This window comes from Petromyzon marinus, chromosome 14 (genome assembly GCF_048934315.1).
Source record: "Petromyzon marinus isolate PM22_M1 ecotype Great Lakes invasive population chromosome 14, UKy_Petmar_22M1.pri1.0, whole genome shotgun sequence".
In the NCBI taxonomy this organism is placed as follows: domain Eukaryota; kingdom Metazoa; phylum Chordata; class Hyperoartia; order Petromyzontiformes; family Petromyzontidae; genus Petromyzon; species Petromyzon marinus.
The window spans coordinates 2554644-2824645 of NC_133680.1; the positions used below are offsets into that span (position 1 = coordinate 2554644).

General features: G+C 50.8%; 9 protein-coding genes and 2 non-coding genes across 14 annotated transcripts; 9 read left to right on the top strand and 2 right to left on the bottom strand.

Annotated features, from left to right (window-relative positions):
* Window positions 1–4513: 4513 nt before the first annotated feature.
* On the top strand, window positions 4514–82300 carry LOC116942438 (calcium/calmodulin-dependent protein kinase type 1D-like). Its single transcript, XM_032954362.2, has 11 exons — window positions 4514–5911; window positions 36196–36327; window positions 41625–41699; window positions 66051–66189; window positions 68514–68640; window positions 69251–69326; window positions 73741–73853; window positions 75558–75636; window positions 76000–76087; window positions 77485–77623; window positions 79232–82300. The coding sequence occupies exons 1-11, from the start codon at window positions 5823–5825 to the stop codon at window positions 79378–79380; spliced, it is 1206 nt and encodes a 401-aa protein (XP_032810253.1). The 5' UTR covers window positions 4514–5822; the 3' UTR covers window positions 79381–82300.
* Window positions 82301–85240: 2940 nt separating this feature from the next.
* Window positions 85241–92884, top strand: RPL18A (ribosomal protein L18a). Its single transcript, XM_032954361.2, has 5 exons — window positions 85241–85361; window positions 88931–89110; window positions 89977–90106; window positions 91364–91473; window positions 92714–92884. Exons 1-5 carry the CDS (start codon window positions 85344–85346, stop codon window positions 92804–92806), a joined length of 531 nt encoding a protein of 176 aa, XP_032810252.1. The 5' UTR covers window positions 85241–85343; the 3' UTR covers window positions 92807–92884.
* LOC116942501 (small nucleolar RNA SNORA68) lies at window positions 87151–87284 on the top strand. Its single transcript, XR_004402798.1, has one exon. It is a non-coding gene; the product is annotated as a small nucleolar RNA SNORA68 (small nucleolar RNA).
* On the top strand, window positions 89452–89584 carry LOC116942500 (small nucleolar RNA SNORA68). The gene has a single exon (XR_004402797.1). It is a non-coding gene; the product is annotated as a small nucleolar RNA SNORA68 (small nucleolar RNA).
* A 143-nt stretch (window positions 92885–93027) lies between the features above and the next one.
* On the top strand, window positions 93028–128408 carry C14H12orf56 (chromosome 14 C12orf56 homolog). 2 transcript variants are annotated; one of them, XM_032954360.2, is made up of 12 exons: window positions 93028–98795; window positions 102039–102157; window positions 102973–103519; window positions 108567–108643; window positions 109383–109527; window positions 110131–110225; window positions 110729–110818; window positions 111571–111694; window positions 114397–114471; window positions 122029–122109; window positions 123694–124202; window positions 124743–128408. In XM_032954360.2, the coding sequence occupies exons 1-12, from the start codon at window positions 98544–98546 to the stop codon at window positions 124858–124860; spliced, it is 2232 nt and encodes a 743-aa protein (XP_032810251.2). In that variant the 5' UTR covers window positions 93028–98543; the 3' UTR covers window positions 124861–128408. The 2 variants fall into 2 exon arrangements, with proteins under 2 accessions (XP_032810251.2, XP_075923134.1); XM_076067019.1 differs by lacking the exons at window positions 93028–98795; window positions 102039–102157 and having other exon boundaries at window positions 102370–103519.
* Window positions 128409–140126: 11718 nt separating this feature from the next.
* On the bottom strand, window positions 140127–170988 carry WIF1 (Wnt inhibitory factor 1). The gene is made up of 10 exons (XM_032954359.2): window positions 170182–170988; window positions 164240–164379; window positions 157489–157597; window positions 156405–156545; window positions 155515–155610; window positions 154594–154689; window positions 153426–153521; window positions 152082–152177; window positions 144387–144482; window positions 140127–143199 (listed from the first exon to the last, which is right to left on the bottom strand). The coding sequence occupies exons 1-10, from the start codon at window positions 170315–170317 to the stop codon at window positions 143081–143083; spliced, it is 1125 nt and encodes a 374-aa protein (XP_032810250.2). The 5' UTR covers window positions 170318–170988; the 3' UTR covers window positions 140127–143080.
* An 8700-nt stretch (window positions 170989–179688) lies between these two features.
* Window positions 179689–203437, top strand: LEMD3 (LEM domain containing 3). Its single transcript, XM_032954358.2, has 13 exons — window positions 179689–181098; window positions 183466–183500; window positions 189492–189552; window positions 191187–191263; window positions 192381–192463; window positions 193137–193282; window positions 194251–194352; window positions 196074–196176; window positions 197243–197421; window positions 198137–198218; window positions 199058–199163; window positions 199285–199363; window positions 199822–203437. The coding sequence occupies exons 1-13, from the start codon at window positions 179727–179729 to the stop codon at window positions 199986–199988; spliced, it is 2592 nt and encodes an 863-aa protein (XP_032810249.2). The 5' UTR covers window positions 179689–179726; the 3' UTR covers window positions 199989–203437.
* A 2761-nt stretch (window positions 203438–206198) lies between these two features.
* Window positions 206199–220127, top strand: LOC116942432 (ubiquitin-conjugating enzyme E2 N-like). Its single transcript, XM_032954355.2, has 4 exons — window positions 206199–206428; window positions 215372–215618; window positions 216453–216593; window positions 218287–220127. The coding sequence occupies exons 1-4, from the start codon at window positions 206399–206401 to the stop codon at window positions 218325–218327; spliced, it is 459 nt and encodes a 152-aa protein (XP_032810246.1). The 5' UTR covers window positions 206199–206398; the 3' UTR covers window positions 218328–220127.
* Window positions 220128–220298: 171 nt separating this feature from the next.
* On the bottom strand, window positions 220299–255325 carry MRPL42 (mitochondrial ribosomal protein L42). Of its 2 annotated transcripts, XM_076067020.1 has the most exons (6): window positions 255276–255325; window positions 230401–230540; window positions 222421–222478; window positions 221792–221876; window positions 221049–221221; window positions 220299–220529 (listed from the first exon to the last, which is right to left on the bottom strand). In XM_076067020.1, the coding sequence occupies exons 1-6, from the start codon at window positions 255308–255310 to the stop codon at window positions 220475–220477; spliced, it is 546 nt and encodes a 181-aa protein (XP_075923135.1). In that variant the 5' UTR covers window positions 255311–255325; the 3' UTR covers window positions 220299–220474. The 2 variants fall into 2 exon arrangements, with proteins under 2 accessions (XP_075923135.1, XP_032810248.1); XM_032954357.2 differs by lacking the exons at window positions 230401–230540; window positions 255276–255325 and adding an exon at window positions 224098–224316.
* LOC116942431 (suppressor of cytokine signaling 2-like) lies at window positions 230620–250984 on the top strand. 2 transcript variants are annotated; one of them, XM_032954354.2, is made up of 3 exons: window positions 230620–231195; window positions 243420–243557; window positions 246622–250984. In XM_032954354.2, exons 2-3 carry the CDS (start codon window positions 243422–243424, stop codon window positions 247233–247235), a joined length of 750 nt encoding a protein of 249 aa, XP_032810245.1. In that variant the 5' UTR covers window positions 230620–231195; window positions 243420–243421; the 3' UTR covers window positions 247236–250984. The 2 variants fall into 2 exon arrangements, with proteins under 2 accessions (XP_032810245.1, XP_032810244.1); XM_032954353.2 differs by lacking the exon at window positions 230620–231195 and adding an exon at window positions 238760–238863.
* On the top strand, window positions 253572–266620 carry CRADD (CARD and death domain containing adaptor protein). Its single transcript, XM_032954352.2, has 4 exons — window positions 253572–253730; window positions 254620–254732; window positions 257400–257729; window positions 262474–266620. The coding sequence occupies exons 3-4, from the start codon at window positions 257414–257416 to the stop codon at window positions 262776–262778; spliced, it is 621 nt and encodes a 206-aa protein (XP_032810243.1). The 5' UTR covers window positions 253572–253730; window positions 254620–254732; window positions 257400–257413; the 3' UTR covers window positions 262779–266620.
* Window positions 266621–270002: the final 3382 nt, after the last annotated feature.

Here is a 270002-nt window from a genome sequence, read left to right on the forward strand (position 1 = left end):
TCCGTTGGAAGACACTACAATGGCCGTGTTGGGACGGTGTAAAGTAAGCAATTAACAAGACGAGTCGTGGGATGTTGTGTAACTGATTGCATTTTAAATCGACTGGTTGCCGGTTCGGGCTCTGAGCCATGAAGACCGCCCTGGTGGGATGACTGTCATTGTTGGGGAGAGGAGAAGAGGCTTGACGGTGGGCCGTGCAGTTTTTTTGTTATACTGCTAGGGGGGATCCATTAATGGGTATTAAGAGATGGGTTATTGCACCTCGATGTGACGACCAGGAACGCCTCCTTTCAGGCAGAGCCTAAGTGCTGTCGGGCATTGTGACGTGAGCATTATGAACGGTGCACTTGCTCACGAACTGCCCGTGGCATCTCTCATATTAAAGGCGGCTGAATTAATCGTCCTTAATGCGCTAGAAGATGTGGGTGGTTTCTTGTTTTTGGTTGGGAAATGTACGTTTGTATTTTTTTTTAAGATTTGATATGTGGAGACCATCAGACTTTAGGCTACCACAACTTTTTCAAAATTGCACCACGTAAGTTATGGGAGGGCATGCGTTTACTCAACCCATAGCACCAAGCTGTCATGCAAACAGCCTACAACGGGTGTCTGAAGCTTGTAAAATCACTGCTGGATTGAGGGTCGTGGGAGTAATTTTACCATACTGGACGCTGATCAGTGTAGGTTGGTAAAGGCCGTGGGCATCGGAGCGGGAACATAAAAATAATCAAATATATTTTAAACTTTTTTAAAAACACGCTTGAATTAAATGTACCGTACGAGTAATGGAAAAACTCCACAACTCCAGGAAGTGGCCCCGAAGCTTGCCATAACGTAAGAGACTGGTGATTTACAGCCAACGTCAGATGAGCGTACACCAAATTTGCAGTCGATACCACATTGGGAAGTGGGTTAAAATTGAGTTACAAGATTTCAGGATACAACAACAGACAAAGTGAGTTGAATAAAAGCGTGTAAGACAATTAGACCCAAGCCGAAACAACATGTAAAAAAGAATGGTTTAAAAATATGTTTTTCTTTTTTTGATAGAATATAGGATTGTCATCAGTATGACATAAGTATACCAAGTTTGCAGTCGATACCACATTGGGAAGTGGGTTAAAATTTAGTTACAAGATTTGAGGATACAACAGAGTTAAATAAAAGCGTGTAATAATAAAAATACAGCCCGATCAACAATTTATTTTGCTTCCCTGCCCTCTGCTGCCAACGACGTAGCCCCGAAGCCACCGATATCAAACCTGGGGTACACGGTGATCGCCCATCCAAGCACGGTCCAGACTCAAACCTGCTTTAGCTTCTAAAATCGCGTGTTTTCTGGCCGCTTTGAAGTCAAGAAATGTGCGTTAAGAATCAAGATAAGATCTATCCTGTATATATAAATATTTTACCCCCTCATATTCAAAGGGGGCTGGGGGCGAGGATGCTAGGCGTGAACAAAGCGTATGGGAGAATCGTGATCGTCGGTAAGGAACGGGTATAAAGACGAGCATCGCTAATGCGTGTGACACTGCGTGGCCTATTCTCAGCGCCGCGCGCCTTTTATTGCGATTCGAGCGCCGCGAGCCGGCCGGGGTAGGGGTGGGGGGTGGGGGTCTTCGCTGCCCCCCGTCCGCGTGGCCCGCGATCGTCCCGTCGGGCGGCTGCGTGGCATTAACGCGGCGCCCCCTGTTTCACAATAGGGCCGCTAATCAGGACGCGGGCGCATTAGCGGATGGCGCTGATGTCTGTCCGCCTGAGATGTGGTCGCGAGAGAGAGAGAGCGGTTAAGGGAGGAGAAGCCGCGTGTTCCCGATGTACTTTGAGGTCGTACGTGCTGAGAAGAGAATGTCTATTGATGAATTCGTGACCTCCCGCAAGAGCCGGTGGGTTGGGTATATTTTAATAGCTGCCTCGCTGCTGTTGTCACGTCTGCATTTGTCGTCCGTTTTGCCGAATGGATAGATGTTGAAACGGATGGATTATGAAAGGGATGGATGGTGAGTGGGCGTGCAAATCCTCACTCGCCTTGTGCAAACATGCGCTGTTAGCCCACGTTTATGGGTTCACAGCCTAGGTTTGTGGGTTCGTAAGTCCGAGTATCAGCCGCCTTTGCTGTTCACGTGTCTCTGCCAGGAGGGTGTTCGTGGTGCAGCGTGTGCTGGTCGACGTGTTGATGTGGAGTGCATCATGAACACCATCTGATAAGGAAGCTGTTGCGTTTTTTTTTTCAGGCTGAAGATGTATTTATAATGTCCTTCATACCGTGTCCGTATTTCAACAAATATGTATACTGTACATTGCATTATTTTGTGTAAATTACATTGTATTGATGTGCTGTGGTGTTATTTTTACTTGTGAAGCACCCTGTGGTAATTGTATTTGTGAATGCGTGGTATGAAATAAAGTTTCATTGATGGCGCACTCCCTCGTATGTACTGTATATGCTGAATACCTATGGACGATGTGAAGACGGTAGTGACACGAGGACGTTTTTCCAGCTCTCTAGGCCGGATCAGGCCCTCTCAAAATATCCATTGTGCATTTTTGAAAAAGGGACATTTTTTGTTGTGTTGTCAATTTGTTGGTGTACTTATTGTAGTTATGCAGCTGTAAGCAGAATTAAACAAATTGTTCAATTAGTGTGATGATGATTATGATGATGACGATGATGCTAACTCTGGCAAGGGAGAGCTTAGATGAAGACCAGCCTAGGGAGACACCGATGGGTGTGGATAGTGAAGCAGTTTTTTTAAGAGGAAGCAACGTTTGTCACCTAAAGTGGCTTGTCATGTGCAAGCCATATACATTTTAATTAACATCTTTTTTTCGATTTAAAGCTTTCGTGACTGCAGGGATTCATATTCTTGGATCTTTCGGTAAAGTCATGTAGAAGGGAAACATATTTTTTATATTTTTTTATAATTTTATTGTTTCCCTTATACGTGACTTTACCGAATGAACCAAGAATATATTTTTTTCGTTAAGTCTTTGTTACACAATACCTGCTCTTGAAAAACTGCCGATACTTTCCAGTTTTGAGTCACTTGAGTCTTCACACGGCAACATCATTTCTCAAATGGCATTAATCGAGGCCACGTTGTTTCGCGACGTGCCCGTATCCCCGGATCACAGGGCCGGGACAGTTACTGCTCTGCGGGCCTCGGTCAAATCTGATGGTTGAAGCGATTGCGGTCTAATGCTTCAGCGCTTAATCGGCTGACATAAAGGACGGTGCGCTGTCCCTGGTGCTGAACGGCGAGCGTGTGAGACGAGCCGACGAGATTCTGCCGCTGTCCGTGGTGCTGAACGGCTGACGTGGTGGCGAGCTCCACTGTTAAACAGGCGGTGGCGTGCGAGCACAGAGCGAGAGACGCGTTAACGGCACAGCGGCGGCGACAACAGGGAGCGCAAAATGCAACAAAACATCCTCATTAATCCAACACCAACAATGAGACGGCGATGGTTTGTTTGAGATTGGCTGGGCTGGCTCGCGTGTGCGATAGGCTTCATGAGTCTGGTTAAACTACCGAGTTATCTCGGCGTACGTCGGGGTCATCTTTTATTTAATGCAGATGAGACCCGTTGAGGTAACGGAACCCAGGTCCACACCGCATACAGTAAATGTGTGAACGGCCGATACATTTACCTTGATGAACTTAATTGCCATACGAAGATGAACGAGCAAACATTGCGTTCAAAATAACAAACCGTAAATTAATAGCAATAATTGCGTGTACATTTTAGAGCTACGACTAAATTTCCGGTGAGATGCACTCACAGTATAGTTAGGTACACACACCACTGTGCATGAGTAAAAAAAAACATAAATTCACAATCTAAACAAATGTGGCTGTGTGTATTTATCGAATGAATGCCGTTATGTGATAACGATAACACCCTCAAGCGAGTATCGTGAAGGATGCATGTTTGCGTGTGGCAGGAAACAGCTGTCACCGAAGACGAAACCCCAGGGGATAACAACTCCATGTGCTGCGGCTGTTGTATTGTGATAATCGTGATTGGTATCTTGATGCCTTGCAATAGGTGTCCATTTGGTGTTTGAACGTCTTCACGCCTCCTGTATTATTGCCGGAAAGGGTAAAGAATAGTATTATTTTCATCAATTTAATGGTGATCAGTTTGTGCATTAAGACCAATTGTCGTGAAGAGCACATTATAGATGATTGATTATGTCACCGATAATGTTGCTGATGATGGTTATGATGGCAGCAACGACGTTGCTGCTGCTGGTTTCTGCTGCTTATGATGATGATGAATTGGCTCGGATCCGACCCATGTATGGGCCTCCGGACGCGCACAGTAGTGCGAGTGTGGGTTGGTGGTGGGGGAGACGGTTGGGGGGTGGTGGGTGGCGAGGTGGTTGTTGGAAGGGTGGGGGGTGCTGGCGTGTGGGGGCGGGGGGGGGAGTAGCAAGTTGTGAGTGTTCAATGTTCCGCTCCTGAAAATCGACGCTTCCTCCTCCCTCCTTCCCTCCTCCTCCCGCTCCTCCTCCTCCCCCCTCTCCTCCTCCCCGTCCGCGTTGGCGTTGAGAGGGAGCGAGCGAGGCAGAGGCGGCTAGCATCGCCGCTGTTCGCACCACAAGGCTCACCGCGTCCTCTCGGGCTGTCTTGTATAGAGCGCCGTGTGTATATCCCTTGTGTTGCGCGTGTATGTGTGCACATACGTATTCGTGCGAGACACATAGACCGGCGCAGGGCCCATAGCAGGTACATGCTCAGTGCTTCTATCGTTTAGCAACCGACGACCACTCCCCAAGCTTGGTTCAACATCGTCCGTATTGTCTCGAATATCGTCATCGTCGTTGTCGTAATACTAGTCGTCGCTATCGCTACATTATCACAAGCCTCGTTCTAATTTAAAGACAGCGCGTGGTTGGCGTTTGTGTTTTTTTAGTTGGTTATGCCATTCGCCGGTATTTAAAAAAATATATCTGAGTCTTTACGTGACATATTTGAAAATCCGCCGCTCGTGTATATTTACCAGCGCTAGCGTCGTCAAGCTCGGAAATCCGACAGCCTTGGCTCTCCGAGACAGAGAGAGACCGCTCTCTCTCTCGCTTCGAGTGGTTGAGACTCGTGTAGGAGGGGAGAGACTCGTGTGTGTGTGTGTGACAGACAGACAGAATCGACCAGTACCTGAGAGCGACTCCTCGCATCGAAGCGATAATCGGCACTAAAGAGAGATACGAATTGGAGAGACGTCTAAGATAAGAGCACGGGGAGACATACACTTGGAGGATAGATTGCTACAGAGCAGAGACTCTCGGAGCAGACAGACGTATTGCAGGAGCGAGATCGACTCATATGAGATCGGGTTTGTTTGCAGGGGCCTGGCTTTGGAGAGAGACTCGTGTAGGTGACCGATATAAACTCATTACGGGAGGGAATCTTGTGAGGAGAGAGAATCATATGAGATCCGCCGAGGAACGATACTCGTGCATTGGAGAGACGCATACAGCAGATGGTTGAATAGAACAGATACCCAAGGGCGTAGAGATACGCGTTTGAGAGAGAGACTTTTCGGAGAGACTTGCATAGGGAGGGATACCTTCATAGCCAAGACACTCATCATACAGGAGAGACACTAGCGTATCGGAGATATATCGAGAGAGAGAGAAGAGGGCGATAGAGACACAGGCAGGAGAGAGTCGCGATCGGGAGAGGTCAGGGAGAGCATTCGTCCACCCCTCGGGAGCGTCATCGTCTTCCCCTCGCGGGGAGCGGTCCAGCTCTGCGGGGACGCGACCTTCTGGGATCTCCGGTGAGCTGGGTGCCGCCTGGCACTGCAAGACCGCGACCATGTCTCAAGAGGCCGAAGAGGGACCCTCGTGGAAGAAGCAGACCCAGGACATCAAGCAGATATTTGACTTCAAGGAGGTGCTGGGCACGTGAGTCACCCCCCCCCCCCCACCTCCATTACTGCATGCCCTGCCGTCTCAGCCCTTGCGATGATGTGGTGGTGATGATGATGTGGTGGTGATGTGGTGGAGTTGTGGTGGTGACAATGTAGTGGTGATGTGGTTATGATGTGCTGGTGGTGATTATGTGTCTGTGATGTGGTTGGTAATGCTGTGGTAGTGATATGGTGGAGAGATGGTTATGTAGTGGTGATAATGTAGTGATGCTGTGGTGGTGGTGGTGATCTGGTGATTTTGTGGTGATGTGGCGGTGGGGTAATCGTGATGGTGACGGGTATAATAGCTATTGCCATAGAGTACAGTACTGTACTTGTATAGACTATATCAGTGCTTGGTTTAGTGTCGACATTGTAATAATCAATATCTGCGATCGCCACCATGATAATCGCTGCAATGAACGATATCGCTGACACCATTACATCATCATCATCGGCACCAGCATCAACCTCACTGCTGTAATCATCGTTATCATCTACACAGTCAATGTTGTATTCATCGTCGTTAAAGTTGTATTTCACACCACACTCATCAACATCGTTAGTGTCGTGATCACCATCAGCATCGTCGACACCGACATCATCATAGACACCAACATCATCATCAGCATCATTGACTCCACCATCATCATTTTAATTGTCGACAACATCGCCATCAACAACATCATCATTCATGGTCATCAATAATGCACTGAAGCTCGTGCCCGTCACGGTGCTGTCGCGATATTGATTCCGCGGCATCACGTGACACGCCACGATCATTCCCCGTTGTGCTCATGACAACGCTCTTATCGTTGGTGCTGTTGTTGTAGTTGTTGTTGCCATCGTCGTCGTCGTTGTTGTCGTTGTTGCTGCTGCTCTGTGTCCCTTTACCCGCGAGCTGCTGCCCCGTGCGTCCCCACGCCATAGCCCCCAGTAAGCATGGGAAATGTTGGGCGAACGTCGGAACCAAACGTTGGCCCAACGGTTCCAGCCACATGCCAACGTCAGCACAACGTTGGCATGTTTATTAAGGGGGGTTCTCGTGAGCAGCACCTGCCCCTCGGAGCTGCCCTTCCGTAGAGCCGTACGTGTGACCTACTGACTCTGTGTTACTTGTACGGGGCCAAGCAACAAGACTTTCTAACAAAGCGACTCGAACTTAAACCTCTGGCCGAGGTATACAGGCGCGCGCAGAGGGTGCTCTTGGTTTCACTAAGATCCGATAAGCACCGTGGAAGTTTGGAATCGCAAGCATTGTAAATTCAGAACTTAATTCTCGATATACATATTTTTTTGCGGTTGTCGGTAGACCTCAGTAGCACGCAGATAATCGCCACGGCCGTAGCAAGAGGTACACTCGCGATGTGGTGTGCCGCGCGTGCGGATTTACTCAGAAAGATGAGCTTGTGACGGGTGGGAGTTGTGCCGGGATGAAGGAGGTTAGGATTAGGCAACCTGGAAGTTTGGAATGGAATGTTGCAGGAGAGCGTTGTAGATGTAGTCTAGAAGAAGAGGTTATGATGAGCGGGACGTGTGTGCAGCATGGAGATGGACAGGTCACCAAAACAGGCATTCGAGTGACACCCAGAGGCTGACGGCCGGGGGGAAGACCTAAAGCCAGACTGTGGTAATGAGATGGTAAGGGCAGTGACTGCAGCACGTGTGTAGCGAGGGGAAGGCCTCGTTTCATGGCAGTGATGGTGAGACTTGTAAGGGCCAGATCTTTGAAGGTCGGATGTTTGATTTTTTTTTAACAAACGAAGATCTGGGAGAAGGACAGGAAGCGATGGCACAGTTGTGGGGGGGGGCATCGGTGGCTTTGGCCACGGTGACCCCTTGACCTTGTGCCTTGCCTCCGGGAGGAAGAGTCGACGACAAATGTCGATTTCTGCATCCACAATTCGGCATCGTGTTACATCCACTGCGGGCGCAATGGAAGGGTCGCTGGATGTTTATTTTCCGACGGATTTATTGTTGTTGTTTTTGGCGGTGGCTAAAAACGTGTCGACGTTTCGCATCATCGCCAACAGATGTGTGTGTGTCCGTGTGTGTCCGCCCCGTCTCAGCAAAGATGTACACATCATCTGTGAGCCCGATCCCTGAAACAACGTGAGTGGGATTTCGAGTCGATGGCTATTTAATTGGTGATACGCAAAGAGAAGAAAAAAAGCGATCAGATCCGGTGGCTCGTGCGGCTCGATCGCGACTCCCGTAAACGAGTTAGCACATTCACGGCCTCGTATGTCTCAAATGACTCAAAGATATGAATCGTTTGCACACACGCATCGCTATGGAGCCGTAACCAGACCTCCATTCCCGGCCACGGCTAACGTCAGTGGTACGTGGACTGCGCCTGGACCTCTCCTTCACAAACCGCACTGAACAGCGTGGTCAAGTCTGCCCAAACATACGCCGTGACCCACACGCCATGCGGAGACTTTCATTCAGCAGTGGATTGACAGAAGGACTGCCAATTTCTATTATTTTCACATGCTTCGGTATTATGCTTTGAATATGGATACCTAGGTTATTATACAATTCGTCTGGACCGGGAAAAAGTGGAGCATTGCTTTAACAAGCCTTGTAAGGTGCACCGTTTATGTTCGGAGTCCAAAGCCAATGGTGGAAATTCCACATTCCTATGGCAGTGCCTGTTACGTTACGTCGCGGTACAATACAGTCGTGTTTGTTGTTATTGTTGCCACCATCGTCATCAACACAGATGATGTACGATCGTCTGACACTGTGAAGTCGAGACAGTGGACAAATATTAACACGAATCTACGTGGTGAGGGACCCCACATTTAACTGTACGGCTTCTGCGCGTGTCCCATCTTCCAACATAAGACTATTTGTTTAACAGCGCCAGTAATGGCTGCTGAGAGCTAGAAGGTCAAAACCGGTTCACGTTTTATCTGCTTAAACCGACGCTGTTATGGATCATTGAGATGGAGGATATATTGCTCTTCGCCGGGAAAATATTTCATTATTTTGAAATGAGGACAGGCGGACATTTCCCTGTTTATTTATATGCATATAAGCATAACTTATACGCTGCCGTGATGTAAATGTCAGCACAAGCTGGACTTGCAATCCTGAGGTCAACCGTTCCATCTCCCGTCGTGGCAATTAAAACAATCTTGATTTGAAGCTTTCGTGACTGCAGGAATCCAATTAAAACAATGTTCTTAAATTTTAAAAAACGCCACTTTTTTCAAATTTTCTTGCTGTGGTTTTCAAACCTGATGATGATTGCTTGTGTTGCAGTCGAAACGCCGTGATAATTTTATTAATTTATATTTTCATTATTTTATTGCTTCCCTTCTACGTGACTTTACCGAAAGAACCAAGAATATAATGTTCCAGCTATAACCCCCCTCTGCTTCTACCCACCCGGCAGTGTGTACCACGGCGTGGTGGGGCAAAGTGTGGGTATTCGCATTTCTTCCAAAAGACGTCTGGAAAAGTAGGCCAAACATCGGGATGAGCGGATTTCTAGAGGGAGCTCCCTCTAGTGGATGCCCTTCTTCCAGCAGTGGTGTGAGACAGGAATGAGAGGGCTGCACCTTTATCTAAATACTGTATGTAGAGCATGTGCCAAATGTAATCGTTCACTGGTCAATTAAACACACGCACAGTGGCTAACGAATAATAAAATGCATGCTCGTATTACAGAAACACCGCAGGACACGTGGATAAAACGCAAAAGCAAATGTTTATTTCATCTATAATTATCAAATCAACCTCTTGTTGTTCAATGCGTACACCTTTTGATGTATAGAGGTGCGCCAAAAGCCAGGACACATCGGATAGTAATATTTGTTGAATCAAATCGCATAGGGTTATTTAATTACTTTTTGCAAATTTTTAAACTAACTTTCATGAACATTAATTCACGATGCATGAATTATCTTTTGAAATGAATTTAGGACTTTCCTTAGCATACTGAACACAAAAAATAATTGAACTCGTTCGTCTTTGGTCAATTTTCTTTCCATTATAAATGTCATCTGGAAAGGAAGAAGAAGAAAAACACGAGATTAATAATGACAATAAATAAATATTCACACAAAAAAAACAAACAATAAAAATGTTTTAATGACAGTGTTAAAATTAATTAAATAACCCGAATTAATCCTGAATTGTGGGCCACCCTGTGGAGCAGCATCCACGTGCAATCGCGTCTCAAGACGCTGTATGCAACAGGGGGGCATCGCGGGAAAGTGAAGATTTGACGAGGAGACTCACCGTGTGGAGGGAGAGAGGTATCAGGCATTGAAAGTTGAACAGTTGCAGGGAGTCGGAAGCACGGAGGTCTGTGGTGAGGACGTTTGGGGCTCCAGGGGCAGCAGAGGTCAAGCGACCTACCTCCCACCGAGTGAAGGTCAACTGCGGTGTGATGGAGCGGAGAGAATGCGTGGAGGGGAGTGGAGTGAGATGAGAGGGAGAGGCAGGAGAGTGTGTGGAGGGGAGTAGAGTGGGATGAGAGGGAGAGGTAGGAGAGAGCGTGGAGGGGATTAGAGTGAGATGAGAGGGGAGAGGTAGGAGAGTGCGTGAGGGGAGTAGAGTGAGATGAGAGGGGAGAGGTGGGAGAGTGCGTGGAGGGGAGTAGAGTGAGATGAGAGGGGAGAGGTAGGAGAGTGCGTGGAGGGGAGTAGAGTGAGATGAGAGAGGTAGGAGAGAGCGTGGAGGGCAGTAGAGTGAGATGAAGGGGGAGAAGTAGACGCAGCTAGGTCCATGGATGATTAATCATTGTTTGCATGTGTTATTTAATACTGATTCCAAAGTGTCTTGTGCATTGTTTCCTCTGTTCACGTTGTTAGTCTGGAGACTGGGGTGAGTTTTCTGTTTTCCTGTATTAATTTAAAGCGACGTCTCCGTTGATCAAAGAGACTCATGGTCTCAATAAATGAAATAACTCCATCTCTGAGCCGAAACCTCTACATGATAATCAAGTATCCTGTCGTCCTGTTGTTGGTGTCTCAGCCTTGCGGGCTTGAGCTAGTCAGCCGCATTTGGTTAAGCGCGGAAAACTCCGGACCATTTCTCTTTTTCCCCGACACTATGGGGTATTCTGAACTAAACAGAATACTCCGCAATTATATTGATCTGGTTTTAAATGACTATCATCTACCTGTGTCAGTGTCTGGGTCATTATGTAAGTCTGTGCGGGGTAGCTAAGTCTATGGGTCTTAATGTAAGCCCAAGTAAGTCCACGTGTAGCCGTATTGGTCTATTGATCTCGATGTAGGTCTGTGTTCGTCTGTTCTTCTCTGCGTAACTCTATGGGGTTCTATGTAAGTCTGTGCAATGCTCTTGGTCTCTATATAAATATACGGGCCTCTGTGGATGTCTATAGGTCTCTGTGTAGGTCTATGCAAAAATGTTGTCTGCTATGTAGGTTTTAGAGTCCCGATGTAAGCCTGTGTAGTAAGCCGAGAGTTCTCTACCGTAAGTGACAGTACTGTGCATGTATACATCTGTGTAAGTCTATTTGTCTATATATTAAATTTCAAGTAAGTCTCTGCTATTTTTGCTGCATTTATCTAAAATCCAGGAATCTCTTGAAAAATAGATATGTGCTCGTAACAGTTAAGATATGTATCTATATCGTCATTATCATCGTCGTCTTGACCAGCGACGTCATGTCCACTGTAGCGTGAAGGCCTCCCCACACCGCCACCACCACTACCACCACCATCGTCACAATAATTATTATAAATATACTGAGTGTGTATAAATATTGAGTGTGTATATCTCAGCATAATTTATGCAACGGCATCGCACAACGCTGTGCAGCCCGCAAAAAAAACACACGGGCGCCGCATTTATATGATTATATTATTCATCCTACGTGGTTCTGTGATCCCGCACGATCCATCTTTCTCCTGCGCATGAGCTGATCTTGACGCTCCGTCTCACTCGGGCGATTACCCTCTGGGGTATGTTCCAGAATTTGGCTGCCATTCCATCACCGGTCTCGTCCCATTGATCATCGTCCCTTTTGGCTGCGTGCATTCCGCCCAATCCCACTTTCCTGTACCGCCGGAATTTGCGAGATGTTATCTCCCTCGCCAAGTATACAGGAACTCGAGGGTGCCATCCAGACACTGACGCCTGCTGTGCATTTGGAGTGAGCTTGTTCTCTCTCCCCGTGGCCGCGTGGATTTTTTTTCTCCAGTTCTCCCGGAGTTTCCCTCCACATTTAGAAGCGTGCATTTAGAGTATTTGGCTGCTTTAAAATTCCACGTGACAAGCCGCTTCTTTGGGCTATTATTTGTGGCTAGGTCGCTTTTGAAAAAGAGCTACATTGCTCATGGTGACATAAAAAATAGTTTACAGTTTAATAGTTTAAAAGCATTCCCAAACTGCTCTCGTCCCGTTCTTTTGCAGGAAATAAGTTTATACGTAGCCATTATCTCTCTAAATATGTAACCCCAAAAAACTATATTATTGATTGAAGAGAATGTACAACAGACCATAATTGGTTAATCATTGCAGGCAGGACAGCCCACAGACTCATCGATGCTTTTGTAAGCGGTTAAAATAGGTGAACAATTGAAGTATTAATGTTGTTGTTATTGCTGCTGCGGCTGTTGTCACACGCGCTGAGAGATTTGTGATCGTGGAGGTCAATTGATGGCTTTGTCAATAGCCTTTCATAATAATAATAACTAGAAACAAATCACAGTTTGCCTCGCTCTCTGCAGCCGTGACATTTACAATCGGTCCTGAGCTGCTGCTCAAGCGCTGGCTGCGTCTCCTTAAAGATGAATGAAAATGATATTTAAAAAAAAATACTTTTCAGATAGCTTCTCAAACCCGTGTATGGTTTATAACGTGCGCAACATTCGCACCACGGTGTTCGAGGATGGCAGAATCGGCGCTACCAAAACATTCCCCCAACTTCTGTGGTCCTACATTCACATGGTTGGCGAACTCCAAACTCCGGGGAATGTGGAATTGCTTGCTACTGGAATTCCCACTGCTGGGTGAAAGCTGCCAGCTGATATGAGCGCTGTTCCCATGCTCATTGAAGCAAGGGCGGAAGACACACGTTGACTTGGCTTCAATCAGGAACGTCTCAAGCTTATTTCGGTCAAGAGGGTCCTGCTTCAGACGTTTGGCCGTTTCCTTTTTGTCTCAAAGGTTTCCAACAAATAATGATATTGGAATGTTTTTGTTGTTGTATTAATAGTGATTTACATTGTTTTGCTGTGACAGCATCCCTCTCCCTTCGCATAGAGGCAGTGGTTCTTCTTCTTCTTCACCTGGCGTGCAGCACGCACCTCCTGGGGGTGCGTGCTGCCCTTTCTGGGGGTACGAGACACGGCCAGATTTGTTTTAGAAGGTAAATAATCGAAACACAAATTAGGCACGTAAGTACAGCTACGTTGTTTCATCAAAGCCATGTGTTTATTAACATTGTATTTTTTTTTACGATTGAGAATCAAGGGGGCGCAAGGCTCCAGTGAAGGTGAAGAACCACTGGGTATCGAGGGAGTGCTCCTGCCAATAGACTCCCGTACGAAACAACAGCAACAAGCACCGACCAAAAGTGTGGTACAAAAGTTCACCGTGTCAACTCGCCCATTCATTCGTTGCCTTATATGAGCCTCTGTGTGCGTCTCGAGCAGCACGCCAAACGAATCAGGCGAAGTTGCGCCTTGCCCGAGCGGCGAAATCGCTCACCGCTGCTCGCGTTAGCGACGGCCAGAAATTCAACTCAGGTTGGATCCAACTCAGGTTGGATTTCCGCGGGGGGGTAGGGGGGGCAGAGGCGGTGGGGGCTCCTTCTCGCTCCCATGTGCGCGGCCAGTCCACGTGAATCACAGCACGAGCGCTGATCTGGAGGCGTTGAGCGCCAGTGGTCTAGCGTGGTGGACTCGGGGAGTACAATGGCATGGTCTGTGATCGCGGTCTATGTTGCGGTGATCGTCGTTGCCGTGATCTAGTGCCGTGGCCTATTGCAGCCGGTCTGTTGTCACGGTGTGTTGCCCTCGGCTGTTGGAGATGTCTATTGCGGTGGATGATTGTGGCAGTATATTGTCGTGGTCGACTGTGATGGCCCTTTTTGGCGGCGGTGGTGGTGGTGCTCCTCATTCATAACCCCTTGAGAGATTACGACGGCTTGGGAGGGCATTCATCCAGCAGTGGATAGATCAATGGCTGCTGATGGTGAGGGCAACTTTGAGAGGGACGCACGAGTAGCATTGGAAGGTTCGTGATGACGATGATGTCACTGACATGTTGATGAAGTTGGGTTTCCGATGGTGCCTATGACACACTCCATCCAAAGACAACGGTCCCCCATATAGCCTTGAACAGGCTGGTTGGACAAGTGCTATTAGCAAACAGCGCGGCACACGTGGGGGTGAGAAGCCAGCACCACGCCCGGCCGCCTTTGTCTCCCCAATGCTGATGTTTCGCACCCTGTACGCACCAAGTTGAGTTGACCGATGAGAGAGGCCTAGGACCAGTTCAGAGATCTGTGACCGATGTTGGCCGTGAGCGAGAATCAAACTCGGGTCGCCGAGTTCATAGCACAGTGCGTTAACCACTACACTGCCGCTCCCCCCCCCGCACACACATCCTCCACACACACACGTGCTTACAAGGGCATAATGCACACGGTACAATATAGCGTGTATACAAAATATATGGGGGTGGCTGACATTCTAAACAACACGAGTTCACATTCAAGGCTGCCGTGTGACTCAGTCACGAGTAATGTAAACAGCAGTGAAGGCTGTCGAGACGCAGACTCGAGGGTTGGGATGGGAGGTGGGGGAATTCCTCCCTTTGGCTGGGTCATATTACACAGAGTGATTCCTGGATGCCCCGTGATGTACCAGATGATTGCTCCCAAACCCAGCAGCAGCGAAAACATCAACCGCAACACCAGGTAGCAACAGCGGCAGTCGCAACAATACCAACACACAACCGCCATTCGCCAGTAAGTGACGGTGACGTCAGGCCCTGGGCACTTTGAGGCCACGTGGAGTGTCGAAGGCTCGCTGACAGGAGGTCTCGGGACAGACCCAGGTGCCATGGGTCGGCTGGCTGAGATGACTGACAGATGCACCAGCTGTACCCCCTGCTGTACCAACTTGCTGCATTTTAGCCATCCTGCGCTCCGCTCGTTGTTGTGAGCGTCGCTGCTCTGACCTCCGTTGTTGCTGGAGGGCGAGTGCCTCCAGCTGCCCTTCACGAGCCTCCTCCACGTAACAGCAGTCGCAGCAGGAGTACAAGCAACATCAGCATAGCAGGAGCAGTAGCGGCGGTAGTGGCAACAGCAGCAGCCGAAGCAGCAGCATCAGTCAATGCAACAGCAATCGTAGTCATAGCAACAGCAGCAGCAGCAAAAGAAAGTCCCAACAGCATCAGCAATGAGATGCAGCGGCAAAAGCGAGTGTAGCAGCATCAATAGCAGAAGCAGCAGTATCAGCAGCAGCAATAATAATAATAGCAACAGCATTTACTGGAGCGTGCATGTGAATTCGTTACGTGTAGATTACACAGTATTTCACTAGATATCTCTCATTTAAATTGTGTTGATGTATTTCCTTTGATTTTACCAGAATGGTCGTGTAATTTGTGTCCAAGGACCCGTGTGTAAATCGCGCTCTCTGTACAGTAATGACTATCCGACAAGCCAGCCTATTGAGGGAGCTTACATCCTGTTAGGAGATTTGGCTGTGCAGAGAGAAGTGCGATAACAAGGTTGGCACACGCACACGAGAGATGACCTTCCTTGATCACCTGGTAAATACTGCGAGTAATCTCCAGCAAAACGTCGTGCAAATGTCAATTCTCAAAACATTTTGTCGCTTTTTCAACATTCCTCCTCCGGTTTGCTGAGAAAAAAAACCCAAATCGATCGGTACATTGGCCCACGTGGCAACGTTCATTTGATTAGCAGTTTGACACCGTATGTTTTCCTTTACCGATATTATTCATAACGGAGGTTGCTGGGTTAGATCGCCTAAGTATAAATGTGTCGTAAGCCTCCACCACCCGATGCACCCAGTAAGGTTTGTCACGTGAACAACGCGCCAATTAGTTACTACTTCGGCCCACCGGTGTGTTGGAGAGTAAATCCACAACATTTACAATTTGAGTAATACGACGTTTCGCTGCTACAGTAATTACATCCAGCATCATCGGGCGATTTTCCAGGACAACAAAGCAATGCACCTGCTTCCGGTCTTAAATTATGAATCATTTGATTCGCCCCTATCAGGTGGCCAAGAGGGTACAGATAGAAATTAGCATCACACCCGCACGATGATCTCACCCACAAGCAACTATAAACATGAATATTTTATACAAACGCACGCGTGCTATATCCGCGATGCTGCGGGGGAACGTCGTCACCGTCATCGCACTCATTACACACAAAGTGCTGGCCACAAATGAGCCACAATACCACGCTGATCTCAAGGAGCATGAAGCATCACGCGAACTCCCGTCATCTTCGAAGCAGCAGCAGCAGCAGCAGAGACTTTTGGTTAAAACGACGAACAAAGACGGTCACCGCATCGCGCGGCGCTTTCAGATGCCCTTCTGCGGCCGTCTGGAACGCTCTTCTTTCCGATATTATGAAGCCACTGGAGCTATGCACTTTCAAATCTGGATTGAAAACCATTGCTTGAGAGCTGATTGTTGTGTGTTAGTTTGTCGTCCTTCCCCCGCACCTCCGATTAGTGCGGTTGGCTACGTGCACTGCGAAAGAAGTTCAACATACACACATCAATGATCAACCATGGTCCATCCACTGCTGCGCTATAACAAAAAGGCAATTTCCCGAAACGTCCTCCTATTATATATGTCAAAGGCCACAGTGTTATTAAGGAAAGTGTTGAGGTTTGCTTTAGTCAATCGCGCTTGCGCACAGCTGCCAACGCAGCGGCGGCATCAGCAAATTGTTCGATTCCAAAAGGAAGTGGCACTCTCTACGTGACGCGGGCCGCGGTGAGCGGTCGTCCGGTGCGCGGAGCGCGGAGCGCGGAGCGTGTCGCCGACGGATTCTGCTCCAACCGGAGGAGGTCGGTTGGGCGTGCGAGCCGTGCTGGGTGCGCGAAGACTCGAGTGCGAGATGACTCACCGGCATCGTGACGAGCGTTGGGGGGGCAGCCAGGGGGTACCTTGCCGCCCCCCACCCACCTCCCAAGTGGCCAAAGCTATGAGTTGAAGCCCCCTTTGACAACCACCACGAGGATACGTTTTGAACAACGGTGTGAAAGAACAACAAAAAAACCACTGATTTAAAACGGAGTACCCCTGCAGCGTTAAATGCTCGAGACCGTGAGCGTGACGATGACGCGATTGGGCAAGAGGAGCCGCGATGTACAACAGCCTCGAGGTGCGACCGTGCCGAGACAAATCAAATATCGGGGCGACACCTCGCCGATTGCCCACACCCCCCCCCCCCCAGCTGATGATGTCGTCACTACACCACTGGGCGTGACGTCATCGGATGTTGGGGGAGCGAAAGTCATGAGCACACACACACACGTCAATATATAACATATATATATTCAATACATATAAAAAAAATCGATGTATTTTCCCGTACCCAGCACACCGCATTGAATGACTCGATTGGAATCATAGCAACCATCGACTGCGAATGCTTGGCAGGAACCTCCTGTATAACAAAACAGAGCCATGAGCCTCTCTGACGCTTCCTTGGGTAAACAAGTGTAGTGGTCGTAGTGGCACAGGAATCATTAAACATGGAAATTACAGATTTCTGCGGCGTAGAGGGATATATACGCGCTGGCAAACACTGTTGCTTTCACACCAGGCATGAACAATTTTGCGCGTTTATTTTTTTCTTTAAAAAAAAAGACATGCGGAGGTCGCGATGAGCTCGTAAAAAGATGCGTTAATGCGACGAGATGTTTTGTGAATGCGTAAAAGCCGTCTGGTGATCTCTGGGTGTTGTCTGGCCCCGCGTGAGATGCGGGGTTTTCGTGACTAAATCACCGTGCCGGTGGTTCTGGGGGTCATGCTGGTGGTGGTTTTAGTGTGGGTGATGGTTTTAATGTTGATAGTGGTTTGAAGCTTTCGTGACTGCAGGAATCCATACTTGTTGGTTCTTTAGGTAAAGTCACGTAGGTAGAAAATAAAATAAAATAGTGGTTTATTGTATTTTATACCTACGTGACTTTACCGAAAGAACCAAAGAGTATGTTGATAGTGGTATTGGTGATTTTAATAATGATGATGATATTGCTTCGAATAATGAGTATGATGATGGCGGTGATTGTCCTGATGTTCATATTAATCGATGACGAGTAACAATGCAGAGTGTTGTCGTGAATCGCTCGATGTTTAGTCTTTCTGCTTGAAGAGGTTGTTGTTGTTGCGCGTCGGAGTTGTTATTTGGGGGAAAGCTTTGTTGTAAAAAAAATATTCGGCAGTGGTGATGTCTTACTCCAGTTGTTTCTGATTTATACCCCAACGTTGGCTCAACGTTGGACCAACGTTGGCTCAACGTTCATTGTTAACTTGGTTGTCACTATTGCCATTTTAATTGTTGTTGTTTTAGGTAGAGTTTTTGTGCGTGTGTTTTGTTTCTAGGTGGTGGTTGTTTGGGGTTGTTTGAGGTTGCCGTTGTTGTTGTCTGGTTTCGTGGCGGGGACGGGTTGCTCGTCACGAGTGATTGTAATTGTCAGCGCGTGGACGAGGATCACGCGTTAATTGACAGCTCACTCGGCTCGCGCCGGGTATCTGAACCCCGGAGGAGCCCTCGTCATCACCGCCTTGATCACGGCGGTGATGACGAGATTAAGTGCTGCTGCACGACGTGGTGATGATGATGACGATGATAATGAAAAAACTAATGATGATGAAACTGATGATGAATATATTCATTTAAGATACAAAAAATTCTTATTTCCGTTGAAAAAAATAATGATTACTGTAAATGATTTCAATGTGGATGATGATTTTTGTCATCGTTATGATTTACATCTATCGCTGCTGATAACACCGTGGACATATCAAACGGCTGCGTGCTGTGGTAATCCCATATCAAAGCAAATTGCTTCTGCATATTTCTACTGCAGCTTCTAATGATGATGATGATAACGTGGCTGCTGCTGATGCTTTTCATGATGATCGTGAGATGGTGCTGCTTCCTCTCTTGCAGCTGACGATGGGAATAATTGCGCTTCTGATGCTGCTGCTGATAATACAGCACTGCCACTGCTTATCATATTGCTGCTGACGCCAATGCTGCAGCTGTTGCTGATAACTCTGCAGCTGCTAATGACGCAGATTATTCTGCAACTGATATTGATGCAGATTATTCTGCACTTCACAATGATGTCATTGATTCTGATACTGCTAATCATGCTGCTGTTGCTGCAACATTAGGACGCAACTGATACTGCAGCTGGCGTCGCAGATACTTCAGCCCGATGATGATGCTGCCGTCGACGGTAAATTAGTGAGAGAGCGTCTATTTGCTCGTGGTCCCGTATAAAGGAGACACTCCGTGACCGGGCGAGCTAGTGGGAGGCTCCGGGATGGGAGATTATGCAGCCAGGCGTGAGGGTGACATCGCCCGTGGCGCGGCGCTCGCTCCGTCTGAATTTTTTTTAAGTTTTACCCCCTGCAGGCGCCACGAGCTTTCGGGTCAACTCGTACTTGCCGGGCAGAGTGATGTTTTTGTTTGTTTCGCATCTTGACCACAGAGAGAGAAGAGAGAGAGGAGGCGGTTGTGGGAAGGGCAGGAATTATGGAAAACTGTACAAGGATGACCCATCCCTGTCCTTGCGCCCCTTGGGCTCACCTCGCGTGCAATTATAGCGAAACAATCACCAGCCCATTTTCACAGGATCTCTCTCTTCTGGAACAAGATTAATTATCAATCGAGTTGTTTATTTATTTTAAGAAAGCCGGGGGGGGGGGGGGGTTCGGTTGCAGATGTTTGCACAACCAATTAAACGGTCATCCGAACACAGAGCCACGCTGTGGAGTGAAGAAATACCGAAATGGATAAAATGACTCAGTAGAGTTGATTATAATTCGCCCAGTCGAGTTATTTATTTTCCGTGACATGCTCGGTGGGTTCACAGAATTCATTTGGTCCGTGCATGTGGTTGTTTGTACATATAAAGGCCACCGTCCAAACGAACCAAGTTACACAAGTGATGGCTCTGTTGGTAAATTACTCAATCAACAGAGTGAACGCTCAACACACGTGGTTTTTTAACGTTCTCATTGGTCGTGGTTCAGATGGAAGGTTGTTTATTTGTACGCAACCAGCGTGGTGCACGTGTTGCCAAAAAAATATAACTCAACGCATTCGCCAATAGTGCTGCGTGCGACCATTGAAGGAACACCATAGAAGGTGCGACGTTTCGGGCAATGGCCCTTCCTCACAGGCACATGTGCTATCCACTGCGAAGAACGCAGCTTCAAGCAAGAGGGGTTGGTCTGGCTCTGAATGGCATTCGAATTGAACTCGAGGGTAGATGACTCAGGACACCATGATGCACGTGGTGCGTGTAGCCCAGTCCATCACTACGACATGCCCTCAACTTCCCGGGCCTTTCTATGCTTCTGCTGTGAAGAAGACCCATTGCTTGTAACGTCACAGAGAGCGCTATAACGAATCAGCGTTCTACGGGGTCGCGCTAAGCGAGGCCTGCCCGTATCTGAATGTATTTCCTTTGTATGGCTATAGTATTGAGCGGTGTTGAGTGTTGTCGTTTGTCCACTTGCGTTTAGTTTATTGTCCTTACCCCGCACCTCCGACTAGCACTATTGGCTACGTATGGTGCAGGAAGAAGTTCAGCACACACACACACATATATACATATTCACTGCCGAGGAGCCAGTAGCACGAGCGTGCGTTTTGACTCCGGAACAACGTCGCTCGTTGAGACTTAAGTCGGGTAAGACGGCAGGAAGGAGATGAACGCGATGTCTTACTTCGGGGTCATTTCTCCGTCACGGCGCTCGCGGGCGCATTGTGCCGGTGCCGGTGCCGGCTCCGTCGAAGCGCGCAGCCATCGCATGGCCACGCAAATGGAATTGGGGGAAAAAAATATTAGCGATTGAAGGAAAACTTTCACTTGGAAGCAAATCTGTCGAGCCGCTGTCTCTCGCTCTCTCTCTCTCTCTCATCCATCGGGCAATAACACGGATCGATTTGCGCCTTTATTTATAGGCCGGGGATAGAGAAGTTTTGTGAGCCGTCGTGGTAAGAGATTACGTAACCGTCGTTAGCTACGGCAGGGCTGGGCTCTCTCGCCGGCTTGGGGGGACCCGCTGCGCTCCGAGCTCACTCCGTTGAAGCGGGGCCACTTAAATCTGATCGCCTTGGCCGACGGAGCCCGTCCAAATGCAAACACCTTTGCACACGTGTGTGTCCCTCTTACTGGATTTTATTTACATGCGGACGGCCGTGAAGGACGCTGTTGCCGATCTCCATCCGGATTGTGCGCCGGCTGTTGATTGTGCAAGCGAGATGCGTGCCCGGGAGGGCGTGCGTCTCGCTCTGCCCCGTTGCTACCCCCCCCCAGGTTACCTGGGTTCGTGAGTGCCTCTTACGGACGTGTGCTTAGCCGTGTGCGTTACATTGTGATTACTGTACGGGGCGATCCATTTAGAGACACCCCACTGAAGAACAGCGGAGGCATAATAAAAACACGAGCATGGCGATGTTTACGTTTTTATTTCAAAGCCTCTCAAACACCGATGTCATCCCAGTGCACATTCTGATTCGTGCCGCCGCTCTCGCGCAGCACCCAGTGTCACCCAGTGTCACCCAGTATCACTCAGTGTCACCCAGTGTCACCCAGTGTCACTCAGTGTCACCCAGTGTCACCCAGTGTCACTCAGTGTCACCCAGGATCACCCAGTGTCACCCAGTGTCACCCAGTGTCACTCAGTGTCACCCAGTGCCACTCAGTGTCACCCAGTGTCACTCAGTGTCACCCAGTGTCACTCAGTGTCACCCAGTGCCACTCAGTGTCACTCAGTGGCACTCAGTATCAGTGTCACCCAGTGTCACTCAGTGTCACCCAGTGCCACTCAGTGTCACTCAGTGCCACCCAATGTCACCCAGTGTCACCCAGTGTCACTCAGTGTCACCCAGTGCCACTCAGTGTCACTCAGTGCCACCCAGTGTCACCCAGTGTCACTCAGTGTCACCCAGTGTCACCCAGTGCCACTCAGTGTCACTCAGTGGCACTCAGTATCAGTGTCACCCAGTGTCACTCAGTGTCACTCAGTATCACCCAGTATCACTCAGTGTCACCCAGTGTCACTCAGTGTCACCCAGTGTCACCCAGTGTCACTCAGTGTCACCCAGTGCCACTCAGTGTCACTCAGTGCCACTCAGTGTCACCCAGTGCCACTCAGTGTCACTCAGTGTCACCCAGTGTCACCCAGTGTCACTCAGTGTCACTCAGTGCCACTCAGTGTCACTCAGTGTCACCCAGTACCACTCAGTGTCACTCAGTGTCACCCAGTGTCACTCAGTGTCACTCAGTGCCACTCAGTGTCACCCAGTGTCACCCAGTGGCACTCAGTGGCACTCAGTATCAGTGTCACCCAGTGCCACTCAGTGTCACTCAGTGTCACTCAGTGTCACCCAATGCCACTCAGTATCACTCAGTATCACTCAGTGCCACTCAGTGACACTGAGTGGCACTCAGTGTCAGTGTCACCTAGTGCCACTCAGTGTCACCCAGTATCACTCAGTGTCACTCAGTGGCACTCAGTGTCACTCAGTGTCACTAAGTGTTACTCAATGCCACTCAGTGTCAGTGTCACACAGCATCACTCAGTGTCACCCAGTGTCAGAGGAAGGGCCTGTGGAAGTTGACTTTACAGAACTACTGTTGTTGCCTCTCGTCCTCGTGTACGTGGCGCTGCACTTTCCCACGTGCCTCGCTATCGCGACGCTCATCGCATGGCAGTCAAACGACATTTTGGGACCCTTTTGCCAGTCTCAAAGTAAGAAAAACTAAGAACAGGGTTTAACCTTTTCAACTCGACCCCCACTCGAGAATCCGCGCGGGGCCAGCAACCCCGACTCAAATAAACCGGGGTTCAAACCCCGAGCCGTCGGCCGCCACCGGCTCAGCGTGTCTCACTCGCCCATCGCGTCTCGCACCTCGCACGCTCGTAACGACCGCCCCAGATGGAGCCTCCAAATCGCCCGCTTAGCCGAGCGCGTACGGAGGGGGCATTTACAGGGGTGGGTGGGTGGGTGGAGATGGACGGAGGGATTGGGTGGGTCCGTGTGCGGTGACCATGAGAGTCACGCACCCAGCCGTGAAGATTGTTACCGCCGATGTCGTCCGCCCTCGATGTGCAAGTTTACGACGACTACCCCCACCACCCGCCCCAAGCTCACCCACCACCACCGCTTTCCCTACATCAACAAAAAACAGCTACGAAAAAAAATTGGCAGAAAGGGGGCATCAAATTGTCCGCCTACGACAAACAAATGCTTGTAAACTGTCCAATTAAAGTTGACGGTACGGCGTGGTGACGACATCGCGGGTCACCGTGGGGTCAATGACCATCCCACACGTGACTCGCGCCGTCCCCCCATACCCCCTGTCCACCCCCCTTATCCCACCCCTATCCCTTATCCCCCACATCCCCCCATCCCCCCTATCCCCCCCTATCCCCCCCATCCCGCCCTATCCCCCCCATCCCCCCCCTATCCCCCCCATCCCCCCACCCCCCTTACCCCCCCATCCCCCCCCTATCCCCCCATCCCCCCCCATCCCCCCCCCATCCCCCCACCCCCCCTACCCCCCATCCCCCCCTATCCCCCCGGTGCTGCGGTGCCGTCAAGCGGTGTCGCCCGACACAGGGGACATGTGAGAGTGCGAGTTCGATTCCCACCCAGGGCCACCAACACCGGTGATGATTGTCTGAACCCATCCTGGGCCTCCCCTAGGTCGACTCATCCTCAAGTGAATACCTGGTGCTGCGTGTAGTAAACATCGCCACTGGGGATACAAAGGCGGTCGGGCGTGGTACTGGCCACCCACCCCCCTCGTGTGCCGTGCCGGCCTTCATAGGTGCTACTCGCCAACAGCACTTGCCCCAATAAGCTGAACGGCGAATCTTTATCGTTGTAGACGTTGTGTATCATATTGAAGCGAGCCCCGTGTCACCACGTGTCAGTGGGTCCCGTGTCCCACGTGAAAGAGATTTATATCTGTGGCTCCCGTGAGTGGTGTCAGTGTGTGAGTGGTGTCAGTGTGTGAGTGGTGTCAGTGTGTGGGCGGTGTCAGTGTGTGAGTGGTGTCAGTGTGTGAGTGGTGTCAGTGTGTGAGTGGTGTCAGTGTGTGGGCGGTGTCAGTGTGTGAGTGGTGTCAGTGTGTGAGTGGTGTCAGTGTGTGAGTGGTGTCAGTGTGTGAGTGGTGTCAGTGTGTGAGTGGTGTCAGTGTGTGAGTGGTGTCAGTGTGTGGGTGGTGTCAGTGTGTGAGTGGTGTCAGTGTGTGAGTGGTGTCAGTGTGTGAGTGGTGTCAGTGTGTGGGCGGTGTCAGTGTGTGAGTGGTGTCAGTGTGTGAGTGGTGTCAGAGTGAGAGTGGTGTCAGTGTGTGAGTGGTGTCAGTGTGTGAGTGGTGTCAGTGTGTGAGTGGTGTCAGTGTGTGGGCGGTGTCAGTGTGTGAGTGGTGTCAGTGTGTGAGTGGTGTCAGAGTGAGAGTGGTGTCAGTGTGTGAGTGGTGTCAGTGTGTGAGTGGTGTCAGTGTGAGAGTGGTGTCAGTGTGTGAGTGGTGTCAGTGTGTGAGTGGTGTCAGTGTGTGAGTGGTGTCAGTGTGTGAGTGGTGTCAGTGTGTGAGTGGTGTCAGTGTGTGAGTGGTGTCAGTGTGTGGGTGGTGTCAGTGTGTGAGTGGTGTCAGTGTGTGAGTGGTGTCAGTGTGTGGGTGGTGTCAGTGTGAGAGTGGTGTCAGTGTGTGAGTGGTGTCAGTGTGTGGGTGGTGTCAGTGTGAGAGTGGTGTCAGTGTGTGAGTGGTGTCAGTGTGTGAGTGGTGTCAGTGTGTGAGTGGTGTCAGTGTGTGGGCGGTGTCAGTGTGTGGGCGGTGTCAGTGTGTGAGCGGTGTCAGTGTGTGGGCGGTGTCAGTGTGTGGGCGGTGCCAGTGTGTGAGCGGTGTCAGTGTGTGGGCGGTGTCAGTGTGTGAGTGGTGTCAGTGTGTGAGTGGTGCCAGTGTGTGGGCGGTGCCAGCGTGTGGGCGGTGCCAGCGTGTGGGCGGTGCCAGTGCGCGTGCGGTAGTCCCCGCGTCACCCGGGCTGTTGTCACCTGGACCGGTGACGCAGCCGGAGCGCTGCCATGGCAACCGACACATGCGCACGCACGTGGTTGCCGCGCGAGGGTGCGAGTGGGCGGACGTTTTCAAGTTTCATTTATTAGGTACAGCCCTGTGAGCCATGCGGCTCTTAAGTCGGGTGCAACCGCAACAAACAAAATTTGAACACAGAACATCTTAAAGCGACAACGCGTAACAGAAACATTCTGGAATAAACCAGCAAATATTCCACACAAAAAAAACGTATTAAAACGCTGTGTGCAAAAATCAATGTGGTGCAAGCCAACAACAACAACCATAAGACAATTTGGATTAACCATATGTTTTCGAATCACCAAAATAAAGCTAAGAAAACAATGTAACAACAGTAATCATAGGAACTGTGATTTTAAATTTAACAATAAACGACATATATAACACGGACGCGTGAGCATCGCCGCTCGGGAGACAAAGGCGGCCGGGCGTGGTGCTGCTGGCCGCCCACCCCCTCGCGCGCCGTGCCGGCCTTCGTAAGGTGCTGCTCGCTAGCAGCACTTTGCCCCAACACTTTGTTAAAGGCGACACGGGAGGTGGGGGCCTTTGCCTTTGTGTATCTCGGCAAACCCAAGTTCGATTTCCCGCTCGCAGCGAACATCGGTGACGAATATCTTAACCGGTCTTGGGCCTCCCCTAGGTCTACTCAGCCCTAAATCAGCACCTGGTGCGGTGTGTAAACCATCAGCGCTGGGGAGACAAAGGTGGCTGTGCGTGTTGCTGGCCACACGACCCTGCAGGCTTTATATAGGAGCGCATTCGCTCACGGCACTTGCCCCAACCGTCTGGTAATGCTACATGGGGGATCTTTGTCTTTGTGTGCAAGCAAGCATGCATTAGTGTGTACATGCTTGCACGCGCGCATTCCTGTATGCATGCATGCATGGATGCGTGCGTGCCTGTAGGCTTTGACGTGTGACGTGGTGGGGAGTCTACGTGTTGCATCTTGAAGGAGGAGGAGCAGCAGCAGCAGGATGCACGCTTGTCGGAGGAAAGGAGCAAATTACCACAGCACCCCGGCTGGATGCCTCCTCCTCCAAACCCAGCACCGCTCGCTTGTGTGCGCAGACGAGCTCGTATTATATATGTGTGTGTGTGCGTGCATTTTTTTATGTATTTATATCACGCAACAAAACAAAAAAATTACAACAAAGTGGGGGTAAAAAAAAAAATTACTTGGTGGCTGTATTTTGCCCGGGCTGTGAGATGTAGAAAAACGTGGAAACGTAAGTAGACAACACGGTAGGGGCGTAACGAGTGTGGGGGGCAGGCAGGGGGTGCCGTGCCCCCCCCCTCCGCCTGGTGGGCAAAGCTACGAGTTGCCCCCCTACCCCCCCCACCTTGACAACCACCATGAGATTTGTTTTCAACAATAGTGTAGAAGAATAACAACAACAGGTGTTAAAACGGAGCGCCCCTACACCGTTTGATTTGTTCGAGACCGTGAGCGTAACGATGTGATGCGGGCAAGAGGAGCAGGGATACGCAATAGCCTCTAGGTGCGACCGTGCCGAGACAAATCAAATATTGGGGGGCCCCGTCTGACCGATTGCCGCACCCGCCCTGAGCTGCTAACGTCGTTGCGACGCCACTGGGACAGCAGGGAGAAGGGGAGGAGAAGATGAGTTGTGGGGGGGGGGGGGTTGCTTGATGCGGAGGGAGCCGAATTGAGGAGGAATCAACGGCAGATGACGGGGCCTTCCGGCTCTCCATTCGTGATCCTGCCACGCAGAGCCACTGCATCCCCCCCCCCCCCCCATTTGCAATTGAAACGATTCGCCGCGGCAAACTTTGTCTTGGCTTTTACTTTCCGGAGCCACGAGAGAGAGAGAGACAAACAGAGAATGCGTCACATAGTAAAAAAAAAAATCTATAGCTATATGTGTGTGGAAATCGTGAAAAATTTAATGACTCAGGCATTGCCCATTTGAAGGAGCCGCCGATTCATTTATAGAGAATCTTGCGCCGAAAGTAACGGAGTGCGCCGGAAACAGCACGAGAATATTTGCTCTGCATGCAGATCGTTGACAAGAGGGGGTCGCCCCTCTCTTCCCATTCTGGAGAGAGAGCGAGAGGGAGTGAGGGATGTCCGCAAGGAAGATACCGGCAGCTGCCTTGCAATGCAAACCATGCCACGTGACGCGGCTCCAGCCCTGTGACGTAATGAAACGTCATGTCCGCGTGAGCGCAGATGAGAAGCCTGGCGTGGCGTCCCTTCCCCCGCGACAAGGGGATGCTGCTCCCTGCGTGCGCATCGCTCCCTCCCTCCCTCTTTCCGGAGGAGGAGCGCGCATCGCTCTGTTTTTATTTTTTACGATCAGAGGAAACAAGAAGATGCTCGGTGTAGTCGGCACTTTGCTCCGTTCACCATTTCGTTTTTTTTGTTTTTTAATGCTTTGCTTTATGTACCCCCCCCCCCCCTTTTAAATGAAAGACCCAATTTTTTTCTTTCCCCTTCCCTCTCTCTCTACCCCCCTCTCTGCTTCTCCTCTCTCTCAACCCCCTCTCCGCCCCCCTCTCTCTCTGCCCCCTCTCTTCCTACTCCATTTGGCTCCCTCTCGCTCTCTCTTTTTTCTTTATAACTACGACAAGTGCTGCATCTGCACGCAGCCCTTCCCACAGTCAAACGGCCTCCGACGGGTATCTTAGATCTGCATGCAGAGCTCTCCGTCATCTGCCACCGAGCACAGGAGAGTGCGCGTCGCTCGCTCTCTCTCTCTCTCTCCAGAGGAGTGCGCGTCGCTCTCTCTCTCTCTCTCCAGAGGAGTGCGCGTCGCTCTCTCTCTCCAGAGGAGTGCGCGTCGCTCTCTCTCTCTCTCTCCAGGGGAGTGCGCGTCGCTCTCTCTCTCTCTCCAGAGGAGTGCGCGCCGCGCTCTCTCTCTCTCTAGAGGAGTGCGCGTCGCTCTCTCTCTCTCTCCAGAGGAGTGCGCGTCGCTCTCTCTCTCCAGAGGAGTGCGCGTCGCTCTCTCTCTCTCTCTCCAGGGGAGTGCGCGTCGCTCTCTCTCTCTCTCCAGAGGAGTGCGCGTCGCTCTCTCTCTCTCTAGAGGAGTGCGCGTCGCTCTCTCTCTCTCCAGAGGAGTGCGCGTCGCTCTCTCTCTCCAGAGGAGTGCGCGTCGCTCTCTCTCTCTCTCTCCAGAGGAGTGCGCGTCGCTCTCTCTCTCTCTCCAGAGGAGTGCGCGTCGCTCTCTCTCTCTCTCCAGAGGAGTGCGCGTCGCTCTCTCTCTCTCTCTAGAGGAGTGCGCGCCGCTCTCTCTCTCTCCAGAGGAGGAGCGCGGTGCGGGAGAGAGGAGCGCGGAGCCGCTGGGCCGACGGCCGTTTCCTTGAATAACGCGCGGGGGATTTGTAATTTTTTTTTTCGTTTTTTCCAAGGGTGTCGTGGCCGTCGCCGGGCGTCGGGTAGTGGTAGAACGCGTTGAGGTTCGACTCAATGAAGACGAGCTTCTCGACTGTGTCGGGCGCCAGGCTGTTCCTCAACTTGGAATGGATAAATCCCAGCGTCGAGAAGTTTCGCTCAGACGCAGCGGCAGTCGACGTGGCCATGCTGAACAGTTTGATGGCGATCTTCTGGAGCGCGGGATAGTCGCCTCCGACGAGTGACGAACTGACGACGAAGGCCTGGGCGAGGTTCCGAACGCACCGCGTGGCTCAGGCGCATGTCGGCTGAGCCCGGGCCCCGGCCCGCATGCCGCTAATGGGCGCCTGCGACTGAAATCCCGACTTAACTTTAATAACACCGAATAAAACCGGATTTGGGCAGGATCCAGGTGCTCCGGTTTTATATAAAAACCGATTAAAACCCGAATGAATAAAACCGGGCCGTACCAGCCTTGTTTTTTTTTCTATCTCCCTCTCTCTCTCTCTTTTTGTTTATTCACATTTTATTTGCGCTTCAACATTGACAAGCTTCGTTGACCATCAAACACAATTCAACTCGCACATTCCAATTATGACGATTAAACTGTCAGCGAATCGGCATACAACACCATCCACGTCAAAATAACAGTACATCCCCATTATTTGTATCGGTTTGCAGTCGGTGGGACAAACACCGCTGCTGCCGTTGTCGCTGCCATCCGACAGAGCACGTTGACGCACACAAACGTGATCATACGTTCGCTCCCGCTCCGACCCGAACTGAGCGCGCCGCAACGTCAGCCCTCCCTGTTTGACTTGTTAAGCTCCCTCTCTCTCTCTCCCTCTCTCTCACTCCCTCTCTCTCACTCCCTCTCTCACTCCCTCTCTTTTTTACGATCAGAAGAAACAAGAAGATACTCGGTGTAATCGGCACTTTGCTCCGTTCATCATTTCGGTTTTTTTTATGCTTTGCTTTATGTACCCCCCCCCCCCTTTTAAATGAAAGACCCAACAAAATATATTTTTTCTTTTTTCCTCTCCTTTCCCCTTCCCTCTCTCTCTACCCGCCTCTCTGCCCCCCCCTCTCTCTCTACCCCCCTCTCTGCCTCTCCTCTCTCTCTACCCCCCTCTCCGCCCCCCCTCTCTCTCTGCCCCCTCTCTTCCTACTTCATTTGTCTCTCTCTCTCTTTTCTTTATAACTTCGACAAGTGCTGCACCTGCACGCAGCCCTTCCCACAGTCAAACGGCCTCCGACGGGTAGCTTAGATCTGCATGCAGAGCTCTCCGTCATCTGCCACCGAGCACACGGCCTCCTCCAGTGCCCACTGCTCCTTGAAGGCCGGCACAGCGTGGGTCAGCCGCGCATGATGGAACTCCAGCCACACCCTGGCTCCGACCAGAGCGCGGAAGATGCCCAGGCTGCTGGCTGGACGTTGCCCCTCCAGGGCCACCTTCCTCGCCCTGTATATGGCGAGCTTGGCGTAGCCAAAGAGCACGTTGACCAGCCCCTGAAGATGTTGGGGTCCGTCGCCCTTCGGGTATCCAAAGATGAGGACCGTCGGGGAGAAGTGGAGGCTGAACCTTAGAAGGATGTTTCTCAGGACCTTGAACAGCGAGTCCAGGCTCTTGCACTCCACGTATTGGTGCGCCACCGTCTCCACTTTACCGCAGAACCGGCACTCTGGGGACGTGTCGGTGAAGCGCGCCAGGGAGACGTTGGTGGTGACGGTGCCGTGGGCGATGCTCCAGCTCTCACTCCCTTTCTCTCTCCCTCTCTCTCACTCCCTCTCTCTCTCCCTCTCTCTCACTCCCTCTCTCCCTCTCTCTCACTCCCTCTCCCTTGCGTCGCGACGCTACAGCGCGGCGACCTCGCACGAGCTCTGACCGAGACGCAGCAATAATGACGCGAACGCTACCCGCGAGTGACGCGCGCAGCACATTGCGACAACAATAATGACTAGACTCTAAACCTACTCCGTAACCCTGACCATGATAACCAGACATTGACCAAAGCCTTAGACCTAACCTTAGCAATATTGTCTGATCAGACCCGAACCCTGACCCCTAATCATCCGAGCCAACCAGACCTGAGTGTGGTTAGGGCCAGGGTTAGAGCGTGGCTGACTCGTGTGGTTAGGGTGATTGTCTAATTGACCGTTGTTGGTTGGTGTGGGCAAGGGTGAGAGTCTGGTCAGGCCAGTGGCGTGTGAGGGTTGGTCGTGGTAGCGCCCGGGATCAAAGCCAAAGCGTGCCAGTGAGTGGCGTGCGTGGGTGGCATGGGCCCCGCATGCTTCAAGACATTAATCGGGGTCTCTTGTGCGCCATCCACCCTTTTGATAACCCACAGGCTCGACTCCTCCAGCCTGCAGGTCCCCAGTGCAGTTGCACCGCTTGCACACTCTCGACGTGAGAGCTACGCCACTGTTTCAGTTTATTTATTTTGGTATAGCCCTGTGAGCCATTCGGCTCTTGAATCGGGTGCAACCACATCAAACAAAAAAACAAAAACACGAACAAGAAAAACATCTTAAAGTGACTATGTGACTGTGCAAACAGAAAATCCATGAAAAAAACATCAAATTATTCCTGAAAAAAGCACCGTACACCAACGCTGTGTGCAAAATATTCCCAGTGGGATGCAAGTCAAACAACAACAACAATAACAACCACAAGAAAACTTAGATGAAGGCCATCAGTCTAACTCCGTACTACAACAAAACAAACATGTCCAAACCAAAGATCTTTTCGAAATCACCAAAAAATAAAACCATAATTGCAATGTAACAGTGATCATAGGGATTGTGACCGAATTTTTTCACAATAAACTACATAAATAACATGTAACACCAAAACCTAGAGCCATTGCTGGCCGTATGAGTTATTCCACAACAAGAGAAGCATCAGTCGGAGTGTCAATTTTTTTAATGCACCTTTAAGATCAGCACGGTAAATCAAAATAGAGATAATACATTGCAGCATTATCCGGAGCGAAATATTTTATTTTATTTTACGCCAATGAATAGCAGTGGCAGCTAGGGGTGTACAACTCCTCGAGAGCAGTTTTGAGAGAATATCTCATTGGTAGCGATTCAAGTTGCAGTTTATTGACAATAGCATTCCAGACCCTGGGGGCATCAATAGCAAAGGCCCTTCCTCCAGTTTTTGTACGGCAATAGGGAATGTGAAGCTGGTAAATGAGCGAAGACCTGAGGTCAAATTTGTTCTTTGAAACAGAGAGGAGATCCAGCAGGTAGTCTGCGGATTTATTTGTAAGTACATCGTGAATAAATAAGATCTGGTGCACAAGCCGTCGAACATTACGAGATGTTAAGTTTGACCCAATGTAGAGATCACAGTGGCGAGACCTATATGGGCAGTTCAATGCAAATCTTAAGGCCGAGTGATAGATGGAATCAAGCTTCTTCAGTACAGTACTTGGGGCTGATTTATACACGATGTCACAGTAGTCAAGTAGAGGCAGTATGGTAGCTTTTATGAATTCCAAACGGAACATAGGGGGGAAGCAGTGCTTGTGTCGATACAGAAAACCAATTTTTATTTTTGTCTTTTAACCAATATAATCAATGTGATCTTCAAAATTCAGTTTTGAATCCAGGATGACCCCAAGATACTTATAGATATTGACTTGCTCTATTTGATAATTATTTAAGGAATGTAATTGGGGAAAAATAACTTCCTGCTTTAGTCCTGGTGAGAAGCATAGCACCTTGGTTTTGGAGGTATTCAGGACTAGTTTAAGAGCAACTCGCTGATGTTGTAGTTTGTTGAATTCACCCTGGAGCTTAGCAATCACGTCAACCGGAGAGCGGCCAGCAGTAATTAGTATCGTGTCATCTGCAAAAAGATTTACCCTGGAATGATCCAGGTCAGTGCACAAGTCATTGACATAAAGAGAGCGAAAGCGGGCCGAGGATGAAACCCTGTGGAACCCCTTTTGTTATCTTAACACTGTTTGACCTCCAACCATCTGTGAATACAGTTTGGGTGCGAGAAAAGAGGTAATTTTGTAACCATTTTACTGCGTTTTCGGAAAAATCGAGGCAACTTAGTTTACTAAGCAGGGTGTTGTGGTCTACTGTATCAAAAGCTTTGGACAGGTCAAGAAAAAGACAGGCACAGTACTGCTTATTATCAAGGCTACTGTAAATGTGATTAAGAGAGTCTAATGCAGCAGATGTGGTGCTGTATTTTTTTCGGAATCCAGATTGTTTGAGATGTAATAGATTGTTGGTGGACAGGAAACTGCTAATTTGGTAGTTCAATAATTTTTCTAAAATTTTCATCAACGGGGACAAAATTGAGATAGGTCGGTAGTTATTTCGATCATCTTTAGGGCCCCCGTTGTGAAGTGGACGGACATAGGAATGTTTCCATTCTAGAGGAACTGATGCTTCTTTGATGGACAGGTTGAAAATATGGGCTATAGGCTTGTATATTAGGTGACCAACAGTTAGTAGAGCAAAGACGGGAATACTCTCTGCTTCAGTAGAGGAGGACCCTTTGAGGTAGGACAGTTGTTTCAGAACATTACTTTCGTGGATTGGCTGGAAACTAAAATCTTTAATGTTTGGACAGGGGTGTAGGAATTTACATGAGCAGGGGTGACTCCGAATACATTATCAAAAAGATTACCAGCTTCAGAAAAATGAAGGTTAAAATTGTCAACTATTTTTTTGGGATCTGAAAAATATTCCCCATTTCGGTTAAGCTCAACGGGCAGATTGTCTGTTTTGGATGCCTTTTCGATACATTTGATTTTTTCCAGAAAATCCTGGCATTTCCATGTGATTCCAGGAAAGTGGAGTAGGCATTTTTTGCATGCTGTATTTTTTTGACGCATCTATTCCTTAAAATCCTGTTTTCTAGCCAGTCATTGACCAAATTACTTTTCTGAGCACATGCCCATGAGCTTTGTAATCAAAGGATCAAACCATGGTGGGCGGTTACCTTTAGTTTTAAATATAACCAACGGAGCATGTTTGTTAAGAATTTGGAGAAACATGTACCTGAAGGTCTCCCAAGCCGTAGTCAGGTTGGGGATATCACAGACCTTGTCAATATCCGAGTGAAGCACATCATTAGTAAATGCCTGAGTGCTGAAGTGTCTCATAGAGTGCTTCTCAACCAATTTAGGGGGGGCTTTGGGTCTGGGTGATGATCTCACCCCAAAAATGAAGGAGTGATCACTAAGATTATTACCAAGCACACCAGTCAGTGTGAAATTGTGAGGGGCATTTGTCAATAGGACGTCAAGCAGAGATGATTTTCCCGGATTTTTAGGTTGGGTCTTGTGGGGACATTTATTAATTGAAACAGGTCAAATTAATCTGCAAAATTTGTGGCCACGGCCGGCGGGTTTAGCCAATTCCAATTTAGATCAACCACTAAAACTGTTTCACCTTTAGGGAGGACCCCAAAAAGCTCTCTCAGTGCAGATGCAGCTTCAACATCCTTCCCACTAGGTGGTCTATAGCAGCACACTACCAATATCTGTTGATTATTTGGGAGAGTTATTCTGAGAGCCAGATCTTCAAAGCAACATTTTTTAAACAAGGAGTGAGCTAGTGAACATGCAATAGTATTACGAACATATATGGCAATTCCACCTCCTTTAGATCCTTGGTCAAGCCGAAAAAGGTTGTAGTTGTCAATCGTAATCTGCATGTCATTGACGGCAGGAGTGAGAAATGTTTCTGTTAGGCAAAAAATGTCCGGGTCAAGATTTGCTACTTCTAGTTTTAGTTGACTTAATTTCATCACAAGCCCTCCGATGTTGACATGTAGAACACCAACACCTTTCCTGCCAGAAAAATCTACAGAATAATACGAGTTCTTTACATTTGGGCCAGGATGAAGCTCAATACCACCCAGAAATAAGAAAAGTAGAATTAATAGTTTGCACAAGTATTTTCTGTGAAAGGATGAAGAGCGGCAAACCTTTGACGAATAACAGTAGGTCACAGATGGTGTTATTTTTAAGAGCCGAATAAAGTTTGGAAGGAGTGCTGGTGAAGTAATGGGACAAAGATAGGGTTTAAAAGGATACAAAGATGGAGTGTAGAAGTGTCTATAAGCTGTTTCATTTGCAGGTGTAATGGCAAATCGAGCAAGAAGTATGGACGCAAAGTAACGAGGGTAGCCGTTTGTAGAGTTGAGTGTGGCACTAGATATGGCCGGGAGGGACAGCAGTAGGATACACAGCAGGAGAATTTCCATCTCTAAAATATCCGGGGTAAACACAGATTAATACACAAGCGGAAAATAAAAATATATATACTTGTAGGCCGAGCGCGAGAAAACGTCTTGCCGCACTCTTCACACATGCACGGCTTTTCGCCCATGTGCTAGGGTTGAATAGCGCCCCCCTCCTCCTTGAGCTCAGCCCACGACTGGAATGTCGTTTCTTGGTCTCTCGTGTCTCTGCTGCCCGACCAGACGGCCCCACTGAAGCCCACACAGGGGACTCTTCATTCACGACCCTTGGCCGTCTTGACGATCTCCGTGAAGTTTTCCAGGATGGAGCGCATTTGCAGAAACACAGCTTGGGGTCCATCACAATGTTGCCTTGGCAGGAACACAGCTTGGGGTCCATCACAATGTTGCCTTGGCAGGAACACAGCTTGGGGACCGTGGCAATGTTGCCTTTGCAGGAACACAGCTTGGGGTCCGTCACAATGTTGCCTTGGCAGGAACACAGCTTGGGGTCCGTGGCAATGTTGCCTTAGCTGGAACACAGCTTGGGGTCCGTCGCAATGTTGCCTTGGCAGTAACACAGCTTGGGGTCCGTGGCAATGTTGCCTTGGCAGTAACACAGCTTGGGGTCCGTGGCAATGTTGCCTTGGCAGAAACACAGCTTGGGGTCCGTGGCAATGTTGCCTTGGCAGGAACACAGCTTGGGGTCCGTGGCAATGTTGCCTTGGCAGGAACACAGCTTGGAGTCCGTGGCAATGTTGCCTTGGCAGGAACACAGGTTGGGGTCCACGGCAATGTTGCCTTAGCAGGAACACAGCTTGGAGTCCGTGGAAATGTTGCCTTTGCAGGAACACAGCTTGGGGTCCGTGGCAATGTTGCCTTGGCAGGAACACAGGTTGGGGTCCACGGCAATGTTGCCTTAGCAGGAACACAGCTTGGAGTCCGTGGAAATGTTGCCTTTGCAGGAACACAGCTTGGGGTCCGTGGCAATGTTGCCTTGGCAGGAACACAACTTGTGGTCAATTGCACTATTAACTAGGTCTCACTCAGGCTGCACCATGGGCGTGATTAACTAGGCCTCACTCAGGCCGCACCAGGTGCACTGTTAACTAGGCCTCACTCAGGCAGTGTCATGTGCACAACTAGGCCTCACTCAGGCTGCGCCACGTGCATGATTAACTAAGCCTCACTCAGGCTGCGCCTTGTGCATGATTTACTAGGCCTCACTGGTCACGGCTCTGACGAGCGTCAGCTTCCTGTGGGAGGCGATGTCTCCCATCTCGAGTCGTCCTCCCCCCCCCTCCCAGGATTGAACCGCGTCTCTTCGTGTGCCCCCCTCCCCTCCCTCCTCGCCCCCCCCCCCCCCACCATTCCTTGGCAGTGGCGCCTTCTCCGAGGTGGTGCTGGCAGAGGTCCGCTCGTCCGGGAGCCTCTTCGCTGTCAAGTGCATCACCAAGCAGGCGCTGCGCGGACGCGAGAGCAGCATCGAGAACGAGATCGCCGTGCTGCGCAAGTGCGGGCCGCACACACGCAGCGACACCACCAGCACCGCCAACACTACGGCTACCACCATCGCCACCATCACCACCATCGCCACCACCAGCACGGCCACCACCATGGCCACCACCACCGCCATCACTACAGCAACCACCACCACCATTGCTCAGGGATACAGCATACACAGCGGGTGCGTAGTATCATTCAGAGTGCCCAGAAGACGCGATGTAGTTTATAATGTCTCGCGTCTCAAGGGATTGGGTCCCCTGTGTTTGGGGCTGGGCCCTATGCTGCGATCTCATCTCGTCACGCAGCCCCGAAACGGCCCCCCCCCCCCCCCGTGGCGCCACTCCTCCGTCACGGCCCCTGTGATGGCAGCGAGCGATGATCCGAAGCCCTTCCCACCACCATCCCTATCGTGCCGGGGGTTAAATAACAAACAACATCTTCCTTAGCCTCCCTTCTTCCGTTTCCTCCACTACCTCCCCACCTACCCATCTTCCTTCTCTCTCCTCATCCTGCTCCTCCAACCCACCTCCTCATCTTACTCCTGCTCCTCCTTTTCCCTCTTCATTCTCAACACCCATATTCTCTGCCTCCAAAACCCAATCACCCACATCCTCCCCTCGCCCGCCACCTCCCACCTACCTCTTCATCCTCCCCCCACCCCATCCCTCCCCACCTCTTCATCCTCCTGCCACCTCTTCATCCTCCTGCGTGCTCCCACTCGCTTGACAGCTGCGCGGCCCCTTGCGCCCCTGGAAACGAACGCGACAATTCGGGCCCCAGCGTTGCAGGGAGGCTACTGTCGTTCCAAAAGGGGGCCATCCATTATTCACCGCCGGGACGGGGGTGGGGGTGGTGTGGGTTTTGGGGTGGGTGGAACGCGGGGAGTTTTCAGTTTCACAAAGGGCGCTCCCGCCCGCAGCGCGATACGTGTGCTCGTTACGGGGCAGCCGCAGGCTACCTCCGGAGTCCGAGGCCACCGCTCATCCCCCGTTGTTTACAACTTTCCCATTCAGCCTCTGACAGGCCAAGGGCACTTGCCCGTGTTCAGGAGACGGTTGCCACCTGCGCGTTTATCTGCGGCGTGTGTTTGTAGTTGTTGTTTTTGTAGTTGTTTGTCTGTTGCGATGGTTTTTGTCTCCCCATGGGCTCCTGGCTGTTATGTTAATCCCTTCCCCCCACCCATCACCCCCCCATCGCCCCCACCCCCCATCGCCCCCCCCCCCTCGCCTCCAACCCCCATCGACCCCCACACCCACCCCCGGCTCGCCCGTGACCCCGAGCAAAGTTCAATTTCTCACTGAATGTTTCGCTGGGAGAATGCCATCGGCTGGCATGTAACTCGTAGCCGTGGTGAGATGGTATACTGGATGTGGTGGTGCAGTTGGGTCGTCGCCTCCGAGCTACAGTAAAACGGGACGCATATCATGGGAAGCTGAAGAAGAATATCTCATAGTGCCGGCCGTGGTTTTCAGCTGCATGTAAATGCATTGCCTAGAGCCGGTGCGTTCTTACACAACCCGGGACTGTTGTTAACGGCCACGGGGTTTCCCGGGAAAGCAGTCACCGCAACGTGAGGACGTCCTAGGAAAATCCAGGCAGGTGGCAACGCGAGTGCCGCGCTTGGTGCAGAGACGCTGTGATGTTCTCGGGCACGTCTGGCTGAATCAAAGCCTGGCTCCCCAGCCGAGTAGGGTTAGCGGGGCGCATGGGGACTCGGCCAGTGTCAAACCTCGGGCTCATGGGCCCAGCACTCGCGCTCGGAGAGCACTTGGGCTGCGTCTGCCATCCATCGCCAATGGGCGCCACGGTGGCGAGGCAATGTTAACTACCTCGCCTGCTACGCAGGAGACGTGGGTTCGATACCGACCCCTGTGGCCTGTATATTTGGAGTTTGTGTGCCTCTCTCTTTTCCTCCGGGTCCTCCGGTTTCCCCCCTACACATTGAGAATCACGCGTTTAGAGTATTTAGCTGCAATACATTTCCGCAAAATGATAAGCCACTTCGTTGAGCTACCATTTGTGGCCAGGTCGCTTTTGAAAAACAGCTATACAGCTCAGTGGGCCTTACCTGGTAAAATAAAAAATAGATCACAGTTTAGTTTATAGAAAGTTCCGTCTTCCCCCGCGGAATTAAAAGTTTTATCTATATAACGTATTCAATATATTTCAGTGGAACGTCATCTTAACGGGAGAGCATCCATCGAGTTGAAGGCGTCTTTCACACGAGAGGCGTACGTGCGGTAAACGCGAGTAGAGAAAACAGGTCCGCACGTTGTTCGTGTGTTTGTTGAACTTCCTTCGCACCACCGGACGTAGCCAACGGCGCGAATCGGAGTTGTGCATGGAGTGAAGTTACGACAGCGGGTAGCGGTGGTGGAGACGGATCGTGCAGCGCGTCACGCCCCTGCTCATGTGTTCTTAATTGTGTGTGTGTATATATAATGTGTGGGGAACGGTGGCGCAATGGTTAGCGCACTGCGCCTTCGAACCTGGCTAACCGAGTTCGATTCCCGCTCACGACCAATGACAGTGGCGTATATTTGAATCGGTTCTGAGCCTCCCCTAGGTTGACTCAGCCTCAAATGAGCACCTGGTGAGGTGTGTAAATATCGCCACTGGGGAGACAAAGGCGGCCGGGCGTGGTGCTGGCCACCCACCCCCTTGTGTGCCGTACCGACCTTCATTGGTGCTCGCTAACAGCACTTGCCCTAAGCATAGTTTAAAGGCTATAGGGGGGATCTTTGTATTTCTGTATAATTCGTTGTGTTCTCATGGTTACCACAGTCCAATGTTTTGAGATGCTCCCTCCTGTATCGATGTATTTTACACATTCAAATTAGTTTTGTGTGTTATTCATTTCCGACGTAAACAGAACTATTATATCAAGTAAAGGGGAAAGGAGACTCGCGTAGACATGGAGGCACCGCGATTGGCTGAATCGATTCTGGCGTGTCAGAGTGGAGGTCACCCACCAGTGCAGTGGCGTAGGGAATTGAGTGGGACTCCTTTGCGATGCAGCAGTCTCGATCCCGTTAATCCTGAATTCCTTTGCACTTCCTTGCCTATTTTCCAAATGTTATTCCAACTGTGCTGTCGGCATCCCACCATGAAGCGAAGTGTTCGGTTCCATAACTCTCGCAGCAACATGTGCATCACCCCGCGTGTTAAACAATGGCCCAACAGAAGGTGATACCACAGGAAGCTAATTCTGAGAGCTCTTCAAATCACCTTGTATCCACACGAGAAGTGCTGGAGTTTCCCACATATGCCCTGCTGCTGTACAGATAGAAATACAATTTAATCTTTTGATTCAAAGCTTTCGTGACTGCAGGGATTCATACTCTTGTTTCTTTCGGTAAAGTCACCACGTAGAAGGGAAACAATAAAATAAGAAAAATATAAAACAATAAAATTTTCACGATGTTTCGACCGCAACACAAGCAATCATCATCAGGTGTGAAAACCACAGCAATATTTTTTTCTTGCTGTGGTTTTCTTGCTGTGGTTTTCACACCTGATGATTATTGCTTGTGTTGCAGTCGAAACGTCGTGAGAATTTTATTGTTTTATATTTTTATTATTTTATTGTTTCCCTTCTACGTGACTTTACTGAAAGAACCAAGAATACAATTTAATCTGGTTAATTTTTATGGGGGATAAATTAATTGAAAACCCATGTTTAATGTGATGGTCTTTTACGTGCGGTCTTTGGAGACTGGGCTTAGACCGTCAACTCACTGCACTTTACAATCCCGATTCAAACCCAGGGCCTCAGCCTCTCTCCGACTCGACCCCCGAGCCAGCCGGCCGGCCACCTTCTTCTCTCTGCCTTCTTATTTTAATTCAAAGTATATCCCACAATTCCACTCCCGATATTTATCAATTGAAAAAATAAACCCCACATTCTCCCCATTTGTTGTTGTTGTGGTTGCGCGCGTTAATTTGCCCGTAAATTTAATTGCAATGTCTAAAATTAACCGTAGACGCGTCGGCCTCGCAACCTGGGACTCGTACCGCGAGCGCGTTCCCTGCACCAACCGCCCGCGTGTATATTTAGACATCGCGCAATTAGCACCAACACGCGTTGCGGAAACGCCGTCGCGTTTGACGATTATATTTGTTTCCCCCCTTTCTTCGTCCCATTATTTTTAGCTTCGGCGCGGTTAAAGTTCATTGTTGGTTTTACTTTCATTATTATTATATCCTTTTTTTTCTCCAAAAAGATTCATGAGCGCTCTACTCGTTAAGAGAACGAGTGCAGGGACCGTCGCTCGCCCTCACCGTGGGTTGAGGTCCCCGTGTTCCCGTCCCGTCTCCCGGGAGGGACGTGGGGAGGGGTGTACGCGTGCCAGAGGCTCGTGCACAGCTGCAAGGATTATCGACTGTTACTAAACCCCGGGCAAGTGTAAGGTCGCTCACAAATCATTATCAGATCGATGCGCCGTTTGCCGGCTCATGGGTGCCAGAGTTCCGGACGGCGCTCGGCAACGAGACTTGGGATTTACAAAAGAGCCGACGTAGTGGGGAGCGTCGACAGCCCAGGCTTCACGGTGCCCGTTACAGTCATCCTTAAGGTGTCTTGACGATGACCCATGGGCTTGTTCCCACCTGCCTCTCCCCTCTCACTCTACTCCCCTCCACGCACTCTCCTACCTCTCCCCTCTCATCTCACTCTACTCCCCTCCACGCACTCTCCTACCTCTCCCCTCTCATCTCACTCTACTTCCCTCCACACACTCTCTTACCTCTCTCATCTCACTCTACTCCTCTCCACGCACTCTCCTGCCTCTCCCCTCTCATCTCACTCTACACCCCTCCACACACTCACCACTGCTGCAACCAAGGTATTATGTTAGTGCACAGTTGAACTGGGAATATCCATACAAACGTGTGTCTGTGTGTGTGTTTATATATTTTGGCGAGCGGTGGTGTAGTGGTTAGCGCTACGCTGCGATACGAACCCGGCGACCAGAGTTCGATTCCCACTCACGACCAACACCGCCAGTGACGATTATCTGAACCGGGCTTGGGCCTCCCCTAGGTCGACTCAGTCTCAAATAAGTACCTGGTGTGGTGTGCGAACATCGCCACTGGGAGACAAAGGCGGCCGGGTGTGGTGTTGGCCACACCACCCCATCGCGTGTCGTTCGCTCCTTCACGGTGCTCGCTAACATCACTTGCCCTGCCTTTGCCTTTTGTGCCTTTGACTGTGTCCGTGCGTGCGTGTAAATGCCCGTGTGTGTGCCTGTGTGTGCGTGTGTGTGCGTGCGTGTGTGCCCTTGCCTGCACGCGTGCGATTACCAGGCTGAAGCATGAGAACATTGTGTCGCTGGAAGATATTTACGAGAGTCCATCGCACCTCTATCTCGTCATGCAGCTGTGAGTACCCTCCCAGCCCCTACCCAGCCCCTTCCCAGCCCCTACCCAGCCCCTACCCAGCCCCTACCCAGCCCCTTCCCAGCCCCTACCCAGCCCCTTCCCAGCCCCTTCCCAGCCCCTACCCAGCCCCTACCCAGCCCCTTCCCAGCCCCTACCCAGCCCCTACCCAGCCCCTACCCAGCCCCTTCCCAGCCCCTACCCAGCCCCTACCCAGCCCCTTCCCAGCCCCTACCCAGCCCCTACCCAGCCCCTTCCCAGCCCCTACCCAGCCCCTACCCAGCCCCTTCCCAGCCCCTACCCAGCCCCTACCCAGCCCCCTGCCGTCCCGCACGGCTGCCCACTCGGCACCACCCGGGGTTAACCCGCCGTACTTTTCGACACCACTTCTTACTTCATCTCCGCCTACTACGACCACAGCACGCGTTTTCAAGTTTACCAATCATCAGGTGCGTTCGGCGTGCGATGCCCTATTTCGTTTCCCAATTGCCCTTGCTGCGCCTGACTGTTCAGGAAAAATAAGTTCGCTTGAATTACTTGAGAAGCGGGGGGGCTGCTGCAGATATCACCAGCCACGATAGGGCCTACGTCTGATAAAAAAAACCCGACGATGCTGCTGCTGCTGATGATGATCAATGAATATCACTGGCGTTGCGCCACGTGAGAGCAAGCAGCGCCGCAGGAGCGGGAGGAAATAAACATTCGCCGTTGTTTACGCCCTCCGCCCGCACAGCGTAAACATCCCCGACGCTGACGTACAGCACGCCCCCCCCCCTCCCCCCACACCGATGTGCCGGACACGTGCCAGCGGCAATAGCTCGTTTGTTGTTTGGGGCGATCCCATGAATTGGGTGGTCTGAACGAAACTTTAAACTTCGTTCGTCCGTTCGTCTACTAAGTTCGCTTGTCCTGGTGAGGGTCGCGGCGGCAGCGTGTTGAGTCGTGGCGGTCCACACCTCCCGTTCCCTGGCGACAGACTCCAGCACTACTACACTATACACTATTATACATTACTACACTATACACTACACTATACACTACTACACTATACACTACTATACACTATACACTACACTATACACTACACTATACACTACACTATACTATACACTACACTATACACTACAGCCGCGTGTTGAGTCGTGGCGGTCCACACCTCCCTTTCCCTGGCGACAGACTAAAGCACTACTACACTATACACTACTATACACTACACACTACTACACTATACACTACTACACTATACACTACTATAAACTACTATACACTACTATACACTACAAAATACACCACTATACACAACACTACTAAACACTACTACACTATACACTACACTATACACCACTACACTATACACTACACTATACACTACACTATACACTACTATATACTACTATATACTACTACACTATACACTACACTATACACTACACTATACACTATTCTATACACAGACTCGAGCTCTTCGTGGGTAATTCCCAGGCGTTCCCAGGCCAGCCCTTGCGACATCGTCCCGCCAGCGTGTGCCGGGCCGGCCCCAGGGTCTGCTGTTGTTGTTGTTTTTATTTGACCAGGTAATGATGCCCCACTGAGCGGCTACGTAGCTCTATTTGTCCAAAGCGACCTGGCCATCACAAATGATAGCTCAACGGAGTGGCTTGTCACGTGGAAATGTAAAGCGGCCAAAAACTCTTAAACGCGTGACGTCGATTCTAAATGTGGAGAAAAGTCCACGCTACCACAGGGAGAGAGACTTGCAGACTCCAAATATACAGCAGGAGGCATCAGGGTCGGGATCGAATCCACGACCTCCTGTACACCAGGCGAGGTAGTTAACATCTCCTAGCCACCGTGATGAGGATGAGAGAGAGACTCGCAGATTCCAAATATACAGCAGCAGCAGGCATCGTCAGGGGCGGGATCGAACCCATGACCTCCTGTCGACCAGGCGAGGTAGTTAACATCTCCTAGCCACCGTGATGATGATGAGAGAGAGAGACACGCAAACTCCAAATATACAGCAGCAGGCACCGTCAGGGTCGGGATCGAACCCACGACCTCCTGTCGACCAGGCGAGGTAGTCAACATCTCCTAGCCACCGTGATGATGAGAGAGAGAGAGACTCGCAGACTCCAAATATACAGCAGCAGCAGCAGGCATCGTCAGGGTCTTGATCGAGCCCACGACCTCCCTTCGACCAGGCGAGGTAGTTAACATCTCCTAGCCACCGTGACGATGGGAGAGAGAGACTCGCAAACTCCAAATATACAGCAGCAGCAGGCATCGTCAGGGGCGGGATCGAACCCACGACCTCCTGTACACCAAGCGAGGTAGTTAACATCACGACACCATGGCTATTTCTACTTGTATCGCTCCGTGTTCGTTCCGTCCCGTAGCCTAAATGTAACAAAGGCGTTTGTCCTTTCGGTCATGGGGGGGGGGGGGGGGGGTTCGTTTGATCATACTTCATCACCACGCTGATCAGGGCGGGTAGGTGAAGTGGCGGGGGCCGTCCAGGATTTGGTTCGTATACCCACTCGCCACTGGTGGTGGCCGCCGACCGATCTCAAGTCGCCCACTTCATCGCGCGATGCGATGCCCACCGTAGCGCGCCCGCCAATGTAACACGATCATACGATTCGCATAGATCGTAAATCGTTCGTCGCCGCACGATTCCACGCGCGTTATCGCTCGATAAATACAACGCGGTCATCGTGCCGACGATGACTCTCTCTCTCTCTGTCTCTCTGCCGCCCCCTTCTCTCTCTGCCCTCCTCCTTCTCTCTGCGTCTCTCTGCTGCTGATGCTGCACTCTTCATTCATTGCGCCGCGTGCAGCCACAGGGGCAGAGTACCCGCGAGCGAAGCGTCGCCCGTGTGAATGTTGCCCGGCGCTAGGTGGGATGTGTCGAGGGGTGACGTTGGCATTTCGCAGCGGCGCGGATGCAAAGCGCTGGACGACGAAAAGAAAGGGAGTCGTTTCGTTCGCGAGCCCGGCGCTGTAGAATTTATGTGACGTCCTCTCTGTTATATAAAAGGCATTGGAGTGATGGAGTCCACGTACGAAAGCAAGACAAAGCAAAAACATAGATCCCCCGTGTAGCCTTAACAGACTGTTGGGGCAAGTGCTGTTAGCGAGTAGCACCTAAAAGGGCGGCACGGCCAACACCACGCCCGGCCGCCTTTGTTTACACACCGTAACAGGTACTTATTTGAGGCTGAGTCGACCTAGGGGAGGCCCAGGGACCGGTTCAGATAATCGTCACTGGTGTTGGCCATGAGCGGGAATCGAATTCTGGTCGCCGGGTTCGTAGCGCAGCACGCTAACCACTACACCACCGCTCCCCTAGAAAACACACACATACTCCCCTACCTCTCCCCACATTCAAATCACACGCACGCTCATCTCCATGGTGCTCTATACACGGTGGTCCTCTTGGGGCGAGTGTCTCTATTCAAACGGTGATCCGAGAACAAGTCGAACCGGCGACCTCGACTCGAACGCAGATTGAGGAATGGATTGGGCCACCGGACATTCGGTAATTCTCTCAATGAACGAGCCGGTCGTGGAGGTGAATCAGGAAGCAGTCAGCCTCACATTGATCTCAAGCCGAAGTCACCGGAAAATGATACAAGTTGGTGGAATCGATGTTCGGATGCACATCAACTTGAGCGGTGAATCAACTTCAGGGCATTGTGCGCGGCTGCCCGGTCCAGGGCTAAACAAAACAAAAGTCCATGCGCGTGGACTTCTCCTGTCCCTCGCGAGCTTCACGTGGCCCGAGCAACCCAGCCGAGGCAAAATCGTGAGCTCAATCCCGCTGCAGCGTTGAGCTCTCTGGCGTTAGAGCGCCCTCGCGCTCAGCGGGAAACTTTCGAGCCGGTGAGGAATGGAGAGAGGCGGAGAAGGACGAGGAGCTCCCTACCCGGTCTCCTCGACCGGCGCTCACGGCTTGAGGCTGGCACCCACGCACCCGCCCACGCACCCGCCCACGCACCCGCCCACGCACCCGCCCACGCACCCGCCCACGCACCCGCCCACGCACCCGCCCACGCACCCGCCCACGCACCCGCCCACGCACCCGCCCACGCACCCGCCCACGCACCCGCCCACGCACCCGCCCACGCACCCGCCCACGCACCCGCCCACGCACCCGCCCACGCACCCGCCCACGCACCCGCCCACGCACCCGCCCACGCACCCGCCCACGCACCCGCCCACGCACCCGCCCACGCACCCGCCCACGCACCCGCCCACGCACCCGCCCACGCACCCGCCCACGCACCCGCCCACGCACCCGCCCACGCACCCGCCCACGCACCCGCCCACGCACCCGCCCACGCACCCGCCCACGCACCCGCCCACGCACCCGCCCACGCACCCGCCCACGCACCCGCCCACGCACCCGCCCACGCACCCGCCCACGCACCCGCCCACGCACCCGCCCACGCACCCGCCCACGCACCCGCCCACGCACCCGCCCACGCACCCGCCCACCCACGCCTCCACGCACGCGCCCACCCACGCATCCACGCACCCACCCACGCGCCCACCCACGCGCCCACGCACCCGCCCACGCACCCACCCACGCGTCCACGCACCCACCCACGCCTCCACGCACGCACCCACCCACGCATCCACGCACCCACCCACGCATCCACGCACCCACCCACGCACCCGCCCACGCACCCGTCCACGCACCCACCCACGCATCCACGCACCCACCCACGCACCCACCCACGCATCCACGCACGCGTTTGAAGTGCCGCTCGAGCTGGGGGAGCGGGCGGGTGCGTGAGAGAGCCGGCCGGCGGGACGCGGCGGATTCGGTTGGAAGGAGGCCACGGTGGTTGGTGACTCTTGTCAAACACAGCTGCTGATGATCACTTTAAATGATCGCCTGCCTGCACGCAGTACCTGCACCCTCCCCGACCACCGTCCCCCTCCCCCAGGCACCTTAAAAAAAATGTTTGGCTCTCGCTTCCGCAGACAAGGCGCCGGTGCGATCTTTATCGTTCGTGCCAATCCCGGCGATGTTTTTGTTGTTGTTGTCTGAGTTTGTTTACCCGCTCTTGACGTTTTCATCGCGGTCATTCAACTGTAACCGCGGCATGATTTTCCCAACCCGCCCCTCCTCGTTTCGTGCCGACGTGGCTCGCTTCGCGGCCGCCTGTGTTTTTTGCGACCGATCACCGACCGACGTCACGCAGACCACCAATCTCTGTGTGCGCGCGTTGTTCATTATGACGGAACGTTGTTTAGACATGTGGCGATCGCACTGCCAGAGAGAGAGACAGAGAGAGACACAGAGAGACAGCGAGAGACAGGGAAAGATAGAGAGACAGAGAGAGACAGAGAGCGACAGAGAGAGACAGGTAAATATAGAGAGACAGAGAAACAGAGAGAGACAGAGAAAGACAAAGAGACAGAGAGAGAAAAACAGAAAGACAGAGAGAGACGGACAGAGAGACAGAGAGAGAAACACAGAGAGACAGAGAGACAGAGACAGACAGAGAGAGACAGAGAGAGAAACACAGAGACAGAGAGAAACAGAGAGAGACAGAGAAAGACAGAGAGAGAAACACAGAGAGAGAGAGATAGAGAAAGACATAGAGAGACAGAGACAGACAGAGAGAGACAGAGACAGACAGAGACAGACAGAGAGAGACAGAGAGAGACAGAGAGACAGACTCTGACAGAGAGAGACAGACTCTGACAGAGACAGACAGAGAGACAAAGACAGAGAGACACAGAGAGACAGAGAGAGACAGAGAAAGACAGAGAGAGACAGAGAGAGAGACAGAGAGAGACAGACAGAGAGAGACAGAGACAGACAGAGACAGAGAGAGACAGAGAGAGACAGAGAGACAGAGAGAGACAGACTCTGACAGAGAGAGACAGACTCTGACAGAGACAGACAGAGAGACAAAGACAGAGAGACACAGAGAGACAGAGAGAGACAGAGAGAGACAGAGACAGAGAAAGACAGACAGAGACAGAGAAAGACAGAGAGACACAAAGAGAGACAGAGAGACAGAGAAACACAGAGAAATAAACAGAGAGACAGACAGAGAAAGACAGAGAGACAGAGACAGAGAGAGACAGACGGAGAGTGCTTAGCTCCTCAGTCACCGGAAAGCAGCGGGCTGCGCCTCTAGAATGTGTTTTGGCCTACTCTTCTACGCTGGCCCGGACGTCCTGGTAGAGGTGTCAGTATCCACACTTTACCCCACCACATGCCATCTGCCAATCGATTCCATACTTATTGTACATCTGTGAAGAAAATTTGCATAGCTCATCGGATTCATCCAGGATAAACAAATTCGTATTCCGAGTAGTGTTGTTGCTGTGCAGTACTGTCGCGTTCTCATGGCGAGCCAGGATATGACACATGCTCGACGCCCACGGGAAGGGAGATTCATCAACTTGTTTGTGTGACCCACCAACCCTCGCTACACCTCCACAGTGCTGGATGACACGCCAGGTGCATAGCCACCAATACCCACCACCACTACCCACCACCACCACCCACCACCACCCACCACATCACACACCACCACCCACCACCACCCGCCATTCCCCCGCAAACATCTCTGAACTTATCGTCGCATCTCCCAAAACCCTTTAACAGTCCATCACGACAGGAACGTGATACTCTAACACGTGCTCTCGCTCAATCATCATCGTCGTCGTGACCGCGACAACCATTACGACCGCCGACGTCGTCGCTGACGTCACGATGTGTGTGTTCACCGTAACATCACGAGCCGACGTCGTCGTTGACGTCACGATGTGTGTGTTCACCGTAACATCACGCGCCGACGTCGTCGTTGATGTCACGATGTGTGTGTTCACCGTCACATGACGTCATCCGCCTCTCCCACGTGGGCGTTCGAGATCATTGTGACGTCCTTCGCAAGAGTTGGGCCCTCGCCGTTGTTTGTCGGCGTCCAACTTTGACCAAATGTGAACAAACAAACAAAATAAACCGGCAAATAAACTCAATTTGGACAACACGCAGCAAACCATCAACATCTCCTTGTGTTGATGCGGCAACTACTGGCGATGAGCACGTGCCCGCTAGGGCAAGGGACAACTTGACATTCAGAAATAGTTCGCCCCAGATGCATTGCTTACGCGCGTGCACTCCATCTCATTTCGCACGTGTAAAAATCGCAGGATAAATAATCACAGAGACGCATTATGATTATTATTTTTACACGTAGTGTATATATATAATCTTGGCAACACACATTGGGGCTGATTTTCACAATATCAACACGAGCCCGCGGTGGCTGGAAAAAAAACTGACATTTCTGGCTGCTGCTATCCGAAGTCGGTGTGAAATCCGTGTTCGACTGATTATATATATTGTTCGCTCTCCCTGTTGCTATGTCAAATCAGCGCCGCCTCTCTTAGAAAGGAAATTATTTTGTTTAGAATGCCACCCGCCAATGCCTTCAGCTTGGCGCATTCATGGGGCGAATGAAGGCCAAGGCCAGGTGAGTGCATGAATGACATTCTGAGGGCCCATTGAGGAATTCGGCCTCTCACCCAGTGCAGCCCTGGTATGTAAAAAAACAAGCATGCTGAGTAAAGTGTTAAAGATTAAAAAAGACAAAGATCCCCCGTATAGCCTGACAGAATGTTGGGGCAAGTGCTGTTGGCGAGCACCTATGAAGGCCGGAACGGTACGCGAGGGGGTGGGTGGCCAGCATCACGCCCGGCCGCCTTTTTCTCCACCGTGGCGATGTTTTCACACCGCACCAGGTACTCATTTGAGGCTGAATCGACCTAGGGGAGGCCCAGGACCGGTCCAAATAAACAATTGTCACTTGTGTTGGCCGTGAGCTGGAATTGAACCCGGGTCGCCAGGTTCGTAGCACAGCGCACTAACCACAACACCACCGCTCCCCACACACACCACAACAACAACAACCGCCATTCGCCACTAAGTGGCGGTGACGTCACCACGACGCTTGTGCCAGGCCATGTGCACCTTGAGGCCACGTGAAGTGTCGAACAACCGCTGGCAGGAGGTCACGGGGCAGACCTAGGTGCCACGGGTCGACTGACTGAGATGACTGAGATGACTGAGATGACTGGCTGATGCACCACCTGTGCCCCCTACTGTGCCAACCTGCTGTGCCTTAACCACCCGGCGCTCCGCTCGTTGTTGTGAGCGTCGCTCCTCCGCCCTCCATTGTTGTTGGAGGGCGACTACCTCCAACTGCCCAGTAGCGTGCTTCACGAGCCTCCTCCACAGAGGCCGATCTTGACACCGCTGGTACCAGTCATCGGCAAGTCCACTCAGTTCCACGTCCTCCTGTACCACATCACTCCATCTCTTCTCTAGCCCGTGCCGCGCCCGTTTAGCCCCCTCGATCCGGCCGAACAAAAGCTGTTTCGGCATGCGGTGGCTGGGCATGCGGGCTACATGACCCAGCCATCGCAACCTTGCCCGCCGGAGTAGCTCACCGATGGGACCTTGCCCAGATCTTTCAAGGATTTGTGAGCTCCTCACACAATCCAGTCTGGTTAAACCCAGGATGGATCGTAGGCAGGTCAGCCTAAATGTTTCTAACCGGTGAAGCTGTTCCATTAGGGGCGTCCACGTTTCGCAAGCGTAGAGAAGGGAGGGAATGACCGTGGCCGAGAAGACCTGAAGCTTAGTGCGGAGCGACAGACCAGGTAGCTTCCACACAGCGTTACGCAACCGATGAAAAGATATTGCCGCTCGACTGATTCGGAGTGAGACCTCTGCTGTTAAACTGGAGCCGGTCATAAGCACACTGCCCAGGTATGGAAAACTCTCCACTCTCTCCACAACTGCCCCATCACCGATTGGGAGTTGTGGGGGTGGAGTGTCCGATGGTACAAAATACCCAGGCAGGTGCTTAGTTTTGGTGGGGCTGATGGTAAGGCCCCATCTCTTAGTGGCACGCTCCAGTCTCAGCAGCAGCGTCTCCAACTCCTCCTCTGAATGAGCAGCTATTACCAAATCATCGGCATACATAACGTGGTTGAGCAATAGGGAGCCCTCCCTTAACCGCACCCAGGCATCGATCAGCATCCCATTATATCTGTACCATATGGAGATTCCCCCGGTACAGCTATTGAAGGCTTCACGAACTACGTGGTCAAAATAGATGTTAAATAATGTGGGAGCCAGAGGACATCCCTGTCGCACCCCAAGGTGTACAGGGAATGGCTCCGACTCCCGGCCACGTAGTTTTACCCGGGCCCGCTTACCATCATAAAGATCCTTAATGATCGTGAGCAGAGGGTCAGGTACTCCAAAAGCACGAAGAACAACCCAGAGCCCAGGCCTACTGATGGTATCATAGGCCTTGACCAGGTCAATAAAGCAAAGATGTAGGTCTTGCTGGAATTCCCTACACCTCTGCTGTAGCAGACGGACAGAAAATATGGCATCTGTGCAGGACTGCCCTTTCCTGAAACCGCATTGGGGCTCCGCAAGCCTCTCCTCAGCGTGCCTGGCAAGGCGATGCTGAATAATCCTTGCAAGGACCTTTCCCGGCACACTGAGGAGTGAGATGCCCCTGTAGTTGTTACAGTCTGTGCGGTCCCCCTTCTTAAAGAGGGGGACCACCAGGGCATCCTCCCAATCCTGCAGAACCCATCCAGTGGTCCAGACTGTTGTTATGATGTCATATAGGGCAGTCGGTGCACAAACGCCACCCTTCATCAGCATTTCGCTTAGGAGATCATCTCTGCCCGCTGCCTTTCCTGGTCTCAGACTCCGGATCGCCTTCAGTACTTCCTCAACAGATGGCACTTCAGCCAGCCACTCACAGGGGGTGACTTCTTCCAATATTTGAGGCACCGCAGCCTCAGCAGGGTCATCTTCACTTTGTGCCACGATGTTTTTCTGGCTGAGGGATTTTGCCTCACTTAGAGTGATGTTCACTCTAAGTGTGGAGAGAAAACCGGAGGACCCAGAGAGAGACACGCAAACTCAAAATATACAGGCGTGAGGGCCGGGATCGAACCCACGCGCTCCTGTGTACCAGGTGAGGTAATCAACATTTCGCCACCGCAGCTCCCATTCGTGGCACGAGGAGCTCTCGCTGCGTCACTGGGTTCCTTGTTCATCACTGTGTCTCGTCGAGCCAGACTCACCCAGCCGACGGTGGGGGGGGGGGGTTCATATGTTGATTGATTGTATTTGTTGACGCGGGGGTGAGAAAAACACTGAGCCTCAAGCTCATTTACAAGAATGACCCCGTGGAGGACCTTGTTGGAAACAGAAATGGGAAGTTACAGCGGCGAACACATTGAGTGAAAACGTCATTCGAGGCAGGCACCTCTGAAGTAGCGCGGGCAGACGACGCAGAACTGTCATTAACTGAATTACACCCAGCGGTGTGACACCCAGCGGTGTGACACCCAGCGGTGTGACACCCAGCCGTGTCACACCCAGCGGTGTGACACCCAGCGGTGTGACACCCAGCCGTGTCACACCCAGCGGTGTGACACCCAGCGGTGTGACACCCAGCCGTGTGACACCCAGCGGTGTGACACCCAGCGGTGTGACACCCAGCGGTGTGACACCCAGCCGTGTCACACCCAGCGGTGTGACACCCAGCGGTGTGACACCCAGCCGTGTGACTCCCAGCCGTGTGACACCCAGCGGTGTGACACCCAGCGGTGTGACACCCAGCGGTGTGACACCCAGCGGTGTGACACCCAGCGGTGTGACACCCAGCCGTGTCACACCCAGCGGTGTGACACCCAGCGGTGTGACACCCAGCCGTGTTTAACCGAGTGGAGCGCTTCGGCAGCGGCGACGATGATCAGCGGCAACAGCAGCAGCCCGTGCTCATCTCACTCTACTCCCCTCCACGCACTCTCACACCACTCCCCTCTCATCTCACTCTACTCCCCTCCACGCACTCTCACACCACTCCCCTCTCATCTCACTCTACTCCCCTCCACGCACTCTCACACCACTCCCCTCTCATCTCACTCTACTCCCCTCCATACACTCTCATATCTCTCCCCTCTCATCTCACGGGTTGTAATGGTGCCTGTCTGAGAATGCGTAGGTGTTTCTCTGAACCGGTCCTGGGCCTCCCCTAGATGGACTCAGCACCTGGTACGATGCGTAAACATCGCCACTAGGGAGACAAAGGCGGCCTGGCGTGGTGTTGGCCACCCGCCCCCTTGTGTACCTTCCTACGTGCTCGCTAACAGCACTTGCCCCAACAGTCTGTTCATGCGAGACAGGGGATCCTTGCCTTTGCATCGGTGTTCATGAGTGGCGCTATGGTGCACCGTGCCGCCATCCCATTCACCTGGGTTCCATTACTGGCCGTGGCGCGCTCTCCCGAGCGGCATAGCGGATTCCGCGGTTGCCTTTGGCTTCCCTTTATGTTCACTCGACCTTAAATGATTACCAGGAGTGCCTCGCGTGTGCGTGTATGTGAACATCAGCAACGCGGAGACAAAGGCGATCGGGCGCGGTTGCTCGCGACACCATCCCCGCGTGCGTGCCGCGTCAGAATTAATACCCTAAGTGCACTCATGGCTGCAATTGCTTTCCCCAAATTGCATCGCGAGTTGTATTGTTCCGAGGGCCTCTTGGATGCCAGTGGCGTTCGTCCCCTTCAGTATAAACAACGCGCAGCCGCTTGCGGCAGCCTAGCGCCGTTAGTCTCGAGGCGCGTTTCAATCGAGACCCTCTAAACGAGACATTCCGTCTCGAGGCGTTTTCCAGGTTGAGATGTTTGAACGTAACAGTGTCCGTGCACTCAGCTCCACCAGGTGTGTCACGTGGACAGAACGTGACAATGTATTGCTGCTGACGCGTCACTGGGGGTGTGTGTGGGGGGAGCGGTGGTGTAGTGGTTAGTGCTACGCTGCGCTACGAACCTGGCCACCCGGGTTCGATTCCCGCTCACGGCCAACACCGGTGACGATTATCTAAACCGGTATTGGGCCTCCCCTAAGTCGACTCAGCCTCAAATGGGTACCTGGTGGGGTTGTGTAAACATCGCACTACGGAGACGTAAAGGCGGTCGGGCGTGGTGCTGACCACCCACCCCCTCGTGTGCCGTGTCGGCCTTCATAGGTGTTCGCTAGCAGCATTTGCCCCAACAGTTTGCTAAGGTTGTACGGGGGATATTTGTCTTTGCCTTTGTTGGTGAGCAAACCAACAACTTATTTACAATTGGGTACGACGTTTGTTGCAACTAGAATCATCATCAGGCGTTTTGCCAGAGGCGCGTTCCCGTGTCTTCAATAGGGCGAGGTGATGTCATCGCCGTTCACCTTCAAGTGAAAAGGAACCAGGATGGGTACATGTAATAATATGTTCATATGACATTATCCGTACAGCAGGTGAGGTTTAGAATTGAGGAACATCTAAATTTAACAAAAGTGGAATGTGAGTTGTGGACCGCCACCACTCAACACGCTGCCGCCACGACCCTGACCAGGACAAGCGGACAGAGGCAGCTTGTATCTCTCTGGACATCGGTGTCCACGGGGCTCAACGGGTATTTTTTTCTCTCCCATCGAGGCATAATAATAAAAAAAAGATTCTGTCTTTAAAAATGTCTATTTCTATTCATCATATACGCTCCGTACGTCTCAGTGCGGGGAGCGGTTAAATATGCATGGTGTTGTCGTTACGAGGGACTGCTGCTGCTGTAAGCGGGGTTACATTTCAGTGCCCGTACAGTGGTCCGCAAACGTGAGCTATTCTGAACCCCTCTCCCCTTTCTCTCTTCTCTACCCTCTTCACCCTCTCTCTCTCCTCCCTCTTCTCTCTCCCTCTCCCCTCTCTCTTCTCTACCCTCTTCACCCTCACTCTCTCCTCTCTCATCCCTCTCCCCTCTCTTCTCTACCCTCTTCGCCCTCTCTCTTCTCTACCCTCTTCACCCTCACTCTCTCCTCTCTCATCCCTCTCCCCTCTCTTCTCTACCCTCTTCGCCCTCTCTCTTCTCTACCCTCTTCACCCTCACTTTCTCCTCCCTCCTCTCTCTCTCTTCTCTACCCTCTTCACCCTCTCTCTCTTCTCTACCCTCTTCACCATCACTCTCTCCTCCCTCTTTCTCCCTCTCCCCTCTCTTTTTTATGATCAGAAGAAACAAGAAGATGCTCGGTGTAGTCGGCACTTTTCTCCGTTCATCATTTCGGTTTTTTTGTTTTTTTTTATGCTTTGCTTTACGTAACACCCCCCCCCCCTTTTAAATGAAAGACCCAACAAAATATATTTTTATTTTTTCCTCTCCTTTCCCCTTCCCTCTCTCTCTACCCCCCTCTCTGCCCCCCCCTCTCTCTCTACCCCCTCTCTGCCTCTCCTCTCTCTCTCTACCCCCCTCTCCGCCCCCCTCTCTCTCTGCCCCCTCTCTTCCTACTCCATTTGGCTCTCTCTCGCTCTCTCTCTTTTTTCTTTATAACTACGACAAGTGCTGCACCTGCACGCAGCCCTTCCCACAGGCAAACGGCCTCCGACGGGGAGCTTAGATCTGCATGCAGAGCTCTCCGTCATCTGCCACCGAGCACACGGCCTCCTCCAGTGCCCACTGCTCCTTGAAGGCCGGCACAGCGTGGGTCAGCCACGCGTGGCGGAACTCCAGCCCACACACCCTGGCTCCGACCAGAGCGCGGAAGATGCCCAGGCTTCTGGCTGGACGTTGCCCCTCCAGGGCCACCTTCCTCGCCCTGTATATGGCGAGCTTGGCGTAGCCGAAGAGCACGTTGACCAGCCCCTGAAGATGTTGGGGTCCGTCGCCTTTCAGGTATCCAAAGATGAGGACCGTCGGGGAGAAATGGAGGCTGAACCTTATGAGGATGTTTCTCAGGACCTTGAACAGCGAGTCCAGGCTCTTGCACTCCACGTATTGGTGCGCCACCGTTTCCACTTTACCGCAGAACCGGCACTCCGGGGACGTGTCGGTGAAGCGCGCCAGGGAGGCATTGGTGGTGACGGTGCTGTGGGCGATGCTCCAGCTGAGGTCGCCGATGCGGTTGTACATCGGGCTGGAGTAGAGTTGCCTCCAGCAAGGCCTCTCCGGTGAGATGCAGGGCAGAGCTTTCCTCCAGGCGTGGTCCTTGTGGCTCCTCAGGGTGTCCTGTTGGTGGAACCGGACCATGTAGGAGTAGAGCACCTTCCTCTTTACATTTGCGAACGCCACCTCCTGCAGGTCTTCCAGCCGGCACAGGATGTGATCCGCCTTCGTTCGTCGGCATTGGCGATGCAGTGGCACGGCTGGGAGCTCCGGTGGAGGGGGACCAAGAGGGGCCTCGTCATCCCCAACGCCGATGGGGGGCGTTCTCCCCGCTGCCGCTGAGAAGGCCCCCTTGGCTTCGGCCAGGATCCGGGCAGCCACCCAGAGCGACTGCAGCCCCCCTGTCTTTGCGGCCACGTCTGCTGGTCCGAGCCACCGGCCCCGTGTTTCAGGCTCCACCAGATCTCCCGTCCTGGTGAGCCACGCGTTGGCGAGGCGCCTCTCCATGCCTGGGGTGGCGATGGTGGATGACAGCTTTGTCTGTGGGTTCCTGAGGATCGGTTCGAAGACCAGATCCTCGGCCGATCGCGGCTGGTTCAGCCTCCTGACGGCGAGGGAGCTCCATCTCTGCAGGACGCTCCTGTAGAAAGGTGGCAGCTGTCCCAGTGGGAGGCCCTGCAGGTCCATGTAGAATAGTTGCTTGGAGCACTGCAGACCCCCCAGCTGTTTCAGGAGGAAGGAGGCCGTGATGCTCCAGGCCGGTGCCGGGATGGCGTGCATGAACTTTTGGACTCGCTTCTGAAGCCCGTTGACGAGGCTCATGGGGGGTGCAGGGAGAAGAGTCGGTGCCACAGCATGGATGTCACCAGCTGGTTCACCACCATCGTCTTTGTCCTGAAGGTGAGGAACTTGCACAGGCGACTCCAGGTGCCCAGCCGCTCCTTCACCTTCTCCTCCAGCTCCACCCAGTTCCTCTGCGGTGGTTCCTCCTCTGGTCCGAGGAACACTCCCAGGTGGTGCGGCAGCGATGTTGTGCTCCAATTGATGGCTTTTGCCTTCTCGGGACACTCGGTCATGTCCCACGCTCCAACCAGCAGGCCGCTGCACTTTTGCCAGTTCATTTTTGATGAGGAGGCCTTCGAAAAGACCTCCTGGCACTCATGCAGCAGGGCGACATCATCCAGGGAGCGCAGGATGAGGAGGACGTCGTCGGCGTATGCCGTCATGACCAACTGGACGCTTGGTTCCCTGAGCACCAGGCCGCTGAGTCTCCGCCTTATGAGACTCAGGAAAGGCTCTAATGCCAGGGCATAAAGTTGGCCCGACAATGGGCATCCCTGTCTCACTCTTCACTCGAATTTGACCGGGGCAGTGAGGGCGCCATTGATATTGATCATGCACTCTGACTTGGTGTAGAGTAGACGGATCATTCGGACAAAGCCATCCCCAAAACCAAAGGTCTTGAGGGTTCCCAGCAGGTATTTGTGGTCCACTCTGTCAAAAGCCTTTTCCTGGTCAAGGACCAGAAACGCGATTGGGATGCCCAACCTCTGGGACACCGCGATGAGGTCCCTGACCAGGAAGATGCCATCGTGGATGGTTCGTCCGGGGATGGTGTCGGACTGGTCCCTGTTTACGACTTGTGCAATCACCCCTTTCAGTCGCAGGGAGAGAGCCTTCGTCAATATTTTGTAGTCTGTGTTCAGGAGGGACACCGGATGCCAGTTTTGTAGGTGCATCAGGTCTCCGTTCTTGGGAAGCAGAGTGAGCACCGCCCTCCTCCAAGACTGAGGCATCACCCCCGGTGACTGAGGCTTCCTCCAGCACCTCTCTGTCGTCCTCCCGTAGGGATGGCCAAAAAGCGGCGTAAAACTCCCCTGTCAGCCCGTCTAACCCTGGGGATTTATTTGGTGCCAGTCCTCTTACAGCTGCGTCAAGGTCAGTCCTGGTGAGCTTTTGCTCTAGCAGCTCTTTCCCGTCTTCCCCCAGGGTGGGTAGACCACTCCATGCCTCCGCCTGGGCCACTCCCGATGTTTCTTTAGGGGAGAAGAGGCTGCCGTAGAAGTCTCTGATGATGGTCGACTTCTGCCGGAGTTCGTGCGCCAGGACACCGTCACCATCTCCCCTCTCTCTTCACCCTCTCTCTCTCTCTCTCCTCTCTCACCACTCTCCTCTCTCTCTCTTCTCTACCCTCTTCACCCTCACTCTCTCCTCTCTCTTCTCCCTTCCACTCACTCTCTCTCTCCTCTCTCACCACTCTCCTCTCTCTCTTCTCTACCCTCTTCACCCTCACTCTCTCATCACTCTCTCTCCTCTCTACCCTCTTCACTCTCTCTCATCACTCTCCTCTCTCTCTCTCTCTTCTCTACCCTCTTCACCTTCACTCTCTCCTCTCTCATCACTCTCCTCTCTCTCTTCTCCCTTCCACTCTCTCCTGTACTCTGCTTTCTGTCATCTGCTGACCTCTCCACTCCTCAACTCTACGTTTTTGTCTCCTCCTGGTTCACTCTCCTCTCATCCTCTGTCCTCTCATCCCCTTTGCTGCCTGACATGTACCGTCTTCTCTTCCACGCTACTGTTTGTCCCCCCCCCACCTCTCTCCTCGCTTCTTTACTCTCTCCCCTACTTTTAGTGGCGTCGCGCGGTTGACTTGGGGGGCCCCCTGGTGCAAACAAAGACCACAGCCCACAGCCCGCTCCCCCACCCCTCCTCCCCTTCACTCGCTCTCCGTCGCCTGGCGCCCCGAGACTCCCCGGCTTGTAGGGGCGCTTGAGCTGCCCAGCCGAGTGTGCAGCATCGACCACGCACCCTGCTCGCCTCTCTCTCTCTCTCTCCCCGGCTGGCGTGAGGCGGGTGACATTCGCAGGTAGTTTCTCAGGCGCATTCGGCCGTGGTTAAAGCTGCAACGCGATGGATTTGCTCGTGCGTGAAGGGGGGAATAGGAAGTTTCAACACCGCTAAGGGTCTCTCACGGGCGTACAGCTTCGGCTTCTAAACTTATCCTCGGCCTATTGGGCTAAACAAATATCGCCAACGCTGAAAAACTAGCGGCAAACGACTCAATTTTCATGACACAGCATTGAGCTGTGCATCGTGGAGGACCTCAGCAGGGCTTTAGACCGAGCCGTACAATCATCGGGTGCCGTGCTCTGCCCACTGATGGCCGTGTCATCATCATCGTGTGACCGATACTGGATGGACACGTGACTGTGGTAGCAGAACACGATAAGAAGTAGTGACCACAGAGCAAGGTTCATCCCCGACTGCGAAATTCTGGCAAATCGCCTGATGAAGCTGCCTGTTGCAATCACCAGCGGAACGTCGTATTGTCAATATTGTGGGTTTACTCTCCAACACACCGATGTGCTGTACTAGTAACTAAATGGCACGTTTTGTTAACATGACAAACCCTACTAATTGTATGTGTCGGGTGGTGGTGGGTTAACGACACATTTATATTTACGAGATCTAACCCAATACAAAAAAAACCTTTATCATACGAAAGCTTGGCGAGACCCTCCTGAAAATAAAACTCCTGAGACTCCGTGAGACTTAATATAATAATGTTTTATTATTAATATCAACAATCATTATGACCAGATCACCCTGCAATGGGCCAGATCTCACCGGGACTCAGGCAGTCGGCTGTGTTTAGAATGGAATGCTGACGAGGGCGTGGCGAGAACAGCTGTTGGGCTTTGAGGTGGCCAGGAAATGGGACAGAAAATGGGTTCATGAACCCATTTCTGCGGACTTTTTGGGTTTTCACCCGCTGTGTGTGTCCTGGTTTTCTCCTCGCATTAAAACACTCATTAATAATTAATTAGTCAAAACATCCCCGCGATGCAAAATTAAGTCGGCTTTCAAATTTATCGCGAAGGTGCACACCACGCACGAAAAATATTCATCATTAAACGCCGCCTTTAATATCAGATTAATATTAACGGTAACAGGCTGACGTTTCGGGCAATGACCCTTGTCCAGAACACAGTACAGTACAATCAAAAGCACTCATCACGAGCCGATAGCAGCGCCTTTGTACAAGCGCGGCACCTCGTCAACCCACCGCCGAATGGAGGCCTCCCGGTGCCGTGTCGGTCACGGGGGCTTGATCGACCATACTTCGCCACTCTGGTCAGCGGTGATTCGGTTGGTGAAGGCAGGTGGGGAGGTGTCCAGAACCAGTTCAGCTGGGGTCAAAGCGGCCCGGTGCGCAATATTTCTTCTGCCCGACGCTCCAATGTCGTACCGGTAAATTAGTTTAATTCCCCAACAATGAAGCAGACAATGACACCACCCCTCCTCTTCTCATGTCTGTCTCTCCGCATCTGTATATTGTTCAGACGATTATCCGTCGGTCACACGGCCTTCTGGGAGAGTGCGTATCTCAAGTAGCGCGGGTTTTAACTTACAGGGGTCGGCCACCTGCGGTTCCGGAGCAACGTGCGACTCTTTAGGTGACTGGCTTTGTGACGTCGTCCCAGAAGAACCGTCACCGTCTCGTACTCTCATGCACTGTGGCTCTTCAAATATAGGTTCTTTATTTTTTCTACCAAATTCGAAAAAAAATGTTCTTCTTGTTATTTTGGTTGGCCGAGCCGTGGTTTAACGCAAGCGATACTCTTTGGTTCTATTCGGTAAAGTCACGTAGGTAAAAATAAAACAACAAAAATCACGACGTTTCGGCCACAACACAAGTGCCCTTCATCAGGTGAAGGGACCAAACTGTCCAGCGGACAGCGTTGGAGTGAAGAAAGCCAAGCTCTGGTCGCCTCCTTTTAAGCTATGAGGGGGTAAACAGTAAACGCCTTAACAAAGGAAATTAGCATAAAACGTACTACTGACAAAGCTTGGAATTAGCATAAGATGATAATACGCCACCTTGGAAGTTTGGAGTGCCACGACTAGAATAAATATACTGTACCACTGAAAATTAGTTTAATGTTTGGTTCGATTTAGAACGTCTTTCCAATAGTTGCTTAATTTGAAGCCCTCTTCTCGGTTGAAATTGTGTCTGTGTTTGTAAATCTGAATTGCCTCATCTTATGCTTATTCCAAGCTTTGTCAGGAGTACGTTTTATGCTAATTTCCTTTGTCAAGGCGTTTACTGTTTACCCCCTCACAGCTTAAAAGGAGGCGACCAGCGTTTGGCTTTCTTCACTCCGACGCTGTCCGCTGGACAGTTTGGTCCCTTCACCTGATGAAGGCCACTTGTGTTGTGGCCGAAGCGTCGTGATTTTTGTTGTTTTATTTTTACCTACGTGACTTTACCGAATAGAACCAAAGAGCATGGATCCTTGCAGTCACGAAAGCTTCAAATCTAGAATTAACGCAAGCGAATCTGTGGACGGGTTTCGACCGTCCCGTGACTCATCAGCAGAGTCGGATTTGTTTCTGCTCGGGGTGAGTCGGTGTGTTTGAGTAGGGGGGGGAGGGGAGGCGCGGGAGGTTTTAGTGCCGCTGGGCCTGCCACGCGGTGCAGTGAGCCGATCAAAATGAAAATGAACAACAGAGGAGAGAGAGAGAGAAGAGGCATGGGGCAGTGGAAAACTGTGAATGGGAAGGTGAGAGGTTTGGATGTAAACAAAGCAGCGACGTAGAACAGCTGTCCACACTCCAGCGCGTGTGCAGCGAGCGGCGTGCAGCGAGCGGCGTGCAGCCGCTGGGAAGGGGCCATAGACGGCACACGAAGACACACGGGGGCGCCTCTTACACTCGTAAAAAAACAACAACACGTAACACGCAAACCGTGACACGCGTAAGAACTCCCAAAACATTAATTGTGGGCGAGAGGTGAGGTGAATTGTCTTTTCGACAGATGTGCCACAGCCCTTGGGAAAATATCGAGATTAATTCGTTACGCGGACGTCGTTTTAACAAAAAAAATTAATGGGACGGCTAATGGTGTATATTATTAATTATAATAATAATTGTGTTCTAATGACGTTAGTGTCGCTAATGGATTCTGGGAATGGGCCGCGGGGCGCGCCGGGTTCACGCCGAGTCCCCAATTCAACCGCGCTCGCTGACGAAGCGACGCGTCAACTCCCAACCAGCACGGGCACGGGGAACCTCGACAACGCGGCCACCGTGGCCTCGCGCGTCCCCGTGGCCTCGAGCGTCCCCATGGCCTCGAGCGTCCTCGTGGCCTCGCGCGTCCTCGTGGCCTCGCGCGTCCTCGTGGCCTCGAGCGTCCTCGTGGTCTCGCGCGTCCCCGTGGCCTCGAGCGTCCCCGTGGTCTCGCGCGTCCCAGTGGCCTCGAGCGTCCTCGTGGTCTCGCGCGTCCCCGTGGCCTCGCGCGTCCCCGTGGCCTCGCGCGTCCTCATGGCCTCGCGCGTCCCCGTGGCCTCGCGCGTCCCCGTGGCCTCGAGTGCCATTCTCAATCCACTGCTAGATGGAAGCCACCCCCCCCCCTCCCCCCATAGCGTGTTGCTGTGTCTGTGGTGTTCTTGTTATTTAGTTTTACCAAACATCCATCATCATCTTCATCATAATTCACTGGCACTGTTCTCATCAATGTCAATCATTGATTCCCCTCCGCTCTTGTTGAGGACTCGGACTAGCAGACTGTTGGTCGTGCTCGTGGTGGTAGCGTCAGTGGTGGTTGTGGCGGTCGTTATTGTGGTGACGTTCATGGTGGTGATGGTGGGAGTGATGGCGGTGGTTGTGGTGGTCAGAATCAGAATATTTATTTGTCCTGGAGGAATCTGATGAGCTGTAAACGTCTTTTTCAGTCGGGATGGGTCAGAACGTTACAACAATAAACGATACGAAACACGATAACAGTGGGAAGTATAGGTAGGGTAAGCGAGGTGGTAGTAGTAGAGGTGGTGGTAGTGGTGGTATTGGCGGTGGTATTGGTGGTGATGTGGTGGTGGTGGTGGTAGTGGGGCTGGTAGTGGTAGTGGTGGAGGTCGTGATAGTGGTGGTAGTGGTGGAGGTGGTGATAGTGGTGGAGGTGGTAGTAGTGGTGGAGGTGGTGGTAGTGGTGGTGGTAGTGGAGGTGGTGGTAGTGGTGGAGGTGGTGGTAGTGGTAGTGGTGGTGGTAGTGGAGGTGATGGTGGTAGTGGTGGTGGTGGTAGTGGTAGTGGTGGTGGTAGTGGTAGTGGTGGAGGTGGTAGTAGTGGTGATGGTGGAGGTGGTGGTAGTGGTGGTGGTAGTGGTGGAGGTGGTGGTAGTGGAGGTGGTGGTGGTAGTGGTGGAGGTGGTGGTAGTGGTGGAGGTGGTGATAGTGGTGGAAGTGGTGGTAGTGGTGGTAGTGGTAGTGGTGGAGGTGGAGGTAGTGGTGGTGGTAGTGGTGGAGGTGGTGGTAGTGGTGGAGGTGGTGATAGTGGTGGAAGTGGTGGTAGTGGTGGTAGTGGTGGAGGTGGAGGTAGTGGTGGTGGTAGTGGAGGTGGTAGTGGTGGAGGTGGTGGTAGTGGTGGAGGTGGTGATAGTGGTGGAGGTGGTGGTAGTGGTGGTGGTAGTAGTGGTGGTGGTAGTGGTGGAGGTGGTGGTGGTGGAGGTGGTAGTGATAGTGGTGGAGGTGGTGGTGGTGGTGGTGGTGGTAGTGGTGATGGTAGTAGTAGTGGAGGTGGTGGTAGTGGTGGAGGTGGTGGTGGTGGAGGTGGTGGTGGTAGTGATAGTGGTGGAGGTGGTGGTGGAGGTGGTGGTAGTGGTGGAGGTGGTGGTGGAGGTGGTGGTAGTGGTGGTGGTGGTAGTGGTAGTGGTGGAGGTGGTGATAGTGGTGGTGGTGGTAGTGGTGGTGGTAGTGGTAGTGGTGGAGGTGGTGGTAGTGGTGGTGGTGGTAGTGGTGGAGGTGGTGGTAGTGGTGGTGGTAGTGGTGATAGTGGTGGAGGTGGTGGTAGTAGTGGTGGTGGTAGTGGTGGTAGTGGTGGTGGTAGTAGTGGAGGTGGTGGTAGTGGTGGTAGTGGTGGAGGTGGTGGTAGTGGTGGAAGTGGTGGTACTGGTGGTAGTGCTAGTGGTGGTAGTAGTGGTGGTAGTGGTGGAGGTGGTGGTGATTGTGGTGGTGGTGGTGGTGGTGGTAGTGGTGGTGGTAGTAGTGGTAGTGGTGGTGGTAGTGGTGGAGGTGGTGGTAGTGGTGGTGGTAGTGGTGGTAGTGGTGGAGGTGGTGGTAGTAGTGGTAGTGGTGGTAGTGGTGGAGGTGGTGGTAGTGGTGGTGGTAGTGGTGGTAGTGGTGGAGGTGGTGGTAGTGGTGGAGGTGGTGGTAGTGGTGGTGGTAGTGGTGGTAGTGGTGGAGGTGGTGGTAGTGGTGGAGGTGGTGGTAATAGTGGTGGTAGTAGTGGTAGTGGTGGTGGTAGTGGTGGAGGTGGTGGTAGTGGTGGTGGTAGTGGTGGTAGTGGTGGAGGTGGTGGTAGTAGTGGTGGTGGTAGTGGTGGTAGTGGTGGTGGTAGTGGTGGAGGTGGTGGTAGTGGTGGTAGTGGTGGAGGTGGTGGTAGTGGTGGTGGTGGTAGTGGTAGTGGTGGAGGTGGTGGTAGTGGTGGTAGTAGTGGTAGTGGTGGTGGTAGTGGTGGTGATTGTGGTGGTGGTGGTAGTGGTGGAGGTGGTGGTAGTGGTGGAGGTGGTGGTAGTGGTGGTGGTAGTGGTGGTAGTGGTGGAGGTGGTGGTAGTGGTGGAAGTGGTGGTAGTGGTGGTAGTGGTAGTGGTGGTAGTAGTGGTAGTGGTGGTGGTAGTGGTGGTGATTGTGGTGGTGGTAGTGGTGGAGGTGGTGGTAGTGGTGGTAGTGGTGGTGGTAGTGGTGGAGGTGGTGGTAGTGGTGGTAGTGGTGGAGGTGGTGGTAGTGGTGGAAGTGGTGGTAGTGGTGGTAGTGGTAGTGGTGGTAGTGGTGGTGGTAGTGGTGGTGATTGTGGTGGTGGTAGTGGTGGAGGTGGTGGTAGTGGTGGTAGTGGTGGAGGTGGTGGTAGTGGCGCCGCACTTTGGCGTTACCACCGACAGCACTTTCCGGCACAGGGGATGCAGCTCCCGGGGAACTGACGCGGCGTTTAAAATGCGACCGCGTGACCACGCTTCATTAAGCAGTAACAACGCCTTTCCTCCCGAGCGCGCACCACGCACCGCTCCCCCCACCTCTCTCTCTCTGCCTGTGATGCTGCGTGATCATCGTAAGTTTTCCAATCGTCGAACAACGGTGGAGACAATAGCACGCGCGAGTTTCTCGTTGCTTAGACGCGGAGTCCTGGGCAACTGCTACGTTTGGGGGGGCCACGGCAAATGACTCCGAGAGAGTCCAAAAGCGTTGCAATTCGTGAAGCCGGTGCTGTATGCAAGTGCCCCCCCCTCCACTCCCCTCCCTTCAAGAAGTCAGACATGGGTTGGACAACGGCCCGTGGCTTCACTTCGCTTCAAACGACCCGCGGCCACACGAGGTGGCCAACCACTTGAAATAAAACAATAAAATATATATAACAGAATGCTTTTGTTAAGGACTTTCAGTATAGCGGCGAGGAAAACCACATTGAGTACGTGGAGGAAGAGTCACGAACAGCCCCTCCCATAACAATCAATATCTGAGTTCATTCGGCTCGATCTCAGCACTTGAGCATCTGAGTGACAAGCTCAGAGAGAAGGGGACAGCACGAACACGGCTTCCATTCCTAAGCCTTAGACCGATCTTAAATCTTCTAGATTTAAAGCTTTCGTGACTGCTAGGATCCATACTCTTTGGTTATATTGGGCTGTTTCAATGCTAAATTATATGCTAATTCCTTTGTCAAGGCGCGTGGTCTTTTTCTTCTCACACAGCTTAAAGGTCGTGATCTAAGCGTGGCTTCTTCCACTCCAGCGCTGTTCTCCAGACAGTCTCGTCCCTTCACCTGATGAAGGCCGCTTGTGTTGTGGCCGAAACGTCGTGATTTTTTGTTATTTTATTTTCACCTACGTGACTTTACCCAATAGAACCAAAGAGTAACGATCTTAAATACCTGAGCAGGTGACAACGCTCCACATGGGGGGGGGGGGGGGGGGGGCGAGGCGCCCTCACGTTGCGCGATCTCCGTAACGCTGTTGTTGAGACAGAAGTAAAAAGGATGCCATGATTATAACCTTTAAATGAAATGAGTCTCTGTCACTGCGGCCTTACAAATTGCACACGAATTGCTTTTCGCTTGCAAGTTTCACATTATACTGCAGTACACCCGTTCTTGGACGGGCAAAAGGCTAGTAAAAAAATATTATTTTAGAAATATGTATCAAATATGTGTATATGACTATTTATATGTATAAAAAAATATTTTAACATGTATAAAAAATATTTCTACAAATAATTTTTTAAACAAAATAAAAAAAACTTTTAAATCTATAAAAAAACAACACGCAAAAGCAAGTGACGAGGGAGACGCGTCGTGACCCCCTTGGCGCGCCGTGCCACCGGGCGCAGGGTGTCTGGCGGGGAGCTCTTCGATCGCATCGTGGAGAAGGGCTTCTACACGGAGCGCGACGCCAGCCGCCTCATCCGACAGATCTTGGACGCCGTCGGCTACCTGCACCGCATGGGCATCGTCCATCGCGACCTCAAGGTTCGCCGCTCGCCGCGACGCGGAGACGGCGCTGTCGTCCGCGTGGATTGGTTTCGTTCGTTCGCGTCCTTCTCCCCTCCCTGCGACTCCGCACGGTTGCGCTGCGTCCGGTGTGAAAGAGGTTCGACGTACGTACGAAGACTCATCCCGAGACCCGGAGACTCACCACACAGAGACCCACAGACTCACCACACGGACAACTACAGACTCACCACACAGAGACCCACAGACTCACCACACAGAGACCCACAGACTCACCACACAGAGACCCACAGACTCACCACACAGAGACCCACAGACTCACCACACAGAGACCCACAGACTCACCACGCAGAGACCCACAGACTCACCACACAGAGACCCAGAGACTCACCACACAGAGACCCAGAGACTCACCACAAAGACCCACAGACTCACCACACGGACAACTACAGACTCACCACACAGAGACCCATAGACTCACCACACAGAGACCCACAGACTCACCACACAGAGACCCACAGACTCACCACACAGAGACCCACAGACTCACACAAAGACTACAGACTCACCACACAGAGACCCACAGACTCACCACACAGAGACCCATAGACTCACCACACAGAGACCCACAGACTCACACAAAGACCCACAGACTCACCACACAGAGACCCACAGACTCACCACACAGAGACCCATAGACTCACACCATCATTTGTTGTCCTTCCCCCGCACCTGCGATGAGCACGGTTGTGCTACGTACGGTGCGAAGAAAGTTCAACATACGTACGTGCATACGTCCGAGTTCACCGCCAGTTTTACCGCACGCTGGCGGGTTGAGACGGCCGGAACAGTTCAGAGGTCAGAGGGGTGGGCCGGCACCACTGAGATCCTGCGTTTGGATTCCGGCTTTAGCCGCCCATTGATTAAATTGTACGTATGGTGAATTTCTTTCGCACCGTACATACCCAACTGCGCTAATCGGAGGTGCGGGGGAAGGACAACAACCCAAGTGCAAAACAGCAGTTCTTAAGAAATTCGTTTTCAACCAAGATGATGGTTTAAAAGTGCCAAGCTCCAGCGGCTTCCTAATATCGGAAGGAAGAGCGTTCCAGACGGCCGCAGAAACGCGTCCGAAAGCGCGGCGCGACGACGACGACGCCGTGGCCGCCTGCTGAGCTCGGCGTGAAGTCCCCGTGGGAGCGATTCGCTTCACAGCAGCAGCGGCCACGTGGCGAGCGGCCGACGCGACGACTCCGGTCCAACCTGGATTGGCGATTCCCCGTCCACGACCAACGGCGACATCAGCGACGGCTGCACATCTGAACTCGTCCTGGATCTCCTCTAGGTCTGCTCAGCCTCAGACGAGTACCTGGTGCGGCGTGCAAACGTCAGCCCCGGAGAGACGAAGGGGGCCCGCTCGACCGCCTCGTGCGCCGTGCCGGCCTTGAAGGGCGCTCGCCGAACAGCACTTGCCTCGACAGTCCGTGCGGGCTACACAGGGGGTCTTTGTCTATGCGTGCGCTTATCTTCGGCTAAATCAATTAAGCGGCAGTGCAGTTGACGTGACGCCCGATAAGGGCCGCGTTGGCCACATTATCTCAGTGCAGGCTCACTGAGAAATTGGCCGCCGCTGTCGTTAGCGTCGTCTCCGAGTCAAACATGACGGTGAATGCCTCTCTTGTCGCGACAGAGAGGGAGAGAGAGAGCGATCCAGGGATTGAGATGCGCTAGCTACAGCCAGAGACCTCTCGCAGCTTGCGGCACGATGATTGTTACGGGATCAGGGATGCTACCGCACATCAGCGTTTGCTTCGGTCACCAGGGAGTCATTTATAATGAACGTGATGATGATGATGATAGAATAGCAATGGCTGCAATTGCAATATGATTGGAATGATTGTGCGAAGTTTAGTAACGGTGATATTCATGATGATGACGATGATGGCAGTGATAATAATCTTGACAGTAACGATGAGAACGACAGGAAAAATAATCGTTTTGGCAGTCATGATTACTACGATAAGAATAATGACACCGATGATGATCTCATTGATGATGATGATGGCCGCAGTGATAACGATAATGACAGTAATGATGAAAATGATAATAGCAACAATAATCATATTGGCAGTCATGACGACTACGATAAGAATAATGCCGCTGATGATGTCACTGATGATGATAACAATGCTGTACTAATTAAATTATCAGTATTGGTTGTAGTGACAAGAGTAATAATAACAACAACACGATATTGACCACGCCGACGACGATAATGACAACGGCGGCGACGACGATGATGATGATGATGACGACCTATCGTGGCGTGCCCCGTGTCTCAGCCGGAGAACCTGCTGTACTACAGCCCGGACGAGGACTCCAAGATCATGATCAGCGACTTCGGGCTCTCCAAGGTGCAGATGACGGGGGACGTGATGTCCACGGCGTGCGGCACCCCGGGCTACGTGGGTACGCCGCCCAGCAAACCACGCGCGGTGCCAGCGCTGCCGCTGTCGAGTGCGCGATCTGTGGATGCTGTACGAGATTGGGGAGGGAGGGGGGGTACTTTGTCTCTGCACATGGCACGTATCTGGGGGGGGGGGGGGGGGGGGGTCGTTGTCTCTGCCGGCTTTCGTAGGTGCTCGCTAACAGCACTTGTCCCCGAAGGTCTGTTGAGACTATACGGGGGATCTTCGTCTTTGTGCCGTGCCGGCTTTCGTAGGTGCTCGCTAACAGCACTTGTCCCCAAAGTATGTAAGGGCTATACGGGGGATCTTTGTCTTCGTATGTAATTGTTTTTGTGCGGGGAAGTGGCAGCACACCACGAAACCAGCCACACGAGTTCCATTTCCACTGACGGGCACCAACACCATTGACGGTTATCTGAACCCGATCCTGGGCCTGCCCTAGGTCGACTCAGCCTCAAATGAGTACCTGGTGAGACGTGCACACAGGGCCACGTGGTCCCTCGTGTGCTGTGCCGTCCTGCGTAGGTGCTCGCTACACTAACAGCACTTGCCCCGACAGTCGGTTGAAGGCTATACGGGGGATCTTTGTCTTTTTTTTTCGTGAACGTCAGCCCCGGAGATCCTGGCACAGCTTCCGTACGGCAAAGAAGTCGACTGCTGGTCCATTGGTGTCATCGCCTACGTGCTGTGAGTGTCTCCCCCCCCCCACCTCCCTCCCAGGCAGCCCCTCTCCCCACCACCACAATCAGCTCAACACAGTCGTCAATAAGACCGTAGCCATGAAAGGCAATATAAGTATAATATAGCAGGTGACGTTTCGGGCGATGACCCTGTGGTATGAAGTAAGGCCATTACCCGAAGCGTCGCAACCTATAATGCATTTACTTTTCCCCCTTTTATAGCCACAGTGTGATTGGCGACTGGGCCGAGTTTGGTTTTTATTCTTCTTCTTCTTTTATACTGGGTCATGGTCGCGAGAGTTATCGCGAGGTGCCTTGGACACAGCTGATGCCTGGCTCTCCCTCGTGGCACGTGATGAGCGTGCAGGCGATACTCGCTGTGGCGCTGTGGGGCTCCCGGTGTACTGTCGGGTCGGTGCCACGTGTCGTTCGGCACGGCGTCCGGCGACGTTCCCATTCCACGTGCCCAAGAGCTTTTTCGGGAACCGAACGGAGGAGTTTTTGTTGTTGTTTTTGTTGTTTAATATTCATTTCCTGAAGAAGCCCCCAGCACGTGGAAGTGGACGTCAGACATTGTGCCGAAGAGCGGGCGAATTGTTGTTATATTCCTACATAACGTAAAACTAAGAAAAACTATTTTTTATTTGACCAGGTAAGGCCCACTGAGCTACGTAGCTCTTTTTCAGAAGCGACCTGGCCACAAATGATAGCCCAACGAAGTGGTTTATCACGTGGAACTTTACAGCAGCCGAATACTCTAAACGCACGTTTCTAAATGTAGAGGGAAAACCAGGAGGACCCAGAGAAAAATCCTCGCGACCACGGGGAGAAAGACACACAAACTCCAAATATTCAGCAGGTGTCAGGGTTGGGAACGAACCCACGTACTCCTGTATACCAGGCGAGGTAGTTAACATCTCGCCGCCGCGGTCAGATGTAAGCAATGTCAGCTGGTGCTCGACGGCTGCATGGCAGGATGGAGGATTTGTATTATTTGTAAGCGCGTTTACTTATTTACTTACTTTGAGAATTATTTAGTTGCATTATTGAACCAGGGAAAACTCCCCTAGAGGCCAAACATCGCGTTCGGAATCAGCGGAGTAAGCAGCAGTGGCAGCTGCTGAGAAACCAGACGCAACAGCGACCACAACCGTCACCAACATCGCGAATAAAGAAACCGCAAACGGAATAATGCAAGGACCTAACAAACTAAAATCACTAGATATGAGATGCCGTTTGTCACAATTGACAGTGAAATGGGCCTTTCCACACCGCAGGAAATCAGATACTGCTGAGTTCGCTTTTCTTGATACGTGTGTTAAGCGACTTCGCCTTTTATCTTGCAAGTCCTAAGTATCTGCCACGCATTCTTTGTAGTCTGTGATCACAGGCGAAAGTGTCTTGACGTTTGCTGCGATAGCTGGTGCCGAAGCTACACGGGTGGACTTTGGGAACGGCCGCGCACACAACAAAGCCTCTTATCTAGCGCTGGAAACAGCAATTGCCTGGCAACGCTCTCCCGCCTTCGAATTGCAATGCGATTCTTATTTCAGAGTAAATCTCCCCCATCTGCTGGGTTTTGCCAATGATACGGCCGATATGAAATCCAAAGTCCGAATGGTGATCCAGCAATTCGTCAGGGCGCTGTCAACACGCTCTGAATAATCCGTCCGCGAGGGTGCTGTGTCTTGTCTTTGAGTCTGTGTCTTGTCTGGTTCCGTCTGTAAAAGATGTGATTCCAGACATACAGTAAGTACCCTGGCGTCTACAAACTAAGTTGCCTCTGTGGTAGTAGTTACATTGGAGAAACCAAACGACATGTCTCGGACCGCATTTGTGAACACAAAGCAGACCTAAAACACGGTAGGACCAACACCTCGGCCGTGGCAGATCACTGTTATAATTAAGTAGGCTCACATGACATTGACTTCTCCAAGTCAGATGTTCTTCGCAAGCCATCTGGCTACCATCAGAGATTCGTTCATGAGGCTATCCACATATACAAACACAGAGAAAATTTGAACCGAGAAGATGGATTCTGGCTTAGCAATCATTGGAAGTTTTTGATAAACCATTTCGGGTCTTAATTGATTGTTCACGCTTACGGTGGCTTTCAGACCGCATCCATTATTTTCGTCTCCCCCCTCCTCTTTTCCGAACATAGATGAACTCGTCCATCTGGACAACTGCCAAATTGCTCTCCGTGGTGCTAACGTTAAAAAACCGCCACTTTTTTCAAATTTTCTTGCTGTGGTTTTCACACCTGATGATGATTGCTTGTGTTGCAGTCGAAACGTCGTGAGAATTTTCTTGTTTTATATTTTTTTTATTTTATTGTTTCCCTTCTACGTGACTTTACTGTGTTTTGTTGTTTTATAATTTGCGTGCGCTTCGTTTATGACCGTCAGACACCTCGTTCGTTCGTTGTTGCGATATTCCTCAAGGGGCCTCCTTCGCTTGTTCACTGCAGTATCAACGTCCTCTCTCTGTGTCGTCCTTGTTGCTGCTGCTGTGCTCACGCACCACGGATCTCCCGTATCAAATAAAAACTCAATTATTTTAAATTTCGCCAGGTAAAGCCCACTCAGCTACAGTGAGGGAAAAAAGTATTTGATCCCCTGCTGATTTTGTACGTTTGCCCACTGACAAAGAAATGATCAGTCTATAATTTTAATGGTAGGTTTATTTGAACAGTGAGAGACAGAATAACAATAACAAAATCCAGAAAAATGCATGTCAAAAATGTTATAAATTGATTTGAATTTTAATGAGAGACATAAGTATTTGACCCCTCTGCAAAACATGACTTCGTACTTGGTGGCAAAACCCTTGTTGGCAATCACAGAGGTCAGACGTTTCTTGTAGTTGGCCACCAGGTTTGCACACATCTCAGGAGGGATTTTGTCCCACTCCTCTTTGCAGATCTTCTCCAAGTCATTAAGGTTTCGAGGCTGACGTTTGGCAACTTGACCCTTCAGCTCCCTCCACAGATTTTCTATCGGATGAAGGTCTGGAGACTGGCTAGGCCACTCCAGGACCTTAATGTGCTTCTTCTTGAGCCACTCCTTTGTTGCCTTGGCCATGTGTTTTGGGTCACGACCCATTTTCAATGCCCTGGCTGAGGGAAGGAGGTTCTCACCCAAGATTTGACAGCACATGGCCCCGTCCATCGTCCCTTTGATGCGGTGAAATTGTCCTGTCCCCTTAGCAGAAAAAACTCCCCCAAAGCATAATGTTTCCACCTCCATGTTTAACGGTGGGGATGGTGTTCTTGGGGTCATAGGCAGCATTCCTCCTCCTCCAAACACGGCGAGTTGAGTTGATGCCAAAGAGGATTTTGGTCTCATCTGACCACAACACTTTCACCCATTTGTCCTCTGAATCATTCAGATGTTCATTGGCAAACTGCAGACGGGCATGTAGATGTGCTTTCTTGAGCAGGGGGACCTTGTGGGCGCTGCGGGATTTCAGTCCTTCACGGCGTAGTGTGTTACCAATTGCTTTCTTGGTGACTATGGTCCCAGCTGCCTTGAGATCATTGACAAGATCCTCCCGTGTAGTTCTGGGCTGATTCCTCACCGTTCTCATGATTATTGCAACTCCACGAGGTGAGATCTTGCATGGAGCCCCAGGCCGAGGGAGATTGACAGTTCTTTTGTGTTTCTTCCATTTGCGAATAATCGCACCAACTGTTGTCACCTTCTCACCAAGCTGCTTGGCAATGGTCTTGTAGCCCATTCCAGCCTTGTGTAGGTCTACAATCTTGTCCCTGACATCCTCGGAGAGCTCTTTGGTCTTGGCCATGGTGGAGAGTTTGGAATCTGATTGATTGATTGCTTCTGTGGACAGGTGTCTTGTATACAGGTAACAAGCTGAGATTAGGAGCACTCCCTTTAAGAGTGTGCTCCTAATCTCAGCTCGTTACCTGTATAAAAGACACCTGGGAGCCAGAAATATTTCTGATTGAGAGAGGGTCAAATACTTATTTCCCTCATTAAAATGCAAATCAATTTATAACATTTTTGACATGCGTTTTTCTGGAATTTTTTGTTGTTATTCTGTCTCTCACTGTTCAAATAAACCTACCATTAAAATTATAGACTGATCATTTCTTTGTCAGTGGGCAAACGTACAAAATCAGTAGGGGATCAAATACTTTTTTCCCTCACTGTATATAGAAATCTTTTTTGTTCAGAACCGACCTGACCACAAACGATAGCTCAACAAAATAAGTGGCTCATCACGTGGACATTTATAGCAAGCGGCCACATACTCTAAACTCAACAAAGTGCGAGCCGCCCACTCCTTCACCGAGCCACCAGGCCGAGCGGGACCGGGTTCCGTGTTCAACCCAGGGTCAGGTGGTTGAGGGATCGCCTGACGCAGTGGTGGTGGGGGGGGCTGGCTGTGTGGGCCCACAGGCTGTGCGGGTACCCCCCCTTCTACGACGAGAACGACGCCAAGCTCTTCGAGCAGATCCTGAAAGCCGAGTACGAGTTCGACTCCCCCTACTGGGACGACATCTCCGAGTCCGGTGAGCGCAGCCTGATGTGCTATGGCGGAAGAGCAGATTATTTATTCACGTTTAATTTGACCAGGTTAAAAGGGTCGGGGATGAGGTTTGGGGGGGGGGGTGGTGGTGGAGGGCGCTCCAAACGATCCCTTGAGAATGCGCATCCATCGCTGGCTCTGGCCGGGCGCTCGCGATTCGCCGCGCGTTCATCACGAGCAGCGCGCGACGTCGATAATTGGTGACGCCGATGGGAGGGCGAAATAAATACGCAGGTGATAATTTGAGAAATGTAACACACTGGAGGGTACACGGATGCCACACAGAGAGAGAGAGAGAAATATGTATTATAAGCACACACGCGCGCGCGTGCGCCCGCACGCGTACTAAGGGATTCGTTTATATTTGATCAAGCGGGAGTCCACACAGACGCCTCTCGCTCGTGGGAAGATGTGCGCTTGTGGAGCGCTGTGCTCCGCCAGATGAATATTAATAACAGCGACGGTTTCTATTGCCGTGGCAAGCTCGCTGCGTGTGTACTACGTGCGCTGTGCGTGTGTTGTGTGTGTGTGGTGTGTGTTGTATGTGTTGTGTGTGTTGCGTGTGGTGTGTGTGTTGCGTGTATTGTGTGTGGTGTGTGTGTTGTGTGTGGTGTGTGTTGTGTGTGGTGTGTGTGTTGTGTGTGGTGTATGTGGTGTGTGTGGTGCGTGTGTTGTGTGTGGTGTGTGTTGTGTGTGGTGTGTGTGTTGTGTGTGGTGTATGTGGTGTGTGTGGTGCGTGTGTTGTGTGTGGTGTGTGTTGTGTGTGGTGTGTGTGTTGTGTGTGGTGTGTGTGTTGTGTGTGTTGTGTGTGGTGTGTGTGTTGTGTGTATTGTGTGTGTGTTGTGTGTGTTGTGTGTGTGGTGTGTGTGTTGTGTGTGTTGTGTGTGGTGTGTGTGTTGTGTGTATTGTGTGTGTGTTGTGTGTATTGTGTGTGTGTTGTGTGTGTGTTGTGTGTGGTGTATGTGGTGTGTGTGGTGCGTGTGTTGTGTGTGGTGTGTGTGTTGTGTGTGGTGTGTGTGTTGTGTGTGTTGTGTGTGGTGTGTGTGTTGTGTGTGTTGTGTGTGGTGTGTGTGGTGTGTGTATTGTGTGTGTGGTGTGTGTGTTGTGTGTGGGGAGCGGTGGTGCAGCGGTTCAACGCGCCACGCTGCGAACCCGGCGAGCCGAGTTCGACTCTGGCTCACGGCCAACACCAGTGACGATTATCTGAACCGGTGCTGGGCCTCCCTTAGGTCGACTCAGCCTAACATGAGTGCCTGGTGCGGTGTGTAAAATCATCTCCACTAGGGAGACAAAGGCGGTCGGGCGTGGTGCTGGCCACCCACCCCCTCGTGTGCTCTGCCGGCCTTAATAGGTGCTCGCTAACAGGACTTGCCCCAACAGACTGTGAAGGCTATAAAGGGATCTTCGTCTTTGTGTGTGTTCCATGTGTCATGTGAGTGTTGCACGTGTGCGAGTGTCACACGCCCGGCGTTGCATGTGTCGTGCATGCGTGTCCCCGGTGTGACCTCTATTTGATTGTTACATGGAATCTGCGGTAATTGTGATCTATTCCTGGGTCTGGGCCTCCCTTAGATCACCTCAGCCTTAAATAATTACAGTCGGTCGCCTCACTACCACCAGCTCCCCCCCCCCCCCCCCCCACGTTCGCTGAAGACGCTCGCCTCTGTGCTGCTCCACTCTTTTTCAGCCAAGGACTTCATCCACCACCTCATGGAGAAGGAGCCGTCCAAGCGCTACACGTGCAAGCAGGCGCTGCAGCACCCGTGGTGAGCTCGCGTCTCCCTCCCTCTCTCCTACCTCTCTCCTAACTCTTCTTTTTCCATTGCACAACCGAGCCGTGGCCGGCGCCGTGCCGAGGCAGCCCGGCGGCCGGCTCCACGAGGCGGCCCGGGTTGCTGCTCCGCCGACGTCGCGGCGCGCGCGACGGACGAGCGGAGACGCGCGTAGATGGTGCTCACGATGACACGTCATCGTCAAGAGCAACTCGAGCTCTATTTGGCACCCCCCCCCCACCCACCCACCCACACTCTAAGCAGATCCAGATGGGGTTTTTTCATGGCCAGAGTTGTATGGTTTGGTTGTCGCTCGGCTCGGCAAACGGCCGCTGACCGCCGCGCGGCGTCTTGCAGGATCGCCGGGGACACCGCCCTCGACAAGAACATCCACGAGTCGGTCAGCGAGCAGATCCGAAAGAACTTCGCCAAGAGCAAGTGGAGAGTGAGTAGCGCGCACGACGGCCGCACCCAGCGCTCGGAGCGACCGCCGCGCTCCTCTCACACGGCCGCAGCAGCCGGCCGCTAACCGCGGGACGGCGACGAAGCGGCGTTTGTCAGCGACCCGTACGTCGGCGTTGTGATGCGAGGAACCGGATTCGCAGTCTTAGAGAAAGGGATGGTAGACGCGTCGGGGCTTTGCCCCGTTGTGTTCGACGCAGACGCTGGCAGCTGTTCCCCCAACGTAATAGAGGGCCGCCAGGTGGATCAGAGGGCAAAGGTCAGAGCACTAAAGCCATTACTGCCGAGATGCTGGATTCGAGTCGAGGTTTCAGCCGTCTATGATTGAACCGGGTTCTCAACTGTTGTGAGTTGATGGTCTCCGCCCGATCGCTAACGGCTGCACACACAAACACAAAAAAAACATTGCATTGAATTGGGTTGTCACTTCTTCGTTTGGATAAATTGCATCTCTGAGAATATAAAACATATTCACGATGAAATATAAATCATATATTGGTTTGACTCTCAATTACAGAGCGAGTTAGTGGGTAAAGTGCTTCACCCCTCCCCTCCACCCCCTACTGTGGAGGCCAAGTTCGCTTGAAGGAACTTAATCTAGCTCTTTGATATCCACTTCCGTGGGCCGTTCTCTAACGTGCAGGGTTGCATTGCTCTGCGGGACATCCGAAATGACGCCCGTTGCACAAAAGGAATAAAACTGACAACAAATATACATTTACACAATGTCGACAAGATTATATGGGCCTAGGATGCCAATGAAGGTTCGCCCGCGAATGCCGGGCCACTGTGGTGGAGACCGATTGATGTCAGGGAGGTTCAAACGGGCCTCGATTATTGACAAACTGACGTCATCATCGATGTTCGCCCGACAACTCTCCCACGTGTTTACGGGTTGCATCGCGCTGTTTTCTCGGCGCGAAGTCGGACGTTTCGCTCCCACGTGCCCATTAGCCCCTTCAAGGAGCGAATTAAAACGTCGAACATCGTGCCAAACAACACGAGGTAACAACCCGAAAACCGATCGGAGAGTTAAACCGCACGATGGCAAAAAAGTGAAATAGGAGCGGAACTCTCTTCTGTCTCCACGTTGAAACAAAAAAACATCGCTAAGTCCATTTGGCGCTTTGGCCCTCCGTTCCAACATTCGCAAGCAGCATTCGCTTGAGCAAGCAAGACCCTGGACCCCTTTTGACCTTCTGCGGAGACCTCATCAGCAGAGTCGTGCTTGTTAAACAAATGCTGCTAGATTATATCGGATGTTATCGGCAAGATCATTCCGTGTGAAGTAATAATAATAATAGACGTCAGCTTTGCCCAGTCTCGACGTCGGCCTGGGGCGCGGCGCAGCTGACGCAGCACACGGTCGTTGTTCCACAGCAAGCGTTCAACGCCACGGTGATCGTGTGCCACATGCGGAGGCTGCACATCGGCTCCAACCACGACAGTGCGACGCAGCAGTCACACGCCAGCCCCAGCAATGGCAAATTTCTCACTCCGGCTGCCGTCAGCAAGGACTGTGAGTTGTTCTGCGTGCACCGCTCCCCGCCTTCACTCCCCCCCCCCCCCTCCCCGTGGTCTCTGTCTCTCTATTTGGGGGGGCGGTGACACGACCGAGCGGTGGGCGCGTTTGCCGCTTGTTGTAGGAGGTGGTCCGAAGGCCGGTGGCCGCCCTGGTTAATACTGCGTGTATTTTTAGCAACAAAAAAACATTTGAACGCGGTGGACCTTAAGGATCCAGTGGCGTCGTTTGAAAAAAAGAAGGCCCGCGTGTGGCGGCGTCGTTGTCAAAATGTGCCAATAAAATATGTTCATTAAACCACAAATTACTTAATTGGCTATAAACACTTGGCAACATCGCCCCCTACTGGCTCATCATCTGTTAAAACAGGCTCCTTCGTGACAGCCTTCATATCACCAAGGTGCCCCTTACTTCGAGTTGTCAAGCAGCGTCTTCGTTTTTGTGTTTATTGGCCTCCTTCCCAAAATGCTCCATCCAGACCTCCCTTCACCAAGCTTTCGACTCTGAGAATGTGCCCAATCCACATCTGTTGGAATTTTTGGTATTGTTCTTTATTATAATGTCCCCTCTTGTGCCTGCTCTACAACGTCCCCATTGCTCCTCCTCTCCACCAAATAGTGTTTCTCCATTCCAAGCAACAAGCCACAGCTGAAGACTCTCCAGTCCTCTTATTTCTTCCGTCCTCAGAGTCCACGTGTCTGCGGCATACAACACTGTACGCCACACTCCGACCCTCAGTCTTACACGTGGGCTTTCCGTGCATCCCATCCCGATGTATCGGCTTTTTCCCCACACCTTGCCATTACAATGATCGCGTCCAATCAGTTTATGCCAATGTCATTTTGCCTTCTTTGTACTTTCCCTTGGTTCCGTCTTTCTGTAGACCTGCCATCCCCTGACCCCACGCGCAGAGCTTGCCCGGCAGGGTTAATTAGAGTCACCAAGGTGCGTTTTCTGCAGACGCAGCTCAGCATGTTAAAGGGAAGGCATCGCCAATAATTAATTGCCTTCCAGTCGTGCGTGCCAAATCCTTGGGCTGCCGAGACACTTGCGGATCGGTGCCAGTTGGTTGCATGCCCAATGTGTAGGTGCCAATCTCGCAGACGCAGGCTTAAGACGATAGGCTCTATCTCTCAACTTACCCCGTGGTTTGCTGTAACTCTTTTGCGACTTCAAAGTGATTTGATGAGGTGGGGAGGGGGGGTGGTTGGAGTTTCGTCAAAGTAGGTCTGACCAGAGGAGAAATGTTTTTGTTATCAGATCGTTTTTTTAATAAACATCAGTCCGGCATAAAAAAAAGAAACAGGTTGATGTCTGTAGTTCACGATGACTGCTGATATAAAAATTTGCGAATTACTTTTACACAGCTCGGTAGTCTCTTCCACGTCGCACACCTAACGATCAAATGTCTCTTGATCAGCAGTGTGGCACGGTGATATCGAAAACTCATTTCAAATAAGGCTCTCCCGTGTCCCATCACCACCCCTCCCACCATCTCAGTAGCTGGAGCCTGGTTCTCTTCAGCCCACGGGCTACCGGTGCAGTCGCGTTGCCTGAACAATCACTGGTCCATGCCACTGCGTCACGTTATTCCATTTTTCGCAGGTCCAAGCCCATCTTCTTTGTCCGCATCCGACGAAATGATCTCGGGGACTCCGTCACCCACCTCTCCGTCCCTCGTGCAGCTGCCCTCCGCCATCGCGGTGCCCAGCGCCGCCACCGCCGCGGCCACGGCCACCGCCGGCCCCGAGTGAGGTCGGCGGTCAAGGGTCAAAGGGTCACCCACGTTGCACTGCGATGACATCATCAGGGTCAAGGGTCACGAGAGCGCTGGAGAAGAAGCATCCTTAGGGTTAATCGTCGTCTAAAAAGCCATGCCATGTGAAAATTAAACGGGTGAAACACAAAAAAAAACCCAAGATAGCTGTAAGGAGTAGCACAATTCCAGCCTGTTGTAGTTTTTTTTTTTTGCAAAGAGTGCGAGACGATCATTTTATTTGACAGTGCATGCAAGCTGACTGTAAGTGTTACTACGGGCAATAATCCCGTGCAAGTGTCCACTTAGGACAGGGCGTTCTCTCGCACATGGGCATCCCATGGCCCTTGTGTCCGTTCCTCTCTTAAGTCGCCGTTGCGGTGCGGCACGGTGTAGCGCTTGTCCGAACAACGCAAGAACGAACCCCAGCGCTCACAGCCGCTAGCGCTGTGCGGCAGCATCAATGTTTACACCGATCTCTATCCGCCGGCAGGCTCGCAGTTTTGTCTTTTCAGCCGTTGAGCCAGACAGACACTTGTGTTTCATATCTTATCATCGCACACCCACCCCTCACCCCAGCTAACAGGTGCCAGACCCGATTTACATTGAATCATAATCAGCAACAGCAGTCATGATCAATTCACTGCTGGATGAAGACCTCCCCAATCCTTCACGATCACCGCGACGTGGCGGTCCACGTCGCGCCTGCACGCGAGTCGATTTAATCGCTCCGTCCCCTCGGAGGTCCTCCTCTCAGTCACGTCCACATTAAACAACGCAAATTGTTTTTTTGTTTTACATTGGGAGTGGCGCTTTGCTATCACCGATTTATTCTACAAATGATTTTGAAGGTTCGTGACCCAGTCTTTTTGCTTGGCCTTATGTAAGCAACGCATGCAAGCAGCGCAGACGGGAGGTAGAGCTATCATCATCATTATCATCATCAGCAGCAGTGGTCGCTGCTTGCGGGTCCCTCACCCATCCGTGTTTCTCGTGAAAAGCTTTGCCTCGTTTTTTTTCTCAAACTGGTTAATGCGTCCGTCTTGATATTAATGATGAAGTAACGTGTAACTAGTGCTGAAATAAGTATTTCGAATCGATGGGTGAAAATGATAAAGTGCTGACTATATTTATATGCGTATATGGTATACTGCGACAACCGATTTTGTAATGATGCTGGTTGCTCACACTACGTTTGGGATTTTTTTTTGTACACGGTACTCAGCTGTTTAAAAAAAAACATAAAAAGCTTACACTGTGTGAATTTATTGTGTGTTTAAGGCTGTACATTTGCTGTGTGCAGACAAAGCGCAGCTACCTGGTGTAAATGCAAGCACATGCGATGAGTGAATTTAAAACAAGACAGATGGAAGGTTATGCGAACATATTTCCATTTAAGGTTCAATAATAATACACTGCAATGGGAGATAGCTGTAATTTTTGAAATATCAACGAAAGCAGTTTTATGATTCGATAGATAGGTGGTGGCAGGGTTTCGCAATCAGTGTCCTGTTCGTTAGCTCAATTTACTGATTAATATTTGGCCGTAAGCGGGAAGACCACAGAATATTTTTTTTATTCTCACATCTTCAACTTCCTCCCTGGTTGGCCCCGTATGTTCTACCTGCATTAACAATATTAAAGTGTGTTCCTTTGTTAAAATTAGCCTTGGGCGTTACTCATAATTATGAATGATCCTAACCCAGCGGTGAAAACTCCATACTGTATTGTTATTGTGGAAACCAGACTTTCCATGCGACATCCAACGATGAGTTCCCACCAAGTACGAATCCTTTTAAACATCGGGGCGGAATCTTTAGCTGTTGCCTGCCGCGATGCTTTTAAAAAACAACCCACGCCATTGTGACTCCATCGGTGATATTACCGGCAATGTCTGCAGGTTCATCGATACTCTCGCGTGTGGAGAGAGAAAGTCTTCGGCGCCTCTTCATTTCCACAGCGCGGCCCACGAGCTCCTCGAGATAGTCGCCCACACGCCTCGCCCGCCGGCTCGCACGCACGCAGCTTCAACCCACCGAATAATCTTGTCGATTTTTACGCCACCTTAAAAGCGCTCATGTTTCCCTATAGCCTGTTCGGTGTGAGTGTACTAGAAGGAACGCCGTGCTATATTTTTTTGAGATCGTCGTGTAATTTGGTGGTGTTTTTGGGGGGGGGGGGGGGGGTTGGGGGGGGCTGAACACACGCGCACCGGCGTGGAGATGTTGTTGTTGTTGCGGCCACTTTCCTGCGGTGGTCCGTGTGTGTGCACGTGTTCGCTGTGGCCCCGGCCACATTCAAGGTGCTTGTGGCATCAATGCCTCCACGAGCCTCCCTCTTATGCTCCACAAACTCATTGCTGTTCCATTAAAAGGGACAAAATGAAAACTGTATTATTTCATGAGATCCCTATGACAGCTACGAAGAAGATTCGGAGTGGACCGACATTAAAAAAATAGATAATTTGCTAGCATTCATTTGTCCTCCAATCCAAGGTTAGCATAATGAGTCGCTGAAATTCAACTCTATTTTGCAACGTTATTATATCATCATTTGTATTCAAATAAAGGAAGACTCCATATCGTGAGGAAGGTGCGGGTTCCTAATCTTGTTGCAGAGCTTTCTACGGCACCCAAGTTTTAACCGGAGCTGAGGGACGTGCGTGAGAGTGGCTCACTATGCCACCCGATTGATTTTTCTATTTGGAGGTTGGAACTCATAAATTTGAAGATTTTTTTTGTTTGTTTACACTGTAGGCATGTTAAGTTTTCATATTCAAATTTTTATTGCTGTAGACAATATAAAGTTTTAGCTAGAGACAGGAGCCTGTTTATTTTATTGACGTGATAAGGAATTTTTTTGTCTGCCAAAACACTGGTTAGCATTATGTTTTAGCACAATAAAAGTGTTCAATTGAATTTGTTGTCTGTATTTGATGTTTTCCGGAAATAAATCCATATTCACAGGGACACGTACCGCACCTTTGCCCTGGCAATAAACACCATCGCAAAACAGCTTCACGCCAGCCACGCAATGCTCTCTTCTCCTTCGCCTCTCCCGCACCCTGCCTCCCCAAGCAGACTCTTAGCAGCGCCCAAGACGATTCCATTTGGGAAACGGTAAACGGCCACGGACCGGTGGCATGGTGAGCGCACCGTGCTATGAACCCGGGCGAACTGAGTTAAGTTCCCGGCCACGGCTGACATCAGTGGCGAGTGATAGCTTAACCGGATCTTGTCCCCATCTGGACAGAACGGCACTGAACGGAGCGGTGAGGTATGGTCAAACAACCTCTGTGACTAAAACCCTTCTGGGGTGCCCTCCATGCAGGCAGTGGATTGACATTGGACTATCACTTTTGGTTTTCAAAAGGGGTTTGTTAATGTTTTTTGAACAATGGTCATTTTGATTCAAGTTATTTCTCCTTTTATTGGAAACAGTGATTGATTAACCTGGCATTGTTCCCACAACTGCCAAGACATTAAGCTGGAAACCCTTTCATTATACAGATTTACGTTCATTTCATAAAATGTGTTGTGCAATTTGTAATGTTGTTGGAATAGTGCATTTATTGCACCATGTGTAGGGATTTGTATGTTGTGTTAATATTGCATAGTTTGATCATGTTACGGTTCCAAACATATTGTATGGCACATCAATATTCTGCAGAGTACATTCTGGAAACGCAATCTACGTTGGCAACTTCAGTAAAATAATTCAGTCACACGTACAATTGTATCACAAATTGTAGCATGGATCCCAATTCACTCAATATCAGTTTGGCAATTGAAACGGATAAGTGGGCTTGGGCTGGACACATCGGGGATGAACGGGGCACCACGGTGGCGAGATGTTAACTACCTCGCCAGGTATACAGGAGGTCGTGGGTTCAATCGCTATCCTGATGCCCGTTGTGTATTTGGAGTTTGCGTATCTCTCTCTCTCTCTCCCCGTGATCGCGTGGATTTGTCTCCGGGTCCTCCGGTTTTTCCCTCCACATTTATGAAACACGCGTTAAGAGTATTAATCTGCAATACATTTCCACGTGATAAGCCACTTCGTTGAGTTATCATTTGTGGCCAGGTCGCTTCTGAAAAGGAAGCCACGTAGCTCAGTGGGGCCTTAACCTGGTAAAATAAAAAAAAATCGTTTATACTCTTTAAGTTTCGTTTTAGGAAGGGGACGTGGGCCGATAGGGGGGCGAGGACGATGTGTGGCGAGGGAACGGCAGCCAAAGGAGGGACACACGAAGTCCCAGCAGCACCACGGACACCGCCCCGGCAAAAACGGAGCTATGTTGAGATCATATTCTTAGCTCTTTCGGTAAAGTCACGTTGAAGGGAAACAATAAAATAATAAAATATATAAAACAATAAAAATTCTCACGACGTTTCGACCATAACACAAACGGTCATCATCAGGTGACCGTTTGTGTTATGGTCGAAACGTCGTGAGAATTTTACATCATCAGGTGTAAAATACATCATCAGGTGACCGTTTGTGTTATGGTCGAAACGTCGTGAGAATTTGTATTGTTTTATATATATATTATTTTATTGTTTCCCTTCAACGTGACTTTAACGAAAGAGCTAAGAATATGAATTACTGCAGTCACGAAAGCTTTAAATCAAAAATTTATGAGATCCTCTGTGGAACAAGAACTTTGTAAAATGGGACCTTGTGTTTTTGCCAGTATCAAAAGTATGAAGAAATAAGAATAGATTTGGCCCTTTCTGGCAACAAAACGGGTGTAAGGATGTTCAAAACTCCCATGTCTGCATTAACCACAGCTACAAAGACAATGCATCATCTGTGATCAGAGCCATGCTTGTTTGCACGTTCATCACAAGTACTGAGTGTGGTTGATGCAGTAACTTCATTCCTTGCTCAAGGTTTCTATTTTGTGTTTGAACATCTTAACATAACTTCTGTTACATTGCCAGAAAGGGTAAAACCTATTCTTGTGTTTTCATCCAAAGAGCTTTACAGCTCACCGGATTCCTCCAGCGTAGCGTAAACAAATATTCTGCTTCTGCTTCTCGTGCGTGCACGGAGTCAGATGGGCGGTGACGGCATGATTGAGGCCTCCATCCAGCAGTGGATAGAGAACAACGACTCCGCTATTGATGAACCCAACCGGGCTGGGAGCAAGCCAGCAGTGGATAGAGAACACCGACTCCGCTATTGATGAACCCAACGGGGCGTGGGAAAGCACCGGGCAAGTGGATAGATTAAAATTTGTATTCTTGATGAGATTCGCGTCGATATCTGGATTCACGAATAAATCGAATCTTGTTGCGGATTCATCGATTGCGTTCGATTGGAGTTCGATCGAACCTTAAATCAATAAATTTTGGATTCACATTTGGAATCACCCCCCTCTTTGTGATTCAGTCAAATACCACGGGATCACTCGCGCACACTTGAGATGAATCGATTCCTGGTTGATTTTTCCGTCAGCGCGCGCGCTCTCTCTCTCTCCTCTCTCGTTTGTTCCCGGGGTTTGTGGTTCGATGCTCGGGGGCCTTTGCAAGTTGCAACCTTTGCGGTCGTCCTCCTCCTCCCTGCAAGCGGCGTTCGTTCCGCGTGCTTCGAGAATTATCGATCCGAGTCGGTTGGAGTCGCACGATTTGAGTCGCTCCGCCCGGCGAGGGAATCGACGCCGCGCAGCGCCACGCGGGCACCGCGTTACCCGAAACCGGAAATCGAAAGTTTTTTTTTCTATTCTTTCAGCATACATATCGGAAACGAATGCGACCGCGCGCAAAAAAAATTACGACACTTTAACGAACCAACACTCTAAACATTTCCCCGATTGTAAATACATTCTAAATATATATTTGAAAAAAATTAAACGTTACCGCCCCTCCCTCTTAGCCCCTCCCTATGCGACCCGGAAGGTGAAGCGTGACCCGGAAGCGAGGCGGCTCCCTCTTTCCGGCGAGGCGTCCACGAGGGAAGATGAAGGCCTCCGGAGCGGTGCGGTCCCCTCGCTCCCCCCCCCATCCTCCTCCAGCCCATCTCGCTCTCCCCTCTCGTCCGCGCTCTCTCGGTCGTCCACGCGGCGAGCTTGGGGAGCCGCGGGGTTGTCGGTGGCCTAGGTCTCGGGGTTTTGGTATCTCGCCCGCTCCTGGCGGCTCTGGCTCTGACATGGCGCCTGGCGGCCACGTGCCAGGGCGGGCGGCGCTTCTCGCCTCACGGGCTTAATCGTTATTTTGTTTGTTTAATCCACGGCCGCTTTTTGTTGGTGTGCGTTAAAGTGCTGCTGCATGCTCACGTTTCGCCACGCTGGTCGGTGCGAAGTTGCGACGTGGAGGGGGGGGGGTCCTGGTCTTGGGTTTTGTAACTACAGGACTCGTCCTGACGGGCGTTGTACCTCGTCGTTGTAACTCATGGCCGGGAATCGGAACTTAATTTGGGGTTTGTTGGTAACGCGGCGTGTTCGCTGTTCTGTAACGTATCCACGAGCGTATTTAAACTAATTTGGTTTTTTTTTATAAAGCTAGGCTGGTCGTGTTATACTAGACGGTGTGCATTTTTGCTTGCTCAAAATTGTGAAGAACATTGGTGGACCATTTTGTTAAAATATTTTTTATTGTCGCGCGGTGTTAATAGACTGCTGTTCCAAACCATGAATTTAATTTTGCCAAACGGGCCGATTCGGGTATTTAACCCGGATAAAAATATGCACGCAGTCTTGGGACAGGCAGTATTTGCCTGAGAATAACAGGGTATTAACACGCGGTTTTTAATGTTGACTAATTAAATGGGAATTCTAGATTTAAAGCTTTCGTGACTGCAAGGATCCATACTCTTTGGTTCTATTCGGTAAAGTCACGTAGGTAAAAAATAAAACAACAAAAATCACGACGTTTCGGCCACAACACAAGCGGCCTTCATCCCTTCACCTGATGAAGCTTGTGTTGTGGCCGAAACGTCGTGATTTTTGTTGTTTTATTTTTTACCTACGTGACTTTACCGAATAGAACCAAAGAGTAATTAAATGGGAGTTGGGGGATAAGACGGCCATGGAGACCATCCAGCAGTCTATAGAGAATGTCTGCTCGTGAATCAAATATTTAATAGGGAGTTATTACATCAAACAACTGAACTTTACAACAGTAGCCGCTTGCGGGCTTTTCCCGCAATGTTGGCGTTAACGTCGACATTTTAAAAAGTGCCAGAAAATAATTACCGCCAGAAAGTCATCGTCGGTCGACCACGTGAGTAGCACTTCGCCAGTGGCTGCCCGGTTCATTTTCTTCCACCATCGATTCTGGGCTGTAAACGGGAGAAGTCTGCCCATGCGCGTGTGAGCAGGGATCTTTCATTACTTTTATGACTAAAGCAGCGGGGGTTGATAGAGTTGGAGGTTAAAATTTCGGTTAATTGTGAGAGTGGCGTGTCTGTCAAGTGTAAATGTTTGGACGTACTAACCCATATTAAGCTACGTTTTGATGATTTTGTCGCTGGCACAGTTACAGCACACAAAGTACTATCTATGGGCCTCTACCACGTGTTAGCCGTAAAGTAACAAGGCCATACGGTGCTGTTTCGTCTTAAAATATCGCCATTGTCGTCCTCTGAACCGGCGTTTCTAGGCCGTCTTAACCGAGATCAATTTTATTTTTTAATAACTCATTAAAAATCGCAATACTCACTGGCCGCTTAAAATCCCGGTGTCTCAGTCCTTGTAAAATAATGATAAGCACCTCGTCCCCTGGCTATGAACGCCTCGGCCTGAGGTTATATTTTTTTGTAAACGCCAGTTGCACACAACCCATTAAGAGCATCTAGCCACCCCTGATGCCCTTAAGTCATGTGTGCAGAGAGGAAGGTTCGGCCCTTAGCCTTCACGGGTCTCCTACCGTGGCCCGCGAAGTGAACATGGCTGATACAACAATGGCATCCGTTTATATATAAAAAAACGTGTACGGATATTGACAAATATTTTGTTTAATTGTTTAATCTACTTCCTGGGTTTGTCAACTCCGTCGATTTAGGTCACGGATCAATAAGGGCATGTGTAGTAGTAGTAAACTTTTATTTTACCTGCAGGTGAGAAACAACCCTTTATTAAACAATAAGAAATGGCCTTATTGACTAATCCGGGGTAATATCACATGTTTAATTTCAGAATCTCCCTGGTAAAACAGTTTTAACACATTATTTGGGTCTTTCGGTGAAGTCACGTAGATAGGTTGAAAGAAAATAACAAAAAAAACTACGACGTTGCGATCGAAACGTCAACCTATCTACATGACTTTACCGAAAGACCCAAAGAATGTGAATTCCTGCTGTCACGAAAGCTTTATGTCAAGTTTAACACACGTAGGCTTTCGCGACCAATATCCATAATATAAGTTGTTTTGGGTTCGGTCGCGTTAATATTAGTTTGTCGTTAAACCCGCCACCATCCGACACAACCAATTAGTAAGATTTGTCACGTAAACAGAACATGCTAATTTGTTACTAGTACAGCACACAGGTGTATTGAAGAGCAAATCTGCAACATTTACATTTGGTAAAACAGCTTCTATAAAATAAAGCAAATAAAACTGAGACTAGGAACTAAGGTATAATTTGCATATTACATTTGGATGATACAAATGTATGCATCTAAATTGAGAAAATGTGAAAGCCGTTACATTTAGAATACACGTTTTTAATCTGTAAGGAACAATGGTCATGCCATGTTATTCCATCACCTGTCAACCCCTTATCAGTGCCTACCTTAATACAGGCCAAATTCAGACCTTATTGGTCACCCCGTGCCCTTATAAATCTGAACGTTCATCCTACAAAGTCCCATCACAAGGAAGCAACACAAAAAATGTTCCCGTATTGAACTGGCTGTGTGCCATATGAACCTGAACTCAATTTCCCTGTACAAGAATACGAGTAAACCGTATGGATTGACAGCTGTATATTATTCCAAGAGTGAACCCGTGTATGGAAAGTATGATTGTTACCAAAACTGTTACCACTTGGAACAGAACATTGTATGTCTTGGCTTGCAATTATTTAGGTCCGGAAGCAACAAACCAGACATGCTGACATGCAGAACATTACTGAACAAAGCCTCGAAATTAAATTTTATCCTTGAAAATGAATCTTAATTGGATTCTAAATATACTACGATAATTAGCCGAAGAATTACCATTTAGGATAAGTCAAGGGACCAAGTGACCTAATATAACCATATAAAATACATTGTAAACCACTTCTCCCACCATTCAGTAGATGTGCGAGTGTAAGAATTTATTTTTACCAGTGCATTTTTTCCCCCTTGGGACCACAGCATCTCAGATGTCATTAAAATTTAGAGCGCAAAATTTTTTTATGGAGCCGGTGCAAAGCTCTTTAGCCATTCGCGGGATCAAAATAAATCGTGTACACCACAGCCCCCCGTTCGCCGCTGTCGAAAGCGGGTTTTTTTTGTTTCACACGACTCTGGCGCGCGTTCGCGAACGTTTCCTCGAACGCTCGCTGCCCGTGCATTGATTTTCTGTGTGGTCCCCCCTTCCGCCTCCCGTTGGACCCCAAAGCTCAAGGAGTACAAGATCATCGGGCGTCGCCTGCCCTCCCCCAAGCAGGTGCACCCTCCCCTCTACCGCATGCGCATCTTCGCGCCCAACCATGTGGTGGCCAAGTCGCGCTTCTGGTACTTCGCCTCCCAGCTGAAGAAGCTCAAGAAGTCCGCTGGCGAGATTGTCTACTGCGGCAGGGTGAGCGTGCCAGCGATTGTTGGCGCTGTAAATTATTTTTGGCGGCCGACGCTCCTTAGTACTTCGTGCGCCCTGTATGGTACCCTACATTGAACTTCTTTTGCACCGCACGTAGCAGACCATGCTAATCGAAGGTGCCGGGGGAAGGGCAAGAGTCTGCAAATCCATGAACAATGGCCATTGCCTGAAACGTCCCCTATCAAATACTTTTGCTTCAAGGCCACACAGTGTTTTAAGAAAGTGTTTTAGTGTTTTTCTCCTCGTTGCTTGAGTTCTGCCGTCTCCTCGTGATACAGGAAGGCTCCGTTGGCAAAATAGTGGCCATGATTTGCTTTCTGTAGACTGCGCACAAACCCATTAAGAGCATCTAGATACCCCTGGTGTTCTTAAGTCTCGTGCGCGGAGAGCATTTCGACTTGTCGCCTTCTGGGGTCCCTCCAATGACCCCAGAAGTGAAATCAAGTTGGAACAGATCTTATTAACTTTATAGCATTTGGTGCAGTTAGAACATTGACAGAAAAGCCGCAAATATTTGTGGATTTAAAATTATGGGAGAGGAAAATGTAATTGTAATAGTTCTAGATTTGTTTTATTCGCCTTAATTTCATTCTCTAATATCGAGCGCTTTTTTCAGCAAACCTTCACCTCTGGAAGTATTAATAGTAAAAAAAGTTATGCCCTTTTATTCTAATTAGATGTCTCCACCTTGGACCCATTCCTGCAGTCTGATAGCTCATCCTATCAGTCCAAAAGATTATCTAAATATTTCTCATGTGCCCGTTATAATGTACAATCTACATTAATCCAAAGGCTGGGGTGGGGGGGGGAGGATCTTTTCTGATGTTGCTTGGCGCTGACGTTTTCAGGTCTCTGAGAAGAGCCCGGAGAAGATCAAGAACTTCGGCATCTGGCTGCGCTGCGACTCGCGCAGTGGCACGCACAACATGTACCGCGAGTACCGCGACCTCACCACAGCTGGGGCGGTCACCTCCTGCTGTAAGCACCCAGCACCGCCCGACGCTCCCAACGGTTTAGTTTTCAGAAGTGGACCTCGCCACCGCAATTGATAGCTCAGCGAGGGCTGGCCTGTCACGCGGCCATTTACAGCAGCGGCCAAATGCTCGGCAAACGCGTGATGTTGATTGTAATTGTGGAGGGGTTTAAAACCGGAGAGTCCTGAGAGAGAGAAAAAAAAACCTCCACGGGACCGCGGGGAAAACGTGCAAACTCCAAATATACGGGCGTCCAGGGGTCGGGGTATCGAGCCCACGCCCCTCGTGGCATGCCAGGCGAGGGAGATAACGTCTCGCCACCACCTGCGGTCGCCTGAATCACGTGGACACGGACGGCCAGTTGTCAATCCACTGCTGGATGAGGGCGGCCTCCCCTCCACGCTGTGTGGGTAGTGGTGGTTGTTTTGCTTAACTTCTTGCGCTCGTCTGCTTGCTGGGGAAAGGGGAATCCCGGCATCGTTTCACGTTCACTATTCACTCATGTTTGGCCGCAGCCAGAAGTCGGAACAGCTAGCTTCAGTGGTGATACTTGAACCGACAGTAGAATGTGGTAAAACGCACAACTAATATAAGCACAGTTTGGAAATAAGAAACGCACTTTACAGCGGTGTTGGAAGTCAAAAGGGTGACTTCTGGTATAAGCACACTTGAGATAAGCACAGTGGGCCTTGCTCCCAAATGGTGTGCTTATATCCAACTTGTGTGTGTATATATACACCGTGTATAAACGGACACAGCCGTTTTGCGTAATCTCTCTCTATCAATTTAAGCTAATAAACGTCAGTTGTGCACTACTCGGGATGGGGTTTTGTTGTAACGTGGTGTACAAAGTCTCAGTAGACCATACCTGTCAACCCATATGGTTTACCCTTATTCTTGTACAGGGAAATGTAGTTTTCTGGTTAATACGGTGTACAGCCGTTTCAATACTGGCACATTTTTTTGTCTTTGTTTCTCCCTTGTGATGGGACTTGTTGGATGAACGTTGAGATTTATAAGGGGTACAGGCTGACCAATAAGGTCTCAATTGGTCTGTAATAAGTTGGGCACTGATAAGGGGTTTACAGGTATGGTATACCCGCCCCTACCGGACGTCTTTCAACAAGAGCTTTATTCCTCATCGGATTCCTCCAGTGTAACTAAACGTTCTGGCTCTAATTAAAAGTGAAGATATCACCGGGGTTGACGTGATGTCCGGGATGATGCCGATGGCGCCCCCCTCCCGTCCTCTCGCTCGCAGATCGCGACATGGGAGCTCGCCATCGCGCCCGTGCCCACTCCATCCAGATCATGAAGGTGGAGGAGATCGAGGCCAGCAAGTGCCGCCGCCCAGCCATCAAGCAGTTCCACGTCAGTGCCCCCCCCCTCCCCGTGTTGGTCTCTGCGCTCAGGCAGTCACCCCCCCCCCCTCCCCCGTCCTGCACTCCTCTCGTGTTTCACTGCCTAACAATCCTTGCTGCTTTACACGCTGCAACAAGTGTGTGAGGTGTGCGTTTAAAATATTGGCCTTCGCTTGAGTGCCCAAAGATGGTCGTCGTCGCCGCCGCCATGATCCGTGGTCAGATAGCCCCGTAAGGTGTCCACTGCACTTTTTGTCACTTGTTTCCACTTTCCTCCGTCCTGTGCCAGTATGCTCAAGTCGCGGCCACATTTCTCTGATGTCGTCGAGCCAAAGATATACATTTTAATTTTATATTGAAAACTCAATTCTTCAGAACTGCTTTTTGTGTTTAGTTTGTATACACATAGATGACCATGGAGAGGTGAAACGTCGTATTGCGTAAGGATTGGGGTTTGCGGAATCCTCATTTCCGGTTTTGGTAGAAAGTGACCCTCCGCGTCTGCTTCATTGTTCTTGTGCAAGTAGAGTTCAATGCGTCACACTTCAGCTGTTATGTTCCCCGAGGCGCGCCGGTTTACTCTGCACGACACTCAGGATTTGAACACGGGTCGTTGGATTGATAGCGTGGCGGACTTACCACTGCACCCCATCATCATAATTAAATAGACCCACATCAAGACCCATAATCCATTGGATTATGGGTCTTGGTGTCCCGAGGAATCTTATTACCCTATTCTCCTGATAGCGCACTCTTTTTCCCATATTTTAAGTAATTTGAGGGGTTTCCACCATCACCACTTCCAGAATTGTGTGGGACGAGGGTTAAATAACTGATTGTTACTGGGTACAGTCGGCAACCTTATTGCCATCTCACAGCCATTTACACCACCATAATACCCGGATTACGAGATGAAATTTTTTCCCAGCATCTGCTCTTTTATTAACATATGTCCACCATTTTTTTCCTACATTACCTGGACATGTGTTTTTTTAATGACCCCCCAACGTTTTGGGGTGCCATCTTACTTTTCCATAGCATCTCATCGTCATCATCCAGAGAGTACAGTCGTCAATTTTCAGTTCGCTGAAAACGGCTTTCTCGCGAGCGTTCATCTTACCCCCCCCCCCGGCTGGACTGTGAACTGCTTTTTGTGTATCGCGTTGTCGTCACGCACGTGCGGCCTGTGGTCGTGTGCCGCCCTCGCTGGGTCGCTGACCGCCGCCTTGTCCGTTCCCCGCTCCCGACAGAACTCCAAGATCAAGTTCCCGCTGCCCCACCGCGTGCTTCGTCGCCAGCACAAGCCACGCTTCACCACCAAGAGGCCCAACACCTTCTTCTGAGCGGCGGGGCTCTCCACGCGGCCGCGTGGCGGCCACTCGCGCGTCCGCTGACCGCAATAATAAAGAGCTGTTTCAGAAGGGCCCCCCTGGTGTTTTTCCTCTCCGTGTGCTTCGAGGGTTTAAGGGTGGCGACGGTCGTGCCTCGTTTATTTCTTTGGGGTTTCACAAAAATTGTCAAATATTTCAGCCGCTTTATTTTTTTCACGGCGACGGGATCGCTTCGGCATTAGCAATTTCCTTAAACTATTAAACTATGTTTCGATTTAAAGCTTTCGTGACTGCAATGATTCATCTTCTTTGGTTCTTTCGGTAAAGTCACGTAGAATGAGAATAAAATAATAAATTGATAAAATAAAATAACACAATAATATTCTCTATTAAACTATGACCCTTATATTCTTTGGGTATTTAGGGAAAGTCACATAGATAGGTTCAAATAAAATAACCTATCTACGTGACTTTACCGAAAGACCCAAAACATGAATTCCTGCAGTCGCAAAAGTCAAGATATGAACCTTATTTTACCAGTTGTAGCATATTGAGCTATATAGCTGGTTGCAAGAAGCGACCTAGCCGCAACTGGTGGCTAAAACGAAGTGGCTTGTGGAAATGTACACTGTAAACGCACGTTTCTAAAAGTGGAGGGAAAAACCAGACCCGAAGACAAATCCACGCAACCATGGGGAGAACGTGCAGACTCCAAATACACAAGTGTCGGGGTTGGGATTGAACCCGCGAACTGAAAACTCGGCAAGGTAGTTCACGTGGTGCCCCAACGCGGTTTTTGGTCACCGTGTTCCCCTCTTTTCCACACGGCACTAATCGCCGTCGCGGTGTTCAAACAGCAACCGGAAGACTGCGTGGGAGAAGCCGTCAAACAAAGTAGTGTGCACGTGGTACGCGAGTCGTGCGTTGTCATAATGGTTGTAGTTTCACTGCTATGCGGCAGGGGGCATAACATTGCGTTGGTCTGGCGCCTTGTAATTTTTGCAAGCCGCTGCATGGCCCATTAAGCAGCCCCGTTTGATAACAGATTTTAAATGGCTTTGGTAAAAAATATAATACTCGTAGGTAGGAAATTAACCAAACTGCATTGCAAGTGCTTTAGGATCGGTTCTTTAGAATAGTTAAGAATCTCGTGGAAATTCTATTGGGAGTGAAATGTGATGAGCAATGGGTCGTGGTCTCCTGTAATTCACAATTTGGTTGTGTCAATGACTGCATACAGGAGGTGAAGAGCATTTGTTTACAGTGGAGCACAATTCAAAGCATGGCCAATGTTGCCAGGTAAGGCCTGTGCTATATCGATCTCGGTAATGACCTTGCCCCAAATAAGTGGCTTATCACGTGGAAATGTTTACCAGCCAAATACTCCGCATGTTTCTAGATGTGGAGGGAAAACCCGGAGTATCTGAAAAAACAGTCGAGGTTGGGATCGAACCCACCACCTGTTCCGGGCGAGGGTAATTTGGCATCGTCATCGATGTGTTTTCCCATTGCGGTGAACGCATAATTCTTCGTGGCTGCAGGGTTTTCCATGAATTAATTAAAATCTGACCCCAGTTAACCAGGTCAATCCTGGATTTGATTCGGTTCCTATCAGATTCGCGATATGCTTGGGAATGAGGATAGGCTGCAACAAAACAGGTTTTAAGATGTTCAAACACCAAACTGAAACTCTTTATAAGGAATCATGTCTGCATTAACCACAATACTTGTGGTCAGTATGCAAAAAAAACTATGCATTTTCTTTGAAACTGATTAGTCCGCACCAGAGACAGCTTTCGGTGTTAAGAGCAGAGGACGCCAAAAGGCGAGTTCACACGTGGGGGTGTGTTAGCACAGCTGTACGCCTCTGGTGTGGACCAATCAGTTACAAAGAATGCATATATCAGGATTTTTTTGCATACTGACCACAAGTGTTGTGGTTAATGCAGCCATGATTCCTTGTGAAAGGTTTCAGTTTGGTGTTTTGTTGCCAGATAAACGCGGAAAACCTCTTCTCAGGTTGGTACTGTCAAAGGAGGCCCCATGATGTTGGGGAATGTTGGCTGAGTGCAGGTGATGCAATTGCACTCGGGAGCCAAGCACCGGGCGATAGACGAAAGGAATTGGACCCAGCCAGATTTTATTATTTGCTACGCCACTCGATCTACACGCAGCGAGTGGAACTCTTTATTTGGAAATGACGATTCCAATTGGGACAACTGCATCGCGTGTAAGATCAAAACCGGATTACCTTTTTAGGTTTTTTTTTTGCATAGGTTCAGAATTGTGCCAACCTCCCGTCTGCAATCGGCCGTCGCGTTGATGTCCGTACACCCCCTGGGGCCCTATTTGCTTTCGTACAGTTCCTGCTGGCGCCGTCAGCGCACGGCTGCTAACGCCAGCTATTTTAGGACGCGAGCGAGCGGATGAGGGATTAGGTGTTGGCGTTGTGGGGGGGGGGGGTAGGCATGGCGTTTTCAGACCTCTCTCACAGCCACCCACCTCCTCTATATCCTCACTTCCCACCAGTGCTGGAGTGACTACGGGGCTGAGTGTCTTGCTAAAAGCGAGTAGGATTTACACGTGCATCGACGGGTAGCCACCGACCATAGGTGTACACTGCGAGTGGTGGTGGTGTTGTTGATGGATGATGGAATATATTGACCCAGTGGTACACGCACTATGGCCGTGAACACGAAAATCTCGTGACCACGGCTATAGTGCGTGGAGCTCGCGGGACGCTAGCCACTGTTGTACTCCGGCTATTTGACAAGTCAAGGCGTGAGCTACAAAGTCGTAAAACGCGCGCGTGTGCACAGATTGCTCGAACGAGAGCGGTGGCGCGTTCACACGTGGGTGTGTTAGTCACGTGCACTTGTTCCTTCGGGCAACCAGCGTTTGTTCGTCAGTCCACTTGCCCTGGTGAGGGTAGCAGCGGTTAGTTTAACACGTGGACTTTCGTGAGCAATATCATTGGGAAACACGTGGACTTCTCTACAAATCTGGCTGTCGCCTGATGAAGCCGGTTGTGATTAGTTGCGAAACGCCGTACCCGGATTGTAAATGTTGTGGCTTGGCTCTCCAACTCACCGGTGTGCTGTACTAGTGACGAATTGGCACGTTCTATTTATGTGACAACCCTTACTAGTTGGCTGTGTCGGGTGTTGGCAGGTTTAACGACACATTTATATATTTACCCGATCGAATCCAAAAAAACTCTTAGAGTGGCGGTCCAGACCAGGGCAACGCTGCACCGTGTAAGTGGAATCCATTTTCCCGTCCAGGCTGCTAACGAGTGACCATTAACCACGTGGTCCTGTGCACGCTGTTTCCTCGTGAACACGGCAGCACCTGGTCACCAGGCCGTCGACTGGAACTTGTGGACGGCCGCGTTGTTGTGGTCGCTTCGCTATGAACTCCCCCCCCTCCCCGCCAACTTTGTTTTAACATTGGTGACCGCCTCCAGCTTCTACCTCGCGAAGGTCGCAAACCCCAAACGTCTAAACAGCCACGGCCGGCGCAATGCGGACGCCAGTAACGAGGTTTAACTCGCAAGGTTCCGGCACAGCGCTCGCTCGCTCACGACGAGAGAAACGACTCGGGAGGCTGCACCGTGAGCCACGGACGCACGGTGAGCCAGGGTCGGTAAGACCCGCGCGCCGACAATCGCCTCCAAGCTCTGCCGTCCTCTACTGCATTAAAGATGGTGACGTCACAAAGCCCCCCTTCCTCCATCTCGGTGGCACGCATCGGAGAGGCGCGGCGCGTCCCAAGCCTCCCGCGTGCCGTCCTGCGGGTCGAGCCACACTCTTTGGTTATTTCGGTAAAGTCACGTAGGTGGAAATGAAATGCATCACGACGTTTCGAACGCAACTTCGTGTTCGTGGTCGTCGTCTTCAGGTGAAAATGGGACAGCTGTCTGCTGCGAAAACTTCAACTCGAGATTTGAGTCGAGCGGTCTCGCCGAAAATCGTCACGGGCGCCCGCGTGCGTGCCAATCATCCGGCTCGTGCAGCGCGTCGCCGCGTACGTTCTGAAGAGCGCAGGGATCGGCGACGGTGAAAACCCTGCCGAAGATTTGGGAGTTTTGGCGAACTGTCGGGTTGCGATGGCCTCCTCCTCTCGCCCGCGCTCTCTCTCTGTCTCGTGTACTCGGTGCGCTGCACCGCGCAGGGGACGTCAACATGGTGGGTCCGAACCCCGGGGACGCCGCCGGAGGGGTGCGAGCGACGTACGCACCGTGCGTGTGTGTACGTACGTCTGTGTGTGTGTGTGTGTACGTACGTCTGTGTGTGTACGTGTGTGTGTACGTACGTGCGTGTGTACGTGTGTGTGTACGTACGTCTGTGTGTGCGTACGTCTGTGTGTGTGCACGTGTGTGTGTGTACGTACGTGTGTGTACGTGTGTGTGTAGCGGTTAGCGCGCTGCGCTATGAACCTGGCGACCCGGGTTCGATTCCCGCTCACGGCCAACACCAGTGACGATTATCTGAACCGGTCCCGGGCCTCCCCTAGGTCGACTCAGCCTCAAATGAGTACCTGGTGCGGTGTGTAAACATTGCCACTAGGGAGACAAAGGCGGTCGGGCGTGGTGCTGGCCACCCACCCCCTCGTGTACCGTTCCGGCCTTCATAGGTGCTCGCTAACAGCACTTGCCCCTACAGTCTGTTAAGGCTATATGGGGGATCTTTGTCTTTTGTGTGTGTACGTACGTCTGTGTGTGTGTACGTGTGTGTGTGTACGTTGAACTTAATCGGCAGCGTACGTAGCCAACCGCGCTGATTTGAGGAGGTGCGAGGTAAGGACGGCAAGCTCCGTCGTCACGCGCACGTCGCCAGCTGTTTGACGTCCGTAGCCTGCTGCGCGGAATCACGCACTCAACCGCGGGGGAGTGCAGAGTGGGTGGGTGGAGAGCGAGAGGCCCCGCGTATTGAACATAAAAAGGTGTAGGGGGGGCGTCTGAAATCGTATTTAGAAACCGTGGGTCGTGTCCCTCGCCCACCCCACCCGCCCCCATTCACTCCACTACCCCCTCCTCTGCGCCGAGCCCAGCCGACGGGATTATGAGGATGATGAAGCCACGTGTGGGTCATGCCTCGCGCACGCCGACGCCTCGTTCCCGTCTCAGCCTGCTGCGGGAGTGAACTTATTGTCACTTACACCCAGTACATCACGCCGCCTACGTCGTCACGTCATCGCGACCCAACACCACCGCCACCACCATCATCATCGTGTTAGTGGTCGTCGTCTTCACCATTGAACTTTCCACCAGTGGGGAGAGAAAATGAGGACTCGCGCGGTTCGATGCGCGCACCATCACAACATCGCGATCATCATCACCGTCGTCGCTGCTGCTGCTGTCAGCCCTGCAACGTCCCGCTGCAGGAAGACACAAAGCGTCCCGCAATTCCATCTCGAAGTTACCTTTGTCCACGCAGCGAAGTTGCGCCTCTGAATTTTCATCACCACCTTCGGTATCATTATTTTTTTTTAGCTGCTCTGATTTCATCATCGCCATTATCATCGTACCGCCATATCATCGTCCGAGTTATCAAATCGTAATCATCACCACTGAGCTCCTAGCCTCGTATCATCATCCGCATTATTGTAGATCTCATTATCAGTTAGCTGTGAGTTTGAGTTCGTCATCATGATGATGATCGTCGTCATCATAGTTCTCTCGTGATTAGTGCGCTGCTTTGGAAGTCACGGTTTACCCGGGTCCCACCCACCCCACTCCACTCATCGTATGGCCGCGTGGGCGTCATGGGGCAGCCCATCTGCCGCCTCGACCTGCCGGCGCAACAGCAAGCTGGAGAGCTTCCTGGAGCGCTCGCTGCGCTGGGGCCACTGTGAGAGGGTGCGCGCCTACGAGCCGTGCGTGGTGGGGCGGCGCTACCGCTTCGTGGTGCTCACCGACAGCGCCCTGCTCGTCATGGACAACCCCCCGCGCTCGCTAGGGCAGCTGGTGGAGCTCAGGGACGTGACCCACGTGCGCCTGGTGGGTTGTGTGGTCGATGTCTGCGGCTTGGGTGGGTTAGTCCACGTTGCAGCTGGTGATTGAATGGTCCCTGCTGCAGTTTGGTGGGTTAGTCCAAGTTGCAGCTGGTGAATGAATGGTCCCTGCTTTAGCGTGGGTTAGTCCACGTTGCAGCTGGTGAATGAATGGTCCCTGCTGCAGTTTGGTGGTTTAGTCCACGTTGTAGCTGGTTAATGAATGGTCCCTGCTTTAGCTTGGTGGGTTAGTCCACGTTGCAGCTGGTGAATGAATGGTCCCTGTTGCAGTTTGGTGGTTTAGTCCACGTTGCAGCTGGTGAATGAATGGTCCCTGCTGCAGTTTGGTGGGTTAGTCCACGTTGCAGCTGGTGAATGAATGGTCCCTGCTTTAGCTTGGTGGGTTAGTCCACGTTGCAGCTGGTGAATGAATGGTCCCTGCTGCAGTTTGGTTGGTTAGTCCACATTGTAGCTGGTGAATGAATGGTCCCTGCTTTAGCTTGGTGGGTTAGTCCACGTTGCAGCTGGTGAATGAATGGTCCCTGCTGCAGTTTGGTGGGTTAGTCCACGTTGCAGCTGGTGAATGAATGGTCCCTGCTTTAGCTTGGTGGGTTAGTCCACGTTGCAGCTGGTGAATGAATGGTCCCTGCTGCAGTTTGGTGGGTTAGTCCACGTTGCAGCTGGTGAATGAATGGTCCCTGCTGCAGTTTGGTGGTTTAGTCCACGTTGTAGCTGGTGAATGAATGGTCCCTGCTGCAGTTTGGTGGGTTAGTCCACGTAGCTGGTGAATGAATGGTCCCTGTTGCAGTTTGGTGGGTCCACTGTAAGTGTATGGCCTTAGAGAAAAGGGGCTGGTACAGGGGAGGGGGTGTTTGTAGAAAGCAGGCGAACCGTGGCGTAGCCGTCGAGTGGTGTGCAGGCGGTGTGGCTGATAAAGAACCCCCTGTGTAGTGTTTAAACAGACGTTTGGGGCAAGTTGTGTGTGAAGGCCGTAACTATACATAACCCGGCCGCCTTTGTCTCCCCAGGGTACTCGTTTAAAGCTGAGTAGACCTAAGGCAGTGCTTAGGACCGCTGCAGATTGTTGCCACCGCTGTTGGTCGTTAGCGGGGATCGAGTTCGGGTTCCCAGGTAGCTACAGCGCCGGTAGCTGCCGCCCCAAGAAGCGCCGTGGTTGCGTGATGATGCCTCTTGGCAGCCGTACGTCAGTCAATCACGATTAGCCAGCTGATTCAGGACCATGGACAGATATTATTATTATACAGTGCTCAACTCTCATTAGGAACCAAGCTTGACCCTGTGTGTGACATCAGCCACTGACATCCGTGTCGATAGTGAAGAGTCTGTCATTGAGTGATAGGGAGGAGGGGGTAGTGCCTTTGTTTTCCCACACGCGGAGTTATTCTTGAGGCTTGAATGCCGAACACACTCGCCCTGCGGCTGCTGGCATCGCTAAAGATAAATATTGGGACGATCACACGGGACGGACGATGAGGGCCGTGTACGCGAGGACACTGCGGTGGTGTGCGCCGGTCTCTCTCACTCTCTCTCTACCTGGCCAGCGACAGCCACTAAGTAAACAGCGGTAGTGTGGGGGACAGACGTTGGACCCCGTGTTCTTGCACGCCGTGCCTTGGCCGTCTGGGTCGTGGAGAATTTAAAACTGCGGGTCTGCTGTGCCCAGAGAGAAGACAGCAGGAAGCCCATGGCGCCAGGAATCGAAGAATTTAAATCGTTGAGATTAGTTTTGCTGCGACGAATTTCCACGTGATAAGGCCACTTTGTTGAGCTGTCATTTGTGGCCAGGTGGCTTCTGAAAAAAAAACAAGTTAATACCTCAGTGCGGTTTACCTGCTAAGATAAAAACATTGATTTAGTTTTATTTGCGTATCATTTTTACCTTTCCTTTGCACTGCTAACGTGTTTTTTGTTGCAACGTTCTGTGTATGTATGTTGAACTCTTTCACGCCGTACGTAGCCAACCGTGCTAATCGGAGGTTCTGACCCGCAAAAAACAGCTTTATAGCTCATCAGATTCCTCTAGTATAGATGCACATCCTGATTCACCTTCTGAAATAATTCAGAGGCTTCTGCTGGACAAGAACAACCAAGGAGATGAATGGAGGCACATGGCTGCTAACCAGCGTTAGTGCGTTACAGACTGACAACAACATCAACAACAACATCAACTTGGCATCTCTATGTCTCCCAGCAGTTCGTTTATTTATTAAATCAGGTTTAGTATCACTCGCAGGCTCAAAACTTTCTTGAGTGAATCTCAAGAGTCGTTTTTTTGTGTTTTTGGTTTTTCTGGAGGGCTCAGCCAAAGATGGACAACCGGGCTGAGAGCGCCCTTTGGAAAGTGAAATCGCGCTGATACGGCTCGGCCGGTGCTGGCTCGGCCCTGCTGAGAGTTTGCCACGGAAATCTGAGCCGGTCCCCACTCTAGCCGCTCCGCTAACTTGGTCGGCGCACTTCCCAACGATCGTGTGAAAGTCGCATTAACGCATCAATCTTTGGTGTCGCCGCGGGAGACAACAAAGTTGAGTTTTGCGCGCTCTGGGAGACTACGGTTGCCACCCGTCCTGGTTTTCTCAACATCGTCCTCTGTTTGATGTAACTCTTGTGGAATGTCTGGAGCGTCTTCCTGGAACCGTTAAAATTCCAGTTTATTTTTTTAGTGTCACTTGCATAAAATAACACTCCACGCGAGACAACACGCTTGTGTAGCTGGCCTTCCTTTCCTCGGATTGGGAGATATTCGTCTTCCCACGATGTGTTCGTCCACGAATGTGTGTTTTAGCCGCGGTGGCGAGATGTTAACTACCTCGCCAGGTACACAGGAGGTCGTGGTTTTGATACCGACCCTCACGCCTGTATATTTGGAGTTTGCATGTCTCTCTCCCCGTGGTTGTGTGTGCATTTTTCTTCTGGTCCTCCTGGTTTTCCCTCCACGTTTAGAATCAACACGCATTTAGAGTATTGGGCTGCATGCTATCGTTTTCCCAATGATAAGCTAATCCGTTGAGCTATCATTTGTGGCCACGACTCTTCTCAAAAAGAGCTATACAGCTCAGTGGGCCTTACCTGGTAAATATAAAAAAAATGTTCAAAGTTTCGTTTTCATAGGTGGCATACCCCTAGCTGCGACACCGATTGCCGGGTGCGTGCGTGCGACCGGACGCGTGAGAGAAGAAAATCCCTCGTCCCCCCCCCCCTTCGTGTGCCCGCGTTGCCCCCTCCACGGCAGGTGAATGATTTTCCCGAGTTCCTGAGCGGCGCCGACCGCGAGAACGCGCAGCACATCGTCGTCACGCACCGTCGCGCCGACACCGGCGAACCCGCCGGGCCACGGCGGCACCGCAGCCGGTGGGCACTCGACGGAGCTTTCACCGCCTCTCTGTCTTCTTCTTCTTCTTCTCTCTTCGGTCCTCTCCGCTACTCTCGTCTGCTGTCCATCGTAAGCTAAAACTAAACTCTGTTTCATTTTTGCCAGGTACAGGCCCATTGAGCTGTGCGGCTCTCTTTCAGAAGCGACCTCGCCACCGCAAACGATAGCTCAACGAAGTGGCTTATTGTTTTGCGGAAATTTACAACGGCCAGATACTCGACACGTGCGTTGTTTCTAAGTGTGGAGAGAAAAACCCGAGGACTTTGGTAGGAAAAAATCCACGCGACCACGGGGAGAACATTGAAAAAAAAATCCATAAACACAAATATACAGCAGGAGACGTCAGGGTCGGGATCGAACCCACGACCTCCTGCACACCGTTTAAATATAAATAAATGCAAACAACCACTTCTTTCAAATGTTTCTTGCCGTTGGTTTTCACACCTGATGATGACCGTTTGTGTTATGGTCGAAACGTCGTGAGAATTTGTTTATTGTTATATATATTTTATTATTTTACTGTTTCCCTTCAACGTGACTTTACCGAAAGAGCTAAGAATATGAATTACTGCAGTCGCGAAATCTTTAAATCAAAATGTAAGGCGGCCAACGTTGAGGCTGAACGAACTTTTCCCACGCTTTCCTTTCTCTGGTCACTGCGACGGCTCCCTGTAGGCCTACGATGTTTTTGTTTCGTCTTTAAAGTCATGCTTCAGCGCCGTGCATTGTTGTCGGTGGTTGCTTTAACGTTCCCGCTTTGTTTTATTTATTCGCTGTCACCGCGCCTTCCCAGGCGCCGGCCAGCGCAGACGACAGCCGGAGCGAGCGGCGACGAAGGCCGCCGCTCGCCAGACCCCAGCCGGACTCCACCGCCCGTCTCACCGGCCCACGCCAACGGCAACCTCAAGACTCCGAGTCCAGCCGCAGCTCCCGGCTTCCGTCCGCTACCAAAGCTGCCGGACTCCTGCGTGCCCTCGGCGGGGACGGCCGCTTGGGGTTGCGCCACCGCTCGGCCGACGCTCGACCCTCCGACCGCCCGCGCTCGCTCTCCCAGCGGGCGCTCCCCGGCGCAGGCAGCGGCGCGGGAGTCTTTGGACTCCTCTCGGGACTCGCGGCACCGCGGCGACGGCTCGCCGGTGGCCTCCACTCTGAGGTGCGGCGTCAAAGTTCGAGAGCCGCGGGGCCGGAAGGACGGCGGCGGCGGCGGCGGCAGCGGCGGCGAGGAAGGCGAGGAGGGCGGCGGATCGCCGGCCGATACGGTGGAGCTGCACGTCTACATCGTGTCATCGTCGTCCCCTTTCGTGCTGCACCTCAAGAGCACGCTGGACAACTTCCTGATCGTGAGTGGTCGCCTCCTCGGACATTGCCGGCGCAGTGACGCCGACGTTGTCCCACGTGGTTGTGTTTTTTTTTTTATCGCGGTTAAAAGTCTGTCCCTTTTCTACGCCCAAACAATAGATGTCTCAGCCATGGAAATTTCCCCTGTGAACGGAATAATTAAAAAAAACATCAGTTGGTGAATGTGTTTCACTGGGCCCAGAGCCTGAGGTTAAGAATGGTGCATTTTACTCAGTCTCGTGTAAGCATGGGGCTGTCCTCATCTCCTGAGCCAGTTGTGGATATTCCACATTCCTATGGTAGGGACAAGTCTTTCCACAGGATGACCACTATTTACTCCACAACATAACGCCACTTATTTTATTGACCGTGGAGGGATGATGGACTGAGTCGCCCACAGACCGGGGTTTGAACTGGTGACCTTCCGATTGCGGAGCTTCGTATGGAGCGGCAGGCCTGGTCGCTCCACACCACAGCGTTACGCAGCTGATCACAATGATAATGCCGCTCGACCGATACGGAGTGAGACCTCGGCTGCCAAACCGGAGCTGGTTAATAAGCACAATGCCCAAGTATCGGCACTTCTCCACTCTCTCCACAACTGTCTCATCACGGGGCGTCTATCACAAAAGACACAACACGTGCGTGCATTTGAAAAGACTGAATGCTGATTGTCCCTCCTTTTTTTATTAGCCTGGCCTTCTCACAGCCGTTGCTAGGGGATAGATAATAGTCAAATACTGGGCTCTGTGTGTGTGGCCAGGGTGAGGCCACCACAGACAGGATAGGACTGGCTCCGGGATCTGGGCCACAGTGACGAAAGTGGCAAGTGCCAAGGTCTGCAATTTATCATCATCATGATTATCATCATAATGTACTGTACTTTTTTGTTATCCAGGAAAGTTGCACCGAGTCTCAGGAACTCGTTTCCAGGTGGATCTCTTTTGCCACTGGAGGATTTTTTGACCAATTACCATGAATTTAGTATTTGGCTTCGTGCGAGGGGAAACTGGAGAAGCGGGAGAGGGGAGACAAGGTGGCGAGATGTTATCTCTCTCCAGGTATGCAGGAGGTCGTGGGTTTGATCCCGACACTGACGCCTGTGTATTTGGAGTTTGCTTGTTCTCCCCGCAGTCGCGTGGATTTTTCTCCGGGTCCTCCGTTATTTTTTTTTACCTCCACATTAAGAAACACGCGTTTATTTGCCCGCTATACATTTCCACGTGATAAGACACTTCTTTGTTGAGCTATCATCTGTGGCCAGGTCGTTTCTGAAAACGAGCTATATATAGCTCAGTGGGCCTCACCTGGTGAAATAAAAGTTAAGTTGAGTTTAAAACCCATCACGAGTACGACGGGCAACACTACGCTCCACACAGATAGATTCAATTCATGACTGCACTGCCATTTTCTAGCCACCTCACAGCCCGAGCCTACGACACTCAATGGTGTCCTCAATGAATATCCGATGCACGTGTAAAGAAGACTTCGACGCACTTGTCTTGAGCCACGTGCTCACGCTCGGACAGGCAGAGACCCCCACTGCAACAGCCCCGAGTCTCCCGTGCATCTCCATTATATAAGGTCCGAGGCCACGCCCCAAATCCCGAACCTTCTCGCTGGTTCTAGACCGCTCGCTCCACCAGCAGACTCCACCGTCCTATTCCGTCACCTGGCCACGCTCCTATTCTCGACCATTCCCGTAGCCACCAGTCCCTTCGCACTGCAGGCTGACTCCCCTGTCATTACCTCCCGTGGCCACTAGTCCCTTCGCACTGCAGGCTGACTCCCCTGTCATTACCTCCCATGGCCACTAGTCCACTCACGCCGTAGGTTGACTCCCCTGTCATTACATCTATGAACCAGGCTCAATCCTGCTGGCGAGCTTGCGGGGTCAGAGAGGGCTTTCAGCTGACCGGGATGATCTTTCATTTGAAAGAGTGACCTGTAAATAACGAAAATTACAAAATTTAATATTTGGCAGTCACGAATTAGAGATAAATCAGAGTAAAAAAACAACAACTGCATTAAAGGAGAGAATGAACATATTGCACAACCATAAATCAATATAATCACATTGTAAATACATTTCCTGTAACGAACGTTGGCTCAGACACATTACCTTTAAATCTCTTCATCGTGAAATATAGTTACGTGTGTGTGTGTGTTATATGTGTGTGTTATATATGTGTGTGTGTTTTATAAATATGCGTGTGTGTTGAACTTCTTTCGCACCGTGCGTAGCCAACCGTGCTAATCGGAGTGTGGGGTAAAGACAACAAAGTAAACTCAACATGTACAATCTGTTGCTTGGCTCTCCAACACACCGGCGTGCTGTACTAGTAACGACTTCTGTTTACGTGACAAACCTTACTAATTGGCTGTGTCATGTGGTGGCGGGGTTAACGACACATTTATATATGTGCGCGATCTAACCCAAAACACCTGTATTGTGGATGATATTGGTCGCGACAGCCTACGTGTTAAACTATAGTGAAGTGTATAGTAGTGTAGTGTCTAGTAGTGTCGTGTATAGTGTAGTGTATAGCGTAATGTGTGTAGTGTATTGTAGTGAGTGTATAGTGTAGTGTATAGTGTAGTGTATAGCGTAATGTGTGTAGTGTATTGTAGTGAGTGTATAGTATAGTGTGTAGTGTATAGCGTAATGTGTGTAGTGTATTGTAGTGAGTGTATAGTGTAGTGTGTAGTGTATAGCGTAATGTGTGTAGTGTATTGTAGTGAGTGTATAGTGTAGTGTGTAGTGTATAGTGTAGTGTATAGCGTAATGTGTGTAGTGTATTGTAGTGAGTGTATAGTGTAGTGTGTAGTGTATAGTGTAGTGTATAGCGTAATGTGTGTAGTGTATTGTAGTGAGTGTATAGTGTAGTGTGTAGAGTATAGTGTAGTGTATAGCGTAATGTGTGTAGTGTATTGTAGTGAGTGTATAGTGTAGTGTATAGTGTAGTGTATATCGTAATGTGTGTAGTGAGTGTATAGTATAGTAATGTGTGTAGTGTATTGTAGTGAGTGTATAGTGTAGTGTATAGCGTAGTGTACGTAGTGTGTGTAGTGTGTGTATAGTATAGTAATGTGTGTAGTGTATTGTAGTGAGTGTATAGCGTAGTGTATAGGGTAATGTGTGTAGTGAGTGTATAGTATTGTAATGTGTGTAGTGTATAGTAGTGAGTGTATAGTGTCGTGTATAGCGTAGTGTGCGTAGTAAGTGTATAGTATAGTAATGTGTGTAGAGTATTGTAGTGAGTGTATAGTGTAGTGTATAGTGTAGTGTATAGTGTAGTGTATAGTGTAGTGTGCGTAGTGTGTGTAGTGAGTGTATAGTATAGTAATGTGTGTAGTGTATAGTGTAGTGTATAGTGTAGTGTATAGTGTATAGCGTAGTGTATATATGTTGAACTTCATTCGCGCCGTACGGAGCCAACCGTGCCATTCGCAGTTATAGAAACCCGACACGGATTTGAGTGCTGATATTGCACCCATACATAGCCGGACAAGGATCGCATGTCCCAATGCCATGGGTGACTTGGGCAATCGGGACAAAAATCGACAACTTCTCCCAACACCGTCTCCGTTCCGCCCGTGTCGACGTCGTCTCTTGCTCCATCTCCCCGTGCCCCTCTCCGTCTCTCTCCGTGGGCAATGTTTCCGTCTCACCATAAAGTCTTCGGCGTGGCGCAACGATATTTATCAAGCCCCAAACACAAACACACTCCCGTCGCCTGTTGTATCCGACATAAAACCGCCGTTGCCAAGCAGGGCACCCTAAAACCTGTAAATCCGTCGCTGGAGCCAGAGAGGGCATTGAGCTACGGGCGCAGCGTCGGTTCACGGTTGCGTCACTCTCCGATGTGTCCGCGGATTGTGCCTGCGCGTTCCTTGTCCGGCACGAAGCTCCGACGTCTCCCCCGCCCCTCTCGCAAGAGGCGGCCGAGCGCTGCGAGCCGAGCGCGTGAACGTGCCACCGACGCCACAGCCAAGAGTGCGGTCCCTGTAACAGTTTTACCAAATTTACCTCCCCCCCCCACCCCTCCTCTTTGCCGGTCCGCTGCCGAATGGAGGCCTCCCCTGCGCCATCGGTGGTCACGGCGTGGGGGGGGGGGGGGTGAGCAACCGTCGGACATCAACTCTTATACCGACCATGTTGGCCGTGGCCAGTGGTCAAACTCAGATCACTGGGTTCACGGCACAGTGAGCAAACGAATGTGCCACCGCTGCCTCGTGTACGCGCTGTGCAACGTAAGGGGCCGTCCATAAATGACGTCACGCACCTGGGGGGGTGGGGGGGGTCAGACATTTGTGACGATGTGTGACGAGGGAGGGAGGGGGTTGAGAAATGTGACGTCACAACAAAATGCGCAACTTTAAATAAGTATAGACAACACGTTCTACTTAATTAAATAGACTTTTTAATACATGTTTTTGCCTACAACATCAGAGTGCAGCGCCACATTAAATACGCACTACAATGACAAAAGTTTAAAGCGATTTGAAGCATGTTTTATTTTTTGGGGAGGGCGGCAGAGCTTTGTGACGTCATATTAGAGGGGGGGGGTCTGACTTTTTGTGACGCCGTGTGACGAGGGGGGGGTCAAAAATCGTCCAAATTCGCGTGACGTCATTTATGGACGGCCCCTAAGACAACTGCGACACAAATGGACTAATTCGCTGCACACGTACGTTTGTGTTGCTCAAGGACAGTCGTCCCTTAATGTTAGCCATGTCCTATCCACTGCTGGATGAAGGCCTCCCCAAAGCCATCGCCTTCTCTCACGCTCTTGCCATTTCAACGATCCATCTGGATTCCTGCACGGCAGCAGATTCTGTCGCTCCATCTCCGGGCGCGTTCCCTTGGCTTAGTCCTGCGGTCTTGCCTGGAGGATGAATGTCACCACCGCAATGTCTGTCTGTGACGTGCGTGGATATTTTCACGTAGTTTGGGGGGGGAAGGGGGGTGTGTGTTTTTCCTGTGGTTCACATTCTATCACGTTTTGTCGGGGTTTTTTTCTCCCTCCCCTCGTTTTCATTTCGCAGAGAGCAACTCTGCAGTTCAAACCCGAGTTCGATGTCAAATGCTCAGCTCGGCTGCTTGAGCAAAGCACGTGCAGGAGGTATGTCTCTCTCGCTCTCTCTCTTGCGCTCGGTCAACGCGACGCACGATCCCTGACAACTCCCGTTGTATATTTGGAGTCCGCGTGTTCTCTCTCACCCGTGGTTTTGCCCCTCCACGTGAAGAAAAAAAAAACACACCTTTAGATTATACGGCTGTGAGTTTGAACTCTCACCTATGACGACGATGCTGCTGCTGCTGCTATAAGCCACTTCGATGAGCTATCATCACTTGTGGGGTCAGGTTGCCTCTGAAAAAGAGCTCATAGCTCAGCGGTTTTTACCTTGTGAATACAATTAGTGATGCACAGTAATCTAAAACTAAACAATTGTGTATTTTACCAGGTAAGGCCCACTGAGCCACGTAGCTCTTTTCCAGAAACGACCTAGTCACAAATGAATAGCTCAACGAAGTGGCTTGTCATCACGTGGACATTTTTAGCAGTCAAATGCTCTAAACGTGTGTTGATTTAAAAAAAATCGGAGGGGAAAAACCGGAGAAAAATCCACGCGACCACGGCGAGAAAGACAACGCAAACTCCAAAGATACAGCAGACGTCGGGGTCAGAATCGAACCCACGACCTCCTGGCATACCAGGCGAGGGAGATAACATCCCGCCATCCCTTGCGGTCGCCTGATTCACAGTGTACACGAACACCCTACAGGTGCGGGTGGGGGGGGGGGTGGAATCCTTCCGCTGCGAGGCCGAGCGAGGTTCCTCTGCGTTGTCTGTGGGGCAGCGCCGAGGAGGCACGCATGCTGTTCGGGCGGCTCTCCGCGGCGCTGCGGCACGAGGAGGCGTCCCCGGAGGAGACGGCCGCCAGCCTGCGGGCCCTGTGCCTCGGCGCTCACCGCTGCTTCACCGTCAAGGCGCTCTTCTGGAGGGTGCGGCACCGCCCGGGTGGGAGGGGTTGGAGGCCCACGGGCAGGCCTGGACGGGCCGTTGGGCTGCAGCAGTCCATGGGGGCAAATGCCCCGGTGGGCCGGTCGGCGTGGGGCAATTGCCAATGTCATCAGAGTAATTTTTTGTTGTTCTAATATTTTATTACCTCCGCCGTGCACGCTTAAGTCCCCATACTCGGAACACCCAAACATTCTTCCTCACCGTCCCATTTGTTTTTTTGGACCCAGCCCAAATGGGCCAATGAGATCGCGCGGCAAATATCACCCGAGCACGCCGTCACATCGCAAATCTAGCCATTTAGTCCATAGCCCGAATTTGGCCCGGTGTATTTACATAAACCTGGCCCGCTATTTAGTCCTAGTCTGTCTCTAGTCCAGTAATCAAACCGATAATCGGTAGAGTAACCGATTACTTACATAATTGCATAACCCAGCTCCTGCCGATCCTGTCATTGCCACGCGCTGGTTACGTCTAGTGGCTGCATTGCTCATGTTGTCCGTTGTGTGTTCGTTACGTGTCGGTTGTGTGTTCGCTACGTGTTGCTCACGTGTTTTCCCGCACGTGGTGTTGCGCGTGCCGCGCAGTCTGAGAGCCTCTTCCCCTTCCTGGCGTCCACCGTGCAGCGTCTCGTGATCGCCGCTCGCTCCTCGCCCTGCGCTTACCGCGCCGACCACATCAGGTGCCTCGCGTTCACCACAATCGCCGCGTGACCCCGCGAGCATGACCCCACGTGACCCCACGTGTGTGACCCGCGCGTGGGACCACACGTGCATCGTACACGCTTCCCGACTCACGGCTGAGAAAATGTTGTATCGGTTTGTTTTTTTCGGCTAGCCATCGACAACTGCATCGTGTACTTTCAGATGCGCTTCTGTGGCCGTCTGGAATGCTCTTCTGTCCGATATTAGCAAGCCACTGGAGCTGTGCACGTTTAAATCATCATCTAGATTGGCAAACTAATTTCATGAGAACTGCTCTTTGCGTTCAGTTTTTTTCTCCTTCCCCCGCACCTCCGATTAGCACGGTTGGCTACGTACGGTGCGAAAGAAGTTCGTCACACATACATACATACACACACAGGCTTGGGCTGCACGGGAAGTCCTGCCATTGGAGTTTGTCTCTTTTGGCGCCTCTGGCAGCGTCGAGCGTGCGACGCTCATCGCGTGGTCTTCTCCCGCGCAGTCTCAGCGTCGTGGTGCTCAAGACGCTCGCCGCCATGTTCAGGGAGACAGAGACGGTGCCCTGGCGCACATCTACCCTGCTCGCCGACGGGTGACCCCCAACTACCCCCCACTACCCCCCCTACCCCCCACTACCCTCCACTATCTCCCATACTACCCCCCTACCCCCACTACCCCCCAATACCCCCCACTACCTCCCCACTACCCCCCACACCCCTCCACTACCTCCCCACTACCCCCGCCCTCACCACCACCAGCCCAGCACTGACGCACAAACACACGGCACAAACATCCCCACCCCCCCCCCGCCGCCGCCGTGTAACCTGAACAGGCTGTTGGGGCAAGTGCTGTTCGTGAGTAGCAGCACCTGACGAAGGTGCACAAGGGGAGGAGCACATGGGGAGGAGGGGTGTGGGTGGCCAGCCCCACAGCCGGCCGCGTGTGTCTCCGCAACGCTGCTGTTCACGCGTGCGTACCGGCTGCTCGCCCGCGCTCGAGTCGACCTTGGGGAAGCCCCAAACCGACGAGCACGGTTGGCCACGTGCGGCGCGAAAGAAGTTCGGCGCACTCGCGTGCCCTGCCGCTCGCCGCTGACGATAGCTGCGGACGGGAGTCGAACACGGCTTCGCAGGGTTCGCGGCAGAGTCGAAGCTAACCCCCGCACAACCGCTCCCCCCCCCCCCCCGCGTAAACACTTACACTTAGACCCCAAACCGTATCCGTCCAATTGTTGTTACACCGCACGCCGCTACTCCCCCCCCACCCCCACCCCGAGCGCGAGGCCGGCTCCGATTTTCCGGGGCGGCCGTGTTGTTCACGAGAGCTCCGTGCCGCCCCGTGCAGCGGCCAGGCGCTGTCGGATCTGCTGGCGGTGCTGACCTCTGACCTCACGACCCCGTTGACCCCGACCGATGGAGAAGGGCCGCGGCTACCCTCGCCGTCGACGCCGCCGCCGCGCTGCCTTCAAGTGAGAGCCGCGGTCGCGCCGCCCACGCCCTCTCCGCTCCGTCATCTGGCACGCTGCGTTAACTTGACCTCAGCCCACCACCGGCCGTGGTCTATCCACTGCTGGGTGCAGCGACTCGCAGTCGCGAGGCTGAGAGCTCTAATCCTGGGGAGGGAGGGGGGTTGTCTCAGCCGACCGCTCACTGGGGCGTCGATAACAATCGGTAGCCACTGCTGAGAAAGTCAACGGCGGCTGCCCTACGGGTGAGCTCGCCTCCGCCGTTGAGCTGACACCGCTGGCTCAGAGATGTGAACACGAGGTCAGCACCCAGCGTCGCAAATGCTCGTTTGAGCAGAAAAGTCACCGCTGAAGCTTGCGTGATGGCGAGCCATTGCCATTGCACGCATTGCACACTGCACAGTGCATGCAAGAACAAAGAAAAAAATGTCCCCATACACGTAGCTTTTAACAATGTTGGGTCAGGTGCTGTTAGCGAGCACCTATGAAGGCCGGAACAGTAGACGAGGGGGTGAGTGGCCAGCACCACGCCCGGCCGCGTTTGTCTCCCCAGTGGAGATGTTTACCACACACCGCACCAGGTACTAATTTGAGGCTGAGTCGACCTAGGGGAGGCCCAGGACCGGTTCAGATAATCGTCACTGGTGTTGGTGGCTGTGAGCGGGATCATGGCGCGGCGCGCTCACCGCTCCACCACCGATAACAAGAACCGCCATTCGCCACTAAGTGGCAGGGACGTCACCACGGCGTTTGTGCCAGGCTAGGTACACGTTAAGGCCACGTGAAGTGACGAACGCCCGCCGGCAGGAGGTCACGGGTCAGACCCAGCAGGTGCCAGGGGTCGACTGACTGAGATGACTGCTGGCCGATGCACCACCACCTGTGCCTCCTACCGTGCCAAGAACACGCACACACACACGCGCACACACACGGACACACACACACGTACACACACGCACGCACACACGCACACACACACACGCGCACACACACACACGGACGCACACACACGTACACACACGCACGCACACACACACACGCGCACACACACACACGCGCACACACGCGCACACACACACACGCACACACACACGCGCACACACACACGTGCACACACGCACACACAACAACAACAACAACAACCGCCATTCGCCACTAAGTGGCGGTGACGTCACCACGACGCTTGTGCCAGGCTATGTGCACCCTGAGGCCACGTGAAGTGTCGAACGCCCGCTGGCAGGAGGTCACGGGGCAGACCCAGGTGCCACGGGTCGACTGACTGAGATGACTGGCTGATGCACCACCTGTGCCCCCTACTGTGCCAACCTGCTGTGCTTTAGCCACCCGGCGCTCCGCTCGCTGTTGTGAGCGTCGCTCCTCCGCCCTCCGTTGTTGTTGGAGGGCGACTGCCTCCAACTGCCCAGTAGCATCCTTCACGAGCCTCCTCCACAGAGGCCGATCTTGACACCGCTGGTACCAGTCATCGGCAAGTCCACTCAGCTCCACGTCCTCCTGTACCACATCACTCCATCTCTTCTCTAGCCCGTGCCGCGCCCGCTTAGCCCCCTCAATCCGGCCAAACAAAAGCTGTTTCGGCATGCGGTGGCTGGGCATGCGGGCTACATGACCCAGCCATCGCAGCCTTGCCTGCCGGAGGAGCTCACCGATGGGACCCTGCCCAGATCTTTCAAGGATTTGTGAGCTCCTCACACAATCCAGTCTGGTTAAACCCAGGATGGATCGTAGGCAGGTCAGCCTAAATGTTTCTAACCGGCGAAGATGTTCCATTAGGGGGGTCCACGTTTCGCAAGCGTAGAGAAGGGAGGGAATGACCGTGGCCGAGAAGACCTGAAGCTTAGTGCGGAGCGACAGACCAGGTAGCTTCCACACAGCGTTACGCAACCGATGAAAAGATATTGCCGCTCGACTGATTCGGAGTGAGACCTCTGCTGTTAAACTGGAGCCAGTCATAAGCACACTGCCCAGGTATGGGAAACTCTCCACTCTCTCCACAACTGCCCCATCACCGATTGGGAGTTGTGGGGGTGGAGTGTCCGATGGTACAAAATACCCAGGCAGGTGCTTAGTTTTGGTGGGGCTGATGGTAAGGCCCCACCTCTTAGTGGCACGCTCCAGTCTCAGCAGCAGCGTCTCCAACTCCTCCTCTGACTGAGCAGCTATTACCAAGTCATCAGCATACATAACGTGGTTGAGCAATAGGGAGCCATCCCTTGACCGCACCCGGGCATCGATTAGCCTCCCATTATATCTGTACCATATGGAGATTCCCCCGGTACAGCTATTGAAGGTACAGCTATTGAAGTCAAAATAGATGTTAAATAATGTGGGAGCCAGAGGACATCCCTGTCGCACCCCAAGGTGTACAGGGAATGGCTCTGACTCCCGGCCACGTAGTTTTACCCGGGCCCGCTCACCATCATGAAGGTCCTTAATGATCGTGAGCAGAGGGTCAGGTACTCCAAAAGCACGAAGAACGACCCAGAGCCCAGGCCTACTGATGGTATCATAGGCCTTGACCACGCACACACTCACACACACGCACGCACACACGCGCGCACACACACACACGCGCACACACGCACACGCGCACACACACACACGCGCACACACGCACACGCGCACACACACACACGCACACACACACACCGGGCCGCGTGACGAGGTGTGTCCACCGTGGCGAGCAGGAGCGGAGACTCGTGGCGGCTTACACGGAGGCTGCCACGGCGCTGCTCTACGAGGTGGTGGTGGCGGCCCGGCAGGTGAGGACCCCGAGACCGCAAACGACGGCGCGATCGGCGAACTGATTAAGCGTGAGGTCATCCATCCAGCAGTGGACCGACCATGGCCCACAATGATGATGATGATGTGGCAGAGAATACGAGAAGCTCCTGGGCCTTTACCCCGGTCAATGCAATTGTTTAGTTTGGCGAGGACAGTTTTAGGGCAATTGTAGCCGGCGATCGTGACCAGTATGGTGAGCTGTTCAGTGAAGTGGAGTGGGGAGATGCTCATCCAGCAGCGGATTTCATGTACTGTACATAAGTCGAACACAACTATGAAGCTCCGCTGGTAGGCATTGTGTCCAGTCTCACGTTAATGTGCAGTCTGCATAATCTCACTGAGAAATTATTCATTTTTATTATGATTATTATAATACTTCATTTTTCATAAATAACCATAGCATGATGACGTGCATTGGTGTGGGACTCTTCACGTTGACGACCTCCCATGGCCACAGTTTATCAGTCGCGATTTCTCACTTTTAGTTTTGGGTTGTGTGAATATTTTCCGAGCCGCACTGCGACCCCAGCGTGGCTGAAGCGCCTTCAAATACCCCCCCTACCCCCCCGACGGCCCGCAACGGCGTGGGGAGGCCCTCATCCAGCAGTGGATCGACCAAACGGGGGGGAGGGGGGGGGTGGCCGCTCGCTAGCGGTTGACGAGCGAGGGCGAAGCACGTCGCTATATCGATCACGGAGCAGGATGTCTCTGAGTGAGGATGTCTCTGAGTGAGGATGTCTCTGTCTGAGTGAGGATGTTTTGCCTCTCGAGTGGAATAGCGACGGCAAGACTAGCTCGTCGTATCGCTACCCGGGGGGGAGGGGGTGGTGGTAGTGGTGGGGTGGTGGTGGGGGTAGTGGTGGTGGTGGGAGTAGTGGTGGTGGTGGGGGTAGTGGTGGTGGTCCTGGTGGTGGTGGGGCTGGTCGTGGTGGTGGGGGTGGTGGTGGTAGTGGGGGTAGTGGTGGTGGTGGTGGGAGTAGTGGTGGTGGTGGGGGTGGTGGGTGGTGGTGGGTGGTGGTGGGTGGTGGTGGTGGGTGGTGGTGGTGGGAGTAGTGGTGGTGGTGGGGGTGGTGGGTGGTGGTGGGTGGTGGTGGTGGGTGGTGGTGGTGGGTGGTGGTGGTGGGAGTAGTGGTGGTGGTGGGGGTGGTGGGTGGTGGTGGGTGGTGGTGGTGGGTGGTGGTGGTGGGTGGTGGTGGTGGGAGTAGTGGTGGTGGTGGGAGTGGTGGTGGTGGTGGTAGTGGTGGTGGTCGTGGTGGTGGTGGGGGTGGTGGGGGTGGTAGTGGTGGGGGTGGTAGTGTTGGTGGTGGGGGTAGTGGTGTTGGTGGTGGGGGTAATGGTGGTGGTGGGGGTGGTGGTGGTGGGGGTAATGGTGGTGGTGGGGTAGTGGTGGTGGGGGTAATGGTGGTGGTGGGGGTGCGGACCGGCGCTCGGCAAACAGAAACCGCGGCCGCCGACGCCGCTGGACGCCCGCGACGCCGCTCGTGGTCGTCACGCGGCCACCTGCGCGCGGCTCTCGGCTCGCGTCGTCGTTTCTCCTTCTCTGAGCGGCAGTTATTTATTTATTTACTTCACTTGCCCCACCGCAGCAACGGCGGCTGGCGGTGGCAACGGCAAACAAACCGCGCTGCTCCTGCTCAGCCGCCGCTGTGATGAACGACCCCCCACACACCCCTCCACACCCCCCCCACACACCCCCCACCTACCCCCCCACTCACACACCCCCACCTACCCCCACCTACCCCCACCGACACACCCCTCCACCCCCCCACACACCCCCCCCACACACCCCCACCTACCCCCACCCACACACCCCTCCACCCCCCCCCACACACCACCCCCCCCCACACACCCCCACCTGCCCCCACCCACACACCCCCACCTACCCCCACCCACACACCCCTCCACCCCCCCACACACCCCCACCTACCCCCCCACGCACACACCCCTCCACCCCCCACTCCACACACCCCCACCTACCCCCACCTACCCCCCCACCCACACACCCCCCCCCCCCACACACCCACCCACACCCCCCCCACACACCCCCCCCCCACACACCCACCCACACACCCACCCACACACCCCCACACACACCCACCTACCCCCCCACCCCCCCACCTACACACCCCCCCCCCACACACCCCCCCCCCCCACACATCCACCCGCACACCCACCCACACATCCCCACACACCCCCACCTACCCCACCCACACACCCCCCCCCACACACCCACCCACACACCCACCCACACCCCCCCCCCCACACACCCACCCACACACCCCCCGACACACCCACCCACACCCCCCCACACACCCTGTGAGTGCTCAACACCGACGTGCTAGCCGTGCGTGCCGTCTGTGGAGGGCGCGAGAGGTCAGCGGCCCTCCGCACCCCGGTCAGCTGTCGTCAAATGGAATCCCCGCTCCTGTGAATCCACGCCAACCTCCCGCCCCCCACTCGCCGGACCACGCACCGCTCGCGCGATAATTAATCGGGTGCGCGCCTTCACGGCGGCGCACGGCAGCATGGACTCATCCCGACGCGAAAGCTCTTCGCGAGATTAGCGCCGAAATATATTCATCAAGCTTTCGTGACTGCAGGAATTCGTATTCTTTGGGTCTTTTGGTAAAGTCACGTAGATGGGTCGACGTTTCGATCTCAACGCAAGCGGCCGTCGTGATGACCACGTGCGTTGCGATCGAAACGTCGTAGTTTTTTTTGTTATTTTCCTTCAACCTATCTACGTGACTTTACCGAAAGACCCAAAGAATATATTCATCAAGTGTTTCCTAACGGGGTTCCGAAAAGAAGAAAAATCCACCAGCAGGCGTCACGATGGCCGCGACTGCTGCCCGCCAGACGCCGTGGCGGCGACCGACTAAGGCGAGATGACTTTAGCGCGTGAGAGATAATTCGGTAATATTTCCGGGAGACTGTGAGTACACCGTGGAAGACCACGCACGGCAATTGCGAAGATTTACTGAGGTTCACGATTGGTTCAGCTGGGTGGGGGGCGGGATTGTGCACCCCTCACACCATCAGTTAATAACGAGGACTGGGCTACATCGCCAACTGCCCTAATAATCGATAGCGATAAAAGACAAAAAACTACATGAAATCCACAGACTTAACTTCCGCGGGATGTCGTCTACTCGGCTGAGACGCCTGTTCGCAGTAACTTCTTGCACGGGTTTCACGTCAATGTTTTTTCATGTTTTTTTTTTACACTTGGGACATTCCCACCCGGCAAAAAACAACAATGACAACAAAAGTGATGTAACTACCGACGGCTGTTGTCGACCTCGTAATGCCACCTTTCCATAGGAAGTGACGGAGTCTGAAGTCTGAAGACTACGATCAAAACAAATATACACACAGAGAAACATTCGGACCGAGATCACACTGACCCCATCTCTGGTACAATGGCAACGATTAAGCCACCTCACACGGATCGAATAGCAGTGGTTCGTAATTCGGGGGCCCCACGTGAAATGTAAAGATACCGGCTCCCGATGTGAGTGAGATTACAAAACAACAAAATTGTTCCCAGCAATCGCGTTTTTTGTTTCCTCCAGAAGCCAGCTGGCAGCGCCGAGCCAATCCGTCTTAGGTTTAGTTCGTTAATCTGAGAGATGACCAGTGTCAGATTATCCTAGTAGCAAAAGTAGCTACATATGCTACGGGCCCCGCACTTTCAAGGGCCCCGCGCTAAATGCTTTCAAGTGATCAATTCCGGTTCAGTGATTGTGCGCTTGCTCTATTACTACAGTACTATACCGCCTTCAACTTTCATGAACGACTGGGTGTTTAAGCAGGGGCGGAGGCAGGATTTTCAGCCCGGGGTGACATTCAACAAATTTTTATTTCAAGAATGATTAGAGAGTCAGGCTGTTGAACTAGACGCCATCGGTTGGCGACACACTCTGACAATGCAGTTGCACGGAGTCCGCCAGACCGAGTGTCGTACACTTATACGCAGAATGTTTCAGATTTTCGATTTTTTATTTTTTTTTCGGGGATGACAATTGTCTACCCTGTCACCCCCCTGGCTCCGCCCCTGTGTTTAAGGTTAGCGATATGTCGTATATTATCTGGCTGTATAGCAGAAAATAATTACTTTACTATGCAAGTAAAAAAATTGTGTTTTATATTGTTTTGTTTTATTTAGGGCCCCTTTATAACATATGCTACAGGCCCCGCACTCGCTTAGTCCGGCACTGGAGATGAACCCTTTTTAATCAAGGCGACTGGCGTGTCTGTGTTTGGCACACGCAGTGGTACCCACGGCTGAGAGGAGTGAGTGGAGTCACGGTAAGATCGGCCGAAGCGAAGTGAGCGATCCCAACTTCTGTCTTTAGAACTCCCTCCCACCACCGACTCGTCCCAAGTTCCCGCGAGCTTGCTCGATTCAAGCGATGCATTCGATTCCTAAATGCATTGCGATCGTGGGTGCTCTTCGTTACTCGCGGTGGCGAGATGTTAATTACCTCGCCTGGTATACAGGGAATCGTGGGTTCAATCCCGATCAAACCCTGACTCCGGCTGTATATTTGGAGTTTGCGCGTCTCTCTCCCCGTGGCCGAGTAGATTGTCTCCGCGTCCTCCGGTTTTCCCCTCCACATCTAGAAGCATGCGTCTAGCGTGTTTGGCTGCTGTACATTTCCACGTGATAAGCCACTTTGTTGAGCTGGCATTTGTGGTGGGCAGGACGCTTCTGAAAAAGAGCTGTGTAGGCTCAGTGGGCCTTACAGTGAGGGAAAAAAGTATTTGGTCCCCTGCTGATTTTGTACGTTTGCCCACTGACAAAGATATGATCAGTTTATAATTTTAATGGTAGGTTTATTTGAACAGTGAGAGACAGAATAGCAACAAAAAAATCCATAAAAACTCATGTCAAAAATGTTATATATTGATTTGCATTTTAATGAGGGAAATAAATATTTGACCCCCTCTCAATCAGAAAGATTTCTGGCTCCCAGGTGTCTTTTATACAGGTAACGAGCTGAGATTAGGAGCACACTCTTAAAGGGAGTGCTCCTAATTTCAGCTTGTTACCTGTATAAAAGACACCTGTCCACAGAAGCAATCAATCAATCAGATTCCAAACTCTCCACCATGGCCAAGACCAAAGAGCTCTCCAAGGATGTCAGGGACAAGATTGTAGACCTACACAAGGCTGGAATGGGCTACAAGACCATTGCCAAGCAGCTTGGTGAGAAGGTGACAACAGTTGGTGCGATTATTCGCAAATAGAAGAAACACAAAATAACTGTCAATCTTCCTCGGCCTGGGGCTCCATGCAAGATCTCACCTCGTGGAGTTGCAATGATCATGAGGACGGTGAGGAATCAGCCCAGAACTACACGGGAGGATCTTGTCAATGATCTCAAGGCAGCTGGGACCATAGTCACCAAGAAAACAAATGGTAACACACTACGCCGTGAAGGACTGAAATCCTGCAGCGCCCGCAAGATCCCCCTGCTCAAGAAAGCGCATATACAAGCCCGTCTGAAGTTTGCCAATGAACATCTGAATGATTCAGAGGACAACTGGGTGAAAGTGTGGTGATCAGATGAGACCAAAATGGAGCTCTTTGGCATCAACTCAACTCGCCGTGTTTGGAGGAGGAGGAATGCTGCCTATGACCCCAAGAACACCATCCCCACCGTCAAACATGGAGGTGGAAACATTATGCTTTGGGGGTGTTTTTCTGCTCAGGGGACAGGACAACTTCACCGCATCAAAGGGATGACGGACGGGGCCATGTACCGTCAAATCTTGGGTGAGAACCTCCTTCCCTCAGCCAGGGCATTGAAAATGGGTCGTGGATGGGTATTCCAGCATGACAATTACTCAAAACACACGGCCAAGGCAACAAAGGAGTGGCTCAAGAGCACATTAAGGTCCTGGAGTGGCCTAGCCAGTCTCCAAACCTTAATCCCATAGAAAATCTGTGGAGGGAGCTGAAGGTTCGAGTTGCCAAACGTCAGCCTCGAAACCTTAATGACTTGGAGAAGATCTGCAAAGAGGAGTGGGACAAAATCCCTCCTGATATGTGTGCAAACCTGGTGGCCAACTACAAGAAACGTCTGACCTCTGTGATTGCCAACAAGGGTTTTGCCACCAAGTACTAAGTCATGTTTTGCAGAGGGGTCAAATACTTATTTCCCTCATTAAAATGCATATCAATTTATAACATTTTTGACATGCGTTTTTCTGGATTTTGTTGTTGTTATTCTGTCTCTCATTGTTCAAATAAACCTACCATTAAAATTATAGACTGATCATTTCTTTGTCAGTGGGCAAACGTACAAAATCAGCAGGGGATCAAATACTTTTTTCCCTCACTGTACCTGGTCAAATAAAAGTAGGTTTGTTTTAGTTTGCTCACTGATTTGTTCTGTATATATATTTTTTAGCGATTTAAGGTTAAAATTACTTTTAAGTATTAATGCTTGTTAAGTATAAATATTGCATCATCTCGCGGGTTCTCACTCCCCTGGACTTGCAATCCGACGGTCGCTGAGTCAATTTCCAGGCACAGCAATTGAAACAGCGGTGCAAGTTCCTTTCATTCCCTTGCACCTGCCCACCCACAAGTATAGACTGGCGCCGCCGCTGTGGGGTAAAGTTCGGCTACTCTCACCTCTTGCGAGACGTACCCACGTATGTTCAACTTTCACACCGTACGTAGCCAACCGTGCTAATTGTAGATGCGGGGGGTAAGGGCAACAAACTGAACACAAAAAAAAGCAGAGTAGGCCAAAACGACATCGTAGAGATCCTCTCCAGAGCTCCGTCTAGGAGTAGTGGAGCGCCCTCTCCGCCAGCAGCGGCGCTGCGCCTTTACCACAGAGGGGGCATCGTCAGGCACTCGCAGAGCGAGTTTGAGCCGCCTGTCGCCTAAGCCCCAGGGGGGCGCTGGAAAGTTGCTTGGTGCATCACGTTGTTAAATATTCATCAGCAGATAGAAGGTTACGGAGCGCTGGCGCCGTAGCTAGCGCACTGCGCCGTGCACCCGCAGGCTTGAGTGTGATTCCTGTCCCTGGGCAAGGCCAGTTGCGGGTAAGATTTGCACCAGTCCTGGGCTCTCCTGCCACTTTACGGACCCGTGCTGACCAGCTTGGTGAAATATGGTTAAGTGCCCCCCCTCCCACCCCGTGACCGAGAGGCAGGGGGAGCACCTCATCCAGCAGTGGATCTTTAAACGGCTCCACACATCAAGAGACGTGTACGTGTATTGAACTTCTTTCGCACCATACGCAGCCAACCGTGCTAATCGGGGGTGTGGCAATGGCTGTGCCAATGACAACTGCATGGAGAGCCGCGCGTTCCTGTAAGCTCCTGTGTGGTGTGTAAACTGGGGAGACAAAGGCGGTCGGACGTGGTGCTAGACAACCACACCCCCCCCCACCCCTCCTCGTGTACCGTGCCAGCCTTAATAGGTGCTCGCTAACAGCACTTGCCCCGGAGAGTCTGTTGAGGCTACGCGGTGAGACCTTTTTTTATTGTATCTTTGCGTTGTTTATTCTCAGGCCGAATGGAATTCCGGCGCTGCCAGGCCCCCCCTCACGATCGCGTGGGTCGTCTCCACGCTCGAGGGGCTTCCGGCCACGGTGAGCGTGACCGTGGAGTCCCTGAACGTGCTGGGACCTCGTGGCTGACGTTGTCCTCCAGGCCAGAGGCAGGAGCCGGGGGCCGTTCTCTTAAACCGACAGAGCGAGCACTGACGCCACTGTTTAGGCATGGCCCGAACAGTGGTGAGTTTCGATGTTGTTGTTTTAACCTGGAATGAAGAGTTAAGGGTGAGGCAGCTCTGAGCTCGTGGGGATAGACCAGGCTGAGAGCAGGATACCGATGATTCGAGTATACATAGCACGAGGGATGTATCTGTGTGTCTCGAGATGATGAAAAAATAATGGGACAAAGTATATCATCATCAAAGGACGATTGTTTCCATGTTTTCACCACAAGCACGTGTGTGTTCAATGCAGACTTGATGGCTAGCGATAGCTGCGTCTATCTGGTGTTTGAACAGCTTGACCCCTCCTGAGTATCATTGGCGGAAATGGATAAAGACTCTTGTCATTCGGAATGTAACCAAATGCGGTGCCCCGCGTTGTGTCTGTGACTCGGATATTCCGTGCTCCTGTGACCCACCTCCCCACGGCTGCTCTGTGTCAAGGTCCGTTATCTGCCGATGGTTTATTCCTAATATCCGCTCTCATACAGGGATAACCGGAGTTACGGTTTACTAATAGCGTTGAGCGAAGGCGCTCTATAAAGTTAGAATAAGATGATATAATATACGTATGCTCTTCTTCTTGGTTCTTTCGGTAAAGTCACGTAGAATGGAGAATTTTATTTTTTATCATGTTTTATTATTTGTATTATTTTATTTCCATTCTACGTGACTTTACCGAAAGAACCAAGAAGATGAATCCCTGCAATCACGAAAGCTTTCAATCGAAATACGTATGCTCTAATAACATTAGTAGTCATCCAACGATATACAGGGTGTTTACATTTTTTTACACTTATATGGGACTATCGTTGTTAATGGAAAAATAACGGATAATGCACTGTAACATGATAACAAATGTATCTTAATCGCTTCAAAAAGTCTCCGCTTGTTCGCCATCGTTGTCAACGCGTGCCTGGAATCTTCTCCAGGTGGTCTCCAGAACCCGGAGGGAGCACATTCCTTGTGGCATTGTTGGAAATTTTCATAAGCGTTCAACATTTTGAAACACCCTGTATATACATGGTATCGCACTAATGAATTGAACAATCGATTCAACTCTGGCATTATTTTCTGCCGCAATTTTTGTTTCATTCAAATTAATCGCCCCGAGGTGGCTGCGGATTTGTCGTCTCGCTCCGGAGTAATCTTGGTTGCTATGAATTTCCACGCGATAGGCCACTTCGTTCAGCTGTCAATTGTGGCCAGGTCGCTTCTGAAAAAGAGCCATACGGCTCAGCGGGACCTTACCTGGTCAAATAAATAAAATAGTTTAGCTCAAATCTGCACGTGACCGTAGTCTAGAACATCCTGATGTTATTTTCTCGCACGTTGGGTCAGCCACCGGTGACAAACCGATACCGCGCCCCGCATCCACGCAGGTAGCCGTGGCGGCGAGGAAACTCTTTTGCACCGTACGTAGACTGTTGCCCGTGCACACGTGCGCCTGCGTCGCCAGGAGACGTTCGTGGCGGCCGCGATGAGCCGAGCGACGCGGGCCCTGGCACGGCCCACAAACGCGGCCGCGACGCCACCGGAGTCGGCGAACCCGGCCGGGCCGGGGCCGTCACCCACGAGCGGCGCTCGCGTCGACCCGGAGCCCCCAGACCCCCCGTGGCCGTCGCTCCCATCGTCCTCGTCGGCCGCCGCCGCCGTAGTCGGCCTCTCCCGTCGACGGGACAATCCGAGCCCCGTGTGGCTGCGGCCTAAGACGTCGCTGCTCCGCCGGTCGATGGGGGCCCTGTTGCGCAAGTGGGCACCGCCTAAGGGAGACGGGATCGGTGCCGCCGGAGGGCCGGGAAGAGGTCGGGGGGAGGCGACTCGGCCGTCCGTGCCGGCGCCGGGGGAGGGCCTCTCGCCGCGCCAGGCGCTGCTGGTGCTGCGGCTCTTCCGCGTGGTGGAGGCACTGGTGCGGCGCAGCGCGCGCTGGAGGGAGCGCGTCGCGAGGGACCACGCGCAGGAGTTCAGGTGCCGCGAGAGGAATTTTATGTTTTGTCAGTTTCACGTTTTTTATTCGCGCCGCGCCGCCCGCGTTTTGGTCATCGGACGGGAAATGAAATCTCGTCGGATCTCTCGCAGAGTGGTGCCACCCTTCAGTCGCACCGATTAGCATGGTTGGCGACGTACGGTGCTAAAGAAGTTCAACATACGTACGAGTTTGAGAACGGCGAACGGAAGTGAATGTCGCAGAGCTCCTTCTGAGATCCCTTCGCTTGACCTCTGGTGCATGCAGTAGGGGGCATCACTTTCCCACCGGTCCTGCCACAGACCGAAATGTTTGTCACGTGACAGCTAAAACAATGCTTCTCGTTTGCAGAGATGGAATATCATAACAGAACCAAATTTATTGTGATGGGGTTGTTATTTTTTTGTGCGTGCGGTCGTGCTGCTTAAATGGGGAGTCACCACTGCTGTTATCCCCCCCCCCCTCTCTCCTCCTCTCTCTCCCCCTCTCTCTCTCTCTCTGTCTGCCTCTGACCCTGCCTCTCCTTGCCCTCGTTCCTCCAGGTTCTACCTCCACCCTCTGGCCGTGGAGCAGCGTCTGCCCGCGGAGCTGCCGATCAGGAGCCTCGTAGCCAGCGCCGTCAGGGACGTACACTCCTTTCTGTTCCCTGAACTGGCGTGACAAGCGGTGCACGCGGGCCCCGGGACTCGGAGTGACTGGGACTCGGAGCACCTAGGACTCGGAACACCTGAGACTCGGAGTGACTGGGACTCAGAGTGACTGGGAATCAGAGTGACTGGGACTCGGAGTGACTGGGACTCGGACACACCTAGGACTCGGAACACCTGAGACTCGGAGTGACTGGGACTCAGAGTGACTGGGAATCAGAGTGACTGGGACTCGGAGTGACTGGGACTCGGACACACCTAGGACTCGGAACACCTGAGACTCGGAGTGACTGGGACTCAGAGTGACTGGGAATCAGAGTGACTGGGACTCGGAGTGACTGGGACTCGGACACACCTAGGACTCGGAACACCTGAGACTCGGAGTGACTGGGAATCAGAATGACTGGGAATCAGAGTGACTGGGACTCGGAGTGAATGGGACTCGGAGTGACTGGGACTCGGAGCACCTAGGACTCGGAACACCTGAGACTCGGAGTGACTGGGAATCAGAGTGACTGGGAATCAGAGTGACTGGGACTCGGAGTGACTGGGACTCGGAGTGACTGGGACTTGGAGTGACTGGGACTCAGAGCACCTAGGACTCGGAACACTTGAGACCCGTAGTGACTGGGAATCAGAGTGACTGGGAATCAGAGTGACTAGGACTCAGAGTGACTGGGAATCAGAGTGACTGGGACTCGGAGTGACTGGGACTTGGAGTGACTGGGACTCGGAGTGATTGGGACTCGGAGCACCTAGGACTCGGAACACCTGAGACACGGAGTGACTGGGACTCAGAGTGACTGGGAATCAGAGTGACTGGGACTCGGAGTGACTGGAAATCGGAGTGACTGGGACTCGGAGTGACTGGGACTCGGAGTGACTGGGACTCAGAGTGACTGGGACTCGGAGTGACTGGGACTCGGAGTGACTGGGACTGGGAGTGACTGGGACTCGAAACATCTGGGACTCACAGCACCTGGGACTCACAGCAATCGGGAGTCAGAACATCTGGGATTTAGCTGTATGCAAGTTTTGTAATGTACACACATAATGTATTTTTTCTAAGAGCGACTATTGCTATAAGTGGATGGTAGGGGCTGTGTTGTATATAATATTGTTGAACTTTGTTCAAATGTAATTTTGGTACACGATGGTTAGAGGTAGGAGAGTGCGTGGAGGAGAGTTAAGCGAGATGAGAGGGGAGAGGTAGGAGAGTGCGTGGGGGGGAGTGAAGTGAGATGAGAGGGGAGAGGTAGGAGAGTGCGTGGGGGAGAGTGAGATGAGAGGGGAGAGCGGGGAGTTGAGCGACAGGACAGGGAAGACCCAGGCAGTGGCAAGTCCCCGGAGGATCTTGAAGGCGGTGAGTGGTGATCGTCACAGTCGATCCGGAACTGGATTTGGGAAAAGTGAAATGATCTGGGCGTTGCGTCGACAACCAAAATTGCGAAGCAATTCCAGCACCGGACGCCAGAGGGCAGCAGCTGCCCGGGGCAGCGTCCGGGCTCATCGCTGAGACGATTTAGGCAATGACGTCAACAATCACAAGGGAAATTGCGTCGACAGTGGCACAAATAAAATTAGAATAAAATGAACTCATTGCGTTCGTCGTTGACACCGACTCAGTGGCCTGCAGCCATTTGTGAACACACGTCTGGAGGAAGGCCTGCTCATGCCTCGTCAGTTGTTGTGGAGGGGTTTTATTTGTTGTTGTTAACCATCCTTGACCGTGGCTGGTCACCGCAGTTTGGTGAAGGGCAAGCGAGTGCCCAGGACGAGTGAGGATATCCCTCGCCGCTGATGTTAGCCATGGCCAGTAGTCAAACTCAGGTGGCTGGGTTGACAGGACAGTGCGCTAACCATGAACCCACCCCTCCCACACAATTGTAACTGTGGTTTGCATGATATTTATCTTTGAATTATATAAAATAATATTTTGCAATAGCGAAGTGAGTGTTTTTTTAATGCTGCTAGAGAAGAACAAAACGTGTAAATAAATAAAATTATCATTAGACCTCCTTTGCCAGTACCAAAATGTAATAATAGGGTTTTTCCCCTTTTCTCTAGAAGACGTCCTCTGGTCGAGCACCAATTGGGTCGAGGCTCAAAAGAAAGCCGTCCCTTGGTGTGGACCAATCAGTTTCAAGGACAATGCATATATTAACATAGTATGTTTTTGTTTGTATTTTGACTGCAGGTATTGTGGTTAATGCAGTAAACATGAATCCTTGTAAAAAGGTTTCAGTTTTGTTGCCAGAAAAAAGGGGAAAAACCCTATTATTAAATAAAATTATATTTGGAGGGACGTTAATGTAAAACAGAATAACATATATCTGAGGGAATCTTTTGAAAGTGCATATTGATTAAAAGAAACAATAATGAAATTTAGCGGGCAAAAAGAGCAGGATGGATCGCTTTTGGAAAATGAATTTTATCATGAAAAGCAACAACCAATGTTCTTAAGTAATAACAATTACAATTATTAATATAATTATTCTTGCGATGATGTCAACTTGTAACGTGCCGCGCAGTATCCGCTCGCCCTCGCAGAGATGGAACGACTCAAGATGCGCGAGGAGCAACCACAGACGGGCAGGAAGGAAGCCACGCGGCGATGAGCCAGTGTCAATAATTGCCCAAGCTCTGCGGTCCTCTATATATCAAGGTGTGGTATGGGCCAATTAATGAGCGTTTTACACGTGGGAGGAGACCGGAGCACCATGAGAAAACCCACGCGTGCGAGGGGGCAACGCTCTATCCCGTACATACGGAACAGCTCGGGCGAGCCAGAGTATGTGGAACCTCGTCGAGGCCCATGGGAAGGGATTTTCGCAACGTCATCTGTGCGCGATACACCAACCCTCACTGCCTCCACAGTTCTGGATTACAGGCCGCGTGCATAGCCACCTCCACCCGGCGAAAAATAAGAAAGTTTTCAAACAGTGCACAATACCTTCCTTTTGCGTAATGGACCAGAGACGTGGACGCTGACAATAGAGCTTTTGGAACAATAGCTTGAAAAGTGCACAAAGATCCCCGGTTGAGGTGCATACCTGGAATTACACTGAGAGGCGGAGTGATGAACACGTGGATCAGTGAACACAAATCGGAGACACTTTTTTTGGCACGTTTAGTTTACGTGACAAAACTTACTAATTAGGGTGTGTCGGGTTGTGGCAGTTTTAACAAAATGCGATCTAACCCCCCCAAAAAACTTCATTATGTATATTTATTTATTTTGTAAGTGGACTCGGGTTGGACACATCAGCCAGGAGGGATGACGGTCAATGGTCAAAGACTCGTGATGGAATAGCAGCCAGGAGTGAATTTGTATTTGGGGCATCGCAATCCGTGAGAGATTGTCATGGCAAGGGGAGGCAAACATCGAGCAGTGGATGGATCATGGCTCGTGAGATGTGCGCGGTGACGTGACCACCGTGCACTTGCCTGCCCGCGCGCCAGCCAGCCAGCAAAACTTTTTTTTTTAAATACCGTACAGCTGTGTGTAATTTATGCGGTTAAAATAAAAATGTTCACGAATTGTAGGAGTCGGTGACTGTGGCAGGCCTTCATCCAGCAGTGGATTAATCATGGCTGATGATGATGATGATGACGATGAGCAAGGGATGTTTACAAAGGTAGAAAGTGTATCTCAGGGCGTTGGATGTAAACAGTATGTTGGTTGGCACGCTTTGGTCATTCCTCAGGGAACAATTACTCCGTGACTTTAAGATGAGACGTGAGCGGTCAAGTTTACGACGCGTGACCCAGTAGCGATTGTACCAAAAGCAGCAGTCCCTTCAGCTGCCAAGTCACACAGCACGACGATTTTATAATCACTTGTTTTGTTACGTAGCACTAACGAGTACATACACGCTATTGCATCACGTAACTTATCATTTTACGAGAGTTTATTTGTACATTTGTGCTCTGCGTCGGTGTTCGCGGCCGTGCTGTGTGACCCTGCGGTACGCTTTCGGGTCGTGCCTCGCGTGGGTTCGGCACGATTGTCCGACGTTTCGCTCCAACGACCTGCCGCTCGGAGGCAGCGCCAATTTGTTGAGGTCACGGAGCTAAGACGAGGCGCGCGCGGTGTCACGCGGCGCTCACTTGTAAAAGTCCGCCCTTAAATTCGTCAGCGTCATTACGAGAGCACGCTCGCTTTTAACTTTTATTTTTAACAAGCCTCAGAGATTTCTAACTCCTCTTGTAAATTCCGTCGGCGGTTACTGGCACACAAACAAAAGTGGCTGCATTAAATACCCTTTTGCTTTTTACGTGTATAAAGAAAAAGCATAAAACTGCACCACCACGTTTCTCATTAGGGAGGTTCGCCCATTGGCGTTTGCGGGCTCCTTCACAAACTCCACCGACGGCCCTTGTGAAGTGAAATCCCTCTCCTTAGCGGCGGCGGCGGGGGGGGGGGGGGAACGTTGGTGGTGACGACTGTGGGGAGAGCGGTGGCGCAGAGCGGTCAGCGTGATGCGCCACAAACCCCGGCTGACGATTATCCCCCTAGGTCGACTCGGCCTCAAAGTGAGTACCTGGCGCGGTGTGTAAACATCGCCACTGCGGAGACAAAGGCGGCCGGGCGCGGTGCTGGCCACCCACCCCCTCGTGGTCCATTGCCGCCTTCGTAGGTGCTCGCTTACAGCACTTGCCCTCAGAGTCTGTTGGTGCTATCTTCGTCTTTGGTAGCACCAGCGACAGGGGTGATGCTGGCTTATTGGGGGCTCTAAGCAGCAATGCCATTTTTCGCAGCTTTGCTCCCGCCGCCCCGTGTCTCACAGGAAAAACTCCTCTTGAAATGACAGCAGAGATATGGATGAGAGATGGGGATGTGGTGAGATTAGAGAAACGTGTAGACAACGTATAAATATACCGAGGCGGGAGAAGCGAGCGAGATGTAGGCAACACGGAGAGGAAACAGATTAATTGAAAAGTCTGCGGCAATGGGCTCGCGATGTGTATTAGGATTTGAATTTCAGGCGATATTTGATGCACCCACTTTATTTTTTTTCACGAATTCACGTCCCCCTTGAGTTACTTGGAGTCCCCCCCCCCTCCCTAAACTGTATCCAAAGCGCAGCGCCGGGGCCAGTGGGGGGAGGTGAGCTGAAGGAGGGGTGGGGGGGGCTGAGGGGGGTTCCTGTCATTAAACCCCCACCAGCCTCCCAGGGGCATCTCCTAATTGGCCGCCTGTTGTAGCGTTAAGAGATCATCGGCGCTCCTCCTAGCCCCTGCTCCTGCCCAAGGGCTCGTGCCGGGGCTGTATTTGTTGTCCATCCAGCGGCTGTTTTCAATTTGATGTAATTTGAGCTGGGGGGGGGGGGCTGCCTGCTCGTTGTGTGTGTTTTTTTTCATCTTGGGCGCCCCCCTCCTCCCTCCCCCCCACGGCTCCCTTTGATGTTGCACAAAGAATCCTTTTATGGAGTTCCCAGGGCCAGGCCCCTGGGGATGTGAGAGGCATAGGGGGCGGCGAGGCCGGACTAACGGGACCCGGCGCCTTCGGGAAGCGAGGACGGCGACGCGACGAGGGCGATGGCGGCCCTACATAGCGGGGCCCTCCCACCCTCCCTCCCACCCTCCCTCCCTCCCCATCTGATCCCCGTCCCCACCGTTGCCCGAGTGGCTTCCTTTCAACCCCGGCGCTGACGCAAATTAAAAGTGAAAAGGTTACGCGGGTTAGCGTCAACGGTGGGGGTGGGGTTGGGGGGGGAGAATTAATAATAAAAAAATGTCTTTGAAAAACAAACTTAAAAGCGTTCGCTTTTGTGGCACAGAGTGAGCAATATTTAAAGATTTTTATTCTCACCGGGAGAGACGCGTGCGGTGAAATTTCAGAAGCCAATGGGACGGTTATAACTGCGGGCCGATTTCCCCTGGCCGTGTTTACTCTTTATTAGAAAACTTTTAAGAGTCACTTAAATGCTTGTGGTTTTGGTCCAAACGCACGGAGAATTATAATTGTGGCATTAAAAACGAAAAACGAACACTCCCATGTTTTAAGGAGATGAGAGAGCGCCTGTGCAAATTCATCATCTCTTGCTTTCGATATATCTGCCTTATTTTAAACGTAAACTCGTGGTGCGATTGTTGGTTATCCTCTGCTATTCGTGTTGGGCCGAGTTCAGTCAGCGACGTCTCGACAGCCATTGGCTGAGCACGGTTGGCATGTGCCTGAGAGTACAAGCAATGAAATTGGGCCCTCTTGTCAACCTTCAGCTCCTCTCCGTAACTCCGTCGCTCAATGCCTGGCGGCTTCCTCGGGACCGTGGGCAGCGGTGCAGTATCGCAGCCTGCACATCCGGGAGCTACGCCACGACGTCGCCTGCTCCTGTCGTACGGGCTGCTGATGTCGATTCTGAGCAGCAGCTTTCCATTTCACCTTCAGGTGCTCACGCCAGACAACCGCGGCCGGAGCAGCGGAGTAGTGTCGCCGTGATGTCTCCTTCTTCGGATTTGTGGATCGGGCATTCGCGTCGTTAGATTTTGTACAGTCTGTTCTGGCTACACCACTGACCGATGCAATCGAATTTAGGACTCGCTTATTGCCCGGTGCAGATGATGAGACGGCCACTGTCACTGGCCAACTGACCGAGGCGACACGAGCAGCTGGGTAATCTCTTTTCTTGTGCGGTCTCTTCGCCACTTTGGTTCTAATTGTGAATTGGCGTCATGCCATGAGGCGAAGCGTCTCGTTCCGTTCTGAACCCGCGGCCGAGTGGTGCATTAGCCTGGCCTGTGGAAGACAATATTCGTGTAATCGACGTCTGTTTATCACACGTGGATATGTGTTTAGCAAGCGGCACCAAAACTGTCTATTTAATCCTCAGGAACCGGAATGTTTTTTTTTTCCCAAACGAAGTGAACATGTACATTGAGTGATACGGCGTTGTTGCGCGACAGCCATTTCGTAAACAGGCAAAAAAAACATCAACTCTCCACGCGTGCTGAGAACTCAATTATTATTGGCGTCCAAAACTCAGATTCAGAACCCTGGATCTCGGCGGTGCTAGCTCAGTCCTCTGACCCCTTGGTCACCCAGCCACCTCAAGGCAGCTGCAGCTTCTTAGCCGCGGAGAGATTTTTTTCATCCCCCCCCCCCCCCCACCAGAGCGTGTGCGGCGTTTGTTAATTCCGTGCGCCGAACAGCTTGGGGGGTTCGTGTTTCCCAGCTCATTTTACAGGGCGCGAGAGAAACCCCTTCACAAAATAAAGTGATGGAGACGGACGGAGGGGGGGAGGGGGGGACTCCCTGCTTGCTGTTCCGTGGCCGCGCGTCCTTCGGCGCAACATTGGGGCCCCAGTTGGATTTATTTTGAGATGACAGTCGGTGGTCTTGGTGAATTGAAAACAAATCAAATGCCAGCAGAGAGGCTCGCGCGGGTGGGTGAGGTGGTTTTTCTGGGAAATGATCAGCCACGTTCATGAGTCGCCATGTCGCGAATGCAGCGATGTTCTTAGGTCAACGATGAAGAGTCATTCGCTGAGTTTCCAATAAGAAGTATGGAAATAACTCGGGCTTATTGAAATCAATGTGTGTTTGAATAGGTTTATGTTGTGTGTTTTTCCAGCCGCAACTGGCTTTGTGTTCGATGGCCAACGGAATTCTTTATTAGAGTAACAATTCCGAGTTATTTCATAACTCGATTCCGAGTTATTTCATAACTCGATGGAACAGTTAGGCGATGTTCGTCTTCTGTTTGCAGCACTGAGCCTGGCGGTGGAAATTCCACATTCACATGGCGGGGACCAGTACAGCCTGTAATGGTGATTGGACATATTCCAACACGTGTAATTAGCTTGTTTTGAATTCAAACATTGACGGTGGTCTAACGGCAATTATTTGACAAAATATTTGTCAAAAATGTGAAGGAAGTTTGCGTCATCCACCCTATTGATTTTCAGAATAACTTTAATGACTCAAATTAACTCAACTTATCCGAATTTAAGGTTAATTGTGCAGAAAATACACATTATCGGTGTTTCGTGTCTGCCAACGATGGACACATTATGATTTAGTTTTCGAAAACAAATTGAAGCCAGTGAAGAGTTCAGAAGTTTATATCCTCGAGTAACAGCCCATGAAGGTCTTTGCGGAGGGCGATTGAAAGACGTCCACCACGACGAAGGTGACCTTGGGAGGGTTGTGTTTAAAAGAGGAGACCAAGAAGCCGTTCCCCGCGTCGTCATTTGCCGCTGCCTTACAACGGGACCGATCCGTCGCATCGCATTCCTTTTCAACTCAAAGCAGCCGCAGCAGAAGCGGCGGCCGGCGGCGGATTGATGATGACGACGACGACGATGATGAATGATGCTGAAAGATCGCGCTCATTACACACAGAGTGCTCGCCACAAACGAACCACAACACCTCGCTGATCTCGTCAAGGAGCGTGAACCATCTCGCGAACTCCGGTCGTCATCCTCGTAGCAGCAACAGCAGCGGATTCTTGGCTGCGAGCGGCGCTTTAAGACGCGCTTCAAAGGCCGTCTGGAACGCTCTTCCCTTCCGATATTAGAAAGCCACTGGAGCTATGCACTTTTAAATAATCTAGATTGAAAACTAATTTGTTTAGAAATGCTTTTGTCTTTAGTTTGTCGTCCTTCCCCACACCTCGGATTAATTAGTATGGTTGGCTACGCACGGTGCGAAAGAAGTTCAATATACATACAATTATGTCGCGCATTCAAATACAAATACCCCCCGTATAGCCTTCACAGACTGTTGGGGCAAGTGCTGTTAGCGAGGACCTATGAAGGCTGAGAAGGCACACGAGGGGTTGTGGATGGCCAGCACAACGCCCGCCTGCTCGCCTTTGTCTCCCCAGTGGCGATACCACTTCCTTGAGCCACTTCGTTGAGCACCTCCCATGAGCACGGTTGGCTACGTGCGGTGCGAAAGAAGTTCAACATCCATACACCACTGCCCAGACTCAACACTGCCCATAGATGCCGTCTGAAAGCCACCGTAAGCGTGAACAATCAATTAAGACCCGAAATGGTTTTTCAAATCCTTCCAATGATTGCTAAGCCGGAATCCATCTTCTCGGTTGAAATTGTCTCTGTGCTTGTATATGTGGATAGCCTCATGAACGAATCTCTCATGGTAGCCAGATGGCTTGCAAAGAACCTCTGTCTTGGAGAAGTCAATGTCATATGAGCCTACTGAATTATAACAGTGATCTGCCACGGCCGAGTTGTTGGTCCTACCGTGTTTTAGGTATGCTTTGTGTTCACGAATGCGGTCCAAGACATGTCCTTTGGTTTCTCCAATGTAACTACTACCACAGAGGCAACGACGTGTCTCGGACCGCATTAATGAACACAATGCAGACCTAAAACACGGTAGGACCAACACCTCGGCCGTGGCAGATCACTGTTATAATTCAATAGGCTCACATGACATTGACTTCTCCAAGACAGAGGTTCTTTGCAAGCCATCTGGCTACCATGAGAGATTCCTTCATGAGACTATCCACATATACAAACACAGAATTTCAACCGAGAAGATGGATTCTGGCTTAGCAATCATTGGAAGGATTTGATAAACCATTTCGGGTCTTAATTGATTGTTCACGCTTACGGTGGCTTTCAGACCGCATCCATTATTTTAGTCTCCCCTCTCCTCTTTTCCGAACATAGATGGACTCATATTCTTAGCTCTTTCGGTAAAGTCACGTTGAAGGGAAACAATAAAATAATATATATAACAATACAAATTCTCACGACGTTTCGACCATAACACAAATGGTCGAAACGTCGTGAGAATTTTTATTGTTTTATATATATTATTATTTTATTGTTTCCCTTCAACGTGACTTTACCGAAAGAGCTAAGAATATGAATTACTGCAGTCACGAAAACTTTAAATCAAAATATATGGACTCGTCCATCTGAATAACTGCCAAATCTCTCTCCGTGGTGCTAACGTAAAAAAACGGCCACTTTTTTTCAAATTGTATTGCTGTGGTTTACACGCCTGATGATGATTGCTTGTGTTGCAGTCGAAACGTGATAAAAAAAATTATTGTTTTATTATTTTATTGTTTCCCTTCTACGTGACTTTACCGAAAGAACCAAGAATATACTGCCCATAGACGTAACACTGCCCATAGACTTAACACTGCCCATAGACTCAACATTACCCATAGACACAACACTGCCCACAGACTCAACACTGCCCATAGACTCATCGCTGCCCATAGACTCAACACTTCTCACAGACTCAACACTGCCCATAGACTCAACACTGCCCATAGACTCAACACTGCTCACAGACTCAACACTGCCCATAGATTAACACTGCCCATAGACTCAACACTGCTCACGGACTCAACACTGCCCATAGACTAACACTGGCCATAGACTCAACACTGCTCACAGACTCAACACTGCCCATAGACTAACACTGCCCATAGACTCAACGCTGCCCACAGGCTCAACACTGCCCATAGACGCAACACTCTGCACCTCTGATTAGCACGCTTGGCTACGTACGGTATGACAAAAGTTCAACACACAAACACATACGTACGTACGAAGCAAGACAGAGAGAGGGGGGGCTTTGCAAGGCTCGCAGTGACCGAGTGGAGGAGGTTGAACCCCGCCCCCCCCCCTCTTGCGATGTTGGTACGCCGAGGGGTGGGAGGGGGGCAGCACGGGAGGAGCGTGGAGCAGAAACGACAACAACAACAAAATGATCCGCTTGAAAGTCGGCTCAGAAGAACCGAGGGACTGCATCCATCTTCAGGGCCCAAGATGAAAGGAGGGATTTTTTTTTAAACTTCTCTCCGTACAATCAAAAGGCCTCTGTCAGCTGTAAGTGTTTAAATAAACAGGCCTCTTTAGGCTGCTTACAATCCCCGACCCTTTGAACGTGCGCTCCTCCGCTTTAATATCCCGACAATGACGACAACGACGATGATGATGATGGGTACACGAGGAATGCTCGCGAGAATCGGTTTTCATAAACGTGAACGGGATACGGTGTCCAGCCCGCGCCAACGAAACTTTTTTATTTTATTTTACAAGCCCTCTTGTGCGGATTCATATCAGCTCAGCGGTTTCTTTTGAGCCCCGGGGTAGGCGTGTAAGCGATGTGAAAAATTTGTCTTTAAAGGGAATATGAAGGCCACTCGCAGCATTACACATTTTATGCTTTCCCGTGATGTTCCACGGCCTGCAGGTTGGTGCCACCGTGGGTGTGACGGGTCAGCCGCTGACGTGCGGCCCAGATGTCCACTCGACGGTCTAAATGGGTGCAGCGCAACCACAGGCAGTCGATGATCGGCCGGTCGTATGTGGTGGGGTGAAATGTGGGAACGTACCTCCACCGCTTCCAAGACGCCGGTGCGAAAGAGTAGGCCAGATACACTCCAGAAGGGCGCTCTAAGAGCTCCCTCTAGTGGAGGCCACTGTCGCCAGCGAGCACTTGCAGGGTCTGCGCCTTCAGCCCTTTGCTTTTCCAAGCCTTAGTTCGCGTCCACGTTTGTGATACGTGCCGTAGGAAATTTGTCGGCGATTTTAAATCATCCAGCAGCGGATCGTCCGTCGGCTGGCGACTACGATGATTTGTTCGAGTCACAGCGCGTGGGATTGAATTATCTCTCTTGCAAGAGGGGTATCCGTATCGGCACGGACAGACTCGGTATGTATGGAGGGTGACGGTTTTGTCTTACATTTCTGAAACGTTTTTGAAATGTCTCATAATCATATCGTCAGAAGCAGGCAGCCACGATGTATCCACCGCTGGATGAAGGACTCCAGAAGGGGGGGGGGGGGTCGCCATCTATCGCCGTTTGTGCGATCCCGCAGACCATCTCGCTCCGTCTCCTTTTTGTGCGCGTCACCTCCTGAGGCTGTCACTCCAGCGTCAGCCTCAACACCCACGGCCATCGTCGCTTCGAGCGGAGTACCCTGCCCTAGCCAGCCTCACTTTTCCTTTCCCTCTATGACCCGCATTTGTTTGGAACGGGGCTTGCTGTTGTGTGTTCAGTGAACCTTGGATTAGCACCGTGTCACCTTGAAGTCCTTGAACGAAAGAGCTGCCATGGAAGTCCTTGAGTGAAAAGTTTGCCAGGGAAATCTCCCCACGCAACTCGTTACGATGGCACAAGCTGATGCATGTGGCGCATTGAACACAATGAGATATCATGGGGGGGATATCTCTCGATACCGGACGAGGGGAGGACCACATGTGAATACATATATTGTCCTGGGTGGTGTATCATTATTATAGTAGTTGCCACAGTAGGGGGCACAGGTGGTGCATCGGCCAGTCATCTCAGTCAGTCGACCAATGGCACCTGGGTCTGTCCCGTGACCTCCTGCCGGCGGGCGTTCGGCACTTCACGTGGCATCAACGTGCACCTAGCCTGGCACAAGCGCCGTAGTGACGTCACCGCCACTTAGTGGCGAATGGCGGTTGTTGTTAACATGATAATTTTGTTTCCTTCCCCCACACCTCCAATTGGCACGGTTGGCTACGCACGGGTGCGAAATAAGTTCAACATATGTCTTCTGATTCAAGAGTTCCACTCTCTCTCTGCTGCGATTCCAAGCACGCATTTCCCCACGTTTCTTTGCACACTTTTCAACTTTCATTCCATGCTATCTATCAGCGTCCGCATTTCCGATCGTGTATGTCCTAAAATTAAATTCTCACTAGTTTAAAAGTCTCATCTGGGGACAATACTCCGTTGATTTTCACCATCAAGTTTAGCTTTACACAAAATCCCCTCTCACTTCTTTATTCCATCACCTTAACAAGGACGGCCACCGCATCGCGCGCTTTCAGGTGCGCTTCCTGCGGCCGTCTGGAACGCTCTTCCTTTCGATATTATGAAGCCACTGGAGGCTACAGTGAGGGAAAAAGTATTTGATCCCCTGCTGATTTTGTACGTTTGCCCACTGACGAAAAAATTATCAGTCTATAATTTTAATGGTAGGTTTATTTGAACAGTGAGAGACAGAATAACAACAACAAAATCCAGAAAAACGCATGTAAAAAATGTTATAAATTGATTTGCATTTTTATGAGGGAAATAAGTATTTGACCCCCTCTGAATCAGAAAGATTTCTGACTCTTAGGTGTCTTTTATACAGGTAACGAGCCGAGATTAGGAGCACACTCTTAAAGGGAGTGCTCCTAATCTCTGCTTGTTACCTGTATAAAAGACACCTGTCCACAGAAGCAATCAATCAATCATATTCCAAAATCTCCACCATGGCCAAGACCAAAGAGCTCTCCAAGGATGTCAGGGACAAGATTGTAGACCTACACAAGGCTGGAATGGGCTACAAGACCATTGCCAAGCAGCTTGGTGAGAAGGTGACAACAGTTGGTGCGATTATTCGCAAATGGAAGAAACACAAAAGAACTGTCAATCTCCCTCGGCCTGGGGCTCCATCCAAGATCTCACCTCGTGGAGTTGCAATGGTCATGAGAACGGTGAGGAATCAACCCAGAACTACACGGGAGGATCTTGTCAATGATCTCAAGGCAGCTGGGACCATGGTCACCAATAAAACAATTGGTAACACACTACGCCGTGAAGGACTGAAATCGTGCAGCGCTCGCAAGGTCCCCCTGCTCAAGAAAGCACATATACATGCCCGTCTGAAGTTTGCCAGTGAACATCTGAATGATTCAGAGGACAACTGGGTGAAAGTATTGTGGTCAGATGAGACCAAAATGGAGCTCTTTGGCATCAACTCAACTCGCCGTGTTTGGAGGAGGAGGAATGCTGCCTATGACCCCAGGAACACCATCCCCACCGTCAAACATGGAGGTGGAAACATTATGCTTTGGGGGTGTTTCTCTGCTAAGGGGACAGGACAACTTCACCGCATCAAAGGGACGATGGATGGGGCCATGTACCGTCAAATCTTGGTGAAAACCTCCGTCCCTCAGCTAGGGCATTGAAAATGGGTCGTGGATGGGTATTCCAGCATGACAATGACCCAAAACACAAGGCCAATGCAACAAAGGAGTGGCTCAAGAAGAAGCACATTAAGATCCTGGAGTGGCCTAACCAGTCTCCAGACCTTAATCCCATAGAAAATCAGTGGAGGGAGCTGAAGGTTTGAGTTGCCAAACGTCAGCCTCGAAACCTTAATGACTTGGAGAAGATCTGCAAAGAGGAGTGGGACAAAATCCCTCCTGAGATGTGTGCAAACCTGGTGGCCAACTACAAGAAACGTCTGACCTCTGTGATTGCCAACAAGGGTTTTGCCACCAAGTACTAAGTCATGTTTTGCAGAGGAGTCAAATACTTATTTCCCTCATTAAAATGCAAATCAATTTGTAACATTTTTGACATGCGCTTTTCTGGATTTTGTTGTTGTTATTCTGTCTCACTGTTCAAATTAACCTACCATTAATATTATAGACTGATTATTTCTTTGTCAGTGGGCAAACGTACAAAATCAGCAGGGGATAAAATACTTTTTTCCCTCACTGTATGCACTTTGAAATCATCTCGATTGAAAACTCCTTACTTTCGAACTGCTTTTTGCGTTTAGTTTGTTATTTATTTTATTTTTTACTTACGTGACTTTACCGAAAGAACCAAAGAGTATGGATCCCTGCAGTCACGAAAACTTCAAGTCTATATTAGTTTGCCATCCTTCCCCCCGCACCTCCGATTAGCACGGTTGGCTACATACGGTGCGAAAGAAGATCAACATACATACATTGACTACGATCCACGTTCAAATGCTAGCCGAGGTGAGCATCGTCATTTAAACAACAAACATGTTTCAAGAGGAGCCCGACAAGAAGTCACGGTTTTTCCCAAAATTATTCACAGACATTCTGACGGACAGCGGGTACCTTTCATGGATGTAACGGATGGCAGAATGGTCAGCACACTTGACTTGCAATCCAGTGTATGTATGTACCTGTTTTGAACTTATTTCGCTCCGTACGTAGCCAACCGTGCTAATAGTGTAGGTGGTCGCCGGTTCGGTTGAAGATTTCGCGGCACGGCAATTGAAACAAAAGGTGCAATCTTGATTTGTGCAAGTTTATTACCCCCCACCCACACACACACCCACTCTGATTCTCCCAAGATGCCTGTCAAAGCCCTGTCCAGCGTGGTAGAGTGGTGCTCCAGAGGGACTCTCCAGCGCTCCCCTCTTCGAGGAAGGCTCATTTTGCGTGAGCGATAGATCGCAGAGCGCGCACACGTGGTGGGTGTCTCTCTCGCTCTCTCCTCTCGGTTGTTTGCGAGACGGATCGTCGGCTGCGTCGCGACAGAGACCGAGCAAAGGGCACCCGGGCACGAAAGCGTTTATTGAGGGCGCACGGGGTGCCCGCCGTTTAATTCGATACACTTCACCTTGATACAATCCCACGGTTCCATATGACACGTGAGTTTAGCCTACATGCGATGCGTTTGGCAACTCTGTACCCATGGACCGTTACCAACGAACACTACAAATCCCATTGTTACGCTTATTAAATATACAAAACACCATGCTACACGCGTCAACACAACGCCACCACAGCAGTGATATATTAAGAGATAACTTTTGCACAAAAAAAACACGACGGTGACAACGACAACCGCAATAATATAATTAATATTAATGACACAGTATCATAATAATTATAATAATTAAAAAAAAAGTTTTGTATTTAAAACAAACAGCAGCCTTTGATGACAACGTTACTCAGCTTGAGAGTGGAAATGATGGCACACCTTTGTGCCGGACGCAGCCTGCATTGTGCAGTACGAAATCTGTGATGTGTCGTCCCACGGGCTACTGGATATATATAAGTGAGTTAGGAGCCTCAAAAGTCTTCTCGGATTTATGGAGAATCCTCCCGGCTCATCACTCGCCATGAGAACCAAAGCCATGCGCACTGCAGCCCTTGCCATCCTCATCCTAACGGCGTCGCCGCCTTACATAGGATGCCCCTGCCCGCTCCGTTTAGTGGCTCACTGAATTGTTGAGAGGTGGCACGGTACACCGGGGGTTAGAGGACTGAGCTGGTGGCGCTGAGATCGTTGGGTTTGAATCTGGGTCTCGGCCGGCCGTGATTAAACCGGGCTCATACCTCCATCTTGGTCGCCAAAGATGATCGCGAATTTTTATTTTATTTTTGATCTTGGAAAATTCTATTTTTGAGAAGGTAAAGAATCATGGTCTGACTGTCATGCGGCCAAGATCTCTACAGCAAGGTGCTTGAGCAGCTGTAGCGACCTTATAGGTGGATAGGTGGTCGTTTTAAAGGACCTCACAACTCGTACCGTGAAATCTATTTTCACGGCGCCGTCCTCCAACACGGCGGGGCAATGCAACGGTTGTGTGAGGATTGTGAGTCGCGCCGTAATCTCATGCCAATGGCAGCCAAAATTGGAATAAAATAAAGGAATTAAAGTTGAGAAAGATGTCTTCCAAAAAGTTATTGAGAGGTTTACTTTTTATTTTTATTTGGAAGAGCGGGGGGGGGGGGGGGGGGACCGTGTGTAGCATCTGCTAGCCATCTCCCCGCAGGACCTCACCCAACCAACCACCTGTGCTACTTTTTTTTTAAAGTTCCAAACGCCGACATGAGCGACCTGAGCGCGCGTACACTGCTCACGCTGCGTCCACGATATCTGAGCAACATTAAATACAGTTTTCGTATAAGTGACACGCGACTACGTCTACAGTAACATGAGCAGCGTTCAGTGTACACAAAAAATTGAACAGCAATAAAATAACAACCCCCCCCCCCCCCCAAACAAGACCGTGTTAAAGAATAAAAACATTTAAATCCAACACCGTCTTCATCAAGCAGCACGAGGGAACACGGGAGACGGTGCGGTGTCTGCCCCGTCACGCACAGCACGGGGGGGGGGGGGGGGGGGCCCATCTACGGTGTGCCACCCGTCCCGTGCACAAGACTGGAAGCTGTATGAGGAACGTGGAATTTCCACCACTGGCTCAGGACCGCGTCAGAGATGAGTGCCCCCCAACCCCTCTCACTCCCCAGCCTCCGGCCTCGCGATAAAAGCCCAGGAGACAAATTGACCCTTGCCTTTTTGTCCGGGCCCTCTCGCAGAGAGATGTGTCTGGGTGTGACTGCGCCGCTTTGAGGGCTGTCCCCTTTGCGATGTCACGCCACGGCGTTACCTTGAGCGCGCCGAGAGTGTAGTTCGACAGATACAACTAGCTCACGATATCATGGGACGGGGGGGGTGGGGGTGGCCGCGGGGGTGGGGTGGCTTCTACACAACCGACCAATGTGCTTGTCAGGAGAAGCACGCCGCGTGGGTTATCTCCTGAGATGCCCGGCAGCAACCGCAGTGCGGACTCCTCAAGAATTTTGGCGATGCCGATATCAGAGGCGGCGTGGCCTGCGCAGACTGCTGGGAAGAGACCATCAAGGTTGGGACAGGCGACGCGACGAAGGAGAATATCTGAACATGCGTGGTGAGCTGCGGTGTATCAAATGAGACACTGCAACAGCAACAACAAAAATAAAACAGAAGTTCACTCAACATCCGTTAACTATCTGTCCACTCGCACGCTCGCGGCGTACGGCTGAGAGGGTAGCTCGTTCTTCGCAAGCAAACAAGACGAACACTCGATCGTTTCAGGATGCCCGACAGCCGAAAGGAAATTGCAATGGCACCGATTCACCGCCGTCAGTGGCCATGGCTAATTCCACTGCTGGGTGAAGTTCCTCCCCAAGCCGCTGCCGTCTCCTGCAATCCCGCGATACATCAAACCACCCAAACCGATGTCCATGCCTCCGTCTCTGTCGCTGGGTGTTCTCTCCGGGCTACACTCCGTCGCTATCCGCTGACCATCCGTCCCTTCCAGCGATGCGCCCTGCCCACTCCCGCCCACTCGCTCGCCTACACACTCGAGTCGAGTCCAGAACCCGTGAACGTTCGCGAGCCCACGTGCTCCTTTTTTCGGCAACATATACCATCTCAACACCGAACGTATAATCCCCAGAACCTGAATGGCACACGCGTGATATAGAGTAGTACACACACGTGGTATAGAGTAGTACACACACAGAGAGACAAATAGACGGAGCGGCGGGGTAACGACGACTCGAAGCCGGGTGGAGGGGGTGGTGAGAGCCGCTGCCCGCCGAGGCCACCGGTGCCGTGGCGTGCGAGCGCGGGGGTCTTGCCCCGTGAGGGACGTGGCGAGTCTCGGGGGACGGAGAGACGGCGGAGGAGGGGGGGGGGGCCGGTGGGGGTTGTGCCACCCACGGCCGCCGTTACCAGATGTAGTTGGAGTCGCTCGGGGTGTCGTCCTCTGGCAGGACCTTGGCCGGCGGCGGTGGCGGTGGCAGTGCCTTCTTTCTGCCGCCAAACTTGTACGTGCCCGTCGAGGCGCCTGCCACGGAGTCCACGGGGGGAGGAGGGGAGGGGGGAGTTTGGCGAGCTGCACGCGGCTGGCAAAGGGTCTCATCCGCCGCCGATGGCGCCCGTGCCACGTGAAACACACGCGGCTTGTTCGGAGCGAACCTCCTTCCCGCCTCACTCCTTCATCACTCCTTCCTCACTCCTCCTCGTCCTCCTCGTCGTCGTCGACTCGGGCAAGAGTCGTCGTTGTGCGTGCCCGAGGGAGGAGAAGGAGGAGGAGGGGGGATGGAGGTTGCCCGAGCGCCTTTGCGATGCGGGCGCAGTTTTGCTCCAACGCGCGGTTTGGCACGCGGGGAATTTGGGGGCTGTCGGACGCAGTGAGTTGGTGGGTGGAGGGGGAGAGCGTCCGTCGCTCGCCACGTCCCACACAAAGTTGTATAGACGTCCATAAGATAAGTTTTATTTTGGGTTAGATCGCGTAAATATATAAATGTGTCGTTAAACCAGCCACCACCCGACACAGCCAATTTGTAATGTTTGTCACGTAAACAGAACGTGACAATTCGTTATTAGTACAGCACACCGGTGTATTGGAGAGCAAATCCACACCATTTGCAATCTGAGTACGACGATTCGCCAGTAAATTACAACTAGCTTCATCAGGCGGACAAGCCGGATTCGTGGAGAAATATTCCTGTTTCGTTCCTTGAATCGAGGAGTAGATGCGGTGGTGTCCCTCGTGAGCCCTTCACGTGCGAACGGGCACGGGGGGGGTGATTAGTGAATGCATCTACATCACAAAGGGTATCCGTTGCCGGTTGGGTTATTCATTTGGTGATCAACGCACATTATGCATGCACGTTGTTCTTGTCGTTTACGTGCAGTAGAATAGCAGTAGCTGTTGTTGTCTGCGCTACAAGTAATCCCCATTGACGTGTGGTGACCGGTTATAGGCATGCATTGAAACAATTATTAGATGATTCGCTTCCGAGCAGCACTAAAGGTTGCAGCTTATGTAAACGTTGAGTCGACCTAGGGGAGGCCCAGGACCGGTTCAAATAATCGTCACCGGTGTCGGCCGTGAGCAGGAATCGAACTCGGGTCGCCGGGTTCGTAGCGCAGCGCGCAAACCGCTACACCACCGCTCCCCACCACACACACACAGACAGACACGTGCACACAGACAGACATACACGCGCGCGTGCCCGCGACACTTACGCTTGTCGCAGAGCTGCCCGTGCCACCCCTCCTCGCAGCGGCAGGCGCGGGGGGCCACGCACGATCCGTGGGGGGCGCAGCCCGACCAGCACACGGCTGCTCGTGCCCGGCACGCGGCGTCGGCGAACGAAGCGTCGGGCGGCGTCGGCGCACGGTGTAGCCCGGGTCATAAACACCACACAAAGACAAAGGTTCCCCCCCCACGTATAGCCTTTAGCAGATTGTCGGGGCAAGTGCTGTGAGCGAGCAGCGCCTACGAAGACCGGCATGGCCAGCAGCACATCTGCCGAGTGGTGGTGGTGGTGGTATTCACTGCACACCGCGCCAGGTACTCATTTGAGGCTGAATAACACACACACACACACGTGTATGCCCGTGTATGCCACTCACGACCGATGCCATCATTCACGGTTGGTTTCTTTTGGGTGAGATCGTCGTGCGGTCACAATGTCAATATTTTACCGTAAAACCGTGAAATTGTCAAACATTCGGCTCGCTTCTCAGCATGCCGGTGTTTGCTCGTAAACCAAATCGATGTGAATATTTGGCACGTGCATTACGGCTTCATTTCATCCATTGGCTGTGTTGCGTGGTGTCGTTAAACAATGGCATTGTATCAACACGACGAGCTCACCCGAGGGGAACCGATCGTGAACGAAGAAGAATATCACGCGCCGCCTTACAGGACGACGAACGTCGAAGGGTTAAGAGAGAGAGAGAGAGGCATCACAGTGTCTGGTAAGTGGCGTTTGGCCAGGACATGGCCCGGCTAGCAGAGATAATGGCCAGCGGTCGAGGCTCATGGCTGAGTGGCAGCCACAGCAGAGAACGTTTCCCTTGGAGAGGACGGAGTTCACGGAGATGGAGCAATGAAATGGGCTCGCGTGCAGATCAGAATCAGAATATGTATTTACACTGGAGGAATCCGATGAGCTATAAAGCTCCTTTTTAACAGATGCCCAGTAATTTGTTTACATCGCATGACAGTGATGATGATGACAAGTCGTCAGCATGGGGATTTAGGGCCGTTGCCGAAACGTCGACATTTTTGTTTTACTTTTTAGGTCAAACAAAGTATTATTGCCGAATGCGTGAATTAGATTTTTTTGTACGCATATCGACAATTCCCCGGATGAATTTTCAATGTTCACAAGTGAGCATAATAAAGGTTTTTTTTGGGGTTATATCGGCGTCAATATGTTTACGCGATCTAACCCAAAAAATATATATTCTGGATAATATTGGTCGCGAAAGCTCTACGACTCCTACGTGTTACATTCACAAGTGCGGTTTGCATAATTGGCCGAAACGCCCTCCTGCATGTGGTCCAGGGAGACGGCGGCTGCCGGGCGCTATGACAGCAGCCACCCTGCGTCGGCGTTCCACCGATCACGTGCCACGGTTCACGTGCCACGGTTCACGTGCCACGGTTCACGTGCCACGGTTCACGTGCCACGGTTCACGTGCCACGGTTCACGTGCCACGGTTCACGTCCACGGCGCGGCGCTGCCTTCGTTGAGAGCAGCCGCGCGGCATCAACCCGGCGGCGCTGCCGCTCGACCGACCGAGCGACTCTCTGGGAGGGTCTCTCCCCCAGCGACGTCGATGGCGTCGCGCTCCGAATATCTCGCCGCGGCCCGGCATTGACTTCCTGCGGCGAGGGCCATGAGCGATTCCGCGCCTGTGTCAAGGGTCCCTGCGTCGGTTGCTGCTGGCGTTACGTTTCGTCTTCCTGTATCGTCAAATTGTTGACGCCTTTCTCGGCTCCGTCCAGCGATGATCGAGCGACTTGTGTATATTTGTCGTCCTGTGTTAGGTCGCATTCATCGCACAGAGAGCGATTCCCACGAGCGAACCACAATTACCTCGCTGATCTCCGTCAAGGAGCGTAAAACGTCACGTGAACTCCGCTCATCCTCCCAGCAGCAGCAGCGGCGGCTTTTGGCTCGGCCGTCGAACAAAGGCGGCGGTCACTGCATCGCGCGGCGCTTTCAGATGCGCTTCTGCGGCCGTCTGGAACGCTCTTCCTTTCGATATTAGGAAGCCACTGGGTAGATATCCACTTTAAAATCATCATCCAGATTGAAAACTAATTTCTTAAAAACAAAAATTGTTGTGTTTAGTTTGTTGTCTTTCCCCCGCACCTCCGATTAGCGCGGTTGGCTACGTACGGTGCGAAAGAAATTCCACACACACATACACACTTATCGCTCGAGCTTCGTTTGGTGACTTCCCCTTCTCCCCAAACCGCCGTGTCAGAGTTCAGCCGCGCGGCACCCTCACGGCTACCGAGATTAGCGGGGTCGGTAATTTTGCCTGCGGTCGAGTCGAGGCCCCGTGTCTCGCCACCGCAGCCGATCATCCATCATCGAGGGTCGTGGGGGGGGAGAGATTAAAAGGAGGTGGTGGTAGTCGTGAAAGCGAGCGGACGGGCGTTCACTCATTGAAGTCGCCCCCGTGTGAACCGTGTGAATCGATCAGTGGGCATCTTTCTCCTCTCTCCCTCGCTCTCTCTCTCTCTCTCCAAGTGGCGGAATGGGGAGAGATAAGAGCGCGTCCACACAATCCCCTCTGCGGGCCTGCGCGGGTGCCAGGTGCCCCTTTCAATCCTCCGCAGTGGGAGGACGACGAGAAAAGAAACTGGCGACAAAAGCGGGGGGTGGGAGGGAGGGGGCGGGGTTGAGGGGGGACACGGCGAGCCGCTGAATGGACCGGCGGCTGCAGTTGATCCAGGGGGGCCTGCGCATGGGTGGCGCGCGCGCCGGGTCCCTCTGGGTGCATCGAGCCAAACATTCCTGAGCCCGCGCCCCGCCTCCACCCATCTCCCCGTACCCCCCCCCCTCCTCTCTCTCACTCTAGTCGATGCTCAGTCGCCCTTTGATCACATGCCACTCGCTGATGGCTTCCGCCTGTGTGGACGCCTTTCATCTCGGCGCCCCCCCCCCCCACTTCTACCCCCCCCCCATGCCCCACGCGCGCGCGTGCCCGTGCGGCTCCGTGAGCGCGCGCCCACGATCTTCCCCGCAGAGGCCGAGCCCTGAGCGCCTCACCGGACTTAGTCCCGGCCTCGGCTCGAACCGTCGCCGCAGTCCTGGAGCCAGGCTTAAGCTGGAAACCCAAACACTGACTCGAAGAGTCCGACCGCAGGTATTGTGGTCAATGCAGACATGATTCCTTGTAAAAGGTTTCAGTTTGGTGTTTTTAACATCTTAACACCTGTTTTTGTTGCCGGAAAAGAAGGGGAAGACCCCTTTTCACTGACTCGAAGCCTAACACGGAGGCCCCGAGCCGAGCACCAGCCCGAGCCATGAGCCCGCCCGATCCTGAGCTACCGACCTTAACCCCAGCACTGGCCCAAGCCCTGGCACTCGCGCAAATCCCTCGTGTTCACCCTAACTCCAGCCTTGATATTAACTCTAAGCTTAGCCCTAGCCATCACCCTAGCACATGAATCCGAAGGGAAACCCGAGCCCTAACGCTAGCTCCTAGACCTAATACTAACGCCTAACCCCAGCATTAACTCTAAGCCAAGAATGACCAACTACACATAGTCCCTAACACAAACCGTAGCCCATAGCCTAGCCCTAACACTAACGCGAGACATTAACACCCTAGCCCCTAGCCCTGCCCCTAACATAAACCCTGAAGCGACCCCAAAAAAGCAGGCGCGTGGCGGGCATTGTATAATTCTGGAGCTCTGCGCGACGCGTTACGATCAGCTCTTTAAATTAACCCGGCGCTTTGAAATACAATTTTGGGTCCGCACAATTTTTCACACTTATGGAGTTCACGTGGCGCAACGGCAGAGATGTACATCACATCTTTTTTTTTTTTACAAATTTAAATGTAAATTCTACGCATCTATTATTCATTGTGATTTTTCTTTCTTTTGAGAATCGCCATAAGCTCGTGGCACCGTGGAGAGATCCTTACCAGTGAGCCGTGCTGCTTGTGTGAAATGTTATTGCCTATTTGTTTATTTATTCCTCCTGCTATATTAATATCCCTTCCCTTGTGGTGGCACCTGCGCGCCATCCATCTTTGGGAAATTGCAGAATTCTCATGGACCGGGCTCGTAAAAACGAGATGCATCGTCGACATTTGAATAGCCGCGAGCCGTTACTGGCTGTAAATTTAATCATTTGTGACTTTTCCCCCCTTCCCTCCACCCTCTCTTTCTTTCTTCGTCAAAGTCATTTTGTAAGCCTCCACCGCCGCCCTGTGTGGTCTCCTTGAGTCACGGCGCAAAGCAACGGCGCTTAGGCGGAGGCCAAATTTCGCTCGCAGGTTTTTTTTTTTGCGAGGAAGTCATCATAGCGCAACAGGTTTTGTCTTTCTTCCCTTTTAGTGTTTGCGGTTTAACAAAAAAAAAACTTTCTCCGAGGATCAAGGCCGCCGCGAGAATTGCCCCCCAACACCCCCCCTCTCCTCCTCCTCCTCCACCCCCTCGCCCCCTTTGAGCCACAGCACAGAGGGGGCCCCTCTTTGTCCGTGGCACCTGCGCTCGCGTCACGCTGGAATTTCGGTAAAGCCAACAACGTGCCCCGATTCCCGCCGGGCAGCTGCCACGACGCACACAAAAGCCTCTCTCCGCCACCGGACCGAAGACCAGAACACACTCGGTTTTTTTTTACCCCGCTCGGGCATTCCCACCGCGTCCCGCCACTCCGAGATGGCTCCGTGACGTCACACCGAGCCCCCCCCCCCCACCCCCCACTCGCCCCCCCTCCCCCCCATCGAGATAAACGCGACGGCCACAATTGGTGCGGCTGCTCCCCCCAAACGAAGGAGAAGGGCGGCAGTGATCGCCACCGTCGGACACGAGCGCCTCGCAGGAAAGGACGGAGGTGGAGCAATGAATCCGGGCTGCCGAGTCAGGCCCAAGTGCGGGGACGCCGTGATGTTTCGGGCACGCGACCGGGGATGAATGGAGACCGCCTCCGGAGGATGGCGATGGAGGCGGGACCGGAAGGTGATCGGGGAAGATCACGCCACGGTCCGACCGTAGCGTCAAACGATGAACATTTGGAGGGACGTTAATCCGCCTTGGTGCGAAGACGCAGCGTGAGCGGCGGAGTAGAAGCGGAGAGAGGCACTGCAGGAGATAACCCGTGGAAGGGAATGGCCACGTGCGCCCATCGGCCCGCAAGTCCGAGGGACGAGAAGAGGAATATGAAGAAGGAGCGAGCGTGCGGGGTTCTTAGAGAGAGAGGGAGGGGGGGGGGGGGGTTGTGGGTGCAGTTGCTGTTTGGTCGACTGGGGGTCTGCTGCTCACAGGCTGCCACCGTCAGTCCCGGACATGTCCCATGCATCAGTTCCCCGGGGGTGCGGGCCAAACCACCCTACCCCGCAACCCCTCCATCATGCGTTGCCCTTAAACGAAAACAGAAAAGCAAAACAAACGGAAACTAAAAAAAATAACAAAACACACCGGGGCACGGTGGCAGCTGCGGTCAGTTGAAAGCATCCGGCTGTTTGTACAACTGATGCGGCCGTGTTTGCTGGACTTCCTGAAGGTGTTGTGGTATTTGGGGGAGGGGGGGCGGAGGGGGAGTTGCGTGGGGTGGGTCAGGGTTGTGGAGGGGGGGGGGCGTAGGGGGGGCGTAGGGGAGTTGGGGGCTGTCAGGGGTAGAGACACGAGGAGGATCGTGGGGGGGGGATAGGGGATTTTGAGGACATTGAGGGGCTTCTCCATCTCCTCAAAGCCCTCACCGCCCGGGCAGGGCGACAGCTCAATGGAACCCCAACCCTAGAGGCCTCCCTCGCACACACACCGCCCCCCCCCCCCATCACCCCCTCTAACCTACTCTACCACTACAGGGTCAGGTGCTGATGGCGAGCACCTTTCAAGGCCCGCACGAAACATTTGTTGCAAGCACCAAACAAAGGCTGAGATCCTCCGTGTAGCCTCATCGGACCGTCGCGGAAAGTGCTGATGATATCGCGTGCCGGCACGGCACGGCACGCGATAGGATGAGTGGCCACCACTCGGCCCGGCCGCCTTATTCTCCCCCAGTGCTGACGTTTACACCACACACCAGATCCTCATTTGAGGCTGAGTCGACCACCTCGGGAGCCTACGGATCAGTTTAGAGTTACACCACCGATGTTTAGGCATGGTCAGGAATTGAACTGAGGCCGCCAGGTTCGTAGCACGGTGCGCTAACCACATGCTCCACCGCTCCCCTAGTACCACGCACGCACGGGCGGCGCCTGCCTCGCAAGGCAGACCGAAGCACATCCCATGGGGTTCGTTTTGCACCGTGACGACGAAATTTCAAAGCTTCCGAGTTTTTTGTTTGTTCAAACGTCCTCAAAATAACTCCGGGGAAAATTTGCACTTTGCCACCAATTTACCATCAAAGCGCTCTCAGTGATGGTGGAGTGCAGCTTAAATATACAGCCGCAGAGGAGATGGAGCCGGAAGGATTTGAGCGTCGAATCACGCGCGATATTTTCCACGGGATTTCCCCAAGGACGTGAAGTTCAACTTGTGCTACTCCCATCGTAGGTTTTGTTGTCGCTTGCGCCGGTTATAGCAGGCTCCTGTTCTGATACGACGTGTCGTGACCCAGCGCCTAAGGAAGCTCCCGGCACGTGGAGCGAAACGTCGGATATGATGCCAAACACACGAGGTGCATCGTTGGACATTTCCACGAGACTGGCTCGCCCCTCCGCCCAGTGTTATGGAAACTAAATTATTTGTGTGCGTATGTTTAACTTCGTTTGCGCCGTACGTAGCTAACCGTGCTCATCTGAGGTGCGGGGGAAGGACAACAAACTAAACACAAAAAGCAGTTCTATGGAAATGAGTTTTAAATCTAGATTTTACAAAGTACGTATGTTGAAACAGAAATTTAAAAGGTAAATCAAGTAAATCAACCTGCATCCCTCGTGGGGCATTGCTGGATGAGGGCTTCCCCAACGCCGTGCCAGTGATAGGCGTCGTTTGACCATACTTCACCATGCTGGTCTGTGCGGGTTGGTGACAGCGGAGAGCACAGACACAATGGATTTTCTTTTTTACTTTTCCAAGTTGACAGGGCAGCCTCGCTGCAGCCTATAGCACCTGTCATGCACGGTCATCGCCCATCCAATCGCTAACCAGGCTCGGCCCCTCTCTTTGGTTCCGATGATGAAAGCAAGGTCGGGCGCATTGTAGGTGATTTGGTCATAGGTCAAGGGTCAGTTCACCGACTTACCCACACTGCGCCCCGCCACCACGGGTTCAGCAGGCAGGCAGGCAGGCCGACAACGGAACGCCCGGTTCACCGGCGGGGGGCGGTGGGGGACGACGACCGATCGACAAATCCAACCGGCGTCGTTGTCGCTTTGTCGTTGGCTCCGCGGCGCGCAATCGCTCGAGAATGACCGCCGCGAAGTGGAACCTCCATCCGCAGGGCGACGACGACGACGCCGCTGCGGCCGCGGCTCGCGACGACGCCGTCAGCTCCGACGACTACGGCTGGGACGTGCCCGTCCACTTGCCGTACCCTTTCCTCGGTCTTGCTCCCGCATCGTGCTCTGTTTCGTTTAGTTGGTGCAAGTCGCTGACCCCCGCCCCGACTCGACGTCTGTGAGAAAAGAGCTTCGTAGCTAACCCGATTCCCTCCTCCTCCTCCCTCCTCCTCCCTCCTCCTCCTCCAGTCTAAATGACGATTCCGATTCTGAAACAAAAATTCCGCGAAGACTCACGTCGAGCGCAGTGGTCACCCTCGTAGCCCTTGGAGCACTTGCAGCGATTGGTGCCCACGCACTTGCCCCGGTTCTGGCACGGGGGGCTGCACTTGCCTGCAGGGGGAGGGGGGGGCAGGAGACAGAGGCGTGGTCAGTGTCCTGCAAGAGAGAGAGATCTCAGTCGCTCTCGAGTCACCCATCGCCGGGTGGCGGCGTTGATTCGTGGTCCAGCGCCGCCTGCGAGCGATTTTGTGGCTCGAGACGCACGCACCGGTTCCTGGCGCTTCATTGCCCAGTGCGGACACTCCTCGACTTACGAACACCCTCGACTTACGAACACCCTCGACTTACGAACACCCTCGACTTACGAACACCCTCGACTTACGAACACCCAACGACTTATGAACACCCCTTCCTATTAGCAAGCCAAAATCGTCGACTGAAAATTAATATATTTTTTTCTCTATCTCTTAATGTTACTGTAATTTACGTTTTATTTACTATACATTATTTATTATAGTATTACAAGCAGGTGTACAATATTTATTCTTATTTAATAGTGAAACGCTTCCCTTTTTTGTTGTTGAACCGTAGCACGTTTGAGAACACTGATCGCATGGGCATTTAAATGCAGTACATTTTTGCGTCCCGAATTACAAACCGTTCGACTTTACGAACGGGCCTCAGGAACGGAACCCCGTTCGTAAGCTGAACAAGAGCTTTGTAGCTCATCGGATTCCTCCAGTATAAATACATATTCTGATTCTGAATATCTTCATTGGAAGGCAATGAAGATTCGACTATTATCACGTGGAACAACTCGGTGATTGGGCAGAGCGCGTCACAGCCAGAAGCGGGTGACGGCCCAGCAATGTAGCGAGTCCGAGAGAGATGGAGCGATGAAGCCGGCACCTCGGGTGAGATCGTGACATCGCTGAATCACCAGACGTGGCGGCGGCGGCTTGGTTAAAGGGACAGGGGGCCGTCATCCAGCAGTAGATTTACCGTGGCTGACGATAAGCGCTTTGAGGCCTCGTGCGAATTGCGCTATAGAAAACCGAGTTTATAACTATTATTATTAGATGATGGTGACGTTGATGGTGACACCAGTATCATTTGACACATCAGTTATTGTGCACGGTCCACAATTCCCGTCCGGTTGTTTGTGGGCACGTGGCTGTTGCCCCCCCCCCCCCCGCCAAGTGGCTAGTGGTGGGTAGTGGTGAGGGGAGAGGAGGGTGGGTGGGTGGGCAGGTCGGTGAGCGGAGCCCGATGCGGCGTGACCACTTTGCCGGTGCGGTGCGTTGGTGTGGGTGGTGGGACGCCGGGTGGGTGGGTGAGTGAGTGCGCGTGCGTGCGTACTGTGCTCGCAATGGCTGCCGTCGAATCCCGGCGGGCACACGCACTTGCCGTGGTGGTAACACGTGCCGCCGTTGAGGCAGCTGTTGCTGCAGTTGGCTGAGGAAGGAAAACACGGGCGAGCGAGGAGGCAGCTGAACAACCAAACCGCAGGGCGTCGAGGCAACCGCTTTCGCGGTGTCATTCGTTTAAAGTGAACCGGATGTTGCCCGTGACTTTTCAAGATTCCACATTCTCCCTGGTGAGATGTTAACTCCCTCGCCTGGTATGCAGGAGGTGGTGGGTTCGATTCCGAGCCTGACCCTGCTGTATATTTGGAGTCTGCGTGTCACTCTCCCCGTGGTCGCGTGGATTATTCTCCGGGTTCTCCGGTTTTTCCCTCCATATTTAGAAACGTGCATTGAGAAAATTTGGCTGCTATAAATTTCCACGTGATCAGCCACTTCGTTGGGCTATCATTTGTGGCCAGGTAGCTTCTGAAGGAGCTATGTAGCTCAGTGGGCCTTACATGGTAAAATAAAAATGTTTTCAAGTTTCTACTTTAAATTATTATTTCTTATCATTACGCTTGTTTGCCCACGAAAGCCTCGCCGTGTCTCAAGGCTATTTTTCAGGAGGGTCCTGCCATGTTTTTGCAGTTGTAGGGGGCGAAGTTGCTGCAGTGCGCGATCCCAATCGAGTGACGTGCAGTGTAGTTTCTCATCATTGCGGTTGTTGTTGCTCCAATGCCAGTGACGTTGTACTTTTGTTTAGTGATGGGAAGGAAAGGCCAGAGAAGCCGGAGGATTTGCAGGCCACAGGACGTCGAATCCATTCAGATCTCTCGCAGAGGCGCGCGACCCCTCCCGTGATAGAGCAACGGCCCCCAGAAGCGGATATCACGGAGCTAACTCGGAGATCCCTTCAGGTGACCTCCGTGCCACGCAGGAGGGGGGAGGAGCAGGGCTTCCCCTCGTCACACGAGGAGTCAAGCAGATACATTTAATTCTCAGCGATGGAATTTATCCAAATTAAGTGGAACACCAAATGCTACGTGATGGGTGCGGTCATTTGTGACCGGGCTGAGACCATCAATTCACGGCACTTGGGGAACCTCGAACTGAACCCCGACCCGACCGTGGTGTCGCTGCAGTGTGGGGGGGGGGGCGGGCGCGTGGGGGGGGGGGCTCACCGTTCTCACAGTAGACGCCGCTGAATCCGGGGGGGCACAGACAGAGTCCAGGGCTGATGCAGAGCCCCCCGTTCATGCAGCGGGGGGCACACAGAGCTGCTCCCGGCACGGACACACGCGCAGGCACGGGCTCATTACTCCACCCACAGTCAAACTTCGCTCAGTGGGAGATCGCTCATTCTCCTCCACCGCCCACACAATCTGGAGCTCCCCTCCCCCAGCCATCCGTGCTGTCGAATCCCTGCCCCTATTCAAGTCCGGGCTAAAGTCCTTCCTCCTTTTCTCTGCCTCTCTCCCACTGCTTCTGTGTATATTAAAAACAATATATATAAGGCCAACTTATTCCACACCGCGTCTTGAGACCCAGTCGCATGTACGCGCCTTATCAATCCCAACATTGTACTGCAGAATAACATTTCACTTCATTAGCCCGGGAAAAAAACCTCGCTTAGTCTCAAGGCTCCGGTTCCAGGCGGCCCCACGTGTTGGGATGCTCGTCCACGCGTGAGCACAACCGCGCTGCATTATTTCGCGGTCGTCCTGCGCAGCTCTCCGGCGTGTGTTTGGAGTTGTGTACATTCGACGCCGTAGGTACCGACGGTTTCGTTCCCACGTGCCGGGAGCTTCTGTGGTTCCCTGCGGAAGCTTCCAGCAACCCGAACGCACGCGGGAAAGCTGTCGCGCGTGTTTGCCCGCGTGGGAGTAACCGGTGATCGCCTTCAATATCGCGCTGAAGTTTAAACCGTCGTGACGCCTCCGTACCAAAGAGTAAAATATCAGCACCCTGGTGCCTACGTTGGGTCTGCGAGTCGAAAGCCACCACCACCACCACCCCCCCAATCCCCGCCACCGACACCCCGGGACGACGCCGCCGCCGCCGCACACAGAACCACGGAGCTCTGTCTCGCAGAGCACTGCCACCTTTCTCGCAGCTCGCCCCGAAGAACCCGTCCGGACAGTCGCACGTGTCGCGGTCGGTGCACACGCCTCCGTTCATGCAGCCCTCCTTGCAGCCAGCTTCACACGGGCAGGTGGGGAGGGGAGCGGCGGTAGGGGGGGGGGGTACAGGGGGGCGGGGGCAGCAGGGGAGGGGGCAACAACATTAGGGCAGTCATCATCGTTGTCATTGCCACTTGTTATTTATGTATCGCATCACATCTGCATGGCAGGGTCTCGAGATTCTGAGAGCCGCCAATGAATACCCAAACACGCGGGCAACATAACTGTCTAAGAGACCCATGGATGTAATATATATAGATATATAAGTAAGGAGCCTTGAGACGTTTCACCCGAAGACGGCGGCACCGCAGGACTCGCGTTCGATTGCGCGTCGCCACCAGTTGATTGTCAAACGACGCTCGCCCCGCGACGACGCCGTCAAAGGCGGGAGAAAGATTTTTTTTTAAACCCCCACGGCGTTCCGTTGGACGAGTTTCCGTGGTCGGGGAGCGCACGGCGGGGAAGACTGGAGCACGCGGTTCTCGAACGAGAACGCCGAGACGCGCGAGCCGTGCGTCCGTCTGACGATCCCTGCGAGTGCCCTTCCCGCGGTGACGGCGCCCAAGTGATTCAGGCGGACGATCGCGATGTCGCGCCACCGGTACCGCCTGGGGTTTTTGTTTTGTTTGAGACGGAGGTCAAACGGAACTCAAAGTTCATTTCTGCGCGGTCCCGCGAGAGGCCGAGCCGTGGTGGTGGTGGTGGTGTGGTGGTGGTGGTGGTGCGGTGGTGGTGTGGTGGTCGGGTGGTGGGTTGTGGTGGTGGGGTGGTGATGGGGTAGTGGTGTGGTGGTGGGGGTGACTGACGATCACCTTTCTTGCACACTTTGAAGAAGATGGCGTTCTCGGGCGTGCTCAGGACGATGTCGCCGTCCTGGTTGATGATCTGCACGATGGCCTTGAAGGCGGCCACCCCCTCCTGGGAGGCCAGGCACGGGAAGCTCACCTGCACCACTGCGCCAACGCGCGACGCCACGCGGGGCGGGCAGCCGTTAGAAGGCCGTGCGAGGCTTTTGACGACGACAACAAGGATGAGGACGTTTCGCGCCTAGTAGCAGTAGGAGGCTTTCGCGACCAATACCATCCATAATAGAGTTTTTTTTTTGGGGGGGGGGGGGGTTAGATCGCGTAAATATATAAATGTGTCGTTCAAACCCGCCACCACCCGACACAGCCAACTAGTAATGGTTGTCACGTAAACAGAACGTGCCAATTCGTCACTAGTACAGCACACCGGTTGTGTGGTGGAAAGCCAAGCCACAACATTTTCAATCTGATTACGACGTTTCCAAAATATGGCTATCGCCTGATGAAGCTGGTTGTAATTACTGGCGAAACGTCTTCCCTTCGTAGCCCGGTGCCTCAGTTGCCTCCGGCCCGTGGACCTCGGCGGCGTAGTTGGACCGCCTGCGCCACGTGTTGTGTTGCACCGCGCCACACGCTGCGAACCCGTTCATATCGCTTGGCATCAGCGCATCCATTCCATCAACCTTGCCAGAAATAAAATGTTTTTGCTGCTCGCTACTGCTCGCTGCTCGCTGCGGTAGTGTGCGAACAATGTCACTTGTTCGCTGCTTAGCATCGCCCGTGCTGTGCCTGCCAAGGTATTAGTAATACCCTCCCTCCCTACCACCACCACCACCACCCAATTGTGGTTCCTCGAGTGCGACCGCCCACCGGAAATGTGGCGAGGCGCAATTTGTTCAAACAGCCCATCGCAGCAAACGCCACTGCTCATCGAAAGCTCATGCGGGAGGTGCGATCCACTTTACACGTCGAGCAACTCATTGCCATCGGATTACCAACCACGGCATAGACGGTTTGACAGCGGCTCTTCCAATGCCGTAGGAGAGGTGCAGAAAGAGAGAGACACAGAGAGAGAAAAAGAGAGACCCACCAGATGGCTCGTTCGGGATGGTGCCCAGGGCTGGGATGTTGACCACAGGGTGGCCCATGATGTCCTCGTCCAAGGACCTCATGAGCTGGAACTCGTAGAAGTACTCCGACTGCCGGTGCGACAAAAGGAGTCTTGAGACTCGGCGAGCCTCCCTCGTGGGTAACAATGCGAGGGACAGATAAGGCGGCAGTTGCGTTCCTCAAGAACGCCGCGTTGTGGAAAAATCGCGTTATAATAAACAATATATGATCTAGGGTTAAAGCACAGTCCGCGATAACGCGTGAGACGCGTAGGCTGAACCAAGACCGAGACGCGTGGGTAGCATCTAGAAGCATCCAGCAGCATCCCGCCCTGTGTGATGACGCTACGCCGAGGCAGCCGTACGACCGCTTATTCCTACTCGCGCTGCCACGTAGTTCCGTTCACTCGATCACGTTGCTTCCAATTCGCATCCGCGTTGTAAAAAAAAAAAAAATCTTGTTCCCCGATACGCTAATCGCGTTATATCCAATTCGCGTTATGAAAACACGCGGCGTTATAGTACAACAGACTGTATATATGTACTTGGTAGCGTCTACCAGATAAATGAGGGAATGCCGATGTGATCCTGACATGCGAGATGACGTGGGGCTTCCTGTTTTTACGTTGCAGTTTAAAACGCTTTGTCTCTGTGCGTCTTATCATTCGTGTTTGGCCGGCACGCATTTCTTTCATCTCTTTGGGTTGTCCCATCAATTTCAATTTGTGTGTGAACTCCCTCCCTCCCTCCACTCTCTCCCCGCACCCTCCCGCACCTGGTCCTGGAAGCACACCCCAATAGCGACGAATTATGTCGTTATTCTGCTGCTGCTGCGTTGACAGCGGTGCATACGTGCAAATAGCACCAAATAAAGTCAATGACACTGTGGCCTCAACAAAAAATACTCTTATATAAGCGCACAACTTTATCTGTGATGAACGCTGCACTACGCCTCGTTTTCATGCAGGGGGCGCTGCAAACCTACGCGCCCCCTGCATGAACGACGGAGGCGCAGGGACAGACGTTCGATCACGTTGGAATCGATCTGCAGACGGCGGTCTTCTCGCACGGCCAGCAGCTCTACGTCGCCTTATCTCGATCCCGCAATCCTAAACAGGTGAAAGTCCGCATCGAACCGAACCCCCAGCAAGGCCATCTACTTGACGACGAGAGAAAATTCACACGAAATGTCGTTTTCGATTAAGTCTTCCAGATGTAAAATGACATAAGCCGTTAATGAAGAAATACAATTATCTAATTCAAAACATAATACAATAACAAAGATGTTTCATTTTAAAACTTCAAAGCTGAGCATCGTCGTTCGTATGCAATTTTTTTCGTGACTTTCCTGGCACGAAGGCCGTAAACGGTTGTGAGGGGCGCCACAGGCGCCTTCGAACACCCCCTAGTTATGAATATAAAATAGGCGACGGTTATGGCAATGGTCCGTCTTATTCACAGACAGCGCATTCTTCATGAGCCGTGCAGAAGAAGAAAGAAAGAAGAGCCATTCCCCGAATGTGTTGGGAGGTTGTCCCCCCCCCCGCCCCTTCCCCCGATATTGATGGAGTGCACCTGGGGCATACATCACACTTGACCCCAGCATTAGTGCCGCTGCACCAATTGAACGGAGCCGAAAGCGGCGGCCTTGATGGATCGCTCGTTTGGCCTTCAAAGCGCGATCCCAACGGCAGATCCACCCCGCGAACCACCGCTCATTCAACGCGTTGCCCTTTTATCTAGCCAGGTGACGGCCCCATTGAGATTCATGATTTTCCTGGGAAATGGGGAAACCTTGGCAATTAAACTCCGGAATTTATATCCGGGGAAGGAAAATGTGCTTCCCATTTGTTCTGAACTGGGAGGGGGGAGGGGGTGGGGTAGCGGTGGCGCTGCGGTTTTGTCGCGCGCCGCCCGTATTCGATTTCGCGGCCACGGCTAACATCAGTGGCGCGTGATATCTAAACCAGTTCCGGCCCTTCGCTTCAACAGCAGCCCACGCTTACCGGCGTGGCGAAGTACGGTCGACCAAACACTTTTAATCCAGCAGTGGATTGACAAGAAAGGGCCACACGTTGCTCCAAACGTAACCCCCCTCCCCCAGGCGTTACGTGGAGGCCAAGAAGGCGTTCGCATGTTCCACGTGGAATAATTTGGAAACGGATCCAAACGCGACGTTCTCTTCTTTCATCTTACGCGGGGTCAAGCAAGAGGCGAGTCCCCTCGAGAAGCCAGGGAGCGGAGGAGGAAGCGTGTCGTGCATTATACAACGCTCTATCGCGAACGGCAATCAACCAAACAACCACCACAGCAGCCTGAGCCTCCCTCCCAATCCGTCACCCCACGTAGAAATGCTTTCAAGTCTTAATATGTCAAAAATAATATACGTAAAACAAAATATGTAGAAATACAAATGTTTTAGTGATGAATTGGCATGTTATGTTGACGTGACAACCCTTACCAGTTGGGTGTGTCGGGTGGTGGCGGGTTTTAACGACACATTTACATATTTACGCGATCTAACCCTAAAAATCTCTATTATGGAATATAATAAATGTTTATTGCTTCCACACTTTACCAATCCAACTGTTGAGTGTAGCTCCCCCCCCCGCCCACGCCGTGTTGATCATGGGGTTGTTGACCGTACCTCGACACGCTGGTCAGTGCCGCCACGGTGGCGAGATGTTAACTACCTCGCCTGGTATACAGGAGGTCGTGGGTTCAATCCTGACCGTGACACCTGCTGTATATTTGGAGTTTGCGTGTCTCTCTTTGCCCGTGGTGGTCGCGTGGATTTTTCTCCGGGCCATCCGGTTTTTCCCCTCTACATTTAGAATCAACGTCACACGTTTTGAGTATTTAGCTGCTTTAAATTCCCACATGATAAGCCACTTCGTTGAGCTGTCATTTGTGGCCAGGTCGCTTCTGACAAAGAGCTATACATAGCTCAGTGCGCCTTACCTGGTAAAATAAATAACAAAAATAGTTTATATCTCGATTTAAAGCTTTCGTGACTGCAAGGATTCATCTTCTTTGATTCTTTCGGTAAAGTCATTCTACGTGACTTTACCGAAAGAACCAAAGAAGAAAAATAGTTTAGTTTTAAATAGTGTATCGGGTTAAGGGGATGGGGCGGTAGGGCAGCCAGTGCCAATTCAGATGTCACCCGCCACTGATGTAAGCCGTGGCCGGGAATCAAACTCACGTTACTGGTGTTCGTAACGAGTGCGCTCAGGAATGCGCTAACGCTCCACCCACCTGTATATATAAATAAATAACCCCAAATCCGAAATGTGCCACCTCACATCAATGTTGAATTGTATTTCAAGTTTACTCGTTGTATTTCCTTTCAAACTGTTCTTTATTTTGTTTCCCGTTTTGTTGCGTATTAGGTCTTAATTTTGCACCGTTGTTGTTTACACGTGGGATCCTGTTAGTGCTCTGTGTATTCGACGGTATTTATCGCCACATTTTCATCTGCCGTGCTCCAATCTCATTGGCCATTATGAGGCATTTTCGCCAGATCTCCCTGGCAAAGGAGACGTCTGGTCCAAAATTGTCCTTTAGGCTAGGGGTGGGGAACCTTTTTTTCTGCCAAGGGCCATTGGATATTCATAACATCATTCGCGGGCCATACAAAATTATTAACTTAAAAATAAGCCTGTTATATTTGGTCAAACATTTAATTAACTCACCCCTAATGTGATGGCTGGAACTGCTTCTCTTTGGGCGAGGCGTGTGATGATGTTAGCTGGTATTGATGATGTTGCTACTCACAACTGCTTTTCCAGTTTTGCTCCGAGGTTTATTGAATTTCGAGTCCCGCCTGCGGTTGCCTTGGCAGGGCCAGAGACCAAATGATTTCGCGGTGCCTTATACGGCCCGCGGGCCGGACGTTCCCCACCCCTGGTGTAGGCGGTCTTAAGGAAAGGAATAGAACTGCAAGGCCAGCGCGTAAATACATAACACGACCACAGCCTCTTGCCTGCGCGATCTGGCGCCGATCAAGCAAAGCGGCAATCTCGCTTTGGCGTCTTCTGATCTGACACTCGTGGCGAGACAATGCCACAAAGAAGGATCCTGTCCCTGGCCTAGGCCAATCGGTTTCAAAGACAATGCATTTAAGTATTATCAGGGGATGTTCGTTCGCGTGTTTCGCCACAAGTACACGTGGCTCATGCAGACTTGATGTCTCGCAATCGGCATCTAATTGATGTGTGAACATCTCAACACCTCCTGTTTCATTTCCAGAAAGGCTAAATAACATAACAGAGCTGTTTTTGGGTGAGATCGCGTAAATATGAATGTGTCATTAAACCCACCACCACCCGACACAGCCAATTAGTAAGATTTTTCACGTAAACAAAACGTGCCAATTCGTCACTAGTACAGCACTAACCGGTGTGTTGGAGAGTAAAACTCACAACAATTACAATTCGAGTACGACGTTTCGCCAGTAATTACAACAGGCATCATCAGGCGACAGCCAGATTTGATCGCGAAAGCCTACGCGTTGAACAGGGTAAATACACATTTTTGTTCATCAGTTTTGATACTGTCAAAAAAAAGAGTCCCGTAGATATAGAGCGATGATTTGTTTTTTCCTCCGCCCTCCCCGCAAATTCTCCAGAAACCTCGGGGGGTGATTGGAGAGGGAGCGGCGATGCCCAGGCTGCCTGGCGCTCTCCTCTCCGCGAGCACTCCAGCGGCTCGCAGCGACCTCACAAATAACTTCACCGCTCCACCAAAGCGTCCCACGTGGCTCGCGGCACTGCTGAGAATGTGGCACGTTCCCTTTACGGGGGGGGGGGGGGGCATATTTGCGCCGCATACGAGGTGGGGTGGGGGTGGTGGGGTGGTGGTGGGGGTAGTGGGGTCATTAATCAATGGGCTGAGCGGTGACCTCACCGTGCACAGCGCCGAGTCTCGGGGCTCACCGCCCGCTCATGTTCCTCCTCCCAGTGGGAGCGCCTCGATGTTGGTAAAAGATAACACGGATCATACGGCGGCGGGAGGGGGTGCATGGAGGTTTATTGTTTATTTTTACTTTTTTTTCACCAGCTGCCCGAGGGTTCGCGGACAATTGAACCTTATGGCGGGACCCCGGGGTCCCGCCATAAGGTTCATTTACATCCACGTTGTTTGACTCCACGTGATCCTCGCGCGTGTTGGAATGTTTTTCGTGAAGTTCCAGCGCCGAGTGGTTTTTCGCGGCTGTGCTGTTATAATCGATCTCAGACGTGTTTTTTTTGCATCGTATTGCGTGCCCGTGTGCGTCTTTGTCGGTCGGCATGATGTCACGATGTCCGACGTTTGGCGCCGGGCGCTGAAGAGAAGTGCCCCCGACACGTGGAGCGAAACGTCGGACATCGTGCCGGACAGCACAGGACCCAAAACGAGTTAATTTTTTTCATCGAGTTTTTTTAACTTAATCGGTCCCGTTTTTTTTCTTCATGTTTCCAACAGTATAAATAAGTTGATTGCTTAATATAAATACGATTGAGTAATGTGCAGCCCTTTGTCAATCCACTGCTGGATTAATGCATCCCCAATCTGGGGCATTGTTTTACGAAACTTCACACCGCACAGGTCAGCACGGGCTGGTGGAATTAAAGATCCCCGGACTGGTTTGAATCTTTCTCGCCACTTCTGGAAGCATTGGGTGGGGTTCCAACTCGGAGCGCGGTGCGTTAACCGCTGCGCCACCACTCCACGTGCCACAAACATTTTCCAAACCGTCGAGCAAAGCGGCAACGGGTCAATCTTAATCCCCCCACCCCCTCAATTCGTGAAATTGACCATCGTGACATTGTCATCATGAAGACATCATTATCGTCGTCGTCTTGCCAGCAGCTAACCGCAAACACGGACCACCTTGGATCTCCAAGTAACCCTCGCGTCAGTCACGGAGAAGCCTTTCATCGTTAGCCAACGCCGACATCATTTAGTCAGTACATTTAAACACATGGCAGTGAATTGACACATCAGATGTTGTTAGTCGCAGGCTCCCTGCGAGGTTTACGCACTGGGTGTTAATCCTCTGCCCTCTCCCGGGCAAGCAGTGCCCCATATTTACTCGCTCGGTGCGGCTCTCAGTGCTCACGTTGGGGTGCCACCCGCAATGCACCATGGGGGTTTACGACTCTCCGGTCGATTCTCGCGGTCGCGCCGTACGTGCGGCTCTCCCATGATGGTCGGGGGGGGGGGGGGGTTCGCGGTTGTTATGACGTCCGACGTTTCGCTCTGCGTGCTCGGTGGGAGGTCGCCGATTCTCCTACGCCGCGTTACCCCCCATGGTCTGGAATCCCCCCCCCCCCACCTTGCCTTAGCCCGTTTGTGCTGTGCGATATCCCTGCCCCCCATCTCAGCACGTGGAGCGAAACGTCAGACACCGTGCCAAACAACACGCGGTACAGCCAGAGAATAATACATGGGTATACTTTTTTATATATAAATAAATATATATTTCAATTCTTACAGAGAGGAGTGACAATACCAATGTATCTGGGTACCCTTTGTAATCGTAATCTGATACTGGAGGAATCCGATCAGGTATAAAGCTCTTTTTCACAGATGTCCAGTAATCACAATTTGCTTCCAACCAAATCACCCGTAATGCACCCGGTCTCTTCAGATCCTGGTATCTAAGGACGCTCGACCCTCGATGGAGCCTCAGAGTGTTGCATGGATGGGCTGTCACCGTGCATGATAGGTGTCATAAAGCTGCCACACCTCTCTGGCAGCCTGCCACGTGAAGTTGATGGAGGGGATGGTGCTTGGGATGGCTGGCATTCTCTGCTGCGCCCTCTTGAAGTCGTGCGTGAACGGGGCCATCTTCCCATCGGAGACGATGTAGATGTTTTCCTCCAAGCCTGCGCGACATTTCGGAAGGCAACTTATCGAAAATTGTAACAAAAAAAAAAGAGTTTTGATTGGATCGACAAAAGACCCATTTTTTGTCATTCCACTTTTGTCAATCCACTGCTACATGAAGGTCTCCGCGTGCCACGTCAGTCGGGGTTGTTGCTTGACTATACTTCATCACGATTGTCAGTGCGGGTTGGTGAAGCGGGGCGCGGGAAGGCCAAGATCGGTTCAGATGTCACTCGCCACTGATGTTAACCGTAGCGGCAATCGGTTCAGATGTCACTCGCCACTGATGTTAACCGTAGCGGCAATCGGTTCAGATGTCACTCGCCACTGATGTTAACCGTAGCGGCAATCGAACCCAGCTGGTTCGGCTTCATACCGCAGTGAGCAAACCACTGCACCACCGCATCGCCATTTACTTTATGAAGTGTCGAAATGAAATCTCAAAATGCTTTTAACGGCGAAAATGTCATTAAAAACACAACTTAAACGGGACCGTGAATGTTGAGTAACGCAATTATAAGAATTAAAACTAGACATTAATTTTTGTTTAACAATAAGTAACCGCAGCACGATCGTGCTTAATCATGAGCAAGTTCCAAAAGGTCGGGTTTCACATAGGCTTGAAGAGAGGGGTGGAGAAAAGGGATGATATAAAGAGGAGGAGGATTCCAGTTCCAGGTTCCACAGCCCAAGGCATCTACGTTATGCAGCCTGGAGCCGATTTAGGACATTCCACATGACTATGACGGTGAGCCAGTCCACCCATCAGACGGAACATTATTTGGTGATAGTACTACGTTGGCAGTGGTGCACAATCAACTAACACCCAACACATCCGTCAATAACACAGTGATAATACGGGTTTATTTGGGTTAAAGCGCGTAATGCTATCAATGTGTCGTTAAACCAGCCACCACCTGACACAGCCAATTAGTAAGGTTTATCACACCGGTGTGCTGGAGTGGCTTGGCTCTCCAACACACCGGTGTGCTGTACTTAGTGACGATTTGGCACGTTCTGTTTACGTGACAAACCTTACTAATTGGCTGTGTCGGGTGGTGGCGGGTTTGACGACAAATTTATACATTTACGCGATCTAAACCAAAAAAAACCTCTTTTGTGGATGATATTGATCGCGAAAGCCTCCTGCGTGTTAAAGAACACAGTGACCTTCAAGCTAAAACATAGAACATATATCTAATACCCCGTGTGCTATGAAGAAGGGCCGTTACCTAAAACGTCACCTATTTATATTTATTTACATTCATTTATTTTCCCTGTAAAGGCCACGGTGTTAGTTTGTTGTCCGTCCGCCGCTCCTCCAATGAGCACGGTTGGCCATGTACGGTGCGAAAGAAGTTCCAACGTACTCTACGCGTTCGACGCACTCTCCACGCATACGAGCCGATGTGTCGAGTGTCTTGTTAACACACGAAAACACCGACGTTGGCTTCCCAACGCTATTCAGTACCTAAGCAGTCGAGGCGTTATTAACTCGTTGTCCAATGTATTTTTGAACGCTTGGAAGTGTTTTTTCATATCTCTACGTAATACGCAAGGTGTTCATGCCCTTTGTTTAACCCAAGGAAATCTCTCAGAATCTCAAGACTCTTTTCTTCCGGAGGGTCCTGCCAAGTTAGGATCTTTTTTTGCAATTTCCATCAGATGAGCATTTTATTTCAGCGGGAGGAATCTGGTAGAGTGTCTGGAGAAACCCCACGCACACCCATGTAAGGCTTAACGCTCCACACAGATGGATTCAAGAAAATCCATTGCTGTGCAGCCATCTGGCCAACCTCGCGATGAAATAAATAAATAAGCACACCATATGTCTCTGCATGCATAATTGATTTGTATTCAGCAGGACAAAATTTAACTTCCAAAATACCACATACCTCGTATGTCCATACGACAATTCGTTTTGACAAAATCACCCGGAATGTGCACAACCTCATCATATCTCGGAAGCTATGCAGGGCAGAGCCTAAATAGTGGTTGGATAGTGACCGCCTCGGGCTTTGCATGCGCAATTGGCATTGTTTGGTAGTAGAGCGGTGGTGGAGCGGTTAGCGCTACGAACCCAGCGATCCGAGTTCGATACCCGTTCGCGGTAGACATCAGTGACGATTATCTGAACCGGTGCCGGGCCTCCCCGAGGTCGACTCGGCCTCAAACGAGTCCCTGGTGCAGTCTGTAAACATCACCACTGGGGAGACAAAGGCGGCCGGTCGTGGTGCTGACCACCCACCCCCTCGTATGCCATGACGGCCTTCATAGGTGCTTGCTAATAACACTTTCCCCAACAGCCTGTTTAGGCTACACGGGGTGGGGATCTTTGTCTGTTTTGATCGTAGAGGGAGTGCAGCGAACCCAATGTTGTCTCGCCCTACCCCTCCCCTCCACTTTCACCCACCTGACAAAACCGGGGGTCCAGCACATGAGAAGTTCTTACACTCATATGGAAAATCAACAGCCAAGTGTCCGATGGACCTGACCGACTCCCGCCATGGGAACGTGGAAAGTTTCACCGTCGGTCCTGATCCGTCGACTGAGACGATCGCTCATCAATGCCGCAGCGTCATCAGCATCATCGGCAGCAGCAGGGGCTGCGATCTATCCCCTGCTCGATGAAGAAGGCCTCTCCGAGCCACCAACCATCGCAATTCAACATCATTTCATACAGCTCCAAGATCACGCGAGCCGATTCCAGGGCTCCAACTCTTCGTTGGGCGTTCTCTCGATCGTTCGCCCTCCTAACCCCACCTTTGGCTGTCGCTCCGTCGCAAGTCTCGACCACCGGGCATCGGCCATCGTGCCCCTTCTAGCGACGTGTCCTATCAAAGCCCAGTGTGTGTTTGTAAAAAATAAATAAACGCAAGGATAAAGGCGCAGCCCTGCAATTGCTTGCTCAAGCCACTGCTGGCGGAAGGGGCCTTCGCTCACAGAAGCTATAGAGACCGAAACAGGGAGATTTCTTCACGATTCTGGTTAATCGCCTAATGAAGTTGGTTAGTAATCACCAGCTAAACGTCAGGGTACCCGAAATATAAATTATGGCCAAGGCTACGATTCTGTCGCGGTAATCTTGAGCAACATTTATGACCCCGATCCACGGAATTTCTGAATGAAAACAAAGAAAATACGTAATCCATCGAATGGTAAATGTTGTGGATTTACTCTCCAACATACCGGTGTGCTGAAGTAGTAACTAATTGTCGCGTTTTGTTTACGTGACAAACTTTACCAATTGGCTGTATCGGGTGGTGGCGATTTTAACGACGCATTTTTATTTTTATTTAAAGCTTTCGTGACTGCAGTAATTCATATTCTTAGTTTTTTCGGTAAAGTCACGTTGTTGTTTCCCTTCAACGTGACTTTACCGAAAAAACTAAGAATATGACGCATTTATATTTAAGCGATCTAACGCAAAAAAAAACCTCTATTATGGATGATATTTGTCGCGAAAGCCTGCGTGTTAAACCAAGCCCATTTACAAGTAATTCGGCCCACTCTTCCACAGTGGCCAAATATCTTCTAAGAGGTATACCCCCACTTTACCCCACCACACGTGACCTTCCAATATTGCTGTGGTGTGTGTCCATTTGATTTTGTACCGTTCGGTTGACAGCGCCGGTGAGATTCAAGAAACCTCTCCCATTTTAAACAGCCGCGCCAGGAGGTCGAATCGAACCGGCGACCTCTGGAATGCAAGTCCCAGCGTGCTCATCGTCAGCAGCAGCATCCTCAGACGAGTGTATCCATCTGCAAATAATGAAATCCCTTCCCGTGCTCTCTGGCGCCGATAGAGCATCGCACATGTGAATCGGCATTGTCCGAATCAGCCCCCTGGTGCGCGTCTAGCGGAGTCTTGTCAGATGCGACGATATATTAAAAAAACGATCGTTTGGTTATGGTCTCGTTTATTTTGGGGCGCAGGTAAAACTCATTGGGCAATAGATTGATGGGGACATATCGCAAAGACACCCTGATTACAGCAAAACAACACGGACAGTAGCACTCCAAAAGCTGTAGTCAAATTGCGAATGGCAATGTCGTGCATCAGCATCGCGATACAACCAGCAGACAAAATACAACACGGCTGGTAGAATTCATCACAACGTGCGAAAAGTATTGGGTGCACAAACAAAAACAGAGACCGATTAAGATCGGTGAAATTATAGAAAACAAACAAACAAACACAATAATCCCATGTGTAACTAAGGGTCTGCGGAGGAGAGCGATCAATTGCACTTAAATCCGAATGCATTAAACACACACAAACATGCACTTGCGAAATCAAGCAAGTGATGTCGACGTTCATGCTGTACACTGTCTCGACAATTGACCACCGCCATCTGAATCCGAGTCCGCGCGGCACGACCCGTCCCAGGAGACGGAGCGATGGAATCGGAGCGCGTGCAGGAGGCGGATGGCCTGTTGCGTCCCAGGATCGTGAGAGATGGCAACGGGCTTGGGGATTCCTACATCCAGCGGTGGATAGATCGCGGCTGATGATAAGATTGGCGATTTACGTATTGAACTATGCGTGCATGCTCAGCCGAGTGATGTATGAACCGTGGTGAAGTATGGTTGAATAACCCCCATAATTACCTCAGCATGGGAAAGGCATTCGTTCAACAACTGATTGATTCGAGGCTTTCGATTTACCAAAGCAAAATACGATAATTATATTATCTATGTACATGACATTTCGTCTGAATGGATTGGAACCTGGTTAAAAAACATTTAAATACATTTAATTAAATATTATAGACTTTATACGGTTGCCAAGACAAATAAGATTATACTAGAAGAAGTATTTCTCAGGTACTGGGAAAAAGTAACCTCCAAGGTAAATAATTGCCAATCAAGACGATATTGTGCAGACTACTCAATATTGCCAGACTATATAGTGCGCACAAATTGCTTCGTCGTGATCTTTCACCACGTGACAGCTTCCCTGCATTGTTTACAACTTTTTTTATCCTTAAAGGTCCAACGCTGACCAAGATAGTGTCACTGTCCTCGGCACCGTGACTGAAATATCGAAGTTCAATGAATGTTGCTGGTCACTCTGCACCTCATTTCTGTACGGGCAGAAGTTGGAAAGGATGATGATGATGACAGCCCGTTGTCTCGACGTACGACGGAGTGGCAGCCAAAGGAGGAAGGAATCACGCCCGGAGAAGGAGCGGTGAACTAGTCATAACCTACAACGCTAGACATTACATTACTCCTACACATTATGGCAAGAGATGTAGCGGTCTCTGGTATGGGATTGTGGAATTTCCACCACTGGCTTAGAACCATTAACGGAGGAAATCACCGTCCCACGCGAGTCCATTCTCCCTTGAAACATAAACCCTTAAGTTTCAATGGGGGTTTCCTGAAAATATCAACGAAAACTGAAAGAGCGCTTTGTCACGGTGGCGAGATGATAACTACCTCGCGGGGTATACAGGAGGTCGTAGGTTCGATCCAGACCATGACTCCTGGATATTTGGAGTTTGCATCTCTCTTGCTCCGTCGTCGCATAGATTTTTCTCCGGGTCCTCCGGTTTCCCCCTCCACATTTAGAAACATGCGCTTGGAGTATTCGGCTGCTATAAATTTCCACACGAGAAGCCAATTCGGTGAGCTATCATTTGTGGCCAGGTGGCTTCTGAAAAAGAGCTACATAGCTCAGTGGGCCTTACCTGGTAAAATACAAAGTTTATAGTGTTTTAGTCACTGCTAAATGAATGGGCTGCCACCCCAGCTGTTAAAGTGTTACGGTGCCGCTATGGCATGCAGGCTCTTACCGATCAGGTCCCGAGCTTGGGTCGCGTCTATCCACAGCGCCAACGGGTCCTGGCTCATCATGGGTCCCGCATGGATGCCCGGGGCTCCACACACGACCACCACCGTCAGGGCCACCATCGCCCACAAAGGATCCATCGCTAATGAACTACCTTCAATGGGCAATGATGAGCTACAAAAAAAAGCACACTGGAGCTGTGCTCGATGAGTCTTGTGCTTAAGTGTGGTTATGGTTCAGCAAAGTGAATGTGCTCTCAACTGTCGTGGTACTAACAGAACGGATGTTAGGCTAAATATAAAATATTGGTGAATGTATGTCAATATGCGTTCTGGAACATATCTATAAAATATATTCTTTTATGAACGATTGCCCTGAACTATTTCCCTGCATAATGTGACCCATGTAACAATAGACAATGTGTAGTTTGTTATATTTATGTAGCCTGTGTATGGTTGGGAATGTATTGTTTATGCATATACTCAGTATAGATCTAGTAAAATTTACACGTATAATCAACGTATATATCTACTGACTAAAATTATTTATGTAAATCCTAACCTATAGATGTATTTTATTTACGTATAGTTTACTTAGAGATGTAGTTACTTACTTATGCTTTTACTATCTACTACACATGGAGCGTGACGCAAACGTGGGAGCTTATGTCCCATCCGAGTTGCAGGGTCTCTCTTATCGGTTGTTCGAGTCACTTTTGCTCGACAAGTGCTGCCCCTCCCTCCCCGTGAGTCTCCGCGTCTCTCTCTCTCTGTTCGCCGCTCTCCCCCTCTCCACCGACTGCTGTTTCTGCTCTCTCTCTCTCTGCCTTGCATTACCCATAAGAAGGTGGTGGGGGGGGGGGGGGTGTACGTAGGAGGAGGAGCCGATTGCATCCAGGGGCCCTGGCTGGGCACTCGGCGGATTGCAGCTCTCTTGATTAGGAGCCCTGCAAAAGGGAAAACACCGCACACGCACGCACATGCCAAACCCCACCTACTGGCTGGGTGTAGAGCAATCTTAACTTTGATGGGTGCCCGGGGATATGATGATTTGGGGGGGCTCTTTTTCCACTTTCGATTCCTTCCCGCATCATTTTGTTCACCTCCACACATGCCCAGTGCCAACCACTCGCTCTCGTGGTTCAGCCACCTTATGTTATTATCAGTTATCTGGTTTCTCAATGTTACATACAAAGTGTAGGAGCGTTACTGAACAGTTAAAACGATGTTAGTTTTGGCCCGTAACTGGAAGAAATACATTCGTAGTGGTGCGATTGGTTTTAATGATCAAGTTACCTCAAAAAATTATCTTCGTGGGAGTAATGCATCTCAACTATTATAAGACGGTACATGTATATATTTAAAATATAAATTGGGCTACCCCCACCCCCCACAAAACACCCCACCCCCGCGCAGGCTGCAGCGTCAATGCAGTCCGAGTGGGTGGCGAGATGTTAACTACCTCGCCTGGTGTCCAGGGAGTCGTGGATTCAATCCCAACCCTGAAGCCTGCTGTATATTTGGAGTTTGTGTATTCTCCCCGTGGTCGCATGGATTTTTGTCAGGGTCCTCCGGTTTTTCCCTCCACATTTGGAATCAACATCACGCGTGTGGAGTATTTGGCTGCGATGTATTTCCACGTGATTATGAGCCACTTCGCTTCTGAAAAAAATATGTGTTTAGCTGAGCGAGCCTTATCCGATATAATAACAAATAATTGTTTTAATTTAGCCTGTCGACGAGTTTTGTATACAGTACATACCCACATGTTTGCTCATCCTCTCCGCGTCCCTATCGCGTGAAAAATCGAGCAGTGTGCAGGCGGTGCAACTGCACCGACGGCGCCCATGGCGATGGAGGGGGAGGGGGGTCCAGGAGCCTAACCAGCGCCCGTGCCATCCGTGGCACGTCACTGATGTGGCACGAGGCTGGGCCACGCTCTAAGTTGCTCGCGGTAAATTTGCATTCGAGTCGGGACGGTGTTGGCGCACGGCCGCAATCCAGCACCGTGGACGCGAGGGTTGTTGGTGGATCGCACAGAATGCCCGCTGATGGTCGTGCCAGGTTGGTGTCCAGGAGGCGCCATAACCCTGGCTCGCCAGAAGAAGGCAGCAGCATCGAGCACAGCAAAACGTGTGCCTCTGCTCCACCTCGGTTCTGCCCGTGCGGGAGAGAGCGTTTCCCCCCCCTCCCCCCTTTTCTCCAGGTGCTCCGGTGTCCCCCCCGCACGGCAGCACTCGTTCATCGGCTGATAGCGCAGCGCGATACGGAGAGGAACGATGATCTTGGGCCAACTGTCGATCACGCCCGTTCGCGACGTGGATTCCTTTCCTTGCGGGTGCATCGTGGTTCCTCCGCGCGCCCCTGACTCGTCCTCGCTCTCCGAGAGTGAGCGAATGCCATGCGGCGAGTCGCAAAGACGAAATTATAAACGTCGATCCTAAAGTCGCGATGATTATGCGACGTAACGGTGGCACACGCTGATTTGAACTGCAGTCGAGGAACTTATACGAAGGATATTTGTTTGAAAAGCAAGTGCAGCAAAGCACAAAAATAATACGATATAAATACAAATTACAAGTACAAAGGAACGGGAGACTGATATCACCGTAACGTCATATCATAAACATTGGAATCATTGTGAACAGTGCCATTGTGGCAACGCTGCCAGTCTCCGTGATACCTTTAAGATGCAGTGTGGTAATCTATTGCCTGGCCAATGTGCGTGTGTACAACGTGCAGTGCATAAGTCATTGTTCCTGAGCTGCAAAACTCTCTGATCCATACAGCTTTGGCCACTGATGAAACAAATCCACACCGTCCAAAATGAAAAGAAAGACAAGCAGCCTTTGAAAAAAAAAACACTTGGTATGCGTCCGATCTCTTCAGCACGATTCACAGCGTATTATCATTACGTTTGCGGGAGGTGGGGGGAGGGCGCTTCATGGTTGGCAGCGGAGGGGAGGTGCGGCAAGAAAAATTGTTAGCCTGTACTCCTATGCTCTCCACCGTCGCCATCCCACACCGAGCAGCGTGGGTGGAGTTTGATCAAAACCCGCAGCGCCCGCACGTAGCCTGGCGAGGCCGCTCACTCATCCAGCAGTGGATTGACAAAAAGGGCGGATTGGTTGGTTGCACAAATATTATTATTATGAAGACTACGATTTTTTGCATGGAGGTCACAGTGGTTACGGACTTCGTGAATTGGAATAACGTCTCAAGTGGAATCTTGCAAATGGCTCGAGAAACACGATGGATTATCCATAATGGAAGTTTTTTTTGGGTTAGATCGCGTAAATACAAATGTTGTGTTGTTAAAGCCGCCACCACCCGACGCAGCCAACTAGTAAGGTTTCTCACGTAAACAAAACGTGCCAATTCGTTACGACTTCAGCAACACCGGTTTGTTGGAGAGTAAATCCACAACATTTACCATTCGATTAATTACGTATTTTCTTTGTTTTCATTCAGAAATTACGTGGATCGGGGTCGTGGGGGGGGCATTACCCCCCCCCCCCCCCCCACCTTATTCTATCTCGGTCATAAATGTTGCTCAAGATTACCGCGACAGAATTGTAGCCTTGGTCATAATGCACTGTCCAGTTGGGCCGGGGCAATGTGCTCGACTACAAGCGTGCGACCCTTTGTCCCCCAGAATCAAATTGCATACCCATAAGCTTCACCCTCGAGGAATCGTGTTTTGCGTTAACAAGCCTATCCTGGTGGGATTCACAGGCACCTTTAACGAGCACGATCCTGTGGGAATAGGGTTGCGTGTTAACAGGCTTAGCGCTCGCCCAATCCATACCCATGCACATTAAAGGTTAATAAGATGGGGTGGGTGGGGGGGGGTGGCAGCTCGAGCTGTGAGCCAAAGGGCAGCGTCATGCCTGGATCGGTTCCATGGGGATCGGCACGTTGACACGCACCGTACGATGTCACGTATTCAAGCCGCTCGGGACTGGGTGACAGGTGAGTGCGTGTGACAAGGTGAGATATATCAGCCGTGGTGGAGCGGTTAACGCGCTGCGCTTCAAACCCAGCGACCCGAGTTCGATTCCCGCTCACTGGCCACCAACACCGGTGACGATTTTCTGAATCGGTCCTGGCCCACCCCTAGGTCGACTCAGCCTCAAATGAGTACCTGGTGCGGTGTGTAAACATCGTCACTATGGAAACAAAAGTGGCCCAGCATGATGCTGGCCACTCACACCCTCTTGTGCCGTTCCGGCTTTCATAGGTGCTCACTAACAGTATTTGTCCCAACAGTCTGTAAAGGCTATACGGGAAATCTTTGCCTGCGTATGTGAACATCTATACACAAACAAACTCCTGAACCAATATAAAGCACACATTCGCCTACTTTAGGCGAATGTGTGGAGGATCAAGGTTAAGTTGCTGTATGTGAAAAGGTCAGATCTGTCTCCCACGACTCTGCTTTGTGTGTGTTATAATTCAGACTGCTTATTATTAATGATTTTGAACGTTTTTAATAAAATGGAAGTTATGTCGTGCACAAATTCTGCACTGGGTGTGGGCGGCTAATTGGTCGGGAAGAATACGTCGCTCTGGGATATGCAACGTTGACATGTATTTTGATTGCGCACGGTCAGGTTTTGTTGACAAATTATACGCAAAGGGATTTCATTTGAAAATAAGAGTTGCTGACACGAAATTTAATTACATTTGGGTAGGTACTCTGACATGCAATTAAATTAACACATTATTGCAGCATCAGGCTGGAGTCGCGGCACAGCGTTTGGCGTCCTGTGCTGTGAATCCGGCGACCAGAGATCGATTCCAAGACTAACCCTGGCTCCTCTCCATTGACCAACACACTAGCGTGGTGCAGCATGATATAAAACAATTCCATATGACTATCACAGAAGTGGACTGACAAGGAGAGCGTATAAACATACAATGTCATTCCTCTACAAACTTTAAAGGCGTTGCTCGGGAGACACTCAATTTTACAACGGTTGTGGAATAATGGGGCATCTTGATCGACAGTTCAAATTCTTCAAAGATGTTTGTGATCTCCACCACGTGAACAAAAAAAACGCCTTTTGGCGTCCTCTGGTCTAACACCGTTTGAGACGAGGCTCGAAAGAAAAGCTGTCTCTGGTGTGGACCAATCAGTTTCAAAGACAATGCAAAAATTATCAGTGTGTTTTTTTGTTTGCATTCTGACCACAAGTATTGTGGTTAATGCAGACACGATTCCTTGTAAAAGGTTTCAATTTGGTGTTTTAACATCTTAACACCTGTTTTGTTGCCAGAAAAAGGGGAAAACCTATTCTCAAAAAAAAGCTTCTAAATCATATACAACAAAAAATAAGAGAAAAATGCCCCATAGAGTCTTTAACAGAATGTTTGGGCAAATCATGTTGGTGAGCACCTATGAAGACCAGCACGGCACACGTGCCTGTAAATTGAATCGGCGACCTTCGGATTGCAAGTCCAGAGTGCTCACCATTACACCATGACATCATCGAATTTTTCTACTTAACAAGGAATTGCAAAAAAAAAGTAATTTTTACTTTAAATAGGGAAACATCACACTCAGTCGTCTTGTCTCCCCCAGTGTTTATGTTCTACAGACGGCACCAGGTACTCATTTAAGGCTGAATCGACCTAGGGGAGGCTCCGAAGCAATTCATATATTGGCTACTGTTATCGGTCGTGAGTGGGAATGGAATTTGGGTAGCTGGGTTTGTAGCACAGTGCGATAACCATTACACTACTGCTCCCCACTACATTTTATATAGTATATACACATACATACGCTACACTTGGCAATAATAACTCCATTTCATGAATTACAACTTCGTGAATAACATCACCTGTAAATCATACAAGTTATTAATGTCAGCCACCGAAAGCACTCCCATGTGGAAATCTTACATTTGTATTACCGCGTACTGATTTTCCTCGACTGATTTAAGTTTCAAAGTGCTACACCTTTGTGTATTTTTTTGTATTCGCCGTGCAACAGTTTGAATGGCTGCTTCTAAGTTTTAAGTTGCTGCTGCTGTTGTTGTGGTGAATTTTCCTTTTCAAATTGCTTCGCTGTTGCATTTTTTTCAACGTTTCATTTTTCTGCATCCTACTTATACCCCCCCCCCCCTGCTGACCCCTTGATAAACATTTTTTTAAAATCTCAATTGGTCCCTACCCCGGGTGAACAAAAATAACGCGGTCATCCTTTTCACGAGGAATTCAAATGTGGCCCTGTGTCTCTGCCACTCAGCTTTTGCAATCAGGCTGCGCCCTCTGATGGTAGTTGGCTGACACTGCCACTTTAAGTCGACCTGCTGCTACTTCAATTCGAAAACTAAAAACACGTGCGTCAACCACACAGAAACAATATAGGCGGCGTTTCGGTAAATGTCCCTTCTTTATAGCACAGCAGAGAGATGATATATTTGCTGGCAGTGTAATGTGTTGAATTTTTTTATTATTATCTGTGCTTGTGTACCGCTCCCAACGCAATATATCACGAAACATTTCATTCCAATTCAAGAGGACTTTAAATACCTTTAGCGAGCAGCCACACGTTAACACAAACCAATAATAATTGGCAAAAAATAGCATGCATGTCAACCCGAGTATAAAGTGTCACTCGTCGTGAAAAGAGTGACTGAGCGAGCCAAAGCTGCTTATAATTGTACGTTTGGACGACAGTCCCCCTCCAGTACCCTATTATTAGTGCCGCGAAGATGCTTGCAGTGACGGATAAAAAAAAACATAGTTCACGGGCTCTTTCTGCGTGGTTAGGCCTAGTGCGGCCAAGAGGTCACGTTACATTTGTTTAATCTTCATTTGAAGCTTTCGTGACTGCGGGAATCCATACTCTGGTTATTTCGGTAAAGTTACGTAGGTAGAAAAATAAAACAAAAAATAATCCAGAGTGGAACTCTGGATTAGAGTGGAGTGGAACTCTGGATTATTTTTCCGCCTGAGGACGACCACTTGTGTTGCGATCGAAATGTCGTGATATATTATTTTTTGTTTTATTTTTCTACCTACGTGACTTTACCGAAAGAACCAAAGAGTATGGATTTGTTTAGTTTGTTATCCTTCCCCGCGCACCTCCGATTAACACGGTTGGCTAAGTACGGCGCAAATGAAGTTCAACATACACACGTAGATTCTCCACCCCTGAATTTACAGGATAAATGAAAAAAAGAAGCATTGCAGTTTTGCCAATTACAATCACGGGGCATTGAAAAAACCCACCGAATTCATCACTGGTTATTGTTCTTCTAAATCGAATCTCAATGTCCCTCCATCAACATCAAAGGCAGCGTATTCGTGGCTTGATGTGAAAAGGGCACATCTCTGATGCAGAAGTATCAACAAAACACCACGATTTTGTGAGGTTTTTTAACGTTTTTTCTTTTCTAGGACGTTCGCCTCCTCTCTCAGCCTTAGATGTAGGAACATCCAACAGGTACGGGTGCATATTGTCTTTGATCCTGCACTCAGACATATATGAAACGCAACACATTCATCAATCACACTATTGCCCTTCATGAAAATGGCCATTAAGTAAAACGTCGCCTCTTATACATAAACATTTTTGGACAAATGTGTTGAGTTTTTGTTCATTTTGCTTGTGCACCACTACCAACGAAGCATCACCACGTGATTTGTATCGGGTCATACTTAAGGCATCTCGCCGACAAGCAGACAAGAATACAAACGGTACTCTACGTATCTGTACTTATATGCCCTTACTTTGGGACTCCTGTAAATAACAAACATTAATCTCCAGGTAGTTGTGAGTGGTCATATTTGCATATTACTAATTTATTCAAGACAGTGACGGTCCTTGCCAATAACGTCTGGCAGCTTACCAGCGCATTGCTTCGAGCAGGTCTGACAGCTGATGAGACACGGTGTGTTGAAACCAGTCTAGTTTGCTTGAACTGAATGCTGATTAAATTATGCACTCGCAGGGCATGTGGTTACGTGGCCCAACGTTGGGCCAACGTTGGAGCAAAGTTGGGTCAACGTTAATCGTTTACTGGGAGGCCTTGGGGCTGATGGGTTGAGTAAAATAAACATATTTTACGTGGAAAAACAGGTTATATGAAGGAGGCATTCTTTATCTGTTATATTTGCAATAACTGTAACTTTTTTATATTCTTGGTTCTTTCGGTAAAGTCACGCAGAAGAGAAACAATAAAACAATAGAAAATTTTAAAACAATAAAATTCTCACACCTGATGATAATTGCTTGTGTTGCAGTCGAAAAGTCGTGAGAATTTTTTTATTGTTTCCCTTCTGCGTGACTTTACCGAATGAACCAAGAATATGAATCCCTGCAATCACGAAAGCTTTAAATCAAAATGTAACTGTAACTTTATTGACAACCGGGCATGTGTCGAGTGCGTCTAAAAAGGGCCGTCCATCGGTGCAGTGCCCAGGGCAAATCCCACTCTGGGGCCCCCAACGCCTTATAATTGGGACAATACGGAAATAGCGGGGGGGGGTGCGTCTTATAGTCGGGACAAGATGGTAATAGTGGGGGGGGGGGAGTACGTCTTATAGTCGGGACAAGATAGTAATAGTGGGGGGGGGGGGGGGGGAGTACGTCTCATAGTCGGGACAATATGGTAATAGTGGGGGGGGGGGGGAGTGCGTCTTATAGTCGGGACAATATGGTAATAGTGGGATAGTGGGGGTGCGTCTTATAATCGGGACATTACGGTAATAGTTGGGGTGGGTCTTATAATTGAGACAATACGGTAATAGTGGGGTTCCGCCTTAAAATCTAGACAATACGGTAATAGTAGGGGTACGTCTTATAATAGGGACAATACGGTAATAGTAGAGGTACGTCTTATATTCGGGATAATACGGTAATCGTGGGGGTGCGTCTTATAATAGGGACAATACAGCAATAGTGGGGGGTACGTCTTTTAATAGGTACAATACGGTAATATCTTCTTTGGTTCTTTCGGTAAAGTCACGTAGAATGAGAATAAAAGAATAAATGAATAAAATAAAATAACAATAAAATTCTCACGACGTTTCGGCCACAACACAAGTGGCTTTCATCAGGTGAAGGGACGAGACTGTCTGGAGGACAGCGCTGGAGCTTCGATCGCTCCATCGCTCCAGCGCTCCAGCGCTGTCCTCCAGAGTCTCGTCCCTTCACCTGATGAAGGCCACTTGTGTTGTGGCCGAAACGTCGTGAGAATTTTATTGTTATTTTATTTTATTATTTTATTCTTTTATTCTCATTCTACGTGACTTTACCGAAAGAACCAAAGAAGATGAATCCTTGCAGTCACGAAAGCTTTAAAATTGAAATTTAATACGGTAATAGTGTGAGTGCGCCTTATAATCGGGACAATACGGTAATAGCGGCCTCGCTCTCCCTCGCACGTGCGTGTCCCGTCGCGTGCACATTCCGCCACTTCCCGTTGCGACGACGTCACGTCCGACTCCCCCTCCCCCACGAGGTGGGGGGGGGGATGAGGAGTCCCCCCCCCCACCCCTTCCCCCAACCCCCCCCCCCCCGCATGAGAGTAAGAAGAAGATGGCGGCGCGGGTGAGGGACGGCGTCTCGCCTCGCTCCGCCGTCGCCTCCACGCGGCTGCCCGCACGCAGCAGGCTCGGCAGGCGGTCCAAGGACGGAGACGGAGGAGGAGGAGGCAGCGGCGGCGGTGGCGGCGGCTTCGATCAACGCGACGACGATAAGGAGAGGGAGAGCCGAGTTCAGCAGCAGCAGCAGCGTCACCTCCACCCTGAGCAGCAGCAGCAGCAGGCGAGGTCGGTAGGGAGGCCGCGAAGTCGGCGGATCGGCGTGGGCTTCAGCTCGGACGAGAGCGAGGGCGAGGCGATTGTGTCGCACCACCACCATCGCCACCACCATCATCATCATCCCGTGTCCCCGTTCCCATCCATTCCGCACCCGCCGCCGCCGCCGTCTCCTCACTCCCCTCCTCGCTACCAACATTCACCACCTTCTCCTCGCACGGCCGCACTCAACAACGGCCTCAAGCGCGACTCTCCGCGGTTCAAGGCCCCGGCCTTGCCGAGCCCCAATGGCCGAGGAGGGGCCAAGCTTGTGCCGCTGCAGCCTGGCGGCGCGGCCCTCGAGCACAGCCGAGGAGGCGAAGGAGGCGCCAATGGGAACAGCAGCAGCGGTAGCAGCAGCGGCAGCGAGGGATATTCGGCATCCGACGGCGAGGACGACGAGGGGAGGAACCCCACTGGTGCCGCGAGGTTGCACGGGGACTCGAGGAGGCATCAACACCCTCGCCACCAGCACCACCATCAGAAGCAGCAGCATCAACACCACCGGTTGCAGAGGCAGCAGCAACAGCAGCAGGCTGTGGGCAGAGGGCTCGTCAAGTCCTCGCCGGGCGTTGCGGACTCAGTCGTCCAGCAGAATCCGAGCGAGAAGTTGTGTGGGGCGCGTTACGTAGCTGATGGAACAAACGGCGGTGGAACTGGACGTGGTGTTGCAGTTGATGGCGTTGCTTGCGACGGAGTGGTGGCTGGTGGCCACGGTGGTGGTGGTGGTGGTGATCGTGCCACCAAGCAGGGTGACCATCACGGCAACTGCGTGGTGCGAAACCGGCAGGTTGCGGGGTCAAGCGAGACCCACGCACCCATGGTCACCACCACCACCTCAACCTCGTCTTCGTCGTCTACCACAACCACCACCACCCCGGACGCCAACCACTCTGGCACCAACCACACGCGAGCGAGACGCGGCTCGGAGACTGAGCGGGAGCTGCTTCGCCAGTTCAAGGTGGAGGAGGGCGAGGCGGTGACCCGCCGGCGAGCCTTCTGTGCCCAGTACCTGTCCATGCTGCTCCTGCTGAGCACAGCTCTCTTCTTCCTGTGCCTCGCGTTCGTCTACGTGAACATCAGGACGGCGAGCGAGCGTCAGGGCAACGCCAGTGAGTTGTTGAGGCTGGGTGGCCGTGGTCAACGTGGGATGGGGGAGGATGGTTGTGTACTGTGCGTGTGTGTTGGACTTCTTTCGTACCGTGCGTTCGCCAACCGCGCTAATAAGTCGGGGATGCGGGGGAAGGACGACAAACCGAAGGCAAAAAAGCAGTTCTAAAGAAAATGTGTTGGGTTTTTTTTAAAATCTGGATTTAAAAGTGCACGGCTACCAGTGGCTTCCTAATATCTGAAGGAAGAGAAGAATAGGATAGTCGGTTGTAGATGCAGACGGAGATAAGATAAAGAAGGGTTAGATTAGATCATCTGTTTAATGTTATGACCAAGTAGGAGCCATTTGAGACCAGGAATCCTTTTTGAAAGGGAGACTTGGGAGTTAAATGTAAAGGTTAGATAAGGTCATAGCCGGATAAGGTCATATCCGAGAGGACGTCCATAAGAATAGGATAGTCGGTTGTAGATGCAGACGGACGTCCATAAGGGAGATGGAGTGATAAAATACACTCCAGTGCAGGGTGCTAGGTGGATTATTACACGGCAAAGTTACTTAAGCTGGTGGTGCTTTGGAAAGCCCTTCATTCACGGTGGATTAACCACGGTTGATGATTTGCATCTCGCCTGGAATGCACCAATATCTCAGAAGCCAACTAGGCATGAGCCTGACTAGGGCTTTGGTGGGTGATCACCACACGTACAACAGGTTGTCATAGGGCTTGCAAGCATGCGTGGTTGGGCAGTCTAGCAACATGTGTTGTTCTGTACCTCTGATTCCACGACCATACTCCACACCATTGGGTTTGACGGCACGATGGGGGTGTTTTCACATTTGTGTAGTGTCGGGGAGGGGCGCACTAAAGGCCACCAGGGGCCGCCAGTGGCCTGCAGGCCTTGCAATGAAGACCGCTGCTCCACGCCTTAACCAACCCGTACTGACCAATGCGGTGAATTCTGGTCAAATAACCCCACGTCTCATTAAGATCAAGAGTCTGTTTTGCAAGGGAAACATTTTAAATATAATGTAGAGGGTAGGTAGGTTTCGTAATATGTGGAATCATAAGTCTATGTAGGTACCCTTTGACACCAGGCATTTAAATTTGGGTTTAAATTACTACATACGAAACAGTAAAATTAATTCAACGTGTAAGAAAGGCAGAGCGTCCAAAGAAATGTGTAGCACTGGGATAAATAGTAAAGAAAACCTTAAGCATTTTCATCAATAAATTGAAAAAGCCATAAAACATTCACCTGTTCACAAAAAGGTTATAAGCAACTAACTGCTATGTTGCACCAGTAAACAGGTGTATGTGTGAACTGACACATCTTCTCTTTGTAACGTTCTAACCTAAACCCAGCTCTGCTTAGGCAATGCGTTGTAGCATCCTTAATGGATAAGAAACTTGAAAAAAACCAACTTGATTTCTGGCACAAATATAGCTGACCCCAAACCAACTCAGACTCATTCCGTTACCTAAACTGATGGCATATAAACCAAAATGCCCAGAATTTTCCCGATCTCATCAGGTCTTGGAAGCTATGCAGGACTAAGCCCGGCTAGTGCTTGGATGGGCGGAATACATCCACAGATACATGGTGCCACCGGACTACTTGGTGGGCAGCATAAAGCAGTGCACCAAAGTGCATTGTTATTCTGTGTACTTCTATGCTCTCACATCTGTGCGGTCGGTGTTCACCAACCCCACACCGCACCAGCGTGGGTTACTTGATGGTCAAATGATCCCGCACGGCGTGGGGGAGGCCCTCGTCCAGCAGCGGATGAGAGGGCCTTCCCCCAATGCAGGCTCACGTGAAGCTGAAGCGAATGCTAGGATTGCAAGCGTGGGACGCGTGTGCAGTTTGGTCGCCCAGTCGTGGTGCATATTTGCTGCGACGTTGGGCACCTTTTGCCAAAACAGACGTATGAGGAAAATGAGGTCGAATGGGTTTCTTGTTTGAATTAAAGGCTCGACCCAACCCGTGCATTAACCCGCACGAGCATTAGTGGATGATAGGGAAAACCCACTTTTCAGGAAGGGGCAAATATTTTTTGCTGTGCTACACAAATATTTAATTGCCAATCAGTGGTCAAATACCACAGACCATTGCTAAATGTGATTTAGTCAACCTGCTTGTCTTGAAATGAGAAGTTTATATTGGGCTTCATTATCGCACAGAATATATTTCTGTGTAACCTGTTCTGACCAGCGTGGTGAAGTATGGTGAAAATAAATAATCGCCCATGACCAGCAATTGTGTGGGGAGGCCTTCATCAGTTGGTTGCCAAAAGGCTGCATAAAGAGTAATTTAAGAGATTAAACACACCTGTTATGTGCTTCAATGTTTTCTCTGTTTTTTTTCTGCAGCATCAAGCAGTGCTTGCTGTAACCATTCTGCCTTGGTAAGTTATAACCGCACCAACAACTTGCATGTGCCAAGACTAGAGTGTGAAACCTTTGGCAAAGATGAGGGACAAATCTTTTCACCTGAGGAGACGAATACGACGGGCACACCTTGGCATTATCTCGAAAAATAAGAGGGCTCGCATTAATGCCTCGTGTGATTTTTTTTATATCACGTATGCTTTCCTCTCACAAGCATATTGTGAATGGCAGGCTGCAGTTCTGAAATAAGACATGTGGCTATGATATTTGCAGTTGAAGGATAAATATTTTTTGCTGTCCATGTTGAAGTCAGTAGGCCTTGTGTGACACCGGGCTGTATTAAGTGAAGTCATGGGCCCTATCTGGGCCATAATTTGCTCAACCCTGCATTAGCACACGTGGTTTTTACACAAAGGGGCTATAACCCCCTGTTGTTAAATGGTCACGTTGTTGGTGGTGGTTTGTCTGGCAAAAAAGAGATAGGCTTCATTAAACCCACATTACAAGGCGCAATTCCAGCAAAGTAATTGGCCTAAATTAGCCGGCAAAACTGCGGCATTAAACTGCTGCTCATTGGTAACCGGGCACTGGAAGGGAGTGCCCTTGGGGTGGTGTGGGATAATTTAAAATAAAATGTGCCCCCCCCCCTTCTTACCATTACACTGTGCTGAATGCTAATGTTATAAATACATTTGTAACTTCAGAGTGCCTGACTCTTTTCAGCTGTCGGCTTTGCGAATGCTTGATTGAAACATAGGTTATCTGAGGCAACTTGTGATCAGGCACAGCTGCTGCTCCATTGTTGCCTCAGTTTTCCTGCTTATGCCGCCGCTTGTTTAGGTTTTGACTATTTACTCATTCTGATCAATACGAGTCCCCCTCTCCCCCACAACAGAGGTAAGCTGAGGTTAGCTACCATCTCCTTATGACCTCTATGCCTTCTCTTAATGTCAGCGCAGTTCATGGCGTTTCATAGAACGTTTATTGCGCATTGATTTTTTTTTACCAGTAAAAATTTAAGGTCAAAAGCTGAAAAGTTGAGTCCGATGTTCTGAAAGCCTCTCTCTCGTACCAGTGTTTGCCTGTGCACATGATATCTGTTCAACTTTGACCAGATTGGATGGTGGTTTTATGGGTTATGCCAGTATCTCAAACTGATGGCGCTGATTGCAGTTTAGCTGGTAGGTCAAAGGTCAGGGGCAACATGCATTTTTTTTCTTTTTCGTATGCCGAGGAGTTGATCAACTATGTTTGTGTTCATGTCCGAGGCTGGTGAGTGAGCCAGTGGATGGCGTCAGGAGTATCTTCTTGGTGACTATCAACATTTCTGCCAGTCAGTTATGGAAGCGGGCAGTGGCATTACTTTGTGCTTCTTTTTTTCAGATCGAGTCATTTCGAGGCTCATTGACTCGCATATTCTATTCTTGCCTCTGGCGGTATGTTCAGTAGCTAAATGCCTATGTTTGAGGTCTGCGAGCCACAAGAGGGCTTCAGGAGAGAGTTATTGTAGTTTTGCTATTCCTCTTCCGTTGATGAAGCATAGACTACGGTGGTGTACTATGTGGTCCATAGTTTGGGTTGCATGGTCATAATTGCACTATGGCTTGTCTTTAATCTTTCATATATTAAGGAGATGGGTGCATCGGTTCGTTAATTTTCTGATGTGGTTGATGGTACATCAGTGTCTTTGAGGAATGTCGAAGCCAGTAAGCAAGATATTTGGGTCTCGAATTAGGTGTTGATTCTGGATGTGCACGTTATTCCACTCTGTTTTTCAGCATTATTCCGGATCTGGGTGAGATTCTAGGAGGGTAACAGCACGATCCCAGAAGAGGGGAGTCATCAGGACTTGTCAGCTAAGAGTTACTTGGTGTGGACCAATCAGTTTCAAAGACAATGCATATATTATCATAGTATGTTTTTTGTCTGTATTTTGACTGCAGGTATTGTGGTTAATGCAGACATGAATCCTTGTAAGAAGATTTCAGTTTTGTTGCCAGAAAAAAAGGGGAAAACCCTATTATTACATTTTGGTACTGGCAAAGAAGGTCTAATGATGATGATAAGAGTTACATTGTTGAGGTCTTCATTGATGGGCGGGTTGTCGTTGGCAAGAAATCCATGTACATTTATTTTGCAGTTCGCATCTCCCTGCAGATATTTGGGGTAAAGGTTCACCATAACAGGAAGCCAGCGGATTTGTGTCGGTTGCAGTGTACCAGTTATGGTGCGCATCGCATGATTTACTTGCATATAGCAGTTTCGGTTACAAACTCTTGGACCAGGCTGGAGCGCGCAGTACTCTGCCACCAACTTACATAGAGACCCACAGACTTGAATACAGAGTTCTTATTTCGTGCAACAGGGTGTTGATCGGCAATTTCGTATGACAGGGAGTTGATCAGCAATGTTTCTATATTCATGTTGAGGTTGGTGGGTGAGCGAGTGGGAACCTTCAGGAGTAGCCTCAAGGTGAGTATCTGAAATTCTGCCGTTGAATGATGGAAGCGGGCAGCGGGCATTCCTATGTGGTCCATGGTTGTGAGACTGGTGACCTCGGTCGCACTCTTGGCTATTCTTAATTGTCCACCGGTGTATGCGATAGCCGCATATGCGATACGATGTTCTGGTGCGGTTCAATACAGGCCATTGTTTGCGTGGGTAAATTGAAACCGGGAAGTTTCTTCCATGGGGTCGGCGATTAGAGTGCTTGTTCAGAACATTGGCATTGTCCCACTGGGAGACAGACATGGGGTGAGCAAGTGAGGAGTTGACGGAGGTCTCGTGAACAGAATTACTGGTTGTATCACGGTGGCTGGCACCGGGTAAAGAATCGGCCTGTTGCCATAATATGGGGCGCCCAGCTCTTTAAAACCTAGGAAGTGGAAATATTCATAAAAAAGAGAACACGGAGGATTGAATTATAGTGTAGCAGCGGGGGGCTAACGATCATTCATTCCTGCTGCCCTGATGAGTGCCGCAAAAGGCATTCAGCATTCGCAGTTCTTTTACAAAAGCACTGTAGTGCCCTTTGCAAGCATGCCCGTTGCTTTTAACGCTTTCCAAAGAAGGTTGAAAGCAATTCATGCGGTCGCTCTGTCCGTCTGTGGCAGGAGGGGATCATGTTTAACTCTTAAGAGGTGATCCAATACGAACATGACTTTGGTGTAAGGGTTGTGTTGCTATTAGAGACTTACCCAAATCGAGAAAACCAAGGAAGGTGATCAAACGGTTTCCCCGGGCAGAGCCGTTATCCGAACGCCGGTGCCTCATGGTGGCCTCCGAACACACCGCTTTCCGTCTGCCTCGTGAAAATGCTACCGATAGTGTCACTTTGAGGATGAGCGTATGGCGGAAAGCTTAACAGAATCCACTCGTTTGCTTGATTTCCTTGCTTTCTTTGCCCCCCCCCCCCCCCCCCAATAAACACGGAGAGAAAAGTGATGATTACGGCACATACGCGTGATGTCCAAGCCAAGTTCCGGCAATGTGTATTCGAGTTCTGTAATGGGGGGGGGGGGGTCCTCTTTGCTTTGTGATAGACTTGTGTAGCTGGAATAGGTTAAGTCGATGTGCGATTAAGTGCTAGGAGGATGTGAAGGGTCTGTTAGGAAGTGGTGGGGGGCGGGCTGGCGGGCGGGCGGGCGGGCGTGTCCTGCAGCTAGACAGGAGACTGCCAGGAAATGAGGCAGAAATGTGCAGAGCTGTCTGTGAATTCGAGTCATGTGCAGTTGCACGCGTGCTTGTTCCTTGCAAAAAAAAAAGAGATGTCTGGCATTGTTCCACTTACACGAGAGATATCCAGTGACTCATGTCCAAGTCCGGCTACTTATTTGTGTGAATTCTGAAAGAGATTGAAGTTCAAACCCATTGTGAATTCCACTGAATGCGTTTCCTTTTTATTGCCATAGAACGAGTTAATTTTAAATGGGAATGGGGAAAATGCACTTGAAATATGTCAGTGCTTCGCAGAGGCTAGGTTTGAAAAAGGGAAAATAATATTCAAGTTTAGATTTTTTTTTAAATCGAGCGGAATTAAGTGTTGAAACATACAGCATTGTTTCGGCCTTATATGAGGTTTGGTGTGGCATCATCTGAAGCATGGTTGTAACACGTGATACATCCACTCCCAGTCTGTGCGACCGAGTCTGAACATATCCACAGTTAAGCTCGATGAATATGCATTGTACTGTAATGTAATTATCGGACCACTTGTGGTTTGGCAGTCTTTCACTGTGGCTCTGTCACAGATTATAAGCTACTTGGTACTCTGAATGTCAAGCACAGCATTCCTTTACCTTACTGTACTAAGTTAATATACATGCCACAGAATAAGCAGTTGACTCACTCGACAGGGCCTGATGATATCGTGCCTACAGTTTGTGATTGGATTAGGAGCCTCCGTGGCGGGGCGGGGGCATATTACAAAAGTGCGCTAGATTAATCGCTCCATGCAGGTTGCACCCCTTGCACATTGTGAGACTTTGCAAGTGTATGCAGCCAATTTGTAGCAAGAAAATCGAATTTGTGCGCCGCTATGGAAGCAGGAGTCGTTTGGGTCGTACTTGCAGTAATGCCTAGAAGTGTGGAGCCCTCTGCTCTTGTTCGTGCCCATCTGCCGATGTCACCGCCGTAACACGTGTTAGGGCCTCGCTGTCAGACGTGCGTGTATGTCCTTGTCATTATTGCTGGACCACCTGATTCTTTCAGTAATAGAGAATGCGGCCGATTTTGGGGTTGATACTCGAGTAGTCGGATAATGGCAAAATAGTTGGAGGTAAAACAAGTCTCACCTTACCTCATCGCCATTATCAGACGCGTCATGTTGGGCGTTGCTTATTGGGGGTTTCCCACCTTAAGGAGGCAGAATGTCACGGTCGTTTCCATTCTCAATGCGGCCTGAGCAATCGAGCTTACAAAAAAAGTAGTCGTTGACAATTTTTAGGAGATAAATTGACTTAATCGGCTGATCGTCCCAGCTTCAATTGGGATTTATGGTATTGAGAGCGATGGTTCAGCAGCGAGGGTTTTGTTTCCGTCGTGGCGTTCGGTGCCTTGTAAACGGAATGCTGCCACGGACCCCCGGGGTGCATAATGGATTGGGCAGCTGCGGCGGCACTGCCAGGGACGCGCGGCGGTGTCGGTGCGCGCTCGCTGGCGCTCGTTTGGCGGCGGTCGCCCTGGCCTTGTGCCGGTGACGGGTGGGGGGCGGGCGGGGAGTACGCCGGTCCGTGGGCCTGGCGCGCAGAGCGTCTGCGTGAGCGCCACTCTGTCCCCGCTGACCCCTGGATGTGTCTGTCCCGTAGATATTTGAGATGCGCACTTAGAGGCATTAACGTTCAATGCGGTTGGTTTATTTTAGTTTTTCTGCACTGCAATTTGGTTATGACAAAATCACTCCCGAGTTCACTCTGTCTCGTCAGATCTCGCGAACCAAGCTGGTTTTCGACCTGGTTTTTACTTGGATTGGGTTGTGAAATGGCCAGGAGGTGGTAGTAGAGCACTGGATACGTGAATCCATCTGTGCAGAGCTTTGAGTGTTATCGTTTCATGCCAGTGTGTTCTCTGGATGCTTCAGTTTTCTCCTGTTTGTCAAATGCGCAATACCATATTTAACCAAACATCCCAATACAGGAGTCTCCAAAAAAGTCTTGAGATTCAATTATGGGCAAATCAAGGGCGATTTTAAGTTAATGTTTAAAAAAAAACGTTGCCCAAGTCAACATAAATAATGCAATATTAATGACCAAAGTATTGGGAGTCTTTGTTGAATGGTTCCTTGTTAATATCTACATCCTCACATTTCTGAGCAGATTGTTATTGCATCATTAGCTTTAAAAAAAACAATGCTTGACATTGCCCTGAATGAACAAATTTGAGTTGTACGTATGCATTTAAATAATGCATAAATGCGCATTGACACCGAGCAGAGCACTGAAATGGTTGTGAAACGGTTGTAAGAGCCGGTTGTTTGTGTGTTGACACTTGCTATGCTTCTTCCCTGACAGGACGATGGCCCTGAGTGGCAGATCCTCAGCAAACTCTACGATCATCTGGCCACCATCGCCGGTACAATGACAGCAGCAGCAGTAGCAGCAGCTGGTTCTCTTTGACACGAGTTGTCTAGCTGTACACAATAATTGCAGCACAGCATATCGGATACATTTTATCTGTACATTCCAAATTAGCTGATAAATTATACGCTGATACTCCAGCGGTGTTTAATTTAGTAAAAAAAATATTTTGCCAAGGCAATGTGCGAGCAATTATTTCTTGAGCGTGTCCTCAAAGTTCGTGTAAATTTTTTCCAAGGCACTCAAAGAATCCAGTGAATAATTGAACCTAGAATTACCCGCGGGCAAGAATAAGTTGTTTTAATTGCCCATTTAAAGATGCACCCAAGTCAAGGTTCTTTCACTTGCTTGTAGACTACAGCAGTGCAATTAGTGGCGATTGCACATTTAGGACACTGCACAGGTAATTACACGTGAAACGCATGAATAACTTGGAGCTCATTACAGCTAAATCTGAATTGGCGCAGCGTAATTGTTGCGCGGCGAGCATAGCGCCCGATAGCCGGAGCGGCGCATGTGTAATTGAGTGCAAGGTACCCCCCCTTCCCCCACCTGCGGGTGCGGTCTTTTATTACCGCACCGCAGGGTTTCTGGGAGACTGTGGCAAGGGCCAGATTTCCCCCCTCGGGTTTTAATTTCGAAGAGATTTCTCTTGGGTGGGGGCAGTGAGCCACCACGGTGCCGGTAACAAGGGGGGCAGTTTCCGCATATTGGGGCAACCTTGGAGCAAAAGTCTTGGGGTCCTCCACATTTAGAAACGTTAATTCTTTTGATTATTTTGCTGCTATAGATGTCCAAATGATAAGCCACTTTGTTGAGCTGTCATTTTTGGCCCAGGTCACTTCTGACAAATAAGATAATACCTCAGTGGGTTTGACTGGTAGGATGGGAATGGTTTTGTTTTATTTGTATGTTTGGGTGATTTATTTACCGTTCTTGTACTTTGCACTACTATCGTTTTTTGTATTTTTTTGTAATGTTTTTACCCGCCCCTTCTGGACATTTGTGAAAAAGTGCTTCATAGCTCATCGGATTCCTCCAGTATAAATAAATATTCTGATTCTGCTCATGCACATGGAGTGTCATTTTGATGGTAATTATAGTTTTAGAAAATGTGGCTTATTTATGGAATGAGTGAATGGCACACGTACGTGAAACTTAATGCACAACTGTCGTCCCTGCGCTGATGAAATCGTGAGTTCGTCTGGGTGCATCCGACACCGCGGTATTTCATGAGCATTTCTCCCGTATGGGGAGAAAGTTGGACACAGTATTTATATCTAAATTACAGTCCTAGTTAGTTGACTCGCTGCCCACTGTTCAAGTGCCTGTGAATGAAATGTCCAGTATTTCTACACCGCATAATTTGCGGAGATACGGTAGCATTTAGATGATATTGGCATCAAATTGTATTGTAATGTATTAAAAAGTTAGTTCAGCTGGGTGTCAGACAATTCAATATTTTGAGCATTTCTCCCTATGACACATTACTTTTGCTTGAATTGCAGTCCTGGTTAGTTTATATGCCGTACCTATGTGAAAAGAAAAGCCACTTAGTCGTTATAGCAATGATTACTGGCATCGATAAAATGTCTGGACCTGCTCACAAACGCCACGTGTCTCCCACAGGTGACCTGGACTGCGGGGACCACGTTCACATCAAGAGCCGCAGGATTTCGTTTGTAGATGCATACGCGTTCATCACGGTAACTTTTGGTCGGCGCTGCACCATTCTCGCATCACGACACTGAGCGATCCTATATAGTCGGGGGAGGGGGTATGACATCGGTGCCATTTAACTATATACCCAAACCGGCTCAAGCCTGCCGTAAAATCACGTGACTTCTGTGTGGCCACCCCCACTCTAAATCCCTCCCCTCTCCCCCCACCCCCTGTGAAAACAGACGGTGCTCCGTGCGGGTCACTCTTCTTGCTCTTTCCTCATCACTCCCTCTCTTCCCTCCCCTCTCATCACCCTCTCATCCCTGACATCTTTGCCGGGTCATGCCTTCTCTTCCCCTTCCTGTCTGGCGCTCCCCATTTCTTCCCGCTCCTCATCTTGAGCCATGGCCACTTTGTCCGTCTTGGGGACTCTTGTCCCAGCGGCCCTACCCTATCCCAGTCTACTTGCTCATCTGCCTTTCTGTGCAACCGACTCTTCTCGCCTTCCCGTGGTATCCCATGAGCACAAAGTTGTATCAATCATTAATTAAGTTATGTGTAATGTATATACTATCCTGATTTTTTTCCAAATATAGTAATGATATAAAATCAGCTCCCGATGACCACATCACCCGGAATGCACCTGATCTCATTAGATCTTGGAATCTAAGCTCGGTTAAGTGTGGATAGTGCTTGGGTGGGTGTCAACTATGCACAGACAGGTTGTTATAGGACTTGGGAGGAGATGTGGTGGGCATTAGCTTGGGAAGAGCAGCAAATTCGATTAATTTACTTTTCGCCTATTCTTCCGGTCTTATCGAAACCTGCAGCTATCATCGTGGTAAAGTATGGTTAAATAAGGTGTGGGGAGGCCGTCATCCAGCAGTGGATTAAAAAGTGAGCTGTAGTCATGCAGCTGTGTGCAGTGTACATTGAATCTGCTACACCATTGCTATATTTTGCGAAGAAACACGACGGGGAGAGTGTTACCCCCTCCCACTAGTACGTTTTTTTTTGCTATGTTATCTCCACTGATGTGTTTGATGCTTTTAGACTCAAATTTTCTCTTGTGCCTTGGGCGTAGACACTGAGAGGTCTCCTAATTGGTGAGCGGCGGACGTCGTTGGCCGCTCGTAAGTTTGCGTCGTCTTTGTGTTGCAGTCGACATCCCCATTGGTCAACGAGTCGATGTTCAACGCTTCACTCCAGACGATCATCGGGAGCGAAGCCGACCTCGGCATTCGGTGAGTTTGCATCACCCCTCAACACTCTGTGCACAAGACAATGTGAGCAGGACCTCGTGTGAAAGATAAATATAGCGTGCTCCATGAATCGCAGAGCAGCCGGCTACGGGTTTACAAACGACGGTCTTATTCCCACAACTGATCCCAGCTGTGCTGTCGTCATCGCGTCATGAGACGAAGCATCCATTTCGCATCTCTTGCAGGGCAGTGGTAACCCTTCACGTTCGAGGAACGGTCCATGAAAGAGGATGTTGCAGAGCTACCTCTGAAATCCCTTGAAGTATCCTCTGGTCCAGACAGTAGTGGACAGCAGTTTCCCACCTGCCTTTACATGACAGTCAAACCTATATTTTTTATTCCAACCAAATTAGGTACAAAAGCAAATGTGATTTATACAATTTATTTAGTGCAGTTATTGGTGACCAGAACTCACTTTGATTAAACTGAACCCAAACTCTCAACGTTTGAGTCACCGGGCCACCTAGGCAGGTGGCTACATTTTGTGCAATTCTACAGTGCGATTCTAATTCACGGTGTGATTCTAATCCCGCATCTCCGTTCAGCTCGTTTGGCTACGTACGGTGCGAAAGAAGTTAGACACGCCTACATTTTAATCCGATTGATGCTACTTTTGACGTTCACCACCATTCGGTGTCTCACTGCGTGTCACCAGGTTGCTTGGTGAGGACACGGAGCAGGAGGTCGCGAACCTCGTGGACGTTCGATACCTCGAGTCGACGCACCCGCAGAGGTCCTTCATCTGCCGCCTGCGCAGGGCCTTCCTCACAGTGCTGCACAAGATGTTCATCGTGTTTGCAGGCGAGGGGCCACACACACACACACCCTCTTGCCACCTTTGTCGCCACCACCAGCACCGCCACCACACTTGCGGAGCCGCGAAGATAAACTAAAAACGACATTATTTTTTATTCTACCAGGTAAAGCCCACTGAGCTTTGCAGCTCTTTATCAGAAGTGACCTGGTCACAAGTGATGGCCCAACGAAGTGGCTTATCGTGTGGAAATGTATAGCTTGCCAAATACTCTAAACGCATGTTGATTGTAAATGTGGAGGGAAAAACCGGAGGACCTGGAGAAACATCCATGCAACCACAGGGAGAGAGACATGAAAACTCCAAATATAGAACTCACAACCTCCTGTATACCAGGCGAGGTAGTTACCATCTCGCCACCGTGGCAACATGTTAATTACCTCGGAAAGAGGTGCCAATGTGCTGTAAATCAACGTAGGCCTCACGGTTTGACAAATTTTTGTCAAACCCGAGTAGTCGGTAAGGGCATTTACATGGTGATGGATTATTTGCATTGCAAAATTATAGATGTATCGAAGTGTTACCATATCTCAAGATGTGGTACAGCAACAGTCATCATATTTATGTAATAGAGAAAGGCAGTTTGCCAATGGCAGAGGAGAAAAGGATGTTTTTTTAGCCTGAACATGAAGAGGCTTGGAATCAAAAGCACGGATGGCTGGGGTAAGGGAGCTGCAGATTGGGCAGCAGTTTGAAAAAATATTGATGTAGCCTAGATTTTGTGCTAGGATTAAATGCATGGCAAAGGTGAGAGCTAGTGATATGATTACCTCTAACCTTCAGGTAAATTCCTCAATGTAGATAATCTTATCACCTCTTCCCTATCAATCCACCCTCATCGAATCGATATTTGCGACATTTGCGACGCTTTCTCGTGACACCACCGGTTGAATAATCCCCATAGCCGTGTGCACACAGCGGTCAAACGTGGACGCGTGTTGTGTGCGCTTAACAGGTGTGGGGATTGTGCTGGGCGTGCTGGCCTACATGAAGTATCGCTGGCGCAAGGAGGAGGAAGAGACCAGAAACATGTATGACCTGGTCGAGAGAATCATCGGTAAGTGAATCACGTTTCTTTCTTACTTAATTTGAAAGCCTATAACTGTTATGGTGAGTTTCTAAGGCCGTTCAATGTCATCTTGCATTTATTTAAGACCGAAACGAGGAATTATCCACAATTCTGGCTATCGCCTGATGAAGCTAGTTGTAATTACCAGCGAAACGAACACGGTACTCGAATTGTAAATGTGGGTTTACTCTCCAACACACCAGTGTTCTAAATTATTGTCTAATTGGTATGTTTTGCTTACATGACAAACCTCACTAATTGGCTGTGTCGGGTGATGGCGGGTTTAACTCCACGTTTATATGTACGCGATCTAACCCAAAACAAAAAAAACTCTTATGAATCTATTATATTTTGTTTCTCCTGCAAAAGCATCCGTGGCGATGTTTGGTGATGCGAGAGAGATTTAATTTCACTTGACTGCAGTCACAATTTAGGTGTTGGAGGGAAGTACCTGCCACGTGTCGTGCTAACACGGTGGTTAAGTGCGGCCCAGCGCCTTTTGAGACGAGGAGAAGCCAGGTGTAGTTCCTTTGTTGAATCTCCAATTAGGTGACTTGTTAGGATCATCGCATGCCGGCCACTTATCCTGCCCCACCGGCTGTCGCTGCCTGTCCCGGCTGACAAAAGCGTCGAGGCGTCGAGTGGGTTTGAAATGAAATAGCTTGAAGGAGAGTTGGCGCATTCCTAATTGGCACAGTTACTCCAGATTCCGGGCTTTGAAGGTCGAACATATTAATAGCTTCGCTTTCGGTGGCCGGCTTTCGCTTTGGCTGTCGGCAGATCTCGCATGCCTCGAACCTCAGGGGGATGGCCCGTGTGCGAAATCTCGATTGCGTTCTTTCCCCCCACCCCCCCCGGGTACAACGCAAGTTAACACAGCGGCATGGGACCAGTCGCTCCGTAACACCGGTGCTGGCGGCTGCCGTGGTGTGCGTAACGATTGTTACTTTGCAACTGGTTTACATGCGTCAAGATTACGAAGTGCCATTTGTAAGGAGTTTGAGACATGACGGCGATTCTGTGTGTGCGTGGTTTTTTGTTTTCCGTTTTCGTCATAAAGTGCACATTGATGATCGCTGTTTATTCCTTGTGACATTTCTAACAAATTTTTTGACCTTCAATAAAACAGGAGGAATTATTTACTTTCATGTGAAAACTCAATATGCACAGAACATATTGCAACTAGAAATTACTGGTGTGGTTATATATTTAAATATAGAATGTTTAAATCTGTTTAAATACCATTATGTGTGTGTGTTTCGTGTAGCTACATGACAACTCATCTGCAATGCACTCAATCTCTTCAGATCTCAGAGACTAAGCTGGGGTTGAGCCTGGATAGTGCTTGGATGGGCAGCCACCAAGCATGACAGCTGTGGTGGCTATGTGGTTGTGGGCAGCAGAGGGCAGTGCAGCATGATACAATGATGTACTGTACTTCTTTGCTGCCCACCATCACCAATCCACACTGACGGAGCGTGGCGGCGCGGTCAAATAAACCCCGCAACCCGCACAGCGCGGGGAGGGCGTGATCAAGTCGTGGATTGTACGTTTGTGGAACGTCTCTCGCGCCGTACGTAGCCGACCGCGCTAATCGGTGGTGCGGAGAAGGACGACAAACGACGAGGCTGTAAGTGTACAGATAAATGAGGAGGGTAAATGGAAGATGTGCGTTCATTTGTAACTGAAAGGCCCGCTCGTTGTTGCAGACATGCTGCGGAGCCACAGCGAGAACTGCGTGGAGAACAAATCCCTGCAGCCCGTGTTGCCTCTTCCCCACGTCAGGGACACGCTCATTCCGCTGCAGGAGAGGTGAGTAGCTCGTGGGGAAACCCCTTTTTAGAATCGGAATCTTTACTTATCCTGGAGAAATCCAATGAGGCTATGAAGCTCTTGAAGACAAGGGCGGGTTTCTCAAAGACGATTCCGCAAGGGAAGAGGAAAGAGATGAGGAAGGGAATGGATCGGTTTGTGGGACAATTTGAGCAGTTGGACAAGACTTTCCATGAGAGACGAAAGGTTGAAAGCATCTTTCTTTGGACACCGAACCACCCATCCTCCCTCACTTATGAAACAAGCTCGGCACATTCGACTGATGAGAATGACAGTAGATGTGGGCAGCGGAGAGTAGTGGAGCACAATCCATCATACTGTGGTTTTATGCTCTTACATTACATCAATGCTCCCTGCATTCACCAACACGCACTGACCAACGTGGTGATTTGTTTTTTTTTTAACTTCCACGACCCACACGGCATCGGGAGGCCCTCATCCAGCAGTGGATTGACAAAAGGGGCTGTACATGTGCGTGTACAACAGCACTTGTTCCAACAGTCTCTGCGGCAGTGGGTGATGACGTGGCCCAGTGTGAGCGTGTTCACCACTTTCTGCAGATGTTCACGGTATGAATCAGAATATGTATTTGAGGAATCCGATGAGCTGTGAAGCTCTTTTTCCACAAATGTTACGGTATAAATCCAGCGACCGCCCTGATTAATACTGCGGTGAGCATTAACCGCAGGAATACGCTCCGTGAGTGGGCCCTTGTGTGCCGGCATCGTGTTTCAAATTTTGCCAAATAACAAAAAAAACGCACGCATATTACTCCCATTTGTTGACATCTATGGATGGAATGCGCCTTACAAATGTAAATAATTATTATTGCTCACAAATGTGGAAATCTGGCAGACCCCTCCTGAAAAAAGAATTGTGCGATTAAGTGAGGCTTTCCTGGATAAACAAGCCTAAATATGACAATGGAAAAAATGCAGGAGGATCTTTATTTTGTGGGTGTGTGTGACTACGCACACGAACGACACTTGCTCAGACAGTCTGCTAATGCTATACGGGGGATCTTTGTCTTCGTCTTTGTACGCAGGCGGAGGATGGGCCGGGTCTGGCGCCGCGCCGTGGCGTTCATCGCCGCCAACGAATCGCGCGTGCGCACGGAGCGGCAGCGCATGGCCGGCGAGGACTGCGAGGTCTGGCGCTGGACGCAGGCCGCGGCCACGGCTCCGCCGCCAGGGAAGCTGCCCGCCAAGATCTGGCAGGGCAAGGGTGAGCTGCTCGACGTGACCCCCCCCCCGCTTTACTCACCCGTGCACACGCGTAGGGTTCGGGCCTTTCGTATGTCCTGCATATTGAACTTCTTTCGCACCGTACGTAGCCAACCGTACTAATCGGAGGTGCGTGGAACGAACCACAAGTTAAATACAGCGTAGGCTTCCCAGGGGTGGAGAACATGCCACCACGGCCCACCGATAACATTAATGATAATTTCAACTTGTAACACACCGCCCTGTTATTCGCTCGCTCTGAAAGAGCGAGAGATCTACTGAGGCATGAGGAATCGCAGGCAAGCCGGAAGGCGGCAGCCACGCCATGAGCCGGCGCCAATTATTTGCCCCAGCTCTACGTGAAGGTGTTAGCGGACATTTACTGAGTGTGTTTACTTGCAGGAGGAAACCGGAGCACCCGTGTTTTCGTATCCACTAATCGGGTACAAGAGTCTCAAAAAATGTTTCTCATACTGGTTGCCATGTGTAGCAGTAGTTGCGAGTTTTGGCTTTGATTTTAATCGATGACTCATTACGTGCCTATCATTCAGCCCTAATTACAATGCAACGCTTGCCTTGGGAGTTTATCATACTTTACCCTTGAACATTTTTTTCTGATATTGCTGTAGTTTAATGATTACTTGGTGTTTGTTCTTCAAAGTGCATGCTGGCATGCTCTGACTGACGTGGCGATGTTTTTCTGTGCCTCTATGCAGCCTTCCACCTGGATCGGAGGAACTCCCCACTGCACAGCCTCACTCCCTGCCTCAAGATACGCAACATGTTTGACCCAGACATGTATGTACACTGTCTTAAGCGGATTAGCTTTCCCGTCTCGGAGGGGGAGGGGATGTATTTGTAGTGAAGTAGCTTACTTGCAACTGGAGTGGCCGCAGAATACAAATGTGCCTGTGTAGGAACGTTCGTAATCAATGCATACTCCCTTCTTTGGCGTGTGGATCAAAAACATATGGACATGAAAGAAATGAATTGAACTAAACCTGCGAAGAGGCACACGCAGATACGTGCTTGGAAACACATTGAGAGACAAAGGGGAACATAGGAATTAGACAACACGTGCTGGTTCATGATAAAATTTTGGCTGTTAAGAAAAATTATTTGGCTTGGGCAGCACGCGTCGCTCAGAACGACGGAGCAGCAGCCACGTCCGGGAGGCCATACGCTGACATGGAGCGATGAAACCAGCTCGTGTGCAGGTGCTAGGCGTGTTATATCGCACGATCATGAGAGACGGCAATGGTTGTTTGGCACGACGCGCGATGCTTCGCTCCTCGCGCTGGGACCTTCTTCAAGACCTGAATTGAGCAGGTCACGCCGTATAAACGAGGAGGCAGTAGTAGAACCTCCCAAAACATTGGGCGAAACCTATGACATGGCACATAGCACGCTGTGCATTCCGAGAACACATGGGAGAGCTAGACAGCATCTTATTTTCTCTGCTGTGGAGGCAAGGCATTATTATTCGTGGTTTGCTGATATTTTGTCATTAAAAAAATCCTCTTCACGGTTCTTGCCACTGGCTCTGCGGAGTCTCTGAATCTCTGTTGATGATGATGTTTTGCTGCTGCCGCTGTTGATGATAATGATGATGACGATGATGCTATTGTCCTCGTCAGGGAAATTGGGGAGAAATGGCACCTGTCAATCCACGATGCCATCATGGAGAAGTGCCACGACAACGGTGGCATCGTCCACATTGAGGTGGACAAGACCTCGCATGAGGTGAGCAGTACAGCTGCTGCGCCCACCCCACTGCCTCCGATTAGGACGGTTGGCTACGTACGGTGCGAAAGAAGTTCAGCATACATACACCGACTCATTCCGCCTTTCGTGTGCTACCCAGGGCTGCGTGTACGTCAAGTGCCTTTCGCCTGAGCACGCTGGGAAGGCATTCAAATCGTTGCACGGATCGTGGTTTGACGGTAAGGAGCACATCCATCACCCTCCGTGCCTGGAATGACATTAATTAATAACCGTGGTATCGCAGCAAAGGGTATTTCTATTCCTTGGTCGCCTTTGCATGCGCCAATCCCACATTCCTATGTCGGGAGCATAGAGGAGGAATTCAAAGAGAAAAACTTAGCTCCACTGTAAGCGATCGCTATGACCAGAGAAAACAAGAAGTGAAAGACGTTCATCCAGCCTTATCGTCGACTGCCCTGCGACGACTTTTGGAAGAAAAGAAAGAGAGAAATATCAGGAGGCAGTCTACCCATAGGAACAGCCACTTTTGACTTGTCACGAAGTGTTATTAATTCTATCGACGCAGGAGGGAAAGGTGGGGCTGGTGGCTTCATTGCTGGAGGGACAAAAGTGGTTGTTGTAAACAAATGACTGGCGTTTCCTTTTACGTGAAAGCGTGTGCCACTGTTTCCCGCAGGCAAGCTGGTGACGGTGAAGTACCTGTGGTTGGAGCGGTACCACCAGCGGTTTCCGCACGCCGTCACCAGCAACATCCCCATGCAGCCGTCGAACCGAGCGGCAAACGCGGCCCCCTCCTCCTCCCCCGGCTGCCAAGTGGAGAGGCACGGCGACAAGACAATCTAAAAATCACGCTGCTTCCTCACCGCAACACCTCGAGGCCCCCTCGCCTTCTTCAAACTGGCCTTGCCTGCCTCAAGTTCTCTCTCCTTCCTTGACCGTCCCCTGCTACCCGCCGCGCCAACACTCCACTCCACTCCCCCCCCCCCTTTCCCCACCACGCTCCCTTTTTACGCATGGGAGAAATCACCCGTTGAGTCGGCGTTGATCTCAGACGATCGCTTGATGCCTCGTTTTTCTGTTCCATTTATCCCTCCTACGGCTCGACTTTTTGTGTTTGACCCTTTGGACTACTGCCTGCGAGTGCCCGTATGTACGCTGCTATTCTGTCAAAGTGCAGTATTACTAATGGGGGTGGGGGGGGGTTTGGCATATGCTTCTTGTTGTAGGACCCTTGAATCCACTCTGGTCTACAGATTCCAATCCCATCTGAAAAATGTGCATTTTAAAAAAAGCCATTTTTACAATAAACTTAATTGAACTCAATTTTCTTTTACTTTTTTATGTAAGAAGTAGCGTCAACCTTTTTTACATGCGAGAAAAAAATTACAAAAATCTTTTAAACAATAAGTCTGATGTTTTCTTAACGAATACTGCAAATTGCGGTGTTTCGTTAAATATTTTTTACCTTGGATATGTTGTCGCAAAGGCCTCCTTGAAAGCCGTGGCACCCCCGGTGGATTGTTTCGCCATGTCCCCGTGCGAGCCGCAGCGCTGCTTGATCGCCGTGGGTCCACGGTGGGAGACGCGTTGTGTAACCGCCACGGCCTCCCTCTCTCGCTGGCATTCGTTTGCACAATAACGCCGGGGGGTCTTGCCTCTCCGCCTCCCCACAGGGGATTTCCAGGCTAAATTCCTCGCACCCCCGCCACGGTCTGCCTTTTACAATCGCCGAGCGAGAGACGCTTGCTGTCCGCCTTGTTGACTGGGGTCGGATCGCTCTGGACACCATGCTGTGTGTGCAAAAACACCCAAGTGTTTTGCAGTGCTGTGTGCGCTGGCCACCGGAAAGTAAAGCAAATAGGTTGCGAACAGGGTGATCCATTTTATCGACTGACCTGAGCTCGCGCGTGATTAAATGTGGTGTAAACAAGTCACACCCGCTACGTTGGACAGAGTGCATCGGGCGGGCATTGGTGATGTAATGGGTTGAATGAGATTGTTAGGAGACATGCAGGACGCTTCAAAATGAAGTTGTGCTCTCCTTATAGTTTTTCGCTTATTTAAGCGGAGTACCGGTAAGTGGATCGCCCATGTATTTCTCTTTCGGAGGACGAGAGTGTGTGCAGGTTGTTGCCAAGCGCGCCCCCCCCCCAACCCCCATGTCCGCTCGCGTGCAAGTGAGGAATTGGTCGAAACTTCTCAATTGCGGGACCCTCCTCCTGAGAGAGTCCCCGAGGCTCGGCCACGACTTCCTTGGATTCCAAAAAAATACAACGCTCTTCTGTACAACGCGAAATTGTCGTTTTATGACGTGTTCAGTCTGTTGAAGCGAGACGAAACAAACCTTGGGGCTGTGGTGGGGAATGAGCACAGGAGCTTGAGGATCCCCCAGCACACATGGTGTTTTAAAATTCGTACTGCAAGCAAGATACGGCGAGTCACCTAAGCTCCCGTATTACAATTTGTTCCTGACGGTCCACTCTTGGTGTTGCGTTTGCGATGGATTCGTTTATTTTAGTTTTATATCTATATTTTCCTACCTAATCGCATATATTGATTTTCGTGTTTTTTTTGGGACCTGTTAATAGGTTGTTTGTATTGGATGCTACCTGCGTTAGGAGAGTGGGGGGGGGCGGGGGGTGGTTGTTACAAATATTTTAAGTGGGTGCATCTCCCGAGTGTAAATGCAAACTGTACATTTTATTTTTCCGTCGGGTTATTTTGCAAAGATGTAAAGTTGTAATGGTGATGCTTTGTTTGCGTGCGCGCCTGTTGGGTGGCGATGTTGGTCCGGGGCAGACCGCGATTCCCCCATCCGGAAGCGCACTCGAATCTCACAAAATTGTATGAAACTCTTGAAACTGCTGAGCAACAATTGCGCAAAGTGTGAATTGAACAATTTTTTTTTAAAGGTCTCGTTTTTTGTACAGGTTCGGTGTTTTATTTTAAAGCGTTTTTTGTAACGACAGTGCTGAGATTGCAATTCCATTAAAGCCATTTTGTGACTGAAACCATTATAAAATGCGTAATTGCAAGGGGCACTTGCTTTTTTTTTAAACAAATGAATTGGACTTTGTACATTTTTAAACCTTTTTATTATTATTAATGCATTTCTATTTAAACATTTTGCCATTTGCTTCATTTCTATTGCTGTGCACTTGAATGCATTTGCATTGCCGTCAAGAAGTGGCCGCATCGCAAGAGTTTCCGTTGGAGCCGTGGTTCCGTTCACAATCGCGGTGCTTCTACGAATACAACAAACAAAAAAACCACCACGTGACCCCTTGACCCACCATTGCTCACGACCTCTTCTCGGGCTCTTGCAAAAATATTTGGCCCAAAAAAAAATCTGACCTCCATTTCCAGCATCTGTTTACAAAACGGGCCCTGTGAAACAACCTTGTACTGACAATGTTATGTGGTGCTTGGGTTTGGACAGCACAGTATATTCCAGGCTCAATTGTGTCTACAATCCCCTATTTACACTGCAGAAAAACCGCTTAGATGTCCCAGTTTATTTCTTTTTTTAAAGTGCGCTTTTGTTCACCAATCACCTAAAGCCGGTTGTGGAAACGTTGACGTCCCTATTGCATTCGCATGATTATAGCCTTCTGTTGACAGCTAAGCAGCTCCCTGTTATATTTTTCTTTAAAAATGTATTTCCAAAGTATTACAGCAATACCACCGCATTGCGTACGTGTACCTAAAGTGCAAAGACATTATTAGACAGTGTTACCCAGCTTGCGTACTGGCGATGCATATCTTGTTGGTGTGCCTTAACTACAAAAAGAAACTGCATTTCATGCTTGAAGAGGCTGCTGTTTGAATGTTGTTGCACGGCGTTTTTTTTTTAATAGGGGTGGTGGTGGTGGGGGGGGGATTCACGCGTAAAGTCATGTCAGTGTGTCTGACGTGTGTGTTCCTATATTACAAACAATAAAAAGGTGCTTTTTATTTTAAACACACGTGCGTGCACGCACGAGTGCATGTGGCGCGTCAGTTCGCGCGCGCGCGCTCTTCGTGCCGGGGACGGGGATTTGCGTTCACCTCGCTCCCTCGTTCGCGCACGTTTTGGAACACGGTTCGATTTAAATTCCGTGAACTGGTGTGAGTTTGGGGTTGGTTTGGCTTTTGGTTGTGGTGGCGGTGGAGTGCGCTCGGAACACGAGAGGATGCGTTGCGGCCGCTCGCCCCGCGTGGACGCGCGGAACTTTTGTCTAAAGGCTGCAGCCCTAAATTTGTTATCCGAGTACTGTACAAAGGTATTTAATTAAAAGTTTACTCATTTTTCAGACGCCGTCTCCTCTGTTGTTGTACAGTCACAGCTGCGCGGTCAGTGGTACAGGTTGTCCCGAAATTCGGAACACATACGGTTATTTCATTCTTTCAAACATTTTAATGTATTGTTTAAGTTTATATTTTATCTATTGATATATATTTTTTTCTTATTCCTGTGGAGGTCACCTCGTATGCGTCATTTACAAAACTGGACCAAGAATCCTGAATTAATTGAAACAAAACAATTGGTGTATGCTTCAAGATTACACATCTGTAATCTTTTTTTAAGTCCTAAATTAATTTCAAAATAATTCATGCATGCGTTAGTGTTCAGAGAAGTCCGTTGGAACATTTGTGAAATGGAAAAAACCCTTGTGATTTGTACAAATATAACCCTTTGTGCCCTGATCTGGGCCACCTTGTAAATTGTCCAATTTCAGCGAAAGCTGATGCACTGAAGTGGCTTCTTTATTCGGGTGGAAAATATAGTAGTAGGCAGTGTTGTACAAAACGAAATCCTACATTATATGTTGAACTTTTTTCACACCCTGCGTAGCCAACCGTGATAATCGGAGGTGCGGGAAACATTATTGACCAAATCCATCTTGAGAATAGTTCAGTGGTTTCCTACTGTTGAGCATGGTGCATTGCTTACTCAAAGGCCCTGAACTTGTGGTGGAAATGCCACACTGCTTTGGCAGGTTTAATACTTTAAATCAATAACTTGATTTCCTGCAAAGTGCTCATTTCATCAATCCCAGAGGAATGAAAAGCGGACTCCACCCCGACTTAAATTTGAACTTCGAAACTGAATTCGGAAGCCACACACTCCACTGCTGTGCTGTTTTAGTAGTCTTTGATATTGCTTCGTCACCATCAGCCATGATCAATTATCCACTGCAAGATGAAGGCGTCTGCAAACCGTGGTCGGCTCACGGATTCGAAAAACAACGATGTCATCAAGCTCCTGCACGCGAGCTGATGTCAACGCTCCATCTTCTTGGTGGATCCTCGACCACGGCCTGCTTTGCCCGCCATCCCTTTTTGCCACGTGTCCTGCGCAAGCCCACTCACGCACTTTTCTTAACAGTCGAAAATTACTCTCGCTTTTTGTTGGTTCTCGGATCCATGTGTTGCCCTTTCTGTCTCGCGGTGTAATAACAAGCCACGTGCCTTCCCGTGCTTCTCTGTGCACGTTTCAACTTTTTTGTTTGGTAACATACTGTACATGTGTAGTGTAATAGCGCCGGCTGCTGCCCAGCAGCGGCAACTGCGGTGGACAAACAGTGTACACGCCAGTGAGCGTATACACGGCTGTGTGAGTGTCGGCAGGGCGGACGAACTGGGGCAAGGGTCATGGAAGACCCCATCTGGAAGCCCCTGGAACCTGCTAGTGAGTTTCGAGAAGGGAGGCGCGGCAAGGGCGGAGCCAGGCTGCGCTGGGTGGCATAAAAGAGCTCAGGGCTGCCGGTTCTGGGAGTGAACTCGTCTCGTCGTCTTCGCTAGATATTGCGCGGCCGGATAGTTGTTGGCTGTCTCAGCCTGTGCTCAGCAACTGTTACATTCAACAACAACAAAAACATACAATTTAAATGTGTCTCATCTGATTCATTATTTCATTCGGCCTTAAGATTTACATTGAACTGCCTCTATAGGACTCACCACTGTGATCTCTACATTGGGTCAAACTTAACATCTCTTAATGTTCGACGGCTTGTACACCAGATCTTATTTATTCACGATGTACTTACAAAAAAATCCGCAGACTACCTGCTGGATCTCCTCTGTTTCAAAGAACAAATTTGACCTCAGGTCTTCGCTCATCTACCAGCTTCACATTCCCTATTGTCGTACAAAAACCGGAGGAAGGGCCTTTGCTATTGATGCCCCCAGGGTCTGGAATGCTATTGCCAATAAACTAACTTGAATCACTACGTATGAGATCTTCACTCAAAACTGCTCTAGAGGAGTTGTACACCCCTAGCTGCCATTGCTATTCAGTGGCCTAAAATAAAATAAAATGTTTCGCTCCGGATGATTGCTGCAAAGTATTATCTGTATTTTGATTTAGTGTGCTGATCTTAAAGGTGCATTGAAAAATGTGATACTCCGACTGATGCTCCTGATGTTGTGGAGTAACTCATGCAGCCAGCTGTGGCTCTAGGGTTTGGTGTTACATGTTATTTATGTAGTTTATTGTTAAAAAAAATCGGTCACAGTTCCTATGATCACTGTTACATTGCAATTATGGCTTTATTTTGGTGATTTCTAAAAGTTTTTTGGTTTGGCCATGTTTTTGTTTATTGTAGTACGGAGTTAGACTGATGGCCTTAATCTTAGTTGTCTTGTGGTTGTTGTTGTTTGACTTGCATCCCACTGGGATTTTTGCACACAGCGTTGGTGTACGGTGCTATTTCAGGAATATTTTGATGTTTTTTTTCCCTGGATTTTCTGTTTGCACATGCACAAAGTCACTTTAAGATGTTTTCTTGTTCATGTTTTTGGGTTTTTTTGTTTGTTGCGGTTGCACCCGATTCAAGAGCCGAATGGCTCACAGGGCTATACCAAATAAATGAAACTATGAAACGCATGAACTCATTCATTTTTTATGAATGACACTATCGATTCCAGCTGTTATCGATTAAAAATTTCCCCCCTTTCCGATTTCTACAGCCTCGCCGCTAAATGACATTCACCGAGAATCGATTCCTGCCCGTTTGTCGATTTACCTTCTCGTCTTATTTCATTGCGGGAACCGATTCGGCAACACAACGGCAAAAGGGCAATTGGAATCGATTTCCTCCCTCGCCACCACGTGACAAGCAGGAAGTGCCGCCCGCTCTGTGGAGTACAGCGGCGTTGGCTCGCTCCCCTTGGCCGCCTCCTGAACTCGAACGTCGTCTTCACGTCGCCGATCGGCTCCCTCGAATCGTTTCGTTTTGCGTCGAGGGTAACGCGCACACACACGCGCGCACATGGCCGAACTGCCCAAGCGCATCATCAAGGTGAGAGGAAATTGTTCGCCCACCCCCTCCCCTGACTCCATGTCCAGCCCCGCGGAAGTTGAAGGTTGACGATGACGACAGGGGGTGTGTGTGTATGTGACCACCATTGGTGTGTGTGTGTATGTGACCACCATTGGTGTGCGTGTGACCACCATTGGTGTGTGTGTGTGTGATCACCATTGGTGTGTGTGTGTGAGACCACCATTGGTGTGTGTGTGTGTGAGACCACCATTGGTGTGTGTGTGATCACCATTGGTGTGTGTGTGTGTGATCACCATTGGTGTGTGTGTGATCACCATTGGTGTGTGTGTGTGTGAGACCACCATTGGTGTGTGTGTGATCACCATTGGTGTGTGTGTGTGATCACCATTGGTGTGTGTGTGATCACCATTGGTGTGTGTGTGTGTGATCACCATTGGTGTGTGTGTGTGATCACCATTGGTGTGTGTGTGTGTGAGACCACCATTGGTGTGTGTGATCACCATTGGTGTGTGTGTGTGATCACCATTGGTGTGTGTGTGTGTGATCACCATTGGTGTGTGTGTGTGTGTGATCACCATTGGTGTGTGTGTGTGTGTGATCACCATTGGTGTGTGTGTGTGTGTGATCACCATTGGTGTGTGTGTGTGATCACCATTGGTGTGTGTGTGTGTGACCACCATTGGTGTGTGTGTGACCACCATTGGTGTGTGTGTGTGTGATCACCATTGATGTGTGTGTGTGATCACCATTGGTGTGTGTGTGAGATCACCATTGGTGTGTGTGTGTGACCACCATTGGTGTGTGTGTGATCACCATTGGTGTGTGTGTGTGTGTGTATGTGACCACCATTGGTGTGTGTGTGTGTGTGTGACCACCATTGGTGTGTGTGTGTGTGTGACCACCATTGGTGTGTGTGTGATCACCATTGGTGTGTGTGTGTGAGACCACCATTGGTGTGTGTGTGTGTGATCACCATTGGTGTGTGTGTATGTGACCACCATTGGTGTGTGTGTATGTGACCACCATTGGTGTGTGTGTGATCACCATTGGTGTGTGTGTGTGTGTGATCACCATTGGTGTGTGTGTGTGTGATCATCATTGGTGTGTGTGTGTGTGTGATCACCATTGGTGTGTGTGTGTGAGATCACCATTGGTGTGTGTGTGTGTGTGAGATCACCATTGGTGTGTGTGTGTGACCACCATTGGTGTGTGTGTGTGTGTGTGACCACCATTGGTGTGTGTGTGTGTGTGACCACCATTGGTGTGTGTGTGTGAGACCACCATTGGTGTGTGTGTGTGAGACCACCATTGGTGTGTGTGTGTGTGACCACCATTGGTGTGTGTGTGTGATCACCATTGGTGTGTGTGTGTGATCACCATTGGTGTGTGTGTGTGTGTGAGATCACCATTGGTGCGTGTGTGTGTGTGTGACCACCATTGGTGTGTGTGTGTGTGTTTGTGATCACCATTGGTGTGTGTGTGTGTGATCACCATTGGTGTGTGTGTGATCACCATTGTTGTGTGTGTGTGTGATCACCATTGTTGTGTGTGTGTGTGATCACCATTGGTGTGTGTGTGTGATCACCATTGGTGTGTGTGTATGTGACCACCATTGGTGTGTGTGTGATCACCATTGTTGTGTGTGTGTGTGATCACCATTGGTGTGTGTGTGTGTGATCACCATTGGTGTGTGTGTGAGATCACCATTGGTGTGTGTGTGTGACCATTATTGGTGTGTGTGTGATCACCATTGGTGTGTGTGTGTGTATGTGACCACCATTGGTGTGTGTGTGATCACAATTGGTGTGTGTGTGTGTGTGATCACCATTGGTGTGTGTGTGTGATCACCATTGGTGTGTGTGTGTGTGATCACCATTGGTGTGTGTGTGTGTGACCACCATTGGTGTGTGTGTGATCACAATTGGTGTGTGTGTGTGTGTGATCACCATTGGCGTGTGTGTGTGATCACCATTGGTGTGTGTGTGTGAGATCACCATTGGTGTGTGTGTGTGTGACCACCATTGGTGTGTGTGTGTGTGTGACCACCATTGGTGTGTGTGTGTGAGACCACCATTGGTGTGTGTGTGTGTGTGTGACCACCATTGGTGTGTGTGTGTGTGTGATCACCATTGGTGTGTGTGTGTGTGATCACCATTGGTGTGTGTGTGTGTGAGACCACCATTGGTGTGTGTGTGTGTGAGACCACCATTGGTGTGTGTGAGACCACCATTGGTGTGTGTGTGTGTGATCACCATTGGTGTGTGTGTGTGATCACCATTGGTGTGTGTGTGTGTGATCACCATTGGTGTGTGTGTGTGAGACCACCATTGGTGTGTGTGTGTGTGATCACCATTGGTGTGTGTGTGTGTGAGACCACCATTGGTGTGTGTGTGAGACCACCATTGGTGTGTGTGTGTGTGATCACCATTGGTGTGTGTGTGTGTGATCACCATTGGTGTGTGTGTGTGAGATCACCATTGGTGTGTGTGTGACCACCATTGGTGTGTGTGTGTGACCACCATTGGTGTGTGTGTGTGAGACCACCATTGGGTGTGTGTGTGTGTGACCACCATTGGGTGTGTGTGTGTGTGATCACCATTGGTGTGTGTGTGTGTGATCACCATTGGTGTGTGTGATCACCATTGCTGTGTGTGTGAGATCACCATTTGTGTGTGTGTGTGTGAGATCACCATTGGTGTGTCTGTGTGTGAGACCACCATTGGTGTGTGTGTGTGTGTGACCACCATTGGTGTGTGTGTGTGTGATCACCATTGGTGTGTGTGTGTGTGATCACCATTGGTGTGTGTGTGTGTGAGATCACCATTGGTGTGTGTGTGTGTGAGATCACCATTGGTGTGTGTGATCACCATTGGTGTGTGTGACCATCATTGGTGTGTGTGAGACCACCATTGGTGTGTGTGTGATCACCAATTGTGTGTGTGTGTGTGAGACCACCATTGGTGTGTGTGTGTGTGAGACCACCATTGGTGTGTGTGTGTGTGATCACCATTGGTGTGTGTGTGTGATCACCATTGGTGTGTGTGTGAGACCACCATTGGTGTGTGTGTGTGACCACCATTGGTGTGTGTGTGTGGTCACCATTGGTGTGTGTGTGTGTGACCACCATTGGTGTGTGTGTGTGTGATCACCATTGGTGTGTGTGTGATCACCATTGGTGTGTGTGTGTGAGACCACCATTGGTGTGTGTGTGAGACCACCATTGGTGTGTGTGTGTGATCACCATTGGTGTGTGTGTGTGACCACCATTGGTGTGTGTGTGTGGTCACCATTGGTGTGTGTGTGTGTGTGTGACCACCATTGGTGTGTGTGTGTGTGTGATCACCATTGGTGTGTGTGTGTGACCACCATTGGTGTGTGTGTGTGAGACCACCATTGGTGTGTGTGTGTGTGTGATCACCATTGGTGTGTGTGTGATCACCATTGGTGTGTGTGTGATCACCATTGGTGTGTCTGTGTGTGTGATCACCATTGGTGTGTGTGTGTGTGAGACCACCATTGGTGTGTGTGTGTGATCACCATTGGTGTGTGTGTGTGAGACCACCATTGGTGTGTGTGTGTCATCACCATTGGTGTGTGTGATCACCATTGGTGTGTGTGTGTGTGTGAGACCACCATTGGTGTGGGTGTGTGTGACCACCATTGGTGTGTGTGTGTGAGACCACCATTGGTATGTGTGTGTGTGAGACCACCATTGGTGTGGGTGTGTGTGAGACCACCATTGGTGTGGGTGTGTGTGACCACCATTGGTATGTGTGACCACCATTGGTGTGTGTGTGTGTGTGAGACCACCATTGGTGTGTGTGTGTGATCACCATTGGTGTGTGTGTGTGATCACCATTGGTGTGTGTGATCACCATTGGTGTGTGTGATCACCATTGGTGTGTGTGTGTGATCACCATTGGTGTGTGTGTGATCACCATTGGTGCGTGTGTGAGACCACCATTGGTGCGTGTGTGTGACCTCCATTGATGTGTGTGTGTGTGTGAGATCACCATTGGTGTGTGTGTGTGAGATCACCATTGGTGTGTGTGTGATCACCATTGATGTGTGTGTGTGTGATCACCATTGATGTGTGTGTGTGTGAGATCACCATCAGTGTGTGTGTGTGTGAGATCACCATCAGTGTGTGTGTGTGTGAGATCACCATTGGTGTGTGTGTGTGTGGGATCACCATTGGTGTGTGTGTGTGTGAGACAACCATTGGTGTGTGTGGGATCACCATTGGTGTGTGTGTGAGATCACCATTGGTGTGTGTGTGTGAGATCACCATTGGTGTGTGTGTGATCACCATTGATGTGTGTGTGTGTGAGATCACCATTGGTGTGTGTGTGTGATCACCATTGATGTGTGTGTGTGTGAGATCACCATCAGTGTGTGTGTGTGTGAGATCACCATTGGTGTGTGTATGTGAGATCACCATTGGGGTGTGTATGTGAGATCACCATTGGTGTGTGTGTGAGATCACCATTGGTGTGTGTGTGTGTGAGATCACCATTGGTGTGTGTGTGTGTGAGATCACCATTGGTGTGTGTGTGTGTGAGATCACCATTGGTGTGTGTGTGTGTGAGATCACCATTGGTGCGTGTGTGTGTGTGACCACCATTGGTGTGTGTGTGTGTGTTTGTGATCACCATTGGTGTGTGTGTGTGAGATCACCATTGGTGTGTGTGTGTGTGAGATCACCATTGGTGTGTGTGTGTGAGATCACCATTGGTGCGTGTGTGTGTGTGACCACCATTTGTGTGTGTGTGTGTGTTTGTGATCACCATTGGTGTGTGTGTGTGAGATCACCATTGGTGTGTGTGTGTGTGTGGGATCACCATTGGTGTGTGTGTGTGTGAGATCACCATTGGTGTGTGTGTGTGACAACCATTGGTGTGTGTGTGTGTGAGATCACCATTAGTGTGTGTGTGTGTCCAGACCACCATTGGTGTGTGTGTGTCCAGACCACCAATGATGTGTGTGTGTGTGTGTCCAGACCACCATTGGTGTGTGTGTGTGTGTGTCCAGTCCACCATTTGTTTGTGTGTGTGTGTCCAGACCACCATTGGTGTGTGTGTGTGTCCAGTCCACCATTTGTTTGTGTGTGTGTGTCCAGTCCACCATTTGTTTGTGTGTGTGTGTCCAGACCACCATTGGTGTGTGTGTGTCCAGACCACCATTGGTGTGTGTGTGTGTGTGTCCAGACCACCATTGGTGTGTGTGTGTCCAGACCACCATTGGTGTGTGTGTGTGTGACCAGACCACCATTGGTGTGTGTGTGTGTGTGACCCTACCACCATTGGTGTGTGTGTGTGTGTGTGTCCAGACCACCATTGGTGTGTGTGTGTGAGACTACCATTGGTGTGTGTGTGTGAGACCACCATTGGTATGTGTGTGTGAGACCACCATTGGTGTGGGTGTGTGTGGGACCACTATTGGTGTGGGTGTGTGTGACCACCATTGGTATGTGTGACCACCATTGGTGTGTGTGTGTGTGTGTGAGACCACCATTGGTGTGTGTGTGTGACCACCATTGGTGTGTGTGTGTGTGAGACCACCATTGGTGTGTGTGTGTGTGAGACCACCATTGGTGTGTGTGTGTGACCACCATTGGTGTGTGTGTGTGTGTGTGAGACCACCATTGGTGTGGGTGTGTGTGAGACCACCATTGGTGTGGGTGTGTGTGAGACCACCATTGGTGTGGGTGTGTGTGACCACCATTGGTATGTGTGACCACCATTGGTGTGTGTGTGTGAGACCACCATTGGTGTGTGTGTGACCACCATTGGTGTGTGTGTGACCACCATTGGTGTGTGTGTGACCACCATTGGTGTGTGTGTGACCACCATTGGTGTGTGTGTGTGAGACCACCATTGGTGTGTGTGTGTGAGACCACCATTGGTGTGTGTGTGTGTGTGAGATCACCATTGGTGTGTGTGTGTGACCACCATTGGTGTGTGTGTGTGTGAGATCACCATTGGTGTGTGTGTGTGACCACCATTGGTGTGTGTGTGAGACCACCATTGGTGTGTGTGTGTGTGACCACCATTGGTGTGTGTGTGACCACCATTGGTGTGTGTGTGTGTGAGACCACCATTGGTGTGTGTGTGTGACCACCATTGGTGTGTGTGTGTGTGTGTGAGACCACCATTGGTGTGGGTGTGTGTGAGACCACCATTGGTGTGGGTGTGTGTGAGACCACCATTGGTGTGGGTGTGTGTGACCACCATTGGTATGTGTGACCACCATTGGTGTGTGTGTGTGTGTGAGACCACCATTGGTGTGTGTGTGACCACCATTGGTGTGTGTGTGACCACCATTGGTGTGTGTGTGACCACCATTGGTGTGTGTGTGACCACCATTGGTGTGTGTGTGTGTGAGACCACCATTGGTGTGTGTGTGTGAGACCACCATTGGTGTGTGTGTGTGTGTGAGATCACCATTGGTGTGTGTGTGTGACCACCATTGGTGTGTGTGTGTGTGAGATCACCATTGGTGTGTGTGTGTGACCACCATTGGTGTGTGTGTGAGACCACCATTGGTGTGTGTGTGTGTGACCACCATTGGTGTGTGTGTGACCACCATTGGTGTGTGTGTGTGTGAGACCACCATTGGTGTGTGTGTGTGTGACCACCATTGGTATGTGTGACCACCATTGATGTGTGTGTGAGACCACCATTGGTGTGTGTGTGTGTGACCACCATTGGTATGTGTGACCACCATTGGTGTGTGTGTGAGACCACCATTGGAATTGGCGTGAGGCCACACGGCGATTCAATTATTCCCCCATCACCTAGGGGGTCAATTTAACGATTCGGTTGATTAATCCGTGAGAAGTTAACGCGCGCGTGTGTGTTGTGTGTAAACATCGCCACGAGGGAGACAAAGGCGGTTGGGCATGGTGCTGGCCACCCACCCCCTCGTGTGCCGTGCCGGCCTTCATAGGTGCGCGCTAACAACACTTGCCCCTACAGTGTGTTAAGGCTATACGGGGGATCTTTTGTCTTTTTTACATCTCGCTGTCTTTCGTTTGAGCCTGGTTGTAATAGATGTGTGTGGAGTGCAGCGTCAGTTTTTTTTGTGTGCGTGTGTGAAGAACGTGCCACCATATATGTTGCGAGACGCATCTTCAATTACGTGGAATGAATTACTGAGTGCCATTAAATGGTTTGGTACAGCGCTGGACGATTCGAGCTTCCGGCGCGCCACTTAAAACGATGGGGGCAAAGTTTCTTGAATAACCTTTGCGTCAAACGGCAACCCATTCTTCTTGAACTCGGGCCATACATTGGGTTCGTTCGATTTGGTCGATGGACAGGGAGAGGTAGCTTGCGGTGGGGTAAAGCGTGGGTACCCGACCTCCTAGCACCCCCGACCTATTTTCAAGTAGTTTCACCAGCGTGGAAGGGGTGAGGCCTAAATAACAAAATTGAACGATCGTTTTACTTTGTACCAGGTAAGGCCCCCCCCCCCACTGAGCTGTGTACCTCTTTTTTTCAGAAGCAACCTGGCCACACATGATAACCCAACGAAGTGGCTTATCGCGTGTGGAAATGTATAGCAGCCAAATACTCCAAACGCGTCACGTTGATTCTAAATGTGGAGGGGAAACCCGGAGAAGAAAAATCCACGCGACCACGGGGAGAGAGAAATGCAAACTCCAAATATACAGGCATCGGCAGGGTCGCGATCAAACCCACGACCTCCTGTATACCAGACGAGGTAGTTAACATCTTGCCACCACGGCGAGTCGAGAGGAACGGTTCGAATCCAGGAAGGAATTGAGGGGGGCAGGCAGGGGTGTCCTGGATACAACTCAATAACCCAAACATTTTGAAACATCACTTAACTCCAGCCCACCTTTGATCATGGTGACGATTTAACCAGTTCACACAACGATGATGTTATTGCATCATCTCTCCACAAACGTGACCATTCATGGAAGAATCGCTGACAACCAAACAGTACTGTCGATGTGTATCATAGCCGACAATGAGGACTGACCACGACCATGGCAATGTGGGACTTCCACCACGCCTCAGGGCCACCAGCTGAGACGATGTCTCCGTTTGAGCGGGAAGACAATGATGGCTACACTTTTCACATGAATCCGGGTCATCATCGGCAGCCATGATCTGTCCACTGCTGGATCAAGGCCTCCCTTATCATTTATGGCCATTCGACGCAACACTCTTTATTTCGCTCCTGCACGTGAGATGATCTCATCGGCCCATCTCCCCCCTGGTTGGTCGTCCTCCCTCCAGCCACGTCCCCACTGCCGCTTCATCTTGAGGCTGGACCACCGGCCAGTATTCCTTTCCTGCGACTTGGCCTACTTGCCTCCTTTCACAGTCAATGTCATGTTTCTAACTTGGGTTTCTCTGATCAATGTCTTCATCATTATGCCTCGCACGGTAGTTGCAAGCCTGCGTCGCGGTACGCTTTCAGATCTATATGTCATAGCAAGTTAACACACACAGTGAAACTTTCATCATGTCGCAGTTTATTTCCGTTAATCCACATGCCCTCTTGCTCTCAGTTTAATTACTGAGTTACACCTCTCTCCATTCTTCTCTGTATACTTTTCCGCTCGTCACACTTTCTTCAAAGTGTCCACGTGTAAGCTCGATAGGTCACAGCGCGGTTAATACTCACCGATTGAACAAAATATTGACTTAACTTTCGTGACTGCGGGAATTAATATTCTTTGGTTCTTTCGGCAAAGTCACGTAGATAGAATAATAATAGAAATGATTTTTAAAAAGCTATTAATGTAGATTGTAGCCTGGTTCTTCATCGGAGTAAGTGTACTGGCAGTCTATAATGTAGACTATAGCCTGGTTCTTAACCTCGGTGAGCATACTGGCAGTCTATAATGTAGACTGTAGCCTGGTTCTTTCAGTAATAAAAAAATAAATATACAAATAAAAACTAAAAATCTTCCTCGGCCGTCCGCAGGAGACGCAGCGGCTCATGACGGAGCCCGTGCCGGGAATCAGCGCCGAGCCGGATGAGAGCAATGCGCGCCACTTCCACGTCATCATCATCGGGCCCCCCGACTCGCCCTTCGAGGGCGGCACCTTCAAGCTGGAGCTCTTCCTCCCCGAGGACTACCCCATGGCGCCGCCCAAGGTGCGCTTCATGACCAAGATCTACCACCCCAACGTGGACAAGCTGGGACGCATCTGCCTGGACATACTCAAGGGTAAAGGGTACAGCAAGCGGACACTCGAGGTCGCTCCGTCGATCGTCGTGGCCGTCACTAAGTTTTAAAATTGATTTGTCTTGGCGAAAAACAAGCGTTTTGGATTTAAAACGCACCGTGCAAATGCAGGGTAACAACTCGCTTCCTGCTTGCCCATTTCCGCACTCCAACTGTTCACATTTTCGTAGTCTGCCACCGGGGCCCTGATAAAAATCACTCACAATTCACCCCAATCTCGTCAGATCTCGTCAGATGTCGGAAGCTCGGTAGGGCTGCGCCTAGACAGTGCTTGGATGGGCGACACTGGGCTACGTTGTAAACAGCATAGGGCAGTGCAACAAAGTACATTTCTGTATTGTATTTCCCAAAACCCCCCGCCCACCCCGTGTCTATTCTCCATATCTTCAACACACTGACCATCGTCAAGTATGGTCAAATAACCTCAACGACCCAAATGGTGTCAGGAAGTGCTGGCCCAATAATAGTTTGGCAAAAAGGGAAAGTGTATATGTTTGCAGTCTTATCCAGGAAATGTTATTCAGTGTTTTTTTCTCTCTAACAATGAAGGCCAAACAGAGCACCAAGGATCATAAAGACTGCCGGTTCCTTTCGACTCGGTAAACCATGCTCGGTGTCTCAGATGGTGTCTCATCACCATATACCGTTTTAGGACAGAGTTCTCACGCTCGTGCACTACTGCCACCACCCTCGGTTAATGTCTTACAACAGTCGTCACCAATTTAAGTTCAGCTCTATAATTCTTGCACCGGTAGCAGCCCTTCACGAGAATGCGAGGGCGGGGCACACGATGCAGACGATTGTCTTCCCTTGCAGACAAGTGGTCACCGGCGCTGCAGATCCGCACGGTGCTGCTGTCGATCCAGGCGCTGCTGAGTGCACCCAACCCGGACGACCCCCTCGCCAATGACGTCGCCGAGCTGTGGAAGGTTAACGAGGCCCAGGCACTTGAGAAAGGTGAGTGGGTGAGCGGGGTGGGTAGCCACGTGGGTGGGTGGGTGGGTGAGCGTGGTGGGTAGCCGCGTGGGTGAGCATGGTTGTTAGATGCGTGGGTGGGTGAGCGGGGTGGGTAAACGCGTGGGTGGGTGGGTGGGCGAGCGTCGTGGGTGAGCATGGTGGTTAGATGCGTGGGTGTTTGAACAGGTTGGGTAGATGCGTGGGTGGCTGAGCGGGGTGGTGACATGCGCGAGTGGGTGAGTGGGGTGGGTGTGTGGTTGGGTGGATTTGTGGGTGGGCGAGCGGTTTGGTGGATGCGATTGGGCGAGCGGGTGGGTCGGTAGGTAAGTGCGGGCGTGAGCAAGTGTGTGGGTGAGTGCGTAGGTGCGTGGGTAGGTGGATGCTTGAGCGGGTGATTGGATGAGTAGGTTAGTTTGTGGGTGTGCAAATGTGATGCATTTAGTGCATGGACGAATGGGTGTGTAGATGCTTCTGGGTGTATTAGCGAGTCGGTGGATGCATGAGCGAGTGAGCAGGTCGTTGAATTTGTGGATGCGAGGGTGAGTGGGTGGGCGAGTGCTTAGATGCGGATAGACAACTCGCCGCTCACAAAAGCTGCAGACACCCGCACATAGTGGCTAGATGTGTGAGAGCCCCTGTAAGGGAGCATCAGGTCTGGGCTACGTGGATTGATATCTCGAGGGTTTTCAGCAGAGGTTTACAGCGATTGCTTTCCTCGGTTTCACTGGGGGTTGTGATCGCTCTAGATTTATAAGCAGCGCGTTGGGAGGAAAACTGCACGTTCCCAACAACATGTGCACGTATATAGTTTTTAGAAGGGTGTAATTAAAATTGTTCAATTATGAAGACCTTCAGTAAATACCAGCCCAAGCCATCGTAGGTCTAAGGACACGGCTGTAAACAATGCATGTTTTCTACACTGTAATGCTTGTGATGTTATATACTCCCAGTAGACGGTAAGGCAGCACATCTTTTTCATGTCTGTGGAGCAGCCCAGATATTAAAAAAATGTGGTACCACCCCGAGACAAGCCTTGCGTGGTACGTTTTCATGTCGGGCCAATAAACGTAAATTACGTGATAACCTTTTCAAATGAGTAGGCCATCACGGGCTTGCTTAATTGGATATTTAATGAAAATGGTACCGTTTAATGTGTGCACTTAAGCTTCTACCAATCTCCAGTGACGCAGTGGAGTTGGCATGGGGCCCCCTCCCCTGTTACAACTCCTCTTCGTAGCCCGGCACATGGGGGCCCCTCTGGCCTGTAGGGCCCATGGCAGTTCCTATTTTACTAGCCCACTGAGCTTTCCGGCTTTTTTTTCAGAAGTGACCTGGCCACAAATGATTACTCAGTGAAGTGGCTTATCGCGTGGAAAAATTACAGCAGCCAAATACTCTCAACACACGTTTCTAAATGTGGAGCAGAAAAACTGGAGGACCCGGAGAAAAATCCACACGACCACAGGGAGAACATGCAAACGCCGAATATGCAGGTGTCAGGGTCCAAATCGAACCCACGACCTACTGTATCCAGGGCGAGGGAGTTAACATCTCGCCACCGTGGCTGCACACCCGAGACCTGTGCTACTGCCAATTTCTGTCGAGGCCTCTGGACTGTGGATGGATCTTGTGCTATTATAACCATATAATATTTAAGTATTCTAATGTCAACAAAATGTCACTGTGTTTACAGCAAGGGCTTGGACGAAGCTTCACGCGAGGAGCAATCAGTAAGGAGTGCACTTGAGCCGCCGTAATGCTTGAATCTTCTCGACAGGATGCTTTCCAACTTGCGACTAGCTGTGAAAACGCACTCTAAAAAACTCTCACTCTGCTGATGTATGCCGTTAGGTTCACTATTAATAGCGTTTTGGTTTCCACGGATGTGTTTTCTTTTTTTTTGCTCGGCAGGATTGTTAAAAGCACCCGTGCGCGCTCCGCGTACTTGCACGCCGCCCGCAGCAACGCGCCGGTTGTGAAGTGCGTGCGTAAAAACTGTCAAAAAGATGAACGACGGAAGGCCCGTGTACGCTGCTTCAAATGATGTGCCTGTTAAAATGATGCTCACCCACAACGGGCCTGCTCCGATTCACTTCGCGCGCTCATTTGCACGTGCAATCTATGGCAGCATGCGCAGCCAGATTGCAGGGTAGTTGCGTTTGTGAATGGGCCTTTGCAATTAGTCCTTTCAATTTTCTTCCTTGATTCAATGTCATAAAATGTGTGTTGCCCTTGGTATTGAATTCGTACTTGGAATTGCCCGGCATATCTAGACCTCAACAGTTCATCAATAACACTGCCCTAAATAAAAATATATATACGATAGGTGACATTTTGGGCAATGGCCCTTCAAATTGGAGGGATGATCTCTCTGCTCATGAATGTGTTGGCTTTTTGCTGTGTGTGCATCACTGTCAACGCAGCATCACAACAACATGTTTGGTCATGTTTGGTCCAGCTAGAGCAGCAGGCTTATAAGAGCGGTGTACAATTAAAAAGTCAAAACAAATTATTAGCGTATCAATTCAAGCTACTTTGTGGTTGTGCATAAATAAGGAATTACATCTTCTTTGGTTCTTTCTTAAATCGAAATTTAAGGAATTACAGTTCAGGAATTGCTTTTCCAGAGGTGGAAAAGGACTGGGTATAACTGCTTGCACGCCATACGTAACCAACCATGCTAATCAGAGGCGTGGGGAAGGACAAACTAAATACAAAAAGCAGTTTTAAAGAAATGTTTTCAATCTATATTTTAAAGTGCATTGCTCTAGTGGTTTCCTGATATCGGAAGAGCGTTTCAGACTGCCACGGAGGTACATCTAAAAGCGCGTGATGGGGTAACTGCCTGACGGCTAGCCAAGGATAAAAATGCTCTGTCACTAACATTTTCTGCTTTCAAGCTGAAAAATGCTCCAGTCTGCTAAAGAGCAAATACCCAAAATGTAAATGTAGTAGAATCTTTTTGTGAATCAGTGGTTGGCGTACTGTACGATGAACTTACCCAGGTTCAATTCCTGGCGACTGCGAGCAATGGCATGGGCTTCCCCCTTCAAGCCACACAGACCAGCGTGGTGAAGCATGATCAATAAAATCCCTGCAACGAATAAGCCATTGGGAGGCCTTCATCCAACAGTGGATAGGCAAAAAACTGCACATTACACTAAAGAAACTGCCGATGGTGGTGGTGAAGTATCTCCAAACAGATGCATCTTCGGTGACATTGCCCTTGAATTGTCAAGCCGCTCCCCGTTTACACCAGGTACTTAACACTTTACCACACACTATCCAATCGAATTTCTCATGTGACATCGGCGCTTTGCGAAACCTCTGGCAAAGCTTAAGGTTCCACTGTGGCTGCTGGTATGCTGTTTATGAACAAGTTTGCCCTTCAACCTTATTTACAGACCTTACTTACCATTTTATTTTTCAATTGCGATGCATCTGACCACTGGATACACCGTTGCGTGTTGAATTCTTGAGTGTAAATCTTCACGCTCTTTATTTCTTAAATAAATATTTTTAAAAACTGTAAAAGGTTGAGGTTTGGTTCGAAGGGTGTGGATTATTACACTAATAAACATTGTTATAAATTTGTTGAAAACAATTCTTAAAAGTTGTAGGCATAAATGTGGGGTGTCCCCCCCCCCCCCAAATAATAGACACATTGCTTCACTGGAATTATGTAAGACGACAAAGTAATCTCCGTTGTGTATTTGCGACTTAACTTTATAAACGAGTTGTTGCATCATGGGAAATAAAGCACGTGAAAGGGTTACAACGGAAAGGACGGCTCGCCAGTTTCGTTTAAATTCTAGAATGACTCCATATTGCAGGCGAGGGGCAGTGTTGTCCAACACGCAAGCCTTGGCTGTAAGTTAATATCAGGAATCCGGTCTGTCTTTGGGAGGATTTTTTTTAATCCTCCTCAGGTGATACCTGCAATGAACAAATAAAAGCTTTTAGCCACAATGTACGTCAACCCCACCAATGTGCACCAACCCCACAGTGTACATGATACTAAATCGGATACTTTTAAGTAGTACGTTTTAATTAACATAGTTGATATATTCATCGTGTACGTGTACAAAACGTCGTCAATCCACTTTTGGACGAGGGCTTCCCCGCACCAAGCAGGTCGGGGGGGGGGGGGGGGGGGGGGTGTCGTGACCACGCTGGCCCACGCCGGCCAGTGCGGGATGGTGAAGGTGGGCACCGTAGACTTGCGCGCACTGAAGCGCCGCACGACAGATTTTGCTGCTCACAACGTAGCCCTGCAAGCCCTATGACAAGCTGTTTGTGCGTGATGGGTCACCCACTGTTCAAGCACTGTCAAAGTTTGACGCCCCCCCCCCCCCCCCCACCACTTAGCTTCCGATATCTGACGAGATTGGGCACAAGGTGGCACAGTTTGCCCCATAGGCAGTCTGGATGCAGTTATTTAAAATGTCAACTTACTGTCCGACAGGGAACCAGCGGTGCTTGCTGGTGTAGAACAAGCGGCTCAGCTCCTCGATGGCGTGGTGTGGTTTCTTCCTGAGCTGCGTCAGCGGATTCACTTTGAGCCGAGCCTTGAGCATCTCCTCGTAGGTCTCCTCCGTGTTGTTTGTGGGGTCTGGCCTGGGCATCGGCTGCATGGGGGGGGGGACAAAATTTAATGTGGCGTGAAGACCGAGAGGAGACCGAAAGGAGGGGAAGACAATGGAAGAGATGGCAAGATGAACTCGAAACGTTTGGTGACCACTGCTGGATAATAAGAGGAACTAAAGATTGCAAGGAATGGAAGTAAATAAGAGAGGCCTTTTGCCCAGCAGTGTTAAGTTACAGGCCAATTACAACTTGTTTTGCGGTCGATTATCTGGGCCCCTTTCAAAATGACAGCCTCGTGCCCCCCCCCCTACATCCTGCCTCCCACAAGCCACAACCAGCGCGACGCGGCCGATGTTCAGTGACCAAGCACCGCCAAATCACCTCCCGTCCAGCGGTACGTGTTATTCGATTCGTCCAGCAATTGAACCGACAATTGGTCGAGATTACCAGGCATGGCAATAAACAAATACGATGGAATTGCGAAGTACAATTTAAAAGTTAGGGGAAAGTGATCTCGTGATTATCGTCATAGCGTGAGAACTGACATTCTATCATATATGTCGTAAAAACAAAAATGTTGTAGCGCTGTTGTAGATGCAAGCAGCACAAACCTGTGACAGCTCGTAGGGGAACTCCAGGGCCGGGTGGTGGCAGACGATGGTGCGCCCATCGGACGTCAGGGCAAGCTCCACCTTGCTGTGTCACGTTTTAAAACATAAAATATAAATGAAAAGAAAAACATCAATAGCACTGCCCTAAGAGTAAAAACTGCATATAAGACGTTCCTGGCAATGGCACTTCTTCATGGGCACGTGTTTATGGATCACACATCTATTTTCTTGCGTATACAAGTATGTTCCGGAGCTCAATGCCAAAAGTCGAGGTCTGCTAGCCACAACGAGAGGGCCTTCAGCAGAGAGTTGGCGTAGTTTTGCTGTTCCTCCTCATCTGAAGGAGCACAGGCTACAGTGAATTGATTACTCGACGGTCGATAGTTTGGGTTGCATGGCCACAACTCAAACTATGGACAATTTAGTGAAACACAAGCAGTATCACAAAAACGGTGTTTACTAATAATAATTCTGATAACATCAGTGTTTAATAATAACTCTGGACAGTGTGTTGTCCTTCCCCGCACCTCCGATGAGCACGGTTGGCAACGTACGGTGCGTAAGAAGTTCTACATTCTTACATCACAAGCACCGACTGAGCCCATGTGAGTGTAAAGTGAACTTCGTACCAGTTGTAGTCATCGGGCAAGGCAGAGTATGAAGACTTGTAACACGGGTGGAGCCAGCCTGCGTTTCCAGACCACAGTTCACACGAGATGTGACCAAATTTATTTTAAAAGGTAAATCATCAAAACACAAATTAAACCACGGGCACGTAAGTACAACTTACTTTGTTTCATCAAACCCATGTATTTATTAACGTTACATATTTAATGATTGAGAACCAAATGGGTTTAAGAATCATTGGTTTAAAGCAAGCCATGTTCACAGTTGAGTGTGCACATCAGCCAGGGTCACTCCACTGCTGAATTAAGGCCTCCCCCCGTGCATTTGCCGCCACCACCACCTCTCTAAAACCTGCGATGCAACAATCCACCTATGCACACAGCACCTATAACACCACGAACAGACTTCATCGCTCCATCTCCTTGGCAGACGTACTCTCCTGTATATCACCAACGCCCAGGTTGTTGCGTGCTGGTGAAGTCACGTGAGTGTCGACGTGGGGAGCATACAAGCACAGTGCAACAATTATTTGGCTGCACCGCCCGCCGTTGACGTACAGGCCCTCGACAACAGCCGCCGCCGCCACTCAAAGCGGAGGTGGCACCTCGGCACTTGTGCCAGGCTGGGTGCACTTCGAGGCCACGTGAAGTGTCGAAGGCTCGCTGGGCAGAAGGTGATGGGGCAAAGGCGGGTGATGAGATGTCATTGTCCTACCCAGGCGCCTTTAATAATTATCCCGCTGGGCTACACGTAGGGTACGACAAAAGGGTTAAACACACGCATTATTGGAAACCTCATTTGCCAGTAACAAAATATGATAATTGTTTTTTTTACCCTTTTATTTGGGAACAAAACTGACACTTTTTTTTACAAGGAGTCATGTTTACATTGACCACAATACCTGCGTTCGGAACGCAAACAAAAAACAACTCTGATAATGTGGCACTGTCCTTGAAATTCATTGGTCCACACCCGAGACGGCTTTCTTTCGAGCCTCGTCTCACATTGGTGTTGGACCAGAAGACGCCAAAAGGCGCACAACTCAAAGACAATGCACCAGCAGAGTATGAGAGCTTGGGGTAAGCATTTACACCAATTATCATATTTTGTTACTGGCAAATGAGGTTTTCAATGGTGTAAATGCTTACCCCGAGCTCTCATACTCTGATGGTGCATTGTCTTTGAGTTGTGCGCCTTTTGGCGTCTTCTGGTCCAACACCATGTGAGACGAGGCTCTAAACTCTAAAGAAAGCTGTCTCGGGTGTGGACCAATCAATTTCAAGGACAGTGCCACATACATTATCAGAGTTGTTGTTTTGTTGTTTGCGTTCCGACCGCAGGTATGGTGGTCAATGTAAACATGACTCCTTGTAAAAAAGGTGTCAGTTTTGTTGCCAGATAAAAGGGTAAAAACCCAATTATCACACACGCATTCTTATCTTCCGAGATGACAAGAGGCCGCGTTCACGAGGATTGACGCGTCCAGCCTTTGATCGATCCACTGCTGGATGAGGGGCCTCAATCTACGCCTCCGTGGCAGGCCAGTTCGGTGAAACAACGCCTTCAATGTTTTTTTGTTTTGTTTAAATGTTAAACAAAACTAAAACAGGCGCCGAAGGTAGCCTCGACTCAATGTTTGAGGCCTTCACCCCCCACCCACCCCATCGCTCGTCGCTTACCCAGCCGAGGCAGAAGCGCCGCTCTCCGCAGCGCGGCCAGGCGAGCCAGCGCGTTCATCTCCTGCTGCGGGCTCTCACTCTCTTTAAAAACAAATGTAGTTAACAGCGGTGACGAAACTAAGAATGGAGTTAAAGTATCTAAGGGCTGTGCCGAGACGTCGCCTGGCCACGCGTGGAAGCGACCTTGCGTGACGTCACGCTCGGAATAACTTTATTGGAACGGGGCAGTATCTTCAAGGCCCCGCCCCCTAGGGGTGAGCGTTGGAATAACTTTATTAGAACGGGGAAATATCACCAAGGCCCCGCCCCCTAGGGGTGAGCGTTGGAATAACTTTATTGGAACGGGGCAGTATCACCAAGTCCACTGCCCCGCCCCCTAGGGGTGAGCGTTGGAATAACTTTATTGGAACATCGGGCGATGCGAAATATTGAAATATTGAAGCATTGGGCATACCGTAAGAGGTTTTTTTTAAAAAATTGTAGGTTAAATAAAGATGCGTCGTTAAACCCACCACCACCAACCAACCACGTCACACGGCTAATTAGCAAGGTGTTTGTCACGTTAATTAATAAAAAAACAAAAGTGCCAATTACGGTAGTTACGTTTTCAGCACACCGGCGTGTTGGATAATAAAATGTACAATTGATCAAAAAGCATCAACATGCTCAAGGTTGAGCCAGCGGCGTGATTCGCGTGGGGGTGTACCAGGCAGGGGGGGGGGTGTACCTTGGCCCTCCTGGTGCGTAAAGCTGCGAGATGGGGCTCCTTCCTTGACAACCGCCATGAAATACAGGGCGATTCAAAAAAAATCCTAACACCTAAATGGCACTATCGTTTTTAATGGAAAAAAAAGAACGGAAAATACACTCTAACACGATAACAGATGTATGTTAATAACTTCAAAAAGCTAAAGAGAATCCTACTTGTTCGCCATCATTGTCAACACAATGCCTGGCACGTTTCTTGTGGCGTTGTTGCAAATTTTAAGAAGTGTTTATAAAAAAAATGTGAAGCACCCTGTAGTTGTTTAAACAACAGTGTAACAGGAACAACAAACTCTAATTTAAAACACGGTTTAAATTTATTCTTAGGAAAATGCTTTCATGTTACGTTGCCACGTTTTATTTTAACTTAATTAGAGCAGTAAGTCATATTCTTAGCTCTTTCGGTAAAGTCACGTTGAAGGGAAACAATAAAATAATAAAATATAGTAAATATATAAATTGTTATTGTTTTAATATATATTTTATTATTTTATTGTTTCCCTTCAACGTGACTTTACCGAAAGAGCTAAGAATATGAATTACTGCAGTCACGAAAGCTTTAAATCAAAATTTAGAGCAGTAACGTTTGGCTTCCGCCAAAATACGCATGGCGTGTTTGTTTGTACGTTGTAGTCATCATCATTAACACATTCCTGCGGAGGGAGCTGGTAGGAACGTTGGGTTGCTCGGTCAATGGCCAGGGTCAATGGCGGCACCACGTGGTGCATTCCGCAAATATGCCCGACTGTGAGGGCGGGCATAAGCCGGCGTGAGTAGGTTAAACGTTGAGTTTTATAAGGGCACCACGGGGTGACCAGCCCCTCCCCACCCAGCCCCTCCCCACCCTCCCCACCCAGCCTCTCCCCACCCTCCCTTCCCCACCCAGCTCCTCCCTACCCAGCCCCTCCCCACCCAGCCCCTCACTACCCAGCCCCATCCCTCCCATTTTTAGTTGCACGACGGACGGACGGACACAATAATCCCCTATGGGCTGGTGTAACCAGGAGGTTCCTACCAGTATCGTCGTATAACCAACAGGTAGCAGCGCCGTAGTGAGCGAAACGATGCCATGGAGGCAAGAGGTCAAATTTAATATTGGGGCCCCACGGGACCAATTTCCGCACCACCCTGAGTCAATAATGTCGTCACTACTACGCCATTGGGTTGAGCACGTTACATCTCTGGGTCCCTTTTCGTCGGTATCATTTGTGATGTTCGGCTTTTGGCGTTCTCTGGCCTATCACTGGTTGGTGAGACAATGCCATCAAGGAGGCCAATCAGTTTCAAAGACAATGCGTGCATTATTATCGAGGCATTGTTGTTTGCATCTTTCAACCACAACCACGTGCGGTCAATGCAGACTTGATGCCCTGCAATAATGGGTGTCTATTTTTGGTGTTTGAACGTCTTAACGTCTTAACACCTCGTGCATTTCGATTTAAAGCTTTCGTGACTACAGCATTGCCGGAAAAGGGTAAAGCCTATTATTGTATCATCAGACTAAAACGTCGTAATTTGCGTGTGAAGACGCGACGTAGTCTTTGCTTATCTTTGCTTGGAGTATTCAGATGTTTGAATATGTTATTATTTACTTAATTTAAAATACGTGGGGGTCATGGTATGCGTTGTAATAATATAATCCCACACAGGGGCACATCGTCTTCATCCTCATAGTCAACTCGGTTTTTAAGGCCCAATAGAATCAAAGGGCCTGAATTGTCATCAGCCATGATCAATCCACCGCTGGATGAAGGCCTCCCAAAGCCGTCACCGACTATCTCTCACGGTCCTACAATGCCACAACTCCATGGTCGTGATGGTGGTGGTGGACGTCCTCCCAGCTCTGTTCCCTACTTTGGCTGCCATTCTGTCATCAGTCTCGGCCGCATGGTTTTATCATCCGTTCTCGCGACCATGCTCTGACCAAGCCCACTTAACGATAATCAATATTTTGATTTAAAGCTTTCGTGACTGCAGGAATTCATATTCTTGGTTCTTTTGATAAAGTCACGTAGAAGGGAAACAATAAAATAATAAAAATATAAAACAATAAAATTCTCACGACGTTTCGACTTCACCGAAAGAACCAATAATATAATAATCAATATGGTGTCTTCACCTTTATTTTTTATGTGTTCCGGCCAGTGTGAATTCCTAGCAGGCAACTTCACGCGCTTCTTTGTGCACTTTTCAGCTTTTGGTTGCATTTTCATCGTGTATATTTTTTTCTCAAATCTATGTGTCATAGCAGAAAAACGTTCGTGTTGTGTGAACACTTCCTTTAAGCGTATCGATACGTTGCTTTTAAAGAGTTCAGCAAACACTCAAAGCTGACTGTCTCGCTCGTCTCTGTCGTCATTGTTGTCCAGGTGTTTGAAAAACTGACCTAGGGCATTCTACTCTGATGTGTTTTCCAGTCGATGTCATGTACTGGCTTCTGTTTGGTGGCGAGATGTTAACTACCTCGCCTCGTATACAGGAGGTCTTGGGTTCGATCCCGACCCTGACTGACACCTGCTGTATATTTGGAGTTTGCATGTCTCTCCCCGTGCTCGCGTGGAATTTTCTCCGGGGCCTTTGGGTTTCCCTCCACATTTAGAAGCAAAACGCGTTTAGAGTATTTAGCTACTGCTATACATTTCCACGTGATAAGCCACTTCGTTGAGCTATCATTGTGGCCAGGATAGTAAGATAAAAAATATCGTTGAGTTTAAATAGTTTTAGTTAACTTGGTCTCCTTCTGCAACAAGTTATTCAACACTGTTCTATCGGTTTCTATACCGACTGGCATCAGCAAATTTCAGACGGTTAGTATATTCATGCCTTTATTCTTTCATTCTAATAGTCTGTAAACATCTTCCAATGTTGCTCTAACTTTCGCGAGTGTATATCTCATTGCCCGAGGCTGCTAATGAATGTTACATGTGTGCACTGTTTTCAATTTCTTCTGTAATGCATTTAGGGGGTTTGTTTTGCTGTGATTTCTATATGTCAGTTTAACACGTAACAGGCTTTTGCGACCAATATTTGCCATAATAGAGGTTGTTCGGGTGAGATCGCGTAAATGTGTCGCTAAACCCGCTACCACCCGACAGCCGATTAGTACGATTTGTTACGTAAACAACACATGCCAATTCGGTAATAGTTCAGCACACCGGTGTGTTGGAGAGTGAACCCACAGCATTTACAATTCGGGTACGACGTTTCTGCCGGTAATTACAACCAGCCTCATCAGGCGACAGCCAGATAAATCTGGCGGGTTTAACGACGCATTTATATTTACGCGATCTAACCCAAGCACCAAAAAACCCCGTCTATTACGGATTGTGTGGATATGGGCGACCCCGCGTTTCGCCTCTAGATGGCAGTGTTGTCAGTCGAAAGTTCTCTCGCGGCGGGCACGTGGAGTGGCGGATTCACGTTCTTACCCCATGCGCTTTGCGCGTCGAGGCTTCTTATGGCTGGCTTCCCTCCCCACGCACGCACAATAAATTCATAACAAAGTATTAAAGCTTTCGTGACTGCATAAAATTACTCATGCGTTTTTTCGGTAAAGTCACGTATGTAGAAATACAATAAAATTATATTAAAACGAAAAACAATCACGACGTTTCGATCACAACGCAAGCGATCTTCATCAGGTGTCAAGAACAAATCACGGAGGTAAATACAACAAAAGATGAGAGACGAGAATTCAACAAACCTGAAAAAACATTATGTGAAGCACATCCAGTCAGGCCAACAACACAGACACTACCTGGCGGACCACGAATTTCAAAAGTGTTAAACGAAATTGAACACTCTTCTGAAATTCGTGGTGCGCCAGGAAGTGTCTGTGTTGTTGGCCTGACTGGATGTGCTTCACATAATGTTTTTTCAGGTTTGTTGAATTCTCGTCTCTCATCTTTTTGTTGTATCTACCTCCGTGATTTGTTCTTGACACCTGATGAAGATCGCTTGCGTTGTGATCGAAACGTCGTGATTGTTTTTTGTTTTAATATAATTTTATTGTATTTCTACATACGTGACTTTACCAAAAAAACCAATGAGTAAATTCATAACAACTCACGCCACGCAAGCTTCAAATGTTAATTGGACTTACACACTCAGCAGGAAGCGGTGGGGGGGGTACGACAAATCACCCGTTCGCACCGATTCTGTAAATCCAACACGCCTTTGTCCGTATACGTTTAGTTAATTTAAGAAGCAGTGCTGTATATAATAAGATGACGGATTGTGACGCCAGGCAAAACCGTCTGTTCACACTTTGGACTTTTGGCGCAGATTTTGTTTTAACTCTCCCAAGTTTTAGGCAACCCTTCAACGATGTGGCCGGATTTCAACAGCCTAATTGCCTTATAGCAGCACACCGTTACATACAGTATACATTCTAATTTATATTCGAATTAAGTTTCCGCCCAACGTGACGCGACCGATGTCGATGTCGCCAGCGAGTCCCGCCCGTCACCTCCCGTCCAGCGGCACACGTTTGCCCAACTATCTTCGTGCTCTCCGGCTAGCCGAGTAATCGATCGCTTCTTCGTCTACTTGCATGACGGCGAAGACGGATCGCCAGCGTGCCTGTGTTCAAGTCGAGGTTGGGTGGGTGGGTGAGTGAACCACCACTGAGCCACACCTCCGATTCTCGCGGCTGGCTACGTAGGATGCGAAAGAAGTTCAACGTTCTGTACATAACAGAGGAGTGGCCTCGTGGTGTGACTAACTGCGATTGTGCCCGCGAATCAACGAAGCGGGCAATGGCGTGATTGTGTGCGGTCCATGGTTTGAGATGAGACTCACGCGCATATTCATAGACTTACACGGACACCTAGAGACTCGCATAAGAGACCCATAGACTTACACAGAGACCCCCATAGACACCGATAAACTTGCACGTGCATAGTGATCCAGACAGCAACGTATCTCTGTGTTCATGTTGAGGTCGGCCAAGTGAGCCAGTGGGTGGCTTCAAGAGTCACCGCACGGCGGATGTCTGCGGTGCTGCCAGAGGGAACGATAGAAGCGGCGCTGTCAACGTGGCCCCTGGCTCGAGACGAGCTGGCCGCAATTTTACTGTGGGCGATTGATAATCGTCCATCGGACGGAAGATATCCCCTATCGATCACTGAAAACCATCGGCTTTCCCAGCTCTACGCGATTGACCATGTTGCTGTCACGATGGCTCTGTCTCGTCATTTACATATTCTTCCAGGCTAAATAAAGATTTTGATTTATTCGATCGACAACTATTTACAGACAGGGTCGCCTTGTATGTGTGAGATGTTGTGAGCTGTTGAGCCGTTGAAAGGGGGAAAGTGCCAAAGACAAAGATCACCCGTGTAGCCTTAGCAGACTGTAGGGGCAAGTGCTCTTAGCGAGTAGCACCTATGAAGGCCGGAACGGCACACGAGGGGGTGGATGGCCAGCACTACGCCCTGCCGCCTTTGTCTCCCCAGTGACGATGTTTACACACCGTACCAGGTACTAATTGAAATCTGAGTCGACCTAGACGAGGCCATGACCGGTTCAGATACTCGCCACTGGTGTTGGCCGTGAGCAGGAATCGAACTCGGGCCGCCGGGTGCGTAGCGCAGCGCCCGAACAGCAACACCGCCACGACCATCACCACCACCACCAAGACCGACATCACGAGGGGCAGCAGCAGCATCAGCAGACATCTGAAATGCACCGTGCCGGAGGAGGGCAGCACGTGAGCGTAATTCCTGGAAGCTTCCAAGAAATCGGCTCGGAGAGGAGGCAACGCTCTCCACAAACCCAGCCTCCACGCGAAGTCAGAAGGAAGAACCCACGCCACCAGGCGTGCGCCGGATCTCAGATTGAACGCTCGAGGCTCCGCACGTCGCCAAACGGGGCTGGGTGACCGGCATCGAAAACAACAACAACGTCGTCGTCGTCGCCAACATCATCACCTAACAGTTGCAACATCGTCAAGAGCAAGCGACGGACGCAAGGACGGAGATAGAGGGGGGGGGGAGCAGTAGAGGACGAGCAGGAGGAGATACGGGTTCGCGTTCGCGCGCGCGCGTGCGTGCGCGTGTGTGTCTCACTGGATGTGAAACTCTTGAATCCTGGTTTGCACCCGAACAAGTGCGGCAGTGCCACGAAAGCGCGAACACATTTGTTACACATTGTTACACATTGTTACACGCGCGACAAATTTGGCAAGGGTGGGCTCTGGTGAGAGTCTAAAATTAAATACCCCCCGACAAAGTCCGAGACGATTCTACTTCGCGTCTCAGCAGGCGACCGGCCGTCTTCTGCTTTTTTGGGCGCAAGCGACACTCGACCACCGCCCGTCACTCGCAATATTTGGTAAGTGTGCGGAGCAGCGGCAGCAGCAGTAGTTGATGTTGCAACAGTCGTAGTGAGTCGTTCTCGTCTTCCCAATCGTAGTTCTTGTGGGCTGAATTCACTGCGTCTGTTTGTTACGCCTGTCTGTTCATGTCGGCGTGCATTTGAAGACGGCCGGTGTTGTCCACCGGGCACGTGTAAACCGGTGTGACGGGTATAATTGTTTGAGTATTTGTTTAGTTGTGACTGGGAGCGAGGCGGACGAATCTGGCAGTGATTTCCACTGCGTCTGTTAGCATGATGCTAGTCATCTTGAACCGAGTTGAGTGCGCCCACCATTATATTGCGCATGAACAGAACAGCACGTATCGGTTCAGAGGTGTCAAAAATAAGGCAATTCAGAACGCGCGCAAACCGCAGTCGGTTCGCGTGCAGGTGGATTGTGATACCGTGGGATCGCACGAGGTGGTGGTGGCGGCGCCTCGCCGAGGCATTAATTTAAAAGTGAATTGACGATGACCCACGACGACAACGACGATGATGGTGATGATGATGTTGATGATGAAAAGCGAATTAGATGCCAAACTCGCGCGCGCGCTCGGGAGTTTCGCGTCGTGAGAGCGCTCACAGTGGGCAGCGGTCGTGTGGCAGTGGTGAGCGGGCCGCGCTACGAACCCAACCACCCGAGTTCGATTCCCGTTGACGACCAAAAAGCAGTTGACGGATGTCTGAGTCGGTAATCTGGGTCGCCCCTTGGATCGACTCAGCCTTAAACCAGTATCTGGTGCGATGTGTGTAAATATTCGCCGCTAGGGAAGACAAAGGCGGTCGGGCGGGGTCTTGGTCACCCACCGCCTCGTGTGCCGTGCCGGCCTTCACAGGTGCGACTCGCTAACAGCACTTTCACGAACCGTCTGTTGAAGGCGATACGGGGGATCTTTGTCTATTCCGTGCGTGCCTGCGTTCGCCACAAGAGCAAAACCCGTCGTAAACCCGCCACTGCATCTCGTCCCGAAACGTCGCTCTCTTCGGGTGGAACGAGTGCTCGGCGTGCCTGCCTGGCTGCCTGCACGCTGATCGCTCGCATTGTTGCGCCTCGGTGTCGCCTCTTCGCCGCGTCGAACGGGGGGAGAGTGGTGGGGAGTGGTGGTGGTGTGGAGTGGTGGTGGTGGTGGTGTGGAGTGGTGGTGGTGGTGTGGTTGTGGTGGGGAGTGGTGGTGGTGGTGTGGAGTGGTGGTGGTGGGGAGTGGTGGTGGTGTGGAGTGTTGGTGGTGTGGAGTGGTGGTGGTGGGGAGTGGTGGTGGTGTGGAGTGGTTGTGGTGGGGAGTGGTGGTGGTGGTGGTGTGGAGTGGTGGTGGTGGGGAGTGGTGGTGGTGTGGAGTGGTGGTGGTGGTGGTGGTGTGGAGCGGTGGTGGTGTCGAGCGGTGGTAGTGGGGAGCGGTGGTGGTGGAGTGGTGGTGGTGTGGTGGTGGTGGTGTGGTGGTGGTGGTGTGGAGTGGTGGTATGGAGTGGTGGTGGTGTGGAGTGGTGGTGGGGTGGTGGTGTGGAGTGGTGTGGTGGTGGTGGGGAGTGGTGGTGGTGGTGTGGAGTGGTGGTGGTGGTGTGGAGTGGTGGTGGTGGTGGTGGTGTGGAGTGGTGTACCGGTTAGCGCGCTGCGCTACGAAGCTGGCGACCCGGGTTCGATTCCCGCTCACGGCCAACCCCCATGGAGTAACGATTATCTGAACCGGTCCTGGGCCTCCCCTAGGTCGACTCAGCCTCAAATGAAGTACCTGGTGCGGTGTGTAAACATCGCCACTGTTGAGACAAAGGCTGCCGGGCGTGGTGCTGGCCACCCACCCCCTCGTGTGCTGTGTCGGCCTTCATCGGTGCTCGCTATAACAGCACTTTCCCCCAAAAGTCTGTTAAGGCCACACTGGGGATTTTTGGTGCCTCGCCTCTGATCTCTCTGTGCGCGGCGAATTTTGCCGCTTTCGAATTTGACGCTCACCCCGAACCGACAACGGCGGCGGCAGCGGCGCAAAATTCTCATCAAACTCCACGCGCGTAAACGTCGCCGCGCCTGCGTGTCCGTGACAAAGATCCCAATGTCTTTTTTTACACGTCGCACTAGGTACACATTTTAGGCTGAGTCGACCTAGGGGAGGCCCAGGTTTTCCGATTCAGATAGTCGTCACTGGTGAGGGCCGTGAGCGGGAAGCGAACTCGGGTCGCCAGGTTCGTAGCGCAGCGCGCTACCGCTCCCCGCCTTTTACGTCAACCCACAACACACACGCACACACATATGTGTACATTCACAAAAAAGACAAAAGATCCTCTGCATCATAGCGTTTAACAGACTGTTGGGGCACGTGCTGTTAGCACCTTATGAAGGCCGGCACGGCACACACAGGGGATGTGGTGGCCAACACCACGCCCGGCCGCCTTTGTTGCCCCAGTGCTAATGTGTACACACACACCGCACGTTCTACTCATTTGAGGTCGAGTCGACGTAGGGGGGTGGCCCAGGACCGGTTGAAATAGTCGCCGGGGTTTCGAGGCGCAAGTTGCGCTCACCACGAACAAACCCCCGTCGTCTTTGCAAACACACGCGTACGCACTTCGTACGTGCAACACAGCGGCCTCGGCTATTGAACGTGCCTCGTTAATTATTCCGCAGACAATAATCGCAGTAATGAATGCGCCACGCAGGCGTGCGGTGAACGCACCAAAAAAAAACAAAAACGCGCTAGACGCAATTACCCACGGAACGCTGTCTGCGAGCAAAGTGACCAGAAACACCACACGACTACACATGACCCATTGTGTGTTCGTCTTGCTGTTGTTGTTTAGTATGTTCAGTCCGACATTGGTGGCATGTGTTGCTTCTTTGTCTCAAGTGTTCCCCGCCCCAACAATACCTCCAGTGGAAGTGCGACCTCGATGACTAGTTCGTGGATGACAGCGCGGGACGGACGCATTGGGGGAAAAACGGGATAACTCGACACGGATTGTTACAAAACTCCGGGATAACTCGACACGGATTTAAACAAAAAAACACCGGATAACTAGACACGGATTTTTTTTAAACGGGATGATTGGACGCGGATTTTTTTTTTAAACGGGATAACTCGACACGGATTTCTACAAAACTCCGGGATAAATCGACGCGAATAAAAAAAAACCGGAATAACTCCATTAGATTAAAAACAGGATAACTCGTGAACGGATTTCTACAAAAATCCGGGTTAACGCGACACGGATTATAACAAACGGGATAACTCGACACGCATTGAAGAAGAAAACCCCCAGGATAACTCGACATGAATTCCAAGTGCGTGATAACTTTGACACGAATCGAAAAAAAGACTCGAAGCGAATTGAGCACGACCGGTTTTGACGTGTCGCTTGTAAGAACGATGGTTTCTCAACGTGTGCAACCTGACCGCCGCTCTTTCATTAAACCCATGCGTAATAATCGTGAGTAACCCTTAGCGACAAATGGCAACGCTTAATCAGATGCGCATGAGTAATGGGTGTAGAAATGATGCTCTGACTAATAATCACTTCATTTTAGGCTTGGGGGGGGGGGGTTGTGTCGTGGGGCAATTGTGCAGGGCGTAAACTCCACGCTAACTGCGTCTAAAACGGTTCAATGTTGGCCGTAATTGCAATTCTTAAAGATACCACCACCACCACCACGCTCTGTCGTACGTTGTACGGGGGGAGCGGTGGCGCGGCGGTTAGCGCGTTCGATTCACCGCTCACGGCCAACATCAGTGGCGATCGTCTGATCCGGTTCTGGGCCTCCCCTAGGCCGACTCAGCCTCAAATATGTAAACGTCGCCACTCGGGAGACAAAAGGTGGCCGGTCGTGATGCTGCCCCCCCCACTGCGTGTGCCTTGGCGGCCTTCATAGGTGCCCGTCAACAGCACTTGCCGCTAAAGTCTGTTAAGGCTACACGGGGGAGCTTCGTCTTCCTGTTTTCCTCCCCAGTTATCGCCGAGTGGATAGCTTTAAAACGCGAGATACGTTTAAGCAGCTCGGGCGGTTGTTCAAAGAACAAAGAGAGTCCCGTTTTATAGCGAGCGACACCGGCATTGACCCCCCTACACCCACACAACGCGGCCGCCTCTGCCTCCCTCGTGGAAACGTTGACGCATCGCAGCAGTCACTCGTTCGAGGCCGAGTCGCCGACACGAGCGAGCGAGGCCAGGGACCGGTTCGCATCGCCGCCACTGACGTTGGCCGTGAGCGGAGATCGAACTCGGTGTCGCTGGGTCACGTAGCGCGAGTGGCCTCCGAGGCCACGGCGCACGAGGAGACGGTATGGAGGATGTGTCCCACGTCCACGGTCGACCTTTGTCTCCCCCAGTGCACGATGTTTTAAACAAAAATTGTGTTGTACACAACGCACCAGGTATGTAGAACCTTAACGACACGGATATCGCTCGCCACCGGCGTTAGCCGTGAGCAGCGTTGTTAAAAGGCAACCGATAAACCGGTAAACCCTGTTTGTTGTTGTTTTATAATTGATAATACCGGTTATCAATTATAAAACAAGTTAGGGAACGCCAGGAATCGTTTTACATTCGAATTCTAGATTCTGCTGGGTGGACACAGGACACACGGAAAACGTGGTGGGGGTATGGGGGGGTTAACAAACAAACTCAGAAAGTTTCTCCGATTGACGCGTTCCAACTGCGGCGTGGGGAGATGGAATCGAACCGGGTGCCCCTTCCAGAATGCCAGGTTGTGTGTGCTGGGTGTGTGTGCTGGTTGTGTATTTCAAGTTTCATTTATTAGGTATAGCCCTGTGAGCTATGCGGCTCTTGAGTCGGGTGCAACCGCAACAAACAAAATATGAACAGAGAACATCTTAAAGCGACAACGCGCAACAGAAACATCCTGGATACACCAGTGTGTGTGTGTGCTGCGTGTATATGTGTGCTGTGTGTGTGTGCTCGGTGTATATGTGTGCTGTGTGTGTGTGTGCTGTGTGTGTATATGTGTGTGCTGGTTGTGTGTGCTGTGTGTGTGTGTGCTGGTTGTGTGTGCTGTGTGTGTGTGTGCTGGTTGTGTGTGTGTGCTGCGTGTGTGTGTGCTGGGTGTATATGTATGCTGGTTGTGTGTGTGTGCTGCGTGTATATGTGTGCTGTGTGTGTGTGCTCGGTGTATATGTGTGCTGTGTGTGTGTGCTGTGTGTGTATGTGTGCTGGTTGTGTGTGTGTGCTGGGTGTATATGTGTGCTGCGTGTGTGTGTGTGCTGCGTGTATGTGTGCTGGTTGTGTGTGTGTGTGTGCTGGGTGTATATGTGTGTTGGTTGTGTGTGTGTGTGCTGGTTGTGTGTGTGTGCTGCGTGTATGTGTGTGCTGGTTGTGTGTGTGTGTGCTGTGTGTGTGTGCTGGTTGTGTGTGTGTGCTGGTTGTGTGTGTGTGCTGCGTGTATGTGTGTGCTGGTTGTGTGTGTGTGTGCTGTGTGTGTGCTGCGTGTGTGTGTGTGCTGGTTGTGTGTGTGTGTGCTGTGTGTGTGTGTGCTGCGTGTATATGTGTGCTGGTTGTGTGTGTGTGCTGGGTGTATATGTGTGCTGAGTGTGTATGTGTGCTGCGTGTATATGTGTGCTGGTTGTGTGTGTGCTGGGTGTATATGTGTGCTGGTTGTGTGTGTGTGCTGCGTGTATATGTGTGCTGTGTGTGTGTGCTGGGTGTATATGTGTGCTGGTTGTGTGTGTGCTGGTTGTGTATGTGTGCTGCGTGTGTGTGTGCTGGGTGTATATGTATGCTGGTTGTGTGTGTGTGTGTGCTGTGTGTGTGTGTGCTGCGTGTATATGTGTGCTGGTTGTGTGTGTGTGCTGGGTGTATATGTGTGCTGAGTGTGTATGTGTGCTGCGTGTATATGTGTGCTGGTTGTGTGTGTGCTGGGTGTATATGTGTGCTGGTTGTGTGTGTGTGCTGCGTGTATATGTGTGCTGTGTGTGTGTGCTGGGTGTATATGTGTGCTGGTTGTGTGTGTGTGCTGGTTGTGTATGTGTGCTGCGTGTGTGTGTGCTGGGTGTATATGTATGCTGGTTGTGTGTGTGTGCTGCGTGTATGTGTGCTGGTTCTGTGTGCTGGGTGTGTGTGTGCTGGTTGTGTGTGTGTGTTGGGTGTATATGTGTGCTGGGTGTATATGTGTGCTGGTTGTGTGTGTGCTGGTTGTGTGTGTGCTGGTTGTGTGTGTGTGTGTTGGGTGTATATGTGTGCTGGGTGTATATGTGTGCTGGTTGTGTGTGTGCTGGTTGTGTGTGTGTGTGCTGCGTGTGTGTGTGTGCTGGGTGTATATGTATGTGTGCTGGGTGTGTGTGTGCTGGGTGTGTGTGTGCTGCGTGTATATGTGTGCTGGTTGTGTGTGTGTGTGTTGGGTGTGTATGTGTGCTGGTTGTGTGTGTGTGCTGCGTGTGTGTGTGTGTGCTGCGTGTATATGTATGCTGGTTGTGTGTGTGCGCTGCGTGTATATGTGTGCTGGTTATGTGTATGTGTGCTGGTTGTGTGTGTGTGCTGTGTGTGTGCGCTGCGTGTGTATGTGTGCTGGTTCTGTGTGTGCTGCGTGTGTATGTGTGCTGGTTGTGTGTGTGTGTGCTGCGTGTGTGTGTGTGCTGTGTGTGTGTGTGCTCCGAGGATATGTATGCTGGTTGGATGTGTGTGTGTGCTGTGTGTGTGCTGGGTGTATATGTGTGCTGGGTGTATATGTGTGCTGGTTGTGTGTGTGTGTGCTGGTTGTGTGCTGGTTGTGTGTGCTGGTTGTGTGTGTGTGCTGGTTGTGTGTGTGTGCTGCTTGTGTGTGTGCGCTGCGTGTATATGTGTGCTGGTTGTGTGTGTGTGTGCTGGTTGTGTGTGTGTGTGTGCTGGTTGTGTGTGTGCTGGGTATGTGTGCTGGTTGTGTGTGTGTGTGTGCTGGGTGTGTGTGTGTGTGCTGGTTGTGTGTGTGTGTGTGTGCTGGTTGTGTGTGCTGGTTGTGTGTGTGTTTGTGCTGTGTGTGTGTGTGCTGGTTGTGTGTGTGTGCTGGTTGTGTGTGTGTGCTGGTTGTGTGTGTGTGTGCTGGTTGTGTGTGTGTGCTGGTTGTGTGTGTGTGCTGGGTGTGTGTGTGTGTGCTGGTTGTGTGTGTGTGTGTGCTGGTTGTGTGTGTGTGCTGGTTGTGTGTGTGTGCTGGTTGTGTGTGTGTGTGTGCTGGTTGTGTGTGTGTGCTGGTTGTGTGTGTGTGCTGGTTGTGTGTGTGTGCTGGTTGTGTGTGTGTGTGCTGGTTGTGTGTGTGTTTGTGCTGGGTGTGTGTGTGCTGGTTGTGTGTGTGTACTGCGGCGGCTGCGTTCATTTCCGAGTTAAGAACGTGGAAATGTTCAATGCTGTCAACGCCACGCTCGACTTTTCTAAACAGTACGTGCGGAAAAATCGTTAACCGGTTTTTTTGTTCGTTACCCAGAAAGCAAAACCACCCCCGGTGTTTAACAACAATAACAACACAACCTTAGATCGTAGGCGCAGTGCGCCAACCACTGCACCACCGCTCGCCCAACAATGAATAAAAGACAAATATCTCCCTCCCGTACAGTCTCGCCTTTGAACAGACTGTTGGGGCAAGTGCTGTATCTATTTGAAGGCCGGAACACCACATGATGTGCGGATGGGTGGCCAGCACCACGCTGATGTGTACACACCGCGCGCCCACGTGTTCAGGTAAGGATGAATCCACCGGTTCAGATATTCGTTACCGGTGTTGGCCGTAAGCGGGAATCGAACTCAGGAGCGCCGGGTTCGGAGAGCAGCACAACTAACCGGCTCCACCACATGTACACCACGCACGCTCTGACACGCATGTACACACAAAGATAAAGATCCTACCCCCCCCCCCCCCCCGTATAGCCTCAACAAACTGTAGGGGCAAGTGCTGTTAGCGAGAATCTATGAAGGCCGGCACGGCACTCGAGGGGGTGGGTGGCCAACACCACGCCCAGCCGCCTTTGTCTCCCCAGTGGCGATGTTTACACACCGCACGAGGTACTCACTTGAGGCTGAGTCGACCTAGGGGAGGCCCAAGACCGGTTCAGATAGTCGTCACTGGTGGTGTTGGCCGTGAACGGGAATCGTACTTGGGTCACCGGGTTCGCAGCGGAGCGCGCTAACCACGACACTACCGCTCCCCACGTACACACACGCGCACACACTACACATTGAGTGATGTAGTTTAATTTTACCCACTTACACCGCTGGAAGCCTTGGGACAATACATTGTTTCGTTGACAACTAAATACTGTCTATAACATCTTAGAATACATCGAGTAATGAAAGCCCCCGAGCATCTAGATTTTAATTCAATCAAGATGATTATAATTAACTCTCCATTAACTTATTGCTCTTTATCGTCTGCTTCTTGCTGGTGTATGTGCGTCCGTCGGGGTGTGTGTGTGTATATATGGGGAGACAAAGGCGGTCGGGCGTGGTGTTGGCCATCCACCCCCTCTGCTGTATCTGTGCCGGCCTTCATAGGCGCTCGCTGACAGCAATTGGGCCCCAACAGTCCGCAAATCTTAACTCGGGGTCTCTGTCTTGTTTGTTGTCTTGTAAGCACGTGTGTACCTTGTGTGTGTACCTTGTGTGTGTGTACCTGTGTGTGTGTGTACCTTGTGTGTGTGTACCTGTGTGTGTACCTGTGTATGTGTGTACCCTGTGTGTGTATCTTGTGTATGTGTGTACCTGTGTATGCGTGTACCCTGTGTGTGTGTATACCCTGTGTATGTGTGTACCCTGTGTATGTGTGTACCTGTGTGTGTCTACCTGTGTGTGTCTACCTGTGTGTGTACCCTGTGTGTGTACCTTATGTGTATGTGTACCTGTGTGTGTACCTGTGTGTGTGTGTACCCTGTGTGTGTACCCTGTGTGTGTGTACCTGTGTGTGTGTGTACCCTGTGTGTGTACCCTGTGTGTGTCTGTACCTGTGTGTGTGTACCATGTGTGTGTGTACCATGTGTGTGTACCCTGTGTGTGTACCTGTGTGTGTGTACCTGTGTGTGTGTGTACCCTGTGTGTGTGTACCCTGTGTATGTGTGTACCCTGTGTGTGTGTACCCTGTGTGTGTGTGTGTACCCTGTGTGTGTGTGTACCCTGTGTGTGTGTGTACCCTGTGTGTATATACCCTGTGTGTGTATGTGTGCGTGCATGTGGGGAGCGGTGGTGTAGCGGTTAGCGCGCTGCGGTACGAACTCCGCGACCCGAGTTCGATTCTCGCTCACGGTCAACACCGGTGACGATTATCTGAATCGGTACTGGGCCTCCACTAGGTCGACTCAGCCTCAAACGAGTACCTTTTGCGGTGTGTAAACATCGCCACTAGGGAGACAAAGGCTGCCGGGCGTGGTGCTGGCCACACACCCTCTTGTGTGCCACAGTGCCGGTAGCCTTCATAGGTGCTCGCTAACAGCACTTGCCCCAAGTCTGTTCAAGGCTATACGGGGATTTTTTTCTTTGCATGTCTTCGTTTCTTGAGTTTATTTGTGTATGTAACGTTGTGTGTACGTATGTATATTTGTGTGTGCGGGGAGCGGTACGAACCCAGCGACCCGAGTTCGATTCCCGCTCGCGGCCAACACCCAGTGACGATTATCATGAACCGGTCCTGAGCCTCCCCTACGTCGACTCGGCCTCAAATGATGGCCTGGTGCGCGGTCTGTGAAAGCATCGCCACTTGGCAAATGTAGTCGGGCGTGGTGCTGTCCCACCCCCCCCTCGTGTGTTAAAGATTCATAGATTAACAACCTTCATAGGTGCTACTCGCTAACAGCACTTGCCCCAACAGTCTGTTAAGGCTACACGGGGGATCTTTGTGTACGCGCGAGTTTGTCATTTTGGGAAGATACCCGTGCGTGTATGCACATGTGTACGGCACGTGGTTTACACTCATGACTGCATCGTTGTGAGAGTGGGTCCCGTGTGTTGTGTTAGCGAGCAGCGCAACGAACCCGACGGCACGAGTTCGATTCCCGCTCACGGTCAACACCAGCGACGATGATCCGAACCGTTCTTGGGCCTCGCCTAGGTCGACCCAGCCTCAAATGAGTACCACTGGGAAGACAAAAGGGGCTGGGGTGGTGGCTGGCCACCCACCCCTCGTGTGCCGTTCCGGCCTTCATCGGTGCTGGCTCACAGCTCTGAGAGTCTGTTAAGGCTGTACGGGGGATCTTAGTATTTGTCTTGTGTATATTATGTATGCGTTGCATACATATGCACGTGTGTCAATTATGTATGTATGTATGCGTGCATTATATATGAATATGAATGAATGCAAACGTGAATAATGCATGCGCACGTGTTATGTATATGAAAGTATAAAAACCAGTGTGTATGTTATGTATATATGTGTGTATGTACGCACGCATGAATACATATATACACAGCGGTCTGTGAATGTCGAGCGCAAACGCCGTCGACTGCAATGACAACAATAATGATTTCGTCTCATTCCGCGCTGTTCGGGAAGACCGCTTCAACAATAACTGCAACATTTCCACGTGTCCGTAGGGGGCGCTAATGGTGGCTTGGAGGGGCACACAGCCCCCCATTTCCTACACTGGGGGGAGGAGGGGTGGGTGCAAATAAAAAGACACATGTATTCAATGTAACACGTAGGCAGGCTTTCGCGACCAATATTATTAATGATGGTGTTAATTTTTGTTGGGTTAGATCGCCTAAATATAAATGTGTCGTGAACCCACCACCACCCGACAAGGTCAATTCGTAAGGTTTGTTACGTAAACAAAACGTGTCAATTCGTTACTACTTCAGCACACCGGCGTGTTGGGAGAGTAAACCTATATTATTAAAATATGACGATGAGCCATTATATCTCCCTCTCTCACTCCACATACAAAAAAACAATCCGCGTGGAATTTTCCCACTGTGCACAGTGGGAATTCATGGCCTTTACCAAACAGTTAACATTTAATTATGAACGTACAGTTCTACTTTTACAATAGTATATCAATATTATTTATTGAACGTCATCTTAAATTGTTTTGTTTGTGGTGGAAGTTAAACGCAGCCTCGCTAGCCGAGGGTTTGGGTACACACAACTTAAATGTTAAACAAATTATCTGTGAATTCTGCACTAAACACATCGAGCTCAACTAAATTGTTATTTTACTTACGAGATGAAACCCACTGAGCCATTCGCTCCTTTTCAGAGGTGACCTGGCCACGCATGATAGCTCAACGCAGTGCCTGATAATCATCACATCTGGGAATGTATAGCAGCAGTCAAATACTAATTTGTCGACAACGTCGTGGCCTTAAAAATATATAATAGACGACGTTTCAGGCATTGGCTCTTGTTCATAACACATACATTGGAGAGGCTAGAGTGGATAATGCGAGTTGGAGACTGCACTGCAGCGACCTTTTAAAGTCCACATAAATGTATAATAGGCAACGCCTTGAAGCCATTGTTGACATGGATCTGTTGGTCTTTGTGTGATTTGTAAATCCGCGTTCAAGATCGGAAGCCTGCGTGTAATTTCACGGTTAAGCTCGGCCTCTAGCGTCCATCCCCTCGGCTACAGCGCCTCCGCGGTGCCGTGGGACGCACCGCTCAGCATCCCCCGGACTCTCAACCCAGAGGTCGCCACCGGTTCAATCTCACGGCACGGCAGTTAGAACAATGGGCAGGTTCTTCCCTATCTCTCCTCACCCCCGTGCCCCCCCCCCTCCCCTTTAATCACCCAGCAGTAGACTGTACGTGGATACACCACAGTTAGTAAGCAGATCGGGAAGTGGCGAGTAGTGGGGTAAAACGTGGGTACTCCCACCTCTTGCCAAATATTAGACCAAAGCACCAAATATTAGACCAAAGTGCCCTCTTAGAGGTGCTCTCCAGAGCTCCCTCTAGCAAGAGGGCCTTCTGCCAGCAGTGGCGTTTGCAGGCAACTGCTTGTAACGTGTGTATGGCATTACCCAAGACCCGGGATCGGCAATCTGCGGCTCGGGAGTAGGATGCGGCTCTTCAAAGGACTGCTTCGTGACGTCCTTTATGGAAGGCACCACCGACTCGTACCCACGTTGCTATGCGGCTCTTGAAAAATATTGAGTTTCTTACCGAATTAGAAAAAAACAATCGCTCTTCTTGTTATTTTCGGTTTGCTGACCCCTGCCCAAGACCATGCCCAATGCCTCATGCCCTTCTCTCTCTCTCCACTGGGCCCTGCTGCCCACAACCCCACTGCCCCCCCCCACATGCCCCCCAGGTATGACTTGCGAGACAGAGACCGAGGCAGCCGCCCTGCCGGCCGCCGAGGGCGAGGCCGCCGTCACCACCACGGAGCCCGGCGGAAAGCACGCGGAGCGCATTCCCGTGGCCACCATGAGGCACCTGCAGATGTCAGGTGAGAGAGGGCGGTGGCTCCTCCAACCCCGTGGGCTGCCGCTCGCTCGGACGGGAGACTGCGTCGTGGGGGGGATTGCCACGGCTTGGACCGTCCATCGGCTTGGGTTTTCGCGACGTGGACAGGAGAAGGCGATAAAGCCAGTGATGTAGGGAAGGCCCTTTTATCCAGCAGTGGGATTTAGAAAAGGGCTCATCGTCAGCAATAGCAGCGGGCATGATCAATCCACTGCTGGATGAACCCTCCCCCACCCAAACTGCAGATAAAGAGAACTGGGAAAATATATAAGTGACTATTATCTCTGTAATTTCAATTTTAATGCCTTTACAGCGATCCCGATTAATGCCCTTTGAGGTCCAATTAAGAGCTGTCTTTTCCTGCGCCCGCGGATGGCGATGCACGGGATTCAGCCGAGCGTGTCCAATTATCGCAGGGTTCGCTTTGCAACTCGGAATGAATCCTTCAGATCGATCGATCGATTGATCCAAGTGCCACGGCTTTCTCCCGCGAGGACTGCTGGGGGACAACCCTCCCAACCATTGTCGCTTATCAATGATTTCCCCGCGAGAAAGTCTGTCTCGGTAAGACTCGCTTTCAAGTGGGTCTTGCCGGGATGGTTCAATTTTCCAGCAAGCTCCTGCCAATATAAACTCTCAAAAATATAAACTCTGCTGAAGAAGACGAAGATCGCCGAGGCTCTCCTGGTTAACACAGGTGACAAGTATTAATGGAATTGATTTTCATTCTCGTCGTGGTTATTACTAAAGGTGAGATGATTAGTCTATCAAACCAGTAAATCAACGAAAGCATTGAAATAGACTGCTTTGTGGTTGATTACTTGGGACCATTTAAAGATGACAGCCACCCCGCCTCACATCCCACGTCCGGACGGAAGGAAACCCCCTTCAAGCCCCACGCCATCACCTCCCGTCCAGCGGCACACGTGGGGAACAGAGGTAAGGCTTTTTTTTCTAATCCCAATTATTGTCGTGTTGTCCCATTATTATGATGTAAACCGAGAATCAGAAGAGAACTTTAATGACTTTCAATAATTGGAGAGCCCAGCGCTACGATTACTCTTCGACTACTGGGATGTTTTGGTTCGTGCTATTTTTAAGTAAAACGAAGCATCCGGAGACAATCCATCGTACCTACAAGATGACATCAAAAGGGCTACACAGTTGGGTTCCTAAATCCAGTTGTTCTGCCATTTCCTAGCAACTCGCAGTTCACGGAATTTGGAAATACTGTATTACAAATCTCTGCATGATCCACCAACCCTTGCCTCCAAAGCACTGGATCACTGGCGTACACTACCATGGTCTGGGCCATCTACGCAAGCTGATTAGCGATGAGAATAATCATCTGGTTTATAGACATTGTACCCAAGGGGTTACAATATAGGCTGCCATTCTAGAGCAAGACCCTCCAGTGATGGAGTCTCGATAAAGAATAAATCAAGGGCGATGATAATTCTAAGTCCAATAATTTTCTGGGAGTAAGGTATCATTTATTCTATCGTGTGAAACTATTATTGCACTGTCAGTGTCAATCGAGTGACTTTCTTACCTTTCCTATGCTTTACCTTTCCTATGCTTTACACTCCTATCGTGTTTTTCTTTTGTAATTGTGTTTGTTGCTGTAACTTTCTGACCCGCCCCCGACTAAGACATGTGTGAAAAAAGAGCTTTATAGCTCATCGGATTTCTCCTCCACATAAATAAAGATTTCGGATGCTTCTGTTATTTTCAAAGTTGCTCGTGAGAAAATAACGTTGGCCGGGACAAGGCAGGAGAGCATCAAAGTGGTTGTGTGCAGAGCTCCAATTGTTACCCCACACTTTGCCCTCGCTCCGGCTTTCCTCCCGCACGTGAAACGCTCGTTCATGGAATTTGGCCAAAACTTCCCAGCGTGGTGGGACCCTCCAGAAAATGAGCCTTTACTCTCTGCGAGGCTTCCCTGGGTAAAACAACAGCATCATCACTGTTATTATTATTATTGGATATGGGTGTCGGGAGGGGAGTACTTTCATAACCGTGTCGTTTATGTCACCTGGTTAGAGAGCCTGTTGAGAATCAGTGCCTCTTTACGGACTCAGTCTGGAGGGAGTTGAGATGTATGTTCTGTCCGTTGAACTTCTTTCACATCGTACGCAGCCAACCATACTAATCGAAGGTGGGGTAAGGACAACAAACTAAACACAAAAGGAGTTCTAAAGCAGTGGGTTTTCAATCTAGATGATGATTTTAAAGTGCATAGCTCCAGTGGCTTCTTCATAATATCGGAAGAGCGTTCCAGACGGCCGCAGAAGCGCATCTAAAAGCGCGCGATGCTGCGGTGACCGCCGTCTTTGTTCGATGGTTAGCAGCCGAAAGCCGCTGCTGCTGCGAGGATGACCGGAGTTCGCGAGATGCATGGAGGGACGCAATCACAGATTTTAGCAATGATTACAAATATACAGCGGGCATCAGGGTCGGGATCGAACCCACGACCTCCTGCATAACAGGGGAGGTAGTTAACATCTTCTAGCCACCGCGATGTAAATGTTTCTGGCAATGGCCCTTCCGTAGAGTGCAGAGACGAGAGTGGAGTGGCTGACCTACAGTTGGGGATTAATTTAATACGTTACAGTGGTTTGTTGGGTTTATCATTTGCATACTGGGGAAGGGTTTTGCTTGGCTAAGACACTGTCACATCTTAAGATTACCGTACTCCTACCCATGATGACATCATACATAATGTTACGTTCATAAGCATTCTCAATATTATTATGAGGACACTGTAGCTGGAATCGAACCATCGACTCGGCTCTTATTAAAAATACACAGACTCCTCGGTGTGCCAGATCTCGGAAGCCAAGCAGGCTGGTTTCGCCTACATAGTGCTGGAACGCACGACGGCCACGCATACGAACAAAAAAAAACCACAGGTGCTATAGGCTGCGGAGCATCACCTGTGGCTAGTAGGGGAGGTGGGTGGGGGTCACAGCGGCTGCAACGAAACCCTGTCGCTCATAACAAAGGTTTATTTTTTTTCCCGTACACCTCCCCCCCTCTTCACCTAGGCTGGTACTGGGGCAGCCTGACGGCCACGCAGGCCCGGCAGCTGCTGATGTCGGCGGCCGAGGGCACGTTCCTGGTGCGGGACAGCACGCACCCGGACTTCCTGCTCACGCTGTCGGTGCAGACGAGCCGCGGGCCCACGAACGTGCGCATTGAGCACAGCGGCGGGGCCTTCAGCCTCGACTCGGTGCGCTTCGTCAAGCCCCACCTCGTGCACTTCGACGACGTCGTCAAGCTCGTTCAGTTTTACGTCGGGTGTAAGCAGCAGCAGCAGCAGCAGCGTCACCTGCAGCAGCAGCAGGATTTGAGTGAAGAGAGGCAGCAGCAGCAGAATCACCATGATCATCATCAGCAGCATCAGCTCCAGCAGAATCACCATCAGCGCCAACAGAAGGAGGAAAATGGCTGGCACCTGTCGAGGTGTCTCTGGGAGGAGGGAGCGGAGGTGGAGGAGCCACTGCCGCTACGGCTGTGCAAGCCGTGCTACGTGGCACCGCCGAGTCTTCAGCACCAGTGCAGGACAGCGATGCACAGGGCCAGGCAGCGGCTGCCTGGCTCCATCAGGCTGCCCAAACGCATACGGAGCTACCTGGAGGAGTACCCCTTCCACTTGTGATGGGCGTGAGCCAAGAAGGCTTGTGCCCAGCCAGAGCCGTCAATAGGCTGAGCTCCAGAAAATATATCGCGACAAATTAAACCCTGGGCGCAGGAGTACACACACTCCTTCATCTTCTGCGCGTGTGATGGGTCGGGTAGTCCATGGGCCAAGGTTTGAAGTCGGTATACCGCCTAATGTAGCACAACTTGAGTCGTAACAATCGTTTATGTACTTGATAACTTCACGAATTTCAAGTGGTTATCGCGCAATTCGCTCTCACTGGTCACGTAAGGCAATTGGAACCGCTAAAGTTACGCCACCTCGGGTGGGTACCAACGAGTGAAACATCTGGCCCCTTGGGCTCTTGGGTTGTGGAGCAGGACCGGTTTAAAACAGGGGCCTTAGGGCCTGCAGAGGCCAGTGGCCCTGAATTATGCGGGGACTTCCCCTCTGAAATATATAAACCGCTTTATACCAGCTTAAATGCAAAAACAACACCATGAAAACTCCTTCAGGTAACTTGGTCATTAAAACCGTGGCGCCACTCGCAGCATTACGACCGGTTGGTAATAGGCCGTGATTAAAATAGCGTTGCTATTTTACACACAATTCGCGTATCACGTTTCAGAACAGAAATAACCAAGGTGGATAACAATTGAGTGTTTGACATCATAGGGCAATGGTGGTGGTGAAACAGTCAAGGGTAGGAAACGATACTATTTAAACTATATTTTTATTTTACCAGGTAAGGCTCACTGAGCTATGTAGCTCTTGTTTCATAAGCGACCTGGCTATCACAAATGATAGCTCGACGGAGTGGTTTATCACGTGGACATTTATAGCAGCCAAATACTCTAAACGTGTGATGTTGATTCTAAATGTGGAGAAAAATTCATGCCACCACGGGGAGAGAGAGACACGCAAACTTGAAATATACAGCAGGCGTCAGGATCGAACCCACGACCTCCTGTATACCAGGCGAGGTAGGTAATATCTCGCCACCGTGGCGCCAAGCAATTGACTAAACAGTAAAACCTTGCCCAACGCGGCATTTGTTCAGGAACATAACCCCTGCGTTCGGTGAGGTCTACCTGGACAAGAGCTCCCCCCCCTCAAACCCCACCACCACCCCACCTCCCCACAAACTGAAACAGCCCTTGATCCCATTGTAAATATTAATCCGGCCTGGGCAGGAGAATCCCTTCCACGCGTGTTGTTGGCAGTGCCGGATTAAGCTAGTGCGGGGCCTGTAGCACATGTTACAAAGGGGCCATAAATAAAAAAAACGTAAATATTAAGACACAAATTTGTAACTTGCATAGTAAAGTAATTGTATTTTTCATCTGCTGTACAGCCAGATAATACGACAAATCGCTAACCTTAAACACCCGGTCGTTCATAACAGTTGAAGGCAAGTATAGTACTATAGTAATAGAGCAAGTGCAGAATCACTGAATTGTAATTGATAGCTTGAAATCATTCAGCGCGGGGCCCTTGAAAGTGCGGGGCCCGTAGCTACTACATATGTAGTAGTAGTAGCTACTACATATGTAGTAGTAGCTACTACACGTGTAGCTACTTTTGCTACTAGGATAATCCGGCACTGGTTGTTGGGCTTTGAGCTGCGAGACACACACGCGCACACACGTGCGAAGACACGCACACTTGCACGCACTTATGTAAACTTGCACACATCCGCGCGCTTAACATGGTACAGGACGGAACTGCAAGCGATCACATTGCACGTGTGCACACGAGTACATATACTTTACACACGTGAACACAAGTACTGTACATGTAGCTATACAGACGAGTACACACCAGTAGATTTGCTACATGCGTACACACAAGTACATATAGTTACACACGTGCGCACAACTTTAAATGCGTACGCGCGTGCACACACGCAGATAACCGCGCTTGTACCAGGCTAGGTGCAATTTGAGGCCAGTGAAGTGTCGAACACTCGCTGGCAGGTCACGGAACAGACCCGGGTGCCATGGGTTGAATGAGATGACAGACACACACACACGCAGATATATAAAGTCTACATATAAACTTAATAACACACATGGCACACACGTTGACAACGGTGCAACTACATACCTGTACCGACACGTGCATGACGCGTGCACACCAACGTATTAGCACGGCACGCGTTACACACAGCACACAATCCCAACGTATTCACTCACACACGAGTTACACACAGCACACAACCCCCAACGTATTAACACGCGCGCAAGTCGAAAATGTTCTCTGTATCACCTCGAGGGTCTAATTTGGCCATATGATTGAAGCGGAATAATATCAAGCGTACATGCCATCACTCAGTAATAAAACGTTGTATTAATGATTATGATGGCGTTTAGGTAAACAGAACTGATCATTACAATGACTGGGGTGGTGGTGCAGTGGTGAGCGCGCTGCTGCTATGAAGCTAGAAAAGTGGAGTTCGATTCCCGGCCACGTCTTAACATCAGTGTCTGAACCACCCCCCCTACCCCTTCCTCCACCCACATTGTTGTACGGTACTTATGTACTTCGTATGCTCTCAGCCTTCGCCAACCCGCATTGATGACCAGCGCGGTGAAGTATGGCAAATAACAACAACGCTCCCGCGTGTGGTGAGAGGCCTTCAATCCGCTGGTTGGAACAAGTGGAATGGCTGGAATGTATTTATTTGAATAACAATGTCACCTTACGTCCATGCTGCCCTGAAGGGCCGCTGAGAGTGAATCTGGTAAAAGTATGCGGGCGGCGGAGGGGACATCACAAAAAGATCTGATTGCATTTGCCTGGGTGTTGAGCATGCCTGAGAAGGCCCCTGTTAATAGCGCAGTGAAATTTCAGTGAAATACAAGAGATTGCCATATTCTCTGGATAAGATGCGCTTCCCCCACCTCACCATCCCCTCCTCTCTCCCCAGACATGTATTTTAAAGTAGAATTTTGGAAGTGTCTTATATTCCGGCAGCTGTGTATATGGTGTGTGCGAGAGAGAGACCACGTGTTGATAACTTTATTGACACGTTTGTGACTCTTTTAGGGTGCGTCTTACTTTCCGAAGCGTCTTAATATTCTGGAGAATATGGTCCATTCTCAGCCGGGCGATTTTATTTTATAAGGGAGCCAATGTCATGAGCTGGATATTTAAAACGAAAAAAAAATTACGGCACTCGTATCGGTTTTGAGGATGCAATGCGTTGTGTGCGTGTACTGTAGTTGTATCTTCCAGATGAAAACACAAAAATATGCTGATATATATTCTTTAGATGACTGCAATATTTTTACAAACAACGAAGTAACAATCTCCTCTCACTAGTTTTGTACGGAGTGCTGTGGATCGTTCCGTCTTGGGCGTGCGAGACTGCGTGCATTCGGAATTTCGGACAACGCGTTGACAATGAGGTCAAGGAATGTCGCGATTTACCCCCAACACGCCCCTACCGCAAACGCACTGCCGCATACGGCAAGACCATTTGTACCTTTCGAGATATTTCTCGGTGTATAATTTATATTTTGTGTGTGCGTGCGTGTATGCGCGTGGTACAGTCCTTTGGAGTGGTGTGGCATGCACATTTGTTTTGTGATTTCTGGTTTCCCGTTTAAATATCTCCAACCCCCCCGCCCGCGCCCCCCGTATAATCTCTGTTGACTGTCGTCTATTAAGTGTGGACTGTGGTACAAAGTGCACATCGGTATACGATGACAGAGCGAACTCTCTCTCTGTCCACGTGACGTTATTAAAAGCACGCCTTACTGATATCGAAGTCTGTGCGTGGATGTACGCGCGTGCGTGTGTGTGTGTACATGACACGTGTGTCTAACGTGCGGGGCACGCGTGATGGGGAACGGTGGCACAGTGGTTAGGCACGCTGCGAACCCGGCGACCAGAGTTCGATTCCCGCTCACGATCAATTATAACAGCAGCGAATAAGAATTAAAATCGGTCCTGAACCTCCTCCCCTAGGTCGATTCAGCCTTAAATGTGTACATGGTGCGGTGTATAAAACATCAGCACTGGGGATACAAAGGGGGGTCGGGCGTGGTGTTAGCCACCCACCCTCGTGTGTGCCTTCACTGTGGTTGCCAAAAGCACTTGACCCAATAGTCTGTTAAAGGCTATACGGGGGATTTCTGCCTTTGTGTCGACGGAGCGGTGGTGTAGTGGTTATCACACAGAACTCGTGACCCGGCCAACAGAGTTCGATACCGGCCAGGACCAATATCAGTGACGAGTGGTCTACACCGGTGATCGGCCTCCCCCTAAGTTGTCCCAGCCTTAAATGAGTACCTGCTCCTGCGTGTACAGAGCGACACCGGGGAGATGACTTGGTGTTAGGATGTGTACGGCCGTCCATACTAAACAGGCAGTATTACATCTCACACCGTGACCCCGGGGCCCGAGGCGGTCACCCCCCCATTCGCCATACCCTAGGGACGGCCCTGATTAAATCACCGTTATATGAATTCTTATATATATGAATTCTTATATATATGAATTGACGCCACTTAAAGAATGTTGACTGATTAATCGTCATTACTGCTAATATAATAAAAATCATCATCACCAGCAGTATATAAAAAAAAACATTATCATCGTTGTGTTATAGTGATCTTATAGTGACCTATAACGCAACTACATTTCACCATGAGTACAACACCCGCAATGTTGGAACTTGGCTGCGAAATACTGTGTAAGATTCTCAAAAACGTTTTGACCATGCGTTGAACGCACACTCAAGTTCTGAGAACAGTAAAGAGATGCGGTTATGGGACGAGTGATACAAATCTGGGTCAAAAGTTTTGACAACCAAGCGATATGTCCAAATCACGTGGATACGTGTAACTCTGAGTCGAGGGTTCATGTCCCAGCCAACGGTTGACACACCACCATCATTAAGGGGTAATAAGCACTATGTAATGCTTAAACCACGTTGGTGAGGCTGTCATGAAGGCGAAGTTTCTCGGATTAAACAAAACAAAAAAGCCCGCAGTAGTTTCACAGCCGGGTGGCAATGCCGCTGTGCAAATTCGCAAACAGGTACATTTGTTGAACATTTAAATACTCAACAAATTTGGACAAAATGCCTCTTGCGAAGGGCGACAACGGGGGGGGGGGGGGGGGTCTGTCTTTTTTTTATCTAAACGTACACTGTCTCGCGAAGCGGGGGTGGCCGGTGGAGTCAGAACCGCGAACGTCGACAAGGGACGGCGAAACGGGCCGGATCTTGAGACTGGACAAGAACAGAAGCTCGGTGGGTTGGGCTTGCGTCTTACTTTCCGGAGGATCTTACAATTACAAATTCGTCGAATGCGGTACAAAGTTGTTCACGGGCAAAAAAAAAATAGTAGAGAGAATTTGGCAAGCGCAGTGGAAACCGGCGCGATTCTCAGAAATATCGCCGCTGCCGCTAATCTCGGAAAATAAAGCCGGACATGAGCGGGGTTGGGGGCAAACTTTTGATTCAGCACCGAATCCCAATCAAAAGTCTTGATACAATGTGCATTTGTCAATCGTCCGTCCAGATCGCAGGACGCCGTACAGAAACAGTGGGCTCGTTCATTTGAACTGAGTAAAGGTTGACTGAGGAATCTTGATATGAAGCTTTCGTGACTGCAGGAATCCATGCTCTTTGGTTCTTTCGGTAAAGTCACGTAGGTAGAAGAAAAATAATAATAGATCACAACGTTTCGATCGCCACACAAGCAACCGTCTTCAGGTGGGAGGACTTTCACAACAAGGGTGTGTGGTTAGCTGGGGAGGAGAGAACGTGGAGGGGAGTGGAGTGAGATGAGAGGTGAGAGGTAGGAGAGTGTGTGGAGGGGAGTGGAGTGAGATGAGAGGTGAGAGGTAGGAGAGTGCGTGGAGAGGAGTAGAGTGAGATGAGAGGGAGAGGTAGGAGAGTGCGTGGAGTGGAGTAGAGTGAGATGAGAGGGAGAGGTAGGAGAGTGAGTGGAGGGGAGTGGAGTGAGATGAGAGGGAGAGGCAGGAGAGTGAGTGGAGGGGAGTAGAGTGAGATGAGAGGGGAGAGGTAGGAGAGTGAGTGGAGGGGAGTGGAGTGAGACGAGAGGGGAGAGGCAGGAGAGAACGTGGAGGGGAGTAGAGTGAGATGAGAGGGGAGAGGTAGGAGAGTGAGTGGAGGGGAGTAGAGTGAGGTGAGAGAGGCAGGAATTGATTCGGGCATGGCATACATCTCTGATTATATAAAAAATAAACTTTCTAACCGTAGAAATCAACCGGAATAACTTTATTTTTCGCCCAAAATTCGTCAGCCTGAACGGAGCAAAGTGACTCGGTGCTCAGCGTCACCAGCGAATCCGTGACGAGTGCGGGGGAGGGTGCTGCCCCCCCCGCCCTCCCCCGCGTCCCCGCCCCCCGTGACGTCACGCCGAGCCCTTCGCTTGCGCGGAAGTGTCGTCTCGACCACCTTCTTATCATTCTGCTTTCGGTTCTTCTTTTAATCCGAGCGTTCACTGCTTAACCGATGGTTGCACGGCGATAAGAGAGGTGGGTAGCTTGCCTCCCCATCACCACAACCATTATCACCACCATCATCATCATCACCACCATCATCACCACCATCATTATCACCACCATCATCACCACCACCATCATCATCACCATCATCACCATCACCACCATGATCATCATAACCACCACCATCATCATAACCCCCACCATCACCACCACCATCATTATCATCACCATCATCACCATCACCACCACCATTATCACCACCACCATCATCATCACCATCATCATCACCACCACCATCATCATCATGACCACCATCATCACCACCACCATCACCACCATCATCATCACCACCACCACCACCACCATCATCATCACCATCATCACCATCACCACCATCATCACCACCACCATCACCACCATCATCATCATCACCACCATCATCATGACCATCATCATCACCACCATCATCATCATCACCACCACCACCATCATCATCACCACCACCATCATCATCACCACCACCATCATCTTCATCATCACCACCACCATCACCACCATCATGACCATCATCATCATGACCATCATCATCATCACCACCACCACCACCATCATCTTCATCATCACCACCATCACCACCACCACCATCATCTTCATCATCACCACCATCTTCATCATCACCACCATCACCACCACCACCACCATCATCTTCATCATCACCACCATCACCACCACCATCATCTTCATCATGACCACCACCACCATCATCATGACCACCACCATCATCTTCATCATCACCACCACCATCATCATCACCACCACCATCATCACGGTCAGCTCCATCCATTCACCAATTCGCGGGTGCGCTGTGTTTGTTCCCTCACGCCATGCCCGCGCCGGTGGTGGTTTCTATCCCCTCCAGGTGGAATCCGCCTTCACTGGCTGCCTGCCTGCTGCTGCGGCCCGTACCAAATAATAAAAACATCGCCACGAGGGAGACAAAGGCCACCCCGTGCGCCGTGCCGGCCTTCGCAGGTGCCACTCTGTCACGGCACTTGGAGCCACAAGTCCGTTAAGGCTATACGGGGGTGTGGGGGACCCTTGTCTTTGTAGTTCACTATTGTTCGCTGCTTGCAAGGGAGACGGGCTGCTGGGGTCAGTCATCATCACCAACGCCACCAACTTCATACCATCACTTACGTCATCATCAAGATCACTAACATCATCAGTAGCATCACTGCCATTAATCGTCATCATCAGAAACATCACTACCATCATCCTCATCAGGAACATCACTATCATCATCAGGGACATCACTATCATCATCACTACCGTCATCATCAAGAACATCACTACCACTATCATTATCATCAAGAGCATCACTACTACCACCACCATCATCAGGGACATCACTATCATCATCACCACTATCACCACCATCACCATCGCTGTAACAACCACTGCCATGGCCTAGTACAGTACTGTACAGTTCTTGGCACAGTGCTGCTGGCTATAAACACGTGCGCACTGTACCGCGAGCCTGTCAGCACTTCGGTCCCACACACAAGACGAACTAACCGTGGTGGTGAAGTATGGTCAAGCCCAACCCCCATGACCGACCAGGCGTAGGGAGGCCTTCATCCAGCAGTGGATTGAGGAAGTGAAACCTTATACCCCACACACAGCACGTTACACAACGCGCGCGCGTCCAGTTGACTCGTTGACTGCACCCCGCACACAACACCACAACTTTAGTTTAACACGCAGTAGCGGGCTTTCGCGACCAATATCCATAATAGAGGGGGGTGTTTTTTTGTTGGGGGTTAGATCTCGTAAATATATAAATGTGTCGTTAAACCCGCCACCACCCGACAAAGACAATTCGTGAGGTTTGTCACGTAAACAGAACGTGCCAATTCGTTACTAGTACAGCAACATCCCCTAACGTGACAAACCTTACTAGTTGGCTGTGTCGGGTGGTGGCGGGTTTAACGACACACATTTACGCGATCTAACCCCACCCCACCCCCCCCCCCCAAAAAAAATCCAACCTGTATTACAGAGAAACACAACTTGCTTACAAGTTACTTACAAGTTGTGTTTACAAGTTCAACGCACAATAATTGTAACGAGGTGGATCGATTAGTTACGTCGATTAATCGGCCGATGTTGAAGTCGATGAACAGAAACTTCAGTTTGTGGGCTGGCACTCGGCCCTTTAACAACGCGCTGAAGGTGGGAAACCCCCCCCCCCTAAAATCGATGGCCGGCGTGACGCGGCTTATGATGTTTATGACGTCACCCCCCTCCTCCCACCCCATTTTACTTCCCGTCCAGCGGCACGTGTGAGAATTCGAGACGAGACACCCTCTTTCGAGTTATCCAATTTGTCGAGCGATCAACAAACGGATAATTAATCGGTAGTCATCGATTAAATTTCGATTTAAAGCTTTCGTGACTGCAATGATTCATCTTCTTTGGTTCTTTCGGTAAAGTCACGTAGAATGAGAATAAAATAATAAATTGTCCTACCAGACAGTCTCGTCCCTTCACCTGATGAAGGCCGCTTGTGTTGTGGCCGAAACGTCGTGAGAATATTATTGTGTTATTTTATCAATTTATTATTTTATTCTCATTCTACGTTACTTTACCGAAAGAACCAAAGAAGAGTCATCGATTACTTTCGTAATCGAGACTCGCCAAGGCTGGAGTAATCGGCTGTATTGAGTAGCTTGCCCAACTCAGAAGCAGGCAACCTGGGTTCAAATCCCTTGCAGGTCTCTTTTTGAAAGGACAAGCCACTGCAGGTCGATTGTGGCCTCGCAACCCAAACTATATTCGGAAAACTCCTTCAACGGAGGCGGAGGAATATCAGAAAAACCACACCGACTCTCTCGTCTGAAGCCCGCTCGTCATGGCTGGCAGACCTTGACATTTAACATTAAGCTTCACGGACATATTGGCCCTCGTGTGCAAGAATAGAATAATAATAAAATAGGAAAACTTTCAAAACCCGCTCTCCGAGCCTCAATAATTGAACAGCGTTGCAAATCACTGGTGGCTTGAGTTAGCCGCGGTTCCACGCTGAGCAGAGATGTTCCGTGCCAGGCGGTGCCAGTTTAAAATCACGACTGCGGCGGTGGATTTGGCGTGCCAGAATTACACTTTTCAGTGGTTTCAGTCGTGTTGTTTTGCCATTGTTTAGTATCGCATGTTACATATTTATATTTTTGCGAGTTTAAAAATAAACGTTAATGTCCAGGAGGCGACCCGCGACGTTTTCGCAGTCGGGGGGCCGATGATCGTGATTTGTTTTCCAATCGGCTAATTTCCAAGTGAGTTTTTTTTTACTTTGGCAAAGTTTAGGACCGTGACTTCGGCACACAGTGGGCCTACTCTTCTTCTAATGATGTCACGGGATCTCGGAACGTTTAAAATACACTGGAGATGGCAGTGTACCTCATAGTTCAACTACTGCAACTTATGAACCAGGGTGCCCTGCGGGATGTGGACCGCAAACAAATCTCTTGCAGCACGCGCTCCCGGCTCTGCTAGTCGCACAAATTAAAAATAACGTAGTACTCCCCAAACGAGATAAACGTCGCCCTTCATGGCAACAACGGGGGGCCGTCGCCCCCCCCCCCCCCCGCCCGCCTCTGAATTCGCCGTGTCACCCGAGGACTTCACCTTACCCACGTGCAGGCTCGCGGCCGCCCATGGACCAGCGGCACAAGCTGACGCTGCGGCGGCTGCGCACGCGGCTGGCGTCGGAAATGTGCGTCGAGTCGGCGAGCCATTACCTGTACCAGGAGGGCATCATCTCGGCGCAGCAGCTGGAGGAGGTCCTGGCGGAGCGCGGCTCCCGGCGGCGCGCCTACCGCCTGCTGGACGAGCTGCCGCGGCGTGGGCCGCGCGCCTTCGCGGCGCTGTGCGAGGCGCTGCGCGAAGACTCCCCGTGGCTGCTGGACAGCATCGTGCGCGAGGAGAGCGCCGTCGGTTGGGAGGAGGCCGCGCGGGGCGACCCCCTCGACGGTGATTTTGCTCTGGCGCGGAAGAACGCGCGAGCCGGCGCAGGCTGCGCGCACCAGCGACGGGGAACCTGCGTACGGCCCCCTGGGCCGGCTGCGGCCCCCACGAGCTGATTTCACGGGGCCCAGGGGCCAGATATGACCCACAAATTCAAGTTTAAATTTTGGAATGTTATTATAGAACAAAATCCCAGTTCAAAGCACGAGTGATGGCGGGGGTAGAGGTATAACAATCTGACCCTTTCTAGCAATAAAACAGGTGTTGAGATGTTAAGGTCCCATATTCTAGCTGCTCACCCCGAGCTATGAATGCCCTGATAGTGGCATTGTCTTTGTGCTGTTCGCCTTTTGGGGTTCTCTGGTCGAACTCTGTTTGAGACTAGGCTCAACAGAAAGCTGTCTCTGGTGTGGACCAATCAGTTTCAAAGACAATGTATATATTATCAGAGCATGTTTTTCTTTGCATGTTCACCACAAGTACATGTGGTTAATGCAGACAGAAATCTTTGAAAAAAGGATTCTGTTTGGTGTTTTAACATCTTAACACCTGTTTTATTGCCATAAAGGGTAAAACCTCATTGTTTATATTTTGATACTGGCAAGAAAGGTCCCATATTGGCGGGTAAAGATAATCCACGGACGACAGTCCCAAGGCCAGGTGCCCACGTGGTCAGGGGAAAGTAACGGGCGACTGGGATCACTGCCCCCCCCCCCCCCTCCTACTCACGTAGGGGGCAACGATTGGGAACGTGGTGTATTTAGGGGAGGGGAAGGAGACGAGAGTGAGGAGGGGAGGGGGAGCTCACAACTTAATCTTAAATAGCCTCACGGACTGTACCACCTCTTGCGAATTGAGTGTGTGCGTCTGAGATGCACGGACCGGATAAGGGCCGGTCATTTCATAAGCCCACAGACCGAATGCAGCCCGCGGCATTACTTTGAAGCGGCGCATTGACGATATCTGTCTGTCACCGCAAGCATGGTAGCCGCACTAATCGGGTACTGGAGGGGTATTTACTTGACCTCGCAGCAGAGTTTCTAATTTTAGCATTTTTTCCCCACGTTAATGTGCGGTTGCCCCCTAAAGTTATTTGAAAGTCCTATACGGCGCTTGGCGAGGAACAGGTTCCCCACCTCTGCCATACGTCGACACACAAAGACAGGTGCGCGTACTCGCACGGACACCTAATGCAGACATTTGCACACACGTACAACGTTGTGTGCTTACACAGACCGACTTCACTCGGGGCGGAACAATTCTTCGTCACCCCGTCTCACCCGGCACTCGATGAAATGTTGCGTTTGGGAGGCTCGCATTCACAAGTGCGCACGTGCACATATATAAAAAGACAATGATTCCCCCCCATACAGCCTTAACTGACTGTTGGGGCAAGTGCCGTTAGCGAGCACCTATGAAGGCCGGAACGGCACACGAGGTGGCGGGTGGCCAACACCACGCCCGGCCGCCTTTGTCTCCCTAGTGGCAATGTTTACACACCGCACCAGATCCTCGTTTGAGGCTGAGTCGACAAAGGGAAGACCCAGGACCGGTTCAGATAATGGTCACCCGGTGTTGGCCGTGTGCGGGAATCGATCTCGGCTCTCCGGGTTCGTAGTGCAACACAACCGCACACGTGTAGACCTACACATATACGCGCCCTTGCACGTACGTCTACATGCATGTGTACGAAGAACAACACCAAGACCATAGACGTGTACGAGTACAGAGGATTTTGTTTTTAATTTCCTAGTTAATGCGTACAGGGGCATAGATGCGTCTGCACACATTTTGCGTTGTTTCATGATGGCGGTGGCTCTTATGAAAGCAGCCAGGTGCCACGGCATTGCTAATGCCACGGCCAAGCCCTGAGTCAGCACCGCTGGAATCCTGGGATCAACTCTTTGCAGCCACCCGTGATTAAACCGGGTGTGTTTTTTTTCGTGTAGCGATTTTTAATGAGCTTAGCCCTGGTCACCAATGACCGCACACACACACACAAAAACCAGCCAGCATCCCATTAAATTTTAGGTTTTCACTTCATTTGGCGTGCAGTGTTCCAGTTCTGGGAAATGAACATTTTATTTGGCTGGCCATACGTTGAAACGACTATTTTGAGACGAATAACACGTGCGCTCCCAGCGTGGATAAAGAAGCCGATTGAAGTGATTTTTAAAGTAGGCCTGCGATGTCATCTTCGCTCCACGTGCTCGGAGCATCAATTTGCTTCGTGGAGCCAAATGTGGGACACGCGATGCAACCCTCGGGATACTTGGGAGGGTTGCGCAGCACAGCCGTCGAAAACTTGCACAGCGGCGGCATTTTGTCCAATCTCGAGCAAATCGATGACGGCTCCGAAGTCTTAATTCGCAGACAACCAAAACAGCGTGAAGCAGCTCAAGCCGATTCACACCAGTCACTCGCTCATCGGCGGTCAGTTGCCCCCTCATCAAGCGTCCATCGCTGCTACCATGGTTACCGTTCCCGGGAACTTCACTCGTCGATACCTTCACGCACGTGGAGGAGTCGGTCGACCAGACAGTGACTGCTTTTACCTCCACCCATACTATATTCAACTACCACACTGCAGGTCACCACCACTTACTCAACCACTCGCTCACTAAGCCCTCACCACGCTGCAGGTCACCACCACCCACTCACTCACCCACTCATTAAGCCCTCACCATGCTGCAGGTCACCACCACCCACTCACTCACCCACTCATTAAGCCCTCACCATGCTGCAGGTCACCACTACCCACTCACTCACCTACTCATTAAGCCCTCACCATGCTGCAGGTCACCATCACCCACTCAATCACCTACTCAATACAATGCAGGTCAAAATCACTTTTTGCTTACTCTTTGGTTTTTTCGGTAAAGTCACGTAGGTAAAATAAAAATAAAAGAAAACAACTCAATTAAATCACGACGTTTCAGAGGCAACACAAGCTTCCGTCTTCAGGTGAGACAGACACAGCAAAGATCGCTGTATCAAGTGAACAGCTCTGGGACACCCGAGCTTATATACAGGTTAAGGGGGGGGGGGGGGAGGGCTGAGTTAAGCCGCCTTTTGTTATGCTGCAGGGGGTTCGGGGGGGAGCGATGGCGTGCTGCACGAGAACAAGCACCATCCTGGTAGAAACGGAAACGACTGTACAATTATCAGCCAGCTAACGTTTGACTTGGTTGATGACATCTTTCCAAAAGTTGCTCAATTTGAAACCATCCTCTCAGTTGAAGTTGTGTCTATGTATATCTGGATGGCTTCATGGACAAATCTCTGATAATAACCGGGAGGTTTGCAGAGAACTTTGGTATCAGAGAAAACAATGTCATGAGAACCCGCTGTGTTGAAACAATGATCAGCCACGGCCGAAGAATTCGTTCTGCCGTGTTTCAAATCTGATTTGTGCTCGCGGATTCGGTCAGAAATATGTCGTTTCGTCTCCCCGATATAGCAGTCACCGCAGGTTCAACTCAATTTGTAAACACCGGGGTACTGTAAGTCAGGAATGACATCCTTTACGGATGGGATCAGATCCCGGATTTTGTGTACTGTATTGAACCGGACCTGGATCTTGTGTTTGGTTAGAATTTTGGAAATATTTTTGGTAACACCTGCTATGTATGGTAGTGTGATGGTTTTGATCGGAGTATCAAGTAGTTGTTTCTGTATGGAGGGAGAAACAACTTGGCGGATGGTACGGTCAGAGTATCCGTTTCTCTTGAGGGCCAGATGTACATGTTTTAATTCACTGGCCAGGTGGTGTTGGTCAGAAATGCAACGAGCCCTATGGTATAATGTTTTGATGAGAGAGTTCTTTTGAGCCGGGTGGTGGTAGCAATCAGGCTTCAAGTATTAATCTGTGTGGGTGGACTTTCTGTAAACAGTGTCCCAAAGAGCCATCCGTCCTCCTCTCAAACAGAACATCCAAGAATGGCAGCTTGCCATCTTTCTCCACTTCCATGGTGAATTTGATGGATGGGTGTCTGGAATTTGTGGTCTAGGAAATGGCTCAAAGCTGGGAGGCCATGTGGCCAAATGACGAAAGTGTCATCCACATATCTTTTCCACAGGGAAGGACGAAGGGTGGATGTCTGGATGGCGTCTGATTCAAATTTCTCCATGAAAACATTGGTTATCACTGGTGACAAGGGAGAACCCATAGGGGTACCCTCATTTTGTTTGTAGAAGGTACCATTCCAGGTAAAGTAAGTGTTGGTGAGGCAGTGCCTAACCAGTGCAGGTACTTCAGTCCATGTTGGACCAAATCTTCAATTATTGTTATGGTGTCAGGCACTGGGACCTTGGTGAACAGCGAGATCACATCACAGCTGACGAGGATATCGTCAGGAGATAGTACAGTGTCCTTGACCATAGAAACCAATTGGGTTGAGTTAAGTACCGCTAAGGTGGTCTTGCCACTTTTTGCTTCTTCACTCTTCCTGTTATCATTTAGGAATTCCCTCCCATCGCCTCTTCCCCAGAGCTCTTACAATAACCATGCACAACTAAAAAAACACGTTATAAACACATTATAACTCCCATATTTTGCAACTCGGATAGTGCTGCCGTTTGACGATTTTAAGCCTTTGCTTGGCGATCGTTCACAAAAAAAGTTTACCTACGAAAGCATTGTGTGTTGTGTTAACATATTTTATATATAAATAATAAATTGTATCTCGCATTAAAATGTCACTCCCTGCCCCCCCGTGCCTATCCCGTCGCACTCCCCTCCCCTCCCCAGGCGTGCTGGCGAATTTCCCTCCCGAATTTTTGGACTCTCCTCCCGACGAGCTGCAGCTGAGCCGCCTGGCCGCCTCGCTGGGACCGGAGTGCGAGCATCTGGTGTCGGCGCTGGGCGTCACGCAGGCCCGGGCCTACCACTGCCGCGTGGCTCACCCTCACAGCGCGCACGCCCAGACGCTCGCCATGCTGCTCGCGTGGCGCCAGGGCGCCGGCAGCGCCGCCACGCGCCGTGCCCTGTGCCTCGCTCTGCAGCAAGCCGAGGTCGACCTGCACACCGTTTTCTCCTCGTTCTTGCCACTGTGATCCCACCACCACCCCCCCCCCCCCTCCCAAAGTATTGTGACGCCCGTATAAGTTGGGACTCTCCGCTGATGGTGAGATGTTAACTGCCTTGCCCGGTATACAGGAGGTCGTGGATTCGACTCCGACCCTGACGCCTGCTGTATATTTGGAGTTTGAATGTCTCTCTCCCCGTGGATTTTTCTCCGGGTCCTCCGGTTTTTCCATCCACATTTAGAATCAACGTGCGTTTTAGAGTATTTGGCTCCTGCTATACATTTCCACGTGATAAGCCACTTCGTTGAGCTATCATTTGTGGCCAGGTCACTTCTGGAAAAAAAGCTAGACAGCTCAGTGGGCCCTACCTGGTAAAATAAATTAGTAGTATAGTGGTAGTAAGTCGAACCCTGGGATCAGTACTGTGTAGGATACAGTTTGACCCAGGGGTACAAACATCTGATCTGTGGGGTCAGAATTGGGCCGAGGCTTTAAATTACCACAGTGGGGCGGAAGTTCAAATATTTTATAGTATTCTGGCCCCTGGGGTCAGAATTTTACGGGGCACGCTGGCACTTTCGCACCGCGTTTGTGACGCCAGGTGAGACGGCGGAGCAGACCTTGACCAAGTGGGCAAGGCTTGCGATGCCACCCTGGCCGCCGATATAGCACGAGGAGGTGTACATTTGTTTTTACGTTTGAAAATTATGTCGGATGTTTTATAATTTTATAGGGGTCGTAGGGTTATGGCGCTCTTATTAAAATGCCAACACACTTACTTTGAGATTATAATGATGGTTGGATAAATGGATTAGGACTAATATTTACACTGCGTGCGAAAAATTGTGCGTGTAAGAATTGATAATTTAGGATGTATGCAAGTGCTGTGCAAGTGATGTGCAAGTGATGTGCAAGTGATGTGCCCATGTTAAGTTTTGGCGAGTAGAGCAAACAGCCAAATAGAGAAACGATGCAAATGGGATTGTAAAATTAAAAAAAACGTATTCACGAATCGCAAATTAATTCAGACAATTCACGATGTTGCCATGGGGGGTGAATCGTTGCGTGCCTACTATTTTCTGCAACAGGCACCTACAGTACTTTGTTATCACCACTGCCATGGGAACGTGGCATTTCCATCACTGGTTCAGGGACCGCCTACAAAAATAATCTCCGCTCGGCACTCATTTGATTACCGGGACGAAGCCTTCGGCTCTGCGAAGCTCGAACCCATTTCTGCGAAAGCGTGGATGAATCCTCGTCTCCTCATCTCACGGAGCTTCGGGGCATGGAGCGTGGGGAAGCGTCCCCTGCGTTCGCCCGTTTAGCCGACGGCAACGCGCCAAGTCAAATGCGTTAGACGCCCGACTGAGCTGTGAGAACATCCCATTTCGCCCGTCAGCGTCGCATCTTCGCCTCTCTGCTCAACCCTGCCTCACGCGCGGGGGATGAAATTTTACGACTGCTGCCGCTTTTGCCGCTTCAGCCGATTAACGGGATAATATTACCGCGGGCATCTACGGCGGCTCGGGCCTCTGGCTAGTGACTCACGCGCCCCCCCCCCTTTCCTTGCACTGCGTTTGCAGCCGTCGTGACTACGCAAACGCCCCCCCGCCCACCCCCGACAGCTACAGATGCCTTTGCCTTTATCAGGCTCCGCTTGAGCCGGGGGCGATTTGTCTCGAGTCACGGCGGACCACACGTTCAAGCGGAAAATTAAGCGGAGCGCGTCCGAACTCTGTTAGATCCCCATCGCGTGATCGACCCGAGCGTGCTCGTTATGAATTAACTATACCGCTGGAGCTGTCATCGTTAACGGCCGTTCCCGTGACGATGGAACGATGCGTTGCCGGAACAGTCTGGCGACATCTCCCAACTAGGTTTGTAACGATCTGCACCCTTCCCCCATCCCCACAACGCCCCATCACACCATGGCTGCAGGGGTCAGATAAACCAATTCCAAGCGTTTCTCAATGAGGCCTGTAACGATTTGCCCCCCCCCCCAACCTACACCCCCTCCGTGATGTGATGAAAGCTCCACACACACACACGAGGCACTATTATCTTTTCGCCACACCTCCCACCCAATGTTTTCCCCCCCCTCCCCCGATCACCCATCCAAGTCTCAGCTGTGCTCAATCCTGCTTAGCTGTTGAGGTGTAATATAGGATGATATGGTCGTCGATACTTCATTATTAAACTGCACTTTATCAAAGACGCAATCAAGTTAATCGAACGTGACCAAAAGAATCGGTAACATTTGTAAACGATACAAAATGCGGTTTGTAGGTTATTTCTTTCGAAAATGGGTTTGCCTACAGCGGTGAAGAATTACAATGTGGGGGCCTTGAAAACACTGGCAAACGGAGGCACGATGTACATTGGCGATGGGATTTTCGGATTAACAATTTAAAATGTTATGCCCAATTTTGGATTTTTATTCCAGACTTTGGAATAAAAATCTGTGGGATGCATTTTCTCAAGACAAACATTTTCACTTAAAACATTTTATCACTTGGGCAAAAGCGACTTCACGCGATTAAAATTCACTCGAAAGCGCGGAAGCGATGCCACCCTCTCTCCGTTCAGTTTTTCAAAAAACAATTTCGTAAACAAAACAAAATCGTCCGAGCGGCCGACAGCATTGCTCGCCGAGCTTTCGCGCGAGGATCGCCGCAGCTCCGCGATGCCTTTCCAGGTCACGTCGCCGCGTGGTCGTTCGGTCCGCGCGCGTGGCGTCCCCCCCCCAGTATACAGAGCTTGTCGGTGCTACTGCCCGCCGTTTGATGTCGACCTCACCCGTCGGAGCGACGCGCTCGCTTGCTCGCTCGCTCGCCGTCACGGGGTCGTTTTCCGGCGAGGCAGAGCACGCAACCCTCGGGCCCCGCCGCTTGACGCCCGTCGGGCGAGAAACGGCCACGACGGCCACGGTTCCCCTTTCCCGCACCGCCATCCCCCGCGGCGGGCGTCGCCGTGTACGGACGCTCGCTCTCGACTTGGCGGCATTATCTCCTCGGGACACGTTGTGCCAGCCGTCGAGAAAAGGAGCGATTTTAAACAAAAGATTTGGCCTTTTTATATATCTCGGTCTTGGCGTTTATAACGGGCGCCATCCGTCATTCCCGCCCGTCCGATGGTGGGCGCGGATCCCTGTCGGACGCGTAACGATCGTGTCGCCGAAGCACGGCCGCTGCAAGGAGCGGTGGCCGAGGCAAGCGGATAGTAGTGCCGGCAATTACGAATCTTTTGTGTCGTCGCGAGCTATTTTTTTTACAAAGGGATAAAATGTGGGTCGGTGCGCGGTTATAATCTAGCACGGGTTTCCCACTTTGCCCAGATTGGGATGTGGTTTAGGGTTGCCATCCTGTCCTGCTGTCCCCTCCGCCCCCCAAGACGTCCAATTAGTTGAGGCAGCTGCAGTCCTGGGAATTATTTTGAAGTCTTCCCAGGGACCATTACAAGTTGACTGTTATTGTCACTCGCGTAATAATAACAACACACCGCTTAAGAGGAATGCATTCATGTGAGCTTCTGTCCTCTGCTGGTGTTTGTGAGATATTCCTATTTCTCGTGATATGTCCCTGGTTTCTTTTTTTGGGTTCTGATCTCAAGAGTTTTCAACCCCGAGCGTGCCTGGTAAATAGTCGCTCGACGTAAAACTTCTCTGCTCGTGTCACCGCCATTCGGCCACACACCTGGCAATGGGGGGATAGTGGGGATCGTTGGACGTGTCGCTCCGAGTACCCCCGGACTTTTCGTGTTGGGCCCTCTGCGTTGCGATTGATCCCGCGGAGTGTGGCTGTTGCGATTTCCCGGCTGGACCAAACGATTTTGCGCAATTTTAATAAAAACCCCAAAAAAGAAAACAACGCCTCTGCATTCAACGTGAACATTGTTGTTGCATTTTATTTGCGCTACATTTGAGATTAAAAATAAAATAATTTACGTCGTGCAATCGTCGAGTGACAGTGGCTTGGCCGAGGTGACATTGGTCCTGACGCGAGGTAGGAATTGGCCTTCTCTTGAGCCCCCATTGTTCCGTCCCCCCGCCCCACCCCCTTCCCTAACGCAGTTGCAGTGCCTGCGCACTCGGTAGCTAGGCAACTGGCGTCAGCCCGTGGGGTTTCTGTGCATAGGACACGCACGCGTGCAGCTCTTAAGGATGCTTCAGTACGGGGGAACCGTCCCGTTGGGGGCACCCCCGTGACAGACAGCGGCGGGGACGAGTGGCCCTGGCAAGAGAGCGGCTGTACGGCTCACGAGGCTTTCATCAGGAAATCAATTCCTGGTTCCGAGTCAGATTGGGACCGGCGCGGACTTCAGCTCGAGCAGACATAAATGGATCAAAGTCCTGGCCAGCGTAGACAGAGAGGGAGAGAGACAGCCAGGCGTAGAGCCACCGGTGTAGAGCCCCCCTAGAGATACCTCCAGCGGCGTGGAGCCTCCCTAAAGAACACCTCCAGCGGTGTGGAGCCCCCCTAAAGAACACCTCCAGCGGTGTGGAGCCCCCCTAGAGATACATCGACTACCGCGTTAAACGAGGACTGGCTCGACTTAATTGCTAACATTTAAACAAAAAGATGAGCTCTTAGATTTTTGTTTTAAAAAAGATCAACCCAGAATTTGTTCTGTGATTTGCGCGTGTGTCTAGTAAATGAAAGCACCGCTTGCATAGCCTTTGCGGTTGTGCCGAACAGCTCTTCCATGCGTTTGTTGGGCCGCGTGTCCGTTCGGCACGATGTCCGACGTTTCGCTCCAACTGCATCTCCAGAATCGTGAATTTGCCCCATAATATCGGTGCAATTCACTCTCTGTTTTTTGTACGATGTCCATCTGACGTTTTCCGGACGACGTCTATCTCACGTTTTCACTCCGCATGCGGGGAGCTTGAAAGCTCGCAGCGCGTGGGGCAAGGAAGGCAAACTGAACACAACATCGCGTTCGGCGTGATGTCCGACGTTTCGCTCTCGGTCATGGAGGAGTGTTTGACAAATACGTCAGACCTCCTGCCAAACAATCTCGGGAAGAAAAAAAAACATATCGGAGGAGACGTTAAAGTAACTGCACGCCTGAAATGGCGTGGTGCGGCAGTGCGGCTTGCACGTCCTGGCCCCTGTTGCGCACGTCCGCTGCTGGAACCCCCGGGCATATCGCCGCACAACGCTTGGGTACAAGCGCCGCCGCCGCCGCCGCAGCAGCAGCAGCAGCAGCGACGGCGGCGCGGCCACGGCGCCGTCGACTGGACTGCGTCGGGGCTCGCACTCCTACGCTGCGCTCGGACAGAACGCAGCGTCGAAACGTGCAAACCCCCCCCGCCGCCCCGCCGCCCGCGTCTCCCCCCGATGGAGATTTTTCAGAAGCCCGGCACGACGTCACGTCCATGGGATGGGCACGCGTCTGAAATCGAGGTTTTTTTTTGTTCTCAACGAAAATGTGAGCCGGGCCGCGAGGGCGTCCATCCTCTCGCCACCATCGCCAGGCCCCCCCCCCCCCTCTGGCCCCCCGCGAGACATCTGCGGCGGACTCCGCGACGCACCGCGAATCGTCGTCCACGTTGCGCTTTTCAGAATCGCCGTTCCCAGTAAAACAGACACACACGTGCGCGCGCGTGCACACACACAGACACAAAAAACAACAAAGTTACGCGCTTAGATCACGCTTTTGTGGAGATCACTAACGACGCATTCCATGTCCTGACGGTCGGTGGGGGTAGAGGCAACAGAGGAATTTAATGAGCGCCCCGACCCCCTCCCCAACACCCCCCCCCCCCCCCGGAGCGTCCTAACAGTGGCCAAAAGCCACATGGTCTCTAACACAGGAAGCACCCCCCCCCCCCCACCCCCATCGTGGGCTGATATTGATAATTTTATATGGAGCATGCGAGACAAGTCCCCGGACATGTAATATCGCGGCGTTGGCTGGATATCCGCCGAGATTGATGGAAGGCCGTTGTGTGGCTGCCCCCGCCGCTGTATTTGGAGGTAGCGAGTGGGGTCAGAGCTCCCGTTCCACTTCTCGGAAGGTCACGAGTTCACATTGCGGTCAGCGGTCGTCTCGACAAATCTCGTTCAGTCGGCTTCTGATAATTATACGACGGCCGAAGTTAACGGCGGGTGGGTTCTTACGAACGAGTGTGAATCCTGCACCACGGATTCAGGGCTGTCCCCGAAGCCACTGAGGGTAAAGGCGCAGACCCGCAGTTACCTTGCCGCGCCACTGCTGTGGAAGGGCCTACACTCTTCGACGTTGGCGAGACGTCTTGAAAGAGGTTACCCACACTTGACCCCGCCACACGCGACCTCCCGATCAACTCGGCGTGCGGTGTGCACATTGAGCCTGTTGGGGGTGGACAGAGGTGCGAGGAGGATTTAAGAAGCATGCTCCCTTGCTTCAACTGCCGCGCCTGGAGGTGGAACCGGCTGGAGTGTACGAATGGCAAAAGCTTATTCTTACGATGGACGCAACATTATTTGCGTGCGCCGTCAGAATAATAAAGAATGAACGTATGCCTTGCTGCGCCCAACGCAACATTAATGGGATTCATGGAATTGGCCAAACATCCAAATGCAGGTTCCTCCTGACAGATAACCTTGAGACTCATTGAGGGCTTTTCTGGGTAAAATAATGGGGCAAAATTATTATCAATACAATTACCGCCCTGGAGTGAGAAGAAAACACTCTTTCAAATTATTTTGCCTGTCGAAGAAAGCCAAACGCGCCGACACCCACAAACTGCCCCGCGTCGTAACGAAGCAGACGTCTGCGTTCACGACGTGGTCTCTGCGTCCCCGTCAGCCGCACAGAAAGCGCCACGACCTCAGTGGAGTTCCCTCTTCCCCCTCCTCCTCCTCCACGTCCAGGGGGCTCTGCTGCAGATGCTGCATGGGCTACGTTATCAGCGGTGGGGGGGGGGGGGGGAGTAGCTGCAACATCCATTCCGTTGTACTGCACTTCTACGATCTTAACGTCTCAGCTCTCTCCACCTTCCCAAACTCGCGTGGCGAGATGTTAACTGCCTCGCCTGGTATGCAGGAGGTCCTGGGTTCGATCCCGACGCCTGTGTATTTGGAGTTTGCGTGCCTCTTTCTCTCCCCGTGGTCACGTGGATTTTTCCTTCGGGTCCTCCGGTTTTCCCCTCCACATTTAGAATCGACGTCATGCGTTTCCAGCATTTGGCTGCTTCTATAAATGACCACGTGATAAGCCACTTGGTGGAGCTGTTATTTGTGGCCAGGTCGCTTCTGAAACAGA

Excerpts from the sequence above, each read along its gene's own strand:
- LOC116942432 (XM_032954355.2), top strand. The coding sequence starts at position 206,399 with ATGGCCGAACTGCCCAAGCGCATCATCAAG. Across the intron at positions 206,429-215,371 it reads TGCCCAAGCGCATCATCAAG|GAGACGCAGCGGCTCATGAC; the intron begins GTGAGAGGAAAT and ends GGCCGTCCGCAG. Across the intron at positions 216,594-218,286 it reads GGCCCAGGCACTTGAGAAAG|CAAGGGCTTGGACGAAGCTT; the intron begins GTGAGTGGGTGA and ends CTGTGTTTACAG.
- RPL18A (XM_032954361.2), top strand. Across the intron at positions 89,111-89,976 it reads AGATTGTCTACTGCGGCAGG|GTCTCTGAGAAGAGCCCGGA; the intron begins GTGAGCGTGCCA and ends TGACGTTTTCAG. Across the intron at positions 91,474-92,713 it reads CAGCCATCAAGCAGTTCCAC|AACTCCAAGATCAAGTTCCC; the intron begins GTCAGTGCCCCC and ends CGCTCCCGACAG.
- LEMD3 (XM_032954358.2), top strand. The coding sequence starts at position 179,727 with ATGGCGGCGCGGGTGAGGGACGGCGTCTCGCCTCGCTCCGCCGTCGCC. Across the intron at positions 181,099-183,465 it reads CGAGCGTCAGGGCAACGCCA|CATCAAGCAGTGCTTGCTGT; the intron begins GTGAGTTGTTGA and ends TTTTTTCTGCAG. Across the intron at positions 199,164-199,284 it reads TGGACAAGACCTCGCATGAG|GGCTGCGTGTACGTCAAGTG; the intron begins GTGAGCAGTACA and ends TGTGCTACCCAG.
- CRADD (XM_032954352.2), top strand. The coding sequence starts at position 257,414 with ATGGACCAGCGGCACAAGCTGACGCTGCGGCGGCTGCGCACGCGGCTG. Across the intron at positions 257,730-262,473 it reads GCGGGGCGACCCCCTCGACG|GCGTGCTGGCGAATTTCCCT; the intron begins GTGATTTTGCTC and ends TCCCCTCCCCAG.
- LOC116942438 (XM_032954362.2), top strand. The coding sequence starts at position 5,823 with ATGTCTCAAGAGGCCGAAGAGGGACCCTCGTGGAAGAAGCAGACCCAG. Across the intron at positions 5,912-36,195 it reads TTCAAGGAGGTGCTGGGCAC|TGGCGCCTTCTCCGAGGTGG; the intron begins GTGAGTCACCCC and ends ATTCCTTGGCAG. Across the intron at positions 75,637-75,999 it reads CAGGCGCTGCAGCACCCGTG|GATCGCCGGGGACACCGCCC; the intron begins GTGAGCTCGCGT and ends GGCGTCTTGCAG.
- MRPL42 (XM_076067020.1), bottom strand. The coding sequence starts at position 255,310 with ATGGGGGTTGGGCTTGACCATACTTCACCACCACG. Across the intron at positions 222,479-230,400 it reads GCTCACGGCCAACACCAGTG|GCTGGCTCCACCCGTGTTAC; the intron begins GCGAGTATCTGA and ends CTGGAAACGCAG. Across the intron at positions 221,877-222,420 it reads TTGCCCGATGACTACAACTG|CAAGGTGGAGCTTGCCCTGA; the intron begins GTACGAAGTTCA and ends AACGTGACACAG.
- C14H12orf56 (XM_076067019.1), top strand. The coding sequence starts at position 102,575 with ATGCAAACAACCACTTCTTTCAAATGTTTCTTGCCGTTGGTTTTCACA. Across the intron at positions 108,644-109,382 it reads GAGCAAAGCACGTGCAGGAG|CGCCGAGGAGGCACGCATGC; the intron begins GTATGTCTCTCT and ends TCTGTGGGGCAG. Across the intron at positions 110,819-111,570 it reads TCTACCCTGCTCGCCGACGG|CGGCCAGGCGCTGTCGGATC; the intron begins GTGACCCCCAAC and ends CGCCCCGTGCAG.
- LOC116942431 (XM_032954353.2), top strand. The coding sequence starts at position 238,800 with ATGATGTGCGGATGGGTGGCCAGCACCACGCTGATGTGTACACACCGC. Across the intron at positions 238,864-243,419 it reads CCGCGCGCCCACGTGTTCAG|GTATGACTTGCGAGACAGAG; the intron begins GTAAGGATGAAT and ends CATGCCCCCCAG. Across the intron at positions 243,558-246,621 it reads GAGGCACCTGCAGATGTCAG|GCTGGTACTGGGGCAGCCTG; the intron begins GTGAGAGAGGGC and ends CTCTTCACCTAG.
- WIF1 (XM_032954359.2), bottom strand. The coding sequence starts at position 170,317 with ATGGATCCTTTGTGGGCGATGGTGGCCCTGACGGTGGTGGTCGTGTGT. Across the intron at positions 156,546-157,488 it reads CATCCCGAACGAGCCATCTG|TGGTGCAGGTGAGCTTCCCG; the intron begins GTGGGTCTCTCT and ends GCGTTGGCGCAG. Across the intron at positions 154,690-155,514 it reads CGGGGCGAGCTGCGAGAAAG|CTCTGTGTGCCCCCCGCTGC; the intron begins GTGGCAGTGCTC and ends TGCCGGGAGCAG.